We start from the raw sequence: 277,375 nt of genomic DNA, 5'->3' as shown, positions 1-277,375 counted from the left end.
GTCCAGAAGTTGAGGGCAAAGCCCACGTTGGCTGGGCTCAAGCCAGCAAAGACAAGGGTCCCATCGGGCACCATCAGGTACTGTCCTGGCTCTGACCCCATGGCACCACATGGGGCTGTGTCCCAGTGTCCCCTCTCCATGAGGTGGGCCTGCCCAGCTCAGCCTGTCTGCTCCTGCCCTGTGGCCATGAGGAAGCAAGAGGACGGCAGCACCCTGGTGCTGCCCGTGCCACTGATGCGTCCCTGTCACGGCCACCTGCTGCGGTAGGTACCCGTGACCTCTCTGCTGGGGCCCTTCCCTTTTCCCTGCCACTGCTGGCATCTGGGTGCCAGGAGGGAGGACGGTAGTGAAGGTGTGAAGCCATCTCAGAGGGGACACAGAAGCATAGACATGGCTGGGGAGCCTGGACCCAGCTGCACGGTAAGGGACACACTGCCTGTCACAGTAAACATGGAAGACCAGGAGGCTGACCACATTGTGCATCTCATTTCAAGTGTCTTCAGGCCGTTTTCACTCAAGTCTAGCCTCGGGCCTCTCTATGAAGAGGGAATAGCTGCCACCACAGGCCTCAATTTTATTTATTCAATGAGAGTAAATGGAGGTAAACATGAAAACAGTGGCCTTAGACAAGTATAAGGCTGAGATGAGCACAGTGAGAATGGGAGCTGATGTCTGCAAATTTTGGGAAGAAAAAAACCTTTCCATTTGATCTCATGTTTTTAGTGTCCTGTATGCAAAACAGTTGTGAATGAAGTGTATCACACAGTAATGTGCAGTTAAATCGGCTTGACAAATGCAGTGATGTCTCTTGCACGTGTGACGGGCAATCCAGTACATTTCACTTGTTTTATTTCACTGTCTTGCCTGTCTATTAGATGCTTCTGCAAAGAGGTTAGTCTGCCTTCTGTTGTCAAAATTCCCGTGCATCTGATTTCCACTGAGATATCTTCCAAACCTTTTTACCTGGCTGTGTCGCTAGTGATTGCTACTTTTGGCAATCAGCTAACTACACTGCCTAGTAACTAGGCTGATGTAAGAGACAGTTCCCGTTCAACTCCTACTTTGATGAAGATGGCGGTTGTGTAAAAAAAAACTCTTAGAGCAGGTTCTAGCACTATTAAGTGTTTTCACCATTATTAAGATTCTTGAACATTAAGCAAAGTGGTCAGAGTAAAAAACATTTATAGCATATGGTGAGCTTAATATTTAATGATTGCTCAAAACCCCCTTCACTTACTAGCTTGTTAAACAAGACATGAAAACTAAATGAAAATTATTTTCCCAATACCTGACAGATAAACTGAGGGGTACAACCAAAAAAATTCTTAGTCCAATCTTGGTGCATAAACAATGAAGAATACAATAAGTCTTCATGTGGCTAAACAATCTAAACACAACAGACAGCATTCTTGCTCCAGGGAAGTTCCTAAGGATTTTAGCACCAACTTCAAGAAATCTAAGATTTCACTTCATATTGCCAACGTATACCATATGCTTCTGTTGGACAGCTAAAATTCTGGAAATAAAGCTGTAAATTAATAAACATTGTTAAACATTTTGCACTAGGAATAAAGATGTCATAAGGAAGTTTTGTAGTGCAGTTTTCTGTACTGAGGTTGTAGCAGGGAATCCTGTGCCTTGTTTTGATGGCAGTGAAGTTAATGATTGCGAAACAATGGATACAATCAGCTAACTACACTGCCTACAAACCAAGCACTACTCTTGTGATGGGGTCATGGCATTCAAACCTAGAAAAAAAGAAAGCACTTCCAATGATGATAATAACGTACTCTGTCTCCTCAAATGCTCTTATAACAACAAACAATTGACAATAGTGGAAAGCATTGGTCACATCATCCTTAGTGTTACTCTACTAAATCCAAAGTCTTTATATCACAAATTAATTGTTCTTAATAATTAAAAACCGCAGTGGATGCATCACAAAGATCATATCAGGAGTGCAAACACAAAGCAATGAAATACGAAAATTTAAATTACTATAATGCACCACAATGGAAATGGGAAATGAGAAAAGCCTTGGCGTGCAGTCCTTGCTGCATGAATGCAGACTAAGTGGTAGCTGTACTCAGAGCTGGAAGTCCAAATACAGCTGCAAATTCGGGCCAAGACAAAATGTTCAACATGAATAACATTCTAGCTGGTTTACAGCATGTCAGCTGTTAGTGCTTATGTCACAGTGATCCTACTTATCCTTGTTCTCTAGTCGGGGCATTTGAGTTAATGTCCTACAGCACGGATTTTGTGCGATTTCCCTTTAAAGGTTTTCAGAAGAAACTGCATGTAACTACAGCAGCAGTAAGAATGGTAGAATTTCACTAGATCCTTCAGTAAGCTTTCTTTTCCAGAAAAATATAAGAACACAGACTGTGCTCGTAGATGTCAGGCTGCCCAAACCTTTTACATTAATTTGTGGTAGCTAAAGAAATTAGCAAATCTGTTCTGCAGCACAAAACTGAATATGTGCAAGTAGTTATAATCGGTTATGCCTTGTGTCTAATACATGTATGTGCAACTAATAATGTGATAAAACTATTTTATATAGATTTATCAGGCTATTCCTAAATCAGGAATGAGACAGAGTCTGTGAGGATACAAGGATAAGTTTATATGCAAATTAAACAATTTTGGTAGCTTTCACCCATAAATACCTTATTGTTAAAATGCATAAAAAGAATTCAGGACTTACCCTCAAGAAGCTTACCTTGTAATAATTCTGATAAGGACTGCATTTATCATAAAATGCTTAAAAAGATTTAATGGAAATGGAAAAATGGCTAGCTGCTTCAGTCTTCATTTCCTTCCCTTTTCCATGGCTAGCACAGCAACCTATTCACTGGGTGCCCAGCAGCCTTTCACTGGCAGACATGCCTCTGGGGATGGTTTCTTAGGTGGCCCCTGGGTGCCCCATCTCTTCCCCCGGGACTCCTGGGTTGGAGTGTCCCCAGTCTGGGCTGTGGGTCAGCCCCATGCTCGTAACCTTTGTGTACGCTCTGTCGTCATGGTCATTCAGCTGGGGCTTGTGCATGGAGACCGGACCGTTGCTTTGAAACGTGCGGATGGCTCTTGCCATAGGAAGCTTTGTTGCAAAAGAGGTTTCTATGGGCAGAGTCAATACGGAGCTCACACAGAGTTTCCGCCCTGCTCCTGTGGACAAATGGCTACAGGTTGTGTCACAGATGCTGAAGGTGATCCAGGCTTTAGTGTCACATGTGACAGTCCAGGCATGTGCCTCTAGGCTGATATCTGGATATTGGGGCTTCAGCCTGGTTTTATTCATACCAGGAGTCTAGCTGCCATAGAAGGTGGCCCCAAAAAAGACAGACTAACAACTCAAAAGAATGTATGTCTTATGCTCCTGGCACTGGGCTGCAGTGAGAGGCACATGCTGCACATCTTCACCCAGTGGTGACCCACACCACCTCTGTTCCTATTTCTTGGGGGCCTAGCCAGCCATTTCTGTATGCTTGCTCTTGACCTGTTCAGCTCACTGCAGTCCTTGCACTCCCTTGCATTTCAGGTCTTGTTGCTCTTTTCTTCCTCACAATCAGCACCAACTGAACGCCATCCTGCTGCCACTTATGTTTGGAGGGGCAGAAGGCAGATAGATAAGCCCGTATGGATTGGTACAATGCTGACTGTCCCCACTTTAGGCTGTCCTTTGCTCCACGCTAGCCACACTGGCAACCGAGGCAGAGCAGGAGAAAAGACATTTTGTGCTTTGCATTGCCCCTTTTTGTGTGGGAGGAGGAACTGCAAGAGAAAAACAACATGCTCCTCCCTGCTATGTTAGCAACAGTGGCAAGATGTAATTCTTATCTGGTGATTTGATTCACAAGCACTGTAAGAATAAGACTTTCAAGAGTGTCTAGTGATTTGGGGTGTCTAATTGACCTGAGATGCTTTTGAAGGGCTTGTCCTTTAGAAATTTGTGGTCATCCCACTCTCTTTGAGAACTGCATACCTCTATAAGGCCCATGTAAATTGTGTCCAGCTGGATGGCTCAAATCTCTTGTCATTTCTGAAAATCATGTCATGCAAATAGGGAGGGAGAAAGAACTGACATAAATAATCAACACTTGATTACATTAGCAGAAAAATTTACAAGGCTACAGCAACAGCTCTTAGACTGCATAAAATAAGCCCAGGTTGCTTTGCAGTCTTTCCTTTGCTATTGAATTTTAGAACATGCTAGACCAGCACGAGCCTTTTTTTAAAGTTTATTTTATTTCTTAGGTCACTGAAGACTGATGATCTTAAATTAAATTCTAGCAATATGTGGTGCTCAAACACTTAAGATCCTCTTCAAGCAAATTTAAGCGTTTCCCAATTCCTATATTGTAATATGAATTGAATTAAAAGTATTAGAGAGTGCTAAACATTGCTACAGAGCATCTTCTATAGTTGTGGAATATACTTCCTTAGCAGTTACATCTTATCTCCTGCATCTGCCCTGCATGACACTGTTTTGTCATAGCACCGTGGTTTGCCTGCTTACCTGCACAATATGGGTGTTCTCACAGACCTTGTTTCAAAGACCTTTTACACCAGCAAGTGTTTTCCTTGGGCAGGAGGCTCCTCCTGATCCCTGTAATTGGCATGGTCATACTGTTGTGTGTGCTTTGCATAATAAAATACAGTACTCATGGTAAAATCTTTAACCAGAAAAATTATCTGTAAGTACCTATCACTTATGTTTTTACAGAACACCCGCTGAGTAACAAAGTAATCAAGTAAAGATGAAAACCTTAATCGGAACATGGTTCATTTCTGAAATACCTATTCTTAAGCCCTTTCATCAGGCCCAGAAAGTGTCTACTTATATAAGCTGAAAGGGAAAAATTTGTGAGCAATCAACATATTAAAATTTTAGTTTGTGGCTTTGATTGGAATCAGTTTCTCTCTTGTTTCAGTCAAAAATAATTGTGTGCACAGAGACTGCATGATTTAAATAAAGGTGTAAGTTTTTAACATCCAGATATGAGGTTTCTTCTGCTCTCGGACATAAGGGCATAGTCAATTGAATTGGTGTTGTGTTCATGCAGCACTACTATTGTTTGTACGTTGCTGTTACTTGATAATTCTGAATGTGATCAGGGCAGTATATAGCCTGACAAAGCAAATGAAAAGTGCTTTTCTCTAGGAAGATTGTCACCCAGGATGTTTTCCCATATGGAAATAACTCGGGCTTACTGATTTTTATATCAATAGTTATGAACTTCAGCTGCTTACCTGGAGAAATTGTCTGTCATCCATCATCCACAAAAATCAAATGGCTTGTAGAAGGAAGATTGCTACTAGCAAGCTGCACTTTGTTTTGTTAGTTCCATGTACTCAATCCTTTAAAGCAAGAAAACTGCAGAAAATTCTTCAGGGGTGACTCTCGCCAGTAGTGTGTTTAGGGAAACAGTGTTTGCTCTTGGTTTGGCCTGCAGTTACTAGAGAAACTGTGTCTGACTCTTTCCCTTTGTAGTTCATGCCTAGGCTTGCCTGGTGACCCAGGAGACCCATAATTTAATCTGGCTAAGAATGCTTGTGCCGAGTTAGGGGCCTGATCTGAATCCCACTGAAGTCTTTGGACAGATTTCCATTGATTCCATTGAGCTCTGGATCAGTCCCATGAGTGTCCAGGCGCTGTAATGCAGTGGTTTTTAGTGGTTTGTTTTTTTTCTCTTCCTAACAAGGATTAAAAACCAACAGCACCGTTTAATAAAAGGTGCAAATGTCTACTCTTTTATCTCATGCATCATGTCAGTCAGAACACTTGGCTATTCACCATGTTTTTTGCAAAGTGTGCTGGGATGCTAAGAGTTTCTGTTTGGATGCAACTGGGAATGAGTGGGAGCACAATTTGCTGACTGTTACTTAATGGATCTCACATTGGGATGGGCTGTTCTGATTTTGGTTTTGACATTTTGTTTCTTAGCTGCATATTATCCAAGTAGCGTACCCAGGGCTACATTTTCTTCAAGTCAGTGAAAACTGACAGCATTATGAAGGATTTGAGTTCAATGAATCTACCTAATTAAAAGAGCCAGTTTTTCTTGGCACTGAAATGGGAAGACAGAAATGCTCTCTGCTATTCTGGTTTTTGTGCCATGAACAGAAATACTTTTGAATTCCTGCATGATATTGAAAATACCAAGTTAAAAAGAACCTTACTTCTGTATCAATGACAACCTTAATAATTAGATCCAACTGGATGAATTGCCAAGAATTTTGCTTAAATTTTCCTGTATTTGTTGTCATAAATGTGTGCAATCTGGCCTGGGTTTTGCCTCCTAACATCTAAGAAATAGCACCTTCTTACATGACTGATTGCACTGCTGTAGTCTGGTTTCTTAGGTGAAGAGTTTGTTTACTGCTGACTTGCAGTTTGTATGTTAACTATGGGAACAGTAACTTAACAAAAGGAGGTGTTGCAGGGATTCAGACTTCTCTTTGATTGTCTGTTGTGGAATCTAGTCACTTCAGTCTTTTGTCACAGAATTTCCTAACTCACAGGGCCTGCCTGGACAAGTTGGAGAAAGTAGGAATGCAGCAGACAGTTCAAAGTCCCATCAGCTGATGTGTCCCACTGATGCAAACCAGCTTGGCATTTATTGAGGAAAAGACAGTAACTGGATAATTCCCGAGACTGAACTGTGTCAGGGTCAGATCCTACATGGAAACTGTGATCGAATTATGGACACCAGGGCAGAGGATGGACGCCCTATGACGCCTGCTGCTGTTTTGCAGTGAGAACGTTATTTTAGCCTTAATCGTTCAAGAATAAAAGGAAAACAATGTTTATAGGAAGAAGTCATATCTTTTATTAGATTATAATATGATATTGTGGAAAAATGACATGAAGGCAAAGAAACCAGACTAAATAGCAACTTCCTAAGCTTTGGCAAGAAAGACAGCATCATCCCTAGAGGAGTCACAATCTGTATGTCTGTGATTGTGCATGAAACCCTGAGTGGACTAAACTGTTATTGAGAAGAACTTCAAAAACTATAATTATGTGCATTATCTGTCATTTTTAGGTGGCAAATCTTGCTTTCATTTGATATTTTGCTGGACACCGATTTTGTCAGCAGAGTTAAAAAACCCCAGATCTGTGGTAGTTGCTCCCAGCTGCATTTTCTTAGAAGTAAAGACACTAGAAAAGGGATCAGTTCATTGCATTTGCCTCATACTTTGCATGTTTAAAAACAAAGAAAAATTGATGTGGCTATAAACATGGTCTTCAGTGTTTACAAGGGAATCCATTCAGATCAGAAAATGACCCCTCAATTGCCTGACATTTTTAAAGCAAGATTAATCTCTAGAACAAAATTCAGGCCTCAGGCATGAAAATCCAGTTTGCCTGTTCAAGAATGCTCATCTGTTGCCCAGAGCTAATTTTGGTGGGCCAGATTCAGACAGCCAGCAGCGAGTAAAAATCTTCACAGGCTGCATGGAAAGAGGCTAACCAACTCCTAAAAAACGTTGTGTGGGAATTCTTCCCAGCAATGCATAGCAGTGGTTTCCTGTTGTCCTACATCATTCTCCAAAAAGCATAGGACAGGCTACCATTGCCCTCTATACGTGAAAGGGAAGGAATGACTCATGGCTTGTGTATGGAACAAAATCCTTATGTGTCATCACAAGCAACAAAGTGCAGTGCAGAGCACATGATAAGGATGCGCTTGTGTCAAAACACTGATGTACTACATTAAAGCTCAACTCCTGGCACTGCTGAATGCTTTTCCTAAAGATTCATTATCTATCTCAGACTTTGATTTCTCCTTCATTTGAGTGGTTATTGAAAGGTCCCCATTCGTTAAGGAAGTATTTTGATATGTGAGAAAAAGAAAGAAAAGACATCTTTTTTTTTGTAATTTATTAATCATTCCTTAAACCCAGAGTTTCTACTAAATGCCTTGGTAAGTCTTCTTTTGTGATGCAGAAAGAAACTGTGAAGAGCAAGGAACTAACTATGTGAGTGGAGGAGAAAAGAAATCCAGAAATAGCCAGAAATTCATAGAATCATAGAATCGTTAAGGTTGGAAAAGACCCTTAAGATCATCGAGTCCAACCATTAACCCAGCACTGCCAAGTCCACCACTAAACCATGTCCTCAAGCACCACGTCTAGCCTTCTTATAAATACCTCCAGGGATGGAGACTCAACCAGTTCCCTGGGCAGCCTGTTCCAATGCCTGAGGTTTAGGGTTTAGGATACACTTCTGCAAAGATGTGTACTTCTGTAAATTTGTGCCTTCGTGCTTTATTTTTCTTATCCCCTGTCTTGTATCACAATCTATTCACAAGACTGAAATGTAGGCACTTGAATTGCTTGGCTGCAACATCTACAGTCAAATTAAAAGCCAGTTTAAATAGTCATCTCTTTTTACCTTAATTTGTTCTTTTGTCTTTACAGTTCCTGATATCTGACACTGGAGGCACAACTTCCTGAGACAGCAAAGGGAAAAAAGAACACATCAGCTGTTCTCTGAATGTACCCCAGCTAATTATTGCCTGAAGTTTTAAGCAATGAAACACTCACATTTGAGAAACTGCTTGTGTATGAACTCTTCCACAAAGCCATTCACACTCTGTATGAAATGCCTCAAAAATAAACTAAAGCTATACTAATAATGTGAACATTTATATAGAACACTAGGAAGATTAATATTATGATAAACAGTCATGCAATTTTCAAAATAAAAAATACCAAATGTGAGGGCTTCATAAGGAAAGTGTGTTGTGTAAAGCCTGCTGGAAGCAGTCAAGTGCAATTTTAATAGTTAATTAATAAGCCTGGTATTATTTTACTCATGGTGAATATTTCACTTAAATATTTCACGGATGTTTATGAGATAGACTGATGGACACAACAGAATACAGTACTGAATCAATTAAATATACCCTAAAAGAAGGAGCTGATATTGGAATAAAACCAAGTAGGTTGGAAATAGCTTTGAAACCAGCATGGTAGTTAGTCTAATGGTGCACACCTGAATAGTGTTACATTCCTCAGAGCCACATGATTTCCTGTTCTATATAAACCCTAAGCAAGCTATACTAAAGGAAGAAGGATTTGGATGTTGTTTTTTTCTCCCTTATGTGAGTGATACAGCTTGTTGTAGCATTAGATCTGTTTACTTGGTGACTCTTTGAAGCTGTTGATAAAGCATATCTCAGATTTTCAACAACTGTGGTCTGAGAAGGTAATGTTTGTGGTCTTCATTGTATTTTAAAGAACTATGTAATTGTAAAAACTGCTGACTGTAATATGTAAGTGATATAAAATAAGGAGTACTATCTTTTAAACTTTTTTTTTTTAATACTGTGTTAACTTACTTAGCCTGAGTGCCTTCTAGTTTCACTACCTGGAAGTAAATTTACCAGTTGTTTGGCAATTGGGCTTAGCTAGGCTCCATCTGTCATGGCTTATGCACGTTTTGCAATATCTGTCCTCGGAACTTGATAGTACCTTAATGTTATTAAATCTCTCTAGTGTAGTGTCTCATCTCTACTGATGACTATCCAACAGCTAAAGCACCCTGTGCGCTTCAATTTAAAATGAAAGATGAAATTGCTGCCACAGTCTTCTTCATCACAAGGCTAGTGAAAAGGGAAGACAAGCTGAGCAAGCATAAAATGGAGAAATTTGCAGCTAAGCTGACAACAATACTGTTTGAAAAGTATAAGAATCACTGGTACTTGGACAATCCATCCAGAGGACAAGCCTTCAGGTAAGAGGACTCTTAGTAGATGGGGAGGGGGAATGGAGCCTCTGCATGCCATGCAAGATGCAGTGAGTACCCTTTCATTGCCTGGAGCCCTTAAATTGGAAATAAGTGACACTAAATTGAAAGAAAACCACTTAGCTATCCCTTAAGCTTGAGGGAAGAAGTGTTATTAACTGATAAAGATGCACTTATTTTGAAAGTGGTTTCACAGTGTGTGCCTGTGTAGGTATGACTAAAGAGCTGAGGTGGAAATCTTCAGACAATATGTGCAAAGTGTCTTGAGTAGCCCTCTGGCTTCTTGAATACAGAATTCAAGTGGTCTTAAACTGACTTGTGGAATTGTTGTAACTACTTTTAATTCTCTTAATGCAGCAACTCACTTGATCAGTAATTTTTGTGTTTAAACCAAACACAACCTTGTTTGGCTTTATAAATCAGCTTGCCAGGCTTACTGGTTAGGGTTGTAAGTGAGAACTTGTATCAACAGGCTAAGCGTGTTAAGAAAAAAATAGTGAACTTAAGTGTGCTTCTGTATGAGCAGAACTTGCAAAGTTGCAGTGAAATCTTATATGCACCTGCACTTTGTTTTTACCTAGGTGTATAAGGATAAACAAGCATCAGACAAGAGATCCACTACTGGAGCAAGCTTGTGTGGAGAGTAATGTGGACTTTAATAAGCTTGGTTTGCCAAAAGAGATGACACTATGGGTTGATCCATTTGAGGTGTGTTGCAGGTGAGTTGAGGAGCTGTGACTAGCACATGTCAAGTACCCCGTACAAACTTGATCAACTTCAAGCCTGTTACTTGAGTCTTAGTGTCTGAGGGTGTACTTACTTACTAGTGTCAGCTGACTACTAACAGATGTCCATGCTGCTAGTGCAGAGCTGCGTTATACAAATACAGTCGCTTTCAGATATGGTGAGAAGAACCGGCCCTTCACAATTGCACACTTTGAAGGGGAGGAGAACCCAGAGCTTTCTCAGCAGATCAGCTATGCTGTTGACAGAGCAGCACTAGACTATCATTCTGGTATTTCTTCAGATGAGGAGAGCTTCAACAAGGAGCCAAAAGCTATCCCTACTGTCAGCAATCCTAACAGTGTCTACCAGGTAAGCGTGTGGTAATGGCATGTGGCTTTCAGTAAGAGCTAGCATCTGCCCTCTAGGTTCCCTTATCAAGGAATGCAATAGACTTAATTGATGGCCAGACTAATCTCCCCTCTTTCCCAAACACATTTTAACATTATCTCATTTCTTGCTGTTTAGTTCAGTGACTACGGCAAGGCACCCGTACAGCCCTGGTCTCAGTATCTTCATAGGAAGACCTATATGACTGATGGCTCATACTATACCCAGCACAGGGGTTACAAAGTCTACAGGCCAATAGGTGCTTTCACAGGACCGCGTGTTGACAGATATCACTGGATCAATACCAAGCGGTAGATCTGTGGCTGCACCTGTTACAGGCTGTTGAAACACTTGAGCTATGGTATGGGATGAAGGCTGGCACTACAAAGTTTCATAAAAACAGAAAGCACTTGCTGTCTAATTCCTGTGTCTTACTTTGTACATCTGAAACTTTGGGGTTTTATTATATAACCTTTTAAATGTTTTATTAATGTTAACACAAGATTGAAAATTAATGTGATACTTGTAAGTTAAAAAGGAAATGCATATATCAATAAATCTACTCATGTTTTTTTTTTTTTTTAAAAGCCGTCTGATCTGCTATTAGTGCCCTGAAGGGAATTAAAAAGCTTTTTGGTGAAAACACAAGCAAGTCAAGGAAGATTAAAAACATCCTCCAAGTTGCTTTGAATGGTAGTCTGCTTCCTTCTGGCAAAGGTAGCAAGGGCAGCTGCATTGTGAGCAAAACATTTACACCTCACAAGCAGAATCACCTCTATGTTCCCTCTTGAGTGAAGCTTTGGTATATGCAGCTGGGAAAGACTCTCTTGTGGCTCCAGCTAGGCTTTTGCCTCTGGACTATAGCTTACCTGTCAGAAGAACACAGTTGTGTGCAGAAGAGGGGTGAATACATGGTGTTGTAGCTTTTCACAGCTGTAAGCTAACTTATCACCTTGTAGAATGATGGAGCTGTTATATAACTGGCTAGCCTGCCAGTTTATGGTACTGTGGCCCATAGGAAGCTTTTCTCATAGCTCTGGACAGCTTAAGTCAAACTGTCTTCTAGCTAGTCCAGAACTCCAGACAGATGGAGACTCCCCTTTCAGTGGAAAAGGACTCACTGGAATACTACTGGGCTTCAAAGCTATGCTCTGGGATATTGTTTCCACTAATGAGTAAAACATGTAGTCTCAAACAATCAGAGTCAATGTAACTTTGCTCTGGCTTGCAGTATGTCTTCCTACTGCTTCTACTTGTCATCTGCTCCATTGTTGCCTGCTGATTGAACTGTGGGGCATAAGGGTTACAGAAGTGATGGCAATAGCTTCTGTCTTGCTGGTTAATCTGGTCAAAATGCTAAACAAACTAGTTTTGACAAAACTAGCTCATGTAAATACCTATGGCTGTCACTTACTGCAGCCATTTCTAATTGCTGCAGCCTGATTATTATTACCTAATAAGCAATTGGGGGGGGGGAGGAACCAACTGCTAATAAGTAGCCCTGAAGCAGAAGTGTGTTTTATCCTGTAAAAACAGATAATTAGGAGCCAGTTCAAGACTGGAGGGCTACCTGTATAAGTGAATCCCAAGAGAAAGAATTAAAACTGCATATAGATTTTAGCTAAAATCTCATAGTAGGTGTGAAAAGCTAGCATTTGCTGTGTCAAGCCATAGATGCTCAATAAACTGTATCCTAGCTTACCTTTCAAATATGGTGTGGATGGAAGGAATCAGGAGGCCAAGGGCTGTAATCAACTATTCTCACAGTTATGTCTCTCTTCACCACCACTTGGTCTGTATTTCTTCAGAACAAACCCACGTTGGTCACACGTACTTTTGCACAAAATTTTGCAATCAACTTGATATTAATAGGGTTCAGTAGATCACTCATGCAAAAAGTAAAAATCCTACACTTCCTATAACTAGAGATAACTTCCTTTTTAGAAGACTTCATTTTAAAGTCTGTTTCCTATGTGTGAATACTGCAATTTGTGGGGTGTTGATTAAACTGAGTAAATAAGATGTGAGGAGAGGCTTCTTCATTAGTGTAGGTCAGAAGCAGTGTTTCCAACTAATTCTTGCAGCTTTGATACTAGAACTTGCACTCTAGCAGCTTAATCCCTGTATTGTAATCAGCAGTGGGTTTTTTCCTGTAAGATCAAAATAAGCATCTGTGTATAGGGTGAAGGTGTGAACAATTGATTGAGCAATTCTGAGAGAATGGAATGGATACATAATTTGTGAAGTTATAATAATCCAACTACTTCTCAGTGTTGAATATTTGAGGTATAATGAGGTAACAGCATTAGTGTTGAGGGTATTCAGTGACTCATGAAATAATTTGAATCTTGTCCTGTGCCTCCATGAATTCTACTGGCGGGAAAGGAAGGATCTTAGGTGACTCTGCCCTTTCCCCTCTTGCTTTTTACCTAAACTAGAGGCTGTGGTGGACAGAGGAGAGGTAATGTTTCATTGGTCAGCGAATACTGAGTGTTTCATGTGTTTCAGGGTTTGGCTCTTGAATTTGGGAGCAGGAAAGACTGTCTCTCCAAGCTTAAGAGCAGGGCTAGTCTTTGACAGTGCAGGATGTGCATTCCTGTATAGGTGGTACTACAGAGCAGCTGAAATATGGTGACTTCAGAACAAGTAAAGGTTGTCTGGGCAAGTCGCTTTCAGTGGCGGAGATAATATCTCTTGATGTGTAATTGTGTACATACAGTTACTTGGGTTGATTATATCTATAGCTTTCACTGTCTTGTAAAGTAGGAAGAAAAGTGTAAATATCAGCTGATGTCTGCAGAGGTTTCAGAATATGTAGTGGAGTGATACATTAGTTTAAAAAATATTTTTTTTAACACTAAGCAGACTTATGAGCGATTCTACATTTTGCTTCTGTTCCTGGAAACTCCAAGTGTGAGCTTTTGCAACAATGTTTGTCTCTTCACCACTTGGATATGGCCAGAAATGTCAGTCACTTAGGCTAAAGTCTTGTCACGTACATTACGACATTGCTTTCACTCCTAATTTAATGAGCCTTTAGAATGAAGGGGGAAAATACACTATAGTTAAAACAAAAATACAAGGTTTACTTTGGCTTAAAGCCTGAGGACAAATGCAGAGGACCAAGCTAGAACTAAACCACCAAGTCTTCTTTTGAGTACCATTATAATTTTCTGCCTAGGGCTATTTTCTCTTCTAATGCATTTATTTGTTTTACCAAACAGTCTTTCTCCAAACTAGTTATCTCAAGGTAGTAAAAAAGCAAGTCTTCATTGCCTTTACTGTTTAAAAACTGGTGTTCATCCTCTATAATATGCACCAGCTCTTCAGTTAACACATCCACTTTGTCCTCAAGCTCTGAAGGGGACAAGTAAGCACAGGTTTCCTCTTCAAAGCTAAAAAAAAAATGGAAAGGAATGCTTAGAATTGGACAGTAGAAATGCCACTGTTAAAGTGATATCCATAGACTCTTCAAAAGAGCAAACCAGAAAGACAAACTTCACTGGAACTTAGCGTCTCTGTTACTGAGAAAGTGATGATAGCTTACAGAGAAGTAATCAGTCTTTCTGTGACATACCCTGGCATCAAATCTGCTCCATCCTTTATACAACATACCTAGATGTAGAAGGTTATGGAGATTGGCTTTGTAGTATAAAGTGAGGTCATGATGAAGAGGTGTCATGACTTGCTTTGTATCAAACCCCCCAGACTGCTCAGTTGCTGCTGTCTAAATACAGCAGATAATAATACCTCCTGTTAAATCATTCCTACCGTGTCCTCCATCCAAAGCTGCCCCTTTCATAGCTGCTTGAGGCATGAAGGAAATGCTCTTTTTGCTTCACAAGCAACTTGTCATTTAGTGGTTCCTCAAACTTCATATGGAGCAAGAGGTTGTTCTTCATGTGTTATGCAATAAGCACAGAAGTAGAGAAAGCAGATCAGTGTTAATTTTAAAAGCCTTTTTATAGATTCTTTAAATACGCTTTTCACGGTACTGCTTTTTATGCTGTCTTAATGATTTGCGCGAAGCCAAATAATTTTTCCTGATATGAGGTTTTTCAGATGAAAATGGCAGCTGCTTGTGTAGCATTTACATTTGAACACATTTTTATTTTCTGGGTATCTATAGCTGAAGATATGGCCAATGCTGTGCCTTTCCAATACGTTAGGAGTACTTTTAAGCTAAGGAGTTTAAATGATGTATACAGCTTCTACTGACATCCCACAGCACTTCGACCTTACCAAGCAATGATTTGGAGAGGCAAGCATCTATAACCCAGTTTAAATTGCCATTTTGTAACAAAGTAAGAAATTAGGGATGGTGAGCTTTCAACCAGACCAGGTCTCATAATCTTTCTTATTACCTTCTCAAAGGCTTTCATGTCTGTGAGGCTTTTCACTTTCACCTCAAAAAGTTGGGAGATGAGATTTGTTTCCTCCTTGGAGAATGGTTCTTCCTTTAGCAGCATCTGACTTATCCCATAAGATTTATCACCCTGGAGACCTGCTGACAGCTGGAGTCTGAGAGAGAACATTTCACTAAGACAAGCCTTTAGTGCCTAGAGGAAAAAGAATCTGTTTTGAAAACCTGGAAGCAGTCGAACACAATTCTTCACAGCTAACCACTGAATAGAGACATTCATAAGGGGAGGGAAAAAGATGGAATCAAACAATAGTAGGGTATCAAGACAGGTTTTCACTTCTGGAAGCCTATTTCATCTGAAAATATAACTTCAGTGGTCTCGTGGGGGTTCGATACAGACCACAAATATGCTGCATTATGTGGTTAATATGTAGCTGTTAAAGACAGGATCAGGATGAGAACATGGTGCCATGCATGAGCAGAATCCTGTTTGGGATATTTGTGTTATGTTGATTTCTAGACAATGCTGGTAGTCCTTACCACTCATGAGGAGAACCATCATTCATAAAGGGTAGCTTTCATAGGGGACTAAAATCACTGTGTGTACATTGGGAACACCTTTGGGGAAAATGAGATGATAATGGGTATCCCCTACAATATAGAAGTACGTTTTATTGAAGACTGAATGGAAAGGCTTGCATCACATCAAGGTGTTATGGGAAGAACACTGCAGTTCCATGTTTCTTTCTCAACAAATCTGTGCCTGGTATAACTGTGTTCTCTGAGTCAGGACTACAATTATGAAAGAGTGTTCTCTGATTCTCTCCTGTACTGGCCCACTGATGGTTAGAATGTAGTTGTCTGTTTTTATCTCCTTAGCTGTCAGTGGAACAAAAAGGTATTTCTGAGTTGTTGTTTGTATGCAGGCAGGCTATTAATACATGATACGGTGGATTTTTCTGCTGTCTCTATGCCTTCACCTAAGGTGAACAGCCGCTGTGTAACTGTAATGTTAGTTCAGGTAATAGTTAACTATCTTATTTTATCTTTCCCTTTGATTTTTATTATTGGAAGTTGTTAACCCCCACACACTTTTAAAATGGTACTTTTTAAATGAACGTTGCTATAATCTGGTTACATTTGGAACATATTGATGTACCTGATAAAAAAGCCTCAGAAAGAGTGGGTTGGCATCGTGGTTGAAGTCAGCAGCAGTGATGTGAGCTAAGCAGTGCACAAGGAGGAGAAGGAAACTTCCCACACAACTCAGGCAATCCCTTAGAACGAATAATTTGTTCTTTGAATTCTGAGAAAGAATGAATATCCAGAGCTGAGACAAGGGCAGAGCAGCAGTCAGCTCAGCTGATGCAACTCTGCCAATGGTTTGTCTCAATTTTAGGGAAGTTAAAAGATTCAGATCAGACTGCTGGGGAATATCCATATACACAAGACAGTAACATTGTCATAAGACTTCACTTAATACTCTATAACGCAAATCTAAAGCATTCTTGCATTCTCTGTTTCTAGACAGTTTTATATTTGTATATCATGAACTTTAGAAAACTTTTCTCTCAACATCCTAGAGTTTTAGAAATAAATAATACTAAATAGTCAGATTCTGTAATTTAATTATAGCGAGTAAAATGCTCATACACCGCTGACTTCTATAGAGCTGACCTATATAGAATTTGGTAGAAATGGAAGTGGTAGAATTTGGACATGAGAAACTGGGTAACCAGAGCTGATTTAATAAACATGCTTTGGGTACGACCCTCACATTAAACATATATTCAAACTCAGTATCCTAGAGTGCTCTGTTAAGTTTGTTTTCAGATATATTTGGAGCATACCATTAACACTTAAGGGTTTCTTATATCAATATTTTTTCCTAAAAGCATCAAGCATACTATGACTTGAAAAGTATGAAACATTTTTGCACTTTACTTCCTGGTCCCAGAACTTAATGGGTATGAAAATATTGCCTAGGCTGGCTAGATGTGAAGTTGACAAACCTGATAAAAGAAAGAGTTTCTGAAGGCATTGCCTGTGGCGTTACTAAGAGGTATGCTGGAGGCAACACACAGGTTAATTTCTGGAGCCTGCAAAAAGAAGGAAAAATGCTTCTGTAAAAAGCACGTATGCACATCAGATCAGCAAAGTAAGAGGGATTAATGGGATATAAGTTCATTTAAATGTCAGCTTTGATTTGCAGTGGGTACAAAGAGCCAACAAATACCACATGAAAATGGAGACTGTTTTAAAAGAACCCTAGCAAATCATAGTAGTTCATCTTGCCAGTTTTCTAATTAAGTAAATTAAAGTCTACTCCAACCCTGGAGCTCTGGCTGTAGTCACCATGATTTTTATTATTATTTATTCGATACTGTTATGAAAGACCCTGGAGAGTTTACCTAGACTAAAGCTATAGTGTGCTAATAACTGTACAAAGAAAATGAGGGAATCCTTGCTCCAAGTTATAAAGGAACGATGTTCTATCACAATATTATGCGGTATGCAGGGATTAGGTAATGCAAGAATTAAGTGATGTGCTCAAGAAAGATGCCACAACAAAAATAAGAACTGACCGTGGATCTTGTGGGACAGAGGTTTGACTTCAAAACAGTCCTACATCATTGTGGAGAACACATAAATGGAATTCAAGTCCTGATGTTTGCACACTGGTGATTCTCTACTTGGTCTTACCTTATAATTGGTAGACACTTTGCAGCCTGTTGGCTGAAGAATTTTTTTTTATAACTGTCTTCTTTTGGAGGCACTGATTACTAAATGTCAGTATCTTAAAAACTTACATCGATGTGAAATCTGAGAAACTGTAGGATGGAGATGCCATACTGATATATGACAAATTCTCTTGTAGAAAGGGTTGCAGGATCAACTACTGTTAGTTCTCCTTCTTGAGACATCAAGGCATCCTGTATACCCCGAGAAATACTTGCTGTTTCTGCAAGAACAGTAGCATTTAATTAGACTAATTGGTTTCTATTTTCATTTTGTTTGTCCAAGAGGTAACACTGCAATACAAGTGTATATACTGCATTTCTCACCTCATAATATAATACCATTGTTTAACATAAAATGAAGCCCATCTCTTGCATTATGAATTCTTTTAAGAGTCATGAAGTGCTCAATACCCTTAGGCAATGCCCAACACTTCACTCCTCCTAGTGAAATTTCCAGTAACTAAGGTCTAGAAAAGTGACATTACTTATGTGTGCCTCAGAGCTGATCAGCAGCAAAGTCGAGGGTGGTTCTGTGTTCTGAGTCTTTCTCCTTCACTGGTAGTGCACTTCCTCCAAAGAGGAGAGTAGCTTTATGATGTCTGTCCAGCAAAATCTTATCACAATAAAATAAACACAACCAACAGCTACCTGAATGATGAAATACAAATCTTCACATTATGCTCAAGTTCTGTCTTTCATATAAGAAAGAACGGAGGTGAGATTTACTTTCATCCAGCCTTTGGCTTTCTAGTAGTCCAGCTGCCACTGCATAACTTTGGGGCTCATAGTTCACGTCTTTCAGAAGATCAAGAAGAAAAGAGGGTTTTATACACTTAGTTTTATCACCACCTGTGTAAATAAATATGGAAATATTGCTTTCCTAAACAATCCGTCTCTTACCATACTTTCTTTGAGCAAACATTTCACACATTGGAATTGTGTAGATCAGTAAGGTGAAACACGTAAATAGTTTTGTTGTTCAGAGCATGACATTAAAGTCTGGGCAAAGATGTTAATGTTGCAGTGAAAACATCTTTCTCTCCAAAACTCTTTACATTATCCAATTCACTAGTTTTCTCCTTTTTCATATATCTCAAATATTACGTGGAAGTCTGTTTAAACAGGAAGAATGGTATGTTCAATTAAAACAAAAAAACCCAAACTAAACCAAAAAACCCAAGTCCAAATACTTCTCAGTCCCATAGTTCTTGTTTGGACTGCTTACAGAATACTCCCCACAATTTTTCCTAACAGTTGTCTTTATCACTGATGCATTTTTATTGATGAGAAAAAATTTTCTATCTGCCCTTAACTCTATAAATAGTGACTTTCTATCAAAGTGTCAAATTCCATATCTCATCAGAATGTGTAGGATTTTTTTTTCAGCTGACGAATACAACATTTACCTGTTTAAGTGCTCTAAGCCCAGTATTTGGTTTATTATAAGGACTACATCATTGCTAATTCACAGCTGTAGGCAAGTTACTTGTGCAGATATCACATATGGCTCATGTATTTTGTTGTTAAGCAGACAAAAAGGAGATAGTTGGCAGGAAAAGAAGCCTCTTGTGAGATCATTTTGTGCAGCTCTGTTTGTGGGGCAGTAGTAAATAAAGTGACTTAAGGCTTTTACCATGCAGAGAAGGTGTCGTGAACCGTGGATTCAGAAGAACGATTCTGGATGCCATCAGGTGTTCTGCCTGCTTCAACACCTTGATATCTGTGGGAACAGTATATACTAGTTAATGATGGCAAATAATTCCACAGGGGTTTGTGTCCATTTCTCTTATTGTTCTGTAAGCTAACCTTGACTTTTCTACATAGTGTTTGGGTCTAAGACATCAGTTTAAAAATCAACTGTTAGGAATAAAAGTTGTACTTTTTGACTAAAGGTCTAATTTTTGGAAGATGTTTAAAAATGCAGAAGTGTATTAGAATCATTCCAAGGGGCTACGTAAGGAAATCTGTTCAGGAAGTGCTGGGAATTGCTTACAGGGTGATCAGAGAGCAACAAGGCCAAGTGGACTGCTTGATGCACTTGGTCTGTGCTCTCTTTAATTCCAGTTTTGCTACATGAAGGAATTCTTTTTCATCTGTTTCAGATAGCCCTGTTTCAAATTAAATTTTCTTTTGCCTTATTTCTTTGTGTTTAGTTGAATTTCAGGTGTGTGCTATCCCACTTCATCAAGCTAATGAGTAAATAAACAGCTGTTTACTTTGTAGAGAAGGTGCTGGAAAAGACTCTGAAATATTAAGTAATTAATCACATGTAATAGTTCACCTGATCCCTATGAAATCTTTTCAATCCAAAGAAGAGGAAATTCTGCTACTTCTCAAGTAGCTGCTGATGTTTCAAGAAAACCCCTACAGACCTGCTAACCCGAAGGATGGAATAAGTTCAGCTCTGCAGATGCATAAACAGCATCTAGGTAAGACATTTATTTTTATTCATGTCCTAGAAAAGGCAAGCACCTGTGTAAGTATCTAGTATTACATCTGAATTTGGGTAATATCCTTTACTTGAAAAGGTGGAAAACTGATATTTTCTGAGCTGAAAAATGCACTTTTAACCTAAAATTTTCCTGCTTGTTCGCTCAGTTTCTAGGAGTGCTTAGGTGTTCTTCTGTTGATGGTTAGTTGGGAGAATGCAACTGACTTTTTTTTCTTCAGAATCGCATCGTTCTTCCTCATCTTGTACTCTCTGAGTTCTACCCCACCTCTTCCCTGTTCATTCTATTTCCAAAGTGTTAATGCCCCCCAAGCAATGCATCAGTATTAAAAAAGAATCATAGGTCACTTGAGTTTCCCATGACAAACCAGACTTACTCTTAGTCAAGAACAATAGGAGCTGGTTATCTGCTTTATGATGGGTCCCTGGAACCCAGAAAGACTTGGTGATGGGTGGTGGAGGACTGTTGTTTTGCTTCATCTCTCTCTCTTTTTCTTCTTCTTCTGGTCTCATTCTCAACTTCTGTAAATCTGGATGAAAATCCTTTCCTAAGAAAGCTTTTGTTTCACTGCATTCTTTTGTTGACTTCTACAAGGAAACGTAAGGAGATATAAAAGTAAATACCTATAAAAAGCACAATGGAAATTTTGTATTTGGTTCTATGTGACCTTTTCTTTACTCCTCCCCTTGCATAAACTTAGGATCTATATTTTAGAAACTTCCACTCCCTTGCATTACTCAATTGCCAGAAAAAAATATTAAGCAGCAAATACAGAGACCTCCAGCAGACTGTCACATTATGGAGTGAAATTTTCTGGCAGTACATATTTTGTTTAGAGCAGACACTAGCTGCTTAGCGTGCTTTCTGCTGTTAAATTTCTCAGACTCTATAATGATTAGCACTCTGTACTAGATATGGCATTTCTGGAGTACCAGTCCTCACAAACTTTCAGTAAGCCTGAAAATCAGAAAATAGCAAAAAAAAAAAAAAAAAAAAAAAAAATCCCAAAACCTGGAGGGGGATTGTGTGAAGGGAGGTGGTCACACTGTACCCTATCATGCTGCTCAGTGTATGCTGTAGAACCAGACCCTGTGGGCTTCATCCTGGCCCTCTGTTCTCCACAGAGCAGATGATCCTGCAGCTTTGCTCTTTCATCTGGTATTTCCCATATGTGAGATTCTTTGAGGTCCAGATGCTTCTGTTGGAAAGTCTGCCAGAGGTCTTTTCTTTTTTCTGTTGTTTCTTCTGTTTTCAAGGTGGCATTTTTGTTCTGTAAAGGTGAAAACTCTGTTAGGCTCTTTTTCTTTCTTCCCTTGTACTTTCACTTGGGGGGGGGATAGCTTACTTTTGAAAGCTGCGTTGCTCCTATCCCTTTCCAGCTTCTTAAAGTATTGCATTCCTAATCTCTACATTCAATCATTTTCTTCATATATCTGTTGTGAATCTCATAGCACAGGACATAATCCACACAATATAGCTGCAGTCATGGTCTCATTAGCATTATACCATTAATCTTATGTACTGTGCATATGGTACAGCCTGTTCAATTAGAAAACTTTTGGGATTGCTGTTTTCTAACCTGTAATGGATCAAAATTAGTTGAAATATTCTTCTTTGTTCTTTTATTTTCCAGGAAGAGTTTCAGCTGTTCCTCCAGCCTTCTCATTTTCTGCTCTCTGATTTTTTTCACTTCATTGGCTATGATGTTAACTTCATCCACAAACTACAGATCATATATAAGAAAAAAAACCAACAAACCAAAAGACCTTGGTATTGTTCTGGAAAGAATGATACTTGTAGAACAAAGTTCTTTGCAGAGTAACAATAGCAATGTGAATTATTTATCATTTTCTGAATAAAATTGCTAGGTAATATATTTTAATTTTACCTTCTCCTGGATGCAGCCTTTTAGGCTTCTGACTATTTCCTTAAACTGTGCCTCTCTCAGTTGTAATAATCTTACAGTTTGTATAAATTCCAGCACTAACAATATATAATCTGTGTTGTTCTTGAGGAGATGCGCAATGTCCCTGGTGTCATCGTCAATTGATAACTCCTGAAAGATAAAATGGTCATGTGAAATATAACATGAAATGTGTGAACCTTCTTTGGTTATCTTCCTTTCCATGCAATACATTGAGAACAGATTTAAGAGTCAGAGTTTTTGAAAATGCCATCGAAGGTAGTAGAAGCTAGGTAACAGCATTTTGCTGTCCTATACACCCTTTATTGTTGTCGTTTATAAATACCCAAATAATAAAAAAACAGCTATCAAAAATAAATTTAAGATTCTTGAAGGAGCCTTAAGTAAATCTATGTTAAGAAATGGATCTGAAGTGTCTGATCTTTAGTAGCTAAGCCCAAGGTATTTTTGGTTCTTTTTGACATTAAAAAAATATATGGTATAATATACTGTAATCTGGAGTTAGCTGTCTTATTGCTATAAGCAGACACAATTCCTGAGAAGTTTGTAAACTTTAAAGTTTTGTAACAACACACTGGAGGAGTTCCAGATTCTAAACCAAACTATCAAGAGAATTTTACTTCTACAATAAACTGTTCCAGGCCTGTGCCCTCCTTTTGGGACCTCAAGGCAATCCTCTTGAGCTTGTAGCAGTCTTGTAGCATAATGACTGTTTGCCGCAGGTGTCTCTGAGATAGGATGCAATATGCCACAAGATTCCCTAAGTTCTCTCCTTTGGCCTCCTGGATCACTTGCATTTCTTTGGCTTGCATCTGGGAAGAAAACATTACAAAGTCTTACAGATTACTTGCAGACTTGTGATAGTGTGGAAAGGTTTGAAAATAGGAATCCAGAGGGGAAAAAGTTAACTACCCTGAAGAACAATTGAATCCAGCAATTTAAAAAGGGACTTCTAAACATTTCCCTTGACAGCACGAGTCACGTAGTTATAAGCCACATAAAACATTGCTGAACCTATAATAACATGGCCAGAGATTTTACTATAGTCTCATCCCTCTGTATAGCTGTTAGCAAATGACAATACCAATGCTTTAGCTGATGTACCTTTTCTTCTGTCTGTGTTTGAAGTTCCAGCCTAAATTTTGCCTGCAGGTGTCTCAGCTCAGCTTCTGACTCTGCCATTAAACCTCTAAGCAAATCCCCTTCCTGATGATGCTTCTGGAGAAAAGCCACTGCTCTCGCTACTTGGTGTTTCTCTCTAGCCTGAGCAACTTCTTGAGCTACTTCTTCACCGGTATTTTTGTAGTCAAAACTGTTCAGCATCCTTGTCACATCTTCTGGGCAAGTCAGAATCTGAAGCAGGTAAGCATAGTGATATGAGCAAATGAATTTTGTTTATGGAAATAAACTTGCTTCCAGCATTGGGTTTGTCGTGGGCATAATTAGCAGGGCTTTTAATAGCAGAGTTCTACCAGATTGACTTGTGTAGGAGGTTACTGTAATTGCACTTTGCCACATACCTGCATGTATGCCCCAGCTTGTGTGCCCTGTGCATCCTGTACGTTGTCAGTCAGGATGGGCATCTGTGCACTTACAGGTTTTGTGAATTACCGTGAGGCTCATGCAGGGAGGGGTGAGGCATGAAAAGCATGAAATGCCTCTACCTGAAGGTTGCTGTAGAGATCCAGGACTCTGTACAGACACGCTTGCCTCAGAGCTTCCAGCTTTACTATCTTCACTGCTGAAACTTGTAGTATTTGAGTTAGAGAGTCTGGCGAATGCTCGACTTCCCAAGAATGTAGTTTCTATCAAGCAAAAGAGAATAAAGGGTAGGGATTTTCTACACCAACAAATAGCACTATGGTCACCAGAACTAGTGAAGTCCAGTTTGCTACAGAATTGTGATGGAAAGTACAAGTCAGTTTGGACTAGTCTTTTCTTTAAGGTTATAGAGGCTCCAAGGGAAGCTTTTCCTACCTAGTGAGGCATGGAGTCACACTGCAGTTTTCTCAAAGGGGTTTGTAAAGACTGTATTTCTCTTCTACCTGCCTGTTTCTTTTCATAAAATTTCTAAGTGCTTTATTTTCCAAGTCCTCTATGCCCCTGCAAAGTTAGGTGAAATCAGGAAATGGATTAAAAAGTTTGGCATTACGTTAATAAGAGATAGGCAGACTTCTGCTCCCAGAACAGGTTTATATAATCTGACTGTAGAATGACTCTGCTAAATGTTCCTTTTAAGGCCCCACCATTGGTGGGCACTCAGATTGCAGACGTGGCAGTGGGCCCTTCTAAAAAGTGGAGGAGTGTAAAGGACATCTTAACTCAAAATATTCTGAGGAAAAATTGTTATTAGAAGAGGGAAATTTTCTACTTTCAGAGCCTCAGTGGTTGTCTCTTGTGTAACATTCTCAAGTGTTACTCTCCTAGCAAAACTTAGGACACGCTAGAGGAAAACCAGCATGTTATAGTGGTAGATTCATCCTATGTAATAAAATCCTAAGATACTGGAGGACAGAATGAGGACCACTAAAGCACCAAAATCCAAAAGACAGGTTGTCAAGAAAAAAGAACTACTACACTTAAGCATGTGAGCAAAAGAAATAAACGTGGGCAGTAAACACAGTAAGCAGGCTTTTTTTTTTTTTTTTTTTAAAAGCTTCGTACTGGTAATGTCACTTATTATTTTTTCTTGTGTAATGATAGTTTAAAACTTAGAGTTGTTTTTCTTTGGTAAAGAAAGTGCTTTGCCACCTGTACTGAAGCAGTAAAATACATAGTCCAGTACAGGGAGATCTGGAACATTTAAGTTATGCCTATAGCTGCTCTGATAATACAGCCACCCATGTAATGCCTAAAACTGGCATGTATGTTTGTATCGCCCAGTGAAGATTACATTCATTCTTGCAAAGCAGTGAGGTGACAATAGCAGGAGTAGCATGAAGAAAATGCTTTCAACTCACTTGCTGTTCAATGATGTTAGAATCTGGGTTTTGTAAGCCAAGAAGACAAATTGACAACTGATGTGGAATTTCTTCCAGAAAATGTAGGGTCTGTTTGGGCACTATTAAGTCTGGGCTGAGGCCTGAATGCTTGATTTCTTCCAATTGCTTCTGATGGAGGGCTTGTTCAGACTGGTGGTGGTGGTCTGACAGCTCTTTCAAAAGAGAATCCTTTGTGCTCATTGTTTCTGTTCCTTTACTGGTCTTCATCCCCTGAAAAACAGACATCCCAACTGAAACATCTTCATGATCAGGAGCATCAAAGGAATGAGAACTGAGTCATACTGAGCCCAAGATCTAAAAAATTTAGCGAGAAAGTAGATGTCTATGTTCATTTAAGTAACATAGCTAGCCTGATTTACTGTGGGATTAAGTACCTAAGAGTTATTGAAAATAAGACCACTGCTTCTTCTGCCTTAACATTAAAAAAAGGAAAACCAATTTAGTTTCTGTTTTGCTTTACAGTAGTCAGAACAGAAGATTTCTTTCTTCTTTAATAAACTCCTTTTTGCTTCAATTTCTTTTTCTGAAGTGATGTGGGAAATTTGAAAGGAATTCAAAAAGGAAATGGAAAACTTTCTTTTCCTGTGTATCAGCTGAGAACTCTAAGTTGACACAATGCCAACCTTACCCAATTTCCTTTATGGTGTTCCTTTTCCTTAGCTTTGGATGATTCATAAAAGGAAAAGATAGTGTTTATTTCTTCCGTCAATAAGGACAGTTCCAGATGTGCCAGTTCACAAGCATGCTTCTCAAAGAAATACCTACAACCAGATATGCATAAGACAGGACTGAAGATAGAGCATTGCTTTTTATATAGTCATTACTATGAGGCACTTGTCACATTTATACATACATTGCCTGGAGAACAAGCAAGTAGACTGTAACAGGTATCTTCTGTTGAGCCACACACAAAACCCAAATATAAGCCTTGTGGGGAGAAAACCTTCCAAACTTGCAAAGAATATATTTTTGTAACTAAAAATGCAGAGACAATTAAACAAGGCAGAACAAGGATTTCCTACCTTGTCTGGATTTCTTGTTGTACGTGGCTGATGCCTTCTGAATGTGAAGTGAGCAGAACAGGTGACGCTATGGAAGCTGAAGCGGTTTCCTGACTTGGTTCAGCCCTTAATGCCTCTGAATGAGCAGCAGATGCTTTTAAAGTGCTCCTTGATGAGTAGCCTGTAGAAAAAACATGAGAGAATATGTTTACTGCTGAATCATTATATTTTGGGTACAGTCAAACCTTATTACACACTTCTTAGGATTTTTTGTTTTTCCTTAGCTCTACAGTATTCAGTAGTTAAAGTAGCAGTGTTCCTGGCTGGAAGGAAAGCAAATGTCCTTTCAAAAAGTCATTTATCAGTCCATTCTAGTTTCATTTCCACAAAAGAGTGTTTTACCAGAACAGGTTTCTATTTTTAACAAAAAAGTGTGTTTTATTAATAATTCCTTGACAGTCGTCTTGATCTGGGTATGGGAATTCTGAAAGTCTGTTTATATTGCTTATTGTGAAAGGAAACCTGGTTTATACCACTTGTTCCTTTTCAACTGCAAATAAACTTCAACAGCAGATAAATTTTAACTCAATAGAATCTTGTTGCTGCTTACCCAAACAGTCATTTCCAGTGTAGAATCTCTCCCAAGCATAAATGAGTAGATGGAAAAAAACCTAAGGGCATACCCATCAATTAATGTTTTGCTGCAGACAGATAAATTAAGAGGTGCCTGCAGCTGATGTAGGAATTCTACAGGGGATTATTTTAGAGGAGAAGTTGAAAGTGCTCATCTCTCTACTCTGGTTCATTTAATTATTTTGCTAATCACCAATGCTAGTCTACTGGAGTTAAAATAAAACTGAAGATTTCCTCTATCATCTTCTACTGGAAATATTATAATGATAATCCCACCCTTAGTTGTGCTGGAAATAGTCAAGTTGCATGAGCTAAAATACTGTTACTGAAATGAAAATCAATACTGCCTCAAAAAAAAAAAAGGCTGTTTAATTCTGTGTGTATCAATTATTTTAATGCAGTCCTGCTGTTTAAATAGCCACTAATTCTAAAGTGCTGATGAATCTGCAGGCTTCCTTATTTAGCTAAAATCACCCATGTGTTCAAAAGGAACCAGAGGTGACAGAAAAATGGAAGAAGTAGTATCTGCATTGTGAAACTGTTACTTAATTCCAGCTTTACTGAAGTACCTGACAGCAATACAAGGCTATATGCTCAAAACCAAATACTCCATTTCCATTGTGCATATTTCCTCTGGCACTATGCATGCTGAATTTGTGTTTATCCACTGTGTATTTCTATGAAGACAGGAGTCTTCTGAGTGAGTTAGATCATCACTAGATCTGATAGTAATGAAGAGATCCTGTATGAAAAGGTCTTTGAAACACTAATGATTCAAACTCCAGTTGTACAGGTAGTTGCCCGAGCAAAGACTGTGCCTGTTCAGAATGAAGAAGGAAATGTATTTTTTTTGCAAGTAGTACTTTTGCTGGGACATCATCAAAGGAACTTCCTTGGAAATTCCGCTATGCTTCTTGTTTCTAGGGTTTCAGAGAAGCATATTTCATAAGAACTGTATGTTTTGCACACTAAAATTTCTTCAGCAGTTGAACAGCTTGTGTTTTTCACCTCCATTTGCTCTCATATGGCAGGCAGACCTGCACATAACTAAAAGCCTGGTCACAATATAGTTTACAATTTTAATATTCTCAGCAGGGGAAGGAAGAGCTTTGCTATTGATTTCTAGGTTTGTACTGCATTTTCTGTTGTCAAACTGAGGTTAGATTTTCCATTCTGCAGGAGCTGCAGGACTAAACACATGGAACTAGTTCAGGTGCATAAACACAATGCATTTTTTTTTATTTCCAAAGATTAAAGCACCCTGCTTAAGTTTTCCAGGTAAACCATCTCAACTCTGATGCATAGAAAATGCAAGAAATCAAATTCCCTGCCACCCTTTTCTCTCAGTCTTCCCTTTGAATTTTAACCGCCTTTCAGCTTATAACAAATTAGTCTAGTGAAGCTGAGTTTATACTTATAGGAACCCTCTAAATGTGGAGAAACACATTAGTTTTTTTGTGAAATATACCTTAACTTTTGTGAGGCCTGGCAAGAGAAACTTTGAGTCTTACAAATTATTTCAAGACTGATCCCGCCCTGTGGCAAGTTTACACAAATGATAAAGGGCTTGCTTGTTAAGTCCCAGGAGTTCTTTAATTCTTACAAAATTGAACCAAAGTCTAATTTTCAGCTGTCAGATGGGAGAATCTTTTTCTAGATTTTCAAAGTTGAGAGATTGCAACAACATGTTTTTGAAGGCCAGAATAAAATGAAGTAACTGACCGTACTTTTTTCTTTTGTCTTACCTGATGTCTCAGGTGATACACTAATTTTGCTAATTTTGCTACTTTCCTCCAGCATCTGAACTGTAGACTTGAGTAGCGGGATCAGGTTTTGTTGGATGAACTTGGATGTACTATGTGAGATCTCGCTAATGCCATAAAATCTGGTTGTCTGATAGTTTTCAAAACACTGTTGTGACCCGGAGAAAAGCACCTGAAACAGCACAAAGCAGACAAGGGCCATTTCATTTCAGGCCTGTCAAAAATATCATTGAATAAAAGCATCGTGACATTCTTTACCTTCTCATAAAAACCTTATATTGTCTGTTTGTAGCCATCCTATGCAAATTGTCCAGTGACTCAGTAAGATGCTACAGCGTGTTGCCTCAGCAGCTTAAAAGCCTTTTGCAATGGTTATGGTCCCACAGCTCCCAACTCTTAGATTTTTCCATATCCTTCAAGCTGATGTAAAAGTTGTAAGATATGATTTTAACTGCATTACTTGTATTTAATGTTCTCAGTTTCTCTGGAATCCATTTGTAAGTGCCATACATGTGATAAAATGCTTTCTGTTCAACATTGTAGTCTAATAATCCTATCTCATTTGGACTAATAAGCTGAAATTTAGTTAATAGTGATGGTCTCATGGGATGGAAGAGCAGAAGAGGACAGAGAGACCTCCCAGGGAACTTTAAAGGAAGGACTCTGCAGAAAGGGAAAGAGGATTAGGGAAGTGCATTAATTTTAATCTTTTTATTGAAAGTGGTCCAAAACGGAATGTGGAAACTAGCTAATGCAAAGAGTAAGCATCAGATCCAGAGACCATTGAGTTAATGGAAAGATTCACCAACTCCCTTGTCAAAAGGATTTGGGTCTACAGTTCTTGAGACATTATATGCTATGGGATTTGAACGGTCCTTTTAAGAGAGGGGGACTTGTGATCCTCTGTACTCAAGCATTTTTAAAAATCATTTTGCATCCAGAAAAAAATGTTCACAGGAGTTGTGGAATGTCATAATATCTTTCTTCTTCCCTAGGAAGTACAGAGCTTCAGGTGTCCAGCTGTTTAAAATCTCTCTGCAAATAGACAAACTGATAACTTGGCAGTTGGACTAGATGATTGTTGTAGGTCCCTTCTAAGTGAACTATGCTATGCTATTCTATTCTAATTTTTTTCTAACATTGCTGTTGAAAAACTGCCTTTTGAAGTGAAATTCGATTGAATTTCCAAGTGTCAAAGTCTTCGACATGTACTTTATAAATCAACTTTTGCAATTCTCATTTAAGTTTTTTGTTATTTTACAGGGCTCTGATTTCTTGCAGCAGTGTTCTTGAATGGATATTCTCAGAACATGGCAACTGCTTATGCTTTTGTTAGAAACTAAGTAACACGATTGCTTTTTATTTGCCTTAAGGTGAAGTCAGTACCTGTGTCTGCTGCAACTGGATATTTGAAAAGTCCCTCAAATATTCCAGTTTGGTGTATGCAGTCTCCACGCTAGCTTGTTGTTTCAGTATACATTCCTGAGACTCAGAGGCTAGGGCAAGTATGACCTGGAAGAAATGATATAAAATATAAGCCTGCTTCAAGTGAATTGCAAATCCTGGCTTTCATTTGCTTTCTTACACATAATCTGGCAAGCCACTAGCTACAAAGCTGGTGTAAGTAAAAATTCTAGAGCGCTAGTGTCTGGGTAGCCCTTAAAGAACAGTCATGGAAACTGCAGATGATGTGAAGAAGGGCCAAAAAAAAGCTTCCTGGCAATATATTTCAGTGAAGTCTATTTGACGTCTGTTCAGTCACTAAAAAGCTTTGTGTTTACTTCAGCTGGTATTGCTTGGACAGAAATAGATGCATTCTCTGTAGTAGTAGGTAACACTTATTTGGAGAAGTACTGATGTTTTCAAGGGCTGAATATGGATTTACCTTATACGTCTTTAGACATTTCTTAGCATTCCCTGCAAGAAGGAAAAGTGTAGGAAGAGAATTCAGTTATGTAAATACCCTATCTGGATTGCACCTGGATCCAGCCCTACAGGGAATATGCACTACTTTCTGGCAGAGTGGTACTTCCTAATCTCCTAGATCTGTTCCAGCTTTAACAGCTGTGATTTTAATGTAGGTTGCATTTATTCTCTGTCAGTGACTGCTCGGCTCCTGACATAAGGAGAATCTTCTCCACTCAGGAGAATAAAGGAAAGCATAGCATTTTTGTCAGGTCTTCTCTCTAACTCCAAAGTCCAGCCTGTGTCCACTCCTAGCTCAGCTACCGCTGTTCTACAATTCCATTGCATTTCTTTCCTTAACGAAATCCAGCTTCAATTACACAGTTCAAGAGACATTGCTGTTGCCGAAACTCTGTCATTAAATATCTGACTGATGGGTGTCTAGGATGACTGGGTTTTCACCATTTCATTTTGCTGTTGCTGTGTCTGTCTTTCCACTTTTTTTTCTTTTATTTCTTTTTTTCTGATTGGGATTGAGAGAAGGCTAGGTGGGAAAGGAGAAACTCTTTGTAAATAGCAGTTCCTGGAAGTGGAAATATCACTGTATACTGGCTTCAGAGCTTTCATTTTAGAGTGTCTCTCAAAGGTAGACCAGAGTGTTCTGTGGGCTGAGACCAGGGATGTTCAGCCTAACCCAGCAGTGACCTCACCTTTCTGAGCTTCAGATTTGTTGCTGTCTCAGTACTTGAGATGTGGCTCCTTTGCTTTTCTATTAGCTGCATGTATATTCGTTCTTCTTCTAGTTGCATCTTTTCAATGAACTCCATCAGCTTCTCCAGTGCCTTTCTGATCTCCAACAGAACCTGTATTTCCTGTTCTTTTTCATCTCTGTCAGCTATAAACAGCAAATATTAGCAGTAGCACCCATCTGATAATCTACTGGAAATTCACAGAGCAAATCTGAAGTAATATGCCTTCTCAATGTGCTTCACCACATCTACATTCTTTATGTTTTAGAACAGCCCAATTTTCAGATCCTACTTCTGTATTGTTTTGCTTCAGGAGGACATAAGTAGTTTGTAAGGCTTAAGCTAACCTGTCAGATGGAGCAAACGTGACAGAAAATTATGTATGACCCTGCCTCCCTCTCTTCTGTTTGTTGCTACCCTTTTGTACCTTTGAATAGCAAGGATAATTCGGTGGCCAGCTGGCTACTAAAATATTTTGAGGTTTGTCTCTCAGCTTCCTGCAGAGAGGAGCCTTTAAGAAAATGGCACATTTCCTCAATGTCTTTCACTTTTTCCTTGTGTTTTATCTGTAAGAAATGGAAGAGGAGAGGGATTTTTAGATAATGTTACAAACTTGTGAGACAGTGACCTGTTGTGATACTCTTTCCTCTGACAGATGAGAGCAAGAGATTGTCTAATTTGGTTATTGCTGTTTCCTAGCCTTTTAATTACTCTGATTGTGTAGAAACTGATTGCAAGTCCTCTGTTTCTATGAATTGTGTTGTCCTTGCTGTGTATAGGCACATGCTGAATTTGAACTGTTGGTTATTCTATTAGGACACCTGACACCATTCCCTTATGCTGGGAATGGTTGCACTGAAGTAGCGACGTCTCTGTTTATATTTTTGATTTGCACTGTACTGGGGAGGGAAGTGGCTTGGATTTGGAACACCATCATCCTGGGTGCAGCATCAGTGGTACTTGAACTTGATAGGTGTGAACAAGACTTCCTTAAGGAATTTTTAAAGAACTTTCCTGAAACCTGCTGCAAAAAAAGTACACCATACCTTCTGTGCCTTTCCCTCTTTTGCAGCATCAAGGACATGAAGAAATAGAGAGTTCAGCTTTTTAAGAAGTCCTTCTTCCTTTTTCCTTCTGCAACGCCAGTATATATGCCTTGAATTTATTTCCTTTTCTAGAAAGTCCAGCTGTAAAGGAAAGACAGATGTAAGAGCTCAGATTTGCAGAAGCTGAAGGAAGATTATAAACTTAACTGAAGCTAGTGACGAAATCTCCCTTCAATGCTTTTGACAGCATATATCCAACTTTTCTGCCACAGGGGATGAATGCTTTGCAGTCCTAAGTCTGTGTGGCTTATACTTCATGTCTGAATGCAATGTGTATTTCATGGTAGGGGAAGGATATGAAATAGAAGGTACAAAGATCAGCAGAAGAAGATACAGACAGAAGGGAGAGAAAAAGCATATAATGAAAAGAGGAGAGGTAAGTAAAATGAGAAAAAAAAGTTAATGAAAAGAGGAGAGGTAAGTAAAATGACATACATATATTTCAGTTCATCTCACACTATAAGAAAACACTACTTGTGGGACATAGAAAGAAGTGAAATTTCCTCTCAGTAATGGAAAACCATCAGCAAAGAATTTTCCACAGATATCAAAACTGTAAGTAAAGATAGTTTGCTGGAGCTGTAATTACCAGATCTGGATCTGTAGCTCTTCTTGGTAAAGCTCCAAGAGACTGAACAATAGGAATGACATTGTGTGTCCAGGGGTTGGATTGAGCACCTATAACAGGCCCAATTTCACCTGTAATTGGACTTATGGTTCTGGCACCAATAGTGATGGGGACAAGGCCTGTGGATAAAGAAAAACAAAGTATAATGCTTAGAATTTAGAACGTGAATTCCAGCTGCAGCCCTAGCAAGCAGCTTTTATTAAAGTTCAAAAGGAAGTGACAATGATTTCAAATTGCGTAATGAAAAACAAACTGAATTTTCCTGAGCTGTAAATGGTAGGTACCAAGTGTCAGACCAAAGTACTGCAGACCATCACCTTCAGATAGCATCTATGTACGGCCCCATCACTAAGAACATCAGAATTGTTCTCCTAAAGAGTACAGTAGATTTTTGAAGGGCTGAAAGCCACAGTGTGATTTGGTCTCAGTCCTAGCTCTCCTTCACCATTATTTCTGTGTTGCTTGTTTTAAATGTACACACCATGAAAAGTGGTATTTTCCATTCAGTGTTGAGGTGGAAACTGATCTGTTTTGGTAGGGTGATTTCCTCACTCTGAAAATTACACGTCCTTGTCTCTTTATTGTTTGCTTCATCTGATTCAATTTTCTGCTCTACCTTTTCCATTTCTGTCTTCCATGGTTCCTGCGAGTGGGCAAGGCTGCCTAGGATTCCAGTCACAGTCTATTCCCAGAACTGGCACCATCAAACTGGACCCACCGGGATCTGGAATTTTCATTCCAAACACTGCAGGGATCCACATCTCTGTGCCAGTATATTTGATCATACCTAGTTTGTTCAAAAAAGATGAGAAACGTAAACCATTAAATAGTTTTGTGATGAGAAGAACTGCTTTCACTTTCAGAGGCTTACAATGCTGTTATTTCTGCTACAGCTTCCAAATAATACCTGGCTGAGTTCATCATAAGATTTGCTAGAGTGGCTATTTTGACAAAAAACTTCCTAGAAGTTTGAAGCGCTGATGTCTCGGCCAAATCCTGTGATGGAAATGGGTGCATTGCTGCAGCCTTCAGTGTAATGACACCTGTTTACTCCATAAAACAGGCTGATTGTTTTATACCTACCCAGTTTGCCACCGTTGCTCTTGAGACTTGAAGCTATTTCCTGTTTTTTCTCCAGGCTTTGCAAGCGATGTATTGCATGATAAAACCTAGTGGTGAAAGATTTCTTCATATCTTCTACTGAAGCCTTTAGTGCTGCTAATCTGTCTGCTACTAGACAGGTATCTTCCAAAATTGATGCCTTAAACTGCTTTAGAGCATTCACCACATGGGTTTGTGATACCAGCCAGTCAGCTTCCAACACTGCCTGGTAACTTCCACTGTGGGGAAGCACCTTGTCCTGCAGGAGGTGAGCTCCGTGTACCCGGGTGGTTTTGCCACTCAGAGGTTCAGTGAAGGAATCGCCAAGAAGCATTAGGTTTCCAGAAGGACCCACCAGCCCACCTAGAGGTATAACTTCTCCTGCAGTCAAGGAACAGGAAATGAGGGTCAGAACATCACCTGGCAACTCGTCGTTATGGCCCAGTCCTTCCCATTCAGAAAAACGCACAATGATCGTTTTTTTTCAGTGGAAGCAGAAATAGGTCTAATGGGGCACATGGGGAGGTGGGGGAAGTTTGAGGTTGTTTATAAAATAATTTGGCTCACAAAATGTTCTTAAATAAGCCTCCTAGTTTCTACTTTAGAGAAGATTAACGTCCCCACTCATTTTTTTGGGTCTAGTGTATCTTCTAACGTGAGCCATAAAGAACATAGGTATATGAAAATGCTTTTTAAAAATCTAGAACTTCAGCCCCCCCCCCCCCAAACAATGCATTTCATGCTACTTGTAATATTTTAATAGAGCAATTGGACCATCTTTAAGAGTCAAATCAACTTCAGTAGTTTGTGTCATAGTTAATGAATGATGACCTCGGATGTCTTTCACGGTTTCATGAGATAGTTTTAATGACCTTTAAAGTGATAAATTGTAAAAAAAAAACCAAAACAAAAAACACTATAGAAAAAAGAAGGATTACTCTCTGTAAAAGCTAAGTTGCAAACTGTTCCACAGTTGGCTTGACAGGAGAAGACAAAGGTGTGAGGTGAACATAAAGACTTTTTAGGCTCATTCTGGTCTGTGACTCCAATCAATCAGTTCGGGGCAGGTAAATGAACAATGCATACCACACTTACTGAATCATGAAGAGCATTTACCTACCAGTGTTACTATCCAAACCGACTCCGAGTATTGGAACAATCTTGCCTCCCTCTGGCTCAGTCATAGGACCCCCAATCTCTAGAGGTGTCAACATGCCAGTGAGAGGGTTAAGGTATGTCCCACCAACAGTCAGCTTTTGCCCAGTGTGAGGATGGATCGTAACCCCAAGCACCGGAACTTCTATTTCTGTCACGGGATCTAGCATGAGTCCTCCCATACCAAACATCTTTTCGGGACACAGGACTGGAAGTTTTGTCTTCACAGGTAGGCCAGTGTTGGGACAAACTGGATAAGGAATGTAGGGAAATATGGGCACTTCAGGCTTAAGACGCTTACCTATGTGTAGAATCAGAAGAAATTTAACATGGTTATGCGAACTAATGCTAATGGCAAGGAGTTAGAATGGAGACTATGGAGCTTTCAGAGGCTGCTGATAGTAAAGGTTTGTTGTCCTGAAGCCCAGAATTAAATGAATGAATGTAAGAACTTTCTGACAATTGTATGGGGTGTTTTAAATTTAATTTTTGCTTTGGCCACTCCCTTAAAGTTGCAAGTTTCTCAGCATATAACGGTTTTTATAGTTTAATGCACAGAGGGACTGAAATCTGTCAGAAACGAGGAATACCCCAACACTTCCTTGTATACAAACCTTGTGACATCTAATACATCTTATCCACAGTAAGTCTTATATCTAGCTGAACAATACTATCTTCTAGTACCATGCTAATGAGAAGCTTTCTCAGATTTTCTTTAGGTTTTGTTATGGAAAAAGTACATGCGAGTATGGCAAATTGGGGGGGAGGGGGGAGGGGGGGGATGGTTTGTTTTCTGTTTTATTTTAACCAGTATCCCCACTATAACTGTACTCCACAAACAGGCAGTTGGATCAATTGATTAATGCATTGTGGCACTTACCTGAAGCAGAATCAACAGCACAGACCAGCCTAGATGTGATGGGATCATAACCAACGTTACCAGCTATGTGAAGTACCTTTCCAGTCTCGGGATGCAGAAAATGATTGCTAGGTACCGGCCCAGGGCACTGACTGGTCAGCAGCATGGTGCAGTGTGGGTAGGGAGTTAACAGTCCAGTGACAGGATCCACGCAGAGAATATCAGGCGCTTGGGCAGTGCCATTTGAGCCTAAAAGCAGTTTACAATAAAAGGGGAAGGAGGGAGAAGAAACAGCCTGTAGGCCTTGCAGAAGGGGGGCAGTTCACTAGATTTTCAGAAATAGTATGCAAGGGCAGAGATAGGGTGAGAATAAAGAAACTGATCTTTCTACTGCCTTTTACAGAAGGTGTCTGTGGGGAAAAGTCTATAGTACATGGCAATTCAGTTCTCTCTCTACCATGTCTGCATGAGTTTGATAACAGTGAGGAGGTGGATGTTTCAAGAATGTCCTTTCAGTATTCTAGGTTTCATTGCCTCAGTCTGCAACATTCATTAACATCCAAGGTCAGTTGCATTGTCCTTTTTTTACTTCTATTCCTTTTAGAAGGGTGAAAGGAAAAGGTGTCTTGATGTCAGGGTACCCGTTACATTTTGTCATACCAGAACATGTGCAACAATATTAGAAAGCAGACAAACATATAGGAGCAAATTAATTGAACTTACTGAGACTTGCCTACAGAATAGTTCATTTCCCTCTCTGTTGCTAGTGGATAATTAGCAAGTACACAGTCAAAGATCTTGATGAATGCAAATCTGACATTCTTCCTAAGAAACAATGCAGAAGAGTTCTACCGATGACTTTGCTTTTGTAACAATCCCTTAACTCACAACTTGTTAGTGGGAACTCAATGAGGACATTGTTTTCTAAATACAGTCTCTTTTGACTTTCCTATTAGTCCTTTTGTGACCTAGCTTTTTTTTTGTAACCTATATTTTGTGACCTATGCTACACCAGCCTGCCCACACTTCCTTACACACTAACATGATTTTCAAACAAATTTCTAGAGGTTGTAGTTACCCACTAGTTCCTGCTTGGTAAGTATCCTGGTTTTATCTTTGTTAAGAAGGTGAGCTCCTATTCCTTCACCCAGCACTCCCCAAGCTTTGAGGCGGTGACTCTCCTTTATTATCATGCTTGACATCTTGCTGCTTGCAGCCTCTATCTGGGCTAACAGGCTGGAATTCAAGAGAGAAAGATGGTTACTAGCCATGTGAAGATAAGGTAAAACAATTTAAAGGGAGCAGTAAAGGAAGAACTTTAATGGACATGCAAACAATATCTGCACTTTGGCAATTAGAGAGCTTGATGAGTATTTGCTTTGGCTAATGTAGTAAAAAAGACCACTTTTCCGTTTCTGTTTTCTTGTTTTTTACACCAGTCTGATTCTGACAGTGATAAGTCCTGTCAGAGCATGGATGCCACACTGACTAGAACTGCTGTGATATCCCAGAGCCAAATCAGTTGGTGGCACGAGAAAGGACCCTCAAAATATTGCTGTCCCCAAGATTATGATGGGAGTCTCTTCAGAGTTTATGTCTCTGTTTGAGATTTTCTAGGCTTGCTTTACATGAATATGAAAATTATGATCTGCATCATCTGATCTTCTGGATCAAGAAGCAGTTTTCAGCTTCCAGATATATGTGCTGCCAACCACAAGCCAACCCAATTGCTTGCCACAAATGCTTCCTAGCTAGCAAAAAGAAAGTTGCAGCAGAATTTTGCAGAATGTTTATTACCTTGCATACTCTGGCTGAGACAGCGTTGTTTGGTTTCCTTTAAAAGCCAGTTTATTTGTCAGCATCTCTGCCAGTCTCACCGCCTCTCGCAAGGCAGAATTGAACATGACACAATGCTCTTCCTGACATTTCAGATCATGCTGTAATAAGTGCATCTGTTTGTTCAAACTTTCCTCATATTCAGCAGCCAGCTGTTTCCTTTGCTGCATCTCTGCTTCTGCCTAGGTGGGATATAAGATCCAAACATCTCTTTTTTTTTTTTTTTTAATCCAAGTGTAAACAGAGATTACAACTTTTCTGCCCTTTATTAAAATGGCAAAGATTAGAAATTTAAAATAATTTTGATATGTTCTTTTGAATTTGAACATACATATGCTGACAGCTCTAATATGCTGAATTACAATTATCGAGCATGTAAGTGATCAGCATGTATCCAGACCCGAGTAAGCTAATAACTTAGGGTATCCTTTTAACAAGTGATGTAACAAGTCCTTAACAAAGAATCAGCTTTTGCAACTCCCTACTGTGTAGCATATACATTTTTCCAAGTGAGACAATGAGTATATTTTTGTTTTCAAGACATGAAACTCTTTCATTCTTAGAACTTTTGTAACAATGTAAACAAGTACAGCTCCGATGTGGAAAAAGAAGTTACAACACACACTCAAGGAGATTAATTTATCCTGTTTTCAAAGCTGAAACCTCTGCTAGTGAAGCAGAGAGACAAGAGCTCCCAGAAGAAGAGATGGGATGCATGGATGTATCAGATCAAGAAAAGAGAGGAAAAAAAAGAGAGCAATCTTTCAGAGATATGTTTCTGTGTTAGCATGAAGCAGTAGTAGCAGCTTTAAAGGTCCAGTGTAGCCTGTTGTTCACAGACTTTACAATGTTAATTGTTTTGCAGCCTATGAACTATGAAGCGTCGACAATTCCAAAAGTGAGATTTTACATGACCATGCCTAAAATTATGAAAAGAGAATACTGAGAATTTCATATGTTATTCCATGTGTAAATGTTGCTGAACTGAGCTTTACCTGCTGTTTTGCCTTTAAGTAAGCCTCTGTCACTGTGCTCTCATAAGCTTCCATCTCTTCTGGGATACTCAGTGTCTTTATCCAAAGGTTTTTCAGTGAAGATATTTCATTTGTAAGCTTGCGATATATAGTTTTCACCTGAGGTCCAAAAAAAAAAAACAAAAAACCAAAAAACCACCAAACACCCAGGGAAGAAAAGAAAAAAAGATTTTATTAGGACTGTAAGAGATGATCTGGAGATGGTGAAGTCTCTATTCAAAAGAGATGCCTCTCTATGCAATTAAAACACATGCTGGTGACTGAGTTTTCAGTACAAAGCACATTAATGCTAGCTTGTCTCAGGTTAGGATATGATGACTTCTCCGCGCTACTCATCTCTTAACTGCATGCTGTAGTGCCAGCTCCCTCTACTGTCCTTTAAACCACAAATGCAGTTAGATGAGTATTACAGGTAGATTCCTTGTTAGGGCTGTGAAATGGTATGCCATTGATTTCAGCCGAGAGATTATTATAAAATTCAAATAACCGAATGAGGGTCCATATCTGTGTTACTGTGTATTCATTTATTCATTTATATTTCTCCTCAATTTAATCTGCAGCTCTCAAGTGTTTGACTAGGAAATCCATGTTATTTTCCTTTTAGAGATGAAAAATGGAAGCTGGAAGATGAAGTCACTTTCCAAAAATGGTATCATTTCAGTGCAGAACCATAAGAAAACCAAAATATGCTGCCTTAAGGTCACTGCTCTTCCCACTATATTACATGGTACAAACAACAGGCTTAAGAACATGGGCACATGTTTGTGTTTCATGTTCTACAAACATGACAGTTGAAACAAAGCATGTACCTAATTGCCAAAGGCTAATGAAACAATGGTAACATTCAAAGTTACGTGTTTTAGGCTCTTTCTACATAAATATGAGTCAATCCCAAACACAATTTACCTCTTCTTTGAAATGGCCCAGTTTGGTTGTGACAGATAGTGACTGTCTCAGCAGAAGTTCATAGAAAACATTGGTATTAAATGACTCAAGGTCTATCTGTTCTTCAGGCTCCCAAACATCACCTGTTTTCAGGAAGCAGGCTGAAACACGAATATTCATTTATTAGTATTTTTTTCATTTAAGACTTTTTTGAACAAAGAATGCATGTAAATCACTGAACTTAGCAGCCATTGCACATTGCTAAACATGGGATTCCGGCTCCATTATATTCAGGTAACCAGGCAGACCTGCTGTTATTTAGCCTTTTTGTTATCTGACCTGTTCCATCAGTGCTGCAAGAGTCATCATACATACTACCTTTGCTTTGCAGCGAGGGGTGACATTTTTTAATGGAAAAGACTGTTGATACATTGGAAGCATAGCTGTCCAGATTATACTTCAGCTGCTGCCTTCGAAATGGAGGGACGGTAGTGCCTTTCTGTGACCAGCTAAGTCCCTGACAAACAAGCTGCAAAACACAACAAAATTAAACAAGTAAGTTCCTTTTCTTCTTTTGACGTGTTCTATGAATGTGATTCACGCATTATTTACTCAACAAGCAGGATGCATCATCACCTGTTAGGCAAAGACTCTGAGAGTCTGTTTTCTAAGTACCTCATTAAAGTAATCTGTTCTAAAACAGAAGAATTGGTAATCCCAGCAGATAAGGCTGAAATCAAGGGGGAGAAAGTATAGTTATCTGTCGTTTGGATCTGCTGGATGAATAAATCACATTTTCTATCATTACCTCAGTAGTCTGCTTGCAGAAAAAAACTGTTGATTTCAGAACATGCTAGAAACATAAAGGAATGGCTGTCTGGGGGATTAACAGTCTGAAGGACCGTCTTGGGTTTTAATTGTGAAACAGCGCATCTAATTTCAGGTATGTTGGGTCACTGGGACTTTTGTCTGAATAAGGAGCGCAAAAGTGAATGTCACATGAATGACCACGGGAGAAACTTATTCATGACTGACAGTTCTTTATAATAGCTTTCCAGGACTTATCTACGTCTTCTTTATTTTGAGGCAGGCTTGGTCAGATGTTAAAGAAAAAATAATTATCATCTCATTGATGATCTCATTCCTTCCTGAAGAGATGTGAATTGTGAAGAATTTTATTATGGTCTGATCTAATGAATCAGAAAATAGGAATGAAATTCACCTATACCTTGAGTGTCTCTAAGTGGCCTATGTAACAGGTAAATACACTGGGGCTTTGGTGGTGCTGGGTCAATTCATAGAGATGAATTTTACCCCATATATAAAACATGAGGTTGAGTTACAATTTATTCTAATTTTCAACTTTATAGGTGATGCCTAAGGGAGCAGATAGCTTGCAGGTTCATTGCGTGAAATCTTGTAATATCCTCTAAAAATTTTTTTGTGTAGCTGTTACTTACTGTCAATACCACAGAGGCAATAAGCAATGTGAGGAGTCCTGTGATTACTCCAGTAATTGCTGTCCAGTCAGGTTTCAGTAGGAGGTCTCGGTTTTTTGCAATGCCCACCTGTACAGCGTATCTGGGAGTTGTGGGGAAGAATGGTCCCTCTTCGTAACACTGTCCTCCAAGTGGCATGACCCTAACGTACTTAATGAAATGAAGCATAAATAGAAAGGCCAGTCACGTGTCATTGCATCTGATTTAAATATGCATGCTGATTTAAATATGAAGTGTTATTTTGCCCATTACACTGAGTCAAAGCTTTGCAGCAGTTGCACCATTTTGCACGCATATATGTAGCACGCACGCATGCAAACTCACATATTTATTGCTGTGCTCACCTGTACAGTAGGATGTACAAAAATGAAAAGATGCTCACTACTATTTTTAAAATTTCCTGTGTTTCCAGACATTCATATGGAACATGAAATGCTTTGCTAAGAGGGTCATTGTAAATGCAGAGGCAGGATTCCTTGATACAAACCATTTTTTTGTGCCGATTGCTATTCAGCCGTAGCACGTAGGTACCGGGGTACTGGAACTGGAAAAGGAAGAAGAGGAATTTTTGGGAGGCCTCTCTTACTTCCTCTTGGAGGCTTCGAAGGTCTCCCCAGTCAAATTCAGCATTCGTGTTGTACAGGTTGTTTCTAGGAGCAAAAGTACAAAAGTCAGTTCTTGTCACTACCCGTTTTTTTGATGTAGGCTCATAATTACAGCAGAGATTTACTAAGGCATAGTTGTCACTCAAGGTTCATCTGTACCACTAGATAACTGAGGATCAGTGTGAGTTTAGGCACTGAGCCTCCAACTGTGCAGCTCCACTGTTTACTCACCCCCTGCTTTGTTTTGGGCTGCTCCAACTAGTTCCCCCAAAACAACTGTGAATAGCAGGAATTAACCCTAAGCAGTATGGATGTTTATTTAGCAGTGAAGAGATAATCACTGGGACCCCTTACAGGTGTTTAATCACCACAGACATCAACATGGAGAACAGGGAAACCATATGTAGGTTTTGTTATTGATTACATGTCCCTGGTGTTATTTGTATACTTTGAAACTGGATGAATGGCAGAAATGAAACCAAAATAGGCCATTGGGGAAGAAACACACAAAACCACCCAAACAAATAAAAGCCACAAAGGCAGAGCTCCTAAGGCTTTCAGTGCAGTAGGAACTACTTGGTTCCATTTGGGTTAGTTCACCAAAACCTAAAAAGGGAAGAGAACTTAAGGTCAGCTAGAGGGACTACACAGCATAAGTCAGTGAGAAGTCAAGTTGCAAAGAGTGTGAACACAGGTCAGAAATAGCATCAGCAAGACATCAGGAACAGTACGTATATATTTAATCTTGCTTATTTTAATAAGTGAATGTTACTTTCTTAACGACTTAGTTGCTGTTTCCTGCTGTGCCACAATGTCTTCTCTGTCAAAAAGACATTGAAGTATGTTTAATAATGAGATTTCTACTCTTCCTAGTCATGTTTTCTCTTAATTCTATGTTAAAAAAAGTTAAAACTTCAGCCTTGTTCTCTGTAGCTTAAGTGCAAGTGCATTAGCGAAGTTCTACGCTCAGCATTTGTACTTACACATCATAAACTGGGTAATGCTCCTTGGAGACAATGAACATGATGGTAACATTAACATTAATGCATGTGGTAGGATTTAAGATGCCAGTAAATATGACTTTTGATGTGGAGTTTGAAGGTCTCAGGCTTTGTACCCGGGAAGACCTGCGCTCTTCACGGCCAGACTTAACTGTAAAAGCACAGACCTTGTTAGGTGTGGATCATTACCGATCATTTTCTGTCTACAGAACAACTGCAGGATATAGCATTTCCTTTTCATTTTTATGACTAGGCTTTATACGTGCAAATTCGGTTACCAGAATAAGGGTTACTGTCAAGGCAGCATGCAAACACACCACTGGCGTTGTCCTGACATTGGATAATTGTGCACCACATTTTCTTGTCTTTTTGCAACACCTCTGCTGAGGTGCATCTGGTAAAGAAGCAGCACTTCTTGCAAAATTAGCAGCCTTTATAAGGGATCTGTCCTTTTATGTTTAGTCAGATTTGACAGATTTGAAGATATCTTTGCAGACACTAAAGAGGGACTCAAGTCCTGCTCTCCAAGAGGAATGCAAGTGGAAGGAATAATAAGGAAGTGATCTGACGTGCCCAAAGCTAAGGAGAGGATGGTGTAGATTAGAACTGAAGAATGAAGCTAAACTGTGGATGAGGACTCCTAAGCCAAAGCAGAGGTGTCAGAGGACATGAGAGAAGCTCAGCTCTGGCAGTTGCTCCTGAGCTCTGCCCTTCCTGCATACCTCTGGACATGGCAGTGGTAGCAGCATTAGGGGGCTGTGTGCCAGGTCATGTGCACACACAGGTGGAGGCATTCAGCAGTTGCCCACACAGTTGTTCCTCATTGTCCCTGGGAAAAAGGCAGGAGGCCAGAAGGAAGCAGTGTGCTGACCGGTGGGTTTGGGCTGAGGTTGCAGAGGTTCTGACTTGTGGTGCAGAGAAGGTAAAGCTTTTTGTTTGACTTTGCTATGCTTAGTGTGAACAGCTTCTCCAGGCGTTTGAAGATGGTGAGGTCTGTTTGATTTAACTGTTGTTCTTTCCTATTTAGGTCAGCACTGGAGATGGTTGATATGACAAAGTACAATTAAATCTTAGAGAAGCTGTGTTAAATACATGCTGTGGAGCTTTACAGGAGAGCTTACCTCGAGCTGTTGCTGAAGAAGGCTTGTTTCTGTGTTGTGATGAAGCTTCATTTAGCATGATGAAGTTGTGAAATAGTTGTGGGTCAGGATTATACACCCCTAAAAATCCTTTCCCTGAAGTGATATAAAAGCATTGGTCACTTCTGGTTTTCAATATGTTGGACTTTGCTTTTCCTTCTAGTTTATAGAGTATCAGCTCACCAAAGACCCCAAGTAAGACTTACAAAATCTAAAACCAAATGGTATTTTTTTTTTTTAGTACGTTCCTCTTATCCTAGGGTAGTGCTTTAAAATGCTTGGGCCTTTCTCAAAGCCTTTAGGGTTTGTTTGGTGTTGCAAGACCTGTTTCTTAAGTAGCGACTGGTTTAACTTGGCTGAAGTCAATGAAACTGTGCGAAGGTACCAATGGGCAAATGATTTTACCCTGTTGTTATTACTAGATTTTCACGTGGTTGTGCAAATAGTGCTTTTGGCCTATGGCTTGGTTCTGGAATCCTGGGGGGGAATAAAAAAGTTTAGCTACTTCTAATTCTACTTGGTAAAAGCACACTAAAATCTGAAGCTCAAGAGAAAATCTGTACAGATAAAGGGCCTGAGAAGGGATTCCTTTGACAGGCAAAGATATTCTTCATCTCTGTTTATCATAATTTAGGGAATGGGAGGAAATCTCTGACTATCTGTCCTTTCCTGTAATATTAGAAATATACAGATTTCAGATGAATGTTCTGGGATTGAGTGAGATGAATTTTGCATGGAATGATGAATTTGTATTGCTGCATGCTATCAGGATATAAGCATCAAAATTTCTTATTGTTTGTGTTATAAATATCACGGAAAGGCTTGTTGTGTATAAAAGCCATTGAATACCCTGATAATACCACAGCTCTTGTTATTCTTTTCCTTACCACTCATTTTCACGATGTATGTTGGGTGGGTATATTTGCTTTGTTCTGAAGTGCAGACGTCTTTTAAAGAGAAATATGGTCTTAGTAGAACTGTTCTTAATTCTTCTAGGAAAACAGCAGTCTAATAGAAAAAGAGTTCAGAAATTTTTTTACATGGATTTTTCACACAGTTGCAATATAAGAGCAGGTACAAAAATACGCTGTGCATGTAATAGAATAGTATCTGAAGGTTTTGTTTGTTGCTTTCTATAATTTTCTAAGAAAAAAGGAATCAGGATGTTCTTTGGTTGAAAGATTACTAAAAGTCTAGAAAGCCTAGCAAATATAGGTTAATTGTGAAAGTAACCATAGCTTTTACCTTGCTCCCATTTCTGTAAGTGATAAAAAGCTGAGCTTTTTTTTCCGTACAAGTGACCTGCAGCGTATCTCTTTGTTGTCTTCTACACTGAGAATTACACACACTCTCCAGACTGTCAGTTTGACAAATGCAGAGGCCGAGAACCTTGTCATAGCCTTGATAATCTCTGGGGACAGTACAAACCTGCAGGAGGAAACAAAGGAATAAAATAACAGTACAAATAATGTCCAGGTGTTCCCTAAGTGAGGAGGGAAATCTGGGCTTCCTGTTTCAGGTTGAAGAAGAGGCAAAACCTCCTGTGAAAACGCTAATAACACTTGGTTGCCACTTGTCTGTGCCTTCTGAAGAAAGAGCTTAGGAGTTTACTTTTAGGGCAGTTTCTACACGGTCTTTGGATTTAACCAATGCAAAAATTGAAATACCTTCTTTGAGCAATAATGAACCCATCCTTTCTTGGTTAAACACTGTCCCTCCTGATTTCGGGAGGCTGAATCTCGACAAATATCATATGTTTGTCTGACACAGTGTCTTCCATCACCTAAGGACCTCCAATAACCTGGAGGGCATGTGCAGTGAGCGTCACGGGGCTGGAAGAAAAAACAGGTATTTGTTTAGGAACCTGCAGTCTCACGCAGATGCTGTTCTGTCCCTTGCTGCACCTTATCTAACCAAGGTCAGATGAAACTCTGATGTCCGTACACATACCCTTTACCTTCCAGTGAAGGGGGAGGATTGATGTAGCCCTGAAGAAACTCAGAACGTATGTAGATCTGGTGTGTCCATCCCCCTCCCTGTGGGTCTGTGTAATTGGAAATGAGGCACAGGACTGAAGGCTGTCAATGCTAAAGAGAAAGAGACTGAATAGGCTGACTGAGAGAGACTGCAGGTGAGGCAAAGAGAACAAAGAACGAAGTGTGAAGTAATACTGATACGTGTTAAGACTGAACAGCTTTCATGGGGCTGCTCCTGTACCTGAAACACCTGACCTTTCCCAAGACAGATGCAAGTCTCTTGCCCTTCTGCAGGCTGCACTGCCTCTGAGCCACATGGAAGACATGCTTTTTGGCCGGGCATGGGATTAAAGAAATCCACTGGGCATGTCAAACAGGTGTGCGATACCAGCGCTGCTCCTTCTGAACGAAAAGTTCCTGGGGGACATGGAACTGGTGTGATGCTTCCTTCAGGGCAGAAAAAGCCTTTGAACAACAACAAAAATTCTTGTCGATTTTTCTTATGTAATACAGCTGTATTATGCAGATGGCTGAGTTAGTGTCTTTCCAGTTTAAATGTTGTAGCTTATTTATGTCATAACACTTAAATCAGTTAAATGAATCCTGCTTCAACAAAAATATTCCCCCATTTCAATATTGCTTTACTAGCAGTACAGAAAGGAAGTCTTCTGGTACGTGAATCTTATTACAATAAAATTGAATGTTCTATACTTGTCATTTAAGCTTACTTACCTTTTACAATATGAATTGCAGCAAGCCCAATTGATTATCTAAGAGCTCCTGTAGCATTCAGCAAAATTAAAGTCTGACTACGTTTTTACTGAGCAGTATGGGACTGAGAAGCATTCTAAAGTAGCTAATAATGTCTGGTAAATTATCTACAGATACCTGCTGGACAAATTGGCAGATTCTGCTCTCTTCTTCTGCAGTAAATTCCACTTTGACAGTCCTCATCGTTTTGAAGTTGTAGCTCTCCATTGTCACAAGGTAAGCTTGAAAAAATAGAGAAAATGAAGAGGAAGAGGGCCATTTATCTGTTGCACCGAGTAGCTTGAATTGCCAAATGTGGGTAAGTAACAGACATGCATGAGGAGAGCTTTCCTTTCAAGCCACTGAATATTTAATGGTCAGTGAAAGTTAAAACATGCTAATGTATTGGTGTAAAATATTCATGGAAGTTATCTGAGCCTATTGTACTCCCCTGCAGGTCATATAGCAGAAGCTGTACTCGGTGCAATGTAAAGAATTTACATATGAAATATGACTGTTGCAGCACAGATCAGTGCTTATTTATCACCATAGACAATTTGCTACTGTACTTTGTAACCTGAAGTTTTCAGGGTCCCTACAGCAGCCATGATTTCTCAAAGCCTATGAATCCTCACTTACCATAAGGGATCACCAGTTAGCATGGGGTATGATGGGTTTTATTTTTGGAATAGGCCGCATAGTTTATGATGAGCATAAACCAAAAAAACTGTTAAGCAATTGGTGCCTTCTTGGTGTTTACTAGAAAATGTAATTATTCGTGGCTGTTTCGTTCCCCCTGTTTTTCAAGATCTGTGGCAGATCCTAGAATGCAGCTCAGGGACCTGGTTTTGAATGCCCGCCGCTTTTTCCGTTCTTCGCGGGGGTTTTAAAGGTGGCAAAACCAGCAAGTGCTTCTGACGCCGCTCTGCAGGAGAGCCAGGCTTTTGTGCCGTTGAGCTCCTACCCTTTCCCACGGCAGAGGGCAGCCTGGCTCCTCCTGCGGCTCGGGGAAGCCGCCGCCGCCCGCTCGCAGCCCTGCAGGCCCGGGCTCCCGGTAGCCGCGGGCTCCTGCTAGCCATCTGCAAGCAGAAGGCACGGAACTGGCCGGGTTCCCTCCTTCAGGTTCGCACAGAATGCGTCGCGCTCTTCTGGAGGTGGACTGGTGTTAGACTTGCCGGTGTCACGTACGAAGCCAATTTTTCAAGTGTAATGAGATGTAGGTGAAGGGAGTTAATGTCACATCTTACGCTGATGGGCATTTGAGGCACTTCTGAAATCTTTGCTCTTGTAGTAAAAGGCAGCTATGCCAACCCCCTACCTGCATGTGTCATGAAGGAGGTGTCGTATATCTAGCAGAGACTCCTGTTTTCTTGTGAAGTATATAATGAAATATTCAAGAGCATTTCTGGATGATGTTTCCCATTGCTATCCTCTGTTTGTACCTTCTGTGGCACTCGTAAATGCACATATGTTTCTTAAAGATCTTTCACACAACTAGTTCAAAGAGTTGTAGTTGGGTGGACTTTCTAGGACACAATAAATAAATGGTTTCCAGATACATTTGAATGGCAGTCATGGTTCCACTGGTCAGCCTGGAAAAAAATGGGAAGCAAGAGAGAGGAGAGAGGAGATATTTATTTATCTTTTTGCAAAAGTTAGGACTGCATCTTAATTGACAATATGCAGGTTACCAGAAATTGTTGGTGCCCCTTTGGCAAATCTCTGATTTTACAGTGAAGGGTTAGTTGGTATGCCATTTTGCTTTATATGCAGTAATGGCTGGAGTCCCCGGCCAAAGGTTGTGCTTTATCAGGGAATGTGCAATAGAGTATCCACTAAAACAGTTTCGTTCTTAAAGTAGGATTTACTTAGATCTGAATTGCCTGCACTTTACAATACAAAACATTCCCACTCAGTGGCTGCCTAATGCTGGAAGTGCCTAAACTCACCTCCTTGTTTGAGTTTGCATTCCCCAAGCATAGAGATCTCTGTCTCTGAGCATGCCTGGAATTGCCCCCATTGGAGAAATCCTGTGCATAGGTCCTGCCTAAAACAGATTGGAATGCAGGAACTAGCTGTGATTCTGCCTATTCTCCTGTCCCCTGCAGGGCTTTGCTTTGGTGCCTAGTCTCAGAGCACACCTAATAAGTTCTGGTAATTGCCAAATTAAGGGCAGCCATTTCTTTTTCTTCTTTGTAGTCTTTTTTTTTTTTTTTTTTATCACGGATAAAGTCAGAGCCATCTGCCAGCCAACATCCATGGAGCTGAAACACTCACACAGAAATGTACTTTCAATTCCTTTCTTTCCCAGAGAGGTTTCAATCCACATCTCTTACCTCATAAGCTAGAGCCTTGCTGCCAGTCAGTATCTGGGAGCGGAGGGAGGAGAGCAAAAGGGAGATCATAGAGGAATGACTGCCTAATCTAGTTGCTCTGTTCAGCTGGAGCTGTGCAGCTGCTAATGTCATAGTCCAGAGAAAGCAGTGAGTAGTTCTACGGTTGTGTTCAGCTCCTTCCCTCCAGCAATGCGTCTCTATTTCACCCAGCTGCTACAGGGCTCTGGATTCCACTGCAAGTCTAGAAGTTCTGGTCCTGGATTTTTTTTTTTTTTTTTTTTCCCAGGGAAGATTAGGTTGGGCAAGCCTCCCAGTCCTGGGTCTGATAGAGTTCAGCCTTTGGGAATGGAACATGCATAGCGCTGTGGAAATGACTCCAGAGATTCCCTGAGGCATTAGGTTTCATAGGCAAAGAATATGAGAGGAAGTTAGTAGCTTTCCTTCATATAGGAAGTATTTTATCGTCGTGTTTCTGACTGCTATTTGCTACACAAATCAGCGTTCAGTGGCGATGGGTCCAGAATAAGGAAACAGCTTGTGATAGCATTTTCCCTGTTGAGTCTTAGGTTAGTTGACTGCTAGCTGTTACGAGCAGATACACAACTTTCTTTTTCCACAGAACTGATAGACAGTGTTGGTCTGTGTGTCAAGCTGTCACTTTCCTGGCAGGAACTGGAGTTTACGATTTAAAATGTTTCGTGACTGGAATCAAGACCAAGAATTAGTGCCTGAGTCATTCTCGAAGGCCTGGCTGACATAGTGACCCTTTAGTCATTACTTATCTTAACTTTTCAGTCCAACAAAAGGACAGAAAAAAGGGGGGGAGGCCAAGTACAACAAACTCTGGTTTTTCTATTTCATTTTTAAAGAAGATGGAAAAATGAGCAGGCTATTGGATAAATAGCCTCCAAAAGCACCATATTATTGAACACAGAAATTGGAGATTTTGCACCTTCTCAAATAGCTCCTGAAGGGAGCAAAGCAGTCTCTTGCTATTCTTCTCTGGTATGGAACTTGTCAAAGCATTCCTGATGCTGGTGTGGTTTAACCCCAGTCAGCAACTAAGCCCCACACAGCCGCTCACTCACTCCTCCCCCAGTGGAATGGAGGAGAGAATCGGAAGAGTAAAAGTGAGAAAATTCGTGGGTTGAGTTAAAGACAGTTGTATTGGTTAAACCACGACAACAGTTTAATAGGTAAAGCAAAAGCTATGTGCACAAGCAAAGCAAAACAACTACTTCCCATCGGCAGGCAGGTGTTCAGCCATCCTCAGGAAAGCAGGGCTCCATCATGTGTAACGGTTACTTGGGAAGACAAAACGCCGCAACTTCAAACTTCCCCCCCCCCCCTTCCTTCTTCTTCCCCCAGCTTTGTATGCTGAGCATGATGTCATGCAGTCTGGAATACCCCTTTGGTCAGTTGGGGTCAGCTGTCCCAGCCGTGTACCCTCCCAGCTTCTTGTGCACCCCCAGGCCACTCGCTGGTGGGGTGGGGCGAGGAGTAGAAAAGGCCTTGACTCTGTGTAAGCACTGCTCAGCAATGACTAAAACATCCCTGTATTAAGAACACTGTTTCCAGCACAAATCCAAAACATAGCCCTATGCTAGCTACTACAAAGAAAATTAACTCTCCCAGCCAAAACCATCACAGATGCACATACAGTTTTTTAACTCATGTAATTATTTTCATTAGTAGTGCTATTTTTTCCCCTCACTGAACTTAATCACTGGTGTTTTCACTCTGTGCTACACCAGATTCATGTTACAAACTGCATGTTATTGTTAGTTATTTTTCTTCCTGGGCATTGGGGTTTAAGAATTATTAGTTCTTTTAATTACATGGTATCTGAATAAGTAGGTACCAATATGTTTGTAAGACCCATAGTTAGTAAGGCGGTCAAGCAAAATTTTCATCTTGTTTCTCTGTAAAATTGAATAAAGGTTTCTAAACAAAGGGAAGGTGGTGTTCACGCAGCCACAGGTGGTGTATGTTCTTCTGTAAATATTTGACCAACCTACTGCATAGTTATAGCATGTTGTTATTTTTTCCACATAAACTTTATTCTCTAGATAATGTTTACAGTAGTGTTTGACTCTTCTAAAGAAGGCCAGTTACCTTTAGATAATGCTTGGTTTACAATCATATGGGTTTTCTGAAGAGAAGCTTATGCAAATGCTGAAATAGTTTTAAAGACTTCCAGTGAAAGGCTGGGCTGTGACAGCTGGCACAAAGCCTAGGTAATTTTGATGTTCTTTGGTGGCATTATTCACAAGTGACTCTAAGAGGACTTATTACTCTGAAAACTGCAGCTTACCTTGAACCCTTACACCTCACTCCAGAGTGAGGACGTTATGGCAAACTGGGAGTATTCATTGTCCTCCCTTTCAGTTTTGCAGTTCGCTGAATTGGGAGGGGAAGGTGAAGTTAATTTTATGCCCCCAATCTGAGGGGAAAAAAAAAATCAGAAGACTTACAACTAGTTCCTGCAGACCCGCTTCCTGTTTGAAGAAGTTGGAGTTGCAACATACAACGTGTATTTATTTTCCTGTGCTTGGGTTTTCTTTGTTTCATGTTTTTTTTGTTTGTTTGTTTGTTTTTGTAGTGTGTGTTTTGGTTTTTTGTTTGGTGTTTTTTTCAGTCTGCAACATACTTAATCAGTGCAAAAGAAGAAGGAATCTTTCTCCAAGTAAAATGCAAGCACGTGACAGCACAACCTGGAGCTTTGTAGGGTTACTTGTCATCTTCAGAAAAAAAACCACCACCCATTACATTGGAGTGGTGAAAGTGATCCAACATCTGGAAGATTCTAATTTTATTTTCCTTCCTCTTTCCATGCCTCCTCCTGATTTTTTTTTCTTCTATTCTTTATTGTTTACTGCTCTTCTAGTTTGTTCTTTTTGGGGAATCAAATGAGCATAAGGCTTCTGGCACTTGGGACTCAATTGCTGTGTTGGAAAACAAAAAAACTGCAGACTGATTATTCTGAGATAATACTGAAAAGCCAGCTGAATCATAATTTAAATTTAAACAAGTGAGGATATAGGCCAAAGAGAGCTCAGATTTTTTCAAGTCCCAGGGACAATGCAGAGACTGGAAGCTGCTAGGTTTTTTTGCTTTGACTTTGTAGTTGTATTTTGCAATAGCAGTGTTTTATAGCTAGATGGATTAAAACCTTGGAGGATATAAATTATCATCTCTGCAGTTGAGCTCTGACTCTGGGACAGGAGGTAATGTGGGGAATATAGCGGTGCACAGCTTTCGCTTCCTCAGGGAATTAAAACCCAAAGTTTTATTTAATCTGTAAAAGAATGTAGCTGAGGTTTTTGTTTTACAATAGGCAAGTATTTTGTTGGAAATAGCCTGCTGTGAACATAGAAAATAAGAACCTAGTATTAAAATGACCTCTCTTACATACATAAACGTCATCAAGATGGACTTTAATACTGTATGTGCTTCACCTTAGCAAATGCTCTACTTGGCTGTGAACTCGAAGAACTGCTGGGTTCTGCAGAAGCTTATCTTTTTTAATATCGGAAAAGGGATTGCCTTTGTGTGTGAGTAATAATTCCAGTGAAATGGAAAGGTCATGTTAATTAGGAGTCAAAACATGTACACCTGGGAGCATTAGAAAATGAAATCAGAAACTGTCCAACTACTTAAAATCCCAATAGATTAATATCTGTTCACTGGTGTTTCCTAGAGTCTTTCTAGCAGGCAGATATTTCTTGCTTAATTGAAATGTGATTTCATCACAGCCTGAGTAGAGGTGCAAACATACCTTTTAGTCCTGCTCTCTAAAGAAGCATTATGGAGGGAGCAGAAAGAGATGCATAAGAGTTTGGTGAAGAAAATAGAAACTGAAGTTCTAAGGGGGCTGTGCTCTGTGAACTCTCAAATGCTTTGTTAAATCTCAGGGTTTGTGAGGATGGAAATCTTTTTTTGGCCTTTGTGTAGACCTTTGAAGGCAGGTTTTTCTGTGTTTCTGTGCCGCTAGCGACCAATTAGCTGTGAATACCTTTCTAGAAGTAATTGTGAAGGATTCAAAACCTGATTACTCATCAGTAGCAAAGGGATCCAGAGGGTTTTATTTAAAACAAAGCAAAACCAAGCTAATCCTAATATTTAAAATCTGCCACTACATTTTTGTATTAATTCATGCTGCATGCTTTCCTTTAGATCTGAAATGAATATTGATTCTGGTGACACAGTAACCCACTGGTTACTGAGGTAATGGTGTATGATTTCTGCATGTACTTATCACACCACACACATTTCAGTATTTGTGTTTGGAGATCTTGTTATGTTTGAAAAAATGAGACTTCTGTAAACTTATTTGGCTAGTGATGATAGATAGAGATAACAAGTAGAGATAATTAAGAGCTGGGACCTACCCAGACAGGCTTCTCATGGGTGTAGCAGTGAAGCATGGAGCAGAGCAGTGCCTGGGGCCTTCCTGATATCAACTGGTTGACATCTTCTTGGGTTTTATACCTGAGAAGTGATCTTTTATCCACTGGAGCCTAAACTCTTGCTGCTAAGCCAAGTGAACCCCAAAACTGTGCCACTGAAGTAAAGGTGAAGTGGCTTCAAAGCAGATGACAAATAAAAAATTGTAACCTGGAAACCCAGGGAAGAAGGAATAAGCATGGTTTCCTGGGCATTGCAGGAAGCTCAACAAGAACTCCCTTCCCCTCACCATCCTTCTTGAGAAAAAACATTTCCTGGTAACCTCAGTTTAAACCCTTTCATTGTCCTAGAAGCCACATGGAATGAGGGATGGGGAAAAAAAGACAGGAAAATGATGGTGATGGTACTTTGGGGCACAGGTGCCATGTGACCAGCTCCTCATGGATGTAAGCAACTAGGGCAAGGGGGGATGGCTGAAACCCTAGCCCACTTAGACTGTCTCAAGGCAGAAGGGACTTCTTTAGGGCTGATCCTGCAACCTCCAGACGCTAAGCTGCATAGCATGCTTATCCTGGGGACAAGTGAACCTTCTAGGTAAACAGACTGATGAAGCATGCAGCAACATTGAACTGCGGCTCCTGGCTTGTGTGCGTGTGTGGCTGGGGCAATCTGGGTCATAGCGATTGCTACAGCTTGAGCACTCTGCTGTCCAGGCTGAGTGGGAGCCAACATCCTGTCATCTTTCCTTTTCTTGCCTCTCACCACCATGATTCCTTTTCAAAGTGCTTGAGACACTCAATTTTTCAGTTAGTGGACTCCCTTCTCTAAATTTAATTTCATCTGTCCTGCTCAGCACAGCTGCAGAAACATGTCTTGTTTTAAATTGAATCATTTGGTTTCCAAGTTTCTCTAGCCACAAAGAAAGCAGGAAAAATAAAACTTGATGGGTGAGACTGTTCTAAAAGAATCTGAATCAGCCAAGAGCCTAGCCTCTCCCTCTTGCTTGGCTCAGAAACTTGGCTCCTCAAGCTCTGCTTGCAATTCAGTCTGGTTGTCATCATGTGAAGAGAGATGTGGAGTTATGGGAAACTGGGATGCAGAGTGGTGTAGAGGAAATGTCAATGTTTCTTCTTGAATGGCAGCTGTTGATCTGTATTCTCAAAAGGGCTGTGGAGGGTTTTCTTCAGTGTCCAGCCTCCCCCTGACTCTTTTCTTGGTTCCTCATCTGAAAGATTAAATTCTTTTTGTTTGTGTGTTAGAAGGAATTTTTTAATGTAATTTATTTTCTTATATGTGTTTTACTTACAATCATGGCACTGTTCTCTCTTTAACATTATCTGTTTTAGTGGGCAACCATTCATATGCTTCTCAGCTAAGTTTTTGGGAACTGGGAGATCATAGCTTGTTTAGGCAAAATCCAGCAGCCTTAGGGAGTCTTTGATGCAATAATTGTGGATATGCAGCAAAGTGTGATTTCAAGGACACATTTTGGAGGATAAAAACAAACAGGAAGTGGATTTTCTGCTGTGGTCAGTCTTGGTACCAGACAGGGTCAGAAAGCAGTTGGATCCCTCCAGATTGGGATACCCTTCTGCCAAAAATAATTTGGGTTCTGTTGCTCCATTTGGCATAAGTAGTGGGAAAGGAGAATGTGGAACATTTCTGCCATCACTAGCTACTGAAAGCAGCTCCCAGAGGAGCTGTTTGCTTAAGACACCTTCCAGAGTTAATGGTCTGTAACAGGCTCTCTTGCTGCCTGCAGAATTTTATGCCACTGAAAATCTGGGCTGGAATCTCTCTGCTCTTGTTCTTGTGTTGTTTCTACTCTTTCAATTTTTGTAACACCTAGAAGAGCTTCCATGTGTCTGCCATGCAGTTTCTTGTTAATCCATAAAGTATCTTCCCTAATCTTTTCGTCTTTTGCAATGCCATTTGTCACCTCTGCAATTTATTTTGTGTATGTTTCATAGATGCAGATGAGCTGCTAGGTGGCAACACTTGTACTTTGTTTTTCACAGCATTTTATAGTAGACTATACTAAGTAGTTGTGTTACTGATAACTTCTGAAAGCTAGTGTAAATACGTCTGTGTGCACCAGAAAAGCTGTTCAGTAGAGCTTGATGACTTAGCATTGAAGGCTTTTGTTCTCGTGACTTGCTGCACTTGTGACGGTGTAGTAGCAGCATCCAAGCATCTGTGACAATGTCCTGTTTCCCTCTGGAACCTTAAGATGATGTTTTTGTAGGAGAAAGTTCTAATATTCAGCCAGAGTCCTAGTGAGATAACACCTAGGATAGAGTTCCTGTTCCCTTGCCTCAGGCTGTTTCAACAGATGTATTTGTTCATGCCCTTGCTGTAACTTGCCACTTGTCTTCTGGGTAACTTCAGCTTTTAGGGCTCTGGCTCAGATACTTCTTTTCACCCAACTCTGAATGGAAAGACTTAGTGAGGAAAGCCTAGAAAACCGGCATGAATACTGTAGGATTCTCTACATCTGTTGAAGACCACAGATGCTCTGTCATTCACTTTATGTACAGGGTCTGTGGCCTTGTGACTATCACTGATCATAAGTATGTGCAGTGTCCATCAGAAAGCCCTGCCAGGAAAGTAAAGCTTCCATCCTTGCCAGGGCCTTCTTCAAGCCATTACAAATCTGCAGCAGATATCTCATGAGTTTCCTCTTTCCTGATCAGGAGCATCCCTGTGAACTGGTGGAAGGGCTGTATCTGATCTCTTTATTTATTTTTATCTTTCTTTGCTGAATAGCTACTAATTCAGTGGCAAAGCTTTTACACTATTCTTAAAAATAATTAAGTATGCCAATGCTCATATGTCTTCAAAGGAGCAGGGAACCTAAGTAACCATGTAAGTCAGTGAACAGCACTCATTTTTTAATACGAGTTGAGAAGTGAGGTGAAGAAGGAAAGCAGCTTCTCTAAGCATGGCCTGTGTCACAGTTCAAAGGCACGACTATAGCTTGTGGGAGCACATGTGATCTGGTTTAGAATGAATTAGCTGTAGGACTCCTACTGCAAATACTAGCCTGGTCCTGGTCACCATAACTGGTGCTTAGGTGTCAGAAGCACAGCACTTGGTCCCAGGCATGCCACAGTCTAGCTGTGCACCTTAAACCTTATGATGCTGCTTCCAAAAAGGGCCCAGGGCTGGGGAGTTTTGAGCACGGTTGATAATGTCAATGCAGCTTACAATAGGTCTGACCTCTGCTCTGTGCTGGACAGATTTTGTCCTGGGGATGCTTCTGCTGCAAGTGCAGAATCGTAACTCCTCTCCCTCTGCTACGGACATGGTAGTAGCCTGTGTGAATAAAGCACAGGACATGTCTTGAAGTCAAGAGGTCACTCCTTGGACTTCAGTGACCTGAAATCTTGTCAGCACCAGGACTGACCACAGAAGCCAATTTTTGTAATTAACGTGAAAGAGGATTTCATGGGAACATGGGAGTATTTCCAGAACAGTAGGCTGGTGTTCATGTGCACGTATTGAAAACTTCAGTTTAAAGACTGTCGTGGGCGAAGATATTGAGTTAATTCTGAGTATTGTAAAATCTTCTTCTAAGATCCTGTTACCACTGCTAACTGAGCAGGTTTGAGCTGGGACTGTCCAAAGAGATCTGTGGACAGACTTGTGGAGTGTGTGTGTGGGGCTGAAAGGTTGGACCAGATGATCCTTGAGGTCCCTTCCAACCTGGTATTCTACGATTCCATGAATTCAGTAAAGGCTATCCTTTTTTTGAGACAGTCCTGAATTAGCAATGGGCCTAGGTTAGGGAGCTGCCTTACCAGGGGAGGTTTTCTTTTCATGAAGAGAAACGAAGCAAAAGCCTTTAATCTGAACCATCAAGATCACTAGGCCTATCTAGTACTGTACATACAGGTCAGAGTTAATTTCAGTGCTGCACTGCCCAAATTGTTAGCTTATACTGTGGTAGAAAACATCTCTCCAGAAGTCATTTGAATTTTTTTTTTTCAGCCCAGCTGTTGAGAATGATTATCTGTAAAGAGCTGTTTTATCACCTGCAGTAGCACACTAGGAGCAGGGACTATGTAGCACTTGCAAAGCCTCAATCTAAATGCTAACAGGTCGCTTTGCTCACAAAAACAAAAAAATGGTGAGAAAAGATCTTACTGTAAAAATGCAAGTTACTTTTATGGAGGGTAATTCCTATTTGAAGCCCTCTCTTATTCTCTTTTTGTATAGAATAGTTTGTTGCAGTTAGCCACAGTGAATGGCTGAAAAGCTACAGCTTTTTCATCAAACTCTTATATTACCTAATCTTCTTAGGTCCATGGATTATTTTTTCTAGTTTGAGATTAGTTAGTTTAGGCAAAAATTTTAGTGCTGAAAAAATGTTGAGAATTAGTTTTATAGTTCATTGAAAGAATAGTTGTCTAGCTCCTAGTTAGAGGTATTTGGTTAATGAATATGCCTTGAAAAGAAGGAGGCTTTTTTATTTTTCACTTTTTTTTAAATAAATCACCTTCCCCCCAGCTTTTTGTGCTAATGCTGGTGCTTGTGCACAGGTACCACTGTACTCTTAAAAAAGAAAATGAAACAACAGCAACAAAGCCTTACGTACTTGTGAGCTTTTAAAGTCTGAATAATTTGCTCTTTTCATGATAGTCACTTCTGTTGTGAGTGTAGTATGGCTATACCAGTACATAAAAATCAAGAAGTTACATACTGCATGAAATAATATATTTATTGACAGGAAGGAACAATGAAACAATGTGAAGCGTACCTACTAATGTCAATGCAATTAATGTATAACTGTTGTAGAATATACTTTACAAGCTAGTTCAGCTTTGAGTATATTGAATAAATGATACATACTAATAGCTTAAGGTTCCTGTCCTTTCACCTGAATGGTTTCCATGTGACTAAAAGAACTTGCTTAATATTGTTTTCTTATACGATAGTTTTCTACACTTTCTTTTTAAGATATCCTGTAAGCAAATTAATTTTTCGTCACTGAGAATGCTCATTGATGCACTTCTCTCTTTGTTCACCATACTGCTTCATTCTTGGTTCTGTATGTGATGCAGAATTTCTTGGTCAGCTTTCACTAAAGAGGAGTAGTCTTTAATTTCAATGGGTGTTGGATCTGATCCTTAAATCACACGAATGGAAGCTGAGTAGCCTAGAAGATCCTCATTAATTCTCTTCAAATGAATAACAAGTTCTGTGAGCACAGATGTGAGTTAAAATGCAAACATGAAGGAAGAATGAGTGGTGATGGGGGGACAGAGAAAAATCATCAGAGAAGAAAATATTTGTATTTCCAAGTAAAACCTGGGACAAAAAGGGAAAAAGAAAAGACTTCACATGATTAAAACACGAGGGATGCCTATGGAAGGAGGTGGATGAATATTCTGTAGTGTTATACAACTCATCATGTGAATAACAATTTTTAATTTTTTTAATAAAATACTTCAAAAAATTTTTAAGTATTAAAAGCTGTTCGTGGCATAAGAAACATAGGATATGACCCAAATCCCAGTGGAATTGACTTAAACACTGTCATTTTTCACTAAAACTTAATTCACGTTGTGCAACATAGCTCTTGGAGCTTAACACTTAAGGACATTCAATAAGAGGAAAGTAACCTTTTTTACAAGAAAGAAATGGAAAGGGTTCATTAAAAAAATATTCCCCAAACATACTGAGTACTTAATACTGGATCCTGCAATGGTTACACATGAAAAATCTCCCATTTACTTCAACAGGAGGGACATACGTGAGTTGATTGCTGGATCAGTCATTTTGTAGGTTATGTAAATGTAGATTGCTCCATATGTAGCAAACAGGGAAGTTTCATAGAAACCAGCTAATACACAATCAGAAGTTAAAATAAAAGGATACTAAGTCTGGGAAGAGAAATTTTTTTCTTTTTTTTTTTTTTGGACAATGATTATCGAATTTATAGGAATTCTACTGAATACTTGGATATCTGGCAGTACAGAATAATTTAAGCTCCTTGCTATCCTTCTAACTTGCAAAATTGCTTAGTATAAAAAATGATCCTTGTAAAGTGTTGTTATATACTGAAATTTTATAAAGGTATATTCCTCTGTTAGATCACTCAGAGTGAAAGGAACCAATTCAAAACGCTTTCTGTCCCAGACTTCACCTACAATCCATTACTGGTGGCAAATTCTGATTGCATAAATAAAGAGCTCGATTTTTGTTGAAAAAACATGCTCAGTAACAGTGTGTGGGTATGTTTTATTTTGAAGGAATTTTTTTTCCAGTAAAACTGCCTTAACGTGTAACAGCTCCAGCCTTGGACAAATTGAGAGCCAGACTGCAGAAAGTATTAAATATAGCCCATCAGATTCCGAGTTCCCATTGCTCTTGTTTAAAGTTACATATTGTCTGAGATTTTCAGCAAATCTGGACATTGTTTGGACTGTAGAGGTTAATCTTACGCTGGTACTCTCAAGACTAGACTCTGAATGGCTAAAATCGAAGGAGTTTTTTTTCTTAAGCTAGGCACTGGCATTAAAAAACTGTCAGAGCTTCACAATGTAGAACACACCTACAGTTCAGACTTCAAGAGAGAAGTACAAGTGCTCAGCTTTGTGAGAAAATTAAGACCTATTCGTTTACTGGAGCATCTAACACTGAATGCCTAATACTGTTGAAACCTGGCCCAAGGGTTTTCCCCATTTATTAGTTTACTTTTTATTTCTGGGTACTGAGGAGATATTTTCAACAGTCAGTTCAAGCTATAATACATTTGAAGACTTCTACTGTCTGTTCTCTGTCTATTCTTCAGCAACAGTTGCAGCACACGGACCATGACATGCAGATAATGAGCCTTATCAGCGTTTCCCTGCAAGGCAATAAACCAATAAATATTCAGCTCGATCTACATGCTAAGTGTTCCTTCTAATGCCACATATTTATTGCCCTATTTTCTACTTGGTTTTGGATAAGTAAGGAGTTTTGCAAGCAAAAGAGATTCCATGCAGAACTCTGGAGTTAATCTGAAGTCTATTATGAAGTCACTGGACACCTTTTCCATCAGTTCCACATAAACTGATGATTAATTGTTAGATAGCAATGCAGGGAAGGTACTGGAGCTAATGCCTAGCTACTACATTACAGCTGTTGAGTTACGAAGACCCCGGCTAGGTAAAATCAATTTCCTACCACGAAATACCTTTAAGAATGATGTCAAAGAGATCCGAAGATGACATGGAAAAAAGTTCAGAAGAGTTATCTGGTGACAAGGGACTGGGCATTCTTCTCGGAGCATCCAGCAAACTGTAACTCTATACAGATGAAGAAACCAGAAAAGTAAATTTCCAGCATTAACAGTGTTGCAGGTTTTGTGTCAAGAACTTGTACTGATTTTGATATGCGAAGCCTAGATTCTTTCCCTTACCGTAAGACTGGAGAGGGTGGCATGTTTAACAGTTCAGTCAGCAATGAACTGGATTGAAATTATTTTTTTCTACTGTGTTTTATCTCCTACGGAGCATAACTGTTAAGAAGATAGGTTCCTAAATGACTTGAAATGTGGCTTTAAGTCTGCATTTCTAATTGAAATCTTACTATATTATCCGTTTCTGTACATGTACACTGGTGGGAACTCTTATCTGACAGAGTCAAAAAAGACCCTAGAAAAGGTAAAAGGGCTGTAGCTTTTCAGCAGTGAATATTTGCTTAATCTTGGACAAAAATTCTGGAATCCATGGTGGATATTGCATTATTTCAATAGAGCAGAATTTCACCCTAGAAACTTAGTCGTCTGTTAAGTACTCAAGCTTCTGCTTTTCAGTGTTGGTGTCTTGTTTCCTGCACCAAAAATTTAGCAAGAGATGCTGATACCCACTGGATAATCTGGTTATCTTTTGGCCCAGTAATACAGGTTTTAGGTAGTTTTGGTGTTGAATGTGTGTGCTTAGGGAAAGAGAAAATGAGCTCTTCCTCTTTTAAGAAGCTGCTGAAGGTAACCGAATATAGTGGCAATATTTGGGCCTGTAGAATTCCTTTATCAGCAGAGGAAGAATTCGCCTGGTATTGCTTCTAAGATACCTCTGTCTGGCTTGGTGTGCTGTAAACCGTTGGAAATGAAGGTATTGTTGCTAGGAGGAGTTTGAATTGGGGACAGGTGTGAGCAGTATGTTGGTAGGACCTGCATGCAACTGGACTGCTCTAAATTATAGCAAATATAGCGGTCCCTAGAGCTGGGATGGGACCAAGTGTGGTAAGAGCTCGTACAGTGCTTTTTCCCTGAAAAGGAATTTTCTGCCCTGTACAAGATAAGGCAAGGCTGGGAGCATCATCTACTGTGTTTACAAGACGGTACATTACTGCATTTATCTTCTTGGGTATGAATGCTAGCGCCTGTGTAAAAGTAGGTATAGATAGTTACCTCTTGAAGAATGTTCTGTCCCTTAGGTTTATGAGTCTGAAGCACACACATGAGTTCTGTGTTCTCCTCAATTTTTAAATAGGGAGTGGTAATTTGACATGAATTTAGTACCTGCAAATGACAGTGAAACCTGTGATTGCAAAAGAATAAGAAAACCTAAGGCCACAGTAAACAGCCTGCTACTGGTCCTCACCTGCAACTCAGGCTTTCCTCCCATTTGTAATAAGCAGTTAATTCCCTCAAGAATTTGATCTTTGCGTAGTCTGAGAAACCGTCCCATGTCAGTGTCGATGTCAGTTTTTTGAGTTTCCATAACTAAGACAGTGTGGGCAAGAGCAGCACAGTGTAGCGGCGTTAATCCTGAACAGAACAGACCACAGAAAAGTCAAACAAATCCAGTGATTGAACGCCTCGCTGGAGTAAACCATCCCACGCTTGGCTAATCATAAGGAGGTGCCCTGTTAAGACTGATTGGCTCTCCTCCTAGACCTTTTAGTTTTAAACATGAAACTGAACATTCTTTGGCCTAGATGAAATCTGTAGTCTGAAACTTTTGGAGTCTACACTAAGCATCTATGCAGTCAAGCTTTTCCTCTTACCATAATGGTCGGTCAGATTCACTTCCACACACACCCCGTTATTTTTGCAATTTTTCAAAACCTGAAATGAAGCAGACTGAGATAAGTCCTGATTTTTGGCAGTGCCAAAATACCCCCTACTCCCCAACTCTGTCTTACTTTCACCACATCAGACCAAAGTTAATTTTCAGGTACAGAAAACCCTTTTTATATTTTAAACAAAAGAACATGCATTTGTTGTCTTTGCTCTACCTTTGCACATGTCTTTATACAACATAAATGACCGACTTACCTCTAAAACTCTCAAATATCCATTCTCTGCACACAGGTGGAGTGGAGTTTTCCCAAAACTGTCCTGTTCATTGACATTAGCTCCTAGGGATATCAGGTCACTCACCATCAGATGTTGGTTCTTTTCTGCAGCAAGATGTAATGCAGTCTAAGAAGAGAAGAATGGGAGAAACTTGTTGCGAAAGGCAAAAATAGTTTTAAAACAACAATGCTTGTTAGAGAATGAGGTGGGGAGTTGGGACTCTGGGTTCTGTTCCCATTTGTGCTAATACTTGCTCTATGCAGGTCACTTCTTCCCTGTTTCTGTTTTCCCCTCTTTGCAAGGACAGTAGCCACACCTTGTCCGAAAGGATGCTTGGTGCTTGACTGGAGTTTGAAAGATGTTTATGGGAGATAGAAAATGACCCTATTCTTGGCAAGTTAGCATCCTACCCGTTTCTCTGCGTCCTTCTCATTGATCTTATTTAGGGATGCAAATCTCTGTGCAAGTGCGTAAGTCAGAGCTCTTCTTCCCTGGGCAACAGCCTTGTGCAGCAGCCTGGAATAGCACACAGTTTTAAACAATTAGAAGATAAAGCAGTGATTAAAATACTCCAAAGTAACAGTGAGAATGTATTTTAAAGCATGAAATGTTAAGATTCGCAAATGACGAAATCTTGGGATGTTTAAGCATTTAATTTATTTAGTCTCTATATTAATAGTGGAATTGCTGATTTTGTCTGCCAGGATTTCTTGGTCCTCCCTTCTTGCTATTATGCCATTCCTCTCCTCTCCAGGAACTACTCCATGATTCCTTTTTGCTAACAATCTCTATTTCCTCCTCCTTTTTTAAAGTGTCCTTCAGTACAGGGAAAAGAGTGTAAGATAGCTAAAAATCTAGAGAAGGGAAACCCTCTTCTTGCACTTAAAAGAAGTATTTCCAAACTGTAATTCAGTCCTGTGGAGGAGGAGAGCCCAATTTCTTCTGTGTATTCAGTCTCACTGAACTACTCAAAATAGTACAAGTGTTTCTCCTGAATTTCATCCTGAAAAAGACTTTTTTTCTTGTAAATTTGGGCATGTCTGTCTCTCCTTCTGAAGGAAAAATTAATGCAGGCATTGATTGCATTTATTTATTTATTTCTCCCTCGTCTTGTAGTGTGATATCCTTGAAGATGTCTGAATAATTCTGATACTTATTGCTGTTTCTAGTTTGTTTTTGGCTTTTTTTGTGGGTTTTTGACACAGTAACTAATATTGTTCACCATTCAGTAGAACTCAGAGTTGGCTTATTTGGTGTGTAGTCCTGCCTTGTATGTTCTTTTGAGCATGTAATCTGATGTTTAAATACTTCATAGAGGTACGTGGGCTCCTGGAAATTTTAGCTTGTGAATTTTACATAAACATGGCAGTAGAAATGTCTTAATTTCTTAATTGTGATTAATTTTGTTCATGTGTGAGAAATTTTTCTGTATTGTTTAAAAAATATGCAGGAAATCTGGTGGTGGGTGGCTTACTGTAACTCAGTTACAATTACATTATTGCTGAAAAGTGAAGTCTAATTTTATTATTGCACTGAAAATCATTATTCTGAATAGAACACAGTGCTTCACGGAAGAGGACAGTGCTCTGTTTAGCTTTCCCTGTGTGGGTTATAAATACTTTCAATTGGGAACAGGATTGTCTAGATGAACAGCAGTTAATCTCTTTCCCACCAAGACTAGGACAGTTTGTCATGCTTTCTGTCAATCTGATATGATACCGGCTTCCCCAAACTAGCTGAACTGTATGGAACCTAATAAGAGATTTTAATTTTTTTTTATAAACAGCTATTTTCTCTATAAGCATGCCATTCTAGGGAAAATGGGATCAGTAAAACCTTTGCTTTCATTTAATTTCTAAAACAGCCACTCCCAGTTCTTTGAAAGTCTATGCTCTAGACTAGCAGCATATGTATGTTTTGGTAATCCTCCCACCCATTTTTATTCCCAACTAATAATACAAGTAATTATCCTGAGAGTGTCTGCAGCATGGAAAAGATCTCTTTTGCATATCTCTTTTATTTTCAGTAGCAATTACTTGTTTTGCTTGATTTTAATTTTCTCGTGAATACCTACGTATACAACTCAGTCTTTAATATTGTTAATGCTCTGAATTTGTCCTGATGTCAACTGTAGTTTGGCAATACTACTGCAAATATGGAATCTTTCTGTTTTTACTACCTGCCTAAAACTGTGTGTACTGAAGCAAGTTTGAGCTTCCCATTGAGCAAGGAAGCCTTTGCTACAGGTGTGCCCAAAACTAGCAGTTGAAGTTAGAGCAAAGCCTCAGGATGAGTGATTCCCCAGGAAATAGAAATGAATATATTTCAATAGAAAAATTGGAGACCTGTTGCCATTTTCATCAGGTGCAAGCAGTTTGTCTGCTGGGATATTTCTCAGTAAACTTTCTTCCCTGTGTAGCTGGAACTGAAAGAAAGAGATGGCAGAGAGATCCTGCTGTGTGAAAGAAATTGGGGTCGACTTCAAATGTCCCTCAGTGTCTGGAGAGCCTGTGTTAGCTTCCAGAAGCGCCTCTGAACAGCTTCCTGATGGGTTAAACTGTGGAGATATGTTCTGTGAAGAATGCCTTGGGAAGTCTTTCTGGGTACTTGTGGATGCACCCTGTATCCACCAGCTACTCTCTCTCTCACTTGTCCTTGAGAATATTCCTGGTGAGTTGGACTCTTGCATATTTTTCTGATCATCATGGAAAGAAGTCTCTACCTCTCCCTGCAATACCGAGTCGAAATCTTTGAAACAGCAGTATGAACGCAACTTGGTTAAGCTGTGGCGTCTTTCCTGCAGGCCACCAGCTGCCTGTTTGCTTCCTCCAGTTTCCCACCAAGAGGCTTGCAGATCTGTGGAGAAGCTCTGCCAAAAGCCATCTGGCACAGAATGCAGAGACTCCTTCTTCAACTGGCTTTTGTTCAAATCTTCCTGCAGCACCTCCACCAGGATATCAAGGTCTTCTAAGCCTTTTAGCGTTTGCCCAACGCTCTGCCTGCTCTGAAACAGCAACAAAAATGGGGAGGGCCGAAGATGGGGGAGGGAAAACAGACATGAAATGTCCTGTTCTCACTCAGTGATATAATATGAAATATGCCTGAGGAGGCTGGCAGCACAGAGTTAAAGGTGTTATGCATACCTGTCTAAGCTGTTTCTCTGTATAAGGGTGAACTCTTCTCTTTTCTGTTGGAAAGAAAGGAAGAAATAAGCTATTTTGGGGGGAAGAGCTGGGGAAGACACATACAGAAGATATTGTCATCAGAAATTTTGCCACAGATAACATGTACATGGTGGTGATGCACAGCTGGCCTGGTCCTGTAATTTAAGGGAAGCTAGCAACAAGCATGGGTCACTGACCATGGGAGAGAAGTGGTCCAGCTCTTTGGGTACCTAACAGTGATGATCTTACTAGAAAAGGAGGCTCTGTTACCAAGAGAGGAGTTTCCTAACCTGTTTTTCCTGAGGATCCTTTGGTTACCATCTTCATTAATGAGGCTTCCTGAGGAGACAAAAACACCCAACTCAATTTGAGATGCTTGCACATAAGAGAAGATGAAACAGTGGCAAATATTGTTACACGAACAAAGTAAATTTTGTCCTGTGCTATGTACTTTGCACAGCAGAGACTGCAGGTGAATAAATCTTTATGAGTGAGTAATGCATGGCAGCCTTATAAAGATCTTTAAAACAGACCAGATATCTGGGAGTCTACCAGCTTCTTGGGCTGTTTTTGCAGGTTGTTCAGAAATCTGGGTGGCTAGAGCAAAATTGTTACTGGTTCTCAGGCCATCTTTGGCTTGATTGCATGATGTATAGTATCCAGGGCACAAATGGGTTCTTGCTGTCACTGTCTTGGAAATGTTCCTAGCACAGGCCCTCAGCCTCTTGAGAATTTGGTATATTCTCCACCTTCATCAAAAACATTAATTTGGTGGCTGGAAGAGGCAGCAGCTGTAGGTGTAACCTCTCCACAATACTGGCAGAGTGGGAGTGTGATGTCCATGCACCAGGATGCTACACCTCTGGAAGGAACCTTTCTAAACTCAAGAAGAGTCCTCACCTTGCTGTGAGCTGGGTCCAGGCCTTTGGAAAGCCGAATTTTTCTCAGTAATTCCCGTACTGGCATCTTTACTCTCACACCCATGTAGCGCTTCTGAGGGGGATCAGAGCTAAGTCCAGAGTCTGGAAAAGTCATAACACAATGCTTAAAGTAACATAATTCTCTGACCTATTATAGAATAGTGGGAGGATGAGGTCACCCTGAGAGACAGCCTGTGATTCTGATGTTCATCATCAATTGTGGAAAATTTCCACATCACCCTACATGTTCCTTAGCTCTGGCCTACTTCCTGCTTAACGATTCCTTTAATGCATTGCTTCTCAGGCTACAACAGACTGCGGGGCCTCACGAAGGGAGTTCTTTTCTTAAGAGACAAAAACAAACTCCAAAGCTGGCTGTGGGATCTTCAGTCTGAGGGCCTAAGCAGAGAGCTGAGTTAACCTGCAAGTTACCACATGAAGGCCATGGTCAAACTTTAGTGTGCAGGGATGGTTTCAGTTTTGAGTGAAGGAAGAGGAGAAACGGTCCCAAGTGTGAATGTGCCACTGTAGCTGGAAGGAGGACAATAGGGGCAGGGTAGCAATGCAGAAGGAAATTCGGATGGATGGTTGGGAAAAAGAAGGAAAAGAAGTTGGATGTTTCTGGTTTAGAGCTTTCGGTGGTGCAGAAATAAACCTGCTGTCTTGAGACTTGGCCTTGGGCAGTTTTTCTTGGTGCTCTTCAGCTTAGGGGAGCCATACTGACTTAGAGCACACGATTGCTCTTGGGGAATATGTCAGCACTGTTTAGATTGCCCCTCTTAGTCATGTTCTAATTTTCATCTGTTGCAGTAAATCTGTCTTTGCAGTTTCCTGTCCTGTGGTTTGTTACATTGATATCAGTGGAACAGTAAGGAACAGAATTGTTTCAGAAATGAGATAGTGATGCTATGTCCAATGTCTTTCTCCAGTGGTTCTTGGTGTGTTTGGCAGTCAATGTGGTGTGATACAAAGGGAAGCAATCACTTTCTGTAGTGAAATGAAATAGTTTTTTGAGAATATATATAGTTGTCCAAACAAGCTTGTCTTCGTCAAAACAAGCTGCTCTGTAATTGTTTGTGTTAGGTCTTCTTGCATCTTGTACTTGAATCCCCAAACTTGAAAGACTTGCCCAGATTAGGAGCTTAAATGCATTGCTTTTGAAATACCTTTTATGTAACACTGTGTCATTGTGTCGTCCCCCCCGCCCCCCTTGAGAATGATCTTTGTATGGAATGCACTCAGTAACAGCTATTGTCATTATAAAACAATAGCTTTATTGCCTTAGTTCAGGGTCTTCCCAACCGGTTAGCACATAAAATACACCATATAGAAGGCCACTGTTCGAAAGAAGCCCGAGTGTTGGGAGTCAGAGTGTGGGCTATTGAGAATACGGAGTCATCCAGCAGCAATGCTTGCTGGAGCAGAGAGACGCTTCACTTCCTAGCGCAGCTCATGGCATGAGGAATGAAAACAGCACTTGTGATTAAAACACGCTTATGATTAAACAACACAGCAGCCTAAAATGAAAAAGGTATATGCAGCTTGGGCAAGCAGTTCCTATTACAGGAGCAGTCAGTGTTAAGTAAAACATGAGGTGCCTGTACCAATACTCCTCCTTGACTTAAAAACTGTCTGTGTGCCCTGTAGCAGCTGCTGGAGTCTGGCTGGCTAAGTCCTGCGGAGGAGAACTGTAGGAGCTCAGCAGGTGGGAGTGGTGCACCTCCCCAAACTTGGGATGTCTCAGAGTAGGCAATATTGGCATGGAAACCAGCCACACAAGATGTGGTTTCTAGTTGCGTGATATTGTTACTCTTCCCTGCTCCAGGCAATGAGAGACTGACACCCCTTCAGCAGGAGGGTGTTGAATCCCAAGTAGCAAATAGTACATTCTGAATATATGTTGAATTGTCATTTTGTGCTAAGATTTCTGGCATTTCTGAATGTTTAACCTATCACTGAATAATTAAAACATTGGGACCTCAAAAAAACGTAATTTATTTTTCAGACTGCTCTAGAAATGGGAATAATTCCTTTTTTAGACTGGTGTTTTGATGATGAATTATTTATTCTTTGTAGAGTATTTTAAAGGCCTTTCTGAAAAGCATCATTAAAAAAAACCCCAAATTGCTAATATATTATTATTTTTCAAGCTATTTTATTTTATGATGGATCAGATTACATGCCAGATGTATCCATGAAATTGAAGAACTCAGCAAAGGCAAAGATTCACTTTCATATGACTTTCATATGACTTTGTAATGTTAATAGCTCAGGAAGTCATATCTATTACCTTGCTGTTAGATTCAGAACAAAACTTGCAATTCAGAATGTAAATGAGCAGCAAAATGCTAGAGAGAGACAGAAATGATGGAATATTGAGCATCCTTTACAAAACAGAGTAATTTCTGACTTCAACAACAGACCACAATAAAATTAAAACAAGACATGAGTAGGAGCGTGTCGTACATCTTCGATATTATTGCCACAGAAGCTTAATATGTGCTACTGTTAGTAGAGCTCTCTGCTAGCACAAAAGGAGCTGCAAGTCAGTGTACTTTATCGCTTTGCAAAAGAAGCATAATAGTGTTGCATAAAATAGAAAACGTGAATAAAGATTTGATCTTACCAGTGGAAGCAGACATCTTTTGAGGTTTACGTGAAGGAGGAGGGTAGATCTTGGGACTCGCAACATTAAATTCAGTTAATCCAGAGTCTGGCAACGATGGGCTCTGTTGAAAATAGCTTTTGGGACTGGCAGTTTCTCCAGGCAGTGGAGATCCCTGGCCTGGGCTATAGCCACAGATTTCATTTTCACTGATGTTTTGATTGACCAGTAGTTCAGGACTCATGCAGACTGTTTGCAACATTTCCGCTGTGCGTGTAGAAAAAGATGAAAAAGAAGAGGGGAGGAAAAAAGCCTATTTGGTTGTGTTTAAAAAAAAAAAAAAATTCAATCCAGTTTCACATTGAGAACATGGTAATTGTATCTAATTTTCTAATGTAATTAGCCACTATAAACTGGGTCCAGCTTCCCTCTTCTCTTTTTAGCAGCAAGTTCTAGCAGTTGCAGAATAAAGCCAGCCTTGGAATCCCAGCAGTCACTGGAAACAGCTTTTGAGAGTTTCTTGGCTGCAATTCTCCCTCGCTCTTTATACTCAGGTATGGCTTGAAGTACGTCAGCCTGGGAAGGCCCCACCCTCTTTCCCAACAATCTGCAGCAGCTGATGAAGAAATTCCTTTTCCCAAGAAGAGATTGAGTACAAGTTGAAAAAAAATTTTCCTTAGGTGCGAAACAGAAAAATTAAACTCTGGTTGATTTACTGCAAATGGCATGAGGAAGGAAAAGCAACCTCTGACTGAATTAAACTACTTGATAGGGTTGTGCAAACAAGTGACTGATCCTGAAGTAAATGTTTTGTGAATTATTTTCTCAAAAAAAAAAAAAAAAAGGGAGTTTTTCTAAGGCTGTGCAAGAGCTCACAACCTTCATGAAGCAAAATTAAATGATCTTCCCTTAAACAAGAAATTTAAGCTAAGGAAAGACGTCCCCTAGCTATCTGCATAGCTTTGAATTTGTGAAGGGAGAGAAGTGCTATGTGCTCCATTAAGGATAATATTGTTTCTATTTGTGTGTGGGTCTGGGGTTTTTTGGTTGTTTGTGTTCTTAGCAAGGAAGAATTCCTAAATATTGTGACAGGTGCAACTATTAAAACTCAATAGGATTCAGAATCTGTTTGGACAGGTACTCTTCTTATAGTCTATTTCCTTGTCACAAGGGGACTTCAGTACCAGATTTAAACTCCCTTCTCATGTCCCTGAGAAATATATTTCATTGTACAATCCTACTTGTGGCTATGCCATTTCAACTCGGTAAGCAGATATTTCTCTCAAGTACCTAGTTTGGAAAAAGATTACAGTGCTTATCAAATGCAGCAGCTTCCTTAGCTGTGTCTTGGAAAGCATTCCAGCTTTACTCCCAAGCAGACTCATCTTATATATCAGTCTGAGCAGAAAGCAGCCAGACCTTCTGGAACAAGTTAAAAGAACAATGTTACATATGTGTTTTAGTTTAAACTGGGTAATGACTCCTCTCTACAGACCTGTGCAATCCTCTGTCTTCCACTTTCTCTGTACTGAGCATAATAAGTCCAGTCTGAGGGATGCTGAAAGAATTATTTAGGTATTGATCAAAGCCAGCAGATTTGACAAGTGTAGAATCAGGAATGAATCTGCATTGCACTAGTACTGGGAAGGCTATTACTGGCTCCCTGCCCCACAGATCATAGAATCATAGAATCGTTAAGGTTGGAAAGGACCCTTAAGATCATCGAGTCCAACCGTTAACCTATCACTACCAAGTCCACCACTATACCATGTCCTCGAGCACCACGTCTGCCCGTCTTTTAAATACCTCCAGGGATGGAGAGTCAACCACTTTCTATCTAGTGATGTTACTGCATTTGGATCTGAAAAACATGAATGCATAGGGGAGAGGAATGATTAAAGTATCCATACCTTTGCATGGCTGCCCACGATTTCAATTAACAAGGGCAAGGCAGCTCTCTTTTATTCCTGTGAAATCCACAGGGCTCTGTAGGTTGTGTTCAGGGATTAAGGACATTTAGGGAGCCAATATTCCAGTTTCTTCCTTAGTGGATTGTAACCAGTTTGCTTAAGGGAAGTGATTTGTTAGAGGATATTTCAGAAGTTAAAAGGTTATTTACCTTTCTGACATTGAGACAGCCACAAATTGTGTCTATTTTTAACTAAGGACACATTCTGCTCTGCTTTGGTAAATATTTTCCTTCTGCTTCACCTGCTTTGCCTTGTTGATTGTATAAGTCCAGAACAAGCTGGAGCCAGGGTCCAGTTCCTTAGTGACATGAAACAGTATGTTATTCTGTAAATGGTACTGTTCAAATCAGTAGGACGAGGCATCATTTAAGGAACTACTCAACACTTGTATAGGTGGGAGAATTTGGCCTGCTGCAAACAGGAAATTACCATGGTGAATCATTGCATTTATTGGGCAGTAAATCACACTGGAGATTTCTCGTCTTTCTATTCTCTTCCATACTCCAACCCATATATTGAATACTTTTCACTGCTTGTTTATAATATGCTATTACATTTACAGCGAAAGCAGGAATTAGCCTAGTTTTATGATACAGAAAGGACCAAAATGGATCCCTGTAGCCATGAGAAGAGAAGGAGATTTCCAAAACCAGCAACAAAAACCTTGGAATGTGGCCACTACAAGAAATGGTCTCCAAGGCTTTGCATTTGTTTAACTGGGAGTCTTGTGGTTCTCCTGCTTCCAACTTCAATACGTACCTCATATTTTAAGCGAATACTTTGTTACTCTAATTTCAAATAGCTCTTATGAGCCTTATTCTATAAACAAATACTACTGGAAATGAGCTGTCCATTTACAGCTTCATCTCTGTCTTTTCAATAACAATTTTAAATTTGGACCCGCTAATAATGCTACATCGTGTCCTCCTGTATATATCATGGCAAGGCAAGTTTCAGCATGCACAGCAAGCAGAGAGATTGCAAATACGGCTTTCTAGGATCTGTAGATACTGCTTCAGTTGGTACCTCTTGATTCCTACAGGTATGGACAGAACTGTTTAGCTTATTACCCAGTGAATCGTGGGCTGGGAAAGTATTTTCTACCCAGGGGTATAGAATATTTTCATTATCTTCCACAGTTTTAGTAATTTCTGCTTTTTTAACCTACCCTGTACTATATTCTAAGAAAGTGAGAAAATTTCAAGCATCGAAGATGTAAGAAATGAGGATACAAGTATGAACGTTTGGGTAAGGGTCTTCAGTGACAGTCATCTGGGGAAGGGAATGAAGTCAAAACACAGGTTTGGTCATAAACAGAGCTGTCTGAGCCTTTAGGAAGGACTGGTTTGTGCTTCCTGTCTTGTGCTCGCTCTCTCCTGTATGAAAAATTGCATGCCAGATCTTTGTGTTTGGGGATTTTTTTTTTTTTTTTTTAACCTTTTTAGGTTTACTGATGTAGTTACTGGTATACTGATTCAGGTATGCTCATTACTGATTTAATATTTTCAGCAAAAATGGCCGTCATCATCTGGAAGTTCCTAGTGGATAACTGTAGTTAAAGCAATTTCTTTCCAACTGATTCGTGATGAGCAGCTCTGCAAATCTCTCTCCATGTAAACTTTCAAGTTATGCTGCCAGTGTGTAGAGCTCCTTTTATATCTTTGAATGTAGGATGAATGCTCTCTAGCTTCCTTCATCCCTTGTTGCTACATGTTTTTTCAGTGCACACACCCACTTTAACGGCATTTGCTGGATTAGGTGTTTGTCTGTCTTTCCCTTTAGATGCTGTTGTTTTGCCAACTGTTAACTCACCTGACTATGAAATCCTTTATTAATAAAGGAAACCTTTGTAACATTCTCTTTCACATATGTAGGGATCAGGAGATGGTGGGCTCAATTTGCACTAATGTAGAAAGCAAGCATAAGGGTTTCCCCTGCACGTGCTTTCAATGTCCAATTAGAATACAAATAAAATATCAACCATATGCATATAATTCTCTTTAAAGGTGAACATCGTACTGTGTAAATAGGTCTTGAACTAAATGGATGACTAGTAATTTAAAAGGCACTCACTGAATAATGAAGCTGTATAAAATTCAGAACCAGTGCAGAAGATGTGTGGATTTTTCCTTCTTCTGAGTCTCTCTCCTGGGAAGCAGTGTTCTTCTGCAGAGGTTCCATTTGCATGCCCTCAATGGAAAGCTTAACTTATGCTATACTCTAGACGTGCAAATTTCTAACAGCTTGCATCCACGCTGGCAGTGAAATGAGGTTGTGACATTGCTATCGAGTTTGTCTCATATTTTCAGAGTAAACAGGAATTAGCTATGCTGAGACAGGCCATTGGGTAATTGTATCTGGGATGTCTGCTGACAGTGGCCTGTATATGATGCTTCAGAAAGAAACAAACTATAATGACAGATGTCAGTGCTGAGCAAGTGAACCTGAGCAGCTCTTAGTCATTTCAATGACTGTGAAATATGAACTCTACTTACCTCTTGCTGCAGTACAAAACTGTGTTGCAAGACAAAATTAATTTCTCTTACCAATCGCAGTCATTCAGATCTCCTTAGAACGCCTGTTCTAGTAACTGATGTCCTGCTTTCCTATGGCTTTGAAATCTTTAGATTTGTTAGATGAAAGATGATGTATTTTCACTTAGTGGTGATTATTTTCTTTCAGTAACCATTCATGGTCTGCTTTGCCTTTAGATGACAGAAATAGAACATAGGACATGGACAAGGTCAGTTTTCATATGTTGTGCCTTCTAAAGGCATTCTGCCTTTCCTTAAGGATGCTTATATGATGTCATCTCATCTATGCTTTCCCTCGTAATGACCATCTTTCCTGAGAATGGAGCGTATCAGAAGGATTCCTGTCTATTTGCTCAGTTGTAACAGAGCTTATCTCTGTCCTGAAGAAGTCATGTTACTTGCTTTGTGCAGATAGCTGTGTTTCTCCACCCACTTCACACAGCCATGTATCCGAGGGCTGAAGGCATCAGAGCTTGTGAAATCATCTGAAGTCTGCAGAACAATCTTCACTGTAAAAGATATATAGTGAAGGCGGGAGAGTAAGAGTGGGTTGCAGCTGTAATGAAGCTGTAATTGACAATATCATTGTTGCTTCTTGCATGATTTTTATTGTAAATTCCCAAGAATTGTCTGTTACTGACTCATCTTCAGTGATGCTCCATGGTTACTTCTAAATGTTTTCCTTGGATTCCGAACTCCCTAGTGATGACAGAGATGGCATGTTCAGACTATTTTTACCTACCCAAAATACCTTTTATTCAACCGTGATGAAATTTCTCTCGTGTCAGACTGCTGCCTTGACTCAGTTCCCCACAGATATGAACCAAGGAATTTCCCAGACTGCTTGCACCTCTTCAGACCATGACAAGTAAACCTGGTTTTCCTGTGTGATATTAGTTTCTAATGCCATTGTATGTAGTGATCAGATGCAGTTAATTGTTGAAGGCATTCAGTTTTCTTCTAAGCTGTGTGATCAGGTCTTGAAGAATTACAGGCTAGCAAGGGTGAAGAAACTATTTTGATCTGCCAGTTTTCAATGCCTTAGGGCATCTGGAGATGTAATTTGGTTTCCTCTTCGTACAGCTCTGAGAAATATCAGTCTGCATTCAAAAGTATGTAATTGTATGCTTGCTTTTTGGTATATTTCTGGAAAAGGTAATCAAGGAGAGAAACTTGGAGCTACTACAGAGGAAGTGGTTTGCTGGTGTTCCTGACCTGAGCTGTGCTGTTAACCTAAAACCGGCACATCCAATCCATTCTATGAAGCAACAGTGACCTCCCATGGGCACAGATGAGCTGTCAGTGGTGCATGTTTCTATTTCATTGACTTGACAAATCCATTATGGCATTGATTACCTAATCCCAAACTATATGCAAGATTTCTTAGCTTTCCAAATAACTAGCCAGGCATGGGAGTAACCTTGTTTATTCATCAGTTTTTTGGCATAGATTTTCACCAGCCTGTACCTGTCACAAATATCCAGCAAAGCTGAAGGCAAAAGTTTAAATTTAGGGGCCTAATATGCATACAAAGACAAAAGGGAAAAATCTTGTTACTTGGAGAATTGTGACAGGTCTTCCTTTGGGTGCTTCTCACTGTAACCAGTTTTTTTAGTAAGAAAGTTTTTTATTCAGACAGACCTTAAAAGATGTTGCAAGAAAAAATTTCTAGATGTTTCCTCTGGGTTTTGGGTTTGGTTGGTTGGTTGGTTTTTTTTTTGGGGGGTGGTGGTGGTTGTTTTTTAATTGTTTTGCCAGAGCAAACCTTTAGGAGCTGTAGAGAATGGATCTGTACTCTGAAGCCTGGTTTCAAAGCCGGCTTGTCTGTGCTTTCTCAGCTGAAAAGTACTAGCAGATGCTGGTTTCTTAACAGAATATAGTTGTTTTCCCAGAGGACCTAAAATGAGGGCTAGAGAGTAAAATGCATCATAGTCTGCTGTTACATGTTGCTGATGAAGTAAAACATGCTTGTGATCGACAGCAAGTCCATTGCTGAGCTCTGGAGAGGAATGATTCAGCTTATGTGTTGTTGGAGTGGGCTGATGGAAGTTAGCAAAAATTGGTCTGCATTTGCAGGCACGAGCAGGTTTGTAGACTCGTGTCTTACAGACTGGTTAGATTTACTGTATTTTTAATGTGTTGGGACCGTCCTGGCATACTGTGGGACAAGGAATTGGTTCATAGTACTCTTCCATTTCCCCTCTGTTTTCTTGAGCTCTCTGCATTCTTTCCAAACAGCTGAGTCATCATGACTGTAGGTAGGAAAGAGCATTTCCTCATGCTTGAAGAGGTAGAGATGTCTCCAGTGTTAAAACTGACCTCCTTCCTTCACAACTGCATGCTGTTACTGTTGGAAATCGCAGGGTCAGTCTTTTCATACATGCTTTATTACCTCACGGTCATTTGGAAATCTGAATAGTTAGTGGGCCAAGCAAAATCATTTTTAGAAACTAGGGAAGGGAACAAAGTGTTTTAAGATATTTCGTTTTACTCAGTCCTTGGGTGATGTTCTTGGTACACTTCAATAGGACTGTACAGAGTTACACCTACTGAGAACAGGGCTCTTAGATGCTTGTTCTTGGCATTATTTGTATACCTTCACCATGAGCACTGAAACCTTTAGAAACAATGTACATTTAGCTCTTAGGTTCAGACCTAAGTGACGATTGAGGAACGATGGGTTATTGTGCCTCAGCTAGGCTGGGCTAACTGAATGTAGAAAGGCAGAAACAGTGTGAACCAAGCCTATGGGCTTCTGAGGGCTTTGCTTCTAAAATGAAAACCAGATATTCTTGCTGATGTAGAGGAATTGGCACAGGGTAGGGGGGAAGCCATCCACATACACATCCATTTGTGTGTACATTGAATAGCTCTAAAATCAATTTTGATATTGTATCTGCAAACTGATTGTGCTCCGAAATCCACAGATGGTTCATCTTTCAAACAAACAACCTTCAGTTTGTGGAGTACGAGCATCTAACGGTAGCTACAGGGTACCACGGTGAAGTGATTTCGAAGTAGGGCTCAGCATTTTCTTTTCCTTGTTAAATGCAGATTCAGGCTGCCTAAACTGTTTTGTGAATTTCTGTACAGTTATTTTGATTGAAGGAGATTTGAGCAGAAAGCACAGGAAAAATGCAAGTACTTAGGTTTCACTTTGAAGAAACATTTTAAAGTATTTTTTCACAAAAGTGAAATGGAATTTTAAGAACATATTTAAAAAAAAAAAAAAAAATCCCCCAATTCATTAAAGCCTTTAGCCCTGACCCAATGAGCTCTCTTCAGTGACTTCAGCATTCGTGGTGCAACTAGGGAACCAAAACAGTAAGTTGGTCTCAATGTATACTGTTTCACTTTCAGTCACTCACTGAGAATCTATTTGTATTTAATTTGTCATCCTTTTAATTTGCAACAATTAAAAACACAAAACCGAGCCAAGAAAATCGAGTGTGAGCAATATAAAATTTTGTTCCTGGTATCCCAAGTTGTGTCACTAGATGGTGCTGTGAATTAGACCGTAGGAAACTCTCACTAGCACACAAAACACATCGGATACAAAAAGAGATCAGCAAGGAGCAGCACTAAGGGGAATATATAACAGGATGTCGAAATACCACGTTGAAACAAATCTGATGTACGAGGATTTCCCTGCGGTCCCCAGTGTTGTTTTAAAATGCACATCAGTGGGGAATATGGCAGAAATACCATTTTTATTACTTTTCCCTCCCTGCAAAATTGGTGACTCAAACTTGTCAAGTATTTCTGTTAGTTTCTGAACTGGCTGACAGTTTCACTGTGAGCTGTCACTAGAATTCAGGGTGAAAGGGACAGAGCACTTTCAAAAATGCAGCTGGTCTTAGGTACTAAGCAAGAAAAGTCCAGGTGGAAGCTTGGGAGAAACTATTAGTCTCAAAGGATTTGTAGAAGGTAGCATTTAAATGTGAGTATTGTAGAACACAAGGGACTACGTGGTACAGATTCTCTCATGTGAGCTATGGCTTGATTCACGTGCCTAGACATCTTGTTATTTTAGATAAGCTGAATGTCCCACAGCCCCTTGAACAGTGCAGGTCTTCTGTGGGTGCTGTGTCACACCTGCCAGCTCCCTGCAGATGTCCTGGGTACCCCAAGGCATCTCACCAAGTAGAAGATGCACATAATAAGGCAGCTGGCTCTCACTTTGAATGTCTTTATAATGTCTTGCTATAAATATCATAGCTACTCCTCCTTTTTTCTACTATCTCTACGCTTCTGAATCTCAAAATTGAACTGTTCTACTTTCTGGCATTTATGCCTTTGAAAATGTCCATTTTTGTCTCCCTGCAGCTTATAGGGATTGCTACTGGGTGTGAATTTAATTTAGACCTGTACATCCATACCAAAACAATGCTTCAGTAAAATAGAGGCCTTTTGCTGGCTCTGCAGAGTTCAGGATGCACAGTTAGGGTTAATATTTTTTTGTCCATGAGCCAGAGCCACAAACATATTCTTTTTGAGACTGGGTACTTGAGCAGTCTTCTCTATTTACACCTTTCTTTTTTTTTTTTTTTTTTTTTTTTTTTTTTTTTTAAAGGATCATTTATCTGCTTAGTTATTGAAATACAATGACATGGCTGGCAGCCAGTCAAAATACTTGGTTTCTCCAACTCTTTCACAATATTACCTCTCTCACCTTTTCAGTCCTGTTCCTGACAGACACAAGCACATGGGATCTGCTGTTCTTCTCTTGGGAGACTGTTGCTACTCGAACAGTTTTGCTTGCTTGCCTTGAGAAGTGAGTTTTTCCATGTGAACAAAGGTGGGGAAGTTGACCCCCAAACCCCTAAATTTTCACATTATTTTCATACAGTTCTTTTATTTTTAAATCCTTTCTCTTCATTCTTGTTCTATCTTGACTGAGATTGCTATAAAATGCTTAATAATGTTTTCTTTCTTTTTCTGCTTAATCTCAGACTTGACGGTGATCTAGTGGAGAATGCCACTTAAGGATACAAGGTTGTTCTCTGCCATGTTTTATCTTGTAGTTGTCTTTCGTCTGCCTTTTCTGGCAGGGATTCAGTAAAGCACTTAAGTCAGAAAGTTAAGTGCTAGCCTGACATTAACCATAAACATGTGCTATTTGAATTGGGGCCATTGCACTTTTTTGTTTATGGTAGTTAAATATTCCATGAAGTTCCTTGGTGCACCAGTCAGTTTTGACATCAAGCTAGGCTTGTCTACAAAGGTATCAAGTTTGCTCTTCAAAGACATGTGATGCCTGAATAACTGAGTACATCTGGCTGGGCTTGATGTGGACTCAGTCCTGGCAAGCACAAAGAAAGTTTGGTGATTCTCCACTGGGTCGCTTACAGGGCAGCAATCAGTGCAGGGAGAAGACACTAAAATGCAAATTGTACAGGTAGCTATGAGATTTTCATGCATATAATGCACTGTACTGGTCAAAACTCTTTCAGTAGCTACATGAATCCTGTGTGTGAGACGGTGACGTGGGGACACTTAATCCCACAGGTGGTTCCTGGTTTCCTACACTCTGCTCTGCATGGTATGTTTTTTGGACCCCAAATCTTCTGGGTCTCTAATTGTCTGTGGGATGTCAGAAGATTTGTTTTCAAATGCGTCTCTGTATAAAGAGCAAGGGCTGTTTCAAGTCCTGCTTATATTCCCTGTAGGAGGTAAACTTCAAGGTGCCTGTATTAGAGTAGAACTTCTCACAGCAGACTGTGAGGCAAACACCACTTCTATTAGCACACAACTCTCTTCCAGTATATTTTAGTCCCTTGATGTTGAATTTCTACTGCCTTTGAAAGGAGTTTCAGCAACTTCTAACATTCACTGAAAATATTTGCCAGAAACTTTATGCTTCCACAACCAAATCCTCAGAGAACCTCTCGTATATAAAAAAAAAAAATTCCACATAAACAATGTTCCTTAATATCTGCGTGTCAGGGAGTCTGGAGAGAGAGAGAGGCAGCCTATTAGTCATTCAGCAAGCCAGAGCAGCTGAATGAAACAAGAATTAAGATGGACCAAATTGTAAATGTTCTCCTATTAACTACAAGTTAGCTACATAAAAATTTGCTTATTTAGGGTTAATAATTAAAGTAATACATAAGTGGGGATAAGAAAATAAAGGCCCTAAATCCTTTTTTCTCTTCTGAACAAATACATTGAAACTCACAGACAACAATGGTCTGTAATCTGGGGTCAAGTTTCGGAGCCTTTTTCCCATACACAGAGATTATATTTCACTCCCAATGGCCTTGATCCAAATTCTTTCAGCATCGGGGAAACGACTCCCACTGAGGTCAGCTAATGCAGTCCTACCATGGCTACATAAGAAAAGAGAGAAGTGATTTCATACAGACCTAAAACTTCTACTTACTCGGTGTATCATTGGGCATGGTTCTGCCTGGACTATGTAACAAGGCAAGAGCCACTGAGCATGGCGATTTGCACTGTAGATGATGGGTCAGGTGTGGGAAAGTACAGGCAAGTGCCCCCTAACTTGCCCCTGCAGAGATGGCTTAGGGTCAGGATCTCGCTTTGCCCTTTGGAAGTTATTTCAAATGTGATGCGGTATCTTTACTGATTAGTTTAGACCTGTTAGGCTCCCTGAGATTTCATCTCATTTATGCTGGTTGCGTCTGAAAATGTATCACACTTTTCTGAAATACATCAAAAAATCCTACCCTGAGCATGCATGTAATACTGGGTCTTTACAGACAACAGTGGGGAAGACCAGAGATGCTGGAGCTATCATCATTGTTTGTGGTATTATCACAACTTTGCTGAAACAGGAGTAAAACCCGCTGTTATCCTCGACGTAAAGCAATCACTTTGCAAATGGGGAAATAATTTTGATTTCAAAAAAACCCAAAACAACAACAAAAACCACTTCCTGTAGAAATGGAAGGCAGGAATTTAGTAAGATTCTGGCTGGCCTGAGAGGATGTAGCAAACAAATCCCCTCTTATGGTGGGTAATCAAGTTCACAATATCTGAAGTTAACAGTTAATTATAAATTTGATCCAGACATTGCTATGCTAATCTCTGGATAATAACGCAATGAATAAGAGCAGAACCCTGAAAAACAACTCTGTAAAATTTCTGAGGTTACTGAACTGCTTTATTGGTTCAATCTTGTGTATAGAATTGCTTTTTGGTTTTCTTTAATAACTGTGACATCTGGTATTTATCTAAAAATAAGGAAGTACACCTTATTAATCAACAAGGCTGAGAAATGTATTCAGCAGCATTCAGTTCCTTTGTAGTAGAATAAACTAATCTCCGAGAGTTTTATGTATGCACAGCTCTGTTGTGACATAGCTTTAATAACCAAGCCTTTATGTTCTGTTAAGGTTAGGCACAAAGTTTAAGGAGAAATATCACAATAAGATGGGTATGTGTTAGGGATCTCACAGGGGCCAAAGACTGGTGATTTATACAGGACGGTAAAGTGAACATTAGTCTCAGCTCAGAAATTTAAGAGAACTCTTGCTGATCTTCATGGGGCTTATTCCTGTTGTTATAGCTGAGCATGTGCTTAAACAGTTTACTGAACTGAGACGTAAGCAGTAACACAGTTCTAGGTGTATTTAAAGTGTACTAATTAGCTACAATGCTTGGTGGAGGGGAGAAAGCATGCTAAGCATTCAATTATTGCTTCCCCCTTATATTTTAGACCTGCGTTCCCTTTTCATTGGAGTCAAGGAAAGCCTAAAAGTAGCCAGAAATGGTGGCAGTAACCATAGCCTAAGAAAAACACAGTGTGCTGAATGCATGAAAAGTGCCTTTGCATGTGGCTTGTAAAGCATTTGGTAGCTCTATTTCAAAGGCGAGTGTGTTGATCAAGCAGTTGTATAGGTTTGAACTATTGAATCCTCACAGCAACTATTGAATGGCTACATAGCAACAGCTTGACAACACCTTTAAGGAAGATATTCTTCACTATGAGGGTGGTGAGGCACTGGAACCAGTTGCCCAGAGCAGTTGTGGATGTCCCCTCCCTGGAAGTGTTCAAGGCCAGGCTGGATGGGGCTTTGAGCAACCTGGTCTGGTGGAAGGTGTCCCTGCCCATGGCAGGAGGGATTGGAACCAGATGATCTTTAAGGTCCCTTCCAACCCAAACCATTCTGTGATTCTATGATCTGGCCACAGTTGTTAAACAGGCAGAAATATGGAGCGGCTGTCCAGAACTTTTGTGTGACAATTCAGAACAGCCAAATACAGCAACCCTGTGCTCATTGCTCCAGACACCTGTCCTCAGGCTTTCGTCCCAGAAAATTAAAACCACTCTGTTGCACAGCTCCTAGAGAAATTCTCCATTTCACACCAGCTTTTGCCATCTACAATCGCTTGTGTCCAATAAGCTTTGTCAAGTAAAGCATGCCACACACTGCAGATGAGGAAAATAACATGTATTTCATAGCTCTCCAATAATGAATGAATAAATCCATGAATAAATCTTCATTCTGTGCAACTGATGTCTCCTGGAAATCTGTCTAAGAGGACAAATGAGAAAATTGCTACTCTTGAGTAGTTATATTTTATGGAAATATATTTATTGGTGATAGGAGAGATTTACTTAGGATTGTTCTTGCTATAGTTCATATCATTTGCTTGAGCCGTGAATAAATAAATGATTGCTATGTCAGCTTTTGAGGATCAGACTCTCTGACCAAACCAGTCTAACCTGGTGATTGTTTGGGTTGGTTTCTTGCCACGTGTATTTTTTTTCTTGAGCAGTAAGTTCCCATGAAAGTGCCAACATATTCCCCCCGTGTTGTGAGTTAATATTGGCATAAATCATTTCATGTCTCGTGGAGTCTGACCTAATTTCTCCATGAGTACAAACCTGTATCTAATCCTTCTTTGTCATTTGTATCGCTGGGTAAATTCCAGTACCACTTCCTTATGCTACAGCTACTGCCCCTCCAATTTCTGCTCTTAAAAGATTTCATTCTTTAGTCTCAGAGCTCCTATCTCTGTCAGCAAGTCCTCCTTTCACCTAACGATTACACAGAAGAAAAGAAAATACCAAACAACTCCACAGTGTGATACCTAGGGGTTTTTAGGGCCGTACTGGTACTCCCTTGGAGAATAGTAACTAGCTGATGAAATGCCCACAAGAAAAAAATTATTCTCATCAAGAAGGTTAATGTCTCTCACTTCAGACCACAGTCTTCACTGCTTTAAATTAGGGAAGTTCCACTGATTCCAGCAAGGCTTTGCTAACTGAGCCAATGCACACAACATGAGTGCTGTATTCCTACAGTAAACTGCATCATGTTCCAAAAAAATATACTTATCAAGGAACAGAGGTGAAAGATGACGCAACTTTCTAGGATATGTAACTGACTGGAGGTAAGTTTGTGTAGGGAAATGAGAAAATGCAAAAATACAGGTGTTGCTTGGAATTTGCTCCTCTTTATCCAGGGTTAAGAGGCTAATGGAAGCACAACTCATATAAGGAGATCTTGAAAAAAAAAAAAAAAAAAAAAGGAAAAGAACAAAGAATTAAATATTTACCTAGTGAAAGGAATGCCAATTGACAGAGTAAATATGCAGGTTCCTTTTTTATCATTCCAATAATTCCAGAACAAAAAGTCAGAGCTGAAGGAGGAGCAACTATCCAGTACAAGTCTTACACCTGTGCAAAACAAGAAAAGACTTGCCACCTGCAGTTCTCTGGAGAACAGTCATGACCTAGAAACACTGTGACTGTCTCTCAGGCCTTCTGCATCCTTTTCCACCTCAGGTGCATTTTTTACCCTCTTGTCACTTGTATGTAGTAAAGGAATTAATGAAAAGAACCAAGCTATCTAATCTGTCAGGGTAATTCCTGCATTGAAATAAACCAAGCCAACATGGCTAAATTGCTTTTGAGGGACCTAGACAGATTCATGCCCCTGGTGTAAGTGTTGTGTGAACAGACAGTTCTGATGCTTTTGTTGTTAGCTTTGGCCTGATCCAGGAGCTACAGGTCCAGCTTTATGTGGGATATATGCCTAAGAACCACAAAAGTTCAAGTTTTTTCCAGTATTGAATGTGCTTGAGCTTCAGCGAGTGGTGGATGCTCTAAATTTTGCACCGAATGAACCTTTCTTTCAAAAAGTTATCCTGTAGTTTCAGCCCTTCTCAGATCTGTGGCTATTGCTTCAGTCTCTGGGCCACTCACAAGTCCTGTTCTCTAGCCACTAAAAGGGACAGAACCTGGTATTCATGGAAAGAGGCTAGACATGGCCTCGGATGTTTTGGTGCTTTTTTTCTGTTGTAAGTGATTACATCCCCTACTTGTGATGTAGTATGTAGTAATTCTAGAAGCTCTACACCTCGTATCCTTTCCCACATGATGGTTTGCACCAACAGTCACAATCAGATCATGGTGACTTAGTGCTGTTAGCTGAGCTGTATCACCTGACTGGGTGACAGCTTTTCATGACTGCGCAAGTTAAATGCATTCATGTAAGTAGTCTTTACAGAGAAAGTGCTATAAGCGTGCACATTTTAATTTGCATTTGCACCTAGTAAAGAGCACGGAAATTATTAAGTCTACAGAACTCAGTGAGTGAATTGCTGTTGCATTTGTAAGTGTCCAAGCTTACCCTGATTTTAAGATTTAAGAGCAGTGTTCCCATAGGCTTTATAGTGTACTGTGCAGGGATGGGAGGTGCCCTATTAAGGGTACCAGTACAATACACGGACCAGGACTCAACAAGCTGTTTCAGACTTCTGCAAGGCCCAGGGGCTTAGCTTCCAAGTAGCTCAGTGTAGTACCTGTATAACCATTCTAAATGTTCAGAAAACACTGGATTTTGTTCCTATTTTTTGAAAGCTTGAAAGTTAGCCCATGCAGTAGAAATAAATTCTTTAGTCTCAGACTCAGTCCCTCTCTTAGATTCACCTTAATACAAATATTTATATCACCTTTTTAAAGCACCAAAAAGGGATTCTTCCTTTACTTTGCTGGCCCCCTGAAGCATGCTTAACTTGTTTATAATGGTGTTGTTTTTTTTTTTCATAGAAATCTGTCAGAAGTACAGGCAGTATTACACAAACAAACTGCAGGTGCACTAGTAGCCCAGTAAACCACAACAGCCAGAGGCACGTGCTGGATAATACATACACGGAATATGCAATATGCACATCAGATGGCACTGGGAGTTTTTCAGGCAGAATAAGAGAACTATTCATTTAGTGTCATTAGTTAGACATTTGATACATCAACATGAACGGGGAAACTTTGTGCTCAGCAGATTAGATTAGAATCTGCTGAGAAATCCTTTTGAATTCACAACAGTTTTGTTGTTCCTTAATATTGTGCCTGCAAATCAGTGACTCCTCCTTTAGTGAAGTTTCACTGGAAATCAGGTGTCAGACATGGTTTTTACTAATTAACCTCACTTTTGGCAGGCTGGGTTTCACTGCTGAAGTGGTGAGAACATGGGAGAAGACGACTGCTGAGACTTGCCTTGCTGGGCACCTTCGTAGCTAGTGGTGAGATGCTTGTTACAGCTGAGGTTATTAGGTATAGTTGCAAATAAGCTAACAGCTTCACTCTTTTTTCTTTTGCGTGCAAATGTCTAGCTGTGGAAGTAAGCACTCTGGTGTTTTATGGGGCACAAGTAGCAAGCAGGGAGGCTACAGAGGCCAGAATGCAAAGTGCCAGTCAAGGATTAGCCTAAAACCCTGCCTGTAAAATGGGAATGATACTCATGTCTTTTCTCTATCCTTTTTTGGTTTAGGTTGTAAATTCTTTAGCACAGAAATTCAGTTGCTCAGTGTGTATATAGAGCACCCAGTAAAACAAGACTGGTGCCTTCTGTGGTGTTCAGGTATTACTGAGATACAAATTAGTAGCAGCAAACTGTTTGAGAGGGGCAGATTAGCAAATCTTTGGATTTGGCTCTGATATGTGCAGTGTGAAGTGTCCTGCCCCGACCCTGATAAAGCCATTCAGATGTGGAAGCCACCCAAGGTATGGTCAGTGATGACCATCTAATTCATTGCGGGACTGAATTTTGAAGAGCTATGTGGAAACAAGACTCTTGTTACCTGTTCTTTATGGAGCTGGTGGGTGCAAAATTTCTCTCTCCCTTGAAAAAAATATAACCTGAGTCATAGCTGCATGGGGAATGGCTACTTGTAGGTAAAGAGGATTTCAGTTTGCACGGCTCATGCCCTCTCTGTTGAGGGTGCAAATAGAGGGCAGGTGAATGCTAGTGTGCATGGCAGGCTTTAAGAGGTGGATTTTTTTCTGCTAAAACTTAAGCTAAGACTGTTAGTGTCAGCGAGGCACTGCAGTAACACTACACCTCTCAGTAACAGTGAGCTTCATCGAATACCTCATTGCACTCTGTGGCTTTCTGTGCATACTGCTTTCCCTCAGGACAAATTGTTTTTGTTACAACAAGCTGAATGGCAGCTGATATAATCCGTAATACTTGGAGGGATAATTCTGCAGGATTGTAACTTGCATTGGCTGCTGTGTTTGTTCTTCCCAGGGAGGGAAGGGTTTAACAAAGAAATGGATGATGCTGTAGATATTGCTCAACAGGATAACTTCTGCACACATTTTACAGACAGAAAACCGAGTGTATATGATACCATCAAACTGCTTCATTCCAAACCCTTAATATGTCAGATCTCTAACCTTCAGACACTATTCTAAGTTTTTTCAATCTTTGCATTCCAGGGGATGCTGCTAGGCCCAACTCTGCTTGAGTGAAATGGGGGGTGCTGTTCCCTTGGTCACTCTCTCCTGTGGGAGAGACCCACTAGAGAAGGAATGAAGTCTATGTGATGTTTTGCATGCTGCTGAAAGCTCTTGCTGTTTGTGCTCAGGGAGGGCTGTGTATTTGCAGGACTGAAACTAATCCACCCCCTGCTAAGAGAGCTTGTGCTTGGTGCAAGGCCAATTGAGTCACTATAGCTCCGGCTGGCACAGGACCCAGGAAGACTTTTTCCTGTCTACTTGTGAAGACCCACCTAGCTATGATCTGGGGAAGTGGGTTTGCGTGGTGTCTGATTCATAGCTCTGATATCAGCACTATGTAAACTTAAAGAGAGGTTTTTGGTCCCCATGGTTGAATTTCATCTGCCTTAAAGTTAGTATCTATAAGCTAGACATGGAAATCTCAGCTGGTCATCTAAGTTCCATTTACAGTCAAGAAAGAAACAGGCATCCTGGGGGATTCACCTTGACTCAGATAGGCTGCATGAATTACCTGTTGGAAGCTGTGTTTCTATGGACTAGAGATGGGATATGTAAGCACTTAACTGCGTTACTCTTCACAATCAGTGTGATGGGTGTGTTAATACTTCTCATCTCAAGGTTTTCTCCTGTTTGTGAGAAACTGAAAATTGTCATATTCTTTCTATGTTCTATGCCCAGGGCAGTACGGTTTGAGGCATCTGGCCTCTGCTACAAGAGAAACAATAGCATGTTGTTAACACTTTCTGCTGGCTTATGCCTTCCACTTGATCTGAGCCTTTCTTTGCTACTTAGAAGCATAAGCTCCTAAGATACGGCTTGGAGTTTGTCTGCACTCACTAGAACGGTTTCATCATGGGACCTTCACCGCAGCTGTCTGGATGCTGTGCACCATTATCTGAGTCAAAGTATGCAAGAAGAGTTGTTTTAATATGATAAAAATCTGAAGCAACTTTGAATTGCTCTGGAGCCAGGTGTAGGGTAGGTTTCCATGGGTGAAGAAGGGTCAGAAACTTGATGAAGGTGTTACTGATGAAACAGAAATGACTGTTGAAAAGAGCAATTTCCTTGGGAGCTTGCTTAGTCACTTTACCTAAAAGGGAAGGAGCTGGCACAGATCTATTCCAGGGACTGTGCTGTTTGTGTACTTGTGTCTAACTCATGTGACAGCTTTGACTCATGTTCCTCTGTAAGCCCCAAGGCAGACCCCAGTAACCTTTCATGTCCTCTTGCTTACTCAATGTTTTGTTCTGCTCTCTCATAACCTGTTCCTCATCTCATGTTTCTGTTGCTTTTTCAATTTCCAGCTATATCTGATAGACAAGGAGGTGGCCTTGTGGATGTTGACAGTTAGAAAGGAAGGATTAGTGCTGAAATAACATTATTTTAGGACAAAAAAAATCCTTCTTAATCCAGAGCTATTTTTGACCTAGGTGATTGTGAGGTAGAGTAGGTACATAGCACATTATGTGCAGAGATGACTTCCTTCCTAAATGCAGGGAAAGAGGTACTGGTATCCCTAGAGAAATGGGGGTTGAACTATAGCTTACAGTGGGGTTCGTCTTCAAGCATCACTCAGATTGCTGGAAATTCCCACCTTCAGTCTATTTGTGGTCCTAATCTTCAGTTATACTGAGCATCACTCGTGAGGAACTGTCCCTGGACTGTATGGCAGCCAGCCCTTTAAAAGTCTCCCCTGAATACACATCTTGTTTTGTCTTGGTTTGGGGTTTTTTTGTTTTGTTGTGTTTTGGGTGGTGTGTTGTTGTTGTTGTTGTTGTTGTTTTTACTGAGCTCTGCTGCCCCTCAGGTGTCACGGATGAGTCTGCGCTGCCTGTACCTGGTTCTGACCTCGAAGGGAGAGGCTGGAAATCAAGAATGTTTCTGGAGTAGATTGAGTTTGGAGTTATTTAATGCCATACCTTGAGCCTCTATCCACATTCATATACTCTGCCCCAAGCCCAACACTGGAACAAAATGTCTAGACCTGGGCTATGCATTTCTGGGGATGAAAGACACTGCTTCTGGAATGAGGAGAACAGGATGAGGCATGGAATTAATTTCTGATTACAAGCCTGCTGCTCCCGCAACACATGCACACTTGTGCAGTGAATATTTCACTGCCAGGTATTTCAGGGGAATTATAAGCCAGAAGCAAACAAATAATATATAAAGTGGCAGGGATGACAGAAAAAAACAGTCTTGGACCATCCACACTTTGCCCAGAGGTCTCTGTAAATCAATGACAGCAGGATTAGCTGCTCTCCTCTCCTCTTCCATGTGCTGTCAGACTTATCATAGCTTGGGAGTAGCTAAAGAGTTGTGTTTTTCCCTCGCTGAGGCTAGCGGCCTTTTTACTTGTCCCCAGGGATTATGTTTGCATTGCCATTGGATCCTTTTCCTCCTCCTGCTGTTGTGCTGTGAGCTAAATGCTATTATAATGCTGCTATTCCAGCTGCAATAGCCAGCAAGAGTTAGAGCCTGTGGATGCTAATGACAAGATTCCAGGTGGTTTTACGACCTTCAGAGGACTGTATCCAGCTCTTGTGCATGTCACCAGCTTCAAATACTCAAAAATCCCAAGTCTGATCCTCAAAACTGTAAGATTGTCTTGAGATTAACAGGATTAAATAAACTTCAGTGTTTTCATATTTGTAGTCTATTTTTGAATCTTAAGCATGCTTAGGCTCACGTTTGCAAGTACTTCTCCGCAGTTTAAGTCCCTGGGATTGGCCTTTCTTAATTAAATGAAGATATACTCTTAACCACTTGATTCCAGGTGCTGGTTGTTTAAGATAAATGTCAAATGTTGCCAATTTGAAAATAAACCAAGGAGCTGGAAGGGAAAAAAAGTGAAAAATCTTGGCACCTCAGACCTGGCAATGAAGAACCACAAGAGGCATTTTACTTGCTCATACTGTTTCACCCACTTCTCTCGGAAAGTTGCCGATTTTCTCCTGAGAGATTGAGCAAATCTTACTTTCCCTGCAGGACAAGTGGTTGTTATCAGCATGAGTCAACAACAGTAAGCTGCATTTCATTAGGCCGCTTATGCCTTGAGCCAAATCCAAGCAGTCAGAAAAATGTAATGGTCCCCATAAAACATGTCACAGTCAGAAAAATGCAATGGTCCCCATAAAACATGTTGTGTCCTGCCTTACTGCTCTTCTAGTGCAGACTTCCCAGCTGTTGACTGCTGTCTTTCTAGGTGGGATGGAAAAGGAGCAATCAAGAAATTTTGGGCAGTGTGTTTCATGCCTCCTGCCCGAGACTGGCCCAGCAGATACGAATGTGAAAGCAGCATGAGAGAGTGACTGGATTTATCTTTGCCAAGCCTTGAAGACATCCAGGGTGGGGGACATAGGTGGGGTGTTAACCTCAAGTAAGGCTGGGTGAAGAGAAACTGTGCTACTACACTATTGTGAGCTGGCCCTTCCTCTGTCTGCACAGCAGCTGGGTTTGCTTTGGCTTTTAATGCCTAGAGATACCCAGAATACTTTGTGTGCTTTGCTGCTGTGGCTTGTGCTTTAGCAATTCCAGAAGCAGAAGTTCCTCAGTGGAGATCTTTGAGGCAGAGTAGAGACAGGTCCTGGAATCCGTGGAGCACACAGCAAGCCTTGTTAGCCTGCATTAATTACCAGCAAGATTCTCATCTGCTATAGGTGATGAATGTTATTGCAAAAGCTCTAAAATAGATTATTTTGTGTGGCCCTGGGACCAGTGTTAATATTATTGGAGATATAATTCACTATTCTCCCACAGAGCATACATGAAACAGCAAAAGTCTCCCCTTATTTGGTAGCTGATGTTTGAGAGAAATTCCAGGCAGGAGGAAAGCAGCAGCAGATGGTATGGTAGAAGTTTTGATCAACTCAGGGAGAAGTTAACTAACTTTTGTTAGTAAACTAACTTCCTCCTGAAGGGATAGATTTTCTAGGGTCCAGCCATGCTAGGCTCTCTTTCTTTTCCCAAAGCTTATTTTCTTGAAAAGTTCTCCTTTTAAGTCTTCTCCCAAAGTAGTAAGGGCAGGATATAAACCAGAAATTTCTGTTGGTTACAGAGGATGGAGAGCAGGACGCAAAAGTTATCAGAGGCTTTCTAATCTGCTAATGGGATTGTCTAATGAGGAGGAGCTTTCTGCAGCTGTGTTTGTGAAATGGTTATGATTGCATCTGGCTAAAATCCCTGCGTGACTGCCGTCAAAGGACTTTTAAACTACGAACAGTCATCACTGAACACTATGGACCAGCGTAAGCTTTCATCCCAGTTAACATACTGCATACTTGAAATGAAGCGCAGACTTAATGGTAATGCGATAAAGTATTTAGTACCTTTATCTTTCAGTCTTTCAGTTCTTGTAATCATTTAGGGAGGAAAACTGTGGTAGTGACTTTTCAAGCTCATGAAGAGTTACAAGATGTAATTTGTCGTCAACAGGGTTAAAAAGTGCAGCATCACAACAAAACATTACTGTGACGACAGATCTCTGTGGAAAGGGATCATCGTATATCTCACAACAGCAGTTTAGGCTAGTAAGCTAGTTTTAAAAAGGTTAGATATATTATTGTATATTATCATTATATGAGTAAATAATTTCAGGGGTATTGTTTTCTAATATCTTAAAAGGAACTGATTTTCACAAAAAGCAGAATGCTTGCTCCATAACTACTGGGACCTTTCTGAGAGGTGTTAAATTAGATGATAGAAATTTGAAAATATGCACGTATCTAAAAATTTTCAAAAAGCATCTTTCGCTAAGGGTGGGAACAGAACGCAGCCCTCCTGGGGGCCCTTCTTACCTGAATCCTGAAATTGATAACTCTGTGTCTGTGAATTTGGGTTTTGGTTGGATCTGTTGTGTTTGAGGGTTTTATGAGTTTGGTTGGCTGCTTCTTTTTATTATTATTATTATTTTTTTATACAGCCAGTCAAAAAGCCCATTCAGTTTCTGAGTATTCAGTTATTTAATGACAGGGCAGAATTTACTGTTGTGCATTGGGTCTTTATGCCTCAGTTAAAGGGCTGAAATGCTCCAACTTATTATGGCTGCTAAGAAAATACATCTAGTTTTGACTAAACTGCGTATTGACAAAGTTCGGAAGGGAAACTGAAAACAATGCTTTTCCTTATATGAAAATATTGAGCATCTCAGTTCACTTCATTTGTGTATTTGTTCATTTGTTTCAAGTGTTTCATTTATATGTTACCAAGTTAGAAGAAACAAATCAGAATAATTGAGTCATAGTATTTTCACAATATTGAGATGTTTAGCTGGGAAAGTCCAAGTGTACCTCACTGTAGCAACTTATAATTGGAACAGTATGGTCCGATTTGTTTTGTTTTTCTGTGATGTTATCAGATAGAACAGAAAACTTTATGCAAATTCTGGAGAGCCTTAAGCACCACCAGCATAATGCAGATATTTGTGCCCTGCACTTTGACCTTGTGCCTTCGAAAGGTTCATTTCTGCTGCTGGCTGCAGAGAAATTAATTCTTGGTAAAAATACACAAAGTTCTTTTTTCTGTCTGTCAAGCTCCAGCAAAGTTTTCCCTTTTCCATGGCACAGGATTGACTGTGATAAACGTGCAAAATGTGTTGGCTGGAGAGCCAAGTGCTCACCTTCCTACCTGTTCCTTTGCAAAGGGCAGCTGGGGGAGCATGTGTGCATGCAGGATGCGAGTGGGAAGGCTGCTGTAGTCCGTCTGCTCGGCTCTGCAGGTGAGCAGCAGCGCCGAGATCGTGATTTTCACCAAGAGTGGAAAGGAAGGCAGGCATAGAAAACAGGTGATCTATAGCTAAGTGTTTCCCATAGTTTTCAGGTCAGCGTTGGCAACTTCTTCCTGAAAGCTATGAATTTATTCACCTGGCGATAACATGCCTGCATTTGGCACACTTCTGTGCAATGCACTTGAACTCCAACAGACCCAGGCTTTGTGCCCTCACTACTTGCATTTGTAAAGGAATAAATAATTTTAACATTGTTTAATATGTAATCCAAACCATGTGGAGCTCTGTCCAATATGAAAATTCTGCCCTTCTGTAAACATAAAAGTGACTTCAAATTCTTTCTTTGGAAATCACCTGCCCTTGTCTAATCTGAAAAAAAAAACCCACAACTGACTCTCTTAATATTTGGGTTTAGGTCTCCCAAATGGTTACAATTGCAGTTAACAACTAATGCTGGTGCAAAAGTGGACAGATCACACCGTAATCCAAAGAGGATTAACGAGAGAGGATCTGTATGGAAGTTGATATCCAGTGTTTTAATTGGATGTTGGAACTTTTCAGTGACCTAGGTACATGAAGTTGCTAGGAAAAAAAGTCTGAATTTTAATGCATAGAGAAGTTATTTCCACTTTTGACCATATGCATGGTCATTTCTGCTCGTATTCTTGCTATGCTTATATCCCTGGAAAGTCTGACACATTACAGAGCATGGAAAGACAGAAGTAGGGAAATCCTGCAATGGGTGTTTCTCTGCTATAAGTGATGTTTTCTAGAGGGGAAAAAAAAAAAAAGAAGTAATTTAAACTAGGTTTGTTACAGTCTTGTTTTATTTTTTTACTTATTCAGCATTTCACAGACTGATTGTGTGAGGGGAAATCCCCAAATTCTTTCTTCAGAACTTGTGCAAATGCATTTATTCCACTTTGAATTTATGTTGGCTGGAAGAAAAGCTGTTCCTCTGAGCCCAGCCTGTATGCATCTCCATTCATTAATCATAAACAATCTTTGCATGGCCCTTTGCCAGGTGGGGATACAGAGCAATGCACCGCTGAATCACTCGGGCCAAACAGATGACTAGGAAGTGTACGGTAGCTATCAGAGGGGAAATGCAGCTCCCAGAATCTTTGTTGTAAGCAGGTTTTTCCAAAGTGACTTTGGCTAATATTTTCAAAAGTATTTGTGCATTTTTTCTGTTGCACAGGGATCACACACAGGAACGTACATTTCTGGCTGCATTTGCCTCCTTATTTTGATAAAATATTATTCTCAACAAAAAAATACAACTAAGAGTGCAAATGAGTATGTAACTGTGATATAACACTTGAGGCTTCAATATCTCACACTGAGAGTGTAGTCATTGAAGTTTATCAGATTTTGTCAAGCTTCATTTGGAGCTCCTAAAATGCATTGAAAGTTCCTCTGTAGAAGCAAGCTGCAAAAGCTAGATGCAATTGTAGTAACTGTAGTGTCTTACTGAAGAGATGCTGGCTTATACGGTAACTGGTTATAGAACTGGCATTACAGAGGAGAGTATGAGTTGAATGAATTCTGGTAGCCAAGCATCGCATTACAGGTGAGGATTCCTGAGGCCTGAGTGTCTTCCACGGTAAACTTTCAGCATTAGCCTTTTCCTGGCTCAAAGTACCTTAAGAGGTGAAATTGTGTGGAAAAGAAATTAAACTGTAGAGTGTGCGAAACTGTTGACAGGTAAACAAAAGAGAAACAAAGGAGAGGTTTAAACGGAAAATTAAGTGCCTTCATTGGTACTTGCACCAGAATCCTCAAGCACAATAATAGCTCGTTTCTGTACCTGCATTTAATACAATAAAAGATCACCCAGTGAGAGTTCCAGTCATTGAAAGAAAAGAGCAGGGAGTTTTCACAACTGAGTCCTACAAAAGGAAAGCCCCTAAATTTCCAGGGAAGTGTCAGTGGTAATCAAATGCTTTCTGTGCATCTGGAGTGAAAGAAAATACCCTTGTCTTTCTGCACTGCAATATATGAGAGAGGGATTACTCAAAAATATGTAGCATAGATGGTTAGACAGCAGTCAGTGCTGTATTTTAAATGAGAATGTCTGGTTTGAGCATTCTTCTCAGATGCATTCTTTGACTGCTGCTGATGTTACTTACCTGACTTATGCTGATGAAACTTCTAAACATCTGCTATATTTTAAATCTCCATTTTTTTATCAGGGTTAAAGAAAAGGTTTACAGAGATGGATACCAGAAAATTCATGTCTGCAAACAGTGTTTCTGTTTTATAGCAACGTCCCATAAATCTGCCTAGAGATACAGCAGTTTAACAAAAATCAGAGCAGAACATCAAACATGTTTGCCCGAGAATGCTGCTGCTCTCATATCTACATTTGGCTAAGCCTGTTGCTGCATAGCTTCCTTTTCAAAGTGATAATTTCAAATTTTTAATGGATGTACAGTACAAGATCAAGGGAAACAAAAGATGTTGTCTCTGAATTATTTTTTGAGCTTGTTCCCTGATTTTACCGTTTATGTCACAGAAGCAGGCCTTATTGTTTCCCTTACAGAAGTGTCGGCAGTGGCCATGAGGCTAACAGAAAATCTCCTGTCTGAGGAGTTCTGAAATTATTCCAAAATTCTCATTTGCAGAGGAAAGATTTGCTTCCTTGCTGAGCATGCTGTATCACCGCTGCATTCCCAGCTCCTTTACTTGTGAGCAGCTCATTTCTTTCCACACCCTGTACAGAGTAGTAGTTGTTCTTCCAGCTGTTGGCTATTCCTGATACTTTCATTGGCTATTGGACCACTGAGTGTGTTGTGAGCTTCCAGTCACTTCCGAGGTGCCTGGCTTGCCAAGTTGTACGCCTGGATTGGCTTTTTGTGCAGAGCTGAAACCCTTCACTGTGCAGGACAGCAAGAAGTGCTGTTGTTATTCCAGACACAATCGGCTGTCGGTGGTTAATGACAACTTCTCACTGAAGCCATGGGTTGGAGCAAATGGAAAAAATATCAGAGCACATCAGCCCTGAGGAAGAGAAAACTATCCCTTATTCACCTCATAAACTCTATTTGGTTCTATCATTCCCAGGGGTGTCTCTCACTACTTACTTTCCCATGTGAAATGGCAGGCATCACATGTACCAGAAAGCTCTTGCTTCCAGCTCTGCATTTAGATGTTCTCTTGGATGCTCTGGTAACAAGGAACCAAAAAAAGAAGTTTGTTCCTTCAATAATTCTATTCTGCTGTAGATTTATGAAATAAGACATGTCTCTGACATGACTGGAAGTGGGGGAAGGCTCATCAGTTGTGTTGCATCATGCCTGTGTATCTTTAGGCAGGGCAGTTCTCTGGGTTTTACAGGTGGCTGTACATGGAGTTGAAGGTTCACTTAAGAGACGAAGCATAATCTCAAGAACTTGGTACTGAGTTAGTGCCTCTGTGTGTGTGTGCTTGTGAGTGCCACCCTTATGTCTTCCAGGGAGCTTTTCTTTTTAATAAGTAACTAGGCATGATCATCTGATGGGCCAAGAGACATGGCCAAGGACTGGCCTATTGCATGGACTCAGCATTTGCAATACAAATATTAATGAATGCAACTGAGCATGTAAAAGACTTGCAGGGCTAGGAGTCCTCTTGATGTCCTAAGGGTTTCTGTGCAATGAAGAACACTCTGGTGAAGGCTTTTGCCTGAGGGAGGCTATGCCTTTATGCACATAGAGCTATAAGCATTGTGTTTCTGTCTATTTGAGAACTGTTTTGAGCACATTTCCTTTTTTGATGTTTTGTTAATCGAAACCTTTGTGTTTTAAAGACCAGCATGAGGTATATAGTGTTAACAGTTGCAGCAGCCATGTTCTTTTCATCATCCTTTCCTGAACAGCAATGCATGTCCCGGAGCATGTGTCATTGCTGTTAACTTCGGTTCCTCTGCTCTGTTTCTGGACAACCATTTTTAATTATCTTTGGAATGTTCTTTCTGTTACAAACCTAGTGTCAAAGACCACAGGCACTTGAGTTGGACCAGGCTTTTAGGAAATGTGGTCTCTTTCTTTCGGGCCATTACGTAATTCCTGACTGTAGTGAGTGTTAGGGAGCAGATTGTCCAAAGCTGAGCTGCAAGATTTGCTGCCTGTGCATTTGCAAATCTCCTCTTTCCTTTGTCAGTCTGGTAACACAACTGCTGAGCCCTAAGCCCCATTCAGATTGACAGCAAGGTGACCAGCAGGTGGCAGTTCCACCCAACTAATACAAACCTGTTAAGAAGCAAACAAATTTGTATGTAAATACTAACTGCAAAAGTGGATTTCTTTTGTTTTTACCTAAATTGTAGCTTTTGCTTGTGCTTCATCGCCCCTTTGGATGCTATTGATGACAGAGTTTCAGGACAATGACAACTGCCAGTAAGCGATCGACTTGGTCCTGGCTGGAGTCATTGGTGCAGCGCTGGACTCTAAATCAGTAGTGGTTTTTGCCTTCAGAAAAGAATTGCTTTGAGTGTATAGGGACTGTTTATCTTAGACAAGCGAGTCAGATCATTCAAATGTTAATACACACCTCTGCATCCAAAGGCTGGCATATGTTTGAGTATCTTTCTGAATGGGGCTGCTGAAATCTTTCCACTGACTTGCAGAAACTTCAGATCGCATCTTACTAAATCCTGAAAGAGAGCTGCAACATTCTTCTCAAAGTAGTTACTATTTTAAACACAAAAATGCAGTTTTGCCTCATGACATGAAGCCCTTGTCTCACTAACTACACAAGAGCAGAGAAATTTGTCACTCACACTTGCTGATGTGGCCTTTTTTAATGCTAACAGTTTGCTTTTTTGGTCAAAATACAGTTTCATACTGTCACTGTAACACCAAAAATGAAATGGTATATACATTGAGAATAGCAAGTGTAGTACATAGGATTGCCAGGAGAATACATGAGTGAGAATGAGTGAGTCTTTGGGACATGATCATCACCACATTCCTCTTTGAGGCTTCCATCGTGATTTGCCTGGATAGTGACACACATAACATCCTGGACACTGAGATCCAAATTCTTGGGGTGAGTCATTAATAACTTTCAGCGCTCTCAGCTGCCAGATAAATGTGCCTTCTCACCCCTATGAATATTTCCATCTTCAGAATTTCTCCACTTCTATGTATGATGAATTTAAACTAATTAATTTAATCTCATTGCTAGTGAGGAAATAAAATACTAGTGAAACAAGAGTAGACTTGAGATAAACTCCCTCCAGGATCCTTGTCTCAGAGTGACTGGAAGCACTGGGTTGCAGAAGCAGCTAAAGAAACCCTGCAGAGGCAGCCTGCCTGTAGCAGAGGCTTGAGCTATTGATTACAGAGAACCCAAGATCAGTTCCTGCAGACAATTCAGCGTGAGGATGCAGAAAGAATTCCAGCAATCACTCCTAGAGTTTTATGTGACTTTAGAACAGATCCGGGTGGTTGTTGCTCCTATGACAGTGACCAGAAATTGGCATTTGTCTTCTGTTCCTGCTAACCACAGCCAGCATTCATAATTTCCCTTCCAGTGCAGAGTTTTCGGCTGTGCACGCTTCTAGAGTGGGCAGTAATGATTCCACTTTACCAAACTTTTAATTCTGCATTTTAGTCTAGATGGTTTTCTTCCATTCTTTCCAATCAGTTGTCAAATAGGCAAGGACCTTGACAAAAGTTCTCCCAGTGAGTCCCCTGGTGCAAGTTTGCAAACTGAAAGTCAGGTTTTCTGAGTGTAGCCTGGCCGGGAACTGGAGCTGATAAGGTAGAGGGGAGGTTTTTAGTTCCCTTTTCTTCATCTGGATGTGAAATCAGTTTGAAAATCTTGTGCTCTCTCTTAAGCATGAGGGCCAAACGAAGATGTAACAGGCCTTGTTTTCTAAATTGGGGTCAATGCCTTTAGGAGCAGGAATTGACATTTCCACTACCCTAAGGTCTGATTAGTAGCTTTGTACATAGGGTCCACAAACCTGTATCCTCGCTGTTGATGATGAAAATGGAGGCCCTTGAGAAGAAGTTCCCCCAGACTTTTCTTATCCCCCCTCTCCCCCAGCTTCCTAATGGACTCCTTTCCCCTAGACTAAGCAGAGAATTACACTTCTAAATGAAGAGATGAGCTGAGATCTGCAGGTGGTCCTGCAGGCAGTAGAGAGAACTGTCTAACCTCCCACACTGCTTGTGTCCTGGGAAAAGAAAATGTCCCGAGTTTTCAGAATCAACTGCACCCTCAAGGGGGTTTCCCAGATGTTTGACGGAGACCACGGAAAAGTAAATACTGATTGAAGCAATGGGAACTTTTGTGTAGATTCACAGCTTAGTACAGTGCTGTTGTTCTCTGTAGCTCTCTGCCCACTCCTCTGCAGCTGTACATCATGGGTTTCAGGGTAAGGCAGGCATGAGGATGCTGCCAAAACTGCTGAGTCCTGTTTCTCTATGAAACTCTGGGGGCAAATGTGCTCAGAGAGCTCACTCAACATGAATCTTTTCCAGAAAGGACCAGGCAATGGTGACTTGACTTTCCTTGTGACACGATCAGGTCTCAAGCTTTCGCCTTGGTAACAGTGGCAAGGTTCATGTTCTGAACGAACTAGCTAGAAGCAGCCTGACAGTGTGGTTTCTGGCAGAAGATCTGATCTTATAGTAGAATATCTAGCACCTGCTTAAAGCCTTTAGCTTGAAGAAACGCTGGTTGCTTAGGTTTTGGCAAGCCTGGGCCAATGTCTGAATGTGAAAGGAGGTGCTGAAGTCCTTGGTTTACTCTGCTGATTTGGACACATGGCTTGGCTGAATGTGGCTTTCTGTTTGAGATGGGTTGCTTCCACTGTATGAATTGAGCACACAGAGTGTGAGCTCTACCTAAAATGCCTTTCTAGGACTTGCCTTAGTGTGCATCCAGTCAAAAGAGATATTCTCAGAAAGTGGGTTTCATCTGAAATTCATGTCAACAGTAACATGAATTTTGAATGAAACCCACTTCTACAAATGGTGAATATAGGTCGTGAGAAGTATCACTGAATTCATGTTACGCAGTCTTCCTTGTTCTTTAGTTTTGCTTCTGTGAGGAGAAAGAGAGGCTATTGAAAATGTGATGGTAAGAACTCCTTAAAGAAATGCTTTGCTTCAGCAGACTCAACAAAGAGGGACTGGAGCCTTTAGTGTAGCATGTTACCGGCTTCTATGCAGGACCACTGCAAAAGGAAGCCCGTCTGAGACTCCAGTGGGAACATGAAACAAACCTTTCTGCTGCATTGCTTTCATAACTGATGAAACCCCAAGCTTTCTTGCTGTCTCACATTGCCAACTTCCAGAGCTAGTCATGCGATTTATGTGCGTAACATTCAATGATATTCTTAATCCTGTTTCCTATTCATGAATCATTTGAGGTCTGCTTTTGATTTCTGCCAATTTCAGGTTTATTTTCGGGGTGGTTCTGTGTGTAATTTCTCAAACAGATAGCTTGGACGGGTGGTTTTCACCCTGTTGGTGTGCACAAACTCTGGAAGCCAGCAAGTCACCAGACTGGTGGTACTGTAGGCGGGGAAGTTACAAAGATGCCTGGCTCCTTTCACCCCTTAGCACCATCTGCTTTAGCAGCCACTCTGTGACACGTGAAAGGGGAGAGGCTGTGCAACTGCTCCCAGTGCTAGCTCACCCGAGATCATCTGTCAGCATTGCACTCAGAGGCAAGCTTGCAAGATGCACAGACATATACCAACTGGTTTGAACACCTAACAGCAGAGAGAAGCTGCGGTGACAAGGACTTCAGTGTGCATTAGCTATGTGGTAGCGTGCCTGTGGTCCCAGGCTGGCTTTGCGAGCAAGCACAGAAGCCTTAGCTTGTGGGATCATCACTGTTCTTGGTCCTCTTGTTGGCTCAGTCAAGGTTAGTTCACGTCTCGCTTCCAGCTGCAGTATGGACACAGACTGTGTTATGTGCTATTGTTCCTGTTGCCTGACTCAGTACCGGAAACTTGAACTAAACGTGACTGCTACTCATTCACAGACAAACACCTGAGTGTTTGAGAAGAATGGGCAGGCTGCAAGCAGATGGTGCTGAACATGGCATGTGCGTGAGCAGCAGGAAGGGAGAAGCAAGGACAGGGTAGATCTGAGAATATGTGTGTGTGACCACTACAAACAGCTTGCATGTTTAGCTTTAAGCAGTAGTATGGTGGTTTGGGTGTTTTTTGGTGGTGGTGTTTGGGGTTTATTGGTTTTTTTTTTTGAGGGGGGTAAACCAATCACATCTTGGAGCTCAGGAACAGACCAGATGATCTCCAAAATAGTATAAAGTACAAAGAAATCCTGGAAAGGTCTGTTCTAGAACATAATGTGTGTAAGAAAACACAAGTGCTTGTTCATGGGAAACTCTCATCTCTCTAAGTGAAGACATGGTCTCAGTGTGAGAAATACAGTTGGCCTGGTTTTTTTACTTTCTTTTTACTCTAGAACTCAGAACTTTCTTGAGGACACTGGGAAGTAGCTTCGCTTAGGCATCTGTGTGCAGAAGTTCTGAAGGATTTCATGCTGTCCTCTATGCCTGATGTTAGGCCTGATCAGTATGGGACATTTCTTTGTGTGAAAAAATATGTGCAGTAACCCTAGAGTGGATGTGGAATGTCCCAGGTTCAGATCCTCACTGTCTGAGAGGTCATGAGGGCTATGTTGATTTACACTGCCCAAGGACTTAATCTCTACTGCTGAGTATATGTGAAGGCTGCATCATTTGTTCCTTATCAAAGCTGAGGTATGAATCAGAACTTGTTTCAGAAGGCAAAGTGGGAGGTGTGAGACTCACATAAAAATTAAAAAAAAAAGAAAGAAGAAAAAAAAAATCACTGAGTTTATTGTACCATGCTTGCTTCAATGTTACCTACAGTATTAAAAAAAAAAAAAAAAGGTGATACACTCCTCAGGAAGCACATGATTAGTGAGCAGTTTTGTACACAAGGCTATCCCCAAACGTTTGGCCTCTGTTTCCAGCCCTATTACAGATTTCATATATGACCTTGAGCAAAGCACTGAAGCTCTGATCAGCTGCTTCAGTCTATGTCGCATGATGAGATGTGTATACCTCTTACCTCAGCTCTGTTCCTGGCCCTGCCTTGCAGGGTGTACACTGTACATCCCTTTAGAGGAGCAGTATTCCCAAGAACAGAACAAAAACCAAAGAACCCCCAAACCCACAAAAAAAACACAGGACTATTTATTGATGAGCTTGCTGCAACATTAGTATGTCTCTGTGCTTCTCTGAGTCTGTAACACAGAAAGCTGATGGAACAGGCTGTCCCAGCAGGAGATGCCATCTTCTCTACCTGTGTCAGACCCTTCCCTAAGCCCATGTGAAATCAGAAATGTGTCCTTCATTTTTTTAGGCCATGTTCAGTGGGGCACATAGTAAATTCTGGCGTTATTCAGAGAGTCTTTGAGATTTATTACGGCTCTCATAAAAGTCTTACTTGCCCTGCCTGGTAAATTTATCTGATCAGGTTGTTATGATCGCCCTCCTACTGTGACTCATGGAGTCCTGGTAACCTTCACACCAGCCCCAGCTTCTGCTGAAAATGGGAAATTTTCTCTTTTTATTGTTTTTTTTTTTTTTTTTTAAAGTTTTTCTTCCCCCTGCCACCTTGTTGACTGAAGTAACACTTTTGCTTCAAACATGCTTTAGAAGTGTTTGAGGACTGGTTCTCTGGTAAATGGTCTGTAGATAGAGCATGAAAATTCACTCCACATTGTGACACACTATGCAGCTCACAGCCATTGTCCTCTGTCCTTGTTCATAGTACTTGTCACGTCCCTCATGCTTCTCAAGGAAATGAGCTGCCCTCTCACTGTTTGTGGCAAGCCATGGCGCATCTCCACATGCAACAGAGACTTTGACTTTGGGGAAGAGCTTTGGCTTTGAAGTTTTTTAGGCCTTCATTCATCACGCTCTTTTGATGCCTAATCAAACTACCAGAATTTAGGAGCCTCATTGTACTAGTCCTGCCCTGTGGTCTACTAAAACAGATAAGCACCTCCAGAAGGAGGTTCAGACTTGGGTGACTCATACCTCTGGAGATGCCTGTTGTTCTTTTGGTTCTGCTACGGGAGTTCAACGGGGTATAGTGTGACGCTCCTAAGTTAGGTGTTGTGATTTACATAAGCTTGCTGGAACACATCCTGGCCTTGTACTCTGTAGGCTTTGGTTCTGGATTGTTTCTTGCTATGTTTTCACATATAATAGCATGCTACAAAATAAAGACACAGCTTATAGAATTTGTAATCTGAAATAACAAATATTTTTCAGTCAAATGTCAGATCTTGCTGCCTCAAATGAGGCTCAACTTTTCATTTCCTCTATTCTCTCTCTTGATTGATTAGGAAAGAAGTATGAGAAGCTTTTCTCAGTATGGTTGTCTTCTAAATACTCATTCAAACCTGCGAGGTAGAGATCCATTTATTGATTTAGCTGTTGTATTCTCAAAGGTAAATGTTTGTGTTTGCAGACCACAAAGCTTTCTGAAATATCAAACTACTGCTTATGTATTCATACTTCTTATGTTATGTGGCAGGATTAAAGTGCTAATATTGACATGTTAAAAAAATACCAAACCAAAACAAAAAAAGCCCACAACAACAACCACCAACACCCAGGACATCTGTCAATAGCATTAATCCACTTTTGGAAGAAAATTACTTATGAGCTCAACTTCTGTCCTGGGAATAAAACAACATCAAGGAGATGAGGGAGTGAGATAAAGCTCAGGTTCAGATTGTCAAACATAATATATCCCTATGATTTTATATCATTTGTATACTCAAAATTCTTGCAGGACCATGTTGCTACCAGCACTAGTAGGCACTGTTCTTGGTTTTAGTTGCCCCTTAACAGGAGCATTAGGCTTGTAATATATATCCATTGGTGTTTGCAGTGAGCTTAGCTGTAAGATCACCAAACAACTGCCTTCTCTTGATCACTTTATCCTGCTCATCTGCATTTCTGTAGTGAGGGGTACCAGTGGCAAGAGGTTTCTTTAGAGGCTATATGACTCTTTGCCATTTGCAGTGGATTTTGGTGAATCTGCTGCTGCCCACAGGCAAGATGGGAGATGGAGACGGTCTTGGTCATGTAAAAGAGGAAAGGATGGATTTATCTGCAACTTCTTTGAGTGTTCAGATGAAAGTCTTGCCTGCTGGCAGATGGTTTACAGTGGCTGTAGCTGATGTATTGGTTTTCCAGCCAGTATTGTCTGGTGAGGTATACATCCCACGTACCTTAATGAAGGAAAGACTGATGCTGGGCATCTCTCTTCCACACTTGGATCATTTTGGCTGGAAGAGGAGATAAGGCACATGCAGCTTGAGTCATCCTTGCACTCCACTCTTACCATCCTTGCTGAGATCAGCAAGGGGTCCACTGGGATCTGCTGCAACCCTTGATTGGTTCTTGTGTGTACAGAGCCACCAACCCTGCTTAGGAGAAATGTATCTCACTGTAGGTCTAAAGAGAAGGGTTTCTGCACTGTATACAGTGCATTGGTGCTCTAATGTGCTTTGCAGCTAATTTCACGTTATCCTTTGAACAGCTGTGTGTGGCGGTCAGACCAAATTGTAACGCTGCCTGTGAATCTTTTGGTCTCTGGATATGGCTCGAAGTGTATCCACTAGGAACATGAGAAATTGTTCCCTGACTCAGGGCAGAGAGGTTCCTTGCCAAACCAAGGTCTGATTGACTCTAACACGTAGCCTGACACAGAGCTTGTTGCTTTGGTCTTATGGTGAACGGGTCAAGGCATGACCAGAGGCAGCTGGATTTGCATCTAGTCATCTAGTGGCAAAGGCTGCAGTTAATTTTCTGGGTGTCTCTTAAAGGTACAGCTGTCCACAAGCAGCCTTCCTGCTGTCTGTGCTGTTTGATCATCTAACAATAGCCTGGGCTCTAGCCATATATATAGGCTATAAACTTGGGTCATGATTTGCAAACAGTTGTCAGAGGAAGAGGCAAATACAATACTTGCTAACTGATGTTTTTCATCTTTCTCTCTGCTTTTGTCTCTTACTTTAGGCCTCATTAGTAAAATGGTCCTTAGCCAAATTACATTTTTCTGTAAAATGCATGAAATGAGAAGAGGCTCATGTTTGACAGAGCTTTTATTTTGCTTGGTATGATGTGGGGTCACCAAGCTACACACACGTGCTCCTTTATATCTTAATGTATAACTGTGAAGTTACTTTTTGGAGAGTGATTCTTTGTTAATATGTCAAAAGTTTATCTGGTAACTGTGTGTAAAATATGGAAATGGATGATTATCAGCCACCAAAATAGTGCTGGCTGTTTTATCTGTGGAAAACATGCCCTTTTTCACAACTTCCTCATTTTAGATGTTTATTATAAAAAGACTTTATCTGCCTGGTTTCGTATTTTTAAGTATTGATATAAAGACCTTAAAAATAGCTTAATCCTGAGTGACTTGATGTTATCCACAGCTTTTCTAAGCACAATTAAAGTGTAGTTAAAAGTGAGATGATATGCACGGATTCTTTTAATATGAGTCTGTATATTTACTTTCTTGTATTATGCAGTCTGCTTTAACATATACATAAGATCTGGTGTGTACAAATCTCAGACTCTGCAGAGCACAAATGTACACAGACTGTGTTCTCATACTTAAAAATAAGGTCTTATTCCTGGCAGAAACCTGCCTAAAAACTTGATTTACCATGCTGTTTTCTAGTAGCTCTGTGATGTCAGAATTCAGGTATTTCTAGCAGAAAACTGCAAGGGAGTACTGTTCTAAACAGTCTCTGACATTGTCTTATGCAGTGACTCGAGCCAAACTCCAGGAACTTCTCCCAGTATTTCCTGAGATTGCCTTCTGCTCTAAGCTTTAAGTAAATCTAAATATTTGATCGGGCCCTGGCTTTCAAAGAACATAATTTGTCAGGAAGAGATTTCCCATTGCATTACAAGCATTTATCTTAATTCTACAAATTTAAGAGGTTTCCAAAATGAAGTTCCATTAGTTTAGGGAGAAATATGATACTGCTTTTGTATTGGAGATAGAAGAATCCGCAAATTCCTCCTGCTTTGGTGTAACTGAAATGTCACTGAAGCCAGTTTCAATATTCTTCCTCACTTCATCTGGCTATATTGGGCCGTGAGTTAGACTCTAGCTTACCTGTCCATCTATGAAGTATTAGCTAATGGATTGCTTGCTATCACTTCAGCAGCAGAGAGGATATTACACTGCGTGGCTGATAGTAAGCATTAATGAAGATATGCAAAACGGGGCTAAACAATGCCCTCGTGCCTGAGAACTAAGGAGGTGGGTGCTATTTTGGAGGGCAGCAATGTGGAGGTACACATTCCTTATTTCTTTCCACTCTGCTTGCTTTGGGCTTTGCTGTTTTGTGTTTTTTTGAACAATCTTTGAACTAGAGGGAATACAATTAAGCATTCATCTTCATTTGATTAATCTGTGTTTTTCCATTAAATGCAACACTAATGGTATGTTGCAAAATGGTTCACAAAGTGGACCTACTCCTGAGAGGTGTCTGGCATCCCTGAAGGGGTGAAATTGTTCTAATAGACTCCTGGCCAAAGAACTGACCAGATCCTGCCTTGTTCTTTTTATGGGAAGAGAAATTTGTGAGAGCAACCTTTGGGGCCACGGCAATTCAGTGATTAAAAACTGAAGAGGAAGACAGGAATGCCAGAATCCTAAACTCATTGTGTAGCCTCCAAGAAATATTTCTCTGGGAATGAATCTCCTCAGTCAGTGTTACTTGTGAAACTTCATCACGATGGTCTGATTTTTAGAGGAAAGAATGTTAAGAGGTTTAAGAGGTTATGCTCATGCAATGGTGTGAATAGGTAAGATATAATGGCGCTGTTATTAAGGCTAAGAACTTATTTGAACTCCTATGGCAAGTCTCTCTCAGCCTTCCTTTGGCTTTGCAAGCTATTTTGGATGGGCCATCTCTTCTTTAGTAGGAAGTGTTGTATTTTGATAAAAACAAAACAGAAAAAAGGGTTTCTTTTTTAAATGAAGGACGTCCTCGTTTAATGAGGCTTGAAGTGTTTACAGGTGTTTCCTCATAAGTTCAAATTTAGTGGCCCCAGGGAGTTGAGATTCTCATAAGGCAGGAGCAAACACTCAAGTTTTGTATTTTAAAAGTGTTGCGCATTTAAAGGGCCAGGCAGACATGGCGTATGGGCTGGTTCAGTCTAGCTGAAGTGTACAGAACCGATAGTTATGCCATCTGAAGCAGCAGAATGCTGTCTTATGTGAAACAAGACCATCCTTAGTGCCACAGAAGGTCAGAATCTTACTAAAAGACCCTTGTGTTTTTTCTGCTGTACAACCTTTTGAGCTAATTTTGCCAATCTATGGTAAAAGCCCCATGAGTGGCAGGTTCCAGGTTTGATTGTTTGTTCAAATACATTTTGGTGATATCGAGTACCTTTTTGTGCATAATATCTTCCAGAGTTCGCTGCTCTTGGAGGAACTGTTTAGCATCATGAAGAACAACATAGAGCAAGGGAAAATATAGAAGTGGTTGTGGTTGGAGGATGTGATGACATCACAGGGTTCAGCGGGAACATGGGGCTTTTAAAAAGCTGAAAGAAACATCCTGACAGTCAGTTATCACATCCCCGTAAAGGAGTCAAACACACGTTAGCTATTAAAAAGCCAAGCTATCTTCATCAAAGAGGAAAAAAGACTCCGTCCTGACACAGAATATGCACTGGCAAAAATGTAAGTGAGCTCTGATTTGTTTTTCATAACTGTGATAAAAGCTGAAGATTATAATGAATAAGTAAGCATTAGCATAGCATGAGAGACAGTACTCGTGAAGAGATGCATGGCTCAAGAGAGACAAATGATAAGGCATGATGCTAATTTTCCAGCAGGGATATTAACATAGGACAGCATTGCTGCTTTGTTGGCATTCATCACTATGAATCAAGTGGAAGACTATGATTCATAAAAACAATAACAGGATGCAGGTATTATATCAAAGGTTACAGTGGTTACATACCAGAAAATTTTCCTTTTTAAAAGTGAAACCTGTGAGAAATCTTATTTCTGTGCCTTTTTTGATATGTACTTTTTTCAACTAATAAAAAAGATAAGGAGCAAAGCAGTTGAGGGCAATTCAGTTATGACTTTACAGGAAATCAGTTTTCTTGTTTTCAAGATAATTTCACTCCTCTTGGCCCACCTTTGCTCGAATAGTTTACTGATCATAATACAGGTAGGTGTTTGCTTCTTGCAAGTTTTTCATTCTCATTGTATGGATCTGTAGATGCTGCTCATTTTTGCAAGTGTGCTGCCATTCTTTGTATTTCACCATGCTCTTCTGTTAACCTGTAATAATACAATATACCTGAATGGAAGAAGCTTATTTCTTAAACATTTGCCAGTGACATATCTGTTACGGAACTAACATTAATCTTCTTTATATAATAGCTTGTAGGTTGCTCAGAGGTTGGTTTATTATGCATATGCCTTTCTGAGCTTACTAGCAGTTAAGTCTGTTTTCTCTGTTACACGTTTCTCCTGCTTTTTTTTCAGTTGAACACTTTGGAAGCGTAAATGTATATTTGTGAAATTATACTGTAGATTGTAACGTCCTGTGGCAAGAAGCTCTGACTGCTTATTCAATTGTGTTTCAATTTGTCTGACAAGTATAAAGCAGCAAGCGGAGCACTATGGCAACACACCTTGTTTCCCCCTTTATCTTGTGCTGTTTTCAGAATCAGTAGGTATGTGATGTGGAGCATACTGCAAGATGATTAGATTCAAATCTTGAGTCTAATCTTCCATCTCAGAAGTCCATTAATGGTTTGTTTGGTTGGGTTTTTTTTGTTTGGTTGGTTTTTTTGTGTTTTGTTTTGTTTTGTTTTGTTTTGTTTTGTTTTTTTCCCTGCAATGACAAAGTACAACTAACAACCTGATGTTTCAGGTAGAACAAAACTGGTAACTGAATTGGTATTTTTCCTTTGCATTTTTTCTTTGACACGTGCAGTGCTTTCAAAGGTAAGTAGGAATTACAAGCCTGCATGAGAAGAGATCAAAACCTATATCTTGATGTCAGCCATTCCCTGTGGATAGTTTCTAGACAAGACGACTTCTGCCTGTCTCTCCATGCCCCCTGAGCTTCTCAAGACTTGAATCTCCTGTTATAGCAATGCTTCCTGGCTGTTTTGAAAGACTGCATGAGACAGTAACTGCCTTGATTTGACTTCTGTTGCCGAGGAAGTCCTTTTCACACCAGGCAGATGAAGCAGCCAGTGGAGTGGCCACACTTCTCTGACTCCTGGGCTGGTTGCTAGAGCAGCCTGGCGTTATGTTTACTAAGACACAGAAGGGCCGAGGGGAAATTTCTGTAGGTGGCTGCCTGGCTGAGTCTGTGCTTGCTGCGTCATTGCATGATTAGGGTTCCTTTTTCCAACATGGAGCTGTTATCTTATTAACCCTGCTTCTTTTCTATACTATTACAGTAATGAATTATGTGCTTTGGCTTTGAAGGGAGACAGGAAGAGTATTGTAATGACTGGGATGCAGGCAACAGCTTGGCTGCAATTGACTGCTCTACTGGAGACCCCCTGCGCAACTGTAGGTAGATTGCTCAGGTCAGTACAGGTATTCAAGTTCCAGGTCCCAAAGGCTTCAGTGGAAGTTAGACTTCTCAGTATCTCTGTGAGTCTCCATTTAGTGTCTCTGGTGCACCTATATTTCCTGTTAGTGTGACCAGCTGTGGCCTGAAGTTTCCTGCACCGTCTGGTTCAAACCACCTGTGACCACATGGATGTCCCAGTGCCCACATGCGAGCCATTGGTTTGCTCTAAAGTATAAATTGATGCAGAGGCAGTATGGGTGACCAGGGAACTTGGTGTGTGCTTGCATGAGCCCTAGGCTAATGTGAGAGTGTAAAAGCCCTGCTCTGCTCCCTACCAGGAAAGAGTTTTCCTCTGCCATGCAGAGAGTTTCAGTACAATTAACACCAAAATGAGTTACTCAGGTATTCTGGCAAAAGGGCATCCTGGATAGATGGGCAATAAGTCTGTGGGGAGCTTTTGAGGGGTGGATGAATCTTTTCCCCAAGCATGGGACAAAGCATCCCATATTCAGTGTAGAAACAGGTGGCTCTAATCCTGGCAACTGTTTTGTTTTGCACACCTGTGGTACTGTGCTGCCAGACAGCCAGGTAAATGAGACCTAGGCTGACACCTAACCATGCACTCCCAGGAACGGATGTCAGGGTTTGACATTTCTCACCCTGCAGGTAAATTACTTCCCTGTGGTCTAAGCTGCTGTGTTATGGAGTAACCAGACTAGAGAGGCATACATCCATGTACTGGGGCACATGTAAAAGAGACCTTTATCCCCCTTGGGATCTGTCAGAGACAGCAGGGATGCTGCAATAACTGAGCCAGAAGGAAGAAAAAAGGAGGCACAAACTGAAGTGCCAGTGAAAGTCAACTGGAGTCAGGCATTTAATTTCCTAAGGCTTCTTTGCAAATTCCATGGTATGGACCCGGTTTCTGGAGGAGACTGGATTAAAAACCAGGACAATTAAGTCCAACTTTATGTGCTTAAACAGCAGGACGACTAGGGAATATGGGGATATAAGTAGGTTAGGTACCGTTATGTTGCTGGAGGAAGCAAAGAGAACGCTGGATGCCAAGGCATTCCTGCCTAACTGGTACAGAGTTGTTCCCCGGCCAGAGCTGCATTTGTAATTCTGGTCAAGAGCAGTGCCAGCTTGAAAGCAAAGGCAGATGCAGAAATTTTTGTCCTATCTGTACCTGTGTGAAAGGAGACTACATAGAAGTCCTGGCAATCTGTTCCACCAGGACACCTCAACTTGGATTAAAATTGTTTTTTAGCAAAACAGGAGGTTTCAAAAGGAATGGTATCATTTCCATATGTTTTCCCCAGCTATAAAAATAAAATACAACAGCAAAAAACCACCAAAGAATAAAAAAACTCTCCCAAACTGAAAGCCCAAGAGTGACACTAGAACTCATTTAAAGAGGTGCGACCTCACCAGAGGGCATTTCTCATGGGCACCTTCTGAAGGGCAGTTTTCCGTTTCTTCAGGGGGCCCTTCCGTAGAAAGCCCTGCAGGAACAGAAGGAAAACTAACAGACTTTGCCCTCAGCTGCTACGGTCAGCGGCTCTTGTCCTCCAGGGAGTCTCGCATGGCTGGCCCTGCGCACTGGAAATCGTTCCCTCAGGGTCACGGCACAGTGCACTTCTTTGCAGGAGTGGGGCCCAGAGCTTCCGCTCAGCAAAACCCCAGAGAGTGTCTCAGCCTGAAAGCATCCCCTCCCACGGCAGAAGTGAAGTGACTGGTCGGGGCTTCCCAGCTTTTGGCAGGATTCTGCTGAATGGAAGCAGGCCCGCTCTGCAGCCCGGCAGCCCTTCAGGGATGGGAAATTTCTAATGGGCAGCACCAGCTACTTTCCTCTTACGTGTCTTTATTCAGGTAGTTACCTCATGTTGTATTTTGAAAACAAAGTGAACGTACCTTTCATGCAAATGGTTTCTGTTATGAAAGGGTATGCAAGCAGGTTGAAATTCTGCAAGAGTTTCACATTTAGGTGATGCTTTTGGCTAGGTCAAAATGCTTTGGACACTCAACTCCTGTTGCAGTCCAATGGGACTTCTGCACATAAGGCAGACATTCAGCTATTTAGCTGTTCCACTGACTGCTTGGATTCCCATGCAACTGAGATATGTGAATTTGCACCTTTGAAAACCTCTTCCCAAATGCTTTTTAAGTGCATAAATCCTTTTCTGCCCACAACAGATGTGGGGCTGTATACAGCCTTTCTGAAAGTATCAGATAATGAGACTGAGAGGTGAAACTGCAATATGCTGCACCTTGTGAGTTTTAATTTTGGTAAAACCCCACTGGGAAAGATGGATAGCATGAAAGTTGAGCCCATCCATGCTTTACAAAGCAGGTGTCAGGCTCTACGAATGACCACATAAGCAATTAAATGGAAAGCTTGCATTACTAAAATGGAAAGAGTATTATGGGCTGGGAGGAATTAGGACGTGCGGGTGAGACTTATGGTTAAGACGCTTTCTGTCTATCTCAGCTTCCCCTTTGTAATAGGGGTTCTCTTGCTCTGAAACAGATAATTTTTAGTAGTCCTCACTGCTATATGGTCAATGCATCCAACTCTTATTTGGCACTTGGAAGCTTTTTTTTGTTTTGTTTTGTTAGAATAATCAAGGCAGCAGGGATTACTAGCCAGCCTTTCATGTTGTTTCCCAAGTGTCTTCAGACCTCCCTTGATTTTGTTTCTATCCAGGTGGAAAAATACAAAGTTAACATTTTATTTGCCAATCTGCAAATCCTTCCTTGTGTTGGAACAGAATGTAGGTTCTGCAGTGTTCTCCTGACTTCCACTCATTTAGATCATCCGGAGGTGTGAAGGAGACCTTTTTTAAAAGTCAAAAGCATACTGTGCCCCCAAGAACAGCACAGGCAGGGTACAATGGCACATGGATCTGCTAGAATCCAATGTTAATTTGATTCTTGGAAATCTTCCAACTGCAGATAAACACCTGAAAATAAAGAGATTGGGCATAATTCTGAAATATAGTACTGTCAAACTAGTATGTTTCACTGGTAGTTATAGTGCTATGTAAGGGAGCAGAAAGAGACCTAGTTAAATGCTGTACAAAGTTGTTGGTAAGCAAGTGAAATATTTAGTCTATTGATTTAATTATGCTCAGAACCCTCCCGAGTTCATTTCCTTATGCCGAGCAATGAACCGTCACTCGGCTCTTTTGCTCAAGCTCTAAGTTCTTCTGTTTATTGTAGAGCAGATTCTCTGCCCAGATGTTTGCTTAGCGCTTTGCATTTAACTAAATCTTGATTGAAATACCCACCCGTAGTGCGACAAACAGTATAGACAATAATCCACTCCAGTCCAGTTTTCCTTGTCAGGATTGTCTACAAAAAAAAATGGTAACACTTCAAAGGAGATTTGGGATGTTGGACAAAGAGAGCTGCACGTTCAGCCCTTCGAATGGGCTTGACATGCGAACCTGGGGCCTTGAGACATATCATTTCAGATGGAAAGGCTATTGACAACATAATGAAGCAAGCAATAGCCAAATGGAATACAGATAAACATTTTCTGAGTTGTTTCATGATTTATTCGGCAACACTGTACATGTGATTTTGTGTCTGAGCACAGTATGGCACGTTATTCATTCCCAGGGCCAGCCAGAGAATGTATTAGTCAGGTCTGTATTAGTCAGTTTAGGCTAGGTACAAGGGACCTGGTACTTACTAGCCACCCAAGCCTGTTACCACCAACACAACTGGCGAAGACAGGTCTTGGCAATTTGTTTCCAAGGGCATGAGTTGCAGATGGGTCACTTCAGAGTGTTTCACTTTTGACTGATCGGTCAGATCAGTTAAAAAAGGGACACACCCCAGAGGATGCAAAGGGCTACGGATGAAATTGAAATGAAGAACCTTTCTCCTGGGTGACTCCCTGTCATGTTAATATCTGGGATCTTGGATAGTTAAATGAATTTCAGTGCTTTGTTTCCCTGCCCTGGACTTACCACAAAGCAGAGACAAAGAAAGATCACTCTGTTTTTTCTCTCAGTAACATATTGAGGGAAACTGTGTAATTAGCCAGGAAATAAGGACAGGGCTCATAATCTCTGGCCATGACCGGGGAATACTCATTCTGCAATGCACTTTAAGCCTCCCAGCTGGATGGCTATGCTTGAGGGAGCGCAGAGACCTGAACAAATATTAACTATTTACTGCCTTGCATAAGCGGGTACTGGTGGTGTTATTACAGTCAAAGCATCCAAGCTCTGGCTGTTGCCATGAGAATGGCTGCAGTTGGATTACCTTTCCAGCACCACCTAAATACTACTGTGGGACTGGCAGGTTGTTGTCATAAGAGCGGTACAGACACAAGAAAGCCAAAAAGTATAAGGATCGTTTTTGTCCTGTTGTATAGATTTGTAAAGTTCTGAGTTTTCAAAGGGAATCTAACTGCCGAAGGATTGCAGATTCTCCTTTGCAGGGATTTCTAAAACCACTGAAAAGTGCTTTTGACAGTTCTATTAAAGCACTTATCCTTGGGCAGCCGAATAACGTCAGAGATCTACCAGTTGGGTGACCCTTCCCTCAACTTTGTACAGGGACCCTGGCAGAGCTAAGAATTGGACTTAGGTTTCCTTGTCTTTCCTTGCTGATCCACTGCTATGAATGGTTAGGCAGGCTGGACGTAAATACAAGGGGAGCTGATTAAATAATTCTTGTACGAAGGATTGCCTGCCTAGCTGTTAAGAGCTACATTTTATCAAAGTACTTTTCACAGTGATCCATGATGTACTATGGAACATTATCAACATCACAAAAGCAGCTGTTTCAGTTCTGATGTCAGCTCTTACCACGATTCATTTCCAAAGCAGCAACAGACGCAAAATAATATTACTAGCTTTAATACTTTTAAAAATATTTTTGAAGGGTTCTGTATTTGAAGTCAATGTAAAATGCCAACAACCATGATGAAATATTTAGTCCCTTGCTAAATGGGCATTGATGTCGTCTTGTAAAAATGTCAGCAGCTGCCTAATGTAATTTGGTCTTCAATATCCAAGCCAGAAACTCACTAGTTTGTTAATTGAAATCTAAATTTTTCTTGTTATTCAAGAGTTACTGTTTGTTTTTTGGAGTTACTGCAAATAAGAAAACGTTTTCTATTGCATTTCTTTTCATTTTTTTATTATACTGGAGGTGAAAGAAGAAAAGAGAAAAATATTTACACTGTTAACACTGATCAATTGATAAGCTTATCACATGTCAGTGTGTGAGCAAAGAAACAGTAAATCTTCTGAAACGGTGACAAGTGTGTCGTTTGCTGTTGCAGGCAGGTAGTCATGCAAACTCTTAAAGATTAGCAGTGTATTTCAAACTGAAAATTGGCCTGATGGGAAATCGTTCTGACTTGTTTGAAAGGATGAAGGTTTAAACTGATCTGCAGATCATGTGTGTGTGAAGGCCAGTGGTGGTAATATGAAGTTTAGTGATCTGAAACTTGTCACGCTTCAATACTTGCAGTCTTCCAACAGCTGTTTTGCCATTATCTTCCCTCCAATTTCAGCAATGGTTAAATAAAAATGTAGAGGAAGATAAATTTTGAAGTTGCTTGCTTTAATTGTTTGGCAACGTCTTGGTATGCTTTCCCTGTCTGATCTTTCATTCAGAACAGCATTTCATGGATGTTATTAAGAAGCAGATATCTTGAAAAAGATTCTATCTGCGTATAGATACTGTACTGACAAAAATCTGGGGATGACAAATATCATCCAAAAATGGGATACTGCTGACTGCTGCACTAGATGCTGCCGGCATCTCTCAGTTAGGTTCTCCAAAATACAAACAACTGAAGGCCAGGGTTTATAGGATTACCACCCAACACATTAGTTTGCTCAGCGTTTTGCTCACCCTGGGCAAGGGGCCTTGTGAAGCATGCTCCTGACGCTCTTCTCAGCCCATGAGCTGGGGATGGAGCGGCTCCCCAAAAGCAAACAGCAAGATCCCCAATGGCTATGCCCGCTATATTCAGTGCAACTTGGACTCAGCAGGAAAAATTATATTTTTTTTCCTAGGTGCAAACCAATTGGCAGAGAGCTAACCAATGCCAAGAGATTAGTGTGTTGACCTTAGCAACACCACTAATGGAGTTGTCAAATCTTCATCCAGAGTCCACTGAAACTGGCAACCTTCAACCTTGTCTGTGCAGTCTGGACACTTTCAGGCTGAGTTGCAGAGCGGTCTGAAATCAATCATCATTATGGGCTTTCTTCTGTTGTCACTTGATGCTTAGAGCTAGTGGGACTGCTGCATTTGGTACCTTTTCATTAGCTGTTGTGTTATCCAGCCACTTTGAAAGATTACTCAAAAGTCTTCAAGGTTTGTGCTAGGCTTTTGTCGACATTCAACAAATACAGTAAGTGATAACATTGATGAAAGGAGCCTGACTGTATACACACACCATGGACTTGTAAGGCAGCCTGACAATAGCATTGCAATGAGCTAAAATATATTTACACGTAGAAACTATTGCAAAGCTTCCTACTGGTTGGATTAGATTCCTTCTTTCTTGACTTCTGATGTTTCATACTGCTCCAACTTCAGAGAGCAGTTGCAAATCAAGATCCAGTGCCTATTAAGGAACAGTACATGGCTGTTCTGTGGTCCTTGAATTGTATGAGATGAGCTAGAACATGGTGAGCACTTGAGCACGTCCTGCTGTTCCTTTTATTTGTTTGAATGGAACGTGGGCATGGGGACCATGGTGCATTTGCAGCTCATGACATAAATAAAAATATAATTGAAACTTGGGCCAAGGCAGACTTCATAGTTTATTAAGACAACCCTGGTATAAGGAGTTGGAGACTACTAAATCCAGGTACTCCCCTTACAAGGATATTTTAATTGTCATTATTTCTCAGAATGCTTTTATTTTTGAATGATCATATTTCTTTTGCTTTATGAGGAATTGTACACTGAAGCCAAAAGTCATTTTGCTGTGGTTCATCTGTAATGCTCAGACCTGGTACACACTTTAACAGTGGAAAAGCAGCTGTGCTAGCATTATTTTTATTTCTGGAGGTCAGCTTGGGGGAACTGAAATATGTTCTGCAGACTTTGGGGTTTTTTTCTTTTTTTCTTTTTTTTTCTTTTTTTTTTTTTTGGTTACTCTGCTTACACCGGAAACTCTGAATAGGTATATTTGTCAGCTTTTACAGTAAATTTCTTTTTTCCCATCCCCCAAACCTGGAGCCAGAAACTGCCATCCTTCCCCACCCTAATTCTGCAAGGAGGCCCTTTGAAATCAGTGTGATGACTCAGGGATAAGATACTACCCAAGAGGTACAGTTCTGCCTCTCATGCAATCTACAGCAGAGCTCATATTTGCTTTAGCGAAGTTGATGTTTTCATGCAGTGTAAAGAACAGCAGCAATGTCTGACTCTGAAGAGCTTTTCAGTAAAGTACAAATACATAATTTCCAAACGTAAATAAATCTCTCACAAGACCAAGAAAGCACCTTTGTGATGGTCCTTATTTCAGACCTTCTGTCTAGTTTTCAGGTCCTTTTCAGAGTTCTCAGTACAGCTCATACCACAGCACTTTTTAGCACTGTCTGTTGGTACTCAGATAAATTAATACCAATTAAATTTAAAAAGCAAAATGTGAACTATATTAAAAGCCCTTGTGGATGCTTGTATGCAGAATTAAAGTGACCTTAATTCTCTCTGTTAACTGCATTTCCAAAGCTACAGCATTCATAAGAATGCAAGTAACCCAATTTACGTCCCACAAAGAATGTCCAGAGAAAGCAAAGGTAAATCAGGCAAAGGCTGAAAAATCATCTGTTCTTCAGCTACTATTTTAAAGAAAAGTATTTTCCCAATATGCATAAAGGTAACAAAGTTCAACGCATAAATGTAGTGCTGCCTGGTACCAAAAGTATTTATAATGGCTGATTTCATGATTAAATGGTATGTAGTGAGTCAGAAAGAGTTAATGGTAGAGCAAAGTTGAAGGGAAAGAAGTATTTCATTTTTTTTAAAGAAATTAAGGCAGAAATGTTTATTCTGTTAAATATTTTTTGAGGTTGACTTACAATGTCTGTATTTAGACTCAGTTTTTCTTCCCCCAGAAAGGTGTAACAGAAACATCTCAGTGTGCATATAATTGCATGTAACTGGGAGAGATGATCAGAAGTAAAATGATTCATCTTGTTCTGTGATGTGAAGCACAGAATGTAAATCTGAACAAATGCTTCCTGGGTGGAATAATATTCTAAGTTTAAGATTTGAGCTGGATATCAGACTGTACTTCATAAAACTAAAGGCCGGTTGTGATCTTTAGAAATGGAAACTTATCGATTAGCATATTTACAAATTAAAGTGCAGTAAAAAGGGGAGGTAGCCACTACTGCTATCAGTGGCTTTACAAATATCGGGCCTCCCTGAGCTTTGATATCCTATGGTTTCCTTCTGCTATCAATTACCTCCAAATACTTCGTGTAAAATATGGGCTGAAAATATCCGCTTATGAAGAACTGTGCTTCCTCTACTTTCACTTGTTGCAAGGCCTTGTGACAGGTCTTTTTAGCTGGCCATAAGCTTTACTTTTCAAAACGGATCAGAGTTTATGGGTATAAGCTCTGAGATGTGTTGTCAATATAACTGCCCGCAAAGCTGTGCCACGTCCCAGCTCACCAAGATGTAAACCTCCTGGCTGGGCTATGAGCAAAGCTGTGTTTGGAACAGAAGCGTGTCTCTAGTCCAGGATGGCACTTAAGTATACCTGCCTGTTCTCAAAAGCTATGAGGTATGCATGTCAAACTAGTGATGAGTTAAATGGCTTTCCAAATGAGGATGCTTTTCTAATTTGGGTTGTGTTTACATCTTTTGTCTAAATACAGAATATAACGTATTTGTTTTGAATATCTAATCTCTACTTTTTGATGCATCTACCTGGCCAGCAATTATGTTATGTCATATGCTAGATATCTACTAACCAATCTGTATTATACGCCTGTTGGATATACTTAGTCTGATTTTTCCTTCAGGTGGGTGTAAATCGCTGCACTGCAGATCAGTGGTACTGAAGCAGCATAAATCAGATACATACAAGTGAAGTCAGGAGGAATAAAATAAACACACTATTTTTGTCAGGAGCCTAAAGAAAACAGAATTTCAGGCTCAGAGAATAAGGAGAAAAATATAGTAGTAGAACATCACAATTAACACACTGAAACCTCCTTGAAGGCAGCAGAATGAAAGGTTTAGTCTAGAGATAGTTTGAGGTAAAAACAACATTTGTTTGTTGCCTCTCTCTATTTTTGTGTTGGTGGTTTTTTTTTTTTTTCTGTCTATCTAGTTGATAAGTTTTTAAGAGGGATGCCCTTTTTCACCTCCCTTCAGAGTGTGTGGCTCACCACTACTACTCTCGTTTCACACGTGTACGAAATATATCCCCGTAGGAAGGTGGAGGTCTGTCGATAGCCGTTGCTTTTAGGAATGGAGTATTATCCTCTGCGTAACAGCAGCAACCCCTTTTCCTTGTACTACATCCTCCCTGGTTTTCATAAATATCTAGAGCAATGTGCCTATTTATTCAATAAAACATGTTCATTACACCCTGCGCCTGATAGGACACGGCTTCTGCAGACCATAAAAACACCTGCCAGCGCGGCAGGGAAACGGCCAGCTCTGCCTTCCAGACCATTCTGGCTGCAAGGCCTGCACAAGCTCTCATGCTGTGAATTATGTACGAATGCTGTTTCGCAAAAAAAAAAGGGGCTGAGTTTCGTGGTATTGCTCCAGCTATTTAACAGCTGGAGGGAATTGCAAGCATACTTATTTCAGGTTAGGTTGTCCTCATGGTCTATCTGTGTGATCACAGCATCCAAGCAGCATAGGTAGAGAGAAGGCCTATGCCATCTGACATCACGTATGGGCCAAAAGACATCGTTAGCTAAGGAAGAAAATGTTTGTGAGTCTGGACTCCAGCCATGTTGACTAGTACAGCATGCAGAGAAGCAGGCTGCCATGGGGATTTTGGATCTGTGCAAAAGGCAGGAAAAGAAAATAAATCTCACCTGCATTTTTTTTTCAGCTTCTGCTCCAGAACAGCAGCCACAGCCTCGCCCCTATCAAGGTGTCCGTGTCAAAGAGCCAGTGAAGGAGCTATTGAAAAGGAAACGGGGAAATGTTCATAATGCCAGTGCAACGGCAGCTACAACGGTAAGAGAAAAAACAAACACAGGCGGAAAATTCTTCCTTGCTAGCTAAATGATTGACCAGCCCTGGCACCAGCTGGCAATACTTTGGCAATGAAAGAAATCTTTGCATCTCTAAAGCATTTTGAAAGCAATGCAGCCTCATGTTACCTGGAAATACCATTAAATATATCTTTACTTTAGGTGGAGCGCCTTTAGGGTGCTGAGCACCTTCAATCACTGTTGACCTAATGGAAGGGTAAAAGTGCTTTGCGCTTGGCAGGATCTAACTCCTAGGAACAGAAAGTGGCTTGGAAGTTAAGCAGCTTGTTAAAGACCACAAAAAGAGATCAGCCAGAGTCCTCCTTAGCTATCTGCTTCTTAGTTTCAGCCTACCTCTATCTGTCTTCCCAGGAGGAAGCAGATTGACTGGCTCCTCTCTGAAAACGAATTCCCTCTGCAGCACAAGGTTTAAATACTGTTTAAGGCCCCCTTGAGCTGAAGGGACACGTGGACTTTGGCTAGGCCCATGAACAGGGCTGGGGTTATGTGTGCTGGCGGCCAGGCTCAGTTCTCCTCGCCCTTCTGTAGAGGCAGGTAGGAACATTCAGGCACTGACATTGAAGCAGTAGCTGATTATCAGCTGATAATAGCTAATATGCTCTGTCCCTCAGGGCTTCTCAGAGGGGACTGAATTTAATGCTTATGGTCTTAATTTCTGGATGTTTTTCTTCTCTCTTCTAGGTTGTTTTGCCCCATCAGCCGCTTCCTTCCTATTCACCAATGGGTAATGTTTCCCTGACTTTCTAAGTGTTTGTCAGCCCTGCTGCAGGGAAGGCTATGCTGAACTGGGCTTTAATCCTCTCCTGTTTTTTAGGCCAGCCTTGCATTGATACGGATGTTTCTGCCTCTGCATTGCCTGTCACAGATGAAGGAGCACTCTGTTCTGGCTGGATCTCCCAGCCCTCTCCCACATCCTTGCAGCCTTTAACTCAGTGGACCACTTACCCTGATTATGTGTCCCACGAAGCAGTCAGCTGTCCATACACAGCAGATATGTATGTTCAGCCTATGTGTCCCAGTTACACGCTGGTTGGACCTTCATCTGTTCTGACTTATACTTCTCAACCGCTGATCACCAATTTTGCAGTAAGTCAAAAATACCTAGGTATAAATGACAGAAAATTCCCCACCTTCCAGCAAGAGCCATGGGGAGTGCTGGATGTAATTAGTATAATTTATTTAATTACTATAATGTTGTGTGTCTTTGCATCCGTGCCACATAACTGTTCTAGCACTGGCCCTGTCTGCACTGTGCTGGACATTAGTATGGTTTGAGCAGGACAAAAAGTTGTGGTTGCACTGAAATCAGACACACTTCACTGCCATTTCCCCAGCACTCGCACTCCTCCAGACTTTCCACGTTATTAACACATACGCTGTTCTTTGCTGTTGTCCTGGGAAATGAGTCATCTCTCTTCAAGTCAGCAGCAGGGCTGCCATTGCCCTGAGTTTGTTCAATTCTATGAACAGTTATTTACAGTAGGAGAATACTGTTTGCAGCTCAAGGATAATAATGGGGAATGTTACAGTTACTGTTGTCATCAATTCCAACTTGAGAAGCTGTTCTTCAGCTTGGATTTGGAATACCTGAGGAAGCAGAATTAAAGTAGTTCACTGAGTGGATGCACATTATAGTCAATAAACGCCGTTGTCTGGACAAGTACTTAGGACACAGTCCCACCAGAGATCTGAGCAGTATCCAGGGGATTCTTCACTATTTAATTGCAAACTGAAAAAAAAAAGCCATAAATGGGATTCCAGGAAACACATCCACCAGGTGAAGCAGGAAGAATGCCTTGGCAATAAATTTCTCAAAAATTGCTATTAAAAGATGGAAGAGCAAGGCCAAAATAGCACGAAAACATAGCAGAATATTTGGTCTCAGGCTGGACAAAACCTGTTTGGATGGCCCAAGAAGATTTGTTCTTCCTTAGAGGAGAAGGGCAGAGAATTCTGTTTTGATTGAACTCCAGCAGCTTATTTTCCTTTCATGTTCCAGTTCAGCTGCTGAAACCGACACACCAAATCAGCCCAGGCCCATGCCTGCGCCCTGTGCCTGCCGCTGGTGAGGAAGGGCTATCGTTTAAATGTGGCTCTGCCTTGGCTGACAGGGGGTCAGGATGGACTGTCGCAGAGGCCAGAACAAGCTGCCTTCAGCCTTGTGGCAGTGAAGCTGCGCCCATGCATTCAACTTGCAAAAGAGATTGTCAAAGGCGGCAGCTTTCAGCACAGGGTGTAACTGTCTCATGGGCTTACAGTGAGGGTGGGAGTGGGAACAGAAAGCTAGAGGGAACTTGACATGAGTGTGAGCTACTGGCAGCAAGCACCTGGGACACCCACAGCCACCGCTCTCATGGGAGCCAGCGTGGGAAAACTGTCACACTCAGTATAACGCTTTACCCAGAGAGACAGGAAAAGGGATGTTAAAAGTGAGACTGAGCATCCTTAGTCTGTTGTTTTGTGTCCTCCCCCTGCCCCACCTAGCCAGTTGTTTTATTTTGTTTTATTTCTCTTCTATTTTAACAGCCCCGAAGCACCACCCCCGCTGTAGTGCCTCAGCTTGAGGTGACGGATCAGCAGCCACCTCTTACGTACTTCCCATGGGCACAGCCCCTCTCTGCACTGCCAGCCTCCACTTTGCAGTACCAGCCAGCTTCTTCCACGCTTTCTGGGCCACAGTTTGTGCCCTTGCCAATCTCCATTCCTGAACCAGCCCCCCAGGAGCTGGAGGATGCCAGACGAGTCATCGGCACACTGCCCATTGAGAAGCTGCTCCTAGAAGATGAAGACAATGATACGTATGTTTTAAACCATGCTCTCTCTGTTGAAGGGCTTTAAGTTGCACATCTGGGGCCTGATCCTCACCTACTCAATACTCCACCTGGCACCACAGTGAGTTTTGAGTACAGAGGAAAAGCAGGCTGAGGGGTGGGGTGGGAACTTTACTTGTGATTTTCGTGTCCACCTCTAGCATACCATGACTTGTGTCTTGTGTGAAACTTGCTTTGTCCTGAGGCCCAGCACAAGATTTCTCTGCTGTTGCAGTTCCTGCTACCTCTCCCAAGGCAGGCTTTTGATACTGCATAGTTCTTGTGCTCAGCATCAGCACAAGGTGACTTTCATCCTCAGACACAGGGCACGGTCTCAAATTGACATACTATAGTGTAGCTGTGGCCAACTGTAGCATTTGGTGAGGGTACTCTTGCCTCTAAATATTGGCAAGACCTAGTTCAGTAGGACTGCTTTCCAGAGCTCAGTGTAAATGCCTTGTGTGTGTGTCTTTGCCCTGTCCATAGAGGAACCTCTACCTGATCTAGGCCACTAGAAAACATTTCTGGGGCCTAAACTGACGTTTTTCTTTCCTAAATTGAACTGCTCCTTTGGAAAATAGGAAAATGTAAAGTGTAGTTTTGTTCTGCTGGTGCAGGTAGGTGCATTAGTCTGAAGACGAAAAGTCGATACAGCTGAGCTAAACACCAGTGCAGTCAGACATCCCTATTTACAGAGCAACACAAAGTAGCCTAGAGGAAACGTTTGAGCGCACACAAAGGTGTAACTTGAAGGTCTCACCTTGTCTGCCATTGTTAGGCAGCCATGTAGGTGTGGGACAGTGGTTTGGAGTCATGGTCTTCCAGCTGCAGAATGTTTCTGGACCCCACCTTCGAGATGGGGGGCTGATTTTGTGGCTGGCTGGTAATGCTGCATGTTTTACCAATGGACAGATCCTGGTCCCACTGAAGTCACCGGGAGTTTTGCCTGAGTCAGGATTGCAAGACATGGCCCTATATCAGGAGATCATTGAGAAGACAGGGTCTTCCAAAATCTGGACTTCAGTCTAACAAGGAATTCATGGCATTACTATTAGCCGGCAATACTTTCATTTGTTCTGTAGCATTTGAGCATGAAGTTGGTGATGTTGTGCTGAGCCAGGGAACATTAGTGACCTCTCTTGTGCCTTACTGCTATGGAAAGTTTCTCTGTGCTGTAGTCGCCCAGGCCCACAGGTGCACACATTTTCTTTACAGCTTTCTGATTTTCTTTCCTGGAGAATGAGTAGCTTTACTTTTTCCTCTGATGCAATGGTAAATATTATTGTTGATGTTCAGGAGTGCCATGCCACAGGCAAATATATTTGCAGGAGATACATCCCCTTCTAACTGTGTTTGTTGTTTTCTTAATATACAAGGGACTCTTGGCTGGTGAACAAAATTTCTCTGGGTTTTTCTGCTTTCTAAAGCCCAGGATCCTTAGGTGATTTTATTATTTGCAAGACTAACTGCGAAATAATTTATTGCACTGTTTATTACCTGGTGTCCAGCACTCCAGTTGCTACCCAGGCAATATTTCAAGTGACCTTACAGTTTATGCCTGAGTGAGGTTTGCAAGCTCAGGTTGAAGGTCTTGAGGACTTTCAAAGCATATTTTGTTATTTAATATTGACAAATCTGGAAGACATAAGCAATAGATCATGTAAGTGATCATAAAGTTGTTTGAAAATAGCAGTAGTTCAGGTGCATTGAAATTAGTGGCTTACATTTGCAGAAAAACCCAGCAAAGAAATTAATTAGAAGGAGCTTAATTCACCACTGCTTACTCCAGTTTTATGAGTACAAAGACATTCAGCAGATAAAACTGGGATAATGCAGTTGTGAATCAAGCCTGTGGTTCCTAAGACTGCTTTTAAATTTCTTTCACGCCAATGTATGTAAATTCTGTGTGTGAATATAAAACAATTATGAACTGTTTCAGAATTTCTTTCTGGGTTGTTCTGGTTAGAAAAAGACAAAATCTTTTTCAATAAAGATCTACAGTAACTTTCATATGCCTAGAGTGTTTTATTTTCTATCCAAAAGGGTAATCCAGCATTGGTGTAGCAATCAATTAGTTCAATAACATCTGTACAGGCTAGAACCACAGATCAGCTGTTAGACTGTCTGCTAATTTTGCACAATTAAGGAGGAACTCCATGATCTAAACATGGCCTGGACGCACTATTTACTGAAGCAGTCCTTACTCACAGAAGCACTCCTGCAGTTCAGATGTTAGTTCAATCGCTATTATCCTCTATTGGCATCCCTGGGGATGTGTGGGTGTGCAGCCACAGCTAATGCTGAGCTTGACTGAAAATCAGACTAGCCATAAAATTGCATTTCTACTTCCTGAAATTGCAAGGTATGGCTCTGGGGTACAAAATTACCTGAGGAAAGAAATGAGTGCCTACCACTTTCTGACTAAAAAGTATCAGATGTTGCTGTCTGGAGAGAAACAAACCCAGGGGCTGGTACGACTGCCTGTAGGATGGTCTCCTCCTGTGCAAAGGGGAATTGCAAAGCTACCTGTGCACGCCCAGCGCCCTTGCAAATAGGACCGGGGGAATGGAAGTGGCGAGTGGCTCTGTGTAGTTCTCTCCAGCCGTAACGCCAGTCAACGAAAGTGAAGCAGTGAAGTGTTTTCCCCGTCGCTAAGGGTCATGTCACCAGCAAGCCCAAAACTGCTATGGGATGCGACAACTATTTGTCTTATGCACAAGATAAGGACTTGGTCCCTCTCACCAGTAGTTTTGATAAGGAAGTAGAGCTTAACAGGCTGTTTACAAATACACCATTTAGAAGAGGCTGTTTGTTACCCCGGGTGGTGGGATGTCAGCAATGCATACAAGGCCTTATCACCCCAACAAGTGATACATACATATGATATGGTACACTGGGCCCCCACACTAGGCTTTGTGGAGGACTTGGGTACCTCCCAGCAAAAGGGTGAATCTCACCTGAAAGAAAGTGCTGAAGCGGAAAGGAGACAGCATGTCAAAGCTCAGGAGGGCTGGGGGCTCTTGAAAGCTGCATTTATTTTGAGGTAGGAAGCCCTTTCTATGGGAGTGAGTGCTTTCAAGGTCAAGCCCTTTGGGGGTTCTGGCATGGTTTTGTGGAACTCTGGGTATAAAACCCCCGAAGTGGCTATGCTACCCTGTAAAACTGTTTGCTCCCAGCGTGGTTCATGGCCAAGCAGTGATCGGTGTCTTTATTTACTGTCTTAGAATTCTACATATTTATGCAGCTAAAGGTATGAGGGCGTATACATTGGCAGCTGCAGAGCGCATGAAATTGCTGCGAAGACTTGATGCCAAGGAACACAGAGGAAAGGTAATACGGACCACTTTCTCCTGCAAACAGCGGTGTTTGGGATGGGCATGGGCTTTGCATGGTTGAGAGCAACTGGTGCCCTGAAAAATCCAGCTCTGTCTCGCTGGTACTGCAAAGGAAGACTTAGGCATTGATATGCCTTGCTTAGGTGGCTCTGGCAGGATCCTAAAATTAGGTGGGATGAGAATGAGTTTTTTCTCTTTCCATCCCATGGTTCATAGATTGATCTAAGACAACATTGGTCCAGGAAAATACATGTATGTTGGCAGTAGTCTCTGAGGCCGAAGGTTTTATGAACAACAGATTTATGCTAGGAGTGCAGCACCTGACAATAAACAGTGTTTCAAAAATGCTGGACTTGGGTTGTCATCCAAATTAGGGCCAAAGAATACTAGAGGGAGTTCAGCAGGAGCTGGGAAATGCCCCCCATCTCATGATGCCATGGGTCCTAATATGTGGGATTCAAAATCTGCTCGTGAGCCGTCTTTGGTCTATGCACCACAAACCTTGGGATTCTAGATAACAGACTGCCTTTCCCCATTCCTTGTTTTATGATAGCATCTGCTTCTAGACTCTGACATTTTATCTGCTGTACTGCTATTTTCAGACTCCTCTGCTGGTGGCTGTCACTGCCAGGCAGCCAGCTATTGTCTATGATTTGATCCAGACAGGAGCAGATGTCAATGCTGTAGACAACAAAGGGCAGTCAGCTTTACATCTTGCTGCAACATATGGGTATGCCCAAGTTCTTCAGGTAGGAAAAGCTTTTATGGTTTTAACTGCTAGCAATATAAACCTACAACAAAGTCTCAATATTGGTGTCTTTAGATAACTGTCTCAGAAGGCAAGATGTTAGTAAGCAATGAAGACTGACCAAAGTCTCCTTTTCCATTGTGTTAGGAATTGACTTCCCAGGTTATTCCTGTTTTAGGACTGTACTTGCAGCCAACATCAGCCTCCTGTTACAGAGGAAATGGCTTTAGCTTATCTGTGGGGGAGAATAAATTCTTTCTGCAGATCGTAGCTCTAAATCTGTTGATGGCAGGCCAGGCAGAGTGGGCTTGCTCTGGCTTGAGCCCCGGTGTTGTACTGATTGCCTGTGTTGGAGGGGGTTCTCCAGAGGCTGCGGGCAGCTTTGGGGTGTGAGGAGAGGGAGCAACAATACCAGTGTGAAACCTCCTCCCTGATGTCAGTGTCATCCAGATGGGAGCAACGAATTGTGTCCAGATTCAAGCCAGCTGAAGAGAGCGCAGATGTGACCCAGCAGATAGAGCCAGCGTGGGCACAGCCTTCAAAATGAGACACATTTTTCAGATTTTATGCAAAACCAAGATCCATTGAGAAGATTTTTCCAGGGTGTGAGAGAAACTAGACACTCCTGTATGGCCAGAATCTACTAGAGCTTCCATGACTTATATGACTAGATCTTCGCTTCCCTATTGCTTCACAGATCTTTCTGTAGACAGGGTCTACATCTAAGTTGTGTGCCAGCCACACTCTAACAGCCCTGAAGAGCAAATGAGCACATTAGAAAAGGCACTGTGTGAATTTTTGAAAGGGATTACATGGCAGAGATAAGCATACTGGAGCATGTCTCTTGAATGCTTACCTATTGGCCATAAAATGGAATTAATAAAACATGCCTTCCTTGGTTCACGTCAGGACTTCATAGGCAGCTTCAGTGCAGAGTTTTGTTGCAGCAGGATGGCTGCTGATCAGTTTACCTGAGGGCAGGGCACAAGGTCCTCTGAAGATGAGGGATGTGTCAGTGGAAATGCCAGGGGTACCTGGCATGCTGGTAGTTCATCTCCAGTATTCCTTAGCTCTGCCCTGCACGCGCCCTGGGTTAAGTCACAAGCAGGCAGTTAATGTGTAACATTGCGAGTTCTTTGGAAAACAGGTGTTTCATTCAGTGGGGAAAAGTGTTTTACATCCAGATAATTCCAGCAAAGCCTCCCAGAGTGCCTTGTGGTGGTTTGTGGTTTAAATTTTTTTTATTTTTTTTCCCCCCCTTGACATAAAAAGGGAAAAAGCACACAGGCTTGCTTCTTGGTGTGGTCAAAGCCATGAAATCTTTTATGGTTTGTTTGGTTTTTATTTATTTGAATTGTTTTTTGTAATGGATTAAACATCTAATCTCTAATCATCAGGCAGCTCAGAGCTACTTGTCAATATTTGAGCTGTATACATTATATTATTGTTATGAAAAGAGAGCATAAGCCCTAACCGTTCTGGATAATCTTTCAGCAGAAGGATTCTGTCCTGCACCTTGTCTAACTTGACAAGGTTCTGGATGAGTCACTGCACCGCAAAAATTCTCAGCTAAGATGCTGTAATGTGAACAACTTGCTTTATTCAATCAAGAGCAAAAAATGCATTATCTGTAATAATATAGACAAGGGGCTACTTGGCTCCATCACATTGAATCTATCATTTTCTTAAGTTAATGAGTTTTAAAACTTTTACTTTTTACTAAATCCAAGAAATGCTCATCTCCAGACCACTATTTCATGCCATTTATAGGCTCTGCATCCTCATTGCTGCAGCCACTGCAACAAGCTGTGGTTTTAACATGTCACACTGCAGCACATCTGCTGCACATTAAAAAGAAAAAGCAAATAAATCCAGTCTGAGAATTTCCAGTGTCAGCACGCTTTTAGGTAATAAAGTTTGGCTGTACATGTCAAGGAGAGATTTTCATTTATCCTTGCCAAGAATAAATATGAAATGGTGTTATTGGTGCCTTTGCTTAATCCAGGGTGAAAGCGAGGAGGCTAGCACTCTTGAGCTGGGGGCAGTGACTTAATTTTACTGTTCTGAACTGAGAACCTAATACAATACTATACTTAAGTGGGGTTTAGGAAACTAGGGAACATGATCATCTTGTGTAACCCTGAATGTCCCTGTTAGGAAATAGATTCACAGCACTGAAATTTAGTGTCAAATAAGGGCTTAGTTTGTAGTTAAATGATAAATATCTGATTGTTTCTTTGTTTGTTTTTAAATTTTATTAGTTTTGACTGATTTTGGCTTGGACAGTATTCTGCTGAACTAAAATTTTCCATTTCTCTGTTGCTTCTAGGTTATACTGTCACTAGGTTTCTCTCTTGATTTAGAAATGAAGGATTTTGAAGGTAAAACCCTTTGTACAAATATTTTATAGTGGTATTAAAAAAAATGAAAAACTGTATTGGCTATTTCATTGACTGACGCTCATTGGTATTTGGTGGAGTGCTAGGAGGCCAGAGTGGCTGCAGAAACTGCCTGGGGGAGAGTCATTGGTGTGCACTCAAATGCCACAGAATTCAATGGTGCTGATGATTCAGTGGTGATTTGGTGCACAATTGGAACGGAGCACATGCTGGAGTGCCCCATAAAGTGTCTATACAGCCAATATGATACCTTTGAAACCAGAGAAGGGCTTGTGCTTTAACAACACATATGCAGAGATGCATACACTCTCCCTGCAAGCCCTTGCTTCCTCTCTGTACATCAGTGTCTTAGAATCATAGAATCATTTACGTTGGAAAAGACCTTTAAGATCATCAAGTCCAACTGTAAACCTAACACCATTGGGACTGTTGTTATCTTCCTCCTGTACTTGGTTTTCCAGGCCATACCCCACTCCACTGTGCTGTTCTGGCCCACAACGCCCTGCTCCGGGAGCAGGGTTACCAGACGTTGACAGAGGAGCAGCAGAAAGATCTTCAGCACCAGAGCGAAGAGCTGGAGTCCTGTATCCACCTCCTGGTGCAGACAGGAGCCTCTATCTACAGCCGGGTAAGGGATCGGCTCAGTTATCCGTACACTGTTTGTATGGTAACTCTTCCCTGCCCTGCCTGATGCTTGTGCTGTGCTCAAACTATAGAACTGGAGAAGGAATGAACTGCTGACAGAAGGACCAAGCCTCTTCTCCTTTCAAGTGACTGGTTGCAGAGTTAGCTGCTGCCTTTTGGAGTTACTTTCTTGCAGTCTGAAGCAAACACTGGACAGTAAGAGGGCCACTGAAGGGAAGGAGGTGCTCCACATTAGCTGCAGAGCTGGCCTGGACTTTTCTCCAATGGGTTTATATAATATCTTCAGGTTGTTCTGAAGAACATTTCTTATTTTGTTTGGTTTTTCTGTTTTTAAATAGGATGTGAAAAGCAACAAGACAGTTCTTCATTATACAGTCCAGGATGGGAACATCTCCCTGCTCAGATACTTCTTGGAGCTGAATGCTTTCAAGTCCAAGGACTTTGTCAACAGCAAGGTAAGTCAGGCCACACATGGACAGGATTTGTGTGCACATCCACAGGCAGAGGAGATGCCGAGAGCAGTGTGAGAGCTGTGCTGCGGTGGCAGGCTGCATGCAGACAGAGGCACTAGGAGATCTGTGGGGTCCTGCAGAAACCAGTTATTCTCTTCTCAGACATGCTTTTTCTGGAGGGAAAGAGCAACAGTTTGTGAATCTGAAGGTTTTTGTTTTTTTTTTTTAACCTGAAACTGCATTTTCCAGTAAATAGACACTTCACCAGGGAAGCAATGCCTGGCTTGAACCCTGAGCTGTGTCATGAAATGCAGGCCCCTCTCCCAGCAGGCAGAAGCTGACAGAATGAGAGAATGAGAGAACCAGGGAAGAGGAAGGACATGGGAAGTGGTTACTTGAGGAGGAACGTGAACTTTATTATATTAGGCTGAAGACTGAGAAAACAGATCTGCAATGATGCAATGGTTTGCTGTTGGCAGCAACATAATACTTAAAGACAGCAGTTTAGGGCAGCCATGTATCAAGTAATCTCTCCTTTCAAACATGCCATCCCTAGGAAGGACGTAGCTCCTATTTCAGTTAAGGGAGATGGTGACTCTTTCTGCCTTAAATGTTATTTGTGAGTCTTCTGGCTCCGTTTGTGCCTGGGCACAAACTGGTTATTGTCATGGCTGCCTGCAAGTTTTGAGCCTGGAGAATCAAAATATTCACAGGGCCCACCAAGTCCTAACAGCTGCCAGGAGCAATAACAGAAGACAGAGACACGCTACAGGTAGTAAACCAGCGGCTGACATTGCCAGGCGTGGGGAAACCAGCTCTTTGAGGCAAGGCAGCATCCTTGCTGAGCATGCGGGAGCCTAGGCACCATGGCAAGTAGACCACCTCTGACTCTCGGGGCTCGAGACCCTGCTTAGGCACTCTATATAACCCTGCTTACTGAGCTGAAGTTTTGCTAACATTGGTTCCTCTGTGCAGGGTTTCTGGAGGCACAGCCATTCTTAGGTTGTATAAAGCAAGCTAGAAACCTTCCCAAAGCTGCTGTTGTGTCACCCATCCCCTTGCTGCCCCATACTTCACCTCTGAGCAGATTCCAAGCAGTGACACTATCTTGCAGATGTATCAGCTTCACCCATCCTTCTAAGCAAAAATCCTGACATGCCTGTGCCTTAGCTGAGGCACCGCTCTGCACCATCAGTCAGAGCCTTGGCTCTTAACTAGCTGCCCCCTCTCAGCAGGACTAAGTGGGTGATTCCAGGTGCTTCTGCAGAAGGGTACCCTTGAGCAGGAAAGGACAGAGGGAGCGGAGGACACGGCTAGGGCTCCCTGTTTTGAGAGGGTCAGTGCATTAGCTTTTCATTTCAACAGTTTGTCTCTTAGCCTTGCTTGTACTCCCTAGAGCATCCATATGCTTGTGTCCATCAGAAAGAAATTAAGTGTTTTCTATCAAATCAGTTGCTCACTTGGGAAGCAGATACTGCGCAGCTTCGTGTTTTTTTCCCCCCACAGATTTCCGTTGGACTGGAGGAAACATGTTTTGCTTTGTGTATGTGGGTAATAACACTTTCTGTCTTTCTGTACAGTGAAGGACCTTATGCTGCCTTTTCACTTCATTCTTTCTGTATCTTTTAAGACCCATTAGGCAGGTGCTAGCTTGTCCGTGGGAGTCTGCTGTTGTCTCTTGATCACAATCCTGTGAGAGCTTCCTACTGTGATAGGATCACTTGGCGTCTTCAGCCTTGTTGGTGAGCTGTCTGGGACAGTGAGAAATATGATGGCAGGGTTGTCTCATACCCATCCTGGCTTTTTAGCTCTTCCAAGTATGAAGAAGACAAGAAAACAGGGATGCCAGAGTCCACGCTTTGGCTTCCCTGGCTCACCCATTGCTTGCTGTGGTTGTCTCATTCCAAATCCATTTCCCTGTGGATTTCACAATGTGAAAAGCATTGAGGCCTTTGAGGTATTTTTCACCCGAAGGATTCCTAGAGCCCACATATTGGTGCTCTGGACCATTGTCTCACATAAGCCCTCTTAAAGTTGATGGGAGGCTTCAAGACCAGGCAGTGTCAGATTGCCTTGTTTTCTTAGCCCCGTGCCTGGATTTGGAAGCTCAAGTGCTCCTGCCACAAAGATGCAGCAAACAAATGCAGATGTTTCCATGTTAACAAGAAGTCCTATAAAGAGCTTGTAACTATCTCTTGACTCCATGGGATGATAAAATTGACAAGGATCTGCTTGTTCAGGGCTTGTAAAAAATGCCTTGTCAGAGAATAGCTGTTAAAATTTTGCTATTTTGTTTTCTGCTTTAATGTCGTTTATGTCTCAGTGCTAAGTAGGACCTGAAAATCATCTGTATTCCTTTTAACAACTGGAATAGTAACACACGTTGCAGTTTGTGTCCAACCATTCCAAGTTCATGACAAATGTATGATCATTTTGGAGAGAAAAAAAATATACAGCTGTCTAAATGAGACTTCTTGCAGCCTAAAAATACCTTGCCTTATGCATTTGCTTATTAGGTTTTTCTCATTTAAAACCGTTACCAGTCATACCTGACTAGGCAGGGGCACCAATTTCTACACGGTCTGGTGATACCAGAGCTTTTCTGCAACAAATTGCAGCATGCTCTGTCCTGCGCCCCCCCGTGGCTTCACAAAAAATTTTGTCTATCGTTTCTGTGAAAATCCTGTCACTGAGAAAGCCGGAGTCGGTATATGCTTAAGTAGGTCCTTGACCTCAGGACTCTGCTTAATGACAGCACCATGAAAACAAAGCCAAGCGCTACCTTGAGCACTCTGGGAAGGAACCAGGAGAAGGTTTGGAGCCCAGCATGATTTATTTTGTCTGCTGCAGAGCCAAGCCACCTGCAGCCCTGTTTGGTCCAGGGTACACAAAGTCACTGAGGGAAACGGGCTGCTGGACTTCTGGCTCAGCTGGACCACTGGGACAGCTTAGTACCTTTCAAAGCACCTCTTTTTCGTGCCATGAGTTTGGTGACCTGGGAGGACTGGCACAGTCAGAGATGCCTGGTATCCAAGAGGTCTGTCTGAGCCTCGTGTATAACCTACACACTATTGGGTCTGGCTTTCACTTGTGTCAAGGTCTCTTTGCAACTTTCTGGCACTTGTGAGTGATTGTAAGAGGCAGTAGTGGAGATGTGTGGAGCACAAATGGGTCTGCTACTGTCAATCCTTGCATAGCCCATGTGTGATGAGTAACATAGCATAATGTGTTTTGTGTCCCTTAGACTGACTTAAATGTTTCCCAGTTAAATAGTTCCTATTGTTTCTTCTGGATAAATATACATGTCACATGGCCTCTATCTTTCTCTTTTTCAAATAATTTATTAGGTCTCTGCTTACATGAGGGTATGATTTAGCAGGGGATTGCGGAGTGATTAGGAATGTTGCTGATACAGGACTATTTGTTAGCTGTACTCAAAGCATCAAAGCCGCCCAATTTGTAGTGCTCTATCAGAGAGAAAAATCTAAATCCACAACTCTCCTGCGTGAGTAGCCATACATGGGACAAGCAGAGCAGGGATACTCCCTTACCTCCTGGTAAGTAATCGTGTGAGGCTTCTTCAGCTCTTGTTTCACAAGTCTCCATTTCTAGGACAATTCTGAGTAGGTGACACAGCTTATCAGGATGTTTCTCTTCCCCTCCCCCCCCTTCTTTTTCTTCTCCTTCCACTGCATTAGGCACATGGCAACACAGCTTTGCATATGGCAGCTGCATTGCCTCGTGACAAGAACCAGAAAGAAATCATCCAGTTGCTCCTTGACCACGGGGCAGACCCGAGCATCCGAAACTTAGACAACGATCAGCCAATCCACATGGCTCCTTCTGGAAAAGCTGGGGATCAGGTACATGACCTGCATTGCTGCTGCTTCCTAACGCATCTGTGCACACCACAGCTGTCTGTCCTTACCAGGGGAACAGTGAGGACAAGTCGTATGACACGGGTCTGATGTTGCAGTGGTGTAGGCTTGGGGGTTCCCCACTTCAGTAAATCTGTAACTGAGGAGCACAAAGCAGGCATTAGCTGGTACTTCAAATACATTTGGGGAGGTATCAACGTGTAGTTCTTTCATAAAGGCAGCAAATCTCAAGAGATGATCGGGTTTCATGCCTACAGGTATGAAAAGGCTCCCGGAGCTCATTGTAGTCTCTGATATGTTTATGTGTGTATTTAGATACACATATACACGCATATAAGTGTGTGTATGTAGGTATTGGGGTGTCTGCATGCACAGTTTCAGATGGTATGTTATCAACTTCTACCTTTTTTGGCAGGTCAGGCATTTGCTGAAGAAAGGGAAAGTTGCGTCTGCATTCATTTCCTGTCGCCGAAATGCCAGATCCTAGGTTGCCTGCAATTTCTGGAATGGCTTCAACTTCAGCTTGTTGATTGCACAAGGCCTCTTAGAAAAACTGTGAGGATGGTTAACCAACATGTCCCTTCTCCTAGCGTCATTAAACCAGGGTGGGATAACAGTATTTCTCAACCTGTTGACCACGAGTAGCATGTAAGATACCAGAAGATGAGCTTTCAAATGGTTGAAAATTTTGTTAACAAAGAATACTAATAAACCTCAAGCATTGCTTGCAAGCAAGGAGGCAAGCAGAGCAAATGGCTGTTACATAAATAAGCAAATGTTTGAAGTACAGCCAACCTTTGATTTGGTGGCAACAGAAACCCATGGTGGTGATGGAACACAAGATGGTAGTTTGGCTGTAAAAGGTTGAGAAATACTGCTCAAAGACGTACTCAAACTGTGCCTCTTATTAGGTTCTGCACAGAGGTACTGGTTGAAATGCTGAAGCCTTTGTGATGTGCAATTACCTCCATTGTTCCTGCTAGCCTGGGAATGCAGGAACCTGAGGGGAGGGAAAAGACCAGATGGAAGAGGTCAAGTCAGTCTGAGGAGTCATCCATGGCTGTATTTCACCTGAGAGAACAGACATCCGAGCTCAAGAGCTCCAAGTGTGGGTTCCTGCAAGCTGCTACTACTCCATTTCTTAGCACTTTGTGGAAGAAAGCTGAAGCAGCTGTCCATTACCACAGTTTCTCACCCCACTTCAAGAAAAGAAAACAGATGCTTGTAAAAGCAAGTACATAGGGCAGGTTCTCAGCAGCGCAGGTTCGTGTGGCTCCTGAGTGCTTCCCAGTGAAGGGATTCCTCCTTGAGACATCTGATCCAATCTGAGTCTCCAGCTCTGATGGCAAAGAATAGCTCTGGAAGCACCTCAGAGGGGGGAGCTATACCCTCACCTGAGCTAATGCCTGTGTAGGAGACAGAGGCTTCCTTTGGGTCTTCAACAGCTTTTAGGCACGGACAGGGTAAAAAAACCTTTGAGCTGTGTGGGCCTGTACACAGCAGGGTCAGAGTGCAATGTGGTAAGTGCTCTCCTATTCCCATTCTTATCTAAGGGGGCATTTTAATAGATTCTTGTTATTCTTTCTATGAAATGATTTGTGAATTGCTGTGCAATCAACTGGCAACGGTGTCTCTGCCGGGTCAATAGGATTGAAGGTAGATGCCTGAAGGGAGTGAAAGCCATGTTTTGACAACCCTTTCACAGAGGGTGTCTCATCTTCAGTACACATTCTGAATTATAGTTCACTGATTTCTCAATGTTGCACAAGTTATTTTTTCTAACAGGACTGAACAATAAGATGAAGGGCAGATATCTTAAATCACTGCAGTAACTTCCTTGATCACCCACTGACTAACTCAATGGGACGGGGTTTGCTAAAGCACTTGTCAGTCTCGCAGACCTGGACTGTTTAAACAACTGTTTAGCAGACTTGAACAAAAGCTCTTAAGAAATGCAGAGATCTTCTCAACTTTCTCAGCCCTTCTCTCTGCTGTTTTGTTATTGCTTCCCACTACATCATATCTAAAAACCTGGCAACATCCGCTGACAAAAAGGCAGACCTGTATTTGCATGTATTTGCATAAATTTGCATGTATTTGGGCATAGGCCAGCAAAAGCATGTGCTTTCTTACTTTGAAAGGATGTTATAACAAGCCCTGAATTGAGTGATAACTGCATTGGTGAGTTAGTACTGTGTGTCAAGGCAAAATGGTCAATAAAATACTGTTTCTTGAACTTGCTAGCAACAAAACTGTAAAACCGTGACCAGCATGTGGCATGCGATGCACTAGGGAAAATGTAAAAAGCTTTTTGCCATCTAGAAATGTCTATGGGATGACAGAAGTCCTTTTGCAGCAAGTGAAAAAAATACATGAGCTGTTTTCTAGAGTGGCTTATCTCTTTATTGTTTCATCTGCCTGCTGTTGGATGTTTAATACAGAGCAATGCCATCGATGACTTGTAATCTGTAAACATCACCATCTCCAGAATAGCAGGGAAAATATCGGTCTGGGGAGGGATGGATGTGGCTTCATTCAAAGCATCACCTTGGCAGCCTGTGTTACTCAGAGTTGACAGATGAGATTTGCAGAGGGAAGATCCCATGACGGACCCAGGAAGGATTCGTTCTCTCTACAGGCACATCTGTGTTCAGCTTTCCAAAGCTCAGACATTAGAGGCCTGCTCTGAAGCCAGCCGCAATCAACAAGCTGTTCATATTGTCTTTGGACTGGATCCACGAGACAGTTGGAGGCTGCTGCTTCCCCATGCATGTAAAGCACCTTTCCCTTTCCTTGTCAAGCCAGCCAGTTCCTGGCCTGTGTATCAAGAAAATCCCTTTTAAGGCTCAAAGGTGGCCTGAGTGTTCAATCTTCTGTGCCGGGGTGAATTTCATTGATTTGAGCAGCATCTTCGTTCACAGTTAACCCCTCAATTTTTTTATGACTGTTTCAGGGGAAATGTACCTTTTATAACCTTAGCAGTACTGGCAGTGTGTGATACCCCTTTATTTGCACAGTTTATCTCTTCCTACTTGTGGCTTTGGATAAGTTACTAATAACAAAGGCTTGTTATCACCAAACAAATGTTCTGAAGTGGCACCATAGAAAAGTCGCCAGTTGGTTGGCAAGGAAAACTTTTTGATCAAATACTTTGTGCAACTGGTAAAGAACCTGAAAGTAAGAACCTTTCATTTTCTCTATAACTGCTGGTAACTTCTGGAGTTATTCATGGCTTTTGTAAGAATAGGGTGATCCTCACTTTTGTGTAAACACGTGTTTATATAGGCTGGCAGAACTTCACCTGGCAGGGGCTGATGAAATGCCAGCGTTTCAGTAGTGCTGTGCCAGCTCCATTGGAGATATGACCTAAGCTACTTTCCTTTAATCCTTTTTTTCAGGGGGTGGGGGAGAATAAAGGAGGGAAAGAATATGTTCCTCATGGCCAGAAAATGCACAACCAACCTCTGAATAGTCCTCCTCTGTTGTTTTTTTTCCTTTCTTGTGACAAGAGTCAGCAAGCTCTTACTTGCACTGCATATGTCACCTGGAGCTATTGACATGGAGTTGGGAAACGGTGTCTAAAACATGTTTGCAGTCCCTGGCATGGGGGATTGCAAAACAAGTCGAGAAAGAGCAGCAGAGAAATAAGAAGAGGCTACAAGGGATGGAGGACAGGGCTACTTACTTAATGGAAGCTATCAGAGTCCAGAAACCACAGCGCATAGAAACATCTTGCTGGAAAGATCCTTGTCCCAACAGGCAGTTGGTAATTTCAGAGCAGCTGGTCCCGTGCAGCATGAGGCCAATAGGTGTTAAATATCTGCTGTCTTCAAGAACACACTGCATGCTCCCAACTCAGGACCTCAGCCACCTGCAAGACTGGGAATTGTGGAAGCTTAGTGGTGAGACCAGCCCAGCCCTTCAAGAGACAGCTTCCCCTACTGGACAGGTGCCTTTTTGCCTACGTCAAGCAACATCCAAGGGGCAGGGACAGGAATGGGATGTAGGGTGGTTTGTAGCGCTCATGCTCACACTGCCATTCCTAAGTGGTTATGCCTCAACAGCATCTATAGGTTCAATGATGGGCACAACCTCTCCACTGCGCACCACAGTCTGCACAGAGCTGTTCTCTTCGGAAATGCGGTCTAACCACTGATAGCTGTACAGATCTATGCCACAATATACTGATAAATGTGCAATCTGCTGATAACGTATTAGATTTAGATATCCGCCTGATATGGAGGTGAGAGATATGTTGTTAGACTGTAACACTTCTTTGCTGGCACTGTTGCGTAGACTGGGATACTATTGACCTTGCTGTAAACTGCGTTAATATGAGCACTCTCTTTGTTGAATGCTAACTCACCATTTTCACGTGCTCTTTCCTTTGACTTATGAGAACACCTCAGCTCTGTTAAGCTCTGGCCAATGTTGCCAACCCATGGGAAGGATGTGGTCACCCCATTTCCACTAGAAGCCTCAAACATCTTGCCTCAACCTTATCTTCTTGTGGCTCTTTCATGTTGGTGATAAGGGGCCTTGACATGTGACTAAAGGTGTGCCCGCTCCTCAAGCAGTAGGCAAGAGTAGCTGGCACTGAGCAAGCTGTGGAGCACGCTGGGGCAGCAGAAGTGTAACCCTCCAGTGTTCTGAGGTAACGCTTGGGCTGAAGCACCTGCCAGCACTACTAAAATGACACCTAACAGAGCGTCTCTGCACAGGGGTAATCACACCTTTAACTGCAGCAAAGATACAGCTGTTAACTCCTATTTTAAGCTTTCTATGACCAAATGCATTTATCACTTGGACCAGCTCAGAGATTAATCAGGTAACAACAGGGGAGATGGAAGATACTATTTAAAGCTGTCAAAGTATTTTCAAGCAAGTTTTGGAAAAAAACCTGCTACCTTACATAAGGTAAAGGAACTGGATGCTGGAAACGTACAGTTCTCTGTGTAATCTCCTTGTCCAGCATGGCAAAAATGAAATGTCCTATCCAGGGACCTGGACTGGACATGGAAAAAATGCCATTTTCAGCTCATATAGAACCTAAAATGAAGAGAACCCTAGAGGCTGCATGGGAGGTAACAGCTCTGTTTGCTGATGAAGGTGGGGTTAGAAGGTTGAAATAGCTGGCATTATATAAACATTTTTTAAAGTCTCATTAAAAAAAGGTTAGTTCTTCATAGATTTCACAAGGTGAGGAAATACTGGTTGTTTTTTTTGGTAGAAAGAAAGAAACCTCCCTGTTTGCCAGACAGGTATAGGTCTGTTGCATCCTCAGCCACATGGATAATTTCAGCTCTGGGGAGAGGAAAGCTTATCAGTTAACTGTAGAAGTGTCTGGAGGAGACAGTGAGCATACAGCTAGTTCTGTTATGTATTTATCTTCACAGGTGTAGTTAGTTTTTTCATTTGTGTTGGATTTAATATGGAGAGATGTTTCTTTCTTCCCAGTCCGGGTGCTCAGCTGAGAAACTGGTAGCTTGGCAGTCTGCCTCACCAAGTGCTATTAAAAGAAGGTGAAACACAGTCTTAGAAAGGTCTGGGTTTATGCAAGAAACAGTGAATCCTCTGGTATGATCACTTTCCCATTATCTACTTAAAAAAAACACCAAAAAAACCCAAAACATTTAGCTCCTGTTCAGGTGATTATGCTGAAAGGTGGAGAAAACTTGATATCAACAGACCAAAGTATAGAAAGGGCTGCTGAACTACATCAGCCTCTCACTGCAACTCTGTCTTCATGGGGAAGCTGGTGGTGAGCAGCAGCCAAAGAAGTTTGGCACTGGATTCAACCTCTGTGCAGGCCTGGGAGGCCTTTCTGGCACATGACCCATGGGCTAAGCCCCGAGCTTGCATGGAAAACAGCGGTTTTCCTTTTCTGTAAGAACTGCTAGAAAATACCATCACAGCGGCCTGAGCAGAAGCAGCAGCTAAGAAGCTGCAGATCCATCTCAGAGCAGGGTGCTGCCCAGCTTTCTCTCTGGATACTGTGCTGGGTGCTGGGATACATAGAAAGTTTTTATCTGCTGGAAAGGGTAAGCAAGACCTTTCATACTGCTGAGTAACTGCTCCTTGCGTAGGTTGCTGAGAGTATCTTTTCCTCACCCTTGTGAGAACAGGGCCAGGATCCTGGATCATTAGCAGAAGAGAAAAGCACTGACATTTAGCACATGAAGAACAAACAGGCTTCAGCATGCATACGAAATTATTTATTTGTATCAAAAAGAGCTGGCTTAATGACATGTGTTTGGTAAGGCATCTTAGGATTTCTTTAAAAAACAACAACAAAAACAAACAGAAAAAAAAAAACCCACAAATCACCACAACAACAACAATAACAAAACACCCGTGACCGTACAAGACAGGAGGACTAATGTAGTGACAATGTCATGTAGAAAATGTATGAGTAGTGAAGAATAAACTGGACTATGTTAGGCAGCACAACTTTGCATAGTTCATGGGTAATTAATATGATTTGGATACAGTGGATGTGTAAAACCACAGTCCCCATTAGCTATAGCAGATGTCACAGTTCCTATCCCTTCTGAAGAAGTCGTCGGCCATGGCCATGGGCGGTAGGTAGTCCATGCAGTCCGTGTTGGGGCAGGGGAAGTACTGCGGGACCTTGCTGTCCGCATGCTGGGAGCCACAGGCAGTGCAGCAGCAGGCAGAGGTGGTGTATGGGGAGGGGGTATGGCAGGACCACTCCTCCGCAGGATAGCCATAGGTCTTGGTGTCCAGAGCAGAGGGTGGGCAGTGAGTCAGTGGGGTGAAAGGAGATAGCTGAGGAGGAGAGCAGCTATAGTTTAACGGGCTGGACAGATCAGCTGAAGTGGGGGATCCGGCAGCCTAGAGTTTGAGAGAAAAAACAAAACAAAACAGGATGTTTCAGGGTGTCATTTGAGGAAATGTGGACAGCAGCCAGAATTTCCCTGCTGTTGCCTTTCTCAGGAGGGTCTGGCTACCCAGGGAGATGGTTCAGCCCTTGGAGGCTTAAATACAAGAGGCAGTTCCTGTGACATTAGTGTTAATAGGGAGCTTTTCTGCGAGTTAGACAACTGCTAGCAGGAACTAGGCTACTCTTTGCAGGAAATGTATAGGATCTGTAGAAGGGACATTCCCTATTCTGTAGCCTCTGTCTAGGTTTGGCTGGGCCTCCCTGTCCTCTGCTCCCGATGGGAAACCACCCAGAAGTCCACACAATTAGCCTGCATTGCTGTGGCTGTACCCCATGCCCCTAAAAGCAGCCACAGTTCCAAATCAGTTTGCTGCTGTTCTGCCCCAGGACGTGACTCCCTTCCCCATCTTCCCTCTGAGTGCACCTGTGGCTGCTCCCCTGGGAGACAAAGCTTACCAGACCCTGGTTAAAGCAGAGTGGGACTGGCTGGAAGGTGTCTGAGGTGCAGCGAGAAGACGTCTGGAAAGCACTGAAGGCTGGGTCTAAGGGCGCATCTGTCTGAAGACAGGAATCTACCAGCTGCTCCAAAGAGCTAGGGCTTTCTTCACAGGAGAGGCAATTCGAAAACTGCCATGATGGACAATAGTTGGGAACAGAAGAGATGGGTTCTGCATCAAAAGGTGCTAGGAGAGAAGGTAAACCAGACAATAGCAGATTGTTCAGTATCTGTCTTCACAAAAGGCAGGTGTTGCCCCAGGTCATGTTTCAGTGCTCTCATATGTTCAGTAGCCCTATGGATTTAGACAAGAAAAAAGGTCCTTCAAGTTCAGGGTGAATTACCTGAGGAAGCAGACACCAGGAGGAAGATGCTTAAAAGCATGCAAATAAGTTGGGAACTTTAGTCCCCTTGGAAAGCTCCAAAGCTCTTTAAATACTGCTGGAAACTCTTCTGGCTCCAGCCATTTTGGCCAGAGATCCAGCTGGAAACTCCCTCAGACTCTTGACCCTCTGGCTTCCCTTCAAATGTCAACTGTTTACAGACCTAGAAGTTTGCCATGCAGTGATTTTTGCTTCACAGCTTGACAGATGGCTTGTGCCTCTGCCTCACCCAGTCTCCAGATGCAGGGTAGCTACATCTGCAGGAAGAAGGGGATAACAGAAGAATAATTTGCTCTTTTACCCTCCAAACAGCCAGACAGGAGACAAACTTCTGAGCAGGCAAAATGGAGTAAGTCAGTGGTAACGCAGCACTGTGTCCACGTAGTCTTACTGGCGAAGGCGTGAGTTCCTAGAAAGCTGTCGGGTCAGACTCTCACTGTATTGCAACATGCTTGCTCGAGGTACGAAAGCTCACAGCAGATCTGACTTTTCAGAATTATTATCTTTTCATGCTGTGCTCAAATATGGATAAAAGCATAGCCCTGTCCACACAGAGGGGCAGAGGTCTGGGGGCAATGGAACTGCACACGGGTAGAGAGTCGCTAAGAGTCATGATTGCAGGTTCAAGTGTTTAGCTGGATTTGTAGAGGAAATGAGAAGCACCCAAAATACATAAACAGATGGAGATTTTCCAGCCTGCAAAAGTTTTCGTATGTCTCACGTTTCTGTATTAATATAAGCAAATTGATTTCCCAATATTGATGACTTAATCATTTCCTTGTCTATACAATGCATATATTCACACCTGCCCAACCTTTTAGGTGTCTCTGCTTTGATTGCAGAATAATTGAAGGATCTGTGAGCCCAAAGGGCTATTCCCCCCACCCCTTTCCCCTTTCCTTGGATATTCACATACAGGAGGAAGAAACACTTTGTGGTGCTGAAAACCTGACACTCCTCTCACTCCTGCTGATGCCGCCAGGAGAGCGAGAACAGCCAACTCTGCTGGAGCTCAGCAAAGTGCTTCAGGGCAATCTGACCCTCTAGCTCCGATCTGACCCACAGACTGCAGCCTGCAGGAGGTGATGCCAGCAGCGTAATTCCCCAGGGGATGAGCATCCCTTCCTGAAGGGGATCTTGCTCCTCGCTGTGGGAAAAATAAACTGCACAAATGACAGCATGTGAGCGTGCTCCTGAAGAGGGTAATATGTACCCTGCTGGCCTCACGGCATCCTCATCTGCATTTCATGGGCTCCTTTCAGGTGCTGATTGGCTGCATTGCCGGTTATCTGGTAGTGCCTGCCTCAACCAAGGGCTGGAAAGACTCTGGGCCGTGGGAAAAATTGGGAAGGGGGGTAGGAAGGCCCATGTGAATGGGCTTTGTACTAACCTGGGTGAGGAGGAGACACAGACTCTGAAAACTGGATGCTGCTGCTGCCCCAAGAAACCTGACCAAAGAGAAGGGAAGAAAAGGAACTTTATACACTGTAACACAGAGGAGCATTTTTCTGCATGCTGAGGTAAGTCAGGATTTCACTTCAACCTATTTTACGTAAATCTTATTTACCTTATGGCTGTGACATGGAAAACTTCCCTAGCATTGACAGAACAAGATTAATGTGCATAATGTGATTTTTCCCTGAGCCTGTAACAGCACTGGAGGAGCACAACACCAACCTGGTGTAAAGCCCTTGCTACAGCACCTTGCTAGTGCACTCTTCCTACTGCATTACTACTGTTAATTCAGCAGAGATCTGGCTGCCTTTGAAACCAACATGCGTTAATTTCTAGGACCATGAATTCCACAGTGGAGGGGTCCCAAAGAATTTGTAGGGATAAATATGATTGAGAATGAGTAATTAACAAATTGTAGCGGTAACTCTTGAAACATGAGTAAAGACAATTGCAGGTATCCCCATGGCTGGGTATCAGACTGGGTCGCCGTGCTTGGTGTCGATATCGTTTGAGAACCAGCTCTGACATCGCTCCCCACTCTAACACAGCTATGTGCCTCTATGAAAATGGACGGTCTCATTTTCTGAGGGATGCTGGAAGCTGAAGCAGACAGATCAACCTGTTCTGGGAACCTGACCTGCCGGAAGGGAGAAATCCACCCCAAAAGCAACGAGAGTTTTGATGCTTATTGTTTGGGACCAGGATTTTACTCTGCAAATACAAATACTGGGGTTTTTTTTCCTCAGTTTTAATTCATACAGACTTCCACTTCATTTTCTTTGTTCAAAATGATCTCAAGTTAGTGGCTTATTTCCCTAGCAACAGCTTCCCAGCATATCCCTGTGCATTTAATTCATTAAATAGTGGCTATTCTGGGCTGAAAGTGCCTGTAGGACTACCCCTCTTCTCTTTGGCCGCAGATGTGTAACAAGGCAGACAGAGCCACACCATCAGCAGCAGAAGTTTTCAGGTTCGGCTTTTTTCAGTGCACGGAGGCAGCTTATCCTGCTGGCCCTAACCTCTGGGGCCTCTCCAGGACAGCGCGTACCTTTTGCAGATCACAAAGGTAACCTGCACTGCCACTTTTCGCTTTTTTCTGTGTGGGGAAAACAAGCGCTGCGTAAACTCGCTGTGGGAAGCAAAAACCAGTTCCATGCAAGCCCTGTGACGCCTGGCTGCAATCAAGAGGCTGCTTCTGTGAGGGCTGGAGGGGAGGGGAGGAGTGACCCAGCATTTCCAAAGCCCAGCAGGTTTGTGCACTCTTCACCCAGGCCTCTCTGCCTCTGGCTTGCAGGCTGATCAGCTTTTTGTGCAACCAGCTGCAACGAGGTACAGGAGGTGGGAGATGAAATCTGAAAACCAGCCAAAGCTGTAATGTCATGAACCAGGAAGAAATAATGATTTACCAACCTCTTTATGCAAATTCCTAGAGTGGCTGGAGCTAGAAGGCTCCTACAAAGACTGGAAGAGTGAGTGAGAGAGAGAGTGTACACATGTGCGTGTGTATACACACACAGATCCCCATCCCCTCCACTAGAAGGGATGGGGCTAGGAGCTGCCCAGGTGGTACTGAAAAATGTTAGAGACCTGAATTCAGTCAAGCATGCTTGAATATTATGCTAAGGAGCCCTAATGGAGCAGGATGGAGCCCTGCTTAAGGGGTCTTTGCCCATGCCTTGTTTTTTTTCCTTTCTGCTAGCCAAAACTTGGGGCTGTTGCCAAGTCCCAAATTCCCAAACCCTCTCCGCTGCCTGGGACCTGCTGGAGGCACTGTACCTCTGGTGCCTTCATTCCCTGCCTGATCCAACTGGACAAGAGAAAGCCTCCAGGGATAGGGGGTGGTTGAAAGCAGCTTCCCGGGGGGCTGAGACCTGTGGAAAAGGGGAGGTTAGGGGAGCTTTAGTGCAACGGAGCTTTGCACTGGTTGCTCCTCAAAGCTGCACAGGTCGGGTCGAAGGTGTGGCCTGGGCATATGCTTCACCTGATGCTTCAAAACAGTTTGGTGCATGCTTCAGCCCAGCCAGGCCGCATTTTAAATAGGGGGCAGTGACCATGGCCAGCCTTGCTCATCCAGCCTAATGATACTGGAGTTGCTGTGATAACTGTAAGTTGGACTGAAATTTGTCCATGTGCTCCTTCCACCCCAGAGTGAGTTACGGTTCTGGAGCACCAGCTCTGCTTTCTCCCTGCAGTAATGGCTCAGACCATCACCTCTTTAGATCACTGCTGCAGTTACCCTGGCTGAACGTTCTTCTCCCCCATCCTCAGCAGCCTGCTATGCTCAGACTTTGGCAGTCTCCCTGGGCCAGAGATTACAGTCTTGGCAAAAAAGATTAAGAGAGAAGAGACAAAACAGACACCAAAAGATTTTTACTTACTGCTGCACTGGTTGCTGCTTGTCGTGCTCTTCTCTGCTGCAGTAACTCCTTAACTGTAATCTTTACTCTAACACCTTGATACACCTTGGGCTTTCCTGGAAGAATTTGTGAAAAATCACTTTACGAGATGGGAGACACTCAGAGCATACAGCAAATCCAGCATGTTTTCAGGCATGCTCTAAGCAGAGGTTACTTAGAGTTAACAGCTGATTAACTGGTCACTGTTAAGTCACTTGTAATCACGGTTTATAGCCCTCTTGAACACCTGCTATTCAAGCTTGTGACAAGCAGACATTTATGAAAAAGTTGGTGTTGATTATTTTTACTAATCATAAGTGTTTTATTCTTTTCTATCTCCTTCTTCCCTCCAACCTCCAGGTGTCCTAATACCAAGCTCCATCTGGTGCTGCTGTTGAATTTATTTAAATTCCTATCATATTTGCCACTCCTAGGACCTGAAAATAAATGTGGGAAGCACTTCATCTGGCAGATGAAGACCAGGAATAAAACTATGAAAATACGTGGGCTGTTATTCAGAGAGCTAAACAAAACACACACAAATAAAAGACTGCTTTCATGAATCACTTCTTGCAAAGCCTAGATTATCTCTTTATTTTGCTCATTCTGTACAACTCCCATTTATTTCAAACAAGCATTTAGGATGTCTTTAATCTAGGCAAAACCAATCAGCAATCGTCAGTCACTACTGATGAGGGATTTTTAGTACCATTAGAGGAAATGGTAAATAATTTACCTATTCTGAAAAATCACTTTCACTTGCTGTACTCATGGTAAAATACCTAAAGCCTCTGGCAGTTCTGTTTCTGTCCTAACTTTCTGCTGTTATTTTCATCCAGTAGCAGATCCTACAAACACTAGTGTCGTCTCATCCTGCAGTCGGCTGTTCCCCAGTGGAGGCAGCAGGTTGCAGGTTCCTTGTCCTATTGCTGCTGCATGCAGCAAGAAGACAGTGCTGGATTTGCGGGTCCCGCCTGTATATCCAAGAAATCCCACACTGTAGGCACTGTCCTCTTCTGCTATAACCTCTCCCCATTGTTGATGGCTGTACGGCATCTTCATTGCCCCGTCTGCCCACCCCCAGCCCTCCTGCTGCCCCCTTGGTGCTCTGGTTGAGGACATGCTGTAACAGGCATACTGGTCCCTCCAGAAGGGTGGCAGGCTGAGCTGGGTCTGCCTTGAGGGGAGTTTGCTGAGCCGAGCCCTCAGCAGCTGGGGATTATTCACCTCGTTTTTAATTTTGTTTCTATTCAACAAACTGAAGATGGGAGAAATGAGGGGAGGGAAGGGTTGGCTTTAATGAGAACCCCCTGCTACCAGGCCTCCCTATAGCCAGGGAGCCAGCAGCCCCTTCTGCAAGTTTGGGTTCATGCTGCGTACAGCCGCTTAGCTCTGGTCTGCACAGGCAGCCGGACAGGGCTAGGGGCTACACTATGAGCAACTTAAAGACAAACCAGCAGGTGAGGTAAGGACACATCTATAACCCGGGGGCTGGCTGTCAGGCAGCCCCCACCCCCGGCTCCCATGGCAGAGCACTGTGCCCCGAGGATCTTGCTTTTCTAGCACCCCGAGGCCCCGCCGTGGTCTGCCTGCAGCTGAAGCATGGAGAGCAGGGCTACCACGGCCAGCTCTCCTGAGCCGGCCGGGCTGTGGATGGAAGGGGCAGGGTGATGAAGCTGGGGCTGGGGGTCGAGAAGCAGGGCGGTGAGGGTGGGCTGAGGGTCTGGCGACGGGGTGGGAATCAGGAGCAGGGTGAGAAGGGCGAGCTGGGGGTCGGCTGGGGAGGCGGGCGGCCAGGGCAGACTGCGCGGGGAGGGCGCAAAGCGGCGGGGGGCGAGGGTGCGGGGGCCGCGTCTCCCACCCCGCCGCAGGGGCTCCTCGGGGCGGCAGCGCTGCCCCGCCGGGAGCCACGGGGATGGGCGCCGGAGGGCGAGCGGCGCCGGGCCGGGGCCGGGCCGGCTCTGCGGCGCCTCTGCTCCCCCCGCCGGCCGCTGCCGCCGGGCCGGGCCCGCCCGCCGCGCTCCGCTGCGCCCCGGCCCCGCTGGCGGCCCCGCGGCGGCGGCCCCGCGGGCGGCCGGGGCTGGCAGTCGGCGGGCAGGAGCCCTTCCCTGCCTGCTCCTCCCCGCCCTCCCCGGTTCCTCCTCGCTGGGGAGGCGCGACTGCCTGACTCGCGGAATGACCCCGGCGAACCCCGAAACAGCCCCAAAATAGGGGGGGAGCGGGGGGCGCGGCGGGGCTTACCGGACATCCTGAGCGGGAGCGGGCAGCACCTCGCCGGGCGCCCGGTGCAGCGGCAGCGGTGGCCCCGGCCCCGGCCCCAGAGCAGGTGAAGGGGGCAAGAGGAGACAGGCTTAAAATTTGGGGGAGAAGAGACCTGCTTGCCCGGTGGCAATGCCAGGTGGATCCCGACAATATTATTGTTTTATCCCTACGGGTATAAGTTTGAGTTTTTCTCTCCTAATGCCAAGTATTTAAAACCTCTAGAAACCAATGATTTGACAATCAATGATTGCGCGATACTTTCAATTTGAATATTCAAAGGCTCCACAAAATGGGCTATCTTTTTGTGAAACTGAGCACATCCCCATCTAGCAGAGGGTCTGGGGGAATAAGATTTGGTAGGGCCACCCTCCCCACCCTTTGCTTTTGGGACATTTGCAGGGTTTTATCCATCTTTCCCCAAACGAAGCAGATGCCTCGAAACTGGCTCGGTATTTTCCCCTCTGATGCACAGGCTGGGCTCCAGCCCTCTCATATTTCATTTGCTACCTGCAGAGAGGACTCTGCAAGGGACTGAGCTGCTTTTTGCACATTTTTTCACATTTTAAGGCTACATACTAAGGCTTTTGGGGCAAAATGGCAGTGGGCGGGCGTGGCGTAACAAAGAGGCTGCCCTGGGCACCCAGGCAGCTGAAGCTACCCAAACCCCACTTCTTTCCACAGCACTCCCTTCCCTCTGCCCAGATGCTGGGCTTATATTGGAGTTTAGTTGCGTTTTCCCCTAATTCAGACTATTTGCTCTTGCTGCACGGGTTGGCCCTTCTCTTCTTACATGCTTCAGTGCTGGCCTGCCCTGTATGCTGTAAGTGGTGGGGTTTTGGCGTGTGGTAGGATGACACGGTTTTTGGATAACCCCTCATCACTATACGGTGCTGACGTAGTTGGGTTTTTCAGGTTGCGTTTCAACTTTTCCCTGCGCACCGCAGTCTCTGCCGTGTCCCAGGAATAGCTGGCTAAGGCAGAAAGCAGGCCAGGCTGTTAATCATCTACTAGCAGTTCAGTTTGGCTATTGTTGCAGCTGAGTCTTTTCTTAAGTTGAACAAATACACTTGATTTCTGTGGGGAGTGGTCGCAGCGGCGATGCCAGTCCTTGTGCTGACATGTGCCTCTGCAGCTCCTGGTAGGCCAAGCCTTGCTCGGGGTGGCTCTGCAGGGACAATTCCCACAGGTGCCTCTGGAGAGGAGCTCTCTCCACACACCTGCGATGCAGCAAAAAGGAGCGTGCTGTGCTGGGGGAGCTGCAGAGGGGGGTTCTCAGGGGAGTACATGGGCCTGCCTGTGCTAAGTGGTTTGGGACCTGAAGCCCTTGGCGTTGCTGGGGCTGCTTCCACCTGAAGCATCGGTGGTGGGTGGGCAGAGCCCAGTGAGGCCGTGGGCGCTGTGTGCGGGAGCCGGCACTCCTGGGAGCGGGGTAATGTTTACCTCTGTAACCAGAGACCACAGAGCAGAGCGTGCAGGCTGCTCGGCTCCAGTCATGACTGAGCTGTACGCCTTAAGGAAACGTGAAGCACCCGTGTTTGGGGTGTTCCTACATGTCCTGGGTTTCGGAGCTTTTCCAGGCTCACAGAGACCCTGCCTTGGTTAAGAGAGCCAAATGCCAGCATCAGTCAAACACTTCCAAGACAGCTCAAAAGCTTTCTGTCCTTGCTTCTCCCTCAAAGCCTGATGAGGATACAGCCAGACTGACCCTGGTGTCCCCACCCATGCAAGGCTCCTGAAGAAGGTACAGCTGAGGTAGCTGATGGTGACTGCTTTGCCAAACAGCAGCTATGGACAGCGATTCAGCCTGGCGGTGTTGTCAGTTGTTGTGTAGAACAAGGCTGCGGGCTTGTGCAGGCTTCAGGTTTGGGGGCACAGGGGCTGGGTGCGGGGCAAGGAGACCTGCACACACCCTGAGATGCTCTGGGGCTCCTTCCCTTGCCCTGGCCCATGCTCAGGGGAGCAGCTCTGGCTGAGCAGGTACCACCCCGGGATGCTCCACACCTGCTGCTGGCAGGAGCCTGTGGTGCCTACGGACCGAACGGGGAGGCAGCTGGGCTCACCTCGCCCCAAGCTTGGCATGTGTACAGAGGAGCCCTGGCTGCTGGCGATTTCTCTGGGCTGAGCTTTCCCTGTCTCTCCAGGGCTCGAAAGAAGGGCGCAGCCCGTGGGGTAGGCAGAGGTGAGATTTAAGGCACAGAGAGCCACTGGAGTTTGCTTTTATGAGCAGGTCTGAACAAGGCTAGGGAATCAGGAAGCATTGGGGGGATCCCAGCCCACCAGGACCAGAGCTGGGCGCTGGCTGCGGTCCTCTGCCCGAGCTGGGGCTCCAGGGGCTCTGCCCCGGGGAAGCCTGGGCACAGCCCAGGGGCTGTGCAGGGCTGTGGGGACGAGCTTCGCACAGCAGCCGGGGCCGGTCCGGGGTCAGGGTGAGAGGTCTGACCTGGGGCAGCCTGTGCAGAGCCTTCCCTTTTGGGGTAGCTGCTGAGATCCCTGGGAGCACTTGTTCCATCCCTGGATGCCAGAACATCCCCTGGATGGTTTGCAGGTGCCTGAACAGCCAGGGAAGTGTTGTCCACCAGGTGTGGGCTGAGCAAGGGGCTTGTACCGTTGCTGCGTGCACACCGAGGTGCAGGGGCATTCCTGGGCTACAGGATGAGGGGTCCCCAGATGGTGGTAGGTGGTATGCCTGTAAAAGAAAGGGTTTTGTGTAGAGGACTGGCTTGGCCTGCTTGGCAGCTCTCTGCAGCGTGGCTTACACGGGCTTGATATTGCTGCCTGTTTCTAGGTGCAGTGCTGTGTCCCCTGTTCACGTTCCCCCACAGAGAGGTGCCTGCAGGCAGCATGGCATGAAGCGATGCTCTGGGCCCGATCCTGTGACCCCCGTGCCATTTATGATCCCTGGAGGGTGCTGAGAAGGCTCCGAATGCCCCATCAGCCCCAGGATTTGAGAAGAAAAGGCAAGGAGGACCTTAAAGCATCTCATCACTAAACACTCTCAGGCCCTGGAAAGCTCCTGTTCTTCCTCAGCAAGGCTTTTGTTGCTGTTTCTGTGGGTGCCAGGCTGCGGGACAAGATGGGGAAAGGGGGTAGCCTCTGCCGGGTAGGGACGCAGCAGGGGGGACTGGCTGCATCTGTAAGGGTTGTACAGGACTCGTGTGCGTCTGTTTGTGTGTGCAGAGCTACCTCTAGTGGCCACGGGGCCCGGCCTGGCACTGGGACTTCAAATCAGCCTTGTTCCCAATGAGAGCCCCAGGTGGATGCCTCTTGGCAAGGGGCTGGAGCAGTCTGCTTTGTGCCCGCTGACACAAGGCTTCGAGTCACGTCACTTGTATTGATCTGGTGTAGGCAAGAGGGGGAACAGCTCTGTGTTTTCTTCAGGGCAAGAGGGAAATTGGGGAGGATGTGTTTTGTGCCTTGCAGGTGGGAGGGATGGTAAGGCTTCCTCGCATGCAGATCAGCAGGCAGGACAGTGCCCCGACAGTCCCTGCCAATGCCTTAAGCTGTCCGCCAGGCCCTGGTGTAGTGTGGTGAACTTTATTTGGTTGTGCTGTAGACTCAAACAGACCATGCCTTTGCTACTCTGGCCATAATTGTTGCCCAAGACAATGCCATGTTCACAGCATGATAGCATTAGGGACGGACGTTTATGCTGCTAGGTAACCAGATACCATTATACAGACTCTGTGCTATTAAGGAGGGCTTCCCCCAGCCCCTGCCTTGCTCCACAGCCTTCCCAAATCTCTTCCGGTAACGTTGCTCTGTAGATGTAGGTTAAGGTTCAGAGCAACCTGTTTTCTCAGCATCTGAAAAGAAGTACCTGAGATCCTTGTTTGTAGGAAAGGCCCATAGAGTGCAGATACTTTTCGGGCTGTGTATTTTACTTGTAGCACAGTGGGACTGTGAGCAATGACTTTCATAAGGCACTAAAAGGCACCACTATAAGCTACATGTGGTACATCCAAGTGATTGTATTTCTAAACAGAGCATAAAGCATTGCATGTTGTTAACATCCTCTGTTTGAAGGACCAGCTTTAGGAAAAAGCATACAAGTAATTAATTTGCTTCAATAGCAGTCCATTTTTCTTTTCCCCCAGCTCTTATCTCTCATCAGTAAGTTCTCCGGCCTTCATAAGTCCCCCAGATGGGACTTCCATCCTCTTTTGCCCAGGCAGAGTTATCATGAAGGGGCAGCGTCTCCGAGGACTGCTCTGGCGAGAGGTGGCTCATCCTGGAGGTAAGCTCGTTTGCCACAGTCATGAATGGTGAGAAGGAGTAGGGCGAGGTGGCAGCATAGCTGGGGGAGTAGTGGACATCTTCAAGTGGATGCAGAGGGTAGGGCTGGCCTCCGGGGATGGCTGGGGTCCAACCTGAGCTTCGGTATGGGGAAACACCTCCGGACTCGTGTGACGAGAGGCAGCTGCCACTAGCAGGCAGTGCTTGCAGAGGGTCTGAGCACGCACCATCCAACTGGCTGAGACTGTCTGGTGAGGTCTGCTCCCAGGGCTCTCTCTGCATGGAAGCAGGGAGAGAAGGCAAAAAAGATTCTTAAGAATAAAAGCTTGTCCTGGAGGCAATGGCATATCTATCCCAACAGCCTAGCTGGGAGCACTCATGATGGTTTCTATTGCTCTGGAGCAGTATTTGGTGTTAAAACTGTTGAAAGGAAGTATCCATGCTGTCAATAGTGGGCAAGGCCTGGAATAGGCTCCCGTTGGGACTGACCAGCCCTGACCCTGCAGGGCCCAGGAGCTCTGTCCTGGGAGTGTGAATGGAGCTGGCTCCTGGGAAGTTGCAGGGATAGGGATAGGCAACTGCCAGGAGCCAACAAAGGATGTTTCTAGAAACTTAAGGAGCTTAATGGAGTAGTTGTTTTGGGGAGCAGGGAAGGTTGTTGATTTAGGAGCTGGTCTCCAACAGGAAGAGGGGACAATTAGATGGAGGACAGGAACAAAGAGAAAAACAGTTCCCCCTCAGCCCTGCCCCATCTGCTGTGTGCTCTGTTGTGGCTGCCTCCTGTACCAGCCACAACCTTCCTGCATGAGTCCCCCTGACTTAACCCCAGCTTTAAATTGGGTAATCTTTCATTGGGTGACTGAGAACCGTAGACTCACTCACTAGTAGGAAGTGCGCTGTGTCATTAGGGAAGGATGGCAGGAGAGGGGGCACAGAAGAAGGGCTGAAGAAGGAGCTGGTACCAGCTGTGAGGGGAGTAGCACGGTAATCCCCATATTGGTCGGTGAGATATGGGTCCAGAAGTGTCGGGTAGCCCTGAGTGGCAGAGGAATCGCATGAGAAGGGCTTGGACCCTAGAGAGGATGAGTAGACATCATTGACAAACTGCTTTGTGTTGTGGAAATCCAACTCGGTTGTGAAGGACCTCCTGATGCCGTAGTAACCAGCCTTGGTAGGTGAGCCTGTGGTGGTCAGAAAAAAGGGTTGGCTAAAGGGAAACTGTAACAGCAGCACCTGGGAAGCCACAGAGCTATGGGCACCTCTGCAGGTGCAAATTAGAGCCCTTTTCTCTCTAGCATTGCCCAGGGCAGGAGTCAATCCTGTCTTGAAACAGGTGTGTCAGCCCAAATGCTTTTAGCACCTCGAACTGCCCTGATCCAGCTGATGACCTCCATCTGCAGCAAACCAAATGTGTTTTGGGAAGCTTCAAGTATGAGGCCAGGGGGATGGAGGTTAACTTTGCCAGCCTTTGCTTCTTCCTTGCTCTGCTGCAGCTCTTGGGGAGGAGGATGGGGTTACAGCTGCAAAACCACCTGCCTTTGTTCCAGCCTCATTCCCCTTTCCCTGCCCAAGAGCTCAAGGGACAGCTCCTGGTTTTGTACTTTCTCTCTTCAGCTCCAGGGAAAGCTGGAAGACGCAGAGGGAAAAGAAGGGGTTCTGTGTGGCACTTCTGTCAAAAGAGGTGGGAACTGCTTTAATGACCTCTCTTCCCCCTCTTTGGGAATTTCATATAAGACTACAGGGGCCTTTCTTTTATTATTGCTGTCCCGCTTTTGACTCTTTCAATTGCTTTCCTCCTGGGCTCAGGAGCAGTGTCGACTGTCCAACCTGCATTGAAGGTATTTATCAGTGGAGGAAAACCTCACCTGGCATTTGGACAAATGGTGACTGCGGTGTGCTGGTGCTGCCCTGCAAAAGATAAAGACATGTTAAAAACTGTCTTTTCAATGCAAGGGAGCTGTCTAAGCATGTAGTTTGAGAAGCTGTTGGCATAATTCAGATGCACTATTTGAGCCTTTGTGCTATGAGTATGAAGAGCTTAACTGCAAGACTTCAAGCCTAGGGCCTCTGAGGTATTAGCAGATGTAGGCTAAGAAGAGATTTTGAAGGTCTTGTGTAGAGCTGATAACGTTAGAAATATCAAGATAACTGGCTTCTTTCTCATGTGCTGCAGGGTCCCTTAATGCAGGTATAATGCTGAGCAGACATTTTGGTGTTGGCACAGAACAGGGCTCAATAAGCTGGTATCTAAGTCCTTGGCTGGTCAAAATGGACAGATTCTGCACTGCCCATGTTCTAGCCCAGCTCTCCTGTGCTGTGTCTACCTGCCACAGAGCTGCTTTAGCTGGCCCCTCCTAGCAGAACAAGCAGGCTGTGTGTAGAAGGCAGTTTTTTCTAGCTCCTACTTGGGTGCTACAGCAATGCTGATAATAATAATCTCCTCTTGGTCCCTAGGTAAGGGAGAAATAGCCCTGAGTGACTCTGGTGCTTACAGTGGCTAATTCCTTACAAAGCACTGTGGCAAAAGCATCTGCTCCTCTGGAGCAGAGCTTGTACATGGAGTTTCATTGGGTTCTGTCTCCAGACCTCCAAACCCATACAGCACAAATGCAGCACCCATGGCTACATTTTCCTCAGCTATGCTGTCGCCCTGGCCAGTGATGGTGGCATGCTATTTCCAGTTTGCATAGTGCAGACAGGAGGTTCCTGCCATAGCCAGCAACCAAATTTAGAGGTTTAGATTTGAATTAAATTTGCCAGTGCTAGGACTTCCTTTTACTGCTGAGGGAGGTTTGCAGCTGCTCCCTGCTACATCATGAAAATGAGCTCTGAGCCCACACAAGTCACATAGGCTGCAGGAGCGATAGGAGGTGTCAGGAAGGAGCCCTTTGGCTTGCGGGCAGATGAGAGTGTTCACATTGCAGGGTCAGGGCCGGGGCTTGCACCTGTCTCTAGCTGGGCCATTTTTGGCTGCGGATCTCGGTGAGTACTATAGCTGGTAATGCACGCTGCCCTGCAAAGCTAAAGCCTCCAATGCAAATCTGGTCTCAGCAGACACCCCTCTCGCAGCATCTATGTCACTTTAGTAGTACCTTCTCCTGCTTCAGTGTTTTTCACCACCACCTCCTCTGCCTGCCCAGGGCCATTGTATCCTGCAGCCAGCTCATGTCTGCATTCACTGAAGAGGAATCTCTTTGAAAGTAATAGTGCAGGCCTCCGCACTAGTGTTTAGACCCCAGTCTTAACACCCCACTGGGAAGTAGTCTAGTACTGTCATCTGGCACCCCTAATACCATGTTTGAGGAAAAAGTTGAGTTAGGAGGTGCAGGTAGCACAGGTGCTGCCTACGGATCAAAGGGCTGCAGTGATGAGAGCTGGGATGCTTTGTTGGAAGGACAGGAAGGTCCCTGGGCATAGCTGCCAGCCTCTAATCTGGAGCATTTCAAATTATCAATGCATTTCAGTTCATCTTTGATCCTGCCTGTTCAACAGCCACTGAAACTATCTGACCGTGTGTCACAGGCAGCAGGTCCTCTTGCACACACCTATGATGGATAGCCACAGAGCTGACATTAGCTGCAAAGGCTTTGCCTGCCTTAATTCAATTGCAAGAGCCTCTGCAGCAGCCCATCTTTGGCCTTCATCATAGCAGGCACCTGCATACTTGCAGAGACATGCATTTTATTTGCTTCCTGGCTCCTTATCAGGTGACGAATTGCTTGGCTTAATTTAAGTCCATTAGTTCATTTCCTCCCTGCATTACTTCCTTTCAGTGCTGTGGGACTGAGGTAGCTGGATCTTCTGCAACACATCAGTGTGTCTGTTTAGCATCACTTGAGGCCACAGCATACTCAGCTGTTATAAGCTTGGTCTCAGCCTGCCTCGCACACAACTAGGCAGAGATACTGGCTGGGGGTACTCCAGAGAGCTGTGTTGCTTCACTGCCTTGGTAACCCAGGTGCGTTGTTCAGCTACAAGGCTGCCTTGAGGGGGGTGGGTGGGTAAATGTAAGGATCCAGGTCAAAATAATGACCTGGTCCTGCAATGGGGACCTATGGTGCCCTTTGGCCAAACTCTGGCTTCAGTGTATCTCCTCTCTGGGCCCGATCTGTAGTACAGCAGCTGAAGTAATAAAAATTAATAATGAAAGCAAAGCTTAGTCTGGGCAGGGCACCTCACTGGTTTGCTGACAGCAAGTTTGCTGACTAATCTGTCCCTGGCCTCTGAGTGCTGCTGGGCATAGTGCTTCATCTGTGTACCTACCAGTTTCCCCACCTGAGAGAAGAGAGTAATCCTTTTATCAAGCAGAGGGTGACTGCTGGTTCATGCCTACATGGTGGATGAGCCAAAGGAAAAAACATCAGACCCTCCCTAAAGCCTAGGACCAAGGCCTTCTGCCCTGCAATTGGTGGGAACTCAGAAGCCCAAATTATGTGGTTTTCGTCATGGTACACGCTGGTTTCCCATCATTTAATGTGTGCGGGGCCCGGCTGTCATGAAATTGTTGCTGTTCTGCTCACCTCTGATGAGCAATGACCTTTCCGTAGCAGCACAGATCTCCTCCATAGACCTCCCCTTGCACAACAAAGGCTTACTGATTTTGGAGCAAAGATCATGTTCAAACAAAAGATGCAGCTAAATTACACTGCATCATAAATATACAAAGGGGTGTTCAGTTATCTGCCGTTTGCTTTGATTCTGGTTTATATTATGTCAGATAAACAGAGCTGCACTTACAGCTGTTCTTTTCATGATACGTTTGAGCAAATACGGATGTTTGCCCTGCACAATAATTTTTCATCTCTCATAGGGAATTAGCAACAGGGCTGATTTTGCATTAGATAGACACACAACTGCTAAGCTTTGGAATACAAAGCAAAGGGCAATAAAGCAAGCAGCAAGTGTTTTACAGTTCCTAGGGCTCTTGATTGCAGCTGTTGAAGCTGCCGCCTCCAGAACGGGAGCAGGTAAAGCATGATAGTCATCAACCAGGATCCGTTTTCTCAGTGAGTGCAAACACAGCAGTTGTTTCCTGCTGCTCCCCAAAGCAGTCTTCCCAAATGCCTGCCTGGTGGGAGCATGTGTTTCCCAGTGACTGTCCATGGCTCAGGGGGTCTTCTGCCTTTCTGCGTTAGCTGAAGGCTCTGAAGAGATCTATGGCTAGGTCTTGCTTTGTTTGGTAATGCCCATGCTGATTTGCTGCCTGTTTTGTTACACAGAGTTAACGTGCATGAAAGTAACAGTGAGAAAAAGACTTGCAAGTCCCTTTGAGGTCTCTTTGTTTTGCTAAAGGCAAAAAGCCTGAGGCTTTTTTTCCTTTTTTGTTTTTTTCTTTTTTTTCCTTTTTTTACTCCCTGAGGCTTGGGAGGAAAAAAGCATCAAAATTCCTGTGTCTTCTGCTGCCAGTAATTCAGGTCTCTGCTCCCGCCCTTTCCTTCCAGGACACAGTTGCAGCAGCTTGACTGCATCTCCTCATCTGTCAGTGGCCCTGTTGTTCCCAATCAATCTGGAAATGAAGTGCTGCTGCTTGGTAAAGGTGAGTCTTGAGAGCACACGGGGAATGGCTTACTGTGGCACTGGATGCCACGTGCTGGCACCTGTAATAGTGTCCCCTTCTGGGGACAGCATTGCTTTTCTGGCTAGTAATTGAGAAAAAAACAATGTAGTGTACTATAATTTGACTTAGGTTTCCTGTTGCCATAGAACCACTTTAAAAAGAAATCATCTCTTACAAACTGATGCTTGGCCTCTTTCCAGACCATAACATCACCGCATCTCCCCTGGTACTCTAGTATGCCAGAGAGGAGCTGGAAGGAACACAACATGCAGGGTAGAACATCTATTTTTGTGGCATTGAGTTGTTCAAGTGTAGCTAGTGAAAAAGGAAGTTGACTTGGAAAGGTGTCATTGCAGGATGTGAAAGGAATGAGAAATTTAGCATTACTAATTTGCTAAAAAAAAAAAAAAAAGGACTTTAATCCCTCAAAGCTTCACTGATGTAGAAAATCAAGGAGCCATCTGTGACCTTTGGGGGCAAACACTAGTGTTGCAAATGTTTTTGCTATTCCCTGTCAATATTGGCAATGCCTTGAACTCAACATAAATGCTCTTTAAACCAGAGGATTACATGACATGACTTTTCTGTTGGTTGTTTTTTCTTTTTAAAAAAGAGGGGGAGGAGGGTGGTGGTGGGAAGTGACTTACACTGAAGCGGGAGCCGCTGTTCTGCCCGGATCGTTTTTCAGCAAGAAGGTCTTTGACTGTGTGTTTCACTCGCACTCCCTGGTACACCCGTTTGCCAAAATCTGTAGGGACTGAGGGAATGAAATGAGTATTAGAGGAGTTCAGTGAAAGCACAGAGCAGCTGGGAAAGGTTGTTACGGAAGAAGCAAATTCATCACTTCTGTACACCAAGTTAGGTTTAGCTCCTCCTTGCTCCTTTGAGCACATCGCTCTACGAGCTTTGATGTCAGTGCAAAGGTGGAAATACCCTGGATGGTTTGAGTGGCTTCTCTGAACAGTGATGCGAATCACAGTGCAGATCTCAGGAAAGGAAAAGGAACTGGCCTCTCAGTCTGCTTTGTATCCACAGCAAATACAGACAGGTACTTGGGGACTCTGCTGTTTTATCAAGGTTATTGAGGAAGGCACAAAGAGGGGTACGGTGTCGGGAGGCTGATGGCAGGCCTGGCTCTGTTCTCTTGACCTGGCTGGAACACAGCACAACCCGTCCATAGGGTCTGCGTGACTTTTGGTGTGAGGCATCTGTTCTCTTCCTCTGCCTGGATAAAGCTTTGCAAGATCTGCCTTGTGTACAGGTGTTTTGGCACAAGTGAGGGCAGAGAGGTATGAGGTACAATACCAGGGACAGCTCTTTTATCCTGGCAGCAGGCTGTGCCTGAACAGAGAGCAGCACCTGTGGAGCCAGGGAGGAGTGTCCATATGGGCTTTTATTGAAATCTTCCAGAGAAGAACTTAACTTTGAAGCTAATCCCTTGGAAAACATGCAGCTGTGTTCTCCCAAGGGAACACAGCCATTCCACAGCTGGTGTGTTTGATCTCTAAAATTGTGATATATCGTTTTGCCCTTCTGCTTTTCAGGATGTGAAAAACTCCATTGGCTCCATTTATCACTTTCTTTCACGTGGCATTGTGTCCCCAGGTGCACATACACATGGAGAGCTTAGAAAGGGAAGAGTAGAGGGTTTAAACAACACAGAATCTCAGTGCTGGCTTGCGGTTACCCTAAATGTTTTCTGTTGGGCCATAGCAATTGCAATTTTGGGCAACTGCAACTTGGTTTTGGTGTTTGAGTACTAACCAGAGAGACTTCAGCCAAGACTGGGCACAAGGCAAACATGTCGCAAGAGACAGTGCCCCAAAAAGCTTATGATCAAAATAGTCAAAATAGAAGTGAATGCTCAGTCTTCATACTGACCAGCGAGTATCTGTGGACAAGCCAGGACACAGCCAGAAATGGATATCAACTCTTGCAGCTGAGAGGAATCTGTATACGGAGGCCAGCTCTTTTCCACAGCCCAAGGAAGAAATCTCCCTCCTGTAGTCCCTTTTCAGGGCTCTTTTTACTGAGAGCAGTTGGAAGGATGGGTACCTGGTGCGCACATGTAGCTGGAGCTCAAAAGCTGTGGCAGAGCGGGTATAACTGGCAGAAACAGCTATACTTTCTGCATCAGAAACTTCACATCTTTGCATGAGAGTTCCTTTAGAGATAAGTGTTGCGATTTGATGGAAAAGTCTGAACTGTATAGCATAGTTCATTGAGCCCCGTCATGGTTTGATACCTGCGAGAACTCATGCAGCCTTTGCTAGCTGCATCCAGTTGATGATTCAGGCCTTGATTCAGCACAGAACTTCTGGAGGAGGACTGAAGCCAAGAAGACAGTCTTATATTTAATTTTCAGAATGGGGATATTTCTAAAATAGTATCACTGGAAAAGCTGTGAGCAGCTTTATTCTGCAGTCTGATATTGCCAAATCCTACAACCTCTTTGTATTAACTGACTTTGCTTCTCTGTGACCATTTCTAGCAAGTGTCTGATGCTCTGCACTTCTGCAGTCCTGTTTTCCTAACATCTTTACTATGGTCTAAAGGTATCAGAAAAACACATCCACACCTCCTTACTTTTACACATGGGTGCTGTGCTATTGAAGTTACTTCACTCACATACTCACAGTTATTCCTCTGCTGAAGTTCTTATAAGTAAGCAATGTAATGGCTCTGTCCTCTAACCCTGTTTTTAGTTTCAGTCCAGCCTCACATAACAACCTCTTGCTTTCAGTGAGTTATTCAGCAGGATCTGATGCTGAGCTATTAAAACTCCAGACAACTCTGCAATTGGCAGCATCGGGGAAGAGAATGCTAATTTAGGCCCAAGTTTACATAATTTTCAAGTAAATTAAATCATATTTCACAGCACTTTGATCTAACTGCCTTTTGGAAAAATATTGCATTGTGAAGAAATATAAATTCAGTCTAGAGAAGGCGGAATATGCTAATAGATATTATTAAATTCTTGGGACATTAAAGATACCACATGTTGATTTTAGAAAATTCTTCTTTCTGATTTTTTTTTTTTAATACGAGCCCAAGGATGGCACAGTATGATCTTTCCCTGATACTTCCATGAGGATGCATCTTTACCCTTGTGAAAAGTCAAGGTGCTGAAACTCACCGGTTTCCATTGTCGTCACTGCTGACAAGTCTCAGCTCTCAGATTCTGCAGGACTTTGGAGAAGGGCTGTCCGTCATGAGCTTCCCAGAGCAGAGTGAAGTCAGTGCTCATACTCCACTGGTAAAGTTCCAGCTGAGCCTGACGGAAATACGTTTTCTACAATTTAGTGATGTCTCCACAATACCTTGTTTGGGATTTGCTTAAATGCAAATCTTTTGATGTGTGTTTCACTCCAATTTGCATGGTCAGTGTGGATCATTCCCAAAGAGCCTCTTTCCTGTCTGAGCAGTCTCAGGGAGTAGTACTGTCCCTCTGGGACCCCACAGACTAGCTTGTGCATTACAAAATTAAAACTGGATCTTTGGACACTGTGGACCCAGAGGCTTTGTGTGGCATCCACTGGCACCTGCGGGGAGAAGGGTAACACTCAGCCAGGGATAGCATGCTCATGGGACCGGCAGGAGCATCCTTTATCAAACCCTTTTGCCTTTGGGGGTTGGCCCGGGTTTGGCTCTCTGTTATCAAGCAAGGGGTCCCCTTTCTGAAGGTCTGAGGTTAGCCTCCAGTGAGGTGCCAGGAGGGGGAACAGCAGCCAGGAAAGGACCTGTTCTTACACTGCTGCTGGACCCAGATTAAAGAGACCTTTGGCCAGGCCTGCTATAGCCACTCCTCTGTTCCCAGCCTCTAAATGGTAGCAAGTCTGTTTCTGCAGTATCTGAACCAAGAAGTAGAGTTAAGCCTTTAAATTCTTCTTTAAGCACTGTAGCTTATATCCTAGTTCTGAAACATACCCGCATTTGCTCTAAGAGAGCCATTTTCCCTGCAACATGGCTAGCAAAACCTATCAATACAGTGAGGACAGGCTGTGGTGAGGCAGATGATCTCTGGAGCGTTTTGTGTACAAGCAGAGTGGGCTGGTCCGCAGTATTGCTGCGCTCATCTTACACGAGCAGGACAAGGCTGGCGCCATTATGTTCCTCATAATTAAATATTTCTCCTCTTGTGGAGTCTGCTGCCAGCTTGCGGGTCTATTAGGTAAGATCCGTCCCTCTTTGTAATTCCATGTGCTTTCCCCAGCATTGGCCCAGAGGTGAATTTGGCCTGTCATGTGAACTGCCTTCCTGGGGAAGGCTATTGATTTTTTTAAGTGTAATTATTCTTTTTCCTTCAGAAGAAAAATAAAATACAAAGAGCAGCAGCTGGCAAAGGCTGCATCTGCTCAGGCCATCGAGGCAAGTGGGAAAGGCAGAGCTGAAATAACATCCTGAATAATTTCCAATATTCTTAACTTGCAGAACGACTCGGGTATTGTGCCTGCACAGACACGGAGCTCAGGACCAAGAGGACATCACACAATCAAGCTCATAGAAGACTCGAGCTCCTGTATACAGAGTCTTTCACCATGTATATACACCCTCTTATATAAAAGACAAGTCTTATTTTGGCCCATCCATTCCTGGTCACCCCCTCCTGGTACCCACAGGTGTCTCGGATTTGGCTGACAGGTAATAGAATGGGCAAGAATAGAAAGGGAGCACCAGGCGGGTCGGGGAAGCGTGGGCAGATGTAAAGTCACAACAGAAGAGGGCTGTCTTTGCTTTGTCAGCAATAGGCTTAGTTTGCCACCTGCCTCCTGGCAGACTTCCCAGATAGTTTTGTCTCCTGTGCCAGATATTTATATACTTTGGTTAGGATATACAAGTTAAATTGCAGCCCCATTCAAGCTAATAGCTTTGCACTGTCTAGCCAGTCCAGGTGTTTTCTGTACTGATTACAAAATAATTACATTGGAAACAACAGATCCTGCAGAAAACAATTAAACAGAGATAAAATGAAAACTCGGCCAGCCTTCTTTTAGTTGAGATCCATCTCAACTTACATTTCATTTGAAAAAGCATCAGACACAGATTTTTCTATATAATTTCACGAATTTGGGCGTGTGCTTTCCATTCTCGTCAGAGGGGAGAGCTGGTGTTTATGATAGGAGTTACAGAAGCAATTGTGTATTGGCAAGGCACGCTTTGTGGCACATTTTATACAATCCCATTTGGTTTTAGCATGGCATTTACCTGTGCCATAGCAAACTTTTTGAGAATTGTGTCTCCATTTTGTTTTACAAAAGCCTGGAACAGCAGATGTGGTAGTCAATGTATATTTGTTTAATTCAAACTGTTGCTTCAATTGATCTTCTCATTACTGAGTAAAAAGAATACGTTGCGTTATCTCACAGCAGGAACCACAATGCTGATGGGTTTTGTACTGTGCGCTTGGCTGCGATGCCCAGTTGTGTGGATTTTGACTGCGGTCTTCGTGCTGCGAGGACTCGCTTGTTTACGCGAGGAACGATTCTGTAGGCACCAGAAATTAACGTATGTGGCACTAGCAAAGCCCGTGCTGGTCTTTGCGCTCCACCACTGCAAAGCCAGGCCCCGTGCCAAATCTTACAACAACAAAAGCGTTCCCGGCTCCCGGGTTTCCCAAACCCAAACGCGAAGGAAGGGCTTTGCTCGCGGGTCAGCCCCAAACGGCCTGGGAACCTTTGCGAGCCGGCGTCACTTCCCGGCGGGCCCGCTCGACCGCTGGACGCGCGCAGCCGGCTCCTGCGCGGTGATTGGTCGGCGGCCCGGCAGGGGCGGCTGCTATTGGGCGGGCGGGCGCGGTCCGTTGGGTTCCGGCGCCCCCCGGCGGGGCAGGGGCGGAGGGTGAGCGGGGCGGTTTCCCGCGCCCTGCTCTGCCCGGCGCCCCGGGGCTCCCCCCTGCCCCGCCCGCCGGTTCGGTGCCGCTGGGCCCCGCTGCCCGCCGCGGTGGCTCAGTCCCGGCTCCGGCCGCCGCTGCCCTCGCCGAGGCCTGCCGGACAGCGCCCGGCCCGGTTTCGGGCGGTGGGTGACCGCCCCGGCCATGCCGCCCGCCAAGGCCGGCGGCAAGGAGGCGTTGGTGCTGCAGTGCGAGTGGGAGGTGTGCACCTACGTGGCCTCGAAGATGGAGGAGTTTTGCGAGCATGTGTCCCAGCACCTGCAGCGGCACGTTCCCGGGGAACACCGGGAAGAGATGGACCCTCTCGGTAAGGAGCTGGCAGCCTCGACCGCTGCGGCTCGTGAGCCCTCTCTCTTCTCTGAGATATGTCGTTGTGGGAGAGCCTTCCTCTCCCTGAGGAGAGCAGCGCTGCCTCTTGCAGGACTGGAATGTCATGAAAAACGCCCTGGTGTTTCTCTGTCTGCGAGATCCTGAGCTTTACTTGGAGAGTTTCCAACACACCATTATGGCTTGTATATCTCCTGTTTGTGTTGCAGAGGAATACACGTGTTTGTGGCAGGAATGCGGTTTCTGTTCCCCAGAGAGCTCAGCTGACCTCATTCGCCACGTCTATTTCCACTGCTACCACACCAAGCTGAAGCAGTGGGGTCTGCGGGCCCTGCAGAGCCAGTCAGATGTGAGCCATTGCCAGCTGGACTTCCAGAGCCGCAATATTATCCCTGAGATCCAGGAGAACTTTCTGTGTCTGTGGGAGTACTGTGAGGTGAGAACAGGGGACCCAGTTTTGTTTTCCTCTGTGTTACCTGTGATGGGGCGGCCAAGGGAAGGAGAGCTGCTTTTGTCCTGCAGCTCACCTGCATGCCTGCCTGTTGGCTGTGTTTGTACCTATGTGAAAGTGTCTGTTGTGCTCTGGCCGAGGCCAGCTCATGCTGATATTTTCACACTGTTCTGTCTGTCCCTGCTCCCCAACAGAGATCATTTGATAATCCCGAGTGGTTCTATCGGCATGTGGAGGATCACAGTTTCTGTTCGGAGTACAAGGCAGCAGGGAAGGAGAACCACGTGGTCCTCTGTGGCTGGAAAGGTTAGTGGGTGCGTGCAAGGTCTCTCTAGAGAGCTTTGCACAGGGCTGGATTGCAAATGTTCTGCAGGAGAACTCTGCACTCCTTGGCAGGGTTTCAGAGAGCCTCTTGCACTTCAAAAAATATGTGTGTGTGGTCCTAACAGTGAAATATTCCTGTAGAATTTCCTTCAGGGGATCCAGTTGAGTGCTTAATATTGAACTTTTCATTTATATTTAATTAATACCTAGAAGAAAAGGCTCCAGTTTAATTTTTTCAATAATTTTTCTCTTCTGCTTTTACAATTGCCTTACTGCTTGCAGTGAGGGGGCCATACCAGTTGTGCACTAGTGATCTCATCCTGCTGTGGCCCTGCTCTGTGGGCTTTTTGGATCAGGGAGTTGATCCTTGCTAGTCAAAACAGAAGCCTGCCATTCAGTCAGGCTGTGGGTCGCGGCCCATGTATGAAGGATCTTAATGGCGTTCTGTTGTTTCTGTTTAGACTGTGATTGCACCTTCAAGGGGCGCTGCAAACTGCGGGAGCACTTGCGCAGCCACACGCAGGAGAAGGTGGTGGCCTGCCCTACCTGCGGGGGGATGTTCGCCAACAACACCAAGTTCTTTGACCATATCCGCCGTCAGACTGCGTTGGACCGTAAGCTCCTGCGGGTGGGGGAGGAGCGGGTTGTGAGCAGTTCTCTGGCTGGGCCATTTGGTTTGCTAGAGCTGCCTGTTCTCTGCGAGCAAAGGCCAGAGGCGTGCTTGGAAACAGCCTGGCTTCTCTGATGACTGGGAACTCAGACGCTGATGAATCTCTGAGAAGCATCTTCTTGCAGAGGCAGGAGGGTTGGAGGCTGACAAGGCTGCACAGGGCTCGCACCGCTGCAGCCAGAGCTGTTCCTCCTGTAGGGACCCAGGACAGAAGTCAAAGGCAGCAGCTGGGCACTTGCAGCGGCACTGGGATTTGCTTGTTGAGTTCCCATGCGCTGTGCTGGCGGTGTGTGTCGTGTGACAGTTGCTCCTCAGTTCCTGCGCTGGCAGCACAAGGAGGCTGCGCGAAGGGGAGGCAGACTGGTCTTTTCAAGTGTGGTTTTTTTTTTGTTTTTTTTTTTTTGTTTCGCTTTGTAGTCAGTGTCATCTGTCTCTGCCTGGAGAGAAGGGTTCCCAGCTCCACTGTAACTGCCTCTTTTTCTCACTTGCTGCTCTTTGTGCTGTTCTCTCTGCTTTGATCTCTTTTCTCACCATCCCCTCCCCTTTCTCCCTGGCCCTGATGCTGCAGAGCAGAGGTTTCAGTGTTCTCACTGCTCCAAGAGGTTTGCCACAGAGAGGCTGCTCCGTGACCATATGAGGAACCACGGTGAGTAAAGGCCCCTTCTCCCAGCTGAGGCTCTGAAGAGCGTGTGCTCTCCCCTGCTTTGTGGTAATGTTTTCCACCCATTCTTTCTCACAGTGAACCATTACAAGTGCCCTCTGTGTGACATGACCTGCCCGCTGCCCTCCTCCCTGCGCAATCACATTCGTTTTCGGCACAGTGAGGACCGGCCATTCAAGTGTGACTACTGTGACTACAGGTGAGGACCAGGGCTTTCCATCTTCCCAGACTGGTGACGAAGAAGCACCCAGAGGCATGTATGTGTGTGCACTACACAGCGTTCAGCTTTCTTCCCTTATCATTTTCTTTTAGCTGCAAGAATCTCATTGACTTGAGGAAACATCTGGACACGCACAGCAAAGAGCCAGCCTATCGCTGCGAGTTTGAGGCTTGCAGCTTCACTGCACGTTCCCTCTGCTCCATCAAACTGCACTATCGGAAAGTCCATGAGGTGGGAAGGGAGCGGAGGGCTGTTCTGCTGCGTACTCTCTCCCAATGAGGCTGAGAACCCCTAAGTGCCACATGCTGTACAGAAGCATGAGGCAAAAAGCTGAAGTCATGTGAAGTGCCCCAGGCTGACCAGGGCTGTAGGAATGTGAGGTCAGGTTACCTTCCTCTCTTACTGCTGCAATGATACCTCATGTCAGTCTTCTCAGAGAACCTGATTCCTCTTTCCATGCACATGTGTGGGTACCAGGCCCTCTGATCAGGCTCATAGGGTATTCACATCCCTCTCTCTGCCCTTCAGGGTGACTCGGAGCCCCGGTACAAGTGCCATGTCTGTGACAAGTGCTTCACACGTGGAAACAACCTCACTGTCCACCTCAGGAAGAAACACCAGTTCAAATGGCCCTCGGGGCATCCTCGCTTCAGGTACTGCCCATCCTTAGCTCCTTGCTACCTCCTCTCTAGTGCAAGAGACAGCTGGAGCTGCATCCTGCATCTTGCTGGAGCAGAGATCTGGCAGTGCTTGGGCTCTGGCGTTTGCCTGTGATGTGCTCAAGACCCATTTCCCAGTGGCTGGGAGGCACTGGACAGCAAGCATTTGGTGGGATCTGGCACAGGGACAGAGCAGTGCTGGGTGGCAGCTCCAGCAGTGGGTCAGAGATTAGGGGCAAGGGCAGCAGTGGTGCCAGCACAGCTGCATCTGGTGGGACACTTCTGAGCTTGGCAGGGGCCAGGTCCAGGTGTCCCACTCTAGAGAGAGCTGCTGCAGATCCATCTGTTGACAGATGCCTCTGCTGCATCCTCTGCAGGAAACTCCAAAGGGTTTCTGGAGCGTAAAAGCTGGGAGGGGAAGAGGATGGACTTCAGATGCTCCCAGTGAAACAGAGTGGTGGAAGGAGATGGGCTTGGGAGATAACAGTGGCCTGGCAGAAAGCTCAGAAGCTGCCACATGGATGGGCTTTTAGGGGTAGGGGCTGAAGGGTTTTTATCCTCCTTGCCCCGTATCATCCATGGAGCACTGGGCATTGGAACCTAGAGTATAGTGCCCCTTCCTTGGCTGCTGCTTCAGGCTGCTACCTGTCTCTTGGGAAGGGGCTGCAGTGTGACTGGCTCCATCATCCCCATTTATCTCTGCTCAGGTACAAGGAACATGAAGACGGCTACATGAGGCTGCAGCTGGTGCGTTACGAGAGCGTGGAGCTGACAGAGCAGCTGCTGAAGGATAGAGAGAAGCGGGGGGAGGCACTGGATGGCTCAACTGAGTGTGTGGTGCTGTCTGAGGGTGAGGGCAACCTGCAGGGCATCATTCTGGAGGCCCCGGCAGAGGCTCCCCTGGTGGAGAACAGTATCGCTGAGCTGCAAGTGGCCCCGCTGCGCCCAGCCCCTTGCTCTGCTGACAGCCCTGAGCCAGCACGGCCGAGTGCCTTCCCAGGAGCAGCGCTGTCGTCAGGGCAAGAACCCAGCACCCCGGCCAACCCCATCATCCGTGTGGTGAACCGCACCAATGAACATGGGGAGAATGAGACTGTGTATTATGTCATGGCCAACACATCCTCGGAGGAGCAGGTGGCAGCGCCTGGCGGGCTGGCTATGGAGCTGGAGGAGAATGTCATGGACCGTCTGCAGAAGACAGCTGAGGAGCTGGGCATCCAGATCGTGTGAGGTGCTCACCTGCCTCTACATGAGGAAGACTTGGGCCTCCATGGGCTGTGCCGGTGGGGGAGGTTGGGAAGTGCTTGGGGGAGAGGGCTGAGCTTATCTTTACCTACCTGCCACTGGCTGACTTCCCCTCTGCTGCCCGAGCCTCACTGGCTGCCGGTTCTGGTCAGCATGGGGAGAGGGGAAGGACAGGTCTCTCTCAGTTGTGGGTCAAGTGATCTGAGCTGGAAAGAGCTGTCTGTCTCCTCCTTTTGGGGATTAGGGACTAGCAAGCCTTTCCCACCCTTCCAGGAGGTTTGGCCTTAGCCTGACAGAGGCTTTCCCCTCTTGGTCGCTCACTGGTGATGTGGTCCCTGCTGCTGTGCAGCTAAGCTGTCAGCCCTTGCTGGGTCTGGTCCTCAGCTAGGATCTCCCCAGGCAGGACGGTGTGCTGAGCAGACACTGCGGCTGAAGCCTCTTCCCTGGGGATATGTGTGGCCCTTGGCAGGCCTGTTCTCCCCCATCCGTACTTTGTTCTCCGAGGGATGGCATGCTCTACTTCTGCCTTCATCAGCCCTTCCCTGCACATCATCTTTCCTAGGGTGTTCAGCTGGTGCTGTTGGTGGTGTTTGCACCACTGATCCCATTACACTGCACTGATCTCTGGGAGGAGAGGGCTGGAGGTGCTGTCCCTTGCAGGCTACTGCCGCCCTGCAGCACTGGGGGAGTGGGAGCTTCTTACTGCTTTTGTCCTTTCCTGGGTTTCCTCCCCACATTGGGGTTTGGGCTCCTGCTTGGGCAAAGTGTACTTTGGCAAGACAAATAAAAGTCAGACTGCCAGGCCAGCCAGTGTCTGGTGTCTGTTTCAGCCCCATGCCTGCCAGCCGTGGCCTGTTGGGGTGAGAGGACGAGACCAAATTGCCTAGAGCCTGCAGTGTGGGAGGTGGGCACCGAAAAGCTGCCAGGATCTCTTGACATGTCTTATGTGCTGCTGCTTGGTGCAGCTGGCAACTGCCCTGGAGGGTGTGGTGTTGTTCCACGTCCCCAAAGGTGGCACTGGAAGGCCACGTTTAGCTCTGGCACTCTGTTCCCTGCTGTCCTGATGCAGTTTGATTTTTGCTGCCTCCTTCAGGGCGTGAATGTCAGCTGCCTGCAATGTCACTTTTCGAATATAGAGAGTAGCCTGGGCTTGTGAGCAGAGCCAGCTTGCCCTTTGTCGAGTGACTTGGATGAGGACAGTGTGAAGCTGGTGTCCCTGGAGTGGCACTCGGGCCCTCACCGCCCTGCCCCTGCGTGTGGAGGTGATGTGCCCGGATGGGGGCAGGGAGGCACCCTGCTGATCTCCTGGGCTGGATGCTGATTTTTTTCCCCTCACTTCCTTTCTCAAGCAGTTCAGCAAAAGCAATTGGAATTCCAGGTTAATGGAGGAAATCACTTTATGCTAAACCCTTGGCCATCTGCTCGCTTTCTAATTACGAACACTGTGGGTGTGATTTGTGGCTGTGCCCTTGGGGTGGGGTGATGAGAGCAGCTCCTTAGGCCTGCACCCTGGGTGAGGGGCAGGATGCTCTGCAGTTGCCACGCACAGGGGCTGGGTGAGGAGCAGGGATGAAGTGGGCAGAGCTGCCCATTGCAGGCTGTGTGGGAAGGTTTCCTGGGGCTGGATGCATGTGTGAAGGTCAATGCACACCCCTGCACCCCAATGCTGCTCTCTCTAGGGACGAGCACACAGAGTGCCTCCCGTGGGCCAGTGAAATGCAGCTAGGGCCATGCGCTGGGCACCCTGTGCTCGGGGTGAGGCAGGGTAGGAGGCAGCTGGCTGTCCCAGCAGTCCTGCGTGCCCTGCAGGAGGATGCTGCTAGCTCTGGGGAGAGCATCCCTGAGCTGCTGGCATGCGATGCCCTGCCCCTCTCTGGCCCTTGCTCCCTGGTACTTGGCAGAGCTGGGCCAAGGATACCTTCGAGAGAAGGGCCTCCTGCCAGGTTTGCATTCGCAGCACTTCCAGCTTGGCCCTCTTTCCAACACGCAGGCCTCGGGGGTCTGCTGCCAGAGCCACGGCTGTGCCTGCGTTATCTTGGACTACGGCACTCCTGCACTCCATGAGTGCTAGGTGTTGGGAGTGGAGGCGAGGCTGTGGTGGCTGGGAGTTGTCCCTTTAAACACTGGGTCTGAGGAGTGTAATCTGCCAGAGATTATCTGCTGGGGAGAGGATTGGCATTAAAGGGAATGTCTCCTCCCTTCCCCCATGTCCTACAGCATCCCCTGTCCTGTGTGTATGGAAACCAAGTTCACTTTTTCCTGGGCAAGCAGAGAGGGGGCCTTTGATTTGAGGGGCAAGGGGGGGAGGGCAGACTGTGCGCTATGGGACTGGGCCTCCTCTTCCTCGCTGTGCTGGCCACGCTGGTCTCCTGCGAGGACCCAGAAGGTAACAGGGTGTTTGGGGGAAGAGGGGCTTACAGGGTGCCCCAGAGCTGCTGGCACCTGGCTGGACCGGTCTTCCCCAGCAGGGAGCAAGACCTTTGTCACGTCTCCCTGTGCCGAGGCTTGGCACAGGGGAAGCGGGAGCTGGCTTGCAGAAGAGCTGGGGGCTGCAAGTGGGTGCACTCCTCACCAGAGCAGGGGTCGGGGAGTGGGCTGAGATGAGCCTTCGCTGGGCTTGTACCACCTCCCTGCGGGCCTCTGAGGGCTGGGGAGCTGGCGGGAAGGGTGGTCCTCAGCCCCCTGCCCCAGCCCAGCCCTGTTATGCCTTGCTCCCTGCGGCACCAGGAGACCTGGATACTTACTGGTCTGGCACAGCACCCATCTGCCTGGGGGGCTGCAAGGGAAAGCACAAGGAGCTGAAGAGGAGCCAGTGCGGGAACGGCAGCTGCTGCTGGCTGGGCTACAAGTCCTTCTGCCGAGGTATGGAGGGGGGAGACTGGGGGGCCTGGGGATGGCTGCAAGGCTTGGCACAGCCAGCCTGGGGAGGGCAGGTTTTGTGCCATGCACACGTGCATGGAGTCTCTCCAGCAGCCTGGTCCTTGGGCCACGAGGGGATGCAGCCTGGGGCACCCACAGAGCCTGCCCGGCACCCACAGAGCCTGCCCAGCACCCACAGAGCCTGCCCAGTACCCTGGTCCTTGCCCAGGACTCACAACCTTGTCTGGGTGCATCCCCTTGGGCTGCCATTCTGCCGAGCAGGCTGCACAGGGTGCTAGCCCCATGCTGCCCACGGGAACCTCCCTGTCCCCAGTGAACTGCGGGCGACCCGAAGCGGACTTCAACTCGGTGGTGTACGGCAACGACTGGTGGGTTGGCTCAGTGGTGCGGTACAGCTGCCGGCCTGGATTCCTGCTGCTGGGGGACCCAGCCAGCGCCTGCCAGTCTGACGGCCGCTGGACTCCCAAGCCCACCTGCCTCCGTGAGTACCACTGGGTGTCACGCTGAGCCCGAGGGGGCACCCTGCCTGCATGGGGAGCAGGCGGGAGGGCTGCAGGCATGTGTCTGATCCCTCTTTACCCCAGCCTGCCGCAGGAGGTGGTGGGCACCCTGTGACATGCTCTGGCCCTGCTCTTGCAGGCATCTGCCTGCGAGGTCGGATCGAGATCAGTGAGCGGGATATTACCGGGAGGTGCTCCTCATCTTGCAGCACCCAGGCCCACCTCGGAGCCTTCCTCAACCATGGCTGCATCAAGATCTCAGCCTGTGTCACCAAGCGCTCGGGCTGGGCCCGCTGGTTCCTGCGCTGCGACGTCTGCGAGTGCGACTGCCACGTCCCGTGCGGTGAGTCCCAGTAGCGACTGCCCACCTTTGGTAAGGGCCTGCCTCACTGTTTCGTGGGAAGGGTTGGCACTGAGAGCTGCCAAACAGCTCAAAACCTGCTGCTCTCTCTCTCCTTACAGCTTCCTCCGGGTAGAGCTGAGCCATCCGGGGCTGTGGTCACTGGCCCCATGCCGAAGGAGGCTTGCACCCTGGATGTCTGCTTCCCTTTGCCACGTGTCTCCGTTGCTGCACTCTTTCCATAAGCTCCGTCCATCCCAAGGCTGTCGTCTGAGAGGAGAGGAGATGTTCCGGGCTCTCTCGCAGGGCTGCCTTCCTGCCTGGCCCCGTGCCGTGACTCTCCAGTGGCAGGGATGCTCTGTGAGCAGCAGGCACTGGGGAGCTGCATGTGTGTCCTGCAGCTGGGCTTGGGGACATTGGTGTCTTGGTCTCCGTTTGCCCGGCTGCTTCCTAGAGGAGGCTCATATCCCCTTTTAGGGGGGAGGTAGCATGAGTGCCTGTGGCTGTTGCAGAAGTATCTATCCCATCTGTGCTGCAGGTTGTGATTTCTCCCTGCCAGGTATTTCCTGCACATGGGCCAGGTCCTGGCCGGAGAGGTAGATCTGCCCTCTGGGCTTGCTGCAGCCGTCAGGCAGAGCTGGAGCGTGGGACCTGCCGGCTATCCCCGTGCCACGGGCAGAGCTCGCAGGGCAGAGCAGCCTGGCCAGGGCTGCACCACACGTTGCTGAGCAATCAAGCGTTACAGTGGGACAAACTGCCCTACTGCCTCCCTTGGAGCAGGACAGCTAACTGTGTGGGGGAAGGTCTCAACTCCCAGGTGCAAAGTCTTTCCCATGGCCTGGTCCACACACTGGCTGCAGGGCATGCTCCTTCCAGGGGTCTACGGTCTTGCCCTGAGAGCCCCTTTCCCCAGGGACTTCTCTCCCAGCAGCTTGGGGCCACTAAGAGACATGGTACCCGATGCCCTGCAGGCAAGATGGGTAAGGAGATATAAGAGGGGTGTCCTGAGCACAGCAGGGCACTCTTTGGTCCTGTAGCTAGAGAAGAAGACCTGGGGTGTGGGCCCACAATGACTCCTTCCAGGCTCTTGGGAAGGGAGCTGGGACTGTGGGCTCTTGCTGCCTACCACGGAGCCTGCACGGCCGCTATTAATGTGGCCCTTGGCAGGAGCAGCCATCATGGGCACTGCTGCAGCCCTGTGGTATGCCACCTCTCTTCTCAGGAGTGGGTTTCTGACCAGGCTCCCTTCCCTAAACTCTTTGTTCTCCCCACTGGCCCTTCACTTCTCACTGGGGCAATGCTCAGTGGGTTGCCTTCATGCTGAGGCTGGTACTCTGCTCCAGCCGGGAACAGCCTTGTGCTCCCTGGGAACCACCCTGGCTCCCTCTGAAGCAGCAACGGAAAAGCCAGAATTTTTATTCCGCCAGGGAAGGAGAAGGTGGTCTGGAGCATATGTGATGGGATTGCCAGAGGAGCTGGAGGACCAGCAGCACCACATGGGTAATTAAAAATATGTTTACAGGAAATCACACATGTTTTCCAGTTATGCAAAGAGATTCTGCTGCCTGCTCTGTCCCCGGAGCCCTGGACATGCATGACAGAGCCAGGACAGGCTCCCTCTGCCACTGATACTGTCCTGGACGTGTGAGCCACCACAGGGACACAGCTGTGGTCAAGGCCACTGCAGGAAGGTCCTAGCTGGGGACCAGATGGATGCTGAATGTTCCTGTGGCACTGGCCACCAAGCCTTTCTGGGCACTGAACTCCCATCCCTGCTGGCCTTCCACCTTGAAATGACTCCACAACAGGATGCTGCAGCAGCTGCTGGTTCCTGTATGGCCTCCAGCTTGGGCTTGGGAGCTCCTGATCCAGCCTCGAGCAGCTGAGAAGGAAGGGGCTTTAGCATCAAGGGGGTTCACTCCCAGACCCTACTTGTGCCCGCCTGCAGGGAAGCAGAGCTGGGTTGTGCTGTGCAGAGGGGGCCTGGGCTGAGACCTGCTAATGGTGAGTGCCCTGGGGATGGGAGTCAGCGTGCTGAATGCAGAGCAAACTGGATGGGTCCTGCGTGCCTTTTGCTCCATGAAGAGATGACTTAAGGCCTCCATATGGAGTCTGGCTCCACGACTACCTCCTTGTGCCCTCCCCCTGCCCAGCCTGTGGGCTGCCCTGCCCCACAGTCTCTCCTCTGGCTGTATCCTGCTCTGCCAAGGAGCCAAATCACTGCCCTAAGCTCTGTCCCAGCCCAAGGATGGCTCTGGGAGGGGAAAGCTTTCCTTGGCTCAACAGATGGTTTTTTAATTAATACTCTGGTTAGTGCCACTCATTTCCATATGTCTTTCACGTTTAAGTGCTGTGGTGGGTGAGAGGTGTGAGTAACAGCGAGGATGGAGCCAGGCGTGGCGCTGCGGAGGGTGGAGGTGCCAGGGGGATGGCAGGTCCCCAGTGATGAGCTGCAGAGGGGAGTGTGTGCTGGGGGCAAAGCCCTGGCAAGGGGGACATCCTCCTATCAAGGAAGGCCCTTTGTGGCCAGCTGTAACCCCACCAGCCCTGGCTCTTTCTTGATGCCTGGTGTGGGCTTCCTAGGCAGCTCTCTGCATTGCAGCCCGAGTTTCACCCAGCTTGTGCCCCCACTGGGGTGGCGTGGCCGCTATCCCAGGCCAGTGCAGGACTGAGCAGGGGCCAGGCACGTCCCGGGCAGGAGCAGACTTAGGGGCTGTTGGGCCCACAGGGTTTTGGGCTGAGGTGGCACCGGAGGGAGCTGCCGTGGGCTCTGCCCCATGTGTGCCCAGCAGCAGGCAGCGGGGAGGGGTGCTGCAGGGCTGCGGAGACAGGGCTGGCAAACACCAAGATTGTGGGCTGGGGATGCTCAGGGCCTTCTGGCTTGCGGGGAGAGGAAATAGGGCCGGTCCCTTTAAGAGGATTTTTTCGCTGCCTGGCAGTGCTGCCTGCCTGGGCAGCCCATCCTGCCGCCCCGACAGGCAGCAGCAGCAGCAGCAGCAGCAGCAGCGGGGACAAAGCTGGCAGAGAGGGGCACCGCCGGGCAGCGGGGCCCGGGGGGCTGCTAGCCGCTGCTGGGCTGGGGGCGGAGAGCCCCCCTCCGCCCTGCCCGCCCGCCTGCCGCCCAGCCAGCCCTGCCCAGCCCAGCCCTGCGGAGGGATGGGGAGGCGACCCCGGCTGGGGACCCGCGGGGGCAGCGCCCAGCCCGGGTCCCGGCGCTGAGGCCCCGGCCGGCTGCCGCCGAGCCGCTCCCTGCCCGGCCGGCGCCGTCCCCCAGCCCCCGCCGCGGGCATCGCCCCTTTGTCTGCGGAGGAGGGAGAGGCGGAGGGCGCTGCGGCGGAGGCACGGCCGGGCGCTGGGCGCAGGGCGGCGGCGGGGCACGGCCGCTGCCGGCGGGGAGAGGAGCTGCCGCGCCCGGAGCCTGCCAGGTGAGCCTGCGGGAGCCCCTTCCCCCCCTGCCTGGGGCTGGGGGCGGCGGGGGATGGAGGGGGCCGGCGGGGAGCCGGGAGGAAGGCAGAACATCCTCGGCAAAGCCGCCTTCCCCACCCCTCGCCTCGGGGATGGGCTAAGCCGCCAAGAGCGGCTTGCGGGATTTAGCGCTCGTTGCGACGCCCCGGCGAAGGAGGCAAGGTGAGCCCGAGGGCGCTTTGTGCCTGCAGCCCCCCCCGAGCCCCCCGCTACCCCTGGCCCGCACCCCGGGGCTGCCTCCCACGGCGGGGCCGCCGTGCCGAGCCTGTCCCGGACCTCCCGGCTGCTGGGGGGGACCCGCGTGCTGGGACCCCCTGGCCCTCCTTCCCACCCCGTCTTCCCCAGGGCTGGGGCTGGCTTGCTTCCAGCCCTGAAAGGGATCTGTCTGCAACGGGGAGAGGGCCGGGAAGATCTCGGCGCAGCTCCTCGGGAAGCGGGCTTCCCCTTCCAGGGGATTGTGTGTGTGCATTGCAGCTGTAGCGAGGAGCTGCCTGCAGCCTGCGCCTCAGCAAAATATAGGTTAGCGAAGCATTAGGACCCTAGCCTTGGAGGCAAGATGGGTGCTGGGCCCAGCCTGCTCGGGCACAGCTCAGGCTCCTTTTGCCGGTGCCGCAGGGATCCCCAATCCCCTCCTGGTCTGTGGTGCCGCAGTGGGACCTGGGGTTAGTATGCTCCCCACCCTGCTTGGCTCAACATCCCCCCCAGCACCGCAGAGAGTCCTCAAGCCAAGCGGGGATGCGGGGAGCTTGGCCGTGCTGCAGCCGGCTGTGGGGAGGACTGCAGGCAGAAGACACTGCCCAGCAGGAGAGCGTTTGGGAAGGTGCACGTATTAGCATCACGCAATGGCCCCAGTTAAGTACTGGCCTGGTCTCTGAGGCTGTGCTGGTAAGAGCCAGGAAGGTGAAATGAGCCAAGGGAGACAGAGAAGAACTAGCACTAGTGGGGCCCCCTCCCTGTTCTATTAAGTCTGTCCCAGCAAGCCCAGGGGGACCCCGGGCACCAGCTGAGGGTCTAATGTAGCCAGGACTGCTCTGCCCCAGGAGCCTGGGTGAGGCACGGCACGCTTCATCTGAGGAACTGGCTGGAACAGCCTGCTTGCTTGGCACCCCATACCTGTATCGCCCAGGCCCTGGCCAGGCCAGGCAGGCGTAATTCCTGGTGAGCCCTTAGGGACATCAGGCACAGCCGGGTGCCCCCATTGAGGGCAGAACATCAGCTCTCCCGCCTCCCATCCTGCTGCCAGAGCTGGACCCAGCCACAGGAGGTGCATGAATTGATATTGACTGTGGAGCTGATCAGCTGCTCCTTGCTGTGAGCCCCTTGGTGCTGGCTTGGCTGCCCTGGCCAGGTTCATCCTTCCATCCAGCTGTGGGTGCCAGGGCTACATCTGGGCAGTCTGTCACAGGGCAGGGGAGGCAGTGAGGCCTGGAGCCAGCAGGAAAGGGTGTGAGAGGACAGGGCTGGTCCCTGGCCCCTGCAGTCCCTGGCCTTGAGAGAGGGGCCCACTGTGAGTCGATCCCTGTGCCTTTTCTACAGTGCAGCAGGATGGCAGAGAAGGGTATGGATCCCGCGTGTGTCTCCATTGCCCTGGAGGACACGGTGTGCCACGCCAGCCCCCCAGATGCCCCGCTTCTCACCACCCACTTGAAGAAGGTGGAGAACCACATCACAGAGGCCCAGAGGTTTTCCCACCTCCCAAAGCGCTCGGCCGTCAACATTGAGTTCATTGACCTGTCCTACTCTGTGCGTGAAGGCTCCTGGTGGAGGAAGAGAGGTAGGAGCTGCTGGCTGGGGAAGGGCAGGGGAGGGTGCCTGCAGGGCTATTGCACCCCTGTCCCCTTCTCTATGCCTTGATCTCACCCAGGTCCCCAGCATCTCCCTCTGTGCTGGATTCGTTGCTTCTCTGCCGATTCCTGCTCCAGGCAGCCGCAGCCTCTGCAAGCACAGAGTGCCTCAGCTCTCTGCCTGCTGGCGGGAGCTTGCCCCAGTGGGTGGCAGCGGGGCTGCACACGGGGAGCCACAGCGGAGATGCTAGAGCCGCTCACCCTGTGCTTGCCCTGCTGTCCCCTGCGGCAGTGGGGGCTGGCTGGGTGGTCGGGCTGGCTGGCCCCATGGTCTGTCTGAGCGCCAGGTGCTGTCTGCAGCCATGCTGTGACTGGCCGTCCTTGCTGGGCACCCATGGGTGGAGGGCAGGCTCATGTCCCGCAGCAGTTGCTGCGTGCCTGTGCTGTGCAATGCCAGAGGAAAGCAGATCGCATCCCAGGAAGCCTCTGGCCAGGGCTGCGTGGGGGAGATGGGGCAGATTTCCTGGCTCAGGGGCAGCCAGGATGCATTAGTTTCCCCAGCACTTTTGTTTGGGGTATGATGGCTGCGTGTGATGTGCCGACAGCCGGAGACCCCAAGGGGTGCCCCAGCTTGGAGCCTGGCAAGGAGAATATGTGTGATTTGCAGGGGATTTCCTCTCTAGCGGCTCCCTGTGCAGCTGAGGCCGTGGTCCCCTTTCCTGTGTGCGACTCCGGTCGAGAGCTCAGGGAGGGGAGAGGGGAGGCAGATGGCAGCTGGTGGGTGGTAGTCTGCTTTAATTAGCTCTCTCAGTTAATGGGATGCTAATCAGGCAGCCCCATGAGATGGAGGGGAAGCTGATCTGTAGAAGCTGAGGGCAGGCAGGGATGTGCAGGGTCCTGGGGTGAGGAGACTGAGGGCTCAGGGCTGCTCAGCGGGGTGCCCTGCCAGCCAGGAGCGCTGGATGAGGCCTCTGACCCTGTCCCCAACCAGGCTCTGCAGCTAGGGAAACTGAGGCATTGAAAGATAGTGGGACCAGCCCCTACATCCCCCAGAATGAGGTCTGTCTGTTTGTCTGGGATGCTGAGGAAGCATCCTAGGAGGAGCTGTGATATGACCGTGGGTTCCCCAGGGCAGAGTGTGCTGTAGCACCCAGAAGTCATGGGGAACGGCTGCTTGCCAGTGGGCCAGTGCCCTCCAGGGAGGGAGGGGGAAAGGCTCGGGCAGCTGGACCGGAAAAGAGCGTGCTGAGGGGTGCTGGGATCCCGGGGTGGCAGTGGGAGGGCCTCTCTGCTCCCCCAGGCCAGGTGCAGGTGGAGGAGCTGGCGGGGATCTCCCGGTGCCTTTGGCCGCAGCCCCCAGGATCCGGCCAGGCCGCCCCACTCTGCTGAAGCAGGAGGTTACTGGCAGTCAATGAACGCAAGTAACCGCTGCGCAAGCTGCAGTGGCGCCGACGTGAGCAGCATGCGCGGTGCCGGAGCTCTGTGCGTGGTGCCGGGATGTGCCGGGGGGGCTGCCGGGCATGCTCGCTCTGCTGTCGTCATGCACAGCCCCCTGCCCTCCCCTCCCAGCACTGGCTGCCCCTCTGCCAGCGGGGCCCACTCCTGGATGCAGGGTGCCTGACTCTGCGGGGTGAACAGGAGGAACCAGGAGCTTGCGGTGCCGGACCCCCTGTCCTGGGGATGGACAATCCAGAGGGGCTGCCCCCCAGTGTGGTACTAGGACTGTGAGCTGGTCTGGCCCTGAGGCTTGCCCTGGACAGTGGGCAGGGAATGGACTTGTTGCCCTCGCCCAACACCAGCTGCCCCCACAGAGCACTTGGGAAGCATATTTCCAGCAGGGAGATGCTCAGACCTGGTCCTTGGTTCAGCATGGTCCTAGCAGCCTGTATACCCTTGCTCTCCTGCCAGGGCTGTGTTTTGGGGTCAGCTCCTGAGAGCCTGAGGCTGTGCCTGTTCCCTACTCCCAACACATCATGTTCCTTCTGCCAGAAAATGCTAATCAGCTGCATTTAAAGCAGAGATAATTCCAGGTCTGATTAGCAGTGGCTGCTGCCGGGTATCACAGCATGAATGCCAATGAAGGCAACAGCCAGGCATCCAGCAGGCTTGGGGACTCTGCCTGCCCCATGCTACCCCGCTTCTTGCTGCCCCTCTCCACTGGCCCTAGGGACTGGGATCTGACAACATTCCCAGGACCAATGTCACAGCCTGGTGATCTTCCTCAGCAGCTACGTGCCCTGACCCGGGGATTTCCATGATCTTTGCTGTGGTCTGGGGCATGTGCCTTTTCGGTACTGGAAATTGGTGGGGCCAGCCAAGGACCAGGGTCAGGGATCGTGCTGGAAATGACAGCTGCCATGGCTATAGCTCTGGTGATGCTGATGGAGATAGTCTCCGGGCACATGCAGCCCCTGGCACGATCCATGGAGGTCCTGAGGTCCCCCAGGTGCTGGGATGGCATTGCGGTCCCTGTAGTGCTGCTGCTCTTGAAAGCCGAACCCATGCTGCTCTCCCTCCAGGGTACAAGACGCTCCTCAAATGCCTGTCAGGGAAGTTCTGCCAGCGGGAGCTCATTGGGATCATGGGACCCTCGGGTGCCGGAAAGTCCACGCTCATGAACATCCTGGCTGGCTACAGGTGAGGCTGGGGGGAAGCCAGCGGCTCTGGGGGTGCAGGGCTGGGGGTCCTGTGTACATCCCCCCATGCCCCTTTCCTGCAGGGAGACCGGCATGAAGGGCCAGATCCTGGTGAATGGCCGACCACGGGACCTGCGTACCTTCCGCAAGATGTCCTGCTACATCATGCAGGATGACATGCTCCTGCCACACCTCACCGTGCTGGAGGCTATGATGGTGAGCCATGCGGGAGCCGGGCAGCCTGCTGGGCTCTGTTGGATGTCCTGTGGACTGTGTCCTCGGGCACTGAGCTCACACTGACATCAGGCATTTCCAAGGGCTCTGGGACACAGGAACAAAATCCTGCTGTGCTTGCTCCCTTCATCCTGAGCCACCGCTCCCAGCCCTCGGCCGGGCAGGGTGCAGCCGATTCTATTCCTTACATCTGACAGTTGTGTCTCCCTGCCCATCCTCTCCCTGCAGGTCTCTGCTAACCTGAAGCTGAGTGAGAAGCAGGAGGTGAAGAAGGAGCTGGTAAGTGCAGAGGGAAGGTGGACCCAGGCCCCCTTATCTCTCTCCAAGATGGGGACAGTAGGGAAGGGAGGGCCCTGAGGGGACCAGGGAAAGCTGAGGGGCTCCCAGCGATGGTGGTCTGAAGGGAGGTGGCGGGGATGGGGTGAGAGTCCATGGGAGCCCATGGTGAATTATGCTGTCTCACAGGTGAACGAGATCCTGACGGCCCTGGGGCTGCTGGAGTGCTCCTACACCCGCACCATCTCGCTGTCGGGGGGCCAGCGCAAGCGCCTGGCCATCGCCCTGGAGCTGGTGAACAACCCTCCAGTCATGTTCTTCGATGAGCCCACGAGGTGAGGCTGCAGGGGCTGGGGCTCCACAGCACTGCCTGCCCAGCAGGGCTTCCCTGGCTGGGGGACACTGGGGTGGCCAGCACCCTCTGGAGCACGGCAGGGCTGCGAGACCTGAGGGTGGGATGTGACTGTGCCCGCCAGGGCTTTAAAAGGGCTGGGGCTGCAAAGGGATGCTCTCCTCCATTGACCTGGGAGGAGGGTGCCCACAAGGGGAGGCAGGTGGGGGCATCTTTAGGATGTACTTCCCCCCCTCTTAACTCTCTCCTTCTCTCTCTGCTGTCTCTTTCTCCTCCACCCCATCCTGCGTGGCCACAGTGGTCTGGACAGTGCCTCCTGCTTCCAGGTGGTTTCCCTGATGCGGTCCCTGGCTCAGGGTGGGCGCACCATCATCTGCACCATCCACCAGCCCAGTGCCAAGCTCTTTGAGATGTTCGACAAGGTTTGGGCTGGGCTAGGACACAGGATTCTTCAGGGGTGCAGGGTCCCTCTGTCCCCAAGACCCAGGAGAGGGGCCATGGGAGGGATGGGCTGCAGGCATTTGACCTGGGACTTGTGTGGCACACAGCCCTGATGGCTGGGGTCTGGCAAGGGTGCCCTGTGTCACCCTAGGACAGGGAGGTGGGTAGGAGCCAGTGACAGTGCCCTGGCTGCTCTGCTTCTGCCTTATCCTGGCTTTTTCTTGCAGCTGTACATCCTGAGCCAGGGCCAGTGCATCTTCAAAGGCGTCGTGACCAACCTCATCCCCTACCTGAAGGGTCTTGGCCTCCACTGCCCCACATACCACAACCCTGCCGACTTCAGTGAGTGCCCCTGCCCCAGCTGGGGCCACGGTGGGGAGCAGAGGGTGGCAATGTCCAAACCCAGTGCCCAAGCCCTAAGGGCTGCCCAGCGTTCCCCCAGGTTGCCCAGGGAGCAGGGCTGCCTGTGCCCCTCTTGTTAGGTGCTGGCTGGGCAGTGCTGCCATGTGGTGCAGCATTGCGGGGTGGGGGTTGTGTTGGGCTCCCACCCCCCTGCCCCACAGGGTCATGGTCTGGACAGGCTGAGCAAAGTGATGGCAAGGGCTGGTTCAGCACTTCTCAGGGGTCTTGTCCTCCTCCACAGTTATTGAGGTGGCCTCAGGAGAGTACGGGGACCTCAACCCTGTCCTGTTCCGCGCCGTCCAGAATGGCATGTGCACCATGGCTGAGAAGAAGAGCAGCCCTGACAAGGCAGATCCGTCATGCCCAGCACACTGTGTGACGGTGAGTGGGGATGAGAGGAGCCTCCTGCGGTGACAGGGAGTGGCAGGTAATGGGGTGCCTACCCAGGGACACCTCAGTCCCCCCTGCCCCACAGTGCGTGGATATCCTGTGATGCCTAGAGCCCCTTGGACATGGTGGGGAGCATGGAGGCATTCAGCCAGCCTCCGCTTGTCTTGAGCGACAGCTCTGTGCTTGCAGCTGGCAGTGCCTGTTCTCACCAGGGGTGCTCATAAGGCACCCTGGGAGCATTTGTGTGCCGTCCTAGTAGGGAGCTCGTGTTGTGAAGTTGACCCATGTCTCTGACTTGTCCATGGTCTTGCAGGATGTGGACCACATCGAGAGCCACACGTTTGCCACCAGCACTTCAACCCAGTTCTGCATCCTCTTCAAGAGAACCTTTATCTGCATCCTAAGGGACACGGTGAGGGCAGGGGAGGCTGGGCCAGGGCTGACGGGATGGGGCCTGTTGGTCACTGGGGACAGGCAGAGACAGGAGTTGAACGGGGGCTGGAGTGGGGCTCACCCTTGAGGAGCAGGCAGGCTGTCCTCTGCTCCCCTGGGATGCAGCCCTGCCTTGCTGAGCCCTTGTACCCTCTCTGCCTGCAGGTGCTGACCCATCTGCGGTTCATGTCCCACATCTGCATTGGGGTGCTGATCGGGCTGCTCTACCTGCACATTGGTAACGACGCGGGCAAAGTCTTCAACAACACTGGCTTTCTCTTCTTCTCCATGCTCTTCCTCATGTTTGCCGCGCTGATGCCCACCATCCTCACCTGTAAGGAGCTCCTTCCCCCAACACCCACTCGCTGCTCCCAACCCTTGGGGCAGAGGGGGGTGCTCCAGCCGTGTGGGAGTGTGTCTGCTGGGCAGTGTATGGTGGAGCCAGATGAATTGGACGAAAGTGGGGAAATAAGAGAGGAAAAAATTCAAACAAAGAAGAGAGGGAAAACTGTTTGGCTATATTGCAGTTTTGCCCTTTATTTAATATTTGGCTATAATGTACTTGCTGGCTAAAAGCAGAATGCTGGAATTTTTTTTTTCTGAGAAAATGTCTGTAAAGCTGCATTTTCAGCTGTTTCACCTCTCCTTCACTTCCTCAAAAAGTTTTCCTAAAAACCCCCAGCCAAGCTGACTTTTCCATGCAGAAAGTTCCCACATTGGTCACTGACTTATTTCCCTGGTGAAGATTTGAGCACCCACTCGCAGCACAGGCAGGAGGCTGCCTGGTGCTCTGTGCCGGCGCAGCAGCACATCTGCCTGCACTGGGGCAGGTGGGAGGAGGGGCTGGAGCAGCCCAGGCCAGGGCACTGATGGCTGCTAACTCCTTGTTTCCATGCAGTCCCCCAGGAGATGTCTGTATTCCTGCGAGAGCACTTGAACTACTGGTACAGCCTGAAAGCCTATTATCTGGCAAAGACCATGGCAGATGTGCCCTTCCAGGTGAGCTTTCAGATGGATTAAAGCATGGCCCCGATGCTGATGTGCCTTCCTTGGCACAACCAATTGCCTGGCTACCCCAATACCCTGGGCTGGCCTTTGACGGGTCCCTGCGGTCTTCCGTCCCCCAGGGAGGGTCTGTGGGGTGAGGATGGCTGTGAGTCCAGCGGAGCGGTCTCTTTGCTTGCCCCTCTCCAGGTGATCTGCCCCATCGCGTACTGCAGCATCGTGTACTGGATGACGGGCCAGCCGCCCGAAGCCACACGCTTCCTCCTCTTCTCTGCCCTGGCCACCGCCACGGCCCTGGTGGCCCAGTCCCTCGGGCTTCTCATTGGAGCTGCTTCCACTTCCCTACAGGTCAGACGGGGCCCTGGCTTTGCCTGTTCTGCGGAGAAGGGGGGAAGAGTTGTCCCACGACAAGGAGGGGTGGAGAGAAGTGTTGCCCATAGGCAGGCATGTGAATGCTACAGGCAATGTGTCCAGGGACAGGGACATGACACCCAGTGGCCTCTGCTCCCCAGGTGGCCACCTTTGTGGGACCCGTCACTGCCATCCCCGTCTTGCTCTTCTCGGGCTTCTTCGTCAGCTTCAAGACCATCCCCACCTACCTGCAGTGGAGTTCCTACGTCTCCTATGTCAGGTGGGATGCCGTGCTCTGGCCAGAAGCTCCTTGCCCTGGGCTCCCATGGGCTGGGGAGAGAATGGGGCTGCTTGGGGCATGTGGTGACTCTCCTGGTGTGCTCTGCCCTAGGTATGGCTTCGAGGGTGTCATTCTCACCATCTATGCCATGGAGCGTGAGGACCTGGAGTGCCTCGAGGACTTCTGCCCTTTCCAAAAACCCATCAAGATCCTGCAGGAGCTGGACGTGGAGGAGGCCAAGCTCTACCTGGACTTCCTCATCCTGGGCATCTTCTTCATCATTCTACGGCTCCTGGCTTACCTGGTCCTCAGGTACAAAGTCAAGTCAGAGAGATAAAGGGGCCATGGGGCCCCGGTGCCGTTCCTGGGCCTGGCCTGCTGTGACAGACGGTTCTGCAGATGGACACAGTGCTCCTAGCAGGTCACAGACTGCAGCGGAGGCGGTGGTAGGTGCCAGCCAGGCCTGGCTCAGTCGAGAAGGGTTTTGAGACATCTCGGAACTGTTTTAACCTTTCCACTCACTCTTCATTGCAAAAGTTTTGTACAGCCCTGGCATGTGCCACCTTGTCCCCCAGAACTGCCGAACCCCATGGAGCTTGGGTCCCCACTTGTCGCCCCTGCCTGGCACTGCCCTTCTCCACCAAACACATTGGGACACCAGGGACAGTCCCATGGAGGCGGCCGTCTGCTGAGCAAGACCGAGAGGAGCTGACTGCTCCGGGCAGGAGGGGAGCAGCACCCTGGGGCTGCCTGATCCGGGGGCTGAAGCTGGGAAAAGATGCCTGCAGAGCATGGATCTGTAGCGCAGCACATAGCCCTGTTGCTCGCCCTGGCCAGCATGTGTGTCAGTGCTAAGAAGAGCCCAAAGATGCAATAGGCCAAGTTGCACAAGGCTTTAGTGTTTCCTGTCGCCGTAGCCACAGAAATTGCTGCATCCTTTTTTTCTTTCTGCATAAATCCCCCGTTTTTAATTTTTTTTCTTTTTTTCTTTTCTTTATTTTTTTTATAAACCCCACTGCTTCCCAGTCTGCATGGAGGGGAAAGGGAGCCAGCAGGCAGAGAAGGACTTGGGGCTCTGTCTCAGACTTCTTCTCAGATGCCATCCTCAGAGATGGGATCTTCAAACCTGGGGATGTGGCAGGGTCTGTGGGAATGAGACAGTATTCTCGGACCTTAGGGAGTCTCACGTTCAGTCCCTGGTGTCTTTGGGGTCTGAGCCAAGAGGAAAAAATCAACAACATGGAGAGAAGTGACTGGTCCCTTGAAGTGCTGCATGGAATGGGGAGGATTTAGGTTCCCACACCCTGCCAGTGCCAGGTGGGTGAAAAGCAGGGCTGGGCTCACCCGTGCCATTGCTGGAGCCTCTACTGCAGGAGAAGAGCTGGCCCTGAGCCCTTCCCTTGCACCATCGCGCTCCTCACTCCTCTCATCCCGGCACAACTGTGGCTGTCTCAGCAGAACACGAGGACAAGCCTCGCTCAGCACCGTCTGTGCAAGGAGGGGATGCAAGCCCCAGGGGCGCCCAGCCTCATCACAGTACAAACCTCGCAGGGTAACACTGTGCAGAAAGGGGTCCCAGCAGTGCCAGAACTGGAAAGCAGGTGAGATCTTGGAGCGGTTTGTTTGCCTTGGGCGACCCTGACACTGGGAAGGGCTTTGTGCTTTGTGACTGGTATCAGGAAAAGGTCCCTTTTGGCAAGTGTCTCTGGTGGCTCCTCCAAAATCACCTGCCTCTCCACACCGCTTGCAGAGGGAAGGCATTTCAGCACCTCACTGGTTGTCCAAAGGAACAGACCTGAGACCAGAGCTGGTGGGGCATCTGCAGACGCTGCTGCGCTGGGAGCGCAGCATGCTGCTTAGCACAGACCTGTCTCAGTGGGTGTGCTGGCACTGGTGTTGCAGGGCTGTACTGGTCACCTACGCACATGGGAACCCACTGCTTTTTAGTGAGCGCGGACATGGGGAAGGCAGCTCTGTCCCATCCTGGCATGCTGGGCCCTGGTTCAAGTGCAGTCTGTGAGATGCTGCTGCCAGCGCACTCTGAGCAGCAGGGGATTGCAGGGCAAATGCCAGATTTGAGCAAAATCTTTGAGACTGTTCTTTGCTTTTACTGGCTCATGTTGGGACTGCTCTACACAGCAGGGTCTGGCCGGCCTACAGGTGGACAGCAGACATGTGGCAGCACTGATGCTGGGCACTCAGCGAGGTCATGTTTCCCCCTGCCTGGACAGCATCGCTGTAAGGAGCCTGTAGCCATGGGGCTCTCCTGCACAGAGGGTCTGGAAGCAGGACATGCCCTGATGCCCTTTCCATGCTGTGCACTGGGGTTTTCCCCAGGGGCTCTTGTCTGACTTACCACTGTCCCTCACAAAATTCCCCTCTGCTCCTGGATCCTCCTTCACTGGCAGCCCTGTGCCATGCTCTGCAATGGAGCTGTGCCAGCTTGGGGGGCTGCAGTCTCCTGGGCACGATGCTGCCAACTGCAGCTGTAGGGCTGTGGTCGAATGGGGAGCGGTCCCCATGTCTGCTCTGTCACCAGGTGGATGGACGGGCAGGGAGCCAGGGGGATGGTGAAGCTGCAGGCTATCACCCATCTCCATCTCACTGTCCATGGGGCTGATGGGACCAGTGCCCCACTTCTGTCCTGCTCCTGGGCTGTGACTAGTTAAGCCTTGCCTAATGCAGGGTGTGCACTGCTGGGCTGAGGGTTTTCCCCTGGATAGATACCAAGTCGGCAGGAGGTGCTGATGGTGCAGCTTTGCACAGCTCCTGCCTCCTGCCCACTCCCTGGCAGCAGGGGCTTTCGTGGTTGGTCCTGCTTCCTACACAGTGGAGGCACTGCTGTCTGCAGCGCTGTGTCCTGCTGGTGTCTGCACCCAGCACACAGTGCCTCCTGGGACACCCCTGTGCCATCGCAGCCAGCGCCACCGCCACTCCCAGAAGGACCAGGAAGAGACGGACTAGCGATGGCCCACATGTGGAGCAGAAGGGGCTACCAGCAGGCACCAACGACTGCCACTGCCCATGTGCCCCATGCACAGGGATGCTGCAACAGAAGCCTTTGCTGGCCAGTCTCTGCTGCTTGCAGAGAAACCCCATGGGACAGGCTGCCCGAGCTCGGCATGGCCGGAGGGAGACTGCTGGGGCAGGTAGCTCCACAGGTGGTTGCTCGGACCAGCCTGTCTGGGACGGGGTGGTTGGCAGCACCCCCAGGATATCCAGGACAATTCAGCACAGCCCGGGCCTCCTGCACCGGTGAGTGTGCGGGTTGTAGAGTTCTGGCTGACCAGGTATGTGGCCACTGCAAGGCAGAGGGCTGGGGCGAACTCTGGAGATGGAGGATGGCTGTGTCCCCAAGCTGGGCAAGGGCACTGGGGAGTGGGGGTTATGGGGCAGGTGCCCCTCATTCCCAGGGCAGCGGGAGGCCTGAGGTGTCCCGGAGAAGGGCACTGACACTCCCAGCAGAGCTGGCAAGTGAATGTGTTGATACAAAGAGGCCGCAATGAGTGAGGCATCTGGGCACAGAGGGCCTGGGTCTGGCAGACCCTGCCCCAGGCAAAGGCACCCTCAGTGGTACCCAAGGGCAAACGGTGCCCAAGGAGTGAACTGAGCCAAGGTGCCAGAATGGGGCCATCCGTTGCCCCTTCCCTCTCAGCGAGGACAATTGCAGAGATGGTGGAAGGCACAGAGAAATGCAAAGGGACTGAGCATATTTGCACTGAGCCCTGCACGCTCCCCCAGGTGTGGCTGGGCTGAGCACTCGGGGTTTATTGCCCCTCCGCGGCCCAGGTGGCCCCCTGCCCCGCAGGAGCAGGGCAAAAAGGGTTGTCTCTGCCCTGGCATGGCAGAGGGAGGGGGTGCAGCCACCCTGCTCTGGGGATCCCTTAGTGGAGCAAGGCTGGGCCGCTCCAGCCCACTGGCTAGCGGGCATCTCTCCAGGACAGTTTCTTCAGGGCAAGATAGGCACCAAGCCAGGCTGTGGCAGGACCCCTTGGCAATAACACTGGTTGTTTTGTGGTGTGGGGCCATGGGTGCCCAGACTGGGTCCTTGCCTTGTCCTGAGCGGGTGGGGAGCACCCATGTGCTGGGCTGGCATGCAGCAGCGAGGATGCACTTTAGCAGAGCAGGGGAGCAGGGCCGTGGGTGCTTCTGGCTACAGGAATCCCACTAGGGAACGCGTCTGGATAATCATGAGGAGTGTGATGGAGGAGAGCAGGCTTCTTCCCCCACACCTCCTCTCCCCTCCTGCCCCCTGCCTTCCCTTGCAGTGCACTTTGAATGGATGAGGATGTGGTTCAGGCCATGGCTCCAGCTCCCTGGGAGCACCGGTTGAACCTCAACCCATCTAAAACTGCTTCAGCCCCTTAGCCTGGCTCCTTCAGCCCACTGGCACGGTTGTATGAGGTACTGCCTCTCCCCTATGCGTGCTGTGAATGCAGGCAGGCAAGCAGCGGTATGGCCTCTCACCTCCATGCATGTCCAGGCCACCTTTGTCACATGCGCAAGAAGAGCAAATGCATCATCACCTGGCTGGTGCTAGGGCTGGAGGGGAGACTGGGCTAGTGCAGGGAGGGGATGGATCTTCTCCCAGGGTTTCACCCCTCTCTCAAATCAGGCAATAAAACAGTGTTTCATTCTCACTGTGTGTGGACACCATTTGTCCTGTCCCTCTGCCACGGGAGCTCCTGGTCACAGGCAGCCTGTGGCTGCCTGGGATATCTTCATGCGTCTGTGCCACACTGGACCCTGTGGTTTTCCAGTCTTTGCCTTGTCCACGTGTGCAGAGGAGGTTGTACAGTGGGCTGCACGTGTGATACAGGGCAGGGGTGGACTGTGCAGAGAGGTGCAGCTGTTGAAACCCATGCTCCCACATGACCGGAGGTGAGCTACTTCTTTCCTGGGACCGTTTGCCAAAATAAGATGCAGATAACAGCTCAAAGGCCAAGGGAGTCCGCTTGCATAGCTGTAACTCTGCTGTGGTAGTTGCGTGTGGGTGGCATTTGCCCGGGTCCTTCTGCCTTGCTGGGGGGAGGCTGCGATGCGGGGCCAGGGCACCGCTGCCCACAGCTGCAGCCTGGCAGGAACCAGGCAGGGCGGAGGTGATCCCTGGGCTCTGGGGGGAGCACGGGGCTGCTGGCAGGGCCCTGCTGGCTCTCCGGGCTGTGCCGCACACGCAGGTAAGTGCCCCGCAGGGGCAGGGTGCCCGGGTCCCAGCTTGCTGCTGGTGCTCACCGGTGTCCGGAGGGCCCTAGGAGCTGTTGAGCAGGTGGAGACGTTGCGGCTTATTTCAGTCTTTCTGAGATGCCGGCTGTACTTGTTGGATTTCACACATCAATAAAACTTATATTTATAGTGTACTGCCTGGGTGCCTCCCCTCCCTGAGCGGCCAGAGGGCATGCATGCAAGGGGAGATGTGCGTGCCTGGGTACACATCGGGGTGCGGAGGTGGGTGCTGGGAGGGCAGCACGCAGGCAGGTGGCTGCACAAATTGCTGGGAACGGATGCTGAGTGTGTGCAAAGGCGTGCAGGGATGCATGTGTCCTTGTGGGCTCTGTGCAGGCCTTTGGGGTGTGAGCGTGGCCTCAGGGGTTACCTGGGTGTGAACCCTCGGCCCCAGCACCCCTGGCTCAGCACTGCCTGTGGCCGGCACTTCCTGGGACAGCACCCATGGACCGAGCAGAATGCACGCAGCCCTGCAGACACCACTGGCTCTGGTCTCAGCACCGCCTTACTGGGTTGCCAGAGCAGACCTGCAAGCAGCAAGAGGGTAGGGGGGTGGGTGGGTGGGGGGTGTGTGTGTCCGTCCATGTCCATGTCCATGCATGTGTGTTACACGGCCAGGCAAAACCAGAGCTCTTTTCCTCTGAGGTCTTTTCCCTGTGGGGCTGCTGTTGTCCTGCTCCCTGCACTGTGCTTTGTGTGAGGTGGTGGCAGCTGAGCATGGGAATATTTCACTCCGGAGCAGGACTTGCTCTTGCAGGCTCCTGTTGCACAGCTGGGGATGCAGAGCCACCAGATGTCTTCGGAGGAAACTTCCCCTTGCAGCACTGCTGGTAAGACCCCAGGACCCCCCCCCCCCCCCCTTACTGTGTGCATCCCTCTGTTTGGGGGTACAGGTGTTTTTCCTTGCCGTTGTGCCTGCCAGCCCCTCTGCTGCGTCCCTAAAAAAGTGGAGCTGTGGCTGCTCTCCTCACCCTGCTTTGCGGAGCTGGCAGCCGCTGTGCGCGGGGCAGGATGGGACAGGACGGCGTTGCAGGAAGTTACAGCTGCAAAACAGCCGCCTCCGGAGAGGAGCTTCTTCCCGGGACAAGGATGGAAGGAGGCGGCTGAGCAGCACCAGGCTCTCCTCCACAGGTCCCACGGGCTCAGCGCCTGGCAGCACGAGCACAGGGAGCCGTGGGCTCAGCCTCCCTGGCAAGGAGTCCTTCTGGAGGTAACCCCGCTGCTTTCAGCGCGGCCGTCACTCTCGCCTTGCTCAGCACCAGCCTCACCATTGCCCTGGGTTCCAGGTCCCCGCCCTGGCGGACACAGAAGCAGGGAAGCGGGAGACCACGGTAACCAGAGAGTGAGGGCACGTGGGCCAGGCGTGCACCAGGGGTCCCTGAAGGGGGACCACAGCAGACGGGTGGCACGGGGCCTTTCGCTCGGCGGCATGCCCTGGGCAGCAGAGGGTGCCAGGAAGGGGCTGGGAGCCAGGCATGGGACGCGTCAGGGTTTGCTTGCTGCAAAGGCCTTCAGGCCAGGACACCCAGGTTCAAGGTCAGCTCCACTGCCCCCACGCCCATGCCTCAGTTTCTCCATCTGGATAACATGATGAGGGACTGCAAAAAGCCCAGGCTGTGGGAGGTGTGAGCAAGCCGTTGCCCTGCTCATCCTCTCCTGGGGGACGCCAAATGCAGAGATTTGCATGCTGTCCCTTCCTATCTGCTGGGGTTTGCTTACACCCTCCCCTGCCCCGTGCCTCAGTTTCTCAGGATGTTGGGGGCTGTGAGCGCAACCTGTGTTCCCGAAGGATCGCCCTGCTGAGCTGGGGCGGGAGCCTGAGTCAGTGCCAGCACAGCCGGTTCTGCTGGGCTGGACCATATCGGGGCGGGTAAGGCTGGGCAGGGTGCTGCTGTGCCACATCCCTGGGGAGCAGAGATGCTGACCCCATCCTGCTCAGCCCCACAGAGCCGGGCCCATGCGGGACAGCTGCCTGAGCACCCCGGAGCTGCTGAGCCCCTCGTCCACTTCTGGAGACGGGCGCTTCACCTGGAAAAAATCACCCTGTGCTGGGCTGGAACCAGTGCATCCCGGAGGAACCAGCTGAGCCCCCGCAGCCCCCTGCCAGCCTGTGCCACGGCTACTGCTGGCTGCAGCCTCCCCGGCTGCTTTAAATGGGAGGAGGCTGTGCTCAGCATCCCTGCGTGCTGCAGCCGCCTCAGCCTGGCAGGCCTGGCGACAGGGCTCGGTGGCTGCCAAGGACACGGCAAGGGCTGCGAGGGCTGCCTGACGGGGGCCAGCAACCACTGGGCAGCCCCGGGGCATGCCAGTGCCGGACTGGGGGAAGCCAGCATGTATGTGGATATGGGATCACTTTCATTTTCTGCCTTTCCTAAGCCCCTCCCTGCGTCTCCTCTCTCCCAGCTCCTGATTTTACAGGATTTCATGGCAGTTTGGAGAAGGCGGTTGGTTTGTTCTAATCTAACGTGCTAAAATGTCAAGCCCTCAAGCCTGGGAGGAGGAAGCCTGCCCCCTCTCCCCAGCACTTTTGTTCTCTCTGTTATGATAGTTGTTATAGCTGTACTGTTACAGCCGAGTCTAGGCTAGTGACTTTTGGCTGCTAACAGGGAGAAGATCGTCCCCTGCCCCTTGTGCCCCCAGTGAATTAGGTGGCTGGTCCCAACAGAGGCCGTGGGGGGTGGGTTTGGGGGGCAGGCAGGCTTGCCTGGCAGAGTGAGTACCTCCTCGGGGACCTGCTTTGCTGCCCTCTTGGCTGCAACCCCCCGGTGATGCCCAGGTAAGTCTGTGAAGGGTGCTGGATGGGAAATCTGAGGCGGGATGTGCTTCTGCTCTGCTCCAGCCACCCTGCTGGCCAGCCCGCTGCTGTTCCCCATGGCCAGTGGTTTTGTGGGGTCAGATGTGGGAGCAAGTCGCTCCTGATCCAGGCATCCCTGGGCTGGGGGTAGGTACAGCCTCAGGCTGTAAAGCTGGACTGGGGCAGGGAACCGGCAGGTCCAGGCACCCAGCCTGCCTCATGGGCTGTCCCCTCTCTTTCAGGTGGAGGATGTCACGGGCCATGCAATGCCAGAGCTCCTTGCCCTGGAGCAGCTGGACACAGCTGTGTCGATCCCTGCCAGGGAGCAGGGGGACACGGAGTGTGTATCTGTGTGCTGCTTCGGTGCCAGGTGAGCTGGGTTCTGTGCCTGTGGGACTGTGACCCTGAATCTGTCCTGTCCCCAGGGAAGCCCTGTCCCTGCTGGACATCCCTCCCCAGCTGCATAGTGGATCCTGTGCAGGCTGTGGGTCACCCCAGCAAGACGTGAAGCCAGTGGCTCTGTGGTGTTAGCTCTGCTGGGCTGGAGAAGGCCATCCCTGACCGTGTGCGATCTTCTTCCCCTCAGGTGCTGCAGGCAGCTACTTCCTCAGGAATACCCTTCGCACAAGCGGCATCTTCCACCCCAGGTACAGGGCTACGCAGCTGGGGTCTGGCCTATTCTGCCCTGTGGCTGTTTGCCACGGGACCTGGGTGGCTGAGCTGGCTGCCTTGGGACCATCAGGGCTCTGCAGGCAGAGACGCTGCTTTGCCTCCAACTAGAAAACAACCCAGACCCAGCTCCCTGCCTGCTCTGAGTTCAGCCCAACTTCTCTGCCTTGCCACGGGTTTGCTGGGGATGCACGGTGCATGGCTTGCTGACCTGCCTTCAGTTCCAGCCGTACCCTTGCCCCAGCCCTGTGCTCTCCCTTGGTGTGGGGAAGGAAGGGGTGAGCTGGCTCTACTCAGCACTTCCCATGGCACTTACTTGTGATCTGCCCACCCTGCCCCAGGCAGGGCTTGGTGCTGCTGGCCCTTGCCCTCTTCATGACACTCTCCCTCTTCTTCCAGGGGCTGCGTTCGCTACCAGGGAGGGTCCCAGGAGCGCTCTGTCCAGCCCAGCTCCTCTCGCCACGGCCTGTCCCAGCTGAGGAATGTAGCCTCTTCTGGTAAGCTTACAGCCCTGTGCTGAAGAGGATGGAGGGTCCTACACAGCAGATTGGAGGCAGATGCTGTCCTGGGCAGTGTGAGGGTTAGCAAGAACTGGGTTCTGTCCTCCTCTCTGCAGCCAGCTCACTGCAGTGGCTTGGGGCAGGCAGCTTCCCTAGTCTCCTGCCAGTGAGAAGCCCTTGTCTTGTCAAACACCTTCCTCTTCCCAGATGCCATCAAGAAACACCAGAAGAGCCTGTCTGCATGGTTCAGCCACCAGCCCAATGAAGAGAGGCAGTTCGGCCCTTCCTTCTCAGTGGACGCAGTCCATGTAGACCCAGTGATCCGGGAGAGCTCCCTGGAGGAGATCCTGAAGCCCTCGCCTGACCTGACCATCCAAAACCAGCTCCAGCAGCCCTGCAGCCAGGTTATCAGCCTGCAGAACCTTTTTGATGTGGATGCCTGCGGGCGACAGGTGAAGAACGTGGTGCTGTATGGCACCGTGGGCACAGGGAAGAGCACCCTTATCAAGAAGATGGTGGTGGACTGGTGCCATGGTCGCCTACCCCGCTTTGAGCTGGTCATTCCCTTCTCCTGTGAGGATCTGTCCCATAGCCATGCCCCCGTCTCCCTGCGGCGCCTCATAACCAAGAAGTACCAGCACCTCCGGGACGTGGTGCCGATGCTGGGCGCTTCCAACCTCAAGGTGCTTTTCATCCTCAATGGCCTGGAGCGCCTCAACTTGGACTTCCGTCTGGCTGGCACAGAGCTGTGCTGTGACCCCAATGAGCCTGTGCCTCCTTCTGCCATCGTGGTCAACCTGCTGCGAAAATATCTCCTGCCAGAGGTCAGTGTCTCCCTCCAGCTCCTTCATGCTGGAGAAAGGCTGAGGGTGAGCCCTGGAGCATTGCAGGCGTTGGCCATTGTGCTAATTGGTTGTAGTCCAGCTTAGCCATGAGCGAACAGGCAGCCTCCATTCCTGGAGGGACTCACCAAGGTGGCCTCATGTCACTGTTACTGGTTTGTCTCTGTGGGATTTTGGGGAAGCCTGGTAAGGCAAAGGCTGCAGTCTGCTGGGCTGTGGTCTTCCAGACTTGATGTATGTTTGGTAGGGGATGAGGAAAGCTCTTCTGTCCCCTCTGTCTGGGCCAGATTTGAACCAACACCCTTTGGGCAGCAGCTTCTTGAACTCCAGCCCCTGGGTGGTGTGATGCTTGTGCACCTACGCGTGGGTTATGCACTTGGGACCCTGCTGAGCTTAGATCAAAGCCGCAGAGGGACCACCTCCAAACTCACCCAGCCCTCTGCTTCCAGGCCAGCATCATTGTCACCACGCGCCCATCGGCAGTGCGCCGGATCCCCGGCAAGTATGTGGGCCGCTACGCCGAGATCTGTGGCTTCTCCGACACCAACCTGCAGAAGCTGTACTTCCAAATGCGTCTCAGCCAGCCTGGCTGCAGCGGGGAGGACAATGTAGGTAGCAGCTCAGGTGAGCAGGATAACTTGCTGGAGATGTTGTCGAGGAACTTGGAGCGCCACAACCAAATAGCCGCTGCCTGCTTCTTGCCCTCTTACTGCTGGCTGGTGTGCACCACGCTGCACTTCCTCTACTTCACCAGGACGGTGCCTCCCAGCCAGACCCTGACTGGCATCTACACCAGCTTCCTGCGGCTCAACTTCAGCGGGGAGGTGCTGGACAGCACCGACCCCACCAACATCTCCATGATGAAGTACGTGGCCAAGACGGTGGGCAAGCTGGCCTACGAAGGGGTGATGTCCCGCAAGACCTGCTTCTCAGAGGATGACCTGCAGCAGTGCTTTGAGGTGGAGATGAAGACTGAAAGTGAGCTCAACCTCCTGGAAGTCTTCCGCAGCGACGTCTTCCGCTTCTTCCTCACTCCATGTGTGCAGCCAGGCAAAGAGCACACCTTTGTCTTCACCATCCCTGCTATGCAGGAGTACTTGGCAGCCCTGTATGTGGTGCTGGGTGAGAAGAAGACCCTGGCACACAGATTGGGGAAGGAGCTGTCAGAGGTCATTGGGAAGGTGAGTGAAGATGTCGCTGTCGTTCTGAGTATCATCTCCAAGGTGCTTCCCTTGCGCTTCCTGCCAGTGCTCTTCAACCTGCTCAAAATCTTCCCTCGCTACTTCTCCCGGCTGAGCGGTAAGGACCGGGATGCTATTGCCCACACCATGGCAGAGGAGCTGTTCAAAGAGGAGGACTACTACAATGATGATGTCTTGGACCAGATCAATTTCAGCATCCTTGGTGTGGAGGGCCCAATGCGCCACCCTGATGAGGCTCCTGATGATGAGGTCTTTGAGCTTTTCCCCATCTTCATGGGTGGGATACTGTCCCGCCGTAATCGCGCCATCCTGGAGCAGCTGGGCTGCTCCATCAAGAACCTGGCAGCTTTTGAGATCGCCAAGGCCATGAAGAAGACGGTCATCAGGAACAGCCGCAAGGGGCTGCCCCCCTCCGAGCTGATGGACTACCTCTTCTTCCTGCATGAGTTCCAGAATGAGCGCTTCACAGCTGAGGCCATCCGCTCCCTCCGGACTGTCAACCTCTCATCTGTCAAGATGACCCCTCTCAAGTGCTCTGTCCTGGCATCCGTCATGGGCACCACATGCCACGAGGTGGAGGAACTGAACCTGACCTCCTGCAACCTTGACACGAGCAGCTTGAGGATCCTCTTCCCTGTCCTGCTACGATGCAAAGCTCTCCAGTGAGTACCACCTTCTTTTGCCCTTGGGCAGTGCTCAAAAATTGGGCTTTCCCTCACCTCTGCCCATCACAGGGATACACTAGGAGCCTGAGCATGGCAAAGGCAGGGAAGGGCATGCGTGCCCTTGTTTATCCTCAGTGCAGACCTAGGGGACTACAGCTTCCAACATGCAACACTCCTTGAGCAGCCCTGCTAGGGCACTGCATGCTGGGACTTGCAGTCCCAACACACCCTCCCATAGGACTCTCTGGGCACCTGGTACCACAGGCTGGGCTGCCAGCTCCCCTGGCAGACCCAGGTGCCTCCCACTGCTTGGCCTTCCAGAGCCACCCAGCATCTCCGTGTAGCTAGCTCTGCTACTTCTAACTCTGCGCAGGAGATACACAGCCCAAGGGTGGGAGTCTGAGCTGCACACAGGTTCTGTTCCAGTCCATTTGTGGAACTGCAGTCTTCCCGTCGCCCAGGGGGTGGCGAGCAGTGCTCAGCAGAGATGGACTCGGCTGTGTAGCGGGGCTGTGCAGCACTTCCTTCCTCCAGATGCTCAGGCGGGCTTGGTGGGGTCCTGATCCCTCCTCGGACCTTCACCCACCCCCTGCGGACCCTGCATCGCCTTCCCCTCCCTTGCTTCTGCTGGCACTGGCTCTGCTGGCTGATGCTACCCAAGCTGTGGTGCGGTTTCAGTGTGCTCACTTTTGGAGAGGAAGCCTTGCGTGGCCTTGTCTGGGGAGCCCAGGTAGGATGGTGATGGGGAGGGCCAGGGAAGATGGAGAGAGCAGGGTTGCCAGCCCCACAGGTAACAACCATTTCGGTCCTGCCACCCCCATGTCTCGCTCCGCATCAGTCTGCAGCTCAACAGCCTGGGCTCTGACGCCTGCAAGGAAATACGCGACCTGCTCCTGCATGACAAGTGTGTGGTGAGCAACCTGCGGTGAGTACTGCTTCTGTCCTTGCATGAAACTGTCTCTGCTGCCCACCATGTGCCCTGGGCCCCCTGCCGAGCCTTGGCACTGCCCTGAGCTCCTGTGTCCACAGGCTGGCAAATAACCCCGTGGGTGAGCAGGGAGCACAATACCTGGCCGAGGCACTGGCAGACAACCGCTCACTGACCCATTTGTCCCTGCTGCACACTGCACTGGGGGACCAGGGCGCCGAAATCATTGCTCAGCACCTGGCCAAGAACCAGCACCTCCAGGAGCTCAACCTGGGCTACAACTCCCTGACAGACACAGCCGCCCTGCACGTGGTAGAGGTGGCCAAAAAGCACGCGACGCTGGACAAAGTGCAGTGAGTTCACTGTCCCATCTCTTCCCTCTTGCAGACGATGCCTCTGACCCAGTGTCCCTCCCCGTGGCAGTGAGCAGGGAGTCCCTCTCTGCCTCTGCGTCCTGCCCCGGTCCTCAGTGTCTCCCATTCCTTTTCTCTCAACCCACAGTCTGTACTTCAATGACATCAGCGAGGATGGCAAGCGGGCACTTCACAGCCTGCGCATGGACCGGGACGGCGTCAGAGCGCTGGTCTTCCTTACAGCAGGGACCGACGTTTCCGACTACTGGTCTAACATCCTGAACGTGGTGCAGAAGAACCTACCTTTCTGGGACCGCGAGCGGGTTCGGCAGCACCTTGCCCTCATCCTGCAAGACCTGGAGAGCAGCCGGAGACAGACTGCCAACCCCTGGAGGAAAGCCAAATTCCTACGTGTTGAGAGTGAGGTCAAGAAGATGCTGGGGAAACTGCAGCATGGGAACCTCTAACCTGCTGTCCATCCACCTGGCCAAGGAGGGAGCAGTGCTGCTGGGGAGGAAACACTGGAGCGTGCCCCGGCAGCACATCCCCTGCGCCCTTATCCATGTGGAGATGCCTAGTGGTCGGGTGTTACCAAGGCTGTCAAAGGTGCTGGGTATGTGGGGCTCAGCCCTCATCTGCGGGCAAGGCTGAAGTGTGGGAGAACTGTATGGAGACCAGGCCAGGAGCAAATGGGACTTGTTCTTCTGGGCTTGTAGAGACACAGCCCCTGCACCCTGGCCACTGCTGGCCCAGCCACGAGCCACAACAGTGGCAGAGGGGCAGGACTCAGGCTTGCTTGTGAAACCTTTGGTAGCATTAAAGTGCACCGCTTTATTTCCACTGAAGCACACTGGTGCCAAGACTCGATCTCCTCTCTGGGCCCTTCCTGGGGCAGGAATGCGGAGGCACTGGTGCAGCTGTCCCTCCAGCAGCTGGAGTGGAAGGCTCTGGCCCTTCCCCATCTCATGGGGCTAGGATGGGGCAGCCCACTTCTGCTCCAGCCCATGCCGAACCAGTTGGTCTTCCCCACCGTGGGCTGCCTTTGGGGGCAGCTGGAAGACCAGGATCTGTTCCCAGGCTGGGTGTCCCAAGGTGCTGGTCCCTGCTCCCAGCTCTGCTGGGCAAGGGCTGGCAGTGCCCCGGGCCTGGGAGGGCAGGGGAGACGTCGGGGCTGTTTAACCATTAAACCTGGGGCGTCTTGGAAGAGGCGGGGACACTGGCTTCCCTGCCACTTCACCCTGTACCTTGCTCCCTCTCGCATTCCCTGCAGCCATGAAGCAAACAAAAGGTATGTGCCGGGGCAATGGGGCTTCGTCCTGCGGAGACCCTTCCCCACACGCACGTCTCCAGGTCCTGCTTCCTGCAAGGCAATGTCAGAGCCCAGGCAGGCCATGCAAAGGAGCTAGAGGCATCCAGGAAAATGCAAACGGACATTGTGGGGGTGCTTGGCAGGAATCCCCTCTCTTTGGGTTTGGGGGTCTTTGTGCTGGAAGAGACGGGAAGGGATTTTGTGGGGAGGTGTGCTGCGGAAGGCCTCTGTCTCTATCTCTTGGCTCCAGCCAGCTCTCTGGGGCCCTGGTGACCCTTCTTATCCCTCGCTCAAAAGCCCTGTAAACCCCCAGGACTAACCTCCGTCTGCATACCACTGCCTGGCCCTATTTTGTCCCCGGTGCTGCAGGACCCCGCTGGGCTGGGCAGCAGATGCCCATTGGACCTAAGCAGCAGGTATCCTGCTGCTTTGAAATGCAAGAGGACACTGGTGGCGGGGCCAAGGGCTGAGCTGTGCCTGGGCACAAGCTGTAGCCGGGGGTCAGAGGGACCAGGGGGCTGCGTGGACTCGAAACCCACCTCACCTGGCGTGGCATGCTCAGCCTGCAAATGGACAAGCCCTGAGTGCTCAAGAGCATGGGGTCTGCTCCCAGCCTGCCACCTCCTGCACTGACCTCTCCTCTCCTCTGCAGGGCTCGAGGGTGACCAGAAGTCCATCATGTAAGTGCTGAGGTCCCCCTGGCCGGGGGCTTCCTGGGGCTCATGGCCCCATAACCAGGCTGTGCTGGGGAACATCCTTAGCTGAGGTGGTGTGGGTCACGGCTGCCAATCCCAGCTACCTGCCCCAGGAAGGTCTTCCCTGAGTTGTTAGCTCAGGAGAGATGTGGGGGACAGTCCAAGAGGGACATTGTCTCCTGGCTTTCTCCAAGGAAGAGAAGGCACTGGAGCTCTGGCCCCAGCTTTCTGGGGCTCCTCACGGAAGGTCTGGGGAGGGCAGGGGGAAGGCCATGCTGCTGCACTAACGTGGCCTCTCCTGCCCTTTATCATTTCAGAAAATTTGAATTTAACCCCAAAGATGGGATTGACAACCCGGCTTTGTCGCTGGCTGAGGACATGGGTAAATACCCTCATCTCCCCAGGGCATCCCTCTGTCAGCACGGGTTCTGGCAGCTGGACATCGCTGGGGTCCTGGGCTCTCTCACACTGGGGAGCTGTGGGGAGGTGAACATGTAAGGCAGTGGGGATGGGGACATCCCAGCCTGGGATGGGGTAGAGGACCCGTGTTAGGATCCCTGCAGGGCCGTGCAGGGCTGTGCTCACAGGCTGTGCCCCCACGCAGATGGCGAGGGCGTGGGGGAGCCCCGCTTCTATGTCCTGACCAAGGGCAGCACGGAGACCTTTGGCTTCTGCCTCCACAAAGAGCTGGGCTGCCAGGGCCACATCATCCGGCAGGTCGAGCTGGGGGGGCTGGCCCAGCGCAGGGGGCTGCAGGATGGGGACCGGCTCCTCCAGGTCAACGGCCACTTCGTGGATGACATGGACCACCGCAGGGTAAGCTGGGAGCACCCTGGGGCTGTGGGAATGCCCAGGTCCTCCCCAGCCAGGGGCACAGAGGGTGCAGGACCCCAGTCCTCCCTGGGGCCCTGATCCCAGAGGCTGTGGTTGGAGGGGCACCCTGCCCGGGGTTCACAGCCTGAGTCCTTCCAGGTGGTGCAGAAGATCAAGGCCAGTGGGAACCAGGTCCTACTGGCAGTGCTGGATGGCAACTCCTACGAAGCAGCCAAAGCCCTGGGCAGGGACCTGTCCCAGATGCTGCCAGCTGACATCCGCCCACGCCTCTGCCACATCACACGGGACAAAAGCGGTTTCGGCTTCAGTGTGTCGAGTCCAGAAGGTAAAGCCGGCAGTGGGATGCCGGTGCCGCAAGCCTCCCCAATGCAGTGCCCCACTCGCCCCAGACTGCTTCTTCTCCCTGCAGGCATGAAGGGCACCTTCCAGCTGTCAGTGCAGCAGGACGGGCCAGCAGAGAGAGCAGGGGTGCCGCCAGGGTCCTGGCTCCTGGAGCTGAATGGGGCCAGCGTGAGGACCTACTCACACACGCAGCTCGCCCGAAAGGTGTGTGCTCCCGGAGCAGGTGGGTGGGGGACCGGGGCCAGCAACGTGGCTAAGCGCCCTGTGTTTCCCATCCAGCTTAAGCAGAGCGGCAGCAAGGTGACACTGCTGGTGGCATCCAGTGCCGTGGAGGAGTTTTACCGCCTGCGGGGCCTGCGGGTCACAGCCGCCTTGGCGGACACCTCCTGGCTCCCCTTCAAGGTCCGGGAGCTGCACATGGTGAAGGGTCCGGCTGGCTATGGGTTTCTGCTCAAAGAGGATGACTGCAGCTCAGGTGCCACAGGTGAGGGGGCTGAGGGGGGCAGTCCGTACCTGAGCAAGGCATGTCTGAGGGTCAGGAATAGCTGCAAGCCCTGTGCCCACAGCAGGACCCTGTTCCCACCTGCACATGGGGGTCAGTGGTGCCAGTTCCCCTCTGGCTGAATGCCTCTGTGAGCATCTCCCCACCCTCCCTCTGTCTTGCTGTGGCAGGCCAGTTCCTGTGGGATGTGGATGCGGGGCTGCCAGCTGAGCAGGCAGGGATGAAGGAAGGGGACCGTCTCCTGGCTGTGAATGGTGAGAGCATTGAGGGGCTGGACCACCAGCAGACGGTGCTCCGGATCCGTGCCCATGATGACCAGGTGACACTGCTGGTCATCGACCCCGCTGGAGATGAGTTCTACCAGTCGGTAGGTTTTGGGGACCAAACATGGTTCTGCCCTGGCTGGGGAGCCCTGGGGGGCTGGATGTTGGGATGGGTGTCTTGCCCCCAGGCCTGCACAATGAGGTCCTCTCTAGGGGACCTGGCTTGCTGTGGAGTGCCAGGAGCTGTATGGCATCCCTCTTCGGCTCTTCCAGATCGGGCTGTCCCCCCTGCTGTTCTTTGACGACAGTGACCCTGTCTCAGGCTCCTGCACGCCCTCCCTGCCCTCTCCCAGTGGCTCCCCTGGACTCTGTCATGTTGAGGTGGGACCAAAAGGACCTGGCTCCTGGCTTGTGGCTGCTGCCAACAGTATAGGATTCACACAGGTAACCTCTCTTGCCAGACCCTCATGGCAGTGCTGCTCACAGCCCAGCACTACTCTGAGTCCTGGCACTCTCCTGCCCTGCTTGTCCTAATATTTCCCTGGCACCTGTGACACTGGCAGGAGGGGGTTGAGTGGTCCTCTGGCCACAGGGGCCAGGCAGAAAGACCCCTCCAACCTGCCTGTGGGGCAAGGGTGGAATATGGTGAGGTGGGTGGATGTGTGCTGCTCACAATGCCCCCACTGTGTCCCTGCAGAGCCCACGCCAGGAGGAGCAGAGGAGGCTGTGTGAGGAGTTCTAGCGGCCCAGGCGCACCCTGCCCTCGGCCAGGCTCCCCCCCACAGCGCCTCGAGCCAGGCTGTGTCCAGCCCATCGGTGCCTGCTGCCCGGCTCCCTGGAGAACACAGCGCTGCTCAGCATGGCCGTTGCACACACAGCTGCTGTGTCTCTGTGCCCGCGATGGGGCTCACAGCATCACACCTCCCAGAGACTCATCTTCACTGATCGAGGCTGGCTCCAGGCTTCCACGGCGGTGGCTTCTTGTAGCCTGAAGACAGACCTGTGTCTTTGCCTGCCCTGCTGCCTCCAGGGATATCTGGGGACATTGCACTGAAGCCCTTGCCCAGCTCCAGGCTCTGGGAGCTCCCAGGAGAGCCAAGGCACTGCCCTCCATGCCATGACCCGGGGGACGGGGGAGCCTGAGGCTTGGCTCAGCCCAGGGCTGACCTTCAGGCCACTGTGTGAAGGGGAAAGGGAGCAGCAGAGGCCAACGGGGCGCTGGAGGAATCCCCACGTCTCAGCCTGTTGGCTCAGGTCTGCATCTGCACGGACGTCTCTCTTGTGCTCCTTCTCTCATCCTCCCTGTGAACCTGTGGGCAGTGAGTGTCTGCCCCCCCATCACAGCACTGTTCCTGTGTCACCCATTTGGGGTGTGATTAAAGGACAAACCCACACTGCTGTTCATGTGGGTAATGTTATGGACAGGACTGTGACTCGGCAGTGCATCCCAGGGCCAGACAGGATCCATCTTCTCTTCCCTTGCCCAGGGCAGCTGGGGTGTTGGGCAGTGGATGTGGGAAGCTGTCCAAGTGTGCTGATGGGGAGGTAGGGGGGCTGAGAGCCTGTCCTGTCCCAGGGGTCCTCAGGGGGCTATATATCCAGGGGACTGAGGCTGAACTCCTGTAGGTGCTCCTTGTGCTCCACGGCGATGGTCGTTCTTACCTTTTCCCGGTGCTGGCTGGCCTCTGCCATCTTGGCCAGCACAAGGTCCAGGCTACCCTGGTGGGAAAGAGGATGGTGAGGAGGGGGACTGCACTGCCGGGAGGAGTCACCCGCAGCCACGTCCCCACTCACGTGGCGGATCTTCTCATACTCCCTCTCCATGGCATCGAGCCTGCCCTGCAGCTGGGCGATGGTCCTGTCCCTCTCTGCTAGTGCCTGGGTGGCAGTCTCCTGGGTCTGCTGGCTCTCCTGGAGCCTACTGGCTGTGGGGTGTGGGGACAGAGGCAGGGGACACTGGGCACGTGGGCACAAGAGCCTGGCACTGTGTGACCAGTGGATGGGAGAGTATGGGCAGTGTGCGGCACAGCCCCTGCCCAATCCCCCTCATCCCCAGCGTGGCAGAGAGCTCTGGGACCGGGGTGGGATCACAGCATCCCCTTTGCAGTCACCATCTCCCAAGGTCGGGGATGCACTGGGTCAGGCTTTGCCTTCAGCTGCTGCCGTGCTGACAGCACAGGGTGAATGACTCCCAGCTCCCCTTGTTCTCCGCAAGCGCCGTCCTGGAGCAAACCCCATCCCCACCACCGGCGAGGGGCAGGCATGCCGGGGAGCCATACCAAGCTGCTCCTGTAGGCTCTTCACCTTCGCCTCCAAGCACTGGCTGTGGGCTGCTGTCTGCTTCTGCAGCTCCTGGTATTGCCGGGTCATTTCTGGGAGCCAGGGAGGGGAGAAGGGAACAAACACGGTGACTACAGGAGGGACAAGCAGTCAGTCCTTGTGCTCGGATCCCAGCACCTGATCCAGGCAGGGGCTCCAGCAAGGCCTGACCTGAGGGCTCCCCTTGCAGGGTGACGCATCAGAAGCAGCCGTGGGTGCACCTTCTCCCTCCTGGCAGGGCTGTGACAACGCCGGGGGCGGGGAGGGGGCAGGCAGGAGGGAGCCCTGGAGGGGAAGTTTTGCCTCTCTGTTGAGCGTGGGAGAGTGAAAACGAGCACGGAGTTTTGCATGTGGCAAAGACCGCAAACCTCTGGCTGAGGTTTTACCTCTGTTAAAATCATCTCCTTCTTGAATGCTAACGGAAATGGCAAGGCAATGACTTTTGCAGACAGGGAAGTCTCTGCCTCTGGGGTCTCCTCTGCCTGTGCGGGCACCTGGGGTGCAACGAGTCCGTGTCCAGAGCCTTTGCATGCTGACAGCATGGGAAGGAGCAGGGCTAGCCAACGGCAGGGTGGCTTGGGGCTGAGTAGTCAAGGCCAAAGGGAGAGGTGGGGTAAGCTTGGCTGGCTTCCCCCCAGCAGCACCAAGGCATGGGGTCCCTGCATCTGTCCCATTGCCCCCTCCCGCCTCTGCCCTCACCTTCATGCATGTCTCGCTTGTCTTCTCGTGCCTGCTCCAGCAGCTTCTCCAGGTCCCACAGCTTCTGCTTGAGCCCTTCATTGTCAGCTTTTCCCTGCCAGGTCATGTCCCTCCAGGGAACTGTGAGCTAGAGATGCACGGGACTGCCATGGGGACAACGTGCTTCCTGACAGGTGACCCACACCATGACCCTGACCTGAGCACAGGCAGCCAAAGGGCACCATCCAGACCATACTGGGTGGCTGTTCCCTGCCCAGTACCTCCTCTGTACCTTCGCTCAGCAGTGACTTATTCCTAGCTTTTCTCTGCTCCCAAAGCCAGGGGGATGTGGACACCTTCCCAGCCCATGCCTGCCCCCAAGCCCTGCCTGAACCAGAGCGAATCTCATTGTATCAGGAATAGTGTGGCCAGCAGGACTAGGGAAGCGATTGTCCCCCTGTACTCGGCACTGGTGAGGCCGCCCCTCGAATCCTGTGCTCAGCGTTGGGCCCCTCACCCCAAGAAGGCCATGGAGGGGCTGGAGCGTGGCCAGAGCAGGGCAGCGAGGCTGGGGCAGGGGCTGGAACACAAGGCTGGGGAGGAGCGGCTGGGGGAGCTGGGGGGGCTCAGCCTGGAGAAGAGGAAGCTGAGGGGAGCCCTCATCGCTCTCTGCAACGGCCTGAAAGGAGGCTGGAGCCGGGGGGGTCGGTCTCTTCTCCCAAGGAACGAGCAATAGGACAAGGGGAAATGGCCTCAAGTTGCGCCAGGGCAGGTTTAGGTTGGATATTAGGAAAAATTTCTTCACCGAAAGGGCAGTCAGGCCCTGGCACAGGCTGCCCAGGGAAGGGGTTGAGTCCCCATCCCTGGAGGTATTTAAAAGACGTGTAGATGTGGTGCTTAGGGACATGGTTTAGTGGTGGGCTTGGCAGTGCTGGGTTAATGGTTGGACTTGATCTTAAAGGTCTTTTCCAACCTAAATGATTCTATGATTCATAGAGAGAAACCTCCCCTTTGTTTCAGCCCAGCACCATGCTGGGAAAGCACTTCCAGGGGGGTGCCCCACTGCAGCATCCCTACCCCCTCCCATCTGCTTTCCTCATTGCTCCTCTTTTTCTCTGCCCTCTCTGCAGCATGGCTGGCCTCTGCAAGCAGCTGCTGTGCTGCACACCAGGGACTCTTGGGACAGTGCAGGCAGCCCCTGGGGCTGGAGCCCACATGCAAGGCAGGCTGTGTGCCATCCTCTGGCGTGACTTGCCACTGGAAAGGGCTAGTATCTAAGAAGTACATGCAGGTCAGCGGGCATCCCTTGCTTGCCCCAACCCCTGCCTCCTCCCAGCCTTACCCAGGTGCTCTTTTGGCATGTCAACCTCCAGTGCTGCTTTCCTGTACTTCTCTTCAGCTTGGCTTTCTGCAGCCAGAGGGAAGAAGGAAGGGATAGAGTGAAGAGCATCTCTTTAAAGGGGCTTGGCCCAGGGATACCAAGGGCTGTCAAATGGCCCAGGGGAAGCCTGCCTTGGGATGTTCGCCGCAGGAAATCTTGGCTGGGACACACCTCCAGCTCAAACACAGGCAGGGCACCAGGGCTGCATTTGTGCAAACACCTGTCAGACAGAGTCAAGGTGTAGCCGGTTTTACTTGAAGCGGCTGCCCTGGAGAGATGCACTCTCATTGGGACTGAGGGCTGGGATTTACAGTGAAGATGGGGCAGTAGCCACAGTGCATAGACGCTCGGGGACCCCTTGCAAAACCCCACCTGAGACATTCTTCTAGCCTGGTGCATGCTTCCACTTTCAGAGGTGCATAGGAGAGGCTGGGGCCTGGCAGAGCCACCCTCTTTGACCTCCCCCCTGGATCCTGCTGGGCTGGAGGGTGCAGTGGGATGCAGGGTGCTTTGGGCAGGGCCCTGGACCGCCCTGTCTCCTGTGTATCATCAGGCATAACTGTGCTGCTGCCCTGGCACAAGGTGAGCAGGGCCGGGGGAGATGCAAGAGCTGCAGCCAGGCTGTCCCATGGGGCCCCGGTGCAATCCTTCGCCCCATTGCTCCCAGCTCCCTCTTCCAGGAACCCCCACGATGCCTGCCCTCGCTGGGGCTGGGAAGCAGCAGGGGAGGGACAGGAGAAGCACATTCCTGCTGGCTGGAGGGAGACAAGACCCCAGACTCACCCGCTATGTTTCTCTTCTGCTGCTGCTTCACTCCTTTTGTCGCTTTCCCTTTGCTCTTTGGAGGCATCCTCCTGCAAAGTGATACCAGTGCTCCCTCTCAGCAACTGGTGATCACGTACTGGACTTTTGGGGGAGAAAGGGGAGGCAGTGGACTCCAGACATGTGGAGCTGCTGTGCCTCAACCAGGATGGCTGTCCTGCCAGCAGCTGTCCTGGCTGCCAGCACGGACCTCAGTCCCTCAAGATGCAGCAGCTGCCTTCAAGCTAATCCTCGCTGTTGTAGCAACTGTCTGCAATGAAGGCAGTTTGCTATCTGGCCCAAAACCCACCTCCGCCTTGCAGCAGCTGAACATCTCATTCCTGCGACAGAGGTGTGGATTGAATGCGCCCTGTGCCCAGTGCAGCACTGGGGTGGTCCAAAGCTGGCCTCACTCCCCAGCACTGAACTGGGCATGTTTGAACGGGTCAGGATTGCAGAACACCGCTCTGATCAGGTAGGCTGGACCTCGTCCTGCTCACATCCCAGAGCGGCAGTCCCAGAAATGAGCCCAACATCTTCCTCCCTTCCTGCCCTGGCTCTCCCCACCGGCACACCCTCCCGCTCAGCGCTGTGAGTTTTGCCCTGGGGACTGCGGCTGGATTTGGATCTTCTTTATAAAACAGGAGAGGAAGGAAGGGAGAGGATTTTAAACTGCTGTTTCTGCTCAGGATGTGATTAACCCCAAATACCTGGGAGTGAGCAGGGGATTCCTGGGTGCACTGCAGTTTTTCAGTAGGGCGCGGACTTTGTTGCGTGGGCAGGGCAGCAGGAGCCAGGCAGGCAGCAGGAGCAGGGAGCTGGTGCGTGGGGAGGCTGCAGGGCCATCTGCTGCCAGGGCAACCCGGGGACGCCCGGCAGGGACACGCAGTCCTGTTGGGGAGCTGGCAGGGCGGCAGGCTGGGTGTGGAGAGCCAGGAGAGCTGGGCCTGGGCCAGGGAGGACGGTGAGGGCCGTTCTCCTGTGCAGACGTGCAGGCACAGAAGCTGGTGTGCACCTTGTACACACCCATGCACACGCATCTGAAACCACTGCCCAGCCACGCAGAGCTGAGCAATCAGAGGGGTGTGCGTGGGCCTGGCAGTGGGCTGGCAGGCAGCGTGGGGCACAGAAGGGTTGGGGACCACATGCTTACACCCAGCTTTGGCTGGCAGGACCAGCAAGGGACCTAGATACTGCTCTGACCCACAACCACACGAGATGCACGCGGGCGGCCAGAGGCACCCAGGCATCCGGACGCACTCTCGGCTGCCAGCTGCCAGGCTGGAGGGAAGCGATTTCAAAACACCCAGCGTGACGTGGCTTTCCGGTGCAGCATTGGCAAGTGACCACTGTGCTGAGCATGGCCCCGGCCCTGGCAGGGGCCTGAGGGACAGAAGCAAATGGGACCCCTGCAGAGGGGTGCTGGACTCCTCTTTCCTCCAGGGAGGGAACAGTCCCAAGAGAAAGCAACCTTTGCTTGAAGTCTCACACGTAAATACAGCCATGACTTGGAGTGAATCATGCCCAGAGAAGCAGATAGTTAGGAATGCAATTGCTCAAGCATGTTCCCTGATCTCTTTGGATTGGGGCCATGGTGATTTTTATATTTGGCTCCACAAAGCTGGTGTAACCCTCCCCAGCCCTCTCCCCAGGTACTTGTGGTATCCTGGAGCTGGCCAGGGCACCCTCTGGTGGTCAATCCGGCTTGATTATTAGCCAGAATCCATTAGCATCTAATGGGAAAAGCCTCAGGAACACGGCCTCAATAAATGTTGACATATTTGAGGTCAATATAATCCTTAGGAAAATTTGCCCAGGTAATTAAAGCCAGACAAGGAGCTGCCTGTCCCAGAAATATTTACCAAGCTTTACCAAAGGTAGTAAAATCAAGACAGAGCGTTTTACAACCAATCTATGCAGGGCTCCCTTGCTATAGCCAGTGCTGCACACTGCTTCCCGCTGTCCTACTCATCTGATGCCACAGCTCAGCAAGCCATGTGCTACGCAGGAACTCATCACGAGCCATCAGCCAACAGACAGCCCTGCGCCCGGGCAGAGACTCGTGGAAGAAAGCAGCGCTGGAGCCGGGGTGGTGTGGGGCAGCGCAGTGCTTTGCTGTGACACAAGCAGGCTGATGTATGATGTGCGTGCGCAGCCAGGGCAGGGATGGGAGGAGAGGGACGGTGTGCACAGCCTCCCTGTTGGCAGCACTGCAGCTTGAGCACAGAGCCCTGTGGCCATGCCCCGGGCTGGCAGGGGCAGAACAGCAGCAGCAGAGCTGGGCACATCCCTCCTGTGCAGATGGTGCACCAGGGCAGTGGCTTTTCCATGCTGCTGTGGCTTTGCACACCTGGCACCCCAGGGTCCCAGCTCTGGTGCCAGAGTGGGTGCATGGGTGCCACAGGGGAAGCAAGGGGGTGAGCTCTGCTGTGGGGTTCATCTCCAGTGCGGACCTCAGCTTCCCCGAGGCTGAGGCTGTGCTGTCCAACCTCCAGGCCTGAGCCCAGTCTCTGGGTGCTCACGCTTCCCAATTCTGAAGGTTTGATGTTGTCAGCTCTGTCAAAAGATTGACCATCTCTCCCTATTCTTCTGTCTGCTCTCACCCCTGCCGCGGGGCCATGTGTGCTCCTGCCCCCGGGGACCTGTTGGAGCCCTGCTGCAGGTAACCAGAGGGCTTTTCCTTCCTCTGCCTTTGCAGAGGGAGACGCCTCAAAGACACCGACAGCAGCCAGGTGCCTTCCAACCGCACCGCAGCGCTACTGGCTGTTCCCACGTCCATCCCTGCGAAGGAGATGTCGGTTCAGCTCCCCGCCGCTGGCTTTGCTCCCGCTCGGCGTCCGCCGCTGAGCGCAGCCCCAGCAGCACAGGGCAGCTGTGCCGTGGGAGAGGGCCATGCTCTCGCAGCAGGGCCAGTGCCCGGGGCGCTGCTGCATCCTTCGCCCTCCACCCTGCGCCCTCCATCCCGGACCCCGCACCCTCCACCCTGCGCCCTCCATCCCGCACCCTCCATCCTCCATCCCGCACCCTCCATCCTCCCTCCATCCTCCATCCTTCACCCTTCACCCTCCATCCTCCATCCCACACCGTCCATCCTCCACCCTCCACCCTCCACCCCGCACCCTCCATCCCCCTCGGGGGCGCGGTGCGGGTCGCGCCGGGGTGGCTCGGCCTCGGTTTCTCCCCAGCGGTGGCCGCCAGCCCCGGGGCCGAGGGCTCGGTTTCGGGGGGTGCTGTCCCCGCCGCGGGCCGGGCTCAGCCCCCTTCCCGCCCGCTGCCCGCCGACGGCGCGGCGCCGGGGCCCGAGTGAAGCCCTTGGGGACCGGGACGTTTTGCCAACCCGGTGCGGCGGGGCCCGCGAGCGCCCGCTTCCCCGTTTTGGGGCCGTTCGGAGAAAAGGGAACCCGGCTGCTGGAAAGGGGAACCGACCCTGTTTTGCAACGGCCGGAGCCGGCGCGGCCGGGCCCGGGGAAGGGGCCGGCGGGGCAACCGGCCCGGGGGCGGTGCGGCCCCCGCCGTTCCCATGGTGACCGCGCCCCGCCCGCCCGCCCGCACCAAAGATGGCCGCCGCGCCGCCCTCGCCGCCGCCGCACGCCTGCTCGGTGGCGGCGGGGCGGGGCCTCGCGGCCGGGCCGCCGCTCGCCCCTCTCCCCCCGGGCGCGGGCGCCGACCAATCGGCGCCGGCTCCTCCCCGGCGGAGCGGGCGGTGCCGGGCGCGCGGGGGGGCGCGACCCACCAATCGGAGCGCGGCGTGGCCGGGGCGGAGGGCGGAGCGGCGCTAGAGCCGGGCGCCCCCGCCGCCACCGCCCGCGGCTGCCGCTGCCGCCGCCGCCGCCTGCCCGGCCCGGCCCTGCCCGCCCCGCGGGAGCGCCCCCACGCCCGGTTGCCCTGCAGGGCCGCGGCCCCGCTGCCGGACGGGGGCGACGGGCCGGGCGCGGGTGTGGGCGCGCTTGCGGCCGCCCCCCGCCCCCGCGCCGCCCTCATGTCGGCGCCGCTGAAGAAGGGCCCCGGGGGGCTGATCGGGCTGATGAAGGACGCCTTCCAGCCGCACCACCACCACCTCGGCCCGCACCAGCCCGGCGCCGTGGACAAGAAGATGGTGGAGAAGTGCTGGAAGCTGATGGATAAGGTGGGCCCGCCGGGGGCGTCGGGCCGGCCTGGGCTGGCGGGGAGGGCGGCGGGGGTCGGGCTGGGGCCTGGGGGTTGAGGTGGGGCTGGGGCAAAGGGGCTCCGCGCTGGGGCTGGGTGGAGGGGCTGTGGGCGCCGGGGAGGGGGGAGGCTGGAGTGGATCAGCGAGGGATGGGGCTGTGGGGGGTCGGGATGGGGCTGGGCTGAAGGGTTTGGGGCGGGGGGGGCGCTCTGCGGGGCCCGGAGCTGCAGGGGTTTGCAGGGTTGGCCGGCGGGAGGGAGCCGTGGGGCTGGGTGAGGCGTTGCGGTGGGGGGCGAGAGCTGTATGGGCGCAGGAGGGGGTGCGGCGCTCCGTGGGGGAGGACGTGGGAGCCGGCGGGGGGGAGGCCGGAGGCAGGAGGGGAGTGGGATGCGAAGGCTGGAAGGTGTGGAGGGAGGACAGCAGCTCTGCAAGGGATGAGGTTGGAGAAAGAGGGGAAGATTTGGGGTGGAGGATGCAGACCGGCTCAAGAGGATCCGGGATTTGGGCTGTCCTGTTCTTGTAGACGGTGGGGTGGGCACTGGTGGTGCTGGTGGGGGGAGAGGCCGGGTGTGGGTATGGGTAGGGTCTGGTGGGGGCTGCGGGTGCATCCTGGTGGTGTTAGCAGTAGGTCCCACCTAGTGTGTAGCTGCAGGAGGGAGGAATCCGGGATTTGCTTGTCTGAAGGTGAGCCTCGGCCTGTGGTAGAGCCTGGTGTGTGGGTACTGGATGGTGAGGCTGAGCGTCTGCTTTGTGGCAGTTCAGATGATTCTTTCTGAATGAAGAGGGACACGGTACCGAGCTCAGGCCAAAGCCTTTTCCTTAAAACTGGGACCCTGGTAAAAACCGTAAAAGTCTGAATAAAACCCTCTGTAATAAATGCACGTGGCTACACAAAGATGAGGAGCATGAAATCTAATGTTAAACAACAAAAACCTGTGGTGCGGGGATTGGAAAGGCCATCTTCCAGTCCATGCCTCTATGCGGGGTGCTGCACTCCCCTCCTCCACCTTGTAAAATGCCAGGAAATGGCCATTGCCGGGGGCAGGACACCAGACCTTTTGGCCTGATGGTGTGATGGGGTAAGGCAATTGATTTACTAGCCTGGCTAGGTGCGTTGGTAAATCCATTGTTTTAAGAAATCCTGGTGAATTGGTGGATGCTAGCGTTACTTGTAGAATGACCCAGTAAGTGAGCATAGGCGTCCAGAAGTGGGCATAAAATAAAAACCTTCTAACATTTTTCCTGGGATTTTGATTGATCTTCCAATGTTGTTACTGTTCAGCTCTGAGAATTGAGGCTAGGCTTGACATGTTGGAGTCTAAAATGTGCAGTGCATTTTATAATGCTGGGTTCAGAGCTGTAAAAGTAGTGCAGAGTAAGAGCATTGCCAAAGTTGCCCGCAGTCCTTGGGGAGTGTCACCTCCACCTTCTTCCCCTCTGGGAGCAGAGCAAGCAGGGCTGATGGGCATACCTCATCCAATTGCCCTACAGGCTTATGCATTTCAACTTTTCTTTCTCTTTTCCCTGCATTGTTTATGCATGCAGTGTCTGAATCTCCTGCAGTAAATGCTAAAGCAGGCAGAGTAGATGACTTTTTTAAAGACATATTAAATTATGTCTGTGCCAAGAAATCACTTTGTGTTGGCTGCCTCAACAAAAGACATGGTTTATAGTTGTGCCTTGCTGTGCTTGTGATGAGCTTTGATCACCTTCTACAGAGAGAGATTGGGATAAAGAAAAAAGTCTTCTGAGAAGTGCCAGTGGCTCTCTCACAGACACTGAGGGCAAGCATAAGTGCTAATGTGGGAAAGGTAGTTTGAGCACAGAAACATTATCCTCTTAGAAATAAGTTGAACTTGCAGATACAACTTGTAAGAATCCACATCTTCATTCTTGTGCATGTGATATAGATGTGAATGTCAACCTGTGTTTGACCTCATAACTTAGTCCGTTCAAAGGAGAAGGCTGGCCTGTAAAAAAAACTTTGATTACCTTGGCATTTTGAATTGCAGTGGGATATTTTTTTGGGGGGGAATACTTTCACAGCTTCAGATATGCATAGACAGTCTTTGGCCTGTATACCCTTTCCACCATGATATCACTGACAGAAAAGCCAAGGCTGCTGCTGTATTTGTCACAAGTTGAAGTAACCTCTTTTAAACGTGCACTGGCTTCACAGTTGTGCTCATAGGCAGCATCCGGAAGCTCTTAGGTGTAGGCTTAATTTTTAAAGTCTTAAAGACTTAGTTGCTCAGTCTGATTTGTACAGGAGGAAAGATTTGGTTGTGAAAAGCCTTTCAGATTTCAGTTAGACTTTAGTTGTACTTACGCACACTTATGAGAACACATCTGAATTAAAAATGTTTTTAGTAGTGTAGCAAATGGCCAGGCAAACACAGTGCTTGTCAAACTAGTGGTGAGAAGGGCTAAATGAATGGAAGGTGTTGAAAATGGGTTAGTTTTCTGGGCCAAGTAAATGAAATTACAGGTGCAAATAAAAAAAATACTGTGTGCATGTTTAATAGATTATGTGTTTGCCTTTCAGAAACGTGTGCTGTATCTGTGTGCATACAGTATGTTCACGACCTGATTCGTTAGTTTGCGTAATTAGGTGGTGTTGTCAAAGCATTTGTGCATCTCTGTTTTCGGATGTGACTGATGAATTTCCTATGCAAGTTGATTCTTGTCCAAATATTTTCCCCATAATGTTCTCCATAAGCTGCCTGACGTATTCCTGTCTTTCAGATTCTTTCACTTGAAGTTCTAATTTTTGTCGTTACTAACCATGCCTCCTACAGTTGCATGTGGTCACATACAGTATGGACACAAAATAGCCCTTTTCATCACTGTGCAGCAGGATGTTCACCTTCAGCTGAATTAGGTGACGTTTATGCTTTTATCTACGGAACAGAGGTTAAATGTGTCTTTGGAAGCTGAACGTGTTGTCAGATGTCTTGTGAGCCTGCAAGCTTGCAGTGATGAATAGCACAGTAAGCAATGTAGTAATTTCCTTTTAGTGTCTTGAACCTAGTAAAATGTATAGATTGGCTCAAGTGGGAGGAACTGCTGTTATTTGTTTTTATCAATCATGCTTGCTCATCTTATCACTGTCTTTAGCAAATAAAGCAGTGCTTAGTATAAGAAAACATATGACGTATTGACTGGTGAAAACAACTTGTATCTTTTACACAAAAGGATGAGATTACCAATCAGTTCTTGCAAATGGGATCTGGGCAGCAGATACTGCAGACCACTTGAGTTCGTTGCTGTGGATGCTATTTGAAGAATAGGTGGTGTAGTCACGAACCGCTCGGGATGAGGGATAGGGGATAAGAAGAATGGTAGAGTACATGTAGTAAGACATGGAGGAGGAAGACAAGCTTTGAGATAAAGCTTCTCTAAACAGCCTACTGATGCCATTCAGTTTGTAAAACTGATACAGAGAAATGCCACTGTAGGTCACCTTCATTGTAAGTAGAAGAGAGGCCAAATAAAAATTCAGCAGGAGATAAGAGAAGTTTGAGTAGGTTTTCTTTTGCTGTTGGCTTAAGATGAAATGAGATGTGATTTCAGTAAAGGAGTTAGCTATTTAGCTCTTAAAGGAAGGAAGGAACTATGGCTTTTCAGGCCTGCGCTGAAGGGGTCTGAGCTGGAAGGGAACGACTGTTACCTGGCACCGTAGCACCTGGGGGCTTGTCAGGCCTGGGACTCTGTGACGCTGTCCCCGGTCTGAGGCAAGCAGGTGGTACCTGTGCCGGGGGCTTTCTGCCAGAACAAGAAATGGGGTGCCGTATCGCTGGCTGCGGCAAACGGGCTGGCGCTAGCTTTTTCGTGGGTAGGGCTGGGGATGAGCAAAATGGGGAGTAATGAACCAAGAGGATGGGACAGGTAGATGGGAAGCTGAGAGAGGGGGATTCAGGGTGTGTTGGAGGGAGCAGCCTGCTAGCAGCTGGTGAGTCTGCCCTGAGGGGCCACAGTTTGTATGGGTTTGTGTCTTCTGTTAAGCAGCACTCTCTGCCCTTCCTAAAAAATACTGTGTATTGTTAAATAAGTGCATTTGCTTAGGTATCTCATTTTTCCTGAATGCTTCTTCCTTGCTTCTACTGACAGGTACCTAATCGAGCTACATAACCTGACTGCAGTATTTAAAAAAGCTCATGGTTCTTGCTGTGTTTCTCAGGTTATCTATACATTGTGCCTGTGACAGCACTCTGTATATAGTGCCACTGCTTTCCCATGCTAGTTATCCAGCTCCTTTATTTGTGCAAGTCTAACGAAGCAATTCTGAAGAGAAGTATTTTAAATCCAGAGATCAGTCAAAGCAAGCTGAAGAATCTTGAGGGGAAAGACTCCGTTCCAGGCCTAGGAAATCTATATGAAATTTCTTTTCCTCAAATGAGTAGATAACAGATTCTTTCTTCAAAACTGAGAGGGGAAACTGTTTTTTGATTATTTGCTCCTCGTGAGTTTGGAAAATGAAAACTGGTGAAGTCAATTTTAGGGCTCTTCACAGGCCAACCTCTTAGAATCTTTCGTGCTAAGATTGAAATGCTTTATTGGTATTTCTAAAAACCCAAAAACGTCTCTGTAAAAGTCTTGTTCCTGAGAGAACAAAGCATAAGCCAGGCAAACTTGGATGACTTTGGATGGTAGTTTAAAAACATGGATTGCTTGTGTTTGTTGCTGTCACACCTAATTGAAAATATTTGCTGCTTTTTGCTCAATTTCCTTGCACATTGCTGGTCCCTGTGGAAGGCAGGGTAGCTCGCTGAGGGGCGGCTGTTCCCAGGGCTGGGAACATTCCTTCTGACGTTGTCACGATGCTGCAAGTGCACACGTAGAGAAACAAGCAAAATGCAACTGGTTTTGTTGCTGCTGTGTTATAAAATGACCAATTTCGCTCAAGAGGCCGCGGTTCCTAGTTACGTAGCTTTATTTAAATGCTTATCTTAGCTAATTTTGGTCTACTTGGTAAATAAAGAAGCTCATTTGATAATAAAATCACAGCAGTCTTGGCCTTTCTGTTAACTATTTGAGGTATCTTTGCAAGTCGCTTCTTGGGAAACGTTTTATAGAGGCTATGAGAATGAGTGGTTTGCAGAACTTGCTTCTGCTGTGGGGAAATTTTTCTAATTGGTCTTGAAGTTTGTTGCGTTATTGAAACACAGTGCGTCTGCTTCTTCTATAGCTGAGTATTTTCAAGGGGTAACAGCCAAACTGTTTTTTATTACAGATGGCTGAGAAAAGCGCATACAACGACTTGCATGCTTGCTTAATGTGACTTCCGCATAAGAGCTGACCGTGTTTTTATTAAGGTTTTAAACCCACTGTGTGATAAACAATTTCTGTTGAAGAAAAGATTTTGCTATCCATAGCACAATTCAGCTGTGTCTGAGGAGCATATTTAGAACCTACTCATGCTGCATAGAGAAACTAGTTTTATTCAGGGGGCAAATGTGTTGACTCAATTCGTTGATATGGTTCATTGTACGATGTTCACAGGCTCCGAGGAAGCAGCAGTTGAGGCATCAGAATCAATTGGATAAGTCAGCTGTCTGACCATCCATCGCCTTATCTAGACCTCCTAATCCTTGGCAGCTTTTTCAAAATGGAGGGAAAACTTTGGTAGTTTTTTTTCCATGTATTCTTGCAGAGGCCTTTTTAGGCATGTAATTCTTTTAATGGCAGTCAGATTCTTCGGTTTGAGTTTTGATACACTGGGTGCCTTTCCCTTCACTGAAGTAGAGTCTTTCTCAGTCAGCTCTTATTAGAGGCACTACTGTAAGTCAGATATAATTGGAGATGTCACTTAACTCGACAAGGTTGCTTTTTACATATACCCTGAATGGCAACGTTAAATGCTAAAGCACTGTTTCAGAATAAATTACTTTGTTTACCGTCACCATTTAAGTGTTTACGGGAAGTAGGTATTTAAGGATGCATTGTAGGGAACTAGTCAATTCCTCTTGAAGGTTTCACAAGATTTTGTGAGGGCATTAGATTGTTCTTTTACCTTTTCCTTAAGCTTTGCATTCTGCAGCGCTACGTTGTTTGATACCTTACAGCTGGCAGTGTCACTAGTTTAGACCTCATTCGCGTGCTTGGTATTCAGCAGTCAGATAACATTCATTTTAGTGAAGAACTTCAGGAAACTGTATCTACGTTTTGTACTAGCCTTCCTCTCGAGTTTGATGTAAATCACAGAAGCTAGAAGCTGTTAGCTAGCAAGACAGCAGTAAGATTATACCAGCTGCTGGTTCTTAGCTTGTAAACTTCATCTGATACTGGTCTTCCAACTCTAGAGTTTCAGCCCTTTTTATAACTGAAAGTGCACCACTAATTTTTCAAATTGCTACTTTGCCATTATCTCTCCCTATCATTCTCTCAGTCTGGGTAATGGAAGGTTTTGGCTATGGTAGATGGTGAAGTGGCTTCCTTTGTCCTCCCCTATCACACAAACTTATTATCTTGAGCTTTTGGCAAGCAAGCTGTACGTTCCTCTATGTTAAAGGCCTATATTGAGTTCAGCTTGCATCCTGATTTGTTTATGTACAGGTGTAACAGCTGTATTGCTTGTGAGTTCTGAACAGGAATATTCTACTTGTTACTTGTGCCTTAACTACATAATGCAAAAGTAAATGACTAAAATTATTTTATTGATGATCCAATAAATTCACTGTAGATGGCAAAAATTTGGGTTGATAGATTCAAGTTCTTAATTTTGAGAATATGTGATCTCGCTGCTAAAAAAATAGAGAAGATGTGGCTTGGAAGGAAGAAAAATGAGACGTTTAGTTGTATGCCAAGCAGAAGACAGGCTGAGGTCATCTAGTAACCCTTTAATCTAATTACTAGTATCACTGTGGTTGTGTTGTTATTAAAAAAAACCAAACAAACAAAAAACCAAAAAAACAAACCCACAAAAATAATTGTGAAGAATCTAGTTTTGCTATGAGATTCATCTAACAGAAGTTAGAAGCAAAGTTGATGCAAAACTGGGGACACAAGTTCTTGCAAGCCAAACTTTTACCCAGACTTCTCTTACCGTATCTATTACGCTACAGCTTATTTCTCATTCTTGCACAGAAAAATGCCTTTGCATTCATTCTTCATTGACAGTCATCATTATCCATTAAAGCTATTATTCCTCTTAGTCCTTGTATGTATTCAAGGAGGAAGAAAAGGAGATTCTTCTAGCACTGTTGCCTTCAAAACACTTCCAGCCTGGAAACACGCGTTGGCATCAGTGATACCTGTAGCAGTGGAGCTTCCTCTGTAGGCATATTTGTCCCAAATATATGGGTCGGTGTGAAAAATCACTTTTGCCGGGCGGCTAGACAGGTAAAGTTCTGCCTGTGGGCGTGTTGAGAGTCTGAAGCATGGCAAGAAGTACTAGACACATATGTGGTAAGTTACATCCTTGCCATTCACAAACCCCATATTGAATTTTCTTGAATTTTGTTTTTGAAAATGCACTTGGGATGAAATGCAGCCTTATGAAATATAACCATATGTACGTTGGGAGTTTCATCAGTCCATGTGCACTTCAGTCCATAAACTCGATTCTTGTACGGTGGCTGGGCTCCGTATCTGGACTTGAGCAACAAATGTGGTTTGTTGAGAGTGAATGTTTCAGTGTATTGTGTTTGTAAGTAATACTGAATTGTGTTTAAGTGTTACTTAACTGATCACTACTTGCTAATTCTAAGTTTTCAAAATGGTATTTTCTTCATTAACTGTAGGTGGTGCGTCTGTGTCAGAACCCAAAACTGGCGTTGAAGAACAGCCCACCCTATATCCTAGATCTGCTACCTGATACCTACCAGCATCTACGAACCATCCTATCACGCTATGAGGGGAAGATGGAGACCCTAGGAGAAAACGAGTATTTTCGCGTGTTCATGGAGAACTTGATGAAGAAAACCAAGCAGACCATCAGCCTTTTCAAGGAAGGGAAAGAGCGGATGTATGAGGAGAACTCTCAGCCTAGGTAATAGAGAGAAATGTTTTCAAATATTTATGATATAAATTTGCTTTAGTGCACAAGAAATTGTACAAATGTCTGCGGGTTGATATGTTGTCTGTACATGAAAACAGACTTTGAAGAGATGTAAGTCTAAGTGTAGAGTTTTAAGTAAACTATACTTGGGTATATTGTAATCCGAGAGCAGAGTAAGTGTTCAGAGCCTGTATAGCCTTACTTGTTCTGTAGTTCAGGTACGCTAGGTTAATATAAACAATACAGTCTGCTGTGAAAAGGTTTTGCAGTCCATTGCATTATCACATAGAGAATGCTGTGTAAGAGAGGATGCTAAGGTTCAGAATGATGTTTCTGGCAGTTTTAAGAAACAGTGGAATATTTTATGTTACATAGCAAAACAGTCATCCAGACTAAAACTTGTTGTAATTGATCTTTAGGCTTTGCAGAACTTTTTCTGGAAACAGAAACTGTCCAGTATTTCCGGATGTGAGGGCGAAGTAACCTTGTTTTGTGGGAGTAAAACATCTTATTAAAATCCCATAACTTCCATACATTGGGAACACATAGCTGAGATCAAGGGACATCTTCAAGGTGAACAGCACTTATTAAAAGAGTAGGTGGAGGTAGAAACTGCAGTTGTATCTGAATATAAGGCTCTCTTGAACAAAATAGCACGAATTTGATGAGCACTGTACTGCACCTGAAAAGGTGCTTCTTTTCTTCATCCAGCTTTAAGGAAAGGAGAGCCAAGGCAATTTAAGAGTAGCATAAAGGACTGGAAAAGGTTAATCTTTCATATTTGTCTGACTGTTGGCAGCAGGTCTAACAGACAGATATACAAAGCATACATGTGTAACTTTAAACTCATTTCAGGATTTTGGAGTAGGTGCTGAATGAAAAAAAAAAAAAAAAAAAAAGAAAACAGTGGAAAAAAGTGAAAACCACCCAGTGGCTGAACATAACTGCTCTAGGGAGAATATGTGGTTAACGCCCTGGTAAATACTTGCTTGAATTACTTGGGGGGGGGGGTGTGGGGTGTGGAGAAGTGCTGGCACATGTTTCTGGTATAATATTGAACTCTTTGTAGCATCTTCTAAAATATTGAACTCCAACAAAAGGCTACGATAGTGGCTCCAGAAGGCATTGTTAATGCTGTTTTATTTTTCACTGACAGTGTTGAAGAATGAATGGAAGTTTCTTTCTGGATTGTTGTTTAGCATTGTTTCTTTGTGAGATGATAAGCTTAGAGTTTGAGACAGGGTTTGGGGAGTGTAAATATGGCATCTTCATGTGGTACACTTGCTTCTTTTAAAAGTTTAGGGATCTGTGTGAGGCCTTCAGGAACTGCGTTCAATGTAATGTGCAAACCCAAAAGTTAGAGGCAATTTTATGTGCTTGCTCCTCCCTCTGGTCCCCCACGGCCTTGGGACACTGTCGTTAGTGTAGGCACAATTGGCTCATTGCAGGTGAGAAGTAGGTTTTGGGAGATGCTGCTAGGTGGAATTTTCAAAAAGTGTTGTATAAGATAATAGATATAACAAATATGGGGAGAAAAGAGTTCATTAGCCTGGTATGTTTTGCAGATGAGGTGATATTTAATGGAAAACTGCATATTTTTTTTTTTTTTAGCCTTCACTCAGATCAAAATGAGCCACAGTATGTAAAGCACTTTGTGAATAAATTGATTAAACTGATTAAAATTAATCTCTGGGTCTTCTGCTAGAACTGGTCATTTTCTTGTATCATCCTTTGAGATATTAGCAACATGCATTGTCATTCAAGATGAGTGATTTCTACAGTGCAGTGGGTTGCTCTTAAAATATCTTAAGTAGCATTTATCTTGAAAATGGTTTTGTGTGTTGCTCCCATGTAACAGAGTTGACACTACTTTCTAGAGCGCTGTTGCCTCCAGAAGTAGGCTAAAAGGGTATACGAAACCCTTTAGAATTTGTCTGTAATACCTGTTCTGGTTACCTGTGTGTGTATTGCGATCTGTCCATCATAAATATGGAACATCTGATGAGTAAATGATAGATAGCTATGTCAATCGTAAGTCCAACATCTCAACTCCAGTCCCTTGGTTTTTCAGAGAGAAGCAAAGAGAAATAATTGCAGAGAGTTAATCATCCTAGTTAGTTTGTAGTCAAACTAATTGATAAAAGGGGCAGGGGGTGGAAATCGCAGTCAATAGATGGGAACTTCAGGATTCCAGTAGAGGCTTGCTTTCTCACAGAGGTGAGTGCAAGTCTTTGGGGAACGGCTAATTGTATCATTTAGGAATAAACGGCTTACCAGGGAAGCAACTGTGGTGAGACTTGTAAACATAAGTGTAAAAGCAGAATCATATCCCGTCTGGTCTTGTTACGTCTTCTTTTGCTTTTCGCTCGGCCCAGGAAGCAGCAGTTACTGTTTTGTCATAAAGGGGAAATATCAGACACCCTTTTGCTGGTGCTGGTAGTGGGCACGGTAACTTTCTCATTTCCCTAATTTGTCATAGAAAAGGAAGAGGTTAGAGTAGTCAGTGCATACGATTCGTATACTGGTTCAAGAAAGATCTGCACAAAGAATGGCACTTTTGGTTCACCTAGGGATTCTGTTAAATGCTGCATGTCCAGCGTCAGACTTTGTGGTTGTGTGAACTTTTGGAACCTGATTGCTTTAAGTGCTATTTGTTTCATCTGAAATTTAGTTAAATGAATTTTTGCTATAAACGCACCTTTAGATATAAAATGTATATAATAATTTAAGGTGAATAAACTTAGATTTTCTCACCTTGTTAGGAGTTGAAGAAATATTTTTTTTTTCTTTTGTAAGAATTAATGAATTGAAATATTCAAAGCATGGGGGAAGCTTTCTGGAAGGTTGCCAGCAGCCTGTAAAGCAAACAAATATAACCTGAATCTGGTATTAGCTGGAAATGTACTCGTGGCAGTGTGTGTGTGTATATATATGTATGTATGTATATAAACAAATGTGTTTTGCTCTTGATCTCATGCAAGTTTGCAGCTAATGTTACTCTGTAGTATTTTGAAAACATGCCTTTAAAAATCTAATCTGGTATACTGAATAATTGTTTTGTCTCGACTTTTTCTGACTTTTTTTTCCTGTTGTCCTTGAAACTTCTTTCTTCCTGTCCTCCAGATTTAGCATTCATTTTGTTTCCTGTTGTGTATGCTCTTATTGTCCTCCCTCAAATGTCTCTTGATGTAGAGCAAATGCACTATTTTGACATTTGCATAACTAGCATGAAAGCTGTGCAGGTGTTTGCTACTAGCACACAGACCAGTAATTAGAAATGACTGAAGTCTCCTTTAGGTTGTAGGATCAGAGTTGTCTTGATCACTTGAGCATCAGCCTTCTATCTTTATTCTTTCTAAATTGCTCTTTGTCTATTTACTCTCAGACTTTTTAGAGATTGTCCAGTGTGCTCCTCCAAGGGTGGACTAAGGCAGAATCGGAGCACAGCTGTGGAGAGCACCGTGTCTTGTAGCTGCTTGTGCTGCTTTAGGAGCTCGTAATAGCTGCGAGATGCATGTCATCGAGCGTTGAGTGGTTTGGTACGCTGTCGTGTGTGTGTTTAGAGTAGACTGTGTGGGAGTATAATATGGATGTTATTTGGTGTTTGCTGTAAGGCAGGCAGTTTAAAATCCAGTAGTACAAAATAAGATTGCAGTTGCATATTGAGCAGCATTTAAAGGTGTAAAGAGAACACGTGCCTTGATGTATTCCCTGCCTTTCGAACCACAGCAGAGGAGCAGAGGTGCTGAGAACAGGGTTAGAAAAGGCTTGTGCTAACACTCGCTGTGCTTACGGATGTGGGTGAGTGTTTGTTCCTTCAGTTTTAAACTCGCTGCAGTCATAGAGCTGTTAAAAGTGAATGCGGCTCTCCTATGTCATACCTTAACCCTCAGCGTGCTGAAAGCATCCTCCTGCTGTGGCTGACACCACAGCTAACCTGACCTCCAATGCTATGAACGCTCAATGGCTTCCTTTCTTAGGACAGTAACACTGTGGTTCTGATGTACAGTCGTTCCGCTGGAATTGTTACTCTTGCATAAACTCATACTGCGAATTTTTGTGAAGAGAACTCACTTATCTTATTAGGAGATCTTTAAAGATGGTATTTAAATTCTGCTTTAGCGCAGTTCCATATCTGTTTAAAAATTAATGCTGTTGAGGGTACCTTTAAAGCTATGTATGCACTTCCTGACTAACAAGTGCATGCAGTAACTTCTAGTTACTGTTTAAAGACTGAGTTTTAGCAAGTAGCTCACGTTCAACTTGGTGACTTCTGAGTAGGTGTGGGGTTTTTTAGTGGACATACTGTATTGCTGCTCTGAGTTTTGACAGCTTAGGATCTAATTTGGGTTGTCCTTGCTAGTAGGTAGGTTGGTCTCTTAAATTATATATTTGGTGATTGGTAAAATAAAATGCTAACATCTGCAGGCTTTGATATTGGAATCAAATAGTATTTCAAGAGTTAATCATTCTGGGTATTTTGTCATATGCTTGCAGTAAGCTAAAGGGAAGTAATCAAAAATTGTTTGGCTATGATGCAGTAATTAGCAGGTATTCTTGAGGCTATACGCGTTTCCAAAGCTGTTGGTTCCTATTTTTTATAGGTCCACAGTGCTTTCTAATGCAAAAGGCATTTTAAGACTTGTCACTTGAAGTTTTAAAAACAAACCAAACAACGACTCAGAGGTGAAGTTTGCAGCCTATATAGCTGAAACAATGCAACAGAAGAAATTCTGTGGAGGCTACTTAGCAGGCCTGTATGCAAAGGAGAAAGGTACACCTGTTTAGCACCGAGTAGCTTGGTGTGCTGCCTACAGTGGTAAATATGTGACTTCTCTGCCCTGTAAATATTGTGAATTTCTTGAGTTTACTTTTTAACTAGTGGTAACAAAAACTGGTTAAACATACATTTTTTTTTTTTTCCTGCAATGTGATGGTTCCATTGATTGATAGTGCCATTAATGCAAATGCCACAACTACTCTGAACATGCTGAACTTGCCTAAGCTTTTGATTACAGTTTAATTTAGAGGCTCAGTGGTTATGTTGGAATATTTTTTTGTTTCTATTGCAGAAAGCTTTTACTTCTCCAGACCTCTTACTTGCACGGAGGAGCTGTAATTCATCAGCTTTCCCCACTACATAAATTACTCATTGCAGAAGCTTTTTTACAGTTGTGTAAATAGACTGTACTTCACACGGCAGGACAGAAGAATAGCTTGCTGATCAGTAAACAGGGATAGGAATTGTCTGTTAGTTGGGAAAGGATGAATTACGCTGAAGAATGTTTTTCACCAATGAATCAAATTGACTGCTTATGTTAAAACAGTCTATTATGAGGGAAAATTCAGAAAATTTATTTTCTAAATAAAATCAGACCACTGCAAACGTTTCCACACGAGAATGCACTTATGTAAGCTGGAGAGCGGGGGTTAGGTGAAAGGCTGAGAAGTAATTACTCAGGATGTGGACTGGATGTTTAGGAAATAGCACAAGTTATTTCACTAGTCCAGCTTGCATACTTTGGAAGACAAACTGTTAACATACCCAGTTAACAAAACTAACATATCTGTAGAGGAGAAAATGGGGTTAGGCAGGGAATAACATAAACCCTCTCCATATAACATGGAGCTGCAAAAAAGGTTTGGGAAGCTAGTCCATATTTAACTGTTATCTTTCTGACAATAGCCTTATGGGATGCTGGCTCAGCAGGATTTCATATTATTCTCTAGCTCCAATGTGAAGGCGTACTAATTTACACAGGAAAAAGCTACCAATATTTAATGTCTACTGGAAATGACCATGCATGTCGCTAAAGGGGAAGGAAATGCATGAAGAATGACTTGGGGAAAAAAAGTGGATTTTAAAGAGGAAAAAGTTGGAAAACACTTGTGCTAAGCCATGAACCAGAAAAGCCCTCTGGGGGGAGGGCGGAGTTAGTGCTCTAATCTCATATTTTAGAGTGCTTGCACACACTCCTGTCCAGTGAAAAAAAGACGGTAAAAAATGTGGAACTCAAATGGTGCATGGTGTGTGCGAGTTCTCCTTCTGTCACTTCCTTCTAATACAGCTAAGAGGGTGTTGTTTTGTTTTGTTGTTTTTTTTTTTTAACAAAACCCACTAGTGTGAAGTCTACATCTGCATTTAAATTAGAACATCTTAAAGAAAAGAACAGGCTCCAGAGCTGCCCACAAGAAAGGTTTCCTTGCCAGGCTCCAGCATATGAACACTAACTAACTGCTTATTACCCAAGAAGAAATTCATTATCATTTAAATGTTGTTGGAGAGAGGAATGCGAATTATTTCTTTTTAATTTGGCTTTAAATTGCTAGTTTAGGTGATAGTTGTAGAACTTAAGTAATACTTAGCATAATTGGCATAAGCTTGCACTTATCTTAGTTTTCTTTCCATTAAAAATTGGAAATGCTGTCTTGAAAATCAATTTGTGGGCAAATGTGTGCTTTCAGGTTATTTCATAATAAGGAAGTAAGATTTTTATTCTTCTTTGCTCTCAGAGCCTATAAAATTGTAGAGTTTTATGGAAGACTAACTCTGTGGACTTGATGTTGTGGATGGAGGTACAAGTTTGTAGTAATTATCATTTGAAATGCGGATAGATTTCTTGATGCTGGCAAAAATGTGTTACTGCTACTTGGCAACAGTATTGCGTTTCTTGGGTGCTTGGCTTGTGTATTAAGGGCCAAGATGCCACGTTTTGGATTTCTGTTGATTTGAAGAAGGCTGCAGTCATGGCCCTTTCAGCCAGAAAAACAGATTGTGTTTTGGTGCGTGAAAGCTTTTCTGAACTATAAGATACTGTTGGGAAGAAAAAAAAAAAAAACGCAGCTTGCTAGAAGGTACTGAACAAAATTAGGCCAGCTTCTTCCCAACAGTTTGAAGCAATACCTTCTGTAGTGTTCGTTTGTGAACTTGCTGGCTTTGCCCTGTTTCCACCTCTGGAAGGTGGCTTGGATGGCACTCAGTTATGTGCCACCCACAGCTGGCTCAGGCAACGTGACTTGCTGACTGCTACCCGCCTGTAAAAGGCCTGTACAACTACTGTAGAGGATAAGTTGGTCATGGTAAGTGAGTATGGTGTGAGGGAGAGAAACGGAGATCTGTTTCCAAATTACTCAGCAGGACAGCTACTGGCTGGGCGAGTACTGCCATTAGCTGCAATCCTAGAGTCTGAAGCTTGAAAAGCAAATATATGCCAGAGTTGTGTGTTGTACTGGAGTATGTATGTTGCAAAATGTCTTGGGTTTAGTATTTTGACAGGATGTGCGTTGGAAATGAAGTAATAGACCTTACGGATCCTTCTGCCAAGGAATCCCCCAGTGGCATCACAATACCCAAGACAGTTTTGAGGCAGCTGAAGATCAAGTGTGAAATAAGAAGTCTTCCTTGATTTAGAAGCAGAGCTTTTGTGCTTTGTTTTTCCCTTTGACTGTAGCAAGTAGCCCCTGAAATATAAATATTGACTCCGGTGCAGAGAGCCCAAATGTAAGTATAATGAGTAGTGTTGTTCTGAGCAGTAAGTTTTGCTGTGTAGGCCCTTGAATCTGCTAAAAGAATTAATCTATTACCTAGGTGACAGGTTATCCTTTATCTTGTCAATCCTCTGAGTATATGTTGAGCTCTTGAAAGACCATTAATCATATAAAATTAATTATTCTCTTTAAAGTGCTTTCTATAATAATTAAATCCAGAAAAATAAGTAGATTTTCACCCTCTTAACATTGAAAGAAATCTAGCGTGTTAAAAATATAACACTAGCACTTGTGCCTAGAATAATAAGTCCAGGTCCTTCAAAGGTCAGTAGGTTGGTGCTTCTGGTCAGCACACTGGACTGTGTTGTGCTTTCTGCCTCAGATCAGTCACAGCCATTTGCATAATGGTTGGAGTATGCCAAAGTTTTCTGGTCATTTGTGGCCTGTAGTATATTTTGTGTGACATTTGAAACTGATTGGCGTGCTCTACTCACAGAACTCAAGGTATTTAAATAAATATATATGTGTGTGTATATATATGTTAGTTGAAAAGTGCCAGGATTCAGGGGACTGTAAGGAAACATGTATGTTTTGTGTAGGATTTCTGTCCTGTAATATCTAAAGCATTGGTAAAGCAATTAGCATGTAGAATTTCTTGCTTCTTTAAAGCTACAATTGGTACTAATTAAAAAAATTTAGAATGGAAATAAATACTGCATGCAGAGAATACCTTTCACTAGTTAACTATTGCATTTTTGGCCATGGACATCATTAATTGGTAAGAAAGGCGGGGGGGGTGGGTAGAGGGGAAACTTCACAGCAGTCGTAGATGTTGTACACAGATTTGTTGCAGATATTCAACTGGGTAAGAGTCTAATGTAGTGGTTGTGGTCACTTCTGATTTGGCTTTGTGGGGGCCAGCACGGGTGCAATGTCTTATGAACGTGTCAGTTTGGCTCCCAGATGCAGTTCAACGTGTGTTCTGCGCGGGAGCTGGCACCCTTAGCCAGGCACGCTGGCACCCGCCGCGTCCACTGATGCGGACCAGCTCCTCTGCAGAGGAGGCAACAGTGCTACCCTGCGTTCAGGTTATTCAAGCCTGCTGTTGAGAGTGTTTAATGGAACTGAGATTAGACCAAAAATGGACAGAGATATCTAGTCCTGTGGTTTACGTGTTCCCATTCCCATTTGGCTGTTTTGGTAAGTGAAGTCTTGAAGTTGCAGAATTAACCAGCTGGTTTTATAGCTCTCCAAAGAATGAAACAGTGAAGCCTGTAGTTCTTTAAATGGAAAAGTATATTTGGAGCCAAACCTCGTATTAACAAGACATGATAAACTTGTTATGTGTTTGTTTCGTTTTTCCCAAAGGGTGCTGGGACGAGCTAGTCTACAAAATCAATGTAGCGTTAGCTGATGCTGTAAAATTCTATATACAAGCAATCGAGTTGCCGATTCTAAAAATGTCTGGTTTGCTGTTAGTCTGCTGTATGAGTTGTCCTCTGGAAGCTCACTGTTCTAGAGCAGTGGCCCAGCATAGCTTTGTAAGGTGACTTCTGTTGAGCCAGTAATAGTTAAATGGAATTTCCTTCACTTCCTGTGTTGCGAGTTTTGTTGAAAGTAGTTCCGCTGTTTCTATTTTTAAAACTGATTACTCTGTGTAGAGGACTCTGAAGCTGTCTCAGAGTTATAAAAGACATCTTGGGATCACCTCAAGCATTTCCACTTACTGCTTATATGCATAGACTGGAGTTTTATGTTAACATGAAGAGCACACAAAGTTTCTTGCTGATGTGGTAGTAGGATATAAGATACAGTTCTTTCTGGAACCAGGTGCAGCACTTATCTGCTGAAATTAGGTCTAACTGCTCATGGCTGGTGGATAGTTACATCTGAAGAGCATGTGTTATATGATAACCTCACACCTTTTGTGGTTTCTGAAAGGTGCGTTTTACTTGTTGGAGACTAGAGCTGACTTTTAAAGAGCTGGCTTAAAAGAGCTGACTTTTTTTTTTAGCTCTTAAATCTTCAAAATATCAAATTGTAAGAGGTAAAGTAGTTACAGGAAAAAAAATGTTTGGCAGTTTGCAGGACCCAAGAATGGTGGTTTTGGGTTGTTGTTTTTTTTTGTTTGTTTTCTTAAGTACTGGAGCTTGCATTTACCTGTAGTGGATGCTAACCCTGTCACCTAGACATCATCTGGTGGTGTGTAATTCCAAAGTAACCCCAGAAGGGAGAGGGTAGGAAAGTTGTATTTCCTTAGTTATAATTTCTTGCAGTAGTATTTAGAAAGTGGATAGTATTCTGCAATAATGAGCACGTGATAAGGAATTAGAAATTCCTTAGCTCTAATTCCAGCTTCCAGCACTTTCTCTTCTTGTCCTTCAGCTGCTTCACCTGTAAAATGAGGTAAAAACCCTTTTTTTTTCCTCTCAGAAACTTTAATATGATCTCATATTCAGAAGAATGTCAAAGTCCTGAAGGAAGTCTTATCCATCAATAGAGTTGTTGAAAAGCAAGCATTAATTGCTCAATTAGTGAAATAATTATGGTGTGCTTGCAGCTCTGAACGTCATAAACTTATGTGGAGAGCCACTGGAGACATGACTGCGATACCACAGAAGCTATTTTGGACTGTGAGTCGTTTAAAAAAAAAAAATAGGTTTTCAGCAGTAGCAGTGAATAATAGTACAGCAATTAGAGTGTGTTTTCCCTGAGTTTAACTGAGCAACCGTCTCATTTCCAAGCCGCCAATTTGTAATTCTTTCACGAAATAAACGTAGGCTTTCTGAAGAAAGGAAGTGGTGCATCTGAGGTGTCCTGGGCGAACGTGTTAGTTCTGCAGTTGTGTGAGGACAGAAGCAATTAGAAACTGCATCGTCTGGCCAAGGAGCCTCTGACTTTCAGTCAATGAGTTTAGTGCTAAGGTGTCAGACACTCCCACATCCTCTGTAATGCTTTTTCTCTGAATTTTCCATTAGAGTAAATAGGTATGCTTTTTAAAAAATGCTCTGTGGTCATTCCTCCTGTGTACTGAGATGGCATTTCTTGTTGTGAGCTGCATTTTTGGGTCATGCCCCTTTAATCAGCGAAGTTGACATGTAGAGAGGGCCTTCTCTTGAGTGTTGAATAGGATGGGTTTACAGTAACTTAGGTCCTCCAATTTGAATTCTTTCTTCCCTCTTGAATCTTCATTGTTGACGTGTAATTTTAGCCAGTCTGATGCTGATTTTACGAAATAGAGCATTTTCTCAAAGATGTGTTGTGATGAAGTCAGTTGAGTCGTGTTTGGCTTAATTTTGTTTTGGGGCCGAGGTGGAGGGAGGTGTAGCTGTGTTTGTCTTAGCTTTCCGTGAAGAATCTTTGTTAAATGCAGCCTATTCTTAGAGAGGCTGAACGTGAAAACCCAGTGATCACAAGTGTAAGTGAAGTCAGTGGGAGTGCAAATACAAAAATCCCTTTGGAAGTTCAGTCATAAATAAGAAATATGCACAATAACTTCAGAGAAGTGAAGCATTTTGTAGTTGGTTGTCTTGTGTTAGAGCTCTTAATTCCTCTGTACAGCAGTGTTTGTAGCATGCTTTCAGCAGAACGAGCTTTACAGACGTGACATTATGTTCATGTCAAATTATGGCATGTGAGCACAATATTGTGACTAAATCATCCAGTGGAGCAGTCTCCTTGCTATGTGTGGGAATAAAATTATACTGTGTCAGTTGGTTAGCTGTGAAGTAGCTGAAAAATATTGGAAGAAAATGAAAAAATTCTAGCTGGCAGCAGCAGAAATGGTAGTACTGTATTAACGTTGCCTTGAGGTAAGAAAGGCATTTTAGTCATGAAGCGCATTAGGTGCTGTATGACTTTGTAACTTGAATTAATTTAACTAATCATGTCAACGTAGCTGAAAGAGGCAACGCTCTGATTAAAACCATCCTCTGCCTTTAATGGTTTTGCAAGATTGAGCCTACACGGTGGAAAAACGTGCTTTTGTCCAGCAAACGGGAAACTGGAAAAGAAAAATCTGCCCTGGGTCTGGGGGCGGCAGCGGCACCAGAAAACCCAGCTGGGGCCCAGCCGGCGGAGGGGCTGCAGCGAAGGACGGCGGTGCAAATGGAGGGGCCTGCTCGACCTCTTGGCTTCCGCTAAGATGTGTGGAGCAAACCCAGCCGCGAAGCAGGAAGGAAGTAGCACAACCACAGCCGAGGGGGCACGGAGGAGGGAGGGTGAAGGAACAGGCCTGTCCAGCCTGCAGAGCCACCGGCGGGCCCGGCCCGGCCTTGGGGAGCCAGCTGATTAATAAGCACTGGGTAACTGAAGAAACAGTCTTGCTTCATGCTGGTTTTTTGTTCCCCAAAACAGTTGCGCGAGACCTGCGTCTTCAGAGCCCTGTCAGTGTCAAGGTAGCGCAATTTTACCGGCTAGTGCAGTTGCAGCTGAACAGGCTCTGGGGATGTTTCTGGGTCGTTAAAGAAGAGGTTCTCTGCTAACACTGTGTCTACGGAAGGACTAATGCCTCCATGCTAAAACTGCAGGTGTTTCTTAGTAAAACATTTGGTTACTGTATAGAGCGGAAAAATATTTGGCTTGCTAAACTTTCACTTTTTATGTATGTGGTTGCTTCACTATCTAACAGTCGTGAGCTGAATACTGTGCATGTATGTGTGAAAGCACTGGCAGGAACATGAAATCCTGCCTAAACTGTAGCTGTTGCTCTGTCTCTGGACCTAACCACTGAACAGAAACATGCTGTCGTTTTTCGTTTGAAGCTGGTACAGGTGTTGCCTTCAGCTCAGTTGCAAACAGTGAGGAGGGCCAACTGATGTGGCCTGCGGTCCCTGGGTAACGTTTTCAAAAGTGCTTACATGACAGGTGTTTAAATCGCACTGACTGCCGAAGGGATTTAGGTGCCGAAGTCGGTGATTCCCAAGCTGCGCTTGGCATACCTCTGGTGCGACTCTTGGTAACACTATTTGTGTTCATTACGGTGTTTAGCTAAAAGTTTGAAAGAGGGCCATCACAGCCTATAAGAAACATGGAAGACTGCTGGAGGTCTGTGGCCAAAAAAGTTTGGGAGTCTCTGGTCTAGGTCACTTAAGTGTTCTTTGAAAATATTACCCTTTTTCTGGGAGAACTCTTGCTTCTGTTTAGTTGAAGCAATGGAGATGAGGGCAGTTGCTGATGTTACTAAAAATAAAATACAGTCATAATCACTAAACTTCGCTATGCCAATAAAAAAATGTTCGCTGTAATTGCAAGCATTTATTTGGTCTGTATTAATTTACAAATGTGTAACTTGGCTTGTTAAAATAAAGGAATGCACTCTTGAAAGATGTTTGGCCATTTAGCACAGGATTGGCGACTAGTTGCTGTATGTAAAAGCTAGTTACTAATATAAAATATTCTGCGATTTGCTGCTCTTTATGTTCACTTCCTGTGTTTTTTCCTGTTATTTACCTAAGACACAGCTGAATATTTGTAAAAAATGATAACCTTAAGAACTGAAAATGTTCAGGTATTAGAAACTTTTTTTGGAAACGAGAGTCCCTCCTCAATATGTGTTTGTGTGTGTAAAATCATTTGTTTATCCGTCCTTAAGCCTGCGGAAGTTCTTACTTCTCTCGCTGAGATGATGCACTCAGCTGAGTGCAAGCGTTTCCTGAAACTCGGCTAAGGAAGAAGGCTCTTGAGCAGAACCGATAAGCAGCTGGACACAGAATATACCTTGTCGTCTTGCAGTGTTAGCTGCTGCTTTGCTTAAACCATGCATTTGTTCACTTAGCTTCTTGTTCGAGGGTCAGAAGTGCATTAGCGTGCTTGCCTGGTCATACCCAAATTTTCACACTGTGCTGGGCAGCAATAGGAGAGTGTATGCCTGGAGTGACTTTCCTTCTGTCTACCAAATATTGCATACGTGAGTTTCAAACATGCTTAGGATTTCTTCACAAATAGGACGTGATTTTTCAAGTGTTAAGAGCGCTAGCAAGTCAGTGCTAGCTTGTGCCATATACCTAAACAGCTTTAGGATTGCTAATTTTGTGGAAGTCACTTGGCATTAATGCATTGCTGTGAGATGCCACTTCACCTGCTAAGATTGCACGCAAATATTGCACGCTAACCCTTCAAGGAGATGACTCAGAATTTAATTCTTACCAGTTACTTAATTCCATGGTATTGTAACAAAATAATTAGGTTTTGCTCAAGCCTCTATTTTTATAAACTTAGTAAAAATAAATAATATCTTTTTTGTGTGAGTTGTAGATGGATTAAATGATTCAAATAGCACGGTGTTTGCTTTTTTTCCCTTGCACTGCCATAAACTGTCATCTGTTCTGTCATTTTATGGAAGTGAGGACTTTCAGAAGATGGCTTGGGGAGCAAGCTCTGCCACTAGAACCTCTGATTTGCAATTTTTCTCGTGTTTGTCAGGCAAAGGCACTGCAGGGACATGGTGGGAACCTGCCCTCTGGAGGGAGGAAGGGAGCTGGGTTGTGAGTTTACAGTTAAATCATCTTCTCTGTAGGATCAGCCCGTGGCTGTGCCTCAGAAGCTGAGCTTTTGCCTGCTAAATGCAAAGTTGCTTATCTGCTCCTGGAAAGAGGACTACACAACTTTGAATTACTTAACATTACACCAGGGTGGGGAGATGCACAAACAGATACTACTGATAAGGTAACAGCCTGGTTTTGTACTGCTGCAGCTTTTTGTGTATCCATATATCTAGGTCCTGAGCGACTGATCTTCATGAATGTGATTGTGATCGTGTAGGAACCCATTACTTTGCTGTTCTAATACAGCTTAGTTTTTCCTACACAGAGGATCCTGTATAGTTTTTTTTTTTAAGACATGCTGAAATAACCTTCCTAAAAGCAGAAGGAATTACAGTAGCACTCCAAAGATATAACAAAACTTGCAAAAGCAAGATGACTGGGAATTGTGATGCACGAGTAAGGCAAGGGGGCTTTCTGACAGCCCCTCTCTCTGGAGGCCAGTTAACTGACACAGAGTCATGAACAGCAAAGCTTTTCAGTCGGTGTTTATAGAATAAAACGGCCAAATCAGATAGCTGCTTTAAACTATACACAGCTTGAATGTGTACCGCATCCAGTAGAGAGCTGCTGAGTGGAGCAGCCTACAGAAGAGTGTCTGGGTGGTTTTACTTATGTTAATCTTCAGCACCCGTTGTTATCGGACATGTATGAAATGACAAAAACCAGAATCCCATGCTGCATAGCTGGCACCTTCCGTAAACACTTTGAGCAGCTTTCATTGCTGAGACACGCATTAAAATGTGGTTGAATAAATAAGGGTAAGGGAGGAGAACTACTGTCAAAGAAACTTTATAGTTTTGAGTCCTGTATACCTTCTAGTCTACCCAGACAGTATCATAGGGTGGAGAAAGGGCTCATGTGGAGCTGAAGTACATGGTAGAATATATGTCAAGCAAAGTAGGTCACTTCTAATTGAGTTTAGACACAATGAAAGTATGACATGAAGCTAGAAGACCTAAGCCCAAATGTCCAGGGACATTTTTGCAGAAAGGCTGGAGGCTGTCTCTTTTAGCTGGAGGTCAGCTCTGCAATCAGGCAGATTAACAGGATAAGTACTTCAACTAGGAATAGTGTGTCTGGAGCAAGTGGTATCTGAAAAATGTCCAAGATTAAGTAAATTGGAACCAATCCAACCAGAACACTAGAAATTGGTGAAAGGCTGAAACCTGGGGAGAGCTTAGTTTTCTGCCAAACACAGCTGTCTTCAGGGAGATGGCACACTACAATAGTAGCATACTGAGTGAGAGAGCTTGGAAAACAAGGCATTAAGAAACTACTGTGTGACTGGGAATGCTTCTAGCCCCTCTCTAAATGGCTCAGTATTTTGCAGTCTGTAAAATAACTTGTTGCTCAGTATCATAACTGAGTCTGCGCAATGGCTTGATGGTTGATGCAGTCTTCTGACCAGCTCCGGTCTGTTGGACATAACTTAGAAGTTGTCCTTTCCCACATGATGCTAGTTCCTTCTTTTATCTTCAAGCATGTGATGTGGGGGTGAAAAAAAGCCTCTGGCCTAGAAATATCCCCGTCTCTCTTCAGGAACTCTATTTTCCTAGCATCTGGAGAACATAATGGAGTGGAGAAGAGAGTCATCCTTTATTTGGATAAAGGAATGAGAGAAAGAGGTGCCACTAGTGAATAGATTTTCTTTTTCCGTCTACAAGTAGAAGTCGACCTCTCTGGTGTGTAATAGTGCTATTGTTTGACTGCTGAGTAGGAAGACTGTTATTTTGGTATTCCTGTACTGCTGCAGGCACTGATGCTTTGAGGTACCCAAGCTAGCTCTGTTTCTGCATAGCACGGTTACAAGATAGAGCTTACCTCCTTAACTTAGTCGCTAAGACTACAAGCAGGGAAGAAGCAGTCCTGGGCTGCAGTTTGTACTGCTGGGATTTGATGCCAGTCCAATGCTAGCTTCTTGTGAAGCATGTAACCCAAAATGCTTCCAGTGCTGCTGTGTCCTCTCTGCTAGGCAGTGGTCCTCCTGTCTTCTATTTCTGGAAATCTCTTGCATGTTGACTAAATCCAAAGCAGAGAGTATCTCTTCTCCTCCTCTCCAGCTTTCCCTCTCCAGTCATACCCTGATGGACTAGAGCACTCTGCTCTATGAATGATCAGGCAGAGAAGGGACTTGGGGTACCAATTTGTAATTCAAATTGGATAATTACTCAGCACAATATAGTTGAGTGCCCTAACCGTCAACCTTTTGTATGTAAGTTATTACCATTTTAGAAAAAAGCTGCAGATGTTTTGACCTTCCCTTGGGAGCTGGGCCTCTTATTATCAGTTAGACATTCTCTGAGCAAACCTCCTGTGTTGGTACCCTCTGGAGACTTGGAAACACACTCAGCTTACATGATGCAAGGCAGTAGTAGTTTTATGTCCTCTCGTAAGGAATTTTCAAACCCAAGAGCAAAGGAGTCTGATGAGGGTTTTGGCTCCAATTATGCTGTTACTTAATAGGTAAGATTTGAATACTGGTTTGGGGCATTTTCTGTGAGTGTATTTCCCTTGGGGGGTTTGCCTTGGAAATAACCTGCCCACCTCAAAGAGGTTACGCGAAGTTAGTCATTGTGGAAAACGTCTTGACAAACACAGACCTTGCTGATAAGTACCCTGTGATGGATGTGTTCTGAATGCTGGGTGAATACACGAAAGGCAGTCTCAAACAAGACAAATTTTCAAGGCTGGGATACGTCTTGAATTGCAATAGGTACTATTTCTGTTTTGTTCAGAGTGCTAAGCCACGGCTGTCTTTTCTAAAAGAAATGTTTGGTTTTGTGGTCCTTTGTAGGCGTAACCTGACGAAGTTATCCCTGATATTCAGCCATATGCTGGCAGAACTCAAAGGTATTTTCCCAAGTGGCCTTTTCCAGGGAGACACATTCCGGATCACCAAGGCAGATGCTGCAGAATTTTGGAGAAAGGCTTTTGGTGAAAAGTAAGTTTCTAACTGTGCTTAAAAATAGAGATGTGGGAACCAATTGCACACAGCACTGTGTATTTTTAAAAATTCTGTTTTGCGATTCAGAAGGATCATTGACAGGTTAAAATAAATGACGGGAGAGACCTACTAGTCATTTGGTTCACTCTCTGGGGTGAGATTCAGGATTGCTCCTACATTATATTTCGTAGTTCTTTGTCGTGTCTTGTTTTAAATGTGTCAAGTGATGGGTCTTTCCCCACTTTCCCTAGGAGGCTCTTGTATTGTCACAGAGTTTCCCTCGATTATTCAGCTTAAATTTACCTCTGCTTAATTTATTTCCTTAACTTGTAAGTAAGGTCCACGAATTATGCAAAATAATCTGCTTTCTTCTTCCAAAGGTTACCATACCCCCAATATTAGTTGTTCTTTAGCTAAGCCATTATATTAAATTCTTTTCATCTTCCCTCCAATTAATCTTTCCAATCACCTAGTCACCTTTCTTCTGGCTTCTCTGAACTTTTGTCAGTTTGCATAATGGCTTTGCTAAGATAGAATGAAGGAGAAAGTGAAGCGCAATGTATATTTGCATGTAAACTGTTGAAATGTCAGTTTTAATTTTCGTATCTAATCAAACGCTGACTAAATGAACTGTAGGGGTGTCCACAGCAACGTTTGAGGATTAAAGTCAATGGAATTGGGTACTGCTTCCTAACTAAGGTAACTAAGGTACTTCATATAAAGAGTTTAATTAGTAGCTGTCAGAACAAAAAGCAGTGATATATTTACTCATGAATAACACAGTTGCCTGAAGCTGGGCATGTTCTTTCTATGTTTCTATTCCACTTGATATTTTAAAAGAAGAAAAATATTCCTTTAAACAGGAGCCTCTGTTTTGGCTTCTGATTTTCTTACTTCTCCAGCTAATGCCTCTTTAGAGAATAGTTTGCACCTTTTTTCTTTTTTTTAACTGTCTAGACCTCTACTAAAAGACTTACTGTTAACTTTTTCTCTGCCAGCTGCAACATTATGATATTCCTATCAAGTAACAGTGTTATGTACAGCCCAGGGTACATACTAGTGTTGACATGGTAAGACTGCAGAAAAAGGGAAAGGAGAAAGAGCTGGACTTCAGATTCCAAAATTTTGCGTATGCAGAGAAAATTGTCTAAAGTTCATTTGGCTGCTGATTTCCTGCAGTACCAATGAATCCTGTGCTTGCATAACATGAATAAATCTCTTGTGACTAATATTTTCCTCTCTTCCATTATCATGAGGTGCATACTCACCAAAAAGACGTATAAGGTCCTCAGACATACCACATTTACAGATGGCTTGGTTTTCCCCAGGACTATTGTTCCTTGGAAAAGCTTCCGTCAAGCCTTGCATGAGGTGCATCCAATCAGCTCAGGGCTGGAAGCCATGGCCCTGAAGTCAACGATTGACTTGACGTGCAATGACTACATTTCAGTATTTGAATTTGATATCTTCACACGACTTTTTCAGGTAAGAATTGAGGAATGTGAATCGCTTGAAATGTGTCTCAGTGCTTCAGGTTAGACTCTCTTCCCAGGACAAACTATATTTTACATGCTAAAATGACATTATTCATGCTGTAAGGGATTTGGTCATTTTGCCCTTCATCCCCTAAACAGCTCTAGTAATACTTAGGACCCTGTATTGCAGGAAAAGTGTGTGATACTTCGGGTTGTAGGAGAAAAAATTGTCTAAATATATACTGCAACTGTAAGGCACATTCAGTATCCTCCCATGAATCAGTTTTTCCCTTTCAAAGGTCACTTTTAGACTGAAGTTCTGACACAACTTCTGTAAGCCAGGAAATGTGAAGCTTAGTTTATCAGTCTGTGTTTCCTTGTCCTTTTCTTTCTTGTCAGATTTATTTTCCGGGGGGGGGGGGGGGGGGGGGGGTGTTCAGGATGGAGCACAAGCATGGAAATCTGGGCTTCCTAGCTTTTGAACTGACACAGCCAGGATGGTGTGGACATGTCTGTGTTCTGTGCAGGAGAAATATCTATATTACTGAAGTGATATGAATAGTAGGTAAAATTCTAAACCACAGTCTTTAATAGTGCTAAACTCAAAAACACAGCTTCTGATGGTGCAATTGAGTATTTACAAGAACAAACACTTACTTCTTTGGCTCTGACTTGCCTTTTCCCATGTGATAGGGTGGGTTGTAATTAAGATATGTCTAGATGAAAAATTCCCATGTTCGGTGTTGCAATGTAGCTGATCTCATTCAGTACTTTTTCCAACTGTAGTACATAAAGAGCAAGTTAAGTGTTGCTGCAGTTTCCAAGAGATGCAGAGTTCTTGGGGAGAGCTAATATCTTCTTTTAGACAAGTTGAGAAATTTGGAAAAACTGGATGAGATTTAGACACACAAGCGCTTTGCAGGATTGAGAGCTTTCAAACTGCTTTGATGACTTTTTGTGCATCATTTTAAGGAATATTTAACATGTATGTGCTGGTTTATTTATTCAAATCTTAGACTAGCCAGTAATCCTTGCCACACCCAAGTGAGGTTAGGTGGTTAAGGAACAGTCACAAGCATCTTACAGTGAAACTGCGACAGGGAGGGGAGGTCACTTCCCTGCAGCCATATAGGAAGTCAGTGTTGGAGATCAGACTAGTCATGGTTTCTGGTCCTGTGCATAATCTTATTAAACTCCTGTCTTTATCCCTGTCTCAAGAATGAGTCATTTGCTCTGCAGAAGCAGCACAAATTGGTAGCTATTCTTGAGCTGTCTTTTTGTGACCTCAGTGACTTCTCCCTTGGCATTTATTAAAGGAGTTTTGATTAAGGTCTGTCTTAGGCGATGTTTTTATCACCAACGAGAGAGAAACTCAAATGCTAAGGCTGCTGCATGAGAATGTAGGTGTTAGTTCTTCTGCTGGATTTCTGGTGGGATAAGAAACCTGCTGCTTAAACTGAAGAACTGATCCCTTTGATTAAGGAATATTATATGTGCTGACACCTTTTAAAAGCGCATGGTTAATATAATTCTTTGTTGTTTCTATAGCCATGGTCCTCTTTGCTCAGGAACTGGAATAGCCTAGCGGTGACTCATCCTGGTTATATGGCATTCCTAACCTATGACGAGGTGAAAGCCCGGCTTCAGAAATTCATTCACAAACCTGGCAGGTTAGTGCTTGGCAGCAGTGGCTTTTTTGGTCGTTCTTCCTAACATTGCTGATTACTGCGCTGACTGAGGAGATTGGTTTTATTTTGTCTTTGTCCTCCTTCCTCAGAAATTTAAACTGTGAAAAACCCTAGCTTGCCCTGTATTTGGTGATTATCCTCCGTGTGGTGACTTACCTCCTGCTCACCCTCACAATTGTCACAACAGCTCCCTCAGGCACGAGCAGAATGCAGAGGCAGACACTGCCAGAGCGAGCCTAAATGGTGGGCTGTTTAGGACCATGAGTAAGGGAATGTATCTGTAGGTCCCATAAGTTTCTGGTGTATATGCATAAAACCAGGAGAGCTGAGCGGATTGTAGCCCTGAGGAGCAGTGTGTACATTTGAAGCCAGCTTCAGGCAGACGAGGCAGCTGACCAGTGTTTGCGCTGGCAGCAAGCAGCAGGGTAGGCAGAGGAGGCAGCAAGGTAATGCTGCAGGCTGGGTGGGCTTCAGAGGCTGTGGGGCGCAACATGTGCTTCTGGGGGGGCTGCGGACCTGAGCAGTTTTGGGCTGCCCTACCTGGGCCCAGTGCAACAGGGCTAACAGATTGCTTTTTATGCAGGGAGGGCTAAGTGTTTATTTCTGGAGGTTGTTACTATACTGTTAGTTCTGTGCTGGTTTTAAAAATGGAAACCTTGTGTAGTCTGTTCGTTGGTTTTGTTGTTGTTTGTTTTTTTTTAAAAGTTAATTTGAAACAAATGATTTTAAGGATGCTGACTTTTCTTGCTCTGGATTCTGGGTTTAATTTCACCTGGCGGCCCGTGTTTGGATGCTTTTCTCACTTCGTATCAGATTGCAAGGTTCTCCTTTGATCTACCTGGGGGTAAATTGAGGAAAGCTGGTATAAATCATCAAGTTGTTCCTACTCGTTTTTATTTGCTGTCTTGAGATAGCCAGACAAAGGCTGCCTACTTGACATTTAATCTTTCCTGTCTGTTCCAGTCCAAACTGAAGTTTCTTTTCCTTTCTGCTTTTTTAGTTATATTTTCCGATTGAGTTGTACACGACTCGGTCAGTGGGCCATTGGCTATGTCACTGCAGATGGGAACATTCTTCAGACAATCCCCCACAACAAACCTCTTTTTCAAGCACTGATTGATGGCTTCAGGGAAGGCTTGTAAGTAATTTATCAAAATTAAGTTTTTTGCCCTTTTGACCTTTTTCACTGTGAGTTTGTTTTATAAATCTTAATCCTGTGGTGAGGTCTTTAAGTCAGTCGAATGGTAAAATGTACCCTCTGGGTTCATCACACATTATCTACTTCACAGGAGAGGCAGCGTGTTGCAGAGGTCAAGCAATCACTACTGACATCACTGAGCCCCTTTTGGACATCTGTCAGCTCTTCCTTTTTATTTAGACCTTGATTCAGCAAAACAGTTCAATCACGTGAACAGTCCCATTGATGTCAGTGGAATAATTTGTAATACGTAACTGTTTTGCCACTTGAGAATACTCAGACAGCTATCTTTTGCACTGGAGAGCGGTACTGTCCTTTGCAATAGCAGACAATAAGTGTGCATCAGTGTTTCCCTTGTCATGGATTCTCTTCCAGTCGAGTCCTTAATTTGAGCCACTGCAACTGATATTACGGTGTTAGTTTTCTTACCCTGGATATTACAGTTTCACTATAGGGTGATTGAAGAAGCGTAGTCTGGGACCATAACATCCTGTTTAAAATAATAATTGCTGCCAGGAAGAAAAACAACCTGCTTTTTATTTTTAAGAATGACACGCTTGATTTTTCTCCAATAGTAAAATTCTTCCAAAACTTCTTTTGACTTCAGAATACCTTGAATTCCGCCCCCTCGCTTCTCACCCTCATTCTTTCTTTCCTCCGTCATCCCCAAAAGAAACCTTATATGTATGTTCATATGTGTGTGTGCGTGTGTGTGCAGGCATGTATAGAGAGAGATATCTTTTTTTCCCCCCAACTGCTTAGTTATTTATTTCCCGATGGCCGGAATCAGAATCCTGACTTGACTGGCTTGTGTGAGCCCACACCTCAGGACCACATTAAAGTTACACAGGTGAGCAAAGTATTCTATCCCATCAAACTCGCTTGCTTTCTTCCTAATTTCTAGCCTTCTTAGCTGTTCATACAATTCTGTCATACTCGGTATCCCCAAGGGAATGGGCAGAGGTGACTGCAAAGGTTAGGTAAAGCTTTATGCAGGGCTGGCAGATTTTAAGATTTTCTTGTAGAATGTTCTGCCAAATATTCATTCTTTTGTGCCATCCAGCATGTCTTGAGCTCTGCTTTCCTAGGCTGTTCTTGGGACACCTCAATAAAAACCTGGGATAATTTGAAGTCCACTTTTTTCAGAGCTTGACAGATGTATCTATCTAGTACATAAAATTATAGTGAAATCTTTGCAGAGTTCTGTTCTCCTTTGCACTGTGTTCTTGTGTTTGGAATTTATTTATTCCTGCAAATCTTGTGTTGCATTTCTTGTAGCTATGACTATTGTATCAATCATGTCTATCTTTCCCCAAGGAACAATATGAATTGTATTGCGAGATGGGCTCCACGTTTCAGCTGTGTAAAATATGTGCTGAAAATGACAAGGATGTGAAGATTGAACCATGTGGCCATCTGATGTGCACGTCCTGTCTCACTGCGTGGCAGGTGAGGCATTGCCTCTTGCTAATCTCTCTGAGTGAAGCTAGTTGCTCTTTTACAGAAGTGGTATATCTTCTCAAAGCTGTTCAGTTTCCTTCAGGTATGGAGATAAGATAGCATAACAGAGGACATAAGCTCATAGTTCAATAATATCAGTGCATCAGTGCCAGCTTCACCAGCAGAGGGAGAGGCTGGTTAGATGCCTGATCTCTTAATCTAGGAATAGGCAAGAAGTGTGAGGACTTGCTAAAAAGCTGGTTTTCTACTTCAGAGAGAAAATACTCCATATTTGTAGCACAGTTTGCCTTTCTGTCTTCCTCGCAGTTGAAAGGTACCTGCCAAAAAGCAGGTTTAAACCTCTCTGTATATTAATTATGTGTTTCATTTCTGCATCGTAGTGGCTGGTGTAACAGATCTCTTCTCTTCCCTGAAGGAATCAGAAGGCCAGGGTTGTCCTTTTTGCCGCTGTGAAATCAAAGGCACAGAGCCAATTGTAGTAGACCCATTCGACCCGAGAGGAGGAGGAGGATTATCACGGCAAGGGGCAGAAGGAACTCCCTCACCCAACTATGATGACGATGATGACGACAGAGCTGATGATTCCCTCTTCATGATGAAAGAACTCGCTGGTACCAAAGTAAGATCACCAGAGCGTGTGCTGGTAGATGTGGCAGTACGTACAAAGACTGTGTGTTCTCCATCAGTTTTCTGTGGTCTTAGTGATTTGTGTGTGTGAGGGTTGCCAGACCTTATAACAGGAAAGATTTTACTCTGTATGGAAAATGGGGAGTTAGGTTCAGTTTTGTCAGTTCAGTTCACGCTGTCAGTTCTTTTAAGCAATGGTGATCACGCTTTGAAATCTTTGATCTTTTGTGTGTTGCCTTGAAAGAATCCTTAGAAGGTTGAAAAGGCTGGCTTGACCTATTGGAATGTAAGATCTAGGTTTATAGCACTTCTCTGCATGCTTAGCAATGTTGCTTTTGATTTATTAGCCATAGTTCACCCATATCAGCAAAAATTCGTCCATTTTCCCCAGTGGTGAATACAGCCAACCAGACGGAGTCTTCCCAAGGTCCTGATGACTAACTGGGTAGAGGGCAGGCTATTTTGCTGAGGAAGTCAATTCGACTGTCATCTTTTTATATGGTGTCTGATAAATTTGTATAATAAAGGTGTGCTAACTCTCTGCCATTAGTGCTAGTTCCTTCCAGGAGATGTGTATAAGACAAGCATTCTTTATGGATCCCTGCACTTTTTTTCCTAAAAGCACATTGTCGCTCTTGGACATCTGCACTCTAGTATTGTTTTACTGCATAGGGAAGTGGGTTTGAGTTTTTAATAGTTGAATTCACTAAAATAAGCTTCCTTTCCTGGTCAGAAAGAATCCTCTACGCTGGTTTACCTACAATCATATTTCTCTCTAACTGCCACCCTGTGAAATAGCGTACTAAACAGTAAACTGTGTTCCTGAGGTAGTTTTTGTATGCATAGCTTGGGGAAGCAAAGCAATTTCCTCAGTGTGACATCCCGTTGTGGTTTGCAGTGGGCTAGTACTCTGTATTTGGTGGCATTAGTGAGTTCAAACCTGTGTAAAGCTTTTCAAAGTTAGAAAGCACTAGACTTGCTTGTAAAATAACATTTATGCAAAAGAGAAGAACAGGTGCTGTTATGATTTGTTAGGTTGAAAGACGGCTTTCCGGGGACAAAAATGGAGGTTTTGGTGCACGTTAGTGATTGCTGCAACAGCCATGACACTGTAGTCGAGGCACTTTGCACAGCGGTGCCCCCAGCGCTAAGTAGGATGCGCAGCAGATCATGCCCTCTTGTGTCGAAAAGCAAAGCAGCTTGCTTCTGCTCCGGGCCCAGCAAGGCAGGTTTGGTACCCCAGCCAAACAGCTTGTCTTGTTGTGCCGTTGCTAACATGCATTTCTAGTTGTGTGCCACAGCTAAGCCCACTGGTGATCTTCAAGGCTTGCTGCAAGTCAAATGCTGTTGTGCTGTGAAAGTGCCTGCATTTACTGGTGTATGATGGTTATTAATGTAGTAATTTGTTACCGTTAGCGATATTGAAGCCAGTACAAGTCACAGAGCTTGAAAGCCTCTCTAGAGAAAAGGAGTTCTGCTGGATTTTGTCACTTGTTGATTTTCCTGTTCTTTTCTTTTTCAGGTCGAGCGTCCTCCTTCTCCGTTCTCAGTAGCTCCACAGGCCACCCTTCCTCCCGTGCCACCGCGACTGGATCTTTTGCAGCAGCGAGTGTCCAATCCACCTGGGGCTTCCAGTCCTGGGACCACTTCAAAGGTCAAATGTGCTGTTTGCCCTTTCAGCTGTGATTTTGGTGGGGCGGGCAGGAAGAAGAGCGTTCTGGTGAACCCTCCATGTTCTCTGTGACATCCCTGAGGACTTTCACACGAGACTTTCTTCTTCCTTTTCTGTAGTCCTGTTAGGCCACTTTCCTTCTGTTCCTCACAAGAGCCTAGCACGTCCTGAAAGCAAATGCTTCCTTCTGGAATCCATGGTAGGAGAGTCCCTTTTTGCTGTTGAAAGGGCCTGTCTTTTCTTCACATTTGTCCATGCAATTGCTAGAAAGAAGCTGGTCCTAAGCTGAAGTACCTGCTCGCTTAGGATGACTGGTGTCCTCCTGTTGAACTACCAAGTTGTTGTTGTTACCGATATCTTTACTGGTTTTCAGCCTCAGCCACTGCTGCCTATGCCCTTTGGAACCGCATTTATGGGCTTTTGTTTTGTTCTAGCTAGCAGGCTAGATGTGGGAAGGTGTCATATTCCTGTCCAAACTTTCCTTTTCTTCACAAATTGTTCCATTCAGCATTTTTTCCGATAGAAAACTAAGGAAGGAATGAAATGCGTGTGACTGGGAGAGAGTAACTGGTTTTCTGATTGACTAGCAGAAGTTAGTAGTGTGATCTTGCTGGCATTGGGTCAGTGGCTGTTGAGATATGGCAGCATTTCTTCAGCTGGTTTGGATGAAGTCATGAAATTATGCTTGAAAGTTCAGGCAGAAGAAAATATCCAGTTCTATGAATATTCATAGCTGACTGATGAATGTTAACCTGTATAAATAACCCACAATTAAATCTTTTTTTTTAAATCATGGGTATCCTTTGTTTGGAATCCAGTCTAATACTGCTGTAAGCTTTTTTTTTTTCCTTCAAGAAAAATAATCTGGGGTGTTTAGTGCCTAGCTGTAGCTGCACGTAGTTACTGTGTTCTCTCTTCAAGCCTGGGGAGAAGGTGACTCTGGAGGGTTAACTTGTGGAGATGTGGAGAGTTATCTCCACATCCTTTGAGATAATTTCTTGTAAAAATAGATAAAGCAAAAACCAAAACTCACCCTTCTGTCACCCGCCTCCCTTCTTTTTATGTTTTGTGGCTAGACTACTTTTGTTAAGCAATATTTTACATTCCTCTGCCTTCCAGGCTGCACCTGGTACTCTTCACAAGGATAAACCTTTGCCGATCCCACCCACGCTCAGAGATCTCCCGCCACCACCGCCTCCGGACAGGCCACATTCCATCGGGACTGAAGGTCGACCTCAGAGACGTCCCCTGCCCTGCACGCCAGGAGACTGTCCTTCGAGAGACAAACCCCCCCCTGTGCCCTCCAACCGTCAGGCGGATCTGTGGCCATCCAGGCCCATGCCAAAAGCCCCGTCCGTAGCTCTCAGCCCTGGTGACCCTTGGGCTGGGAGAGAACTGTCCAACAGACACTCGCTTCCCTTTTCCTTGCCCTCGCAGATGGAGTCCAGGGCTGACAGCCATCGGCTTGGGAGCACGCTCAGCCTGGACAACCCAGCGGTGAGTAGGCCTTATTGGAGGTAAAGGTAATTCGTGAGAAATTAAGTCTTCCAAGGTGCCCTCTTCTAGTTTACGTCTGAATAGGGCGGTGTTATGCCAAGGGAGAGATGGAAAGGAACTAGGGAATGCCAGGCAAGGGAGAATAACAGGAGGACTTCTTAGGGAAGTGCTTTCATGCCTCTTGGCAGCAAGGCTGAAATCCCAGTTTGAGCAGTCATGAGACACAATTTCACGATCACCGTTCACCTTTCAATTTTGTAAAACTGAGGAGGTTTTGTATAGGGAGCTGGTATGCTGAAAAAATGGAACTTACTCTTCTCAGTTTTCAGTCCTGTAAAACCTGCACACAGTGGCTATGATTAGTTTAACACAGTAAAATCTGAGTTAAATTTGGATCTGTTACTATTACCGGTGTCATGATGTGTAACTTAGTAGTCCAACATACTGTTTTCTAAAAGAAATCCCGTGCACTTTTGCTTTCTTTGACTTGATTCCCCTAATTTTTCCTTTTAAAACCTCCAGCTTTCTCAAATTGAAAGCAAGTACTTTTTTAGCCAGATTGGCTAAGAAAATGACACTTGCACGGTTGTCATTCTGTCTCCGTATGTGTGTCCTCTTGTCCCCCATTAACATTTTGGCCTTTTGGCCTGTTTCAGCTGAATTTGCCAAAGCCATCGGAGTCTCAAAAGATACGAAGTTCCTGAAGTTTTTGTGTAAACAGACAGTTGGCTACAGGAGAAAAACCCTGCTTGTGCCCTCACTGAGGGAAAACTGTCACAGACCTACTGGATTTCTAAGGTGTCAGTAAATGCTTTGGAATAATGAAGATGCTTCATTCCCCCGGAGGATGTGTTGAATGACTGGCTGACAGCTTTGCAACTGCACTGGTATATGTGATGTTTCTGATTCCTGCTTTGAAATTTTTTCTTTCAGAGCTTGAACAGCGGTCCATCAACAACCCCAGAGTGTGAACACCCCAAAATTAAACCCTCCTCATCTGCCAATGCGATCTACTCCTTAGCTGCCAGGTCTGTTGTTTTCTAGCAAAAGTGCTCTTCTCTAACTTACAGAATGGTAATCATAGGGCTCTCTCCGTGCTGGTGCCAGGGACAGAATTTGACACAGCTCTGTCAGCCTTAGTTTCAATCTCTGACAGATTCAAAATACACAGTTTAGAGAAAGCAGATGAAATCGGCATCCCAAAGATCTGTGGATAGCGGTGGTATTTACCCTTGGCTGTGGCAATAGGAAACGGGCTACCGTTGCCATTAGCTCTTTTATGAATTCACTTCTGAGTTGGTCTTTATGTGAAGTAGGTGATGTATAATGTGTACGATATTGTCAGCTTCCTTTTGCATGATGACCTTGTGCCAGCATGACCTGGCAGCCGGGCTGCTGAGAATCCTGAAAGCCAGGTTATTTCTTTAGACAGAATCACTATAAGATGACTGCTGCTTGTGTCCGCTGTGGATTTTAAAGGCCACTTTGATACTAATTAGATTTGGCGTAAATGTGTTTCTGATGTTTATATCTTGTTTCTTTTGCCTCCAGACCACTGCCTGTACCAAAACTGCCTCCTGGGGAACAGTCTGAAAGCGACGAAGACACCGAATACATGTCACCGTCCTCTCTGCCTGTGGTGCCTCCAGGTCCTGCTGTACAAAAACCAGAGATCAAAACGCCTTTGGAAATGACTCAGAGCTTACGGTGAGATTCTGTTTGTGTGTACTGTGCTTCCTCCTCACAGCTCTGGGAAAGCATATTTGTTTACTAGGGTGGAGATTTTGCTTGCTTGGTTTGCTGACTTTCCCCAGTGACACTCACCAGATCTAGACTAACATAGCTAACTGTAAATGAAATGTGACTACTGCTCTTTTGCAGAATCCTTATACAGTATTAAAGGAGTCAGATAACCACTCCCACCCCTTTCTGCCGGTAACCTTTTGAGAGCAGTAGCAGCTGAAATTCAAAATTCTGTTAAAAGGTTGTGTTCTGGTGGTATCAATTAAAGTCTTTTAAGCTGATCTGCTGTATTGCAATAGACATTACTAGAACATTTTCTGGAACAAATATTCTTTCACAGAACAGTGGTGATTTCACTTTGAAGCAGGGATCTGTGCAGAATCTCACTCACAGAGACGAGGTGGTGGTGGTGGTTGACCGCTGTCACTTGTCTGAAGGGAAATACGTGTTCTCTCCCTCAGAGTTTTAGACTGCAACCAGCAGACAGATGGCTGTATGTATGAAGCAATGTACAACATTCACTCCCAAGCAGCACCCTCAGCTTTCGAGACTGTCAACGCTTCTGGTGAGTGGGTGTGCTAAAAAAACAACTGAGAAACTGAGGTACAATGAATTGGTCCCAGTCCCAGTTGGAACAGCATTTTAGGTTAAATTAAACGTTACTTGCTTTCGCTGTTAAAATAGCTAGGATGTATGTGGAAACATCTGAGTCTGTGTACTGCAGGCTGCATGTGGGGATCTTGTTGAGAAGCCTGGTTGGAATGCGCTGTGAAAATACTTGACAGTTGTTAAAAAAATTGCTGTTTTGAAGATAATTTTTTTTTTCCCTGGGCATCAGTTCTCAGCCCACATCTATCATAAGTATTTTTAATCTAATACTACCGTCTGGAAAGAGCTTCCATTGAACATGGGGTTTTGGCAGCAAAACCTTAGTTCTGTGTCCTGTCAATGTTTGTGGACTACAGGGGAACAGAGTCTGCTTTGAGAGACAGAGGCTCTGTTCAGTCCCAGAGCTCAGAATGTGCCTCTTATTCTAGATGAAGGGGACCTGGCAGCAGCCACTGCCAGCAACGGGCCTGAAGAGTCAGAAAATGAAGAAGATGGTTATGATATCCCTAAACCACCACTACCGGTTGCTATTGCTCGTCGCACACTGTCTGATATCTCCAATGCCACGCCTGCCTTCAGCCGAATGTCTTTGGAAAACGACCCTGTAACAGGTCAGAGAACACCCGTACTCTTCATGTTGTAGTGGGTACTGATGGCTTGCTATGCATGTTTGAAACTTCTGTCACCGACTCGAGGTTTTGTATGTAAGCTGTAAAATCAGGTTTACAAGGCAGAATTACACTGGTTCTTAGGTGTTCGGTTTGGTTTACAACTTGGAATGCACTGCCTTGGTCATTTAATCACTGAGCTAGCAAATCACATTTAAATCACAGTGAGGAAAACCTTTTCTCAGCTTAAAGGATGTTTCTGAAGCCACCGTTTCCTACAGGGCATGGCATACCTTTTGTACCAGGGCATGAAACAGAACTTCAGAACATAACTGCTCATCACTGTTTCAAGTAAAAGATGACACGGCCGGCCTTGCACAGCTTCTGTCCAGCTCAGTCTCGGCTGCGGTTGTTGCCAGCAGATGGCACAAGTGTACTGTTGGATGCTGTCGGCTCCTTTGAGCCGGGACCTAGTGGCTCAGCAAGGTCAGCTTTTTGTCCCTGGGGAGTAGAGGACATCTTGTCCTTCTGGCTGCAAGGCACATTCTCTGAGGGAAAAACCGAAGCCTCGTCTCTCCAAGAGCCTTTCTGAATAATGCTTGACTTATTCCCTACAACTGCCCAGCAGCTCTGAAGGAAGCTCTGAAACTCTTCCTGTTGGGGGGCTTTCAGCATGCCTGAACACCCTGGGGATTTGCCAAGGAGGAGGCGTGAGTTTCTTGCTCCTTCCAGAGGCAGATGGGAGGCAGAGCCTCCTGTACGCACGACCGCTTGCCCCAGTGAGTCTTCTGTTCACGTGCTTCACCTCTTCCCCTTCCCTGGGCTTGCCCTTCTCCAGCACAGGGAAGAGTTTACTGGTGCAGAGAAATTTATTAGCTTTTGTCACTCCTCCCTGCTCCCTGCCTCACTTTTTCAGTCTGCCACTGTGTCTGTAGAGTGTGGCTGACAGGGATAAGAAGGGGCAGAGAGAGCTCACGTCCTGCTCCCAGGTGAAGTACTGAGCTTAATCATTGACCCTTCTTTGTTTCTGCAGCCCTGGAGTAACAGTGCCGTTGTCCTGCTTTGTAGTGTTAGGGGATCTGCTCATGAAAAACGCTGTGGAAATGCTGAGTGTTACTGCTCTGGGAAGCATATGCAGTTTTCTGAAAGACTGGGTATTTGCTACAGCTAAAGCCTGGTGTTAAGCAAGCCTGACTAGTATGGGATACACTCTGGCAGATTTATGTTCTCCTGCATTGTGCCCTACAGTTTAGTTTCTTAATCATTTACCAAAAAAAGCTGAGCTAGTAGTTGCCCTTTCAAATTGACCCATGGTCTCTGAAATTTGATCCAGTTCAAGCTGAAACAGCTATTTCAAAAGACAATTTGGGGGAGAGAAGTGGGTAGTCCTTTTTCTCAAATGTACAAAAAGCTTTTTATGTGTAAGAAGCTTGTACTTTGAAGATTAGGGAGTTGAATTGCATTGTGGTTGGTGAGGAAGCTTCAATGAATTTGTTTCCTGAAGAGCCTTCTCTATCTTAGTGCTTTTGGTACAAACTTTTCAGAAGGCTTCGCGATGACTGCTTCTTTTCTGACCAGTGCTGCGGTGCCCACTCTTAAAAAGGGATTGTTTGGACATTACGGATTTGTCTGTTGTACACCAGTTCTACTGCTAGAAAACTCTAGCTGGAGTGCCTTGAGGAGTTTCTCCAGAAGACAAATAAAACTTTCTTTAAGGTGATGTCAAATATTCATGCAGAAAAGTTGCTTGTGATTTGCAAAGTAGGAAAAAATGCTTTCTGCAATGATACAGGAGGTTAGAACTCAAAAATTGTCAGATGTTGGATTAACACGTTAAGCAATGTGTTGCAGTGTTTGGTGTCTTGTTTGGTTTGTTGGCGAGACTTTTTTCTCCCCAGGAGTAGCGCGTGATGTGGCTACTGGCAAGTAACACATCTGAATGACTAAGAGGAAAGGCAGAACCAGCTAGCTTACTGGTCTGCTGTAGCAGCCAGACATGAGGTGGGGTGAGCTTCAGCAGGAGCTCTTGTAGATGGCCCTGGCCTGCTGATGGGCTGGCAGAGGAAGAGGAGCAGAGCCTTCGGAGAACGTAATTCAGTTGCTGGCGCAATTGTGGTGGATGAGTTGTAACCAATAGAAGTTGTTTTGTGCGTATACTCCCTCAGCACACTGTAATGTGGACAACAGTTCTGTGAGGAGAGATCGGCATCTGGACAGTTAAACCGGGGGTTGCTGTCTGATTCTAAAAGGAAATGGGAGGTTTGGTAAAATTGGATATACCCTGTGTCATTTTTTCCCAGCAGGTCTCTGATTCTTATTCTAAGGCTGATATCTGACCTCTGCTCACACGCGCTCATATATCCCTTGTCAATTTTTTCTATTTATGTGGTCTTATCTTAATAAATGAGCCTGATGTGGCCTCCTCGTTAAAAAAATGTCCAGAGCTGCTTTTGCCCGAGAGGGGAAGCTGAGCTAATCCATACCGTTGTGTGAGAGGCTAGGCTGGTTGGAGAAAGTGGCGTAGCTTTCAGTGGCGTGTTTTTGAAGTGCCATTTATCAGTCTAATGTCATTCCCGCTTTGTTCCAAGCAAGAATCACATGTCCTTTTTTGAAGTGATGCATTTGTTTCTCCTTCCAGGTTTTTCAGATGGCTCTCAAGTTCCAGAAAGGCCGCCAAAGCCGCTACCACGGAGAATAAATTCTGAGCGGAAAGCAGGGAGCTGCCAAACAGGCGGAGCCAGCAGTGGGACCAGTGCGTCGCTGCAACTCTCCAGCGAGATCGAGAATCTAATGAGCCAAGGCTACTCATATCAGGACATTCAGAAAGCACTGGTCATTGCACATAACAATATTGAAATGGCCAAGAATATTCTCCGGGAGTTTGTTTCCATTTCCTCCCCTGCGCACGTGGCCACATAGCACATTACCTCCACGCCCACGACTTCTGTGGACCAACTGCCTGGGCAGCCGTAGCCCAGCCACGCACCAAAGGGGAAGGGGGTTCCTTTAGAGACTTCGTGCTGAGGTCAGTCCTGCCTCTTAAGAGATCAGTTATCAGGTTTTTGTGGTTCCAGATTTCAAAGCAGTGGAATGAAATGGAGCAGAGTGGTGTTTTATACAGTGTATGTCTTGGAGTCCTTTACCCCTACCTCTTGTTTGAGAGAACAGATTTATTTCCAGGGTGTTGGTAGAGAAAAGTATCGCAACAAGGGATCCCCAAGCTGATGCCCTGGAGGCTGGGGGGAGTGTTTTGTGCTGTGAATTCTAAGTGAATGCTCTGAGAAACAAAGTCTCGAGGTCGGTGTGGTGTGTCCTGTGGTTCATGGTACTAGGTTTGGATCTGTTCGCTGCTGTGTGTCTGGCTCAGGCTTTTTAGAGCAGCTGGGAGGTCACTTTCTGCTGGGAATAAATAGGAGACCTTGGAAGAATCTTGCGATTGCTTCCTGTTTGCCATGGCGTTTCCCTCTTGCCTGTAATAATAGCATTTATTGCTTACGATTCAAGTCCTCCCTTTTTGCTTGGAGATAGCATGACTAGCTTCTGTCAGGCATTTTGATCTTGACAGTGCTGAGAGTTGGATTTCTCTCGTATGTGTTGCATTGCGGGCAGCACTGGCAGCACCAGATTCCGGGCAGCTAGATGTGCTGAACAGTTTTGCGTGTTTTTGAGGGGTGGGAGAGGGCGGGAAGAATTTGAGTGAGAGCAAAGAACTGGCTGCTGCTTCTCTTTTTTTAGCCTTGAGCATTTTCTTCAGTGCTCAAACTTGACTGTGGCCCTGCTGGGCTTAAGCAGCCGTCACTGGACGCTCCCATGCGCTCTTTCTCTAGGAATGTTGCGCCTGGTAAATATGATGTTTTATTTATCTTAATTGCATGGTGGCTGTCGCAGACTGGTGGCCTTCACACACATTCCATCCTCTTCAGAGAGCTTTTGCGGGAGCCAGCTGTCTTTGTGCCAGGTTGTTTTGTGGAATTGGTAGATGCAGCCGATGTATTCATTGGTATCTTACCTGCTTTGCAGTAAAAGAAATGCAGCAGTTCTCTGCATGGCTATCAAAACAACATGGGGGCTCTTCTTTCCATTTCCATTACTCTAAGGTATTGCCAGAGCTTTTGTTAAAACAGGTCTGGGAAACTTCTGTATTTGTAAAACAATCACACAGCTTTAAAAGTCAGTACTCAGCAGTTACTTTGAAAAAACCTGACTTGCACACTCAGCTACTTAACTCTGTTCATATATGCTTGATGTGCGAGAAGCGCATGGTTCCTTTTGAGAGGATTTAAATGAAGCAGGGATACACAGATCACACAGCCTGAACAAGTGCTCTGTGTACACTGGGAGGCTGTCAGCCTTTTGAAGCATGTCTGGCATTACTTGCATCTCTCTAAGGGCAGCAGTAGTCACTAGGCAAAGGGTTGCAACTTGAAATATTGTTGGAGTGATTATGGCAGTTGGATGGAGTTTAGCCTTTTAAAGAGGCCGGTAGCTGGGCCCAGATTGCAGAGAAGTGGCTTGCAATTGGCGGCAAGGACTTAACAAGTATTAGCAAAGGGAACTAAGCATAAAATGTTTGTTTTATGTCGAGTTTAGGTTTCTCTCTAGATCTACAGCTTTATAAATTGATGCAGGGGGTTCCAGGCAGTTTAAAAGCATGGACGGTCTCTCTTTACTCCCCTCCTTTCTGTAGTAAAGAGAATGTTCTCTGAAGCTGTAAGGAGATCTCCCACAACACTTGCGGGCCATAACCACCATTGGTATTTTGGGGCCAGGGCTGAAACTTGCCAATGCATCAGTCGCACTGATGAGATTCACGTCGGTGGGCATGGTGCTCTGCAGTGGTGCAGAGCGGGGCCAGGCGCAGCCAGGAGCAGGGCCTGCCCTTGGCAAAGGTGCCAGGTTACAGAGAAGGTGGTGTCAGCGCATGTTGCACTCGGGGAAGGAGAGCTGTTCTTTTCCCTCTGCCCACTCGCGCAACAGTCAGCGGCATCGTGACCCAGTCCCGCTCTTCCTGCGCGAAGTGCTCTGCCAGCTACGCGGGGCAGCCTTGGCTGCTGTGTCTGCGGGAGCTTCTGGAGAAGCAAGCCCAGCGCTTGTGCTGCTGAGACAGGAACATGGGGCGGCTCTGGTTGCTCTCTCAGTAGGTCCGCGTGGTACACTTGTGAGCCCGAGCAGCCAGCCCTGGCGTATGAGAGTTATATCCTGGCTTTGTCCTGGAGAACCAGGTAAAAACCCTTTTGTGAGGAGCACTACGGTTTTATGTCCCTCTTTTTTGTATTCTCGCCAGTGCTGCCACCAGCTCCGCGCTGGGTTTGGAGCCACTTCATTTCTGACTTGCTGTGTAAACCCAGTGCAATTGTGTTCAAGTGTGGCGTGACTTGCTGCTGCCCAGGGTGTGTAAGAGCCAAGTCCAGCCAGCTAGAAGCCTTAACTCTTGTCTTGCACAGTGTGTGTGATCAGAGTAGTGATGCCCTGTCCCATACAAGCCCTTTATTACAGGCTTGTTGTAATGCCAAATTAAATCATGCCTAGCAGAGCTATTACAAGCCTGTCTTTGGGGTTTATGTCCCAAGAGACGTTCCTATGGGTATTGTTCCAGGTATTAGAGATTAGGGAGAGCAATCTTTGTGGCATGTATCACTAATTTTTCTGCATGTGTCCTTTCTGTGCACTGTTTGTGTCTCAAACTGATTTAAGAAACTTAAGTCTTGGCTTTTCTTCCTTAGACATGTAAGCATTTGCTAGTACCACTGAAGTGCAGCAGAGTCCTGACCATGTCTTATGGCTGTGCTCTGCGAAGTCAATCCAGGCACTGTACAGTGTATTTTTCTTGTTCTTTCAGAAAGGTAAGCCTAAGATTGATTTACCTTTTTTTCCCTTTACCTCCTTGATCTTTATTCTTAAGAAGTTAACTTTCTGATGCTACTTTAAAAAGAAAAAAAAATCCCAAATGTCTAGTGCCTTTCTTAAGGGAATGCTGCATCGCTAGGCTGGATCTGAGTGTCCACCCCTCTGTGAAAATGAAGAGCCCGAACTAGACAAGCTGTAAAGATGCCTTTGAGCGTGAGACTGCTTTGAAAGGGGTGAAAAGAAGGGGCAAGAAAGATGGGCAATTGTCACTTCAACTACGACACTGTGTTTTGTAGCATTTCAACTGTGGAGGTTTCCTACTTTTCTGTTACTACCGGTGACTTGTCTGGACTGGTGTTGTGCTAAGCTTGGTGTGAAGACAGTAGAATCGTAGGACAGGATTGGTTTGGCTTGTAACAAAATACGAGTTCTGCTCATAAAAAATGCTGGGTTTCCCCCTACCTGTCAACCTGGCACAAAGCAAGCAGAAGACGCTTTGTGAGACCTGGGGCACAAAGTGCATGGGACCAGCGTGAGTCTCTGCACAGCGAGCAGCAGGGAGCTGTGGAAAGCAGGCGAGCATCGGCTGCTCTGAACGGGCGTTCTGGCTGACTTGGTGCCGTCAGCGCTGCCGCAGCTGAACGGGAATCTGCAGTGAGACGTATCCTGCCGGGGCTGGGGTAGATCTCATCTGCCGCACTGCCCTTGTGTGTCTGTCTCTGCATGCGCTGCCGCTTGAGGTGTGGAGTGTCTCTGCTGGCAACCAGCGGACTTGCTTTCACTATAAACAGCTTTTCTGCATGCCCTTCACTGAGCCCTTATCTTGGGGGAGCGAGAGAGGCTCGGAGTACAGCATGTTGCATCCTGCACTAGACTCATTACATTACTGTAGCTAATCCTGAGGCGGGGTCATTACTGTAAATGTTTTTTTCAGTTGAGCAAGAAAAAATGCAACTCCCAGGGCACTTTCTTAAAGGTGCCACTTTAAAAATTAGTGGGGAATAAGGACACTTATTTTTAAAGTTCCTAATAGAAGTCTGTTTTGAAATTTCTGGTGGGGGAGGAACAGTTGTCCTTCCTCTTGAATGACAAATACCAATTTGTATAATATCAGTGTTAAAAATGTTGAGATTTTCACAAAATATTTTAAAAAAGTATAATAGTGTCATTAATATAAAAATATAATAGCAGTATTTAATCCTTTCAGATCTGTAAAGAATAAGGAAAAACAGAAGGTAAATATTCTTACAGAGAGTAGCTGAGCTTTAAGGTTCACATGGTTTAAAGTCCTCATTTTGTTTGCAAATGCATTGTTAATGTTTAGAGGTTATACTAATGTTATTTATTAATTGTTTCCATTCTTGTATGCTGCCCACTAAGAGCTTCTTGTTTGGGATTTCATTCACCTGTGTCAGTAAAAAGAAAACAAAACAAAGTTTTATTTTTAAATAAAATTTCCTTTGTTGTAGCACATGGTCTGTGTTGTGCTGGTTCTGTGAGACCTGGAAAAAGAACATCCAGCTCCAGCCGTCTCAGTCACCTCGCTCAGGGCGCCCAAGTCCGAGGTGCTCAGTCAGTCTCCTGCATCTCTTGCAGTCTGCAACTGACTTTCTACCTATTTTAACTATTACCACAATTATCTGTTACATTCTAATTCATATCGTGGACACTAACAAACAGAGGGCAGGAAAAGTTTATACAAAGTTTATACTAATAAGAAGTCTATTGACAGAGTTAACGTATTCTAATAGACTCGGCTAAGCGAGTCTATAATCCGTCAGGACCTGTTAGAGTCCGGGAATGACGTGAACAGGTTGGTGAGGCCGAGGAACAAGGGAGGCCCTAGGAAGCTGGTGGAGTCTAACGGGTTCTGCAGCGTCTCTGGGGTCTGGTGGAGCCTGAAGCATCAGCCCCCCCTCTGCTGGAGGCTGGGGGCTCCAGTCACCTCTCACAGAGTCTCTTAGTACATTGCTGGAGAGTCTAAAAGACGTCTGATTACTGCATAGCATTTATATAATTGTATACATTACATAATTATAGAATACAATATATATAATATATGAAGGATATATAATAAATCCAAAATTATATAAACAGATCACATGACACGCTTCTAATATCGTGTGGTCTAACGGATGCTCTAGACTCTGTCAGATGCTGTTGAGGTACAACATCGTACCCTGCCGGAGACTGTGAGACTCTGGGGGGCCCGCGCGAGTGCACGGCAGAGGAAGCGCCCCGTGCGACTCTGCCGGACCCTGCCAGCCTTGAGGCGGGTGTCAGATGCTGGTGGGGGCCAGAGAGCCTGCAGCAGCCGGCAGAGTCGGGCAGGCCCTGGGCTCCATTGCACTCCACGACCCCAGAGCCTGGAGGGCCCGTTAAATGCAATAGCCTCAAATGAGGACAAGCTGGCTGGGGGTGACCGTCCCCCCAGGGCATTTGGGGGTCACCTGACGTTAATTGGGGTCAAATAAGGGCACACAGGTCACATGGGGTCAAGTGAACCCCTCAAACAAGTCACATCATGGTCAAACGAAGCCACGGGGGCTAATGCGGTTGAGTGAACCCTTCAAACAACTCACTGTGGGGTCAACTGAGGTTAATTGGGGTCAACCAAGGACACGGGGGTCAACCGAGGTCGCCGGAACCCCTGAAAGTGGTGACCATGGGGTCAGCTGAGGACACGGGGTCAACCGAGGTTAATTGGGGTCAACCGAGGACACGGGGGTCAACCGAGGTCGCCGGAACCCCTGAAAGTGGTGACCGTGGGGTCAGCTGAGGACACGGGGTCAACCGAGGTTAATTGGGGTCAACCGAGGACACGGGGGTTAACCGAGGTCGCCGGAACCCCTGAAAGTGGTGACCGTGGGGTCAGCTGAGGACACGGGGTCAACCGAGGTTAATTGGGGTCAACCGAGGACACGGGGGTCAACCGAGGTCGCCAGAACCCCTGAAAGTGGTGACTGTAGGGTCAATTGAGGACACGGGGTCAACTGAGGTTAATTGGGGTCAACCAAGGACACGGGGTCAACCGAGGTCGCCAGAACCCCTGAAAGTGGTGACTGTAGGGTCAATTGAGGACACGGGGTCAACTGAGGTTAATTGGGGTCAACCAAGGACACGGGGTCAACCGAGGTCGCCAGAACCCCTGAAAGTGGTGACTGTAGGGTCAATTGAGGACACGGGGTCAACTGAGGTTAATTGGGGTCAACCAAGGACACGGGGTCAACCGAGGTCGCCGGAACCCCTGAAAGTGGTGACCGTGGGGTCAACTGAGGACATGGGGTCAACCGAGGTTAATTGGGGTCAACCGAGGACACAGGGGTTAACCGAGGTCGCCGGAACCCCTGAAAGTGGTGACCGTGGGGTCAACTGAGGACACGGGGTCATCTGAGGTTAATTGGGGTCAACCGAGGACACAGGGGTCAACTGAGGACACGGGGGGGTCTACTGAACCCCTCAAAGTAGTCACTCTGGGGTCAACTGAGGACATGGGCGGTCAAAGGAGGATAAGAGGGGGTTAAATAATACGAACTAGGCTCAAATGAGGGGCCCCCTTGGATTTAATGGTAAGAAGCACGCTCAGTTTCCTCAAATGGAGTCAAAGGCACCGGATGGGTCACGCAGGGCCCTGTGGTGCCGTCCGCACTTCGAACATCTTTCTCTCAGCCCGCTGGTTATTACCACCTATGGAAGGTACCAGTACAGCTAGCCGGTGCTAACAAGGCAGAGCTGGCTGTCAGTGTTTATTAGCATCTGCCCTAGCTCTTAGCACAGCTATGTTATAGCATCAGGCACCAGCGCAACAACCGAATTGGATTTATTTATTAGTATCTATCATAGCTAGTAAAACAAGTCTCTGTTAGCACTTGATAGATTCTACTACTGCAATTATCGATGAGTGACTATTGGTATCTACAGAAGGTACTGTCAGAATTATTTGTTAAGGTTATTGGTATCCACTGGAATCCACTAACAGAGTCGGTTTTAGCATTATTAGTGTTTATAGTAGCTATCTTTAACAGATAATTCTGTTTATTGATCATATTAGACTAGAATATTAGGGCTATCAGATAAAAGCTTTGCTACTCACTGCTGTAGTCACTAACAATAATTAAATTTTTAGAACTGATTCTATTAAAACAATGGTCTATTAGTAACTATTAGCATCTACAGCAGTGAGTAGCAAAGCTTTCTTATAGATTCTAATAATAGAACTATGTGTTAGTGCCTATAGCACGAGTAATACAAATAGCTATTTCAACCTATGCAGTAGCTATTAGAATTTAACAATAGTTATCTATGAGTAGTAGTTACAGTAGCTGGTCCTAAAAATCTCTCAGAATTTATTGGAATGTATTTGTAGATTTATTAGTATCTACAATACCTGGTAATAAGATTTTCTTGTGTAATCTACCGGTATCTACTACTACTGTTATTCATTAAGTAGCTGTTAGTTTCTATATTAGCTAGAAATAGAATACTCTATTAGAATCTATAACAGAATCTACTTATAGAATTATCAATAGTAGCTATTAGTGCAATTATCTATTAGAATTATTAGAATTAATGAATGGAATTTCTTATTAGTATACGTAGTAGCTAGCCATACAGTTTTGTCTCATCATCTATGACAATCTTTTTAACGGAATTATCTATTCATATCTGTATTGGTATTATTGCAATTATCTATTAAAAGCTATTACTATTAGCATCTAATAAATTAACTACCTATTTGTATTTAGTATCTATAGTAGCTATTAATACAATTACCAAACAAAATATACTAGATCATACTGTTGTCCCAAAGGCGGGGTCGTTTGCCCGGTGCACGGACGCCAATTAGGACACAGAGCAGCGGTATTTTGTTTCATGTCTGTGCAGAGATGGGTGCTAGGTGGTAAATCCACACAGCATATGAATAACAGTTATAATCGATTAGAATTCTTTAAGGGAAAAATCCGTTAATATCTATAGTAGTTATCAATGCTATTATCTACTATAATGTCTTGTTATCTATTAGAATCTAGTGACAGACTTATTTAGTGACAGAGTAGTTACTAGTATCTATATTAGCTATTAATACAACTATCTAATAGATGCTACCATTTGGATCTATTAAATTCTATTGACAGTGTTACCTTTTAGTATCTACCGTCACTAGTAATATAATTATGTATTACAATCTAATACCACGATTATCTGTTAGAATACATTAGTAGATTTATTAGTATTGGTACTTATTAGTGTCTGTATTAGCTGTTAACGCAGTTACCTATTAGAATCTATAGAATTATCTGTTACCAGCCACAGGAGGTATAAACGTGTCATCTGTTAGAGCCTCAACAGGACTAGCAACTAATAGCTATCTGTAGCTCGTTAGCCATTACCTGCTGCGACCTCTCAGTATTTGGCATCGGGCTTGTCCACCACCCGTTAACAGCATCATCTCTTACCAGCATACAGAATACGTTTCCTCACCTCGGCCGGGGTGCAAAGGCAGGTTAAGCCAACGCTGTTCTGCTGGCTTCATCCGGGAAGCAAAGGGCTGTTTCTGGCAAAAGCCACGCCGTGGCATCGTGTGCCGCTGCAGATGCCTTGCTGAGAGCAGCCAGGCCGAGACCCCGGGCAGTGACCGAGTGCTGGGGGCCTGGGCGAGGAGGGGTTCGAGCTGACACTCGGCTGCTGATTTAAGCCCACCTCCTGGTGAAAGTCCCACTGTTGCGGCAACAAACCTAAAGGTGGGAGCGCGCACAGTGCCACCCAGCCTTGATAACCTGCTCCTGGGGAAGGGAGCCTTGAAATCGGGTGGGGACGGGGGAGACGTGCTGCCCTTACCGTCCCGGTGGGGCTGCTGCTGGCGGGAACAAACTCAGAACCCAGCTTTGAACGTTGTACTTTATTTTCACATATATAAAAAAAACCTCGCCAGTATCAGACAAAACTCCTGGAAATTTACATACACTCCAACAAAAATATAAGTAAACCAAAGCTTTTGCTTCGACAACACTTGTAGCTCATGAGTATAGCTCACTGCTTGTTAGGGTGCTGGCCGCCGGGCTGCTGCACGGCTCCCTGCCACCGGCAGAGGATGCTGGGGGTGCGCGAGGGGACCACTCTCCCGTCACCCAGGGTTAGCCTCAGCCCCTTGCCGAAGGGCTGGGGGGGTGACAGGCTTGCGGACAGCATAGCACTGAGAGTACGTGACTTAGGGGGCTGCAGGGGGCTGATCTCTCTAGGAGGAGGCAGGAGGGAGAGCCGTGTTTCAGGTGCAGGGCTGGGACAGGCCACGGCAGTGGAAGCTAAAGGCAGGCTGCTTGCCCATCTGCCCTCTCCACCACTCAGCTGCTGTAGCACCAGCCTGGCTGTGGGGCCAGGGGTGCCACCAAAGCACAGAAATAAACCAGTTTTAGCTGGGGCTGGTCATCGTTCAGCACAAAAAAACCCTGAGACAGACATCGCCAACTGGCCCTGGCCTAATAATCCTTAGTTTTAAATTTGGGGGGGGGGGGGTGGGGGTGTGGGGTGTGTGTCCGAGACCCGCTGTTGCCAGCAGCTGCGCAGCCCCCCTAAAAGCAATCCAATTCCCTGGGGAGTGGGGAGAGAGAAGCCCTCCCCTCACGTCAGCGAGGCTATGCTATGAACCAGAGAAGCTAAGCCCTTGGTCTGGCACGTGCCCAAGAGATGGGCACCCCGTCCTTGCTCTGCTAGGTACTCGCCTCTCGTAGGGTCACAGCTACCCGTCGCGGAGCTCCCTACCTGCACAGCACCGTCAGGACACACTGGGCTAAACCAACAAGACAAGAACAGTTCAAAAGGAAAAGCAAAGCACTAACACCTCCCCAGCAGCTGGCAAACGCTGCTCTAACACACCACTTCCATTCTTCGCTCGTCTAACCTGCACACCACTACATCTAAGGTGCCTGGGACATCCCAAAAGTAAAAGTAAAATTTCACCAGCTTTGCTGAGCAAGTTTGGGGTTAAACACATCAAAACCTTCGCACACACATACAGGACAGATTTCCTGAAAAAGCCTCAAATCCTTCCACCAGGTAGCTTAACGGGATATTTTCTTTCTAATATTGCTGTTGGCTTCTCTGTAGTAGTAAGCAAGTCCAGCTTTGCTGCTGCTAAGTCGACAACCTGCAAGCCCACGGTTGAGGTAACGGACGGGTGAGTCAGGGGGTGTTCCCCGCGCGTTGGGGCTCAGCACTGCGACACAGTAATTGTCTCTGGCCGTGTTCCCCAGGTACTGGAGCAGGGGTAGGACAAGGCAATCCAAGAGCAGGAAAGGTTTGAAGGAAGAAAGCACTTAGTAGATTCCCTCTCTACTTTCTCAGATCGATGTATTTCTCGCTCTTCAGTCCACCAAAACAGAAGGAGGGGGGGGAAAAAAAAAAAGCAGTTAGGGGTGAACATAAAACCAGATCCTCCACTGCAGGTATCTGCATGACAAACAGCAATGTGACAGGGGAGAGCCGCCGGCCCGGTCCACCCCAGGGTGGGCAGCAGGACCGGGGTGGGCTTCCCTCTTGGCCTAAGGCAAATGAAGCCACAGCAGGCTCAGGTGCCGCACCCTATGGCTCTGCAGGACGCGCAAGCCCTGCCTTAGCACGGTGACGGTCTGGCACCGACACTGAATAGTTGCTCGAGCCCCCGGTGGCTCTTGGCCCCAGGTGAGAGGTAAGCACACGGCCCAGGAGACTCATCTCATCCTGCACCGAGACCTTTGGCTCAGAGTTGCCAGATCAGGGCCCATTTCTGCAGTCTCCACTCTGACTCCTGGCCAGAGATGTTTATGTAGTTCCTTCTCCCAGAGCCGCCCGGGAGCCCGGCTCCTGCTCCAGGGAGCATGGAAGGAGGCAGTGCCAAGCAGGCTTGGCAGCGTGCTCCCAGGAGGTGCCAGGGGCTGGCACGGAGCAGAGCTGCACATGCGCAGGGGAGGGCTGCTCCTACGTCCTTGGAGCAGAGCTGCGGCTTTGTCACCTCCCCTCCCTCCCACAGCCCGCCTGGAGCACTGCTGATGGATGATGGAGGCCCATGCAGGGTAGGGAGTGCTGGGAGAGGAGCTTGCGGAGAGGAGAAAAGCATTACCTCGATGCACCCCCCATACACTCCTCACCTCAGCTCCGAGCCCCAGGAGCAGCCCTGGCCCTGGGGAAGGGCAGCGCACGACGCTCTGTCCTACCTGGTCAGCGGCAGGTCTCTTCTCGTCGCTGGCACCCTGCAGGAGCCCCGCCTCTTCGGAAAGTTTATCTGACTTAACTTCAACTACAATCTTGTCTTTACGTGCCTCTGGCTTTGTGCTAGGGGAGGGAGGTGACAATTTTGAGACATGTTTGCGATACCAAAGAGGGCACATGGCCGGTTGAATGAGGCCAAGCCCTAGGGCTCCATCTCAGGGGATGCTCTGGAGCGGGGCCGGGGCAGAGGAAGGCCAGGGGTGAAAGAGTCTCCGGCTCAGAGAAAGCTTTGGGCTGCCCAGCCCCTCCCTGGGGAGGAGTCCCTTGGCTGCTCTACCACTCTGCTGTCCTCCTCATCGCCTCGCTGCGCAGACGGGGCAAGCAGTGTGGACCCCAGGCTGTGGGAAGCTGGAAGCGCTGCCGAGACCCCAGCGTGGTGCCGCCCGAGGCGGCACTATTGCCTCCCTCTGCGTTGGGCAGGGAGCGGCGGGTGCAATGGGATGGGAAGCATGAGTGAAGGCAAGCACCTCTGACCCCAGGGGTTCCCTGGGAGGGCAGGCGGCAGTGCTTACATGTCCTGTTTCCCAGAGTGGCTGCATGGCATCTTGCCTTTCTTGTGCAGGAAGTAGATGACAGACCCCAGAACAGCCACCACGAGGATGGAAACGATGATAGCCACAATGATCACCCCTTTGCTCTCTGGTGTCTTTTGATCTGAAGACAATGGGAGAGGAAGAAGTTAAGGCCTGTCCCACCCTGATGCTCTCCAGCATCATTACTGCACCCTCTTGGGGGGCAAGAAAAGGACCCCTTCCCCCAAGAAAGCACCATGGGGACTGCAGTTCCTGGTGCTTCTCCAGCTCCCTGCAGGATGCAGCCATCAGTACAGAAATGCTCTGTTAGGGCAGTTTCTGCATGAATACGCTTTGCATTCTGCTCCCAGCTGCTATGCCCTGGCGTGCCACAGGAGGATGGCTTTCAGGGTTTCCTGCAAGACGTCGGACCATCCCTTTGCTTCCTTGCCCAGCAGGCCTGGGCTGCAGGAAGCCGCACTCAATAGCTTCGCTGGGGACAAGCAAGCAGCTTTCACACGGCTGCAGAAACAGGCAGAGACAGAGCCTCCGTTTCCCTCCCGGCTTGGCAGGGAGAGAGGAGCAGGGACAGATGTGGTGCAAGAGCCAGCAGCCAAGGCTCCCTCCCCAGGCCAGAGGTGAGCAAGACTCCCGCCACTGGCATGCTCCCACCAGAGCCTGAGCTGACGGATGCACGCACCCAGCACGGTGCGGAGACTGACCTTTTCTGATGGACTCCACTGGTAGAGCAGGAAGGGAGGGAAAGAGACAGAGCTCAGCCACGCCACAGCAGCACGGCACACATGGCGCCTGTGCGAGGGGGACTAATACTTCTCTGGGTTCCCGGGGCAGAGGGCAGTGCCCGAGACTCACCGAGCAGCTGGATGTGCTTCTCGCTGACACCCAGCGCGTTGGAAACCCTGCACATGGCTCCTGCCTGCAGCAGGTCGTGGTTCACGCGCACCGTCAGGCTGCTGGCGATGTGCTGATTTTCAACATACTCATGAGCCTGCAAGGGGGAAGGCAGCGAAGGATTCAGCTCCCAAGGCAATGTGCAGCCCCTCTGAGAGACCACAGCCTGGACCCAGCACCCTCCCCAGCTCTCACCGTCCCGTTGACATTCCAGTGGACAGAGGGCCTGGGGAAAGCGATGGCCTTGCAGGTCAGGTTCACCACCTCGTCCTGCCGCACGTACAGCGGGGAGCTGATGGCAACGATCCGCGGCTTCCCTGTGGGAGGGCACATCAAGCACCCGTGGTTCTCGGGGGGAACAGGGCTGATGCTGGGTGGGACGGGGCTCACTCTAGCAGGACGGCATGCCCGCACAAATGCTGGTTCTTACCCTGAACAGCCACAGCCACCTGCTTGCTCTGCTCCAGCCCCGGCACACTTGGTGCGATCACCTTGCAGCTGAAGTTGCTGGAGGTTTCGAAGGTGAGGTTGTTCAGAAAGAGCTGGTTCCCTTCCGCGACCTTCCTGCCCTGTTGGGAAGAGATGCCCCCCAGCAATGAGCGCTGAGCACTAGGCCCTTCTGCACCCAGCTCCCCAGGCTCTGCGGCTGTCCCAGAGGGGCTCAGCCCTCCCTCCTACGCACAGCGAGGGAGCCTGCAAGCACAGGACCTCTGCAGTACTGGCCAGGAGGTGAAGAGGTAGAGATGGACAACGCAGGTCCATGCAAGGGGGAATCCTACCCCTGGCCTCTCTAAGGAGATGGAGGAAGCTCCTGGCTCTGCCCAGTTTGCTGCAAAGCCCAGGCTTGCTGAGCCTGAGTGTGACAATGCCCAAATGCCTGCTCACCTCCTCATCCCTCCACTGGTAGTTCAGGGCCACGGGACTGTGGGCATCGCAGCTCAGCTTCACACTGTCCCCTTCCTTAAGGGGTGAGGATGGCTCCATCTTCACACGGACCCCTTCAATATCTAGGGGAGGGATGGAGACCAGGGCAGGGTGAGCAGGAGGACCAGGGCACCCACCACAAGGTGCACAGGGTCCCGTCCCCCGCCTTACAGTTCACAACAAGCTCCACATCCTTCTCCAGCTGTGTCATATCATCCAAGTCCAGGGTCTGGCATTTGTACAGGCCACTGCTGCTCTTATTCACGCCGTGCAGGTTCAGCACCCCGCTGCTGGTGTCTGCTAGCGATGTCAGGTCCTGCCAGTTGTCCGTCAGCTGCAGGCAGTGGGGAGAAAACAGAGCCCTTAGCCCCACACAGGCACCCTCCATCCCAGCCACTGCATCCCACTTCCCAGGGCCCTCCAGGCAGGGGACAAGAAGCACCGAAGACATGAGATGTCTGCCAAGGAAGAGGTGCCCAGGTCCCATCCGGCCTCACCTCTCTCTTATAGAAGCTAAAAACGGGTGCTGGGTTCCCGTCGGCCTCACAGACCAGCTTCACATCGTCCCCTTCCTTCACCAGTGCCGAGGACGGCATGACCTGCAGCTTCACGTGCTGCGCGGGGTCTGGGGGAGGAGGGAATGGGGAGGGTCGGTGCAGGGCCCCGCCACGCAGCACCGGGCAGCAGGCACGGCCCCCAGCCCATGACTCACAGAAGACGGTGACGTTGACTCGCCGCGACTCCACAGCGTGCCTCTGTCCCCACAGCCAGTAGTGCACGGTGCAGTGGTAGAGGGAGTTGCGGTCCTCCCGGGTGACGTGGGCGAAGAGGGTGCTGCTCACCGTGTACAGCCCGCTCGACTCGCGGGTCAGCGTGGCCGGGATCTTCACCACTGCAGGGGACATAGCCACTGTTCCCAGCCCGTGGGGAGGCCATGGGAGGCTAGGAGGGCTCCCTTGGGAGCACAGGGCTCCTTTGGGTGGCCAGGGGCTGCCAGTCCCCAGCCGGTGAGGCCCTGGATAGCACAAGTGCCCCAGCCCCTCTCTCGAGCAGGTAGGTGTGGTTCCCCATCCCCATCCAACTCACTCTTCTCCTCCAGCTGCAGCTGCTCCCCATTCTTATGCCAGGTGATGTTGGGGGGCGGGAAGCTGTTCCTGCTCACGCACTGGGCAATCTGCGGCAGCAGAGAGAGCCTTGAGCATGGGGTGCCCCCATGGGAGAGGGGAGTGGGGAGCCTGGCACGGCTGGGAGCCTCCCCCTGCCCTGTGGGGGGCTTCTCCTCACCTGCGGGATGTCACTGCTCTGCACAGAGATGCCTCCTGTGTTAGCCATGATCTCAGGGGCCTCGGGGACCTCTGGAAAGAGAAGCCACCCCACGCATATTAGGAGGGACAGGACAGGATCCCCCGCCAGCCCCACAGAGCCTCCTGCCCCGTCACTCACTGTAGATGTGGAGCTCAGTGCGGTTCTCGCCCATGCCATGGCTGCCCGCCCCGACCTGGCACACAAAGGTCCTGGCATCCTGCACCGTCACCCTGCTGATGGAGAGGGCCTTGTCCTCCCCCACCGACAGCCGCCCCTTGTAGTCTGTGTTCTCCTCCAGGACCTTGCCGCCCGCGATGCGGCACAGCCTCACCCGGTTGTTGTGGTCAATCTGCAAGGTGAGGAGCTGAGACCAGGCTGACAGGGGGCCCAGGAGAAAGCCCCAGGCTATCTGCCACCCCAGCCCACAGCCCACCGCTCCTCTCCCAGGTCAGCACTCACGTAGGACCAGTCGATGTAGGTGTAAGAACCATTTCCAGGGATGTAGAAGTTGCACTCGATCCTGGCTGTGCCCCCGCTCTCCACTTCGACCACCGCCGGCATGGAGACCTCCAGCTTGCTGGCTGCAGCTGCAAGACAGAGCCCGTCAGGGGTGGGAAGCACGGGGAAGCCCCCGTGTCTGAGCTAGCGAGGGAGCTGAGCCCAGGCCCTGTCCCATCTCCATCCCCAAAGGATGTCAGGCAGAGCCGTGTCCTGCAGCAGCATCCCCCAGACACCGTGTCCCAGCCCAGCGGGAGTCCCAGCCAGGAGCACGGCCCCGTTCCTGCTGCCACGTTGCCTTCTGCATCCACAGAGAGCCTGCGGGCTCAGGCCAGCACCCCTGTTCCCAGAGAGGGGACGACACACACTGTGCTCGCACCACCGGTCTCAGGACACCTGGAAACAACCACCCATCCCACTGCTGCTGCAGTCCCCGCCAGACCTGCGCTCCCCACAGCATCCCAGCCTTGCTGAAATGGGCAGCAAGGCCTCCGAGCCCCCCAGTCCCCTTGCACACCACTGAGGCAGGGAGCGGGCTGCACCCTGCCCAGGGACAGGTATGGGAAGGGGCTGCGTCTCCACAGCCTGCGAGCGAGCAGATCGCCTTGCCAGCTGCCTTAATCTGAGCCTGGGGCAGCACTGATCCCCCTCACACCCTGGAGCACACATCTACCCGCCCTCAGTCTGAGCCAGCATCCCAGACCAGCACCCACCATGCCTTACTGGCCACAAGGGCCAGGCAAGGAGGTGTCGGGAGGTTAGCAAAGGCAGGGGAAAGGGCTGGGTGCTGGAGATTGAAGCTGGCAGCACAAAGGCTGCACCTTCGCACAGCCCGGGACCAGAGCCCTGACGTCAGCCTGCGCGGCCCCCGCAGTGGCCCTGGGAGCTGGGGCATGAATGAGGTGCTGTGTTCCTCCACAGTGGGACAAGGCACACAGGGCACCAGCTCAGGAGGGGTGCCCCAGCCAGCTGCGGCTGCCTGCTGCTCTGTTTCCCCCTCCAAGGCAACGGGGCCCGTGGGGGAGGCAGCATGCCCCCGACCAGCATGGCTGCGGTGCAGCCGGGACTCCCGGGTCCCTCCCCAAGCTCCGACCCTGCCACCCGGGCAGGAACCCAGAACCCAGCAGTTGGAGCATCCACCCCTGCAGCGTACCCAAGGCAAGCCCCTTGCTGGTCCTCTGCTCCCTGCCCATAAAAAAACCCAGTGCCCGGGGTGAGCAGAGCCTGAACCCAGCACCAGGGACCCGCACCCGTGGTGAGCAGAGCCTGCCCACCCCAGCACCCCACCTTCCTTCCCAGCCCAGCCGCCCGCTCACCCGCAGCAGTAATGGAGCTCCTGGCCATGCTCCAGAGCAGCGGGGGAAGGTAATGGCTATCGATCCAGGACAAGGGAACAGAACAGCTTCCCGAGGGGCTGGGGGCAGAGCAGCCCCAGCCGGGCACAGCACAGACAAGAGCTGCGTCACAGCAAGGCTGGGAGTGCCATCGCCGCCTGCACACCCCGGGCTGGCATGCAGCCCTGCAGGAGGGGACAGCAGTCTGTCCCCCAGCAACATGGCCAGCCGGCTCGGCACCCACGGCCCAGCCCAGGTATGGGAGCTGGGGACAAGAGGCTGGAGGAAGCCAGCTGTGTCAACAGCTCCCTTGATAATGCCGCTCGGTAACAGCCACCAAGCCTCACACGTGAGGTAACTTCAAAGGGCAATGCCGTGCCCACAAAATACTCTTTGTCTAGAGTGGGTTATGTGGTGGCACAGCCCCAAAATGCAGCCAAGGAGTCCTTCTGCCACAGCAAAGGCCCCAGCTCACAGGACTAGCCACCTCAGGACACCCCAACAGCCAGCATTTGGCCCTCACCCGTCCCATCGGCACAGTACAGTTAGCACTAAGCAAAGAGGGACGAGCAAATCACTGCACAGGAAAGGAGGTGCTAGAAAAACAGGTGAAATCCCCAGAGATAAGCATGTGCTGGGGTCAGGAAACTGGACTGACCGTACATAGGAAAAGATAACTTTGCACCGGAGGCACCTGCCCACCTGTACGGCCACAACTGCAGCCGAGCACCCGCGGACTTGGACAAGCCTGGGGCTGGGATGCACCCCAGCTGCCCCCCTGCAGCCTCCCCTGAGCCCTGACACTTCTGGGCTGCAGGCAGCCAGGCCAGGCTTTGCCCCCCCATCATTTTTAGACCTTCAGCATGGGCCCTGGGCAGAGGCAGCCCCTCGGAGAGGGAGAGCTGCTGGCCCACCCCGCTGACCCGCTCGGCATGGGAGCCCTTATCCAGGCAGCAAAGCAGCCGAAACCATGAGCTCAGAGCTGGAGAATGGCTGGCATCTGGGGCTGGCATGAGGCACACGTCCCTCCCACCCATCCACTGCCCTTGAGGAGGTGGACATGGACACTGCAGCCCCCACGCTGCCTGGAACAAGGGCTCACTGCCCCCTACCTCCTGCGGGGCAGGCTGGATACTAGCCCTCCCCTGGGCTGGAAGGAGCACCCAGTGACACCCCAAGCGTGGCTAGCTGGGGGATGCAAGGTCCCCTGCAACCCTGGGTACGCAAGGCTTCCTCCTGCGGCTCCAAGACCCCACAGCCTGCCAGCTGCGTGGGCAGGCTAGAGAGGCACTGGGCACAGGCACCCTGGCATAGCAGGCTCTGGGGACATGGCAATCCTCCTTTGCGCCCAGCCCTTGCGCCCAGCATGCCTGCAGACACGGGTTCATTGATGGAACCTGAGCAGGGCTGGAGACCCATCAGCCACGCATGGAGCAGCCCAGCTGCAGAGCTGAGCTCCAGCCTGCACCGTGCACCCCAAGCACCTGGCACAACTCCAGCGGGAAACCTAGAGATCTGGAGAGGATGTCTGCAAGCAAGCAAGCAGGGAAGGGAAGAGAGCCCCCGTGCCTTTCCATCTGGCTGGCGGACAGCCGGCCGGCAGCCAGAGCTCCACAAGAACAAAGATTTGCTTTTAGAGCCGGGGAAGGGGGTGGGGAGTAGAACAGCCCCTCCGCCAGCCTCCTGCAGAGCCGAGGTGTGTGGGGAGCAGGCGAGGAGCGCGGCTGCATTTGTGGCGCAGAGCCCCTAGTGCAGAGCCCTGGGCACGGAGCAGCAAGAGAAGGGGCACCACAGGGGTCTGGAGCCACACGTGGGATGCCTGAGGTTTCCGTGAAACCAGCTGCGGCCAGATCCCTCCTGCTCCCAGCACTTGCACATATGCTGCCCTCCTCTGCCTTGGCAAGGCTGCCCTTCCTACACAGATGCCCAAGCCGGGGTGCCCCAGCTCCCACAGAGCGGGATCACCTGCACCCCTTTTTCGCCACAGAGCGGAGAAACAGGACGTAGAGCCACAGCCCTGCGGCAAGCAGCACCACCGCCAGCGCCCAGCAGCTTCCGCCCCAGCCCAGCCCTCGCTGCGCTGGGAATGGGGAGGGAGCCAAGGCTCTGCCGCAGGAGGGACCGGCGCCTTGCACCCCCAGACAAACCCCACTACCCCATCAGGACCCAGCCATGTGCACCAGGAGAAGAAAGGCTCCCAACCCCAGCCCCGCAGCCAGGTGACAACATCCACAGAGACCTCTCTAACAGCTGGAGACTGCAGGGCAGAAGGGGCCAGGGTGGCACCGGCAGCTCCAGCGTGGGCTCAGCCCCTTGCCCCGGCAGCACGGTGAGCCTCCCGGCCCGCCTGGGAATGGCTTGGCTGTGGCCCTCATGCTTCTGGGAAGCATCAAGCCTTTCACCGTGGCTGGGCTTGCAAACACACCGATGCCGCCAACCAATAAAAGCCTCGCTCAGCACATGTGCTGTGAGGAAGGGGATCCCAGCACGGGCCGGGGGTGGAAGCAGCCTGCCTTTGGCTCGGGCGTCCGGCTCTCCTGCAGCGCCAACGCCTTCCTTGGCCAGAGCAGGCTTCCCCAGCGCCTGGGGCCACCTCCGCAGCACGGCGGGGCAGGGACAAGGCGCGAAGGCGGCAGGGAGCAGCCAGCGCACCGGGACCCTTCCCTGGCCCCTGGCAGGGGAGGGCATGCTGCGGGGAGCAGGGCAGGGCAGGAAGCGCAGTCCCCCCGAGGGTGAAAATGGACGGGAAAGAGGATAAAAAAAGAAAGCGTGAAAAAAGCCAAGAGAAACAAAGTGCTCGGGGAAAAACTCCTTAGAAGGAAAGGGGTGGATGCTTCCTAATAACTCGACCAGTTCACCCTGCTGCACACTGAACACACGTGGGGACACCCCGGCCCCCTGCCCCTCGCACCCTTGCCTCTGCCCCACGGAGCACGGCCCCAGGAGCCTGCCTTGCGCCGGCCACCTTCCCTGGCCACCGGGCCAGCCTCCCCGGGGACGCAGAGGGCGCCCCTCACCCTGCCCTGCCTTAGGGGGGCTGCACAGGGGCCCCGAGAGCAGAACGGGGCACTCCCGGCTGCCCACGCCCTGACACCGCCGCCGCGGAGCCCGGGGCCGTGCAGGGAGGACACACGCTGGAGGGGGCTGGTCCCACCCAGGCACCACAATTTTAGCATTCCTGGCCGCAAGCCAGGCAGCGCCCGGAGGGCGGCAGCTCTGCCGGCTGCCTGGGCTGGCCCCCAGCCGCTCTGCGGGACAGACCCCGCGGCTGCCGCCCCTCGCCCCCCTGGCAGCCCGCAGCCCGGCGCTAGCAAAGCCCCAGCACCGCCCGTCCCCACCGCCGGAGCGGTGTCCCGGCGCCCCCCGGGGGGCTGCGGGGCCGGCGGCAGGACGGGGCGAAGGGGTACCGCTGCCCGGGGACGGCGGGGCCCCGCGTCCCGCCCCGCAGGCGGCTGCACCCGCGGCTCCGCAGCGCGGCCCCCGACCGCCCCCCGGCCCCGTTCCGTCCCGGTCCGCCCCGTTCCGTCCCGGCAGCGCCGAGCCCGGCGCCACTCACCGCAGCAGAGCAGGAGGCAGCAGCCCCAGCCCAGGGCGAGCCCGGCCGCCCGCCGCCCCCCAGCCATGCCCGCCGCCGCCGCCGGCCGCCCGCGACTGAGCGCGGCCGCGGGCTGACGTCAGGCGGAGGAGGAGGAGGAGGAGGAGGAGGAGGAAGGCGCAGCGCCTGCCCACCGCCCGCGGCCGCTTATCACCCCCAGCGGCAGCCGCCCCGGCGCCGCCAACGCCGAGCCCCGCAGCGCCCAGCGCCGCCGGCGGCCCGGGGTTGCGGGACGGGGGGGGGTTGCGGAGCCCCGGCCCCGCTCGGCCTCCGCGCCCGGCCGCGGGCAGCGGGCATCGCTCGGGAGGGCGCGGGCGGGAGGGCGGCCGGCGCCCCGGCTCTCCCAGGCGGCCCCCCGACTCCGAGCCCCTGGCAAATGTTTCCCCCCCCGTCTCGGCACGGGCCGTTTTCAGGCATTTCTGCTGGAGGGGCTGGTTCCAGCCTTGCTTCCAGACCTGCAGTCTGCCGGGTCCTGCCTGTCCGGGCTTGCAGAGGCTGATCGGAGCAGACTGCCGGGCGCTGGAGATGGAAATCGCTAGCAGACCCAGCGGAGAGGGCAGAGGTGTGGGGTTGGGCCGGTTTCCACAGGGGCTTGGAGAATGCCAGAAAGGGGGACAGTCCCTAAGAGTCCCGGGTGTCCGTGGATCTGTCCAGCAGTGCTTCGGGGCAGAACTGACCCGCTCCCCTGCTCAGCACCGCTCTGCCGCAAAGCCCAGCCACCGCTTCTGGGTTGCCTTTGAACCCACGCAGGCAGACTGAAAAACAGGGGGGCCAAGCCACTGTTCATCATTGCCTGGGCTCTGAGAGACACCTGGGGACAGCAGGGAGCAGCAGGGACACGAGGGAGGTGCCGACCCAGGCAGGTCACCGAGGTCTGCGGGGTTTGCGCCCCAGGCCTTGCTCTGCCTGGGTCTCAGTGCCCCAAGCCCCGCAGGGATGCTCTCTGTAAAGCCCCATCCCTGTCCCCAAGGCAGGGCCCCAGGGCACAGCCCCGCTCTGTGGTGCGCAGCAAGCCACAGCCTGAGCCCCCAAGCAGCTGTTGAACAGGGCGGCTGTGGAAAAGCCGTTCGCTGCGGTGGCCGGAGCAGCACTGCTGGCCAGGGGCCTGCCCGGGGGTGGAGGGGCTCAGGGCTGCACAAGGCTGCTATTATCCAGGGGTAATCACCCAGCCCAAACCCAGCCCAGCCCCTCCTGCAGCCCGGAGACGGCCCCCGCACAGGCCTGGGGGAGCACAACAAACCTCCCCAGGTGCTGCAAGTTGCCCGCAGCCAGCCACGCAGGACACCTGGGTCCAGCGCCCCTGCCCCGTCGCAGCCTCGCTCTGCGCCTCAGTTTCCCCCCAGTCAATCAGAGCCAGAGGGGCTGTGTTGGAGGACAAAGTACTGGGGTTTTCTTCTCCTTCAGAGCCCTTCTTCTGCCCCCCCACACTCTCGCTCCCCGTTCACACAGGACTTCCGAAGCCTGCTGAGTCACATTCACCCCCACCTAAGGACAGGCACAGGGCTGCCCCAGCACCCCCCGGGAGCAGCGAGAGTGCTGTCCTCCAGCTCTCAGCCCAGGGGCTTGGAACCTTTGCATATCCTCTTCTCTCCTCCGCTTGCTTTTCCTGCAGCATGAGCTGTGCTCCGGGTCGCAGGCAGCATGGGCTGCGTCTCTCCCACCACCCTGAGCCACTCTGGGGCCGGGCTGCAGGTTCCCCTGGGCCACAGCATTCCTCCCCGGCATCCCCAAGCACCTCTCATACCACCGGCCCCTCCAGCCTCAGCAACCCTGTGCTGGCCCCCAGCCCCGCTCCCCCACCGGTGCCATGCGGCGGCCCTTCCCATGCCCTCCTCCTGCCTCATCTGCATGCCTGGCCAGCCCCCCCCCCCCCCCCAACACTTCCCCAGCCAAATAGACTTGATGATTCATCAGAAATGATTACATTTTTTCCCCACGAGATTAGTTGCTTAAAATGGCAATGCTGGGCAGTGATAAGGCTCATAGCCCTCACGTTGCCAGTGCAGAGGGGAGGCCTCCTCCCATGTGGTGCATTTGCTGGGAAGAACAAGTGCAAGGGAGCTGTGCCATCATGTGCAGGCTGCTCGCGAGCTGCTCTCCAGCCCCACGGCTGCAGCGTGGGGATGCTCTCACAGCCAACGGTGGCAGGAGCTCCTTGTCCGTGGTGGGAACAGCCACCCCCTGAGCAGGTGCCCAGGTCTTGGGGACGCCCTGACACTTTCCTCTCGATCTTCTCTCCCTCGAAAGGGCAGGTGCATCCTGCACCAGAGGAGCCTTAGGCTCCGCTCCCCTTGAAGGAGGGAAAGGGATGTTCCATTCTGCACAAAATACGACGATTTAAGCCCCGCAAATGCCACCCTGCGAGGGAAAAGGGCCCAAGGGGTCCCACTTTGCCATGGGAAAGCATCCACCAAGTCTAACAAACAAGTGGGAGAACCCAGATGACACACTGCTGGTGCATTTTGTTCTGGTGCTAACTTTTATTCCGTGTTAAAAATAAAGCAAAATGTTGCTAATAAAACCTCTCCAGAAAATTCCCAGCAGTTGGAAAGGGCAAAGCCACTCCCTGGAGAAAAGAGGCTGGACAACCGCTGCGGCAGGGAGCGTGCCACCCTGAAACAGCCTTCCACCATTACTGCAACCATTTAACTTTGAAGAAAACTTGTTTTTTTTTCCCTACCAAACTAATGGTTCTGGGGAAGATGGGCAGGATTTGAAAGCAAGGCCCCGCTGCCCTCACAGCTGGCGTGAAATTGCCCTGCCACGCTGTGTGCGGCACCCGGTGGGCTCGGGGTCTCTGCGTGGGGAGCACAGCAGGCTGGCCACCTTCATCTTCCCTCTCTGCCACCTTATCTCACGCCTTCTTATTTATTTGCTTGCTTAATGGATTTGGTTTCGGCCCCCGTTCACTGCTATGCAAACAAACAGTGTGGCTTAGGCTCCCGTGTGGCTGTCCCACGCACACAGCCAGGGTGGGAAGGGCAGGGCGCACGGGTCCAGCCCCAGCCGAGGCACGGAGCAGCTCTCGCTCTCTGGCAGCCGAGTGAACCTGGGGGTCTGGGCCCCCACAGCTCCCAGCGCTCGTCTTCTCCAACCCTCCTGCCACCTCTCGGGTGAGAGGCTGCGCCCGGGCAGGCGTCTCTGCCCCTGGAGGAGTGGGGCTTGCTGGCCCCTGGCAGTGCTGCCGGACAGCCGCTCCTCTCTGCTGGAAACATGGGGACGGCGGGGCAGCTCGTAGGCGCAGCCTGCCCAGGGCAGGGCTGATTACCCATGCATTATCTGAGCATTGCAGGTTGCAGGCACGATCTGGAAGTGTGTAATCGCATCTGCCTTTCTTCTCTGGCTCCCGCTGAGCCTGGCTCTCTGCAGCCGGAGGGGAGCAATGGCCAGCGTGCACAGCCAGGCGTGGGGCCTGGGGCTGAGCACAGGCTGCATCACAGCACGCACCTCAGCTCCTTCCACCTTTCCCTGGCCTCCCAGTGAGGCCCCTGGGGCTCAGCTGGGTCCTGCTGATGCTGCTGGAGGGAGCTGGCCCTAGTGCGGGCCGTGCTGGCAGGCAGCACTTTGCTGTCCCGCTGTGCATGCCCTGACACGCTGTTCCGCACGCCCCAGGTGGGGATGGGGGGCCCCATGCCCTCCCCAGCCCCTGCAGCCCCTGACCATGCCAATGGGGCCAGAACAGCCCAGGTGGCTCAGGAGGGGTCTGCAGGGTGCCTGGGGTGCTCTGTGTGCCGGCTGCCTCCCAGCGAGCCCCCCGCCAGTGCCGATGAGGGATGAGCTGTCGGCTGGCGCTGGCTTCCTGCATGGCTCCAGGGTGGATGAAAGGCAGACGTGCGGGGCGGAAGCCGGCTGCCGCGTCCGCCCGGGCCTGCACCTCTTCACACAACACCGTCAGGGCCGCGAGGGGCCCCGCTCCCCAGGGAAGGGATGGGATGCGGGTCAGCGCCGTGCTTTCCCACACCGCCTGGGAACAGCCCGCTGCTTCCCCGCCGCTGGGGCACAGCAGTGCTAAGGCTCGCTACCTCTGGGCAGAAACCCCCGGGGCACCTTCCCACCAGCCCCCCGTGCCACCTTTTGGGGTGCTTTAGGGCTCATGCAATGCATTGCAGTCTGGGGTAAGTACAGGGATCTGCCTGGGCTGTCTGACCTCTGGCTCCCCATTCCCTGGATGGAAGACCACAAGGGACGGGGTATCAGAGCTGCCCTGGGGCACCTCTGCCCCATCTCTGTCCACCTCTGGGAGCCGTCGATGCCCCTGCCCTACAGCTCAGGAAAACGCCTTCTTCCCTCCCCTTCCTCGGCTGGGCTCCCAGTGGCTTCTTTGTATCGCCCCTCTCCTTCCTCTCCTCTTCTGCAGGGCCTTTATGCGGGGATTATTAACCATGGCTACGGGGCCTTTGTTTAGGAGGTGCTGGGAGCAGGAGGGCGAGGGGCTGGGTGGAGGAAGGAAGGCCATGAGTGGAAGGGGGGAAGGAAGGTGACATCTGGATTTCTGTGCCGGAGGAGTGCGATTTCCCCGGGGCAGCTGCACGGAGACGGCCGGGGGTTTGGCGGATGCAGAGCGGCTGCAAAGCTCCAAAGAGGAGCCAAGCTGGCAAGGTTCACCCAGCCCCATGCCATCCAAAGCACAGCCCTCAGCATCCACCCTGGTGATGGTGCCACTGTCAGAGGACGGACCCAGGAGCCCCAGGGCTCCAGCTCCCCTGCGAGGGCTGGCTTGTGGTGTGCAAGCGATGTGGGCTTGGCCACGCTCCACAGGGAGCAGCGCAGGGGTGGCGGGGAGGGCCATGGAGCCGTGCAGCCCTCCCCTCGCACTCTGCCCCGGTGCGGGGCAGATGGACAAGGACAGCTGGGGGACTGAGCGCTCCTGGGGAAACCTTAGCCAGCCGATGGCCACTGCCAAGGCGCGGGGGAAGGAGCCCTCTGCCCAGGGCTGGCCGGTCACTCGGCATCCCGGGGGTACAGGCTCCCCAGAGCCCGGAGCAGGTGCAGCCCCGGGACAGCGTGCGAACAGCCACGTACTGCCCCCTCGCTCGCACGTGTGCCGCCGGGCCAGGACGGTCATGTACGAGTCGCAGGCTCCTCTCCCAGCTCTGGTGCACTGCTGCCCGGGTGTGAGGGGCAGGCTTTGGGGCTGGGGCTAGGTGAGACAGGGGCTGACGGGGCAGCAGGGGGAAGCTGGGAGCCCAGGGACAGCTATTTATAAACCGGCCTTTTCCTTCGGAAGACTTCCGAGTTCATCTCCCCCTCAGCAGCGGACGGAAAAAGGCTCCATTGTCTCGGCGCCAGATGGGCCAGGGCCGGGCACTGGCCTGCACAATGGGGCAGATTATGCGCCCGGCTGGCGGGGGTCTGGCAGCGGGATGCCCAGGAGGAGCAGCTGCCGCCATCGCCCGTGCGGCAACCCCGCGGCATGGGCTGCCAGGCCGAGAATGAGACAGGCAGGGGTCCCGGCCGCGCTCATTTGTCACCCCTGCTAATGCCACAGCTCTCGCGCCACGGCTCCCTGGAGGAACCGGGAGGAGGAACGCCCCTGCCCTGTGCTCCATGTCACCCAGCTTTCCCAGCTCACTGCAGTGTCATTGAGTGGCGTGCTCCCCGCTGCCAAGGAAGGAAGGAGAAGCCAGCATGGGGGCCAGCATCACCCCCTGTGCTTGCCTGCAGCCCCAGGCAGTGAAGCGTTTGTCCCAGCTTTGTCTGCAGGGCTTGGGGCTCCCCCAGGACAGCTCATTAGGAGAGGCTGCAAGAAATCATAATGAGAGATTAGCCCCAGGCAGGTGGTGAGGCCAGCCCCAACTTTGGGGGAGCCCCTCTCACACCCATGGGCTGTGGAGGATCCCTTTGGAGGGCTCTGGGGAAAGCTCCCTGCTGCTGCAAAGGCACATGGAGTAGGGGCGAGGGCAGACGAGGGCTGCCTGGGAGAAGGCAGCGAACAGGGCGCAGTCCCCATGCCACCTCCCTGCGCCGCTGGCCCTGCAGCCTGCTTGGCCCCACAGCATCGGGGACACACTGGAGCATCAGGGCCCAGGGGAACTGTGGGGCTGGCCAGGCCGAGCAGGGATTTCTCCTTGCGGGACTTTCCCATGGAAGAGGACTTGCTTTTCCCAGGGCTGTCTGGCCAGGCTCCAGGAGGAGAGAGATATCCCAGCTCCCTTTGTGGGGAGCCACACAGCCCTCCAGAAACACGGCAGGCAGCCTTCGTGCTCCCACTCTTCCACCAGTCTGGAGGGCAAACAAAGGCAGGGAGGGTGCTCGCTGCCGGGGACACAGCGGGAGACGGACACCCTCCAGCTCCCAAGCCTTCCCGCGGGCTCTCTCCAGAAGCCTCAGCCGTGCAGTACGCAAGGGCGGATACCGGCTGTCATTCCCTGCCATCAGGGATGCGTGTGGTGGGAGATACCATCACCTGCGCCTCCAAGGCTAGGCGAAGGCCAGAGGAAGAATGAGCCACACCGCCCTGGAGCTGAGCCCGAGTGGGGACGGGGGACTTCCCTGGAGCGGATGCACCAGAATGAGCTATTGTTCCAGCTTGGCCTGCGAGCACGGGGCTGCAGGCACCCGCCGC

The 277,375-nt window shown here is 46.9% G+C and overlaps 12 protein-coding genes and 1 long non-coding RNA gene across 25 annotated transcripts; 9 read left to right on the top strand and 4 right to left on the bottom strand.

The window, feature by feature from the left end:
* The first annotated feature begins 9,083 nt into the window (after positions 1-9,083).
* On the top strand, positions 9,084-11,453 carry BTG4 (BTG anti-proliferation factor 4). Of its 3 annotated transcripts, none has more exons than XM_009460666.2 (5): positions 9,084-9,214; positions 9,541-9,742; positions 10,336-10,473; positions 10,654-10,849; positions 11,006-11,453. In XM_009460666.2, exons 2-5 carry the CDS (start codon positions 9,570-9,572, stop codon positions 11,180-11,182), a joined length of 684 nt encoding a protein of 227 aa, XP_009458941.1. In that variant the 5' UTR covers positions 9,084-9,214; positions 9,541-9,569; the 3' UTR covers positions 11,183-11,453. The 3 variants fall into 3 exon arrangements, with proteins under 3 accessions (XP_009458941.1, XP_087619585.1, XP_087619584.1); XM_087763459.1 differs by having other exon boundaries at positions 9,510-9,742; XM_087763458.1 differs by having other exon boundaries at positions 9,505-9,742.
* A 79,683-nt stretch (positions 11,454-91,136) lies between these two features.
* POU2AF1 (POU class 2 homeobox associating factor 1) lies at positions 91,137-124,150 on the top strand. Its single transcript, XM_009460663.2, has 5 exons — positions 91,137-91,219; positions 119,305-119,432; positions 120,152-120,194; positions 120,285-120,556; positions 121,997-124,150. The coding sequence occupies exons 1-5, from the start codon at positions 91,153-91,155 to the stop codon at positions 122,306-122,308; spliced, it is 822 nt and encodes a 273-aa protein (XP_009458938.2). The 5' UTR covers positions 91,137-91,152; the 3' UTR covers positions 122,309-124,150.
* A 1,382-nt stretch (positions 124,151-125,532) lies between these two features.
* On the top strand, positions 125,533-130,216 carry LOC104008764 (NF-kappa-B inhibitor delta). The gene is made up of 6 exons (XM_087763240.1): positions 125,533-125,610; positions 126,218-126,364; positions 128,693-128,744; positions 129,224-129,390; positions 129,746-129,862; positions 130,190-130,216. Exons 1-6 carry the CDS (start codon positions 125,533-125,535, stop codon positions 130,214-130,216), a joined length of 588 nt encoding a protein of 195 aa, XP_087619366.1.
* Positions 130,217-140,253: 10,037 nt separating this feature from the next.
* On the bottom strand, positions 140,254-146,427 carry POU2AF3 (POU class 2 homeobox associating factor 3). The gene is made up of 5 exons (XM_087763239.1): positions 146,228-146,427; positions 145,354-145,471; positions 142,911-142,968; positions 141,098-141,324; positions 140,254-140,592 (listed from the first exon to the last, which is right to left on the bottom strand). The coding sequence occupies exons 1-5, from the start codon at positions 146,425-146,427 to the stop codon at positions 140,254-140,256; spliced, it is 942 nt and encodes a 313-aa protein (XP_087619365.1).
* A 240-nt stretch (positions 146,428-146,667) lies between these two features.
* Positions 146,668-162,524, top strand: LOC148054996 (uncharacterized). Its single transcript, XR_015706095.1, has 4 exons — positions 146,668-146,836; positions 151,728-151,867; positions 157,308-157,402; positions 161,855-162,524. It is a non-coding gene; the product is annotated as an uncharacterized LOC148054996 (long non-coding RNA).
* POU2AF2 (POU class 2 homeobox associating factor 2) lies at positions 151,741-160,669 on the bottom strand. The gene is made up of 5 exons (XM_009460668.2): positions 160,560-160,669; positions 158,071-158,180; positions 153,732-153,774; positions 152,749-153,047; positions 151,741-152,142 (listed from the first exon to the last, which is right to left on the bottom strand). Exons 1-5 carry the CDS (start codon positions 160,567-160,569, stop codon positions 151,741-151,743), a joined length of 864 nt encoding a protein of 287 aa, XP_009458943.1. The 5' UTR covers positions 160,570-160,669.
* Positions 162,525-163,319: 795 nt separating the features above from the next.
* HINFP (histone H4 transcription factor) lies at positions 163,320-170,732 on the top strand. Its single transcript, XM_009460662.2, has 10 exons — positions 163,320-163,620; positions 163,850-164,076; positions 164,286-164,397; positions 164,877-165,029; positions 165,654-165,731; positions 165,825-165,945; positions 166,059-166,197; positions 166,495-166,619; positions 167,333-167,856; positions 170,598-170,732. Exons 1-9 carry the CDS (start codon positions 163,458-163,460, stop codon positions 167,853-167,855), a joined length of 1,641 nt encoding a protein of 546 aa, XP_009458937.2. The 5' UTR covers positions 163,320-163,457; the 3' UTR covers position 167,856; positions 170,598-170,732.
* A 367-nt stretch (positions 170,733-171,099) lies between these two features.
* Positions 171,100-188,995, top strand: ABCG4 (ATP binding cassette subfamily G member 4). Of its 2 annotated transcripts, XM_087763323.1 has the most exons (18): positions 171,100-171,231; positions 171,460-171,623; positions 171,713-171,950; positions 173,134-173,594; positions 176,592-176,829; positions 179,359-179,476; positions 179,559-179,691; positions 179,938-179,988; positions 180,175-180,320; positions 180,636-180,759; positions 181,006-181,120; positions 181,422-181,561; positions 181,884-181,982; positions 182,168-182,336; positions 182,901-183,001; positions 183,197-183,355; positions 183,520-183,638; positions 183,750-188,995. In XM_087763323.1, exons 4-18 carry the CDS (start codon positions 173,592-173,594, stop codon positions 183,973-183,975), a joined length of 1,941 nt encoding a protein of 646 aa, XP_087619449.1. In that variant the 5' UTR covers positions 171,100-171,231; positions 171,460-171,623; positions 171,713-171,950; positions 173,134-173,591; the 3' UTR covers positions 183,976-188,995. The 2 variants fall into 2 exon arrangements, with proteins under 2 accessions (XP_087619449.1, XP_087619450.1); XM_087763324.1 differs by lacking the exons at positions 171,100-171,231; positions 171,460-171,623; positions 171,713-171,950; positions 173,134-173,594 and adding an exon at positions 174,461-175,015.
* A 554-nt stretch (positions 188,996-189,549) lies between these two features.
* NLRX1 (NLR family member X1) lies at positions 189,550-197,659 on the top strand. 4 transcript variants are annotated; one of them, XM_087763492.1, is made up of 11 exons: positions 189,550-189,691; positions 189,993-190,071; positions 190,148-190,192; positions 191,898-192,025; positions 192,242-192,302; positions 192,724-192,821; positions 193,032-193,648; positions 194,116-195,530; positions 196,372-196,458; positions 196,563-196,814; positions 196,963-197,659. In XM_087763492.1, the coding sequence occupies exons 1-11, from the start codon at positions 189,640-189,642 to the stop codon at positions 197,279-197,281; spliced, it is 3,153 nt and encodes a 1,050-aa protein (XP_087619618.1). In that variant the 5' UTR covers positions 189,550-189,639; the 3' UTR covers positions 197,282-197,659. The 4 variants fall into 4 exon arrangements, with proteins under 4 accessions (XP_087619618.1, XP_087619619.1, XP_009458935.1 ...); XM_087763493.1 differs by lacking the exon at positions 190,148-190,192; XM_009460660.2 differs by lacking the exons at positions 189,550-189,691; positions 190,148-190,192 and having other exon boundaries at positions 189,894-190,071.
* Positions 197,268-201,651, top strand: NHERF4 (NHERF family PDZ scaffold protein 4). 3 transcript variants are annotated; one of them, XM_087763496.1, is made up of 10 exons: positions 197,268-197,427; positions 198,776-198,803; positions 199,136-199,200; positions 199,423-199,634; positions 199,791-199,977; positions 200,062-200,198; positions 200,274-200,478; positions 200,667-200,863; positions 200,973-201,203; positions 201,457-201,651. In XM_087763496.1, the coding sequence occupies exons 1-10, from the start codon at positions 197,268-197,270 to the stop codon at positions 201,499-201,501; spliced, it is 1,467 nt and encodes a 488-aa protein (XP_087619622.1). In that variant the 3' UTR covers positions 201,502-201,651. The 3 variants fall into 3 exon arrangements, with proteins under 3 accessions (XP_087619622.1, XP_087619623.1, XP_009458942.1); XM_087763497.1 differs by lacking the exon at positions 197,268-197,427 and adding an exon at positions 197,758-198,102; XM_009460667.2 differs by lacking the exon at positions 197,268-197,427 and adding an exon at positions 198,048-198,102 and having other exon boundaries at positions 201,033-201,203.
* Positions 201,652-202,349: 698 nt separating this feature from the next.
* DRC12 (dynein regulatory complex subunit 12 homolog) lies at positions 202,350-205,987 on the bottom strand. Its single transcript, XM_009460659.1, has 6 exons — positions 205,921-205,987; positions 205,099-205,164; positions 203,778-203,897; positions 203,039-203,131; positions 202,554-202,684; positions 202,350-202,478 (listed from the first exon to the last, which is right to left on the bottom strand). Exons 1-6 carry the CDS (start codon positions 205,985-205,987, stop codon positions 202,350-202,352), a joined length of 606 nt encoding a protein of 201 aa, XP_009458934.1.
* Positions 205,988-209,687: 3,700 nt separating this feature from the next.
* Positions 209,688-254,959, top strand: CBL (Cbl proto-oncogene). Of its 3 annotated transcripts, XR_015706051.1 has the most exons (17): positions 209,688-210,064; positions 217,828-218,075; positions 234,912-235,058; positions 236,318-236,546; positions 238,085-238,206; positions 239,225-239,362; positions 240,185-240,272; positions 240,740-240,871; positions 241,299-241,502; positions 243,033-243,164; positions 244,302-244,679; positions 245,613-245,707; positions 246,231-246,386; positions 246,884-246,987; positions 247,460-247,642; positions 247,921-248,418; positions 250,278-250,417. XR_015706051.1 is itself a non-coding variant. In XM_087763386.1 (16 exons), the coding sequence occupies exons 1-16, from the start codon at positions 209,918-209,920 to the stop codon at positions 250,556-250,558; spliced, it is 2,784 nt and encodes a 927-aa protein (XP_087619512.1). In that variant the 5' UTR covers positions 209,688-209,917; the 3' UTR covers positions 250,559-254,959. The 3 variants fall into 3 exon arrangements, 2 of the variants coding, with proteins under 2 accessions (XP_087619512.1, XP_087619513.1); XM_087763386.1 differs by lacking the exon at positions 247,921-248,418 and having other exon boundaries at positions 250,278-254,959; XM_087763387.1 differs by lacking the exon at positions 247,921-248,418 and having other exon boundaries at positions 209,689-210,064; positions 236,390-236,546; positions 250,278-254,959.
* A 4,411-nt stretch (positions 254,960-259,370) lies between these two features.
* On the bottom strand, positions 259,371-270,907 carry MCAM (melanoma cell adhesion molecule). Of its 3 annotated transcripts, XM_087763490.1 has the most exons (15): positions 270,772-270,907; positions 265,843-265,970; positions 265,522-265,732; positions 265,363-265,433; positions 265,165-265,252; positions 264,791-264,970; positions 264,576-264,703; positions 264,250-264,412; positions 264,040-264,161; positions 263,585-263,723; positions 263,350-263,471; positions 263,116-263,251; positions 262,243-262,384; positions 261,676-261,793; positions 259,371-260,845 (listed from the first exon to the last, which is right to left on the bottom strand). In XM_087763490.1, exons 1-15 carry the CDS (start codon positions 270,836-270,838, stop codon positions 260,816-260,818), a joined length of 1,845 nt encoding a protein of 614 aa, XP_087619616.1. In that variant the 5' UTR covers positions 270,839-270,907; the 3' UTR covers positions 259,371-260,815. The 3 variants fall into 3 exon arrangements, with proteins under 3 accessions (XP_087619616.1, XP_087619617.1, XP_087619615.1); XM_087763491.1 differs by lacking the exon at positions 261,676-261,793; XM_087763489.1 differs by lacking the exons at positions 259,371-260,845; positions 261,676-261,793; positions 262,243-262,384 and adding an exon at positions 262,555-262,982.
* Between the last annotated feature and the right edge of the window lie 6,468 nt (positions 270,908-277,375).

Source organism: Nipponia nippon, unplaced genomic scaffold (genome assembly GCF_047370975.1).
Source record: "Nipponia nippon isolate SJK-2023a ecotype South Korea unplaced genomic scaffold, ASM4737097v1 scaffold_28, whole genome shotgun sequence".
Lineage (NCBI taxonomy): Eukaryota > Metazoa > Chordata > Aves > Pelecaniformes > Threskiornithidae > Nipponia > Nipponia nippon.
The sequence above is the reverse complement of the archived record's forward strand: the minus strand, read 5'-3'. Positions and strand labels throughout refer to the sequence as shown.

Bases quoted from the DNA above. Each gene is read 5' to 3' on its own strand.
- POU2AF1 (XM_009460663.2), top strand. From the start codon at position 91,153: ATGGACCAGCGTAAGCTTTCATCCCAGTTAACATACTGCATACTTGAA. The intron at 119,433-120,151 runs GTAAGAGAAAAA...TCTCTCTTCTAG, and splicing joins GTGCAACGGCAGCTACAACG to GTTGTTTTGCCCCATCAGCC. The intron at 120,195-120,284 runs GTAATGTTTCCC...CCTGTTTTTTAG, and splicing joins TCCTTCCTATTCACCAATGG to GCCAGCCTTGCATTGATACG.
- NLRX1 (XM_087763492.1), top strand. From the start codon at position 189,640: ATGCAGAGCCACCAGATGTCTTCGGAGGAAACTTCCCCTTGCAGCACT. The intron at 190,193-191,897 runs GTAACCAGAGAG...CCTCTCTTTCAG, and splicing joins CAGGGAAGCGGGAGACCACG to GTGGAGGATGTCACGGGCCA. The intron at 195,531-196,371 runs GTGAGTACCACC...GCTCCGCATCAG, and splicing joins CTACGATGCAAAGCTCTCCA to TCTGCAGCTCAACAGCCTGG.
- NHERF4 (XM_087763496.1), top strand. From the start codon at position 197,268: ATGGGAACCTCTAACCTGCTGTCCATCCACCTGGCCAAGGAGGGAGCA. The intron at 199,201-199,422 runs GTAAATACCCTC...GCCCCCACGCAG, and splicing joins GTCGCTGGCTGAGGACATGG to ATGGCGAGGGCGTGGGGGAG. The intron at 199,635-199,790 runs GTAAGCTGGGAG...GAGTCCTTCCAG, and splicing joins ATGACATGGACCACCGCAGG to GTGGTGCAGAAGATCAAGGC.
- HINFP (XM_009460662.2), top strand. From the start codon at position 163,458: ATGCCGCCCGCCAAGGCCGGCGGCAAGGAGGCGTTGGTGCTGCAGTGC. The intron at 163,621-163,849 runs GTAAGGAGCTGG...TTTGTGTTGCAG, and splicing joins GGAAGAGATGGACCCTCTCG to AGGAATACACGTGTTTGTGG. The intron at 164,077-164,285 runs GTGAGAACAGGG...GCTCCCCAACAG, and splicing joins GTCTGTGGGAGTACTGTGAG to AGATCATTTGATAATCCCGA.
- POU2AF2 (XM_009460668.2), bottom strand. The intron at 153,775-158,070 runs GTAAGTCACTTC...TATCTTTTGCAG, and splicing joins ACAGCGGCTCCCGCTTCAGT to GGCAGCACCAGCACACCGCA. The intron at 153,048-153,731 runs GTGAGGTTTTCC...TGACCACCACAG, and splicing joins ACCATTTGTCCAAATGCCAG to GCTCACCTACCAAGGCTGGT.
- DRC12 (XM_009460659.1), bottom strand. From the start codon at position 205,987: ATGCCTCCAAAGAGCAAAGGGAAAGCGACAAAAGGAGTGAAGCAGCAG. The intron at 203,898-205,098 runs GTAAGGCTGGGA...TCTAGCTCACAG, and splicing joins CATGCCAAAAGAGCACCTGG to TTCCCTGGAGGGACATGACC. The intron at 203,132-203,777 runs GTGAGGGCAGAG...CCTGGCTCCCAG, and splicing joins CAAGCGAGACATGCATGAAG to AAATGACCCGGCAATACCAG.
- MCAM (XM_087763489.1), bottom strand. From the start codon at position 270,838: ATGGCTGGGGGGCGGCGGGCGGCCGGGCTCGCCCTGGGCTGGGGCTGC. The intron at 265,971-270,771 runs GTGAGTGGCGCC...TCTGTCTTGCAG, and splicing joins CTGCCTCCTGCTCTGCTGCG to CTGCAGCCAGCAAGCTGGAG. The intron at 264,971-265,164 runs GTGAGTTGGATG...TGTCCCCTGCAG, and splicing joins GCTGCAGCTGGAGGAGAAGA to TGGTGAAGATCCCGGCCACG.
- ABCG4 (XM_087763323.1), top strand. The intron at 180,321-180,635 runs GTGAGGCTGCAG...GCGTGGCCACAG, and splicing joins TTCTTCGATGAGCCCACGAG to TGGTCTGGACAGTGCCTCCT. The intron at 183,639-183,749 runs GTGGGATGCCGT...GCTCTGCCCTAG, and splicing joins TCCTACGTCTCCTATGTCAG to GTATGGCTTCGAGGGTGTCA.
- BTG4 (XM_009460666.2), top strand. From the start codon at position 9,570: ATGAAAGATGAAATTGCTGCCACAGTCTTCTTCATCACAAGGCTAGTG. The intron at 9,743-10,335 runs GTAAGAGGACTC...GTTTTTACCTAG, and splicing joins TCCAGAGGACAAGCCTTCAG to GTGTATAAGGATAAACAAGC. The intron at 10,474-10,653 runs GTGAGTTGAGGA...AGTCGCTTTCAG, and splicing joins CCATTTGAGGTGTGTTGCAG to ATATGGTGAGAAGAACCGGC.
- LOC104008764 (XM_087763240.1), top strand. From the start codon at position 125,533: ATGAGGGCGTATACATTGGCAGCTGCAGAGCGCATGAAATTGCTGCGA. The intron at 126,365-128,692 runs GTAGGAAAAGCT...TGTTGCTTCTAG, and splicing joins GGTATGCCCAAGTTCTTCAG to GTTATACTGTCACTAGGTTT. The intron at 129,391-129,745 runs GTAAGGGATCGG...GTTTTTAAATAG, and splicing joins GAGCCTCTATCTACAGCCGG to GATGTGAAAAGCAACAAGAC.
- POU2AF3 (XM_087763239.1), bottom strand. From the start codon at position 146,427: ATGCCGTACAGCCATCAACAATGGGGAGAGGTTATAGCAGAAGAGGAC. The intron at 145,472-146,227 runs GTTTGTAGGATC...CATCTCGTAAAG, and splicing joins CAGGATGAGACGACACTAGT to TGATTTTTCACAAATTCTTC. The intron at 142,969-145,353 runs GTAAGTAAAAAT...CTCTTTGGTCAG, and splicing joins AAGCAGCAACCAGTGCAGCA to GTTTCTTGGGGCAGCAGCAG.
- CBL (XM_087763386.1), top strand. From the start codon at position 209,918: ATGTCGGCGCCGCTGAAGAAGGGCCCCGGGGGGCTGATCGGGCTGATG. The intron at 246,387-246,883 runs GTGAGATTCTGT...TCTCTCCCTCAG, and splicing joins GAAATGACTCAGAGCTTACG to AGTTTTAGACTGCAACCAGC. The intron at 246,988-247,459 runs GTGAGTGGGTGT...CTCTTATTCTAG, and splicing joins CGAGACTGTCAACGCTTCTG to ATGAAGGGGACCTGGCAGCA.